Source organism: Heptranchias perlo, chromosome 18 (genome assembly GCF_035084215.1).
Source record: "Heptranchias perlo isolate sHepPer1 chromosome 18, sHepPer1.hap1, whole genome shotgun sequence".
NCBI lineage: Eukaryota > Metazoa > Chordata > Chondrichthyes > Hexanchiformes > Hexanchidae > Heptranchias > Heptranchias perlo.
Genome location: NC_090342.1, coordinates 57764577 through 58052934, shown reverse-complemented (window position 1 = coordinate 58052934; position 288358 = coordinate 57764577). Strand labels below are relative to the sequence as shown.

The 288358-nt window shown below is 46.7% G+C and overlaps 1 protein-coding gene across 5 annotated transcripts; it reads right to left on the bottom strand.

The window, feature by feature from the left end:
• Nucleotides 1-119152: 119152 nt before the first annotated feature.
• On the bottom strand, nt 119153-277700 carry usp18 (ubiquitin specific peptidase 18). Of its 5 annotated transcripts, none has more exons than XM_067999967.1 (13): nt 277219-277700; nt 274026-274093; nt 271808-271878; nt 249983-250168; nt 245537-245633; nt 242124-242266; nt 224186-224265; nt 179363-179506; nt 167314-167409; nt 129133-129309; nt 125418-125549; nt 121116-121165; nt 119153-119701 (listed from the first exon to the last, which is right to left on the bottom strand). In XM_067999967.1, the coding sequence occupies exons 4-13, from the start codon at nt 250077-250079 to the stop codon at nt 119629-119631; spliced, it is 1089 nt and encodes a 362-aa protein (XP_067856068.1). In that variant the 5' UTR covers nt 250080-250168; nt 271808-271878; nt 274026-274093; nt 277219-277700; the 3' UTR covers nt 119153-119628. The 5 variants fall into 5 exon arrangements, with proteins under 5 accessions (XP_067856068.1, XP_067856070.1, XP_067856067.1 ...); XM_067999969.1 differs by lacking the exon at nt 277219-277700 and adding an exon at nt 276863-276971 and having other exon boundaries at nt 125427-125549; XM_067999966.1 differs by lacking the exon at nt 277219-277700 and adding an exon at nt 276863-276969.
• Nucleotides 277701-288358: the final 10658 nt, after the last annotated feature.

The following is a 288358-nucleotide window of genomic DNA, read 5'->3' as shown; positions in this document are numbered from 1 at the left end:
AACTTTCCCAACATTGACTGGGACAGCCATAGCATTGGGGGCTTGGATGGAGAGAAATTTGTTGAGTGTTTTCAGGAGGAATTTCTCATTCAGTATGTGGATGGCCCGACTCGAGAGGGGGCAAAACTTGACCTCCTCTTGGGAAATAAGGAAGGGCAGGTGACAGAAGTGTTAGTGAGGGATCACTTTGGGACCAGTGATCATAATTCCATTAGTTTTAAGATAGCTATGGAGAAGGATAGGTCTGGCCCAAAAGTTAAAATTCTAAATTGGGGAAAGGCCAATTTTGATGGTATTAGACAGGAACTTTCAGAAGTTGATTGGGAGAGTCTGTTGGCAGGCAAAGGGACGTCTGGTAAGTGGGAGGCTTTCAAAAGTGTGTTAACCAGGTTTCAGAGTAAGCACATTCCTTATAAAGTGAAGGGCAAGGCTGGTAGAAGTAGGGAACCTTGGATGACTCGGGAGATTGAGGCCCTTGTCAGAAAGAAGAAGGAGGCATATGACATGCATAGGCAGCTGGGATCAAGTGGATCCCTTGAAGAGTATAGAGATTGCCGGAGTAGAGTTAAGAGAGAAATCAGGAGGGCAAAATGGGGACATGAGATTGCTTTGGCAGATAAGGCAAAGGAGAATCCAAAGAGCTTCTACAAATACATAAAGGGCAAAAGAGTAACTCGGGAGAGAGTAGGGCCTCTTAAGGATCAACAAGGTCATCTATGTGCGGAACCACAAGAGATGGGTGAGATCCTGAATGAATATTTCACATCGGTATTTACGGTTGAGAAAGGCATGGATGTTAGGGAACTTGGGGAAATAAATAGTGATGTCTTGAGGAGTGTACATATTACAGAGAGGGAGGTGCTGGAAGTCTTAACACGCATCAAGGTAGATAAATCTCCGGGACCTGATGAAATGTATCCCAGGACGTTATGGGAGGTTAGGGAGGAAATTGCGGGTCCCCTAGCAGAGATATTTGAATCATCCACCGCTACAGGTGAGGTGCCTGAAGATTGGAGGGTAGCAAATGTTGTGCCTTTGTTTAAGAAGAGCGGCAGGGAAAAGCCTGGGAACTACAGACCGGTGAGCCTGACATCTGTAGTGGGTAAGTTGTTAGAGGGTATTCTGAGGGACAGGATCTACAGGCATTTGGAGAGGCAGGGACTAATTAGGAACAGTCAGCATGGTTTTGTGAGAGGAAAATCATGTCTCACGAATTTGATTGAGTTTTTTGAAGGGGTAAACAAGAAGATAGATGAGGGCTGTGCAGTAGACGTGGTCTACATGGACTTCAGCAAAGCCTTTGACAAGGTACCGCATGGTAGGTTGTTACATAAGGTTAAATCTCATGGGATCCAAGGTGAGGTAGCCAATTGGATACAAAATTGGCTTGACGACAGAAGACAGAGGGTGGTTGTAGAGGGTTGTTTTTCAAACTGGATGCCTGTGACCAGCAGTGTGCCTCAGGGATCGGTGCTGGGTCCGCTGTTATTTGTTATTTATATTAACGCTACTCTGTCACATCACCCCTCATACCCACTCAAACCCCATCCTCATCTTACCTGCACCTACTCACCTCGCCAGTACTCACCCCGCCACTAACACGCAACCCAATCCTCATACAATCTCATGGCTCTATCCCATACTCACCCTCTCGTGCATCTCCCTCACGGCCAGCCTCACTCAACCTGCCACCACCTGTGCTGCAGCTACAGGGCATGCGTCACATATGTGCAGTAGGCAGCAAACGTGTCGTGAGCATGAAGGGGATGCACAAGGGTGTTTGAGGGTTTGTCATGGTTGTTACTTCTATTGAATTAAAGAACAACTCACATCACACATTATATTGTCACCACCACTGCCATGTCTCCGCGAATCCTGTCTGTTTTGTGCAATAATGCCCGCTCCTGGGTATCACTATGAGGACCCACCACTGATGCCACCCATTGTGCCACTGCAGAGTGGGTGTAGGTGTATTTGCAGGGCTCTTCCGCGCAGACGACTGAGAGACATCGGCGGTGTACCCGGCTGCACCCTGGAAGGATGCGGAGGAGAAGTTGTTGAGGGCTGTGGTGACTTTGGCAGCGACAGGTAAGCAGATGGTGCTGGGGCCAGCCAGGAGCAGCTCGGCATGAAAGAGGCTGCAGATGTCCAGGACTACATGTCGAGTGAATCTGCGCCTCCGTGTGCACTACTGCTCGGAGAGGTCCGGGGAGCTGAGCCTCGGTCTGTGGACCCTGTGGCGAGGGTAGTGCCCTCTGCGACGCGTCTCTCTTGCGGTTGCCCTCCCTCCTGCTGTACAGGTGGATGTGTCACAGCACTCTGTTGTGGAGCTCCACGTGTCAGAGGTGGATGGCGAGGCTGGTAATGCTGTTCGCCCTCCGAGGGGGTCATGACTGCAGCTACGACGGCCCCCATCCGCAATATGGACATCTGAGGGGGTCCGCAAGGTAGGTACATGTCTCCGGACCCCGGGGTAAGTGTGCAGGTTGGTGACTTTGACCGTCCAGAGGTGGGTGGTGGAGGCCAAACTTTGTCCCAAGTGACAGAGCGGCCTCCTGCAATGGGTGAGGGTCTCCCCCGCCCCTGTCAAATGGACCTTTGCAGCTGCCACAGGCTGACGGCTGCAACACGTCCAGTTCAACTAGGACTGTTTCCCCCAGTGTGTGAAACAGTCCCATGTTTCTCCAAAATCACACACAGTCCCTTAATCAGGTCAGTTAATGACCTGAACAACCAAAGTAAATAACCTCAAGTGGCATCCCGCTGGCTTTAATTGCCTGCGGGATTCCCACCAGCGGGGGCTGCGCTCGCACCCCCGCACGTCATCGGGGAACCCGGAAGTGGTCGGGATCGTGGCGCGATCCGGTCACGTGCCTGGATATCGGGATTTTCGGGGCCCCCCCGCTGGAAACCCACAGGAAACCCGACGGTAAAATCGAGCCCTAGATCTCTCTGGGTCCCGGGCAGGACAAATAGAACCGCGACCCGGAGCTCCTTTAATCAAAACCCCCGGGGATTGAATAAACCTCCCGGTTAAAAGCAATCAGAGTGAAGGAGGAACTGAGGAGGAGGGGGGGGTGGTCTCAGTATTTGGAGGAACTGAGAGGGGATCTCATTGAAAGGTATAAAATTCTGACAGGGCTAGACAGACTGGATGCAGGGAGGATGTTTCCCCTGGCTGGGGGGGTGTCCAGAACGAAGGGGTCACAGTCTCAGGATACGGGGTAGGACATTTAGGACTGAGATGAGGAGAAATGTCTTCACTCAGAGGGTGGTGAACCTGTGGAATTCTCTACCGCAGAAGGAGGTGGAGGCCAAGTCACTGAATATATTTGAGGAGATCGACAGATTTCTAGACACAAAAGGCATCAAGGGGTATGGGGAGAGAGCGGGAATATGGTATTGAGATAGAGGATCAGTCATGATCATATTGAATGGTGGGCAGGCTCGAATGGCCTATTCCTGCTCCTATTTTCTATGTTTAGTAGGTTTATATGGATGAGGACTATATGTGTTTATGGCGAGAACTAAAATACAGTAGGTTCACAAGGGTGGGGCCTATTATACAGCAGGTTTAATTGGGTGAGACTACAATCCAGTAGAATTGTACAGGTGAGCCCTTTAGTACAGTAACCAGATATGAGTGGGGTCTATAATGCAGCAGGTTTATATGGTCGGAGCCTCTAATAACGTAGTTCTCTGGATGAGACTATAATACAGTAGGTTTCTCTGGATGAGACTATAATACAGTAGGTTTCTCTGGATGAGACTGTAATACAGTAGGTTTCTCTGGATGAGACTGTAATACAGTAGGTTTCTCTGGATGAGACTATAATACAGTAGGTTTCTCTGGATGAGACTGTAATACAGTAGGTTTCTCTGGATGAGACTGTAATACAGTAGGTTTCTCTGGATGAGACTGTAATACAGTAGGTTTCTCTGGATGAGACTAATACAGTGGGTGTCTCTGGATGAGGATTATACATAGAATCATAGAAAGGAGGATAGCCTCAGTCTGCAGGACGATATAGATGGGTTGGTCAGATGGGCGGAACAGTGGCAAATGGAATTTAACCCGGAAAAGTGCGAGGTGATGCACTTTGGAGGGACTAACAAGGCAAGGGACTGCACAATGAATGGGAGGACCCTAGGCAAGACAGAGGGTCAGAGGGATCTTGGTGTGCAAGTTCACAGATCCCTGAAGGCGGCGGAACAGGTAGATAAGGTGGTAAAGAAGGCATATGGGATACTTGCCTTTATTAGCCGAGGCATAGAATATAAGAGCAAGGAGGTTATGATGGAGCTGTATAAAACACTGGTTAGGCCACAGCTGGAGTACTGTGTGCAGTTCTGGTCGTCACACTACAGGAAGGATGTGATCGCTTTGGAGAGGGTGCAGAGGAGATTCACCAGGATGTTACCAGGGCTGGAGCGCTTCAGCTATGAAGAGAGACTGGGAAGATTGGGTTTGTTTTCCTTGGAGCAGAGGAGGCTGAGGGGGGACATGATTGAGGTGTACAAAATTATGAGGGGCACAGATAGGATGGATACTAAGGAGCTTTTTCCTTTCGTTGAGGGTTCTATAACAAGGGGACATAGATTCAAGGTAAAAGGCGGGAGGTTTAGAGGGGATTTGAGAAAGAACTTTTTCACCCAGAGGGTGGTTGGAGTCTGGAACTCACTGCCTGAAAGGGTTGTGGAGGCAGGAACCCTCACAACATTCAAGAAGCATTTGGATGAGCACTTGAAATGCCATAGCATACAAGGCTACGGACCAAATGCTGGAATATGGGATTAGAGTAGACAGGGCTGATGGCCGGCGCGGACACGATGGGCCGAAGGGCCTCTATCCGTGCTGTATAACTCTATGACTCTATGACTCTAAAGGTTACAGCACGAAATGAGGCCATTCAGCCCATCGAGTCCATGCCAGCTCTGTGCAAGAGCAATCCGGCTAGTCCCACTCCCCCGCCCTTTTCCTGTAGCCCTGCAAATTTTTTCCTTTCAAGTACTTATCCCGTTCCCTTTTGAAGTCCATGATTGAATCTGCCTCCACCACTCCCTCGGGCAGTGCATTCCAGATCATAACCACTCACTGTGTAAAAAAGTTTTTCCTCATGTCACCTTTGGTTCTTTTGCCAATCACCTTAAATCTGTGTCCTCTGGTTCTTGACCCTTCCGCCAATGGGAACAGTTTCTCTCTGTCTAGACCCTTCATGATTTTGAATACCTCTATCAAATCTCCTCGCAATCGTCTCTGTTCCAAGGAGAACAACCCCAGCTTCTTCAGTCTATCCACGTAACTGAAGTCCCTCATCCCTGGAATCATTCTAGTAAATCTCTCCTGCACCCTCTCCAAGGTCTTCACATCTTTCCTAAAGTGCGGTGCCCAGAACTGGACACAATACTCCAGTTGTGGCCGAACCAGTGTTTTATAAAGGTTCAACGTGACTTCTATACTTTTGTACTCTATGCCTCTATTTATAAAGCCTAGGATCCTGCATGCTTTTTTAACCGCTTTCTCAACCTGCCCTGCCACCTTCAATGATTTGTGCACATATACCCCCAGATCTCTCTGTTCCTGTACCCCTTTTAGAATTTTGCTCTCGAGTTTATGTTGCCTCTCCTCATTCTTCCTACCGAAATGTATCACTTCGCATTTTTCTGTGTTAAATTTCATCTGCCACACGTCCGCCCATGCCACCAGCCTGTCTATATCCTCTTGAAGTCTATCACTATCCTCCTCACTGTTCACTACCCTTCCAAGTTTTGTGTCATCTGCACATTTTGAAATTGTGCCCTGTGCTCCCAAGTCCAAGTCATTAATATATATCAAGAAAAGCAGTGGTCCCAGCACCGACCCCTGGGGAACACCACTGTACACCTCCCTCCAGTCCGAAAAAACAACCGCTCACCACTACTCTCTGTTTCCTGTCCCTTAGCCAATTCTGTATCCATGTTGCCACTCCCCCCTTTATTCCATGGGCTGCAATCTTTATGATAAGTACGACACTTTATAAAACGCCTTTTGAAAGTCCATATACACCACATCACCTGCATTGCCCTGATCTACCCTCTCTGTTACCTCATCAAAAAACTCTATCAGGTCAGTCAAACACAATTTGCCTTCAACAAATCCATGCTGTCTTTCTCTAATCAATCCACCCTCATCCAAGTGACTGTTAATTCTGTTCCTTATTATCATTCCTAAAAGTTTCCCCACCACCGAGGTTAATCTGACTGGCCTGTAGATGCTGGGTTTATCCTTACACCCTTTTTTGATCAAGGGTGTAACATTTGCAATTCTCCAGTCCTCTGGCACCACCCCCGTATCTAAGGATGTTTGGAAGATTATGGCCAGTACCTCTGCAATTTCCATCCTTACTTCCCTCAGCAACTCAGCAACCTACAGTGGGTTTATATGGATGAGACTATAAGACAGCAGTGTAGGATTTAAAGCCCTACTTTCAGGATTATAATCTAATCCAATCTAAGTTCTGGTTTGTGTCATCTGCAAATTTGCCAATCCTGCCCCCTACATCCAAGTCCAAATCATTAATATATACCACAAACAGCGAGGGACCCAACACTGAGCCCTGTGGCACACCACTGGAAACAGATTTCCATTCGCAAAGACATCCATCGACTTTTACCCTTTGTTTCCTGTTACTGAGCCAATTTTGGACCAATTCACCACATTTCCCTGTATCCCATGGGCTTTTACCTTTCTGACCAGTCTGCCATGTGGGACCTTGTCAAATGCCTTATTAAAATCCATGTAGACAACATCCACTGCACTATCCTCATCAACCCTCCTTGTCACTGCATAAAGGGATACTTGACCATATTAACTCTCTCTAATACACCTAACTCATGAATGTAGAAATGCATGAAGGGATACTTGACCATATTAACTGACCAGCTAATTCACTTAAACTCACATAATAAAGTTTCTCACGAAAACACATAGAAGCACAATTGTGTAATTACTTTGAGTTTTCTCATGCTGATAGCGGTCCTCCCTTAGATAGAGAGGTAGCTGACTAACAGAAATAAATGGCCATATAGCCTTGACACTAGCTACAGACTTACTGATAATAAAGACAGTTTCTTAGGGAAAAGCACTTTCCCAGGCCTGCGTCCAAAATATCAAGATGGCTATGGGAATTCAAGGGTGGGTTCCCTAATTTGATTGACTAACTACCTGAGCCAATAAAGAATGTACGTGTACGCCCATATTCTGTGACAGGTAGGCGTTGTTACTGAGCTGTATAAACGTGAGCTGTTTCTTGAACTCAGCAAAGATGTATCAACCATTGTCTTGAGGTGCTCTTCTACTTGTACAAGTAAAATAATAAATTCTCTTGTCCTATTTTTGTTTGGGTGTTAATGCATTGTATAGAATAAGTAATATTAAGTTTCGACAACATCCACTGCACTACCCTCATCAATCTTCCGTGTCACTTCCTCAAAGAATTCAATCAGATTTGTAAGGCATGATCTTCACTGAACAAATCCATGCTGACAACCATGATTAAACCATGCCTTTCCAATTTACAGTTTATCCTATCTCTCAGTATTGATTCTAATAGTTTGCCCACCGCCGAGGTAAGACTGACCGGCTATAATTGTTCGGCCTTTCCCTCGTACCCTTTGCAGTTTTCCAGTCCTCCGGTACCTCCCCTGTATCTAGTGAGGATTGGAAAATGATCCTCAGAGCATCCGCTATTTCCTCCCTGGCTTCCTTCAATATCTAAGGAAACAATCCATCCGGTCCTGGTGACTTATCAACTTTCAAGGATTCCAGTCCTCTAGTAATTCCCCTCTCGTAATGTTTACCTTATTCAATATTTCACACCTCCTCTTTAACTACTACATCCGGATCGTCCCTTTCCTTTGTGAATACGGAGACAAAATATTAATTTAAAACCCTACCCACATCCTCTGCTTCTACACACAAGTTAGCCTTATCATCCCTGATGGGTCCCACCTTTTCCTTAGCTATCCTCTTGTTCTTAATGTACTGATAAAACATCTTTGAGTTTTCTTTAATCTTACTAGCTAATATTTTTTATGCCCTCTCTTTGCTTTCCTTACTTTTTTACATCATCACTGTACTTTCTATACTCCTCTAGGCTTTCTGCAGCATTTAGTTTTCTGTGACCGTCATAAGCTTTCTTTTTCTGCTTTATCTTGCCCGTATACTTCTAGACAACCAGGGGGCTCTAAATTTGGCATTGGCACCCATTTTCTTTGAGGGGACGTGTCTGCATTGTACCTGTAGAATTTCACTTTTTCGTGCCTCCCACTCGCTTGCCACTGATTTCTCCTCAAGTAGATGTGTCCAGTCCACTTCTGCCAAATCACCTCTTCGTTCTGTAAAAATTTGCCTTCCCCAAATTTAAAATGTTTGCTCCTGATTTAATTCTGTCCTTTTCCATAATAACACTTAAACAAACTGAATTGTGGTCACTATCCCCAATATGGTCACCCACTGTCACTTCACCCACTTGCCCATCTTCATTTCCCAGGACAAAATCTAGAATTGCATCCCCTCTTGGGCTTGTCACATACTGGCTAAAAAAGTTGTCCTGGACACTGATCAAGAATTTTGCACTCTCTGTGCCCCTCACACTGTTTGAATCCCACTTGATGTTAGGGTAGTTGAAGTCCCCTACCATTATTGCTCTCTTATTTTTACACTCAGAAATTTGCCTACATGTTCTTCTATCTCCCTTTCGCTATTCGGGGGTCCAAAGTACAATCCTAGCAGTGTGACTGCCCCTTTTTTTATTTCTTAGCTCAACCCGTATGGCCTCGATTGATGATCCATTTAGCATATGGGCCCCGACAACATCCTGGCTGTAGTGCTGAAGACTTGTGCTCCAGAACTAGCTGCGCCTCTAGCCAAGCTGTTCCAGTACAGCTACAACACTGGCATCTACCCGACAATGTGGAAAATTGCCCATGTATCCTGTCCACAAAAAGCAGGACAAATCCAATCCGGCCAATTACCGCCCCATCAATCTACTTTCAATCATCAGCAAAGTGACGGAAGGTGTCGTCGACAGTACTCACCAATAACATACTCACCGATGCTCAGTTTGGGTTCCGCCAGGACCACTCGGCTCCAGACCTCATTACAGTCTTGGTCCGAACATGGACAAAAGAGCTGAATTCCAGAGGTGAGGTGAGAGTGACTGCCCTTGACATCGAGGCAGCATTTGACCGAGTGTGGCACCAAGGAGCCCCAGTAAAATTGAAGTCAATGGGAATCAGGCGGAAAACTCTCCAGTGGCTGGAGTCATACCTAGCACAAAGGAAGATGGTAGTGGTTGTTGGAGGCCAATCATCTCAGCCCTAGGACATTGCTGCAGGAGTTCCTCAGGGCAGTGTCCTAGGCCCAACCATCTTCAGCTGCTTCATCAATGACCTTCCCTCCATCATAAGGTCAGAAATGGGGATGTTCGCTGATGATTGCACAGTGTTCAGTTCCATTCGCAACCCCTCAAATAATGAAGCAGTCCGAGCCTGCATGCAGCAAGACCTGGACAACATCCAGGCTTGGGCTGATAAGTGGCAAGTAACATTCGTGCCAGGCAATGACCATCTCCAACAACAGAGAATCTAACCACCTCCCTTTGACATTCAACGGCATTACCATCGCCGAATCCTCCACCATCAACATCCTGGGGGTCACCATTGACCAGAAACTTAACTGGACCAGCCATATAAATACTGTGGCTACAAGAGCAGGTCAGAGGCTGGGTATTCTGCAGCGAGTGACTCACCTCCTGACTCCCCAAAGCGTTTCCACCATCTACAAGGCACAAGTCAGGAATGTGATGGAATACTCTCCACTTGCTTGGATGAATGCAGCTCCAACAACACTCAAGAAGCTCAACACCATCCAAGACAAAGCAGCCCGCTTGATTGGCACCCCACCCACCACCCTAAACATTTACTCCATTCACCACCGGCGCACAGTGGCTGCAGTGTGCACCATCCACAGGATGCACTGCAGCAACTCACCAAGGCTTCTTCGACAGCACCTCCCAAACCCGCGACCTCTACCACCTAGAAGGACAAGGGCAGCAGGTACATGGGAACAACACCACCTGCACGTTCCCCTCCAAGTCACACACCATCCCAACTTGGAAATATATCGCCGTTCCTTCATCGTCGCTGGGTCAAAATCCTGCATCTCCCTTCCTAACAGCACTGTGGGAGAACCGTCACCACACTGACTGCAGCGGATCAAGAAGGCGGCTCAGCACCACCGTCTCAAGGGCAATTAGGGATGGGCAATAAATGCCGGCCTCGCCAGCGACGCCCACATCCCATGAACGAATAAAAAAACAATACAGTGACACAGGGTAATGGGATCAATGTCACACTGTGCTACCCAATATACAGTGACACAGTGTAATGGGATCAATATCACACTGTGCTACCCAATATACAGTGACACAGTGTAATGGGATCAATGTCACACTGTGCTACCCAATATACAGTGACACAGGGTAATGGGATCAATGTCACACTGTGCTACCCAATATACAGTGACACAGTGTAATGGGATCAATGTCACACTGTGCTACCCAATATACAGTGACACAGGGTAATGGGATCAATGTCACACTGTGCTACCCAATATACAGTGACACAGGGTAATGGGGTCAATATCACACTGTGCTACCCAATATACAGTGACACAGGGTAATGGGGTCAATATCACACTGTGCTACCCAATATACAGTGACACAGTGTAATGGGGTCTATGTCACACTGTGCTACCCAATATACAGTGACACAGTGTAATGGGATCAATGTCACACTGTGCTACCCAATATACAGTGACACAGGGTAATGGGATCAATGTCACACTGTGCTACCCAATATACAGTGACACAGGGTAATGGGATCAATGTCACACTGTGCTACCCAATATACAGTGACACAGGGTAATGGGGTCAATATCACACTGTGCTACCCAATATACAGTGACACAGGGTAATGGGATCAATGTCACACTGTGCTACCCAATATACAGTGACACAGGGTAATGGGGTCAATATCACACTGTGCTACCCAATATACGGTGACACAGCATGGCAGGGTCTATGTGCACACTGTGGATTCCCAATCCCTGCTGAACTATTGCAGAGGCACTGAGTGGAAGAATGGAATAGAAATAGTCGGATCAATCACACCAGAATGGAGGAATGAACTGCGGCACCAATATTAATACATGGAATAACAACCCCCATTTTAAGTTGTTTTTCTAAAACTACCTCTCATTTACTAAGTTAATTCCATCTGCTACTTTTTTGCCTATTCCAACATCTTATCAATGTCTCCCTGCAGCTTCCTTTGATCCTCAGAATTATTTACTATGCCTCCTATTTTAGCATTGTCCTCAAATATTCAACACCTCTCCCTCTAGATCTTTATTCAAATCACTGATGTAAACTGTGAGCAGCAGCAGTCCCAGAACAGAACCCTGTGGAGCACCACTACCCACTTCCACTTCCAGAAACTTTCCTTAACTCCTCTATTTCCTAATTTCTAACCAGTTTTTAATCCATTTTGTTACCAGTCCCCTAATTGCATGCCCTTAATCTTCTCCAGTAGTGTTCAGTGTGGCACCTTGCCAAAAGCTTTCTGAATGTCCACGTGCACTACATTTGTCCCTGGCTCCTCTTCCTGCTCCTGAGTGTCATTGGCTCTTTGCTGTGTGTGGTTCTGCAGGTACCTGTCCCTTCCAATACTGACCTGCTGTGTGGCTTGGCTGCTCACTGCTTTAAGCAGCTGAGTCAATGATGAGGGATTATGGTTAGTCCTGTTGACAAGATCATGAGGCGAATGGAGTTATGGGTGACTGCTAAGCCCATCTGCAGTTTGAAACTGTGCACCCTGTCCTAATGAGTTTATATCTTGAAGTAATACTACGGATTTACTTTTTCTATAACATTTAGTATTAATATTTGTTTCTATAAGATTGCCCCCAGTTGCTGCCTTTTGAGAGACTGGGAGAAATGGATGCTAGTCTTTAAGGTTAATCCAGCTGACACCAGGAGTAACTGTTAATGGGGATGGGCTATGGTTGATCCAGGAATAAGTGAGGCTCTGGACTCTATGTACCTGTTGACTCCAGTGGACTTTGTCTTTCTTTCTAGCTGACGAATACAGAGCGAACCTTGGAGCCTTGCCTGTCGCTCGGAGGTCACCGGGCTCCTGTGGTCACTGTCGATTGGTGCACTGCAATGGATTGTGGGACGTGCCTGACCGCATCCATGGATGGGAGGATAAAGCTGACTACTCTACTGGCACAAAAACCATAAATGTAAAGCCCATCAGGACTGAAACTGTGGTGTGGATGCCTGAGACATTGCTTCATTGGCAACGTGACCATAGGTGCAGGGTGTGGCAGTACTGTGCTTCCAATTGAATCTTGTCTTTAGTTGAAGGTGACTGAATTGAATCTCCATTCAGTTCCACTAAACAAATGGTTCCAAACATTTTGCTGCATTTCCTCCAAAACACATTTCTGTATTAGCTCTCTGACTAACAGCTCTTTGTGTGAAAAGCCATTCCTACAATTATTTCATGTCTAACAATTAACTTCAAAAACAACATATTGTGTATTACATGGGCCAAGATTATTGTGCTGTCCAAACTCGATTTAAAAATAATGGCAGAGCTTGGGTACCCCATTAATACTGGGTCCTGTCCTCTCTGTCACTAAAGAGATCTAGGAGTACAGATTCATAGCTCCTTGAAAGTGGAGTCACAGGTGGATAGGGTGGTGAAGAAGGCATTCGGCATGCTTGGTTTCATTGGTCAGAACATTGAATGCAGGAGTTGGGATGTCTTGTTGAAGTTGTACAGGGCATTGGTGAGGCCACACTTGGAGTACTGTGTACAGTTCTGGTCACCCTATTATAGAAAGGATATTATTAAACTAGAAAGAGTGCAGAAAAGATTTACTAGGATGCTACCGGGACTTGATGGTTTGACTTACAGGGAGAGGTTCGACAGACTGGGACTTTATTCCCTGGAGAGTAGGAGGTTAAGGGGTGATCTTATAGAAGTCTATAAAATAATGAGGGGCATAGATAAGGTCGATAGTCAAAATCTTTTCCCAAAGGTAGGGGAGTCTATAACGAGGGGGCACAGATTTAAGGTGAGAGGGGAGAGATACAAAAGGATCCAGAGGGGCAATTTTTTCACTCAAAGGGTGGTGAGTGTCTGGAACGAGCTGCCAGAGGCAGTAGTAGAGGCGGGTACAATTTTGTCTTTTAAAAAGCATTTGGACAGTTACATGGGGAAGATGGGTATCGAGGGATATGGGCCAAGTGCAGGCAATTGGGACTAGCTTAGTGGTATAAACTGGGCGACATGGACATGTTGGGCCGAAGGGCCTGTTTCCATGTTGTAACTTCTATGATTCTATGATTCTATAATGTAAACAAGCCATCTGTGAGCAGAATATGCTGCATTTTTTACACCTCACATTTGGGACTTGAGTCACAACATATGACGCAGCAGCAGTTCTCTCGTCTGCTGGATATGTGCACTAGGTAGTGTGGCCATGAGACATGCAGACCAGAAATTCACGCGTTCGCTTCCTGCCGCGTGTCGTTCACGGGTTCGCTTCCTGCCGTGTGTCGTTCACGGGTTCGCTTCCTGCCGTGTGTCGTTCACGGGTTCGCTTCCTGCCGTGTGTCGTTCACGGGTTCGCTTCTTGCCGTGTGTCGTTCACGGGTTCGCTTCCTGCCGTGTGTCGTTCGCGGGTTCGCTTCCTGCCGTGTGTCGTTCACGGGTTCGCTTCCTGCCGTGTATCGTTCGCGGGTTCGCTTCCTGCCGTGTGTCGTTCACGGGTTCGCTTCCTGCCGTGTATCGTTCGCGGGTTCGCTTCCTGCCGTGTGTCGTTCACGGGTTCGCTTCCTGCCGTGTATCGTTCCCGCGTTCGCTTCCTGCCGTGTGTCGTTCACGGGTTCGCTTCCTGCCGTGTGTCGTTCGCGGGTTCGCTTCCTGCCGTGTGTCGTTCCCGCGTTCGCTTCCTGCCGTGTGTCGTTCCCGCGTTCGCTTCCTGCCGTCTGTCGTTCACGGGTTCGCTTCCTGCCGTGTGTCGTTCACGGGTTCGCTTCCTGCCGTGTGTCGTTCACGGGTTCGCTTCCTGCCGTGTATCGTTCCCGCGTTCGCTTCCTGCCGTGTGTCGTTCACGGGTTCGCTTCCTGCCGTGTGTCGTTCCCGCGTTCGCTTCCTGCCGTGTGTCGTTCCCGGGTTCGCTTCCTGCCGTGTGTCGTTCCCGCGTTCGCTTCCTGCCGTGTATCGTTCACGGGTTCGCTTCCTGCCGTGTGTCGTTCACGGGTTCGCTTCCTGCCGTGTGTCGTTCCCGCGTTCGCTTCCTGCCGTGTGTCGTTCCCGCGTTCGCTTCCTGCCGTGTATCGTTCCCGCGTTCGCTTCCTGCCGTGTATCGTTCGCGGGTTCGCTTCCTGCCGTGTATTGACTTAGCTGATCTCAGCTGTTGGACATTACAGTTTGCCTCAGTACCCCTGGGGTAGATGGGTAAAAATTAGCCACTCCTCATTGCTATCCACTGCCACCTGCTGAAGTGCTTTTGTGAATGTTGACTGAGAACAGGATCAGGGTAAACAGTGATGACTGCCATGGTCACATATGCTGCAGGCACTCGCTGTATAGGCTCACACATTAAGACTGGTAGCTTGGATGAGGTATTTGATGGTGGCCGGGGTTTGAAACATCATATGTAATCAAGAAGCCGAGCATAAAATAAGCCTCTTGTTGCGGCTTTCGGGACAGAATTGTTCACGCGAGCCACTTTGCATTAATATTACTTCGCATTAAATGCCCGATTTGCACAGATTTGAACTGTGATGCTCACTTAGGAATCTGGCAAATTTAGCAACAACTTGTATTCACAGAGTTCGCTGAAGTAGAAGAAAGACTGAGTGCTTTACAAGAAGGAGATGGGGAAATTTAATGGTACAGTGATGCGGAATACCAACTCCTTGGATGGTACAAAGTCTCAGGTCAGACTTTTCTTTTCCCAGGAACAGATTCATGTTCTTACCCTACGGTAAACGTATGGAATGATCAATGACTGTAGGCTCACGGTCCATGGTTAATAAGTTGTTGAAGAGTTACATGTTCTGAGTCTGCCTTAGATATTCTCTCAGGGCAGTGGTCTGAATGTATTGCGTTCAGGAGCACCTGTGCTGCACTAACAAATTATACAGTAGCATAATCTGGAGTTGTAACAATGGATGCCCTTGTGATCTGAACTGGATATAATCTTTCACATGTGAGGGCATGTACGACACTCCAATTTTTCTGCAGACTGCAACACTTAGTGAGGTGAAGCCTGATAGGAATCATTAAACTGCTTTATTCTCTCCTTGAAAAATAATAAACCATGTGCCCTGCCCCTCTTGTGGGCTGGCTGACTTGTTTTTGGCACATTTTGTTCCAATGCCTGGTCAAGAACTGCTCTTTCTCCACCCCCTCCCCCCCTCCCTTTATTTGTCTGTTAGTTCTGACCTTGGAACCAGAGGGGCCATGTCTCTGATACCTTCCTGGGCAGAGATTTGTCAACGGGCCTGTCAATCAAACTGACCACCCCCACAAGAGTATATTCTCTGCAGACACGTCAGGCAGTGCTCACATAAATAGAATCGTCCTCACCGCATTGGGTGTGAATATTTGTTGGCCGTCTGAGATGAGAACAAATTGTGTAACATCCCTGGTCTTCCTGGCTAATGGGCCTGGAATGATATAATGGACCTGCGTTGTGTCAGTATGGACTGGACTATGTGCAGTGACATTCCACAAAGCGGCTCGTATGGCTTTAATACGCATCTTCAATGCCTGTGGGCTATGCCCTTTTTTAAAAACCAGTGCAACTTTGTTTTAAAATAAAACACACCCTAACTCAATCTGAAAATCCTTTCCCTGAGGATAAAATTCCAAAATGTGACAGAAGGACCAGTGTACCCTGCTTCACACAGAGCCGAAAGCATAGCTCTGATCAGGACCTACTTGCAGTGGAAGTTGGGGTGTGTTCGACTAACCTTTGGGCAAAGATGCTCTTTAAAAGGGTCTAAGCCATGGCTTATGAGATTCACGTACCTTGCTCAGAAGCTGCAATGGGCTGAGTGTGGAGGATCTTCAAGACACTGGATATGCCTATGGAAGGCCTCACAGAAAGACTGTTCATTGCTCCTCATTGGTGACTTGAATATGCTTTAAAGGTTGTGCAAATCCCATCAGCAGCACTGCTCTCTGCTTCGTTTCTGAGACTCACTAATTACTTGGCATCAGCAGAGAGTTCAGAGGTCACAGCAATCCACAATGTCGTGAATAGCTTGCATACCTGTTACTTTCCAAATGCATTGTTCAACCTTGTGGGGAAACCTCAGACCATGGGCTAGTTGCCACCTTCGTTAAGATGGCAGCCTTAGTGTGTCATGGACAAGAGGCTAACTGCCAAGTGAGTGGCTGACAGCTTCTGTGCAGACTCCAGGCAGCTATTAATTATTAGCCACCCAAACTGACTCATTAATGGAAGCTGAACTTGAATTCTTCCCACTCATCTCCAGATATCACTACAAGCAAATACCCCATTAAATAGGGTGGTGCTAACTGGACAAGCAGGAAGTTTACCAGTGCTTCATATAGATACATTGCATGGTTTTATTTGGTTAAACTCCAGCAGTGCTTCTGCTCACACCTGGGGGTTCGAAGGCATGCCTTGCCTACCTGCACTTAAGTTCTTTGAACTTGGGTAAGTGAGATGTGTTCTGATGGAGAAACTGCATTCCGTATTGGACAAAAAGCCTACAGGTGAGGTAGATTTCTAAGTAGCTTGATTCGGAGACTCAGACCTACTCCTGTCCCTATGACTCAGGCGCGGTGATGGATGTCCCCACATGTCAGAAACCCGGCTAACCAAAAAAAAGTGACTGAAGTTAAGATGCAGGAAGCAGCACAGCAAAAGAAATGAATGTGACACAACCTATATAATTGCTATAACGTTCAAAATCAACGGGACTCCCCTGATAGTTGATAACCGGCCGCGTGGTGATAGTGAGGAGGAACGCTGTAGACTGCAGAAAGATATCAATGGACTGGTCAGATGGGCAGAAAAGTAGCAAATGGAGTTCAATCCGGAGAAGTGTGAGGTAATGCATTTGGGGAGAGCAAAGAAGGCAAGGGAATACACAATAAATGGGAGGATACTGAGAGGTGTAGAGGAAGTGAGGGACCTGAAGGTAGCAGGACAGGTAGATAAGGTGGTTAAGAAGACATATTGAATGCTTTGATGGAACTGTATAAAACACTAGTTAGGCTACAGCTTGAGAACTGCGCACAGTTCTGGTCACCACATTACAGAAGGATGTAATTGCACGAGAGAGGGTAGAGAGGAGATTTACGAGGGTGTTGCCAGCACTGGAGAATTTTACCTATGATGATAGATTGGATATGCTGGGGTTGTTTTCCTTGGAACAGAAGAGACTGAGGGGTGATTTGATTGAGGTGTACAAAATTATGAGGGGACGAGATAGAGTGGATAGGAAGGACCTATTTCCTTAGCGGAGGGGTCAATAAGCAGGGGGCATAGATTTAAAGTGATTGGTAGAAGGATTAGAATGGAAATTAGGAAAAATGTTTTCACCCAGAGGGTGATGGGGATCTGGAACTCACTGCCTGAGAGTATGGTAGAGGCAGAAACCCTCAACTCATTTAATAAAAGTACCTGGATGTGCACCTGAAGAGCCGTAACCTGCAGGGCGATGGACCAAATGCGGGAAAGTGGGATTAGGCTGGATGGCTCGTTCCTCAGCCGGTGCGGACACGATGGGCCAAATGGCCTGTGCCGTAAATTTTCTATGATTCTAACGTGCATCAGGGCCATATTCCTGGTCTGTGCTGAGTTAGCTGAGGTGGCTAACTCAGCACAGATTGTCTGACTAATTTGATTGAATTTTTTGAGGGGGTGACTAGGCGTGTGGATGAGGGTAACGCAGTGGATGTGGTATACATGGATTTCAGTAAGGCCTTCGATAAAGTCCCCCACAGGAGACTAGTCAAGAAGGTACGAGCCCATGGAATCCAGGGTGCCTTGGCACTTTGGATACAAAACTGGCTTACTGGCAGAAGGCAGAGGGTGATGGTCGAAGGTTGTTTTTGTGACTGGAAGCCTGTGGCCAGTGGGGTACCACAGGGATCGGTGCTGGGTCCCTTGCTGTTTGTGGTCTACATTAATGACTTGGATATGAATGTAAAAGGTATGATCAGTAAGTTCGCTGATGATACAAAAATTGGTAGGGTGGTAAATAGCGAGGAGGATAGCCTCAGTCTGCAGGATGATATAGATGGGTTGGTCAGATGGGCGGAACAGTGGCAAATGGAATTTAACCCGGAAAAGTGCGAGGTGATGCACTTTGGAGGGACTAAGAAGGCAAGGGAATACACAATGAATGGGAGGACCCTAGGCAAGACAGAGGGTCAGAGGGATCTTGGTGTGCAAGTTCACAGATCCCTGAAGGCGGCGGAACAGGTAGATAAGGTGGTAAAGAAGGCATATGGGATACTTGCCTTTATTAGCCGAGGCATAGAATATAAGAGCAAGGAGGTTATGATGGAGCTGTATAAAACACTGGTTAGGCCACAGCTGGAGTACTGTGTGCAGTTCTGGTCGCCACACTACAGGAAGGATGTGATCGCTTTGGAGAGGGTGCAGAGGAGATTCACCAGAATGTTACCAGGGCTGGAGCGCTTCAGCTATGAAGAGAGACTGGGAAGATTGAGTTTGTTTTCCTTGGAGCAGAGGAGGCTGAGGGGGGACATGATTGATGTGTACAAAATTATGAGGGGCACAGATAGGATGGATACTAAGGAGCTTTTTCCCTTCGTTGAGGGTTCTATAACAAGGGGGCATAGATTCAAGGTAAAAGGCGGGAGGTTTAGAGGGGATTTGAGAAAGAACTTTTTCACCCAGAGGGTGGTTGGAGTCTGGAACTCACTGCCTGAAAGGGTTGTGGAGGCAGGAACCCTCACAACATTCAAGAAGCATTTGGATGAGCACTTGAAATGCCATAGCATACAAGGCTATGGACCAAATGCTAGAATATGGGATTAGAGTAGACAGGGCTGATGGCCGGCGCGGACACGATGGGCCGAAGGGCCTCTATCCGTGCTGTATAACTCTATGACTCTATAACTCTATGACTCTATGGCAGGTGGCCTCTACAGTGACTTTCAGCCCTGAGTTAGGGAAGGGTGATAATTGCGGCTTTGTCAGCGCCACCATTCCAAGAATCACAGGTCGGGAGGGGATGGCTGGGCTTTCTCTTGTGCGAAATGGTCATTATCTGGTATGACTAGCTACTGGAAGGTTTTCTTTTGACCCCCATTGACCTTGGTGCCTTACTCGGACCAGTGCTGCCTTGAGGTCGAGCAGCTACTCTCTTCCTCTGACATTCGGTTCTTGCACCCAAGTCTGGATCGAGGCTGTGATGAGGGCTGGAGCTGAATGGTTTTGCTGGAACTGTGGTGAGTAGGTGTTGCTTGATGACTCCTTCCATCACTACTGATGATTGGGAGGAGGCTGATTGGATGGTCATTGGCTGGGTGAGATTCATCCTGTTTTTCTTTTGTGGATAAAGTGTTCCTGGGCAATCTTCCACATTGGCTGGTCGATGCCATTGTCATTGCTCGACTGCAACAGTTTGGCTACGGGAGCAGCTAGTATTGGTGCACAGGTCTTCAGCACCAGAGCTGTGATGTTATAAGGACCATAGCCTTTGCTGTGTAGTGTACTGAGCTACTTCTCAATATCACGTGGCGTGAACTGAATTCGCTGGGTACTGGTGTATATGATGATCGGGACTGCAAGAAGAGGCCGAATAAGATTGTCCACTTGGCACTTTTGTCTGAAGACACCAAGCCTTTCATTGTTGTTTGTTATCTAGTGAATCCTGTTGTAAAGTGTTTAGTAGGTATGAGGACAGAACTGGCTCAGCTGTGACTGAACTCTACCCAAGAAGGAGGCCTTGGATAATCTCAGTTATTTTAGGCATCTTGCACTTATGTTGGGCTCCACCATGGCTGAGAATGGTATGTTCACAGAGCCGCCTCCTGTTCGTTGGCTGGATGTCCATCACCATTCTTAACTGGATCGAGTAGAGTTTTGTTCTGATCAGTTGGTTGTGGGACTGCTACTTTTGATGTTCAATGCACAGATGCTGTAAAACTGTGTCACTCATTCACAGCAGCTGGTGCTGCTTCTGACACACCTTTTACACTTTTCATTGAACTAGGATTGGCCTATTATTTTTGATGGTGATGGAGGAGTGAGGGATGTTGATTATGAGGTTACACAGTGTGTGGTAGTATACAATTTTGCTGATGATGGCCCAGAGCGCTTCATGGATGTCCAGTTTTGGGCTGCAAGATCTGTCCTACCCAGTAGTAGTGCGGCACTACATGACTGAGAATGTCCTCACTGTGGAGTTGAGTCTTTGCCTTCACAAGGACATTGCAGAAGTCACTCCTACTAATGCGATCATGGACAAACATTGGTAGGTTAGTGAGGACATGGTTGGTTCCCTCATCACCGCGCTGACAGATGTGTCCTTCTGAACTCAACCAGCTCAATCATTGGTGGTACTACTGAGCCACTCTTAGTAGTGGACAACGAAGTCCCTCACGCAGAGTACTGTGCCCTTGCTTCCTTAGAACGAAGAACATCCTGAGTGGGGAAGAGGGAGAAAAAGAGGAAAGAATAAGAGAGACAACATGATGGATGTTCAGTTCACAGCACAATGATAAATAATGACTGTTCCCATCAAATACCCAAAAAGGCCCAGATTTTATTTCTCTTTATCCAAGTAATGTGTGCGCTCCGATGGATCAGTCATGTTCCTATTGTAGTCTCCTGCTGAGTTGTGGTGGTGTATTGTACTTGTAAATTTTGACAAAGTTGTATCATTATTGAGACAGTCCATCACATTCATCATGAAATGGATACTTGGGGTGGTCAAACAACCTGAAATGGAACAGAAAAACCTGTATGCCTTTGGTCCCCGCCACAAACTCCAATCCCTAGCCACCGACTCCATCCCTCTCCCTGGCCACTGACTGAGGCTAAACTTCGGACCTGAAGATGAGCTTCCGACCACATCTCCGCTCCATCACCAAGACTGCCTACTTCCACTTCCGTAATATTGTCCGTCTCCGTCCCTACCTCAGCTCATCTGCTGCTGAAACCCTCACCCAGGCCTTTGTTACTTCAAGACTTGACTATTCCAATGCTCTCCTGGCTGGCCTCTCATCTTCTACCCTCCATAAACTTGAGCTCATCCAAAACTCTGCTGCCCGTATCCTAACCCGCACCAAGTCCCATCCATCCATCACCCCTGTGCTTGCTGACCAATATTGCCTGCTGGTCCGGGAACGCCTCGATTTTAAAATTTTTATCCTTTTCAAATCATTCCATAGCCTCGCCCCACCCTATTTTTCTATGATCCTCCAGCATATCTCTGCGTTCCTCCAATTCTTGCCTCTTACACATCCTCAATTTTAATCGCTCCACCACTGGTGGCCATGCCTTCAGCTGTCTAGGCCTTAAGATCTGGAATTTCCTCCCTAAACCTCTTTGCCTCTCCTTTTAAGATGCTCCTTAAAAGCAACCTCTTTGACCAAGCTTTTGATCACCTGTCCTACTATCTCCTTGTGGCGTGGTGTCAAATTTGTTTGATAATTGCTCCTGTGAAGCACCTTGGGATGTTTTACTACGTTAAAGGTGCTATATAAATGCAAGTTATTGTTATTATTGAAGGCCTCCTTCTCTGTTAGAGTTCATTAACAGCTGAGCCTGTTCTGTCCACACACCTGACATTCACACCTACTAAACACTTTACAGCAGGAGTCACTAGATAACAATCAAGAATGGAACCACTAAGCTTACACAGCAAGGATCTGAGCTGAACCAGGAAGGTCTCCTGTCCAGATAACTCAAAGATTGACCTCTATCAGGGTCAGAGTAGAAGTGCTTTAATTGACTTGAATACCCCTGGGCTACAGAGTGGAAAAAGTTATCTGGGGTTTTCATTTCTGGATACCCAGTGACTGGTTGAAGTGCTGTAAACATGGAGTAAAGTTGGTTTGAAGATGATATTCCCGATGATGGGGGAAGTTGGAGCAGTCACTAGTCTGTGGTAGACTTAGTACTTAGATACCTGAGCCAGGAAGGCCCACGGTATTCCAGGGCAGTGATGATTAGCCATCCAACTTGGCTTACTGGGACCTGGAAGCATAGACCTGTTGCTGGGGCTTCTTCTCACTCAGCTTCTGAAAGCCAATGTCCCAGTGGAGATGGTGGTCCTACCAGGCCAAATCGTGGGAAGCTTAGCCTCAATTCCTTTCCTCTGAAACTCCCTCCCTCAATCCTTTATTACCCTTGTCACTTCCCTCCAGCCTTTTCCCTCTTCCGACTCTGCCTTTCCCTTTTTCTTTCCTGCTATTGGTAGGTATCGTCCAAATGAGGTCACTTCTGCCTTGGTTAAATATTATGAAGCTCTTACATTCCCAGGTTCTGTCCTACCAGAATTTGTGTCAGCCCCTTTTTAAATACAGACTGTGACGTGAGGTATGAGCTTTCTCTCTGCCTTTCCCCAGGTCTCTGACTGCACCTCCTTTACACTTGAACTACTCAGGCCCCACTGGACAGTCAAATCACTGAAATCGTTTGGCGCATAATTTGCATCGCCCCACAAGCCTTGGCCGTGCTGGGATCTGACCCGACAATTGGACAATGAAATCACATTAGCCTGCTGAGTCTGTACAGGTGGGAGGAGCCCAGGGTCTTGTCCCACACTGTCGGTGACTTTTGCAACCAACTGCACCGGGCAAACCAGGACTGCCCTTCTTTGCATTTCGCTGGCCTCTTCTCTACATTGACTGGTCTAGGCCCTCTGTTCTCCAATCAAAATCAGAAGTGCTTGGAACCACTGATCTCACCCTGCAAAAGTGAGATTTCCAGCCGAACTCTGGCCGTGGCTACCTCTGTGCTTTCCCAAAGTCCCTAAATGTGATCCATCTTGCCCTCATACAGTGATCCTGCACCAGGCAGGGATGCAGTGTCATGCACACCATGTGCCATAGCAACCCCCACCCACCATTTCCTGCATCACATTCACCGTAATCAGGTGTAAGGAGATCTCATACCACGTGAGCTTGTGCAGCTTTCCACATTATGTTGCAGGATTTCTAAAAGACCAGCAGCTGTTGGCCTTGTGACCCAGTTGGTCATGTTTAACATCAGCTTCCTTGTCGTCAGCATTCTCCGTTCTGTTTGGCTGCCCTGATCCAGCTGCACTGCATGTGTGAACAGCTGGCTCACCAATCAGATCATCACAGGATGGTGTGTGGATCCGATCTCCCACCCCATACAATGGTTGACTGCTGCTTGCCGAGCCAGAAAGTGATCAGCATGTTCGTCTAACAGCATAAGAGTGTCACATTACTGGTCAGATAACTATATTCTTTAACTGTGTGGAACCCCTTCCAGAAATCTGTCCCTTAACATTAATGCTGGTAATTTACCTGAAGCTTCTCCCACTCAGGAGTTTGGTGGAAACCATGTGAAGACTGTTCCTCCAGCCTAGTCTCTAAAGTACGCGTGGTGCCAGTCTCTGAGCTGGTGCTTGTGAGAGTCAGATCGAGTGACACTGCATCTTCAGGAAGGCTGGCCTCCTTTTCCTGAAACAGCAGAGGTAACTCCACATTTTCAGCACCTGAAACGAAGAGAGGGAAAGGGGTTGGCTTTGAATGCCATGCCCTCCCCTGCTCGTGTTGGCCAGCGTGCTTCGAGAGGGGAGAGGGTGTGCAGGCGGGCTCGGCCTCCCGTCACAGCCTCCTGGCGCAGGCTGTGAGCGACCTCCTGCAAGAAAGAAGGGAATGTGTTAGTGACAGTCCTGTGGAGTGTTTATAGAATGTGCCTGTCATGGTCGAATGTGTATTTGTTATATTTTATGTAAGATGTTTGATCTGATATGCAGTGTGTCAGATGTGAGTGTGGGGAAGTGGGGGTTGCAATAGTGATGAGCGTGAGGAGAAGGAGGTGGAGTGAAGTCTGGTGCAGTGAATGGGAGAAGAGGAGGGGATTATCCTGAGTAGTGATGCTGGAGGTGTGAGCAGAGAGTAAGAGATCAGGGGGTCGAGTTTCCACTTCTTTACACCAGTTATATCAGCTCAATCTGGGCGGAATTGTTCGAACCAGTTCAAAACATAGAGACATAGAAAATAGGAGCAAGAGTAGGCCATTCGGCCCTTCGGGCCTGCTCCACCATTCAAAATGATCATGGTTGATCGTCTAACTCAGTAGCCTGTTCCCGCTTTTTCCCCATATCCCTTGATCCCTTTAGCATTAAGAAATATATCGAACTCCTTCTTGAATACATTTAATGACTTGGCCTCCACTGCCTTCGGTGATAGAAAATTCCACAGGTTCACCACCCTCTGAGTGAAGAAATTTCTCCTCATCTCGGTTCTGAATGGCATACCCCGTATCCTGAGACTGCGAGCCCTGGTTCTGGACTCCCCAGCCATCGGGAACATCCTCCCTGCATCTAGTCTGTCTCGTCCTGTTAGAATTTTATATGTTTCGATGAGATCACCTCTCATTCTTCTAAACTCTAGTGAATATAGGCCTAGTCGACCCAATCTCTCCTCATACGTCAGCCGTGCAATCCCAGGAATCAGTCTGGTAAATCTTCGTTGCACTCCCTCCATGGCAAGGAAATTCTTCCTCAGATAAGGAGACCAAAACTGCACACAATACTCCAGATGTGGTCTCACCAAGGCTCTGTATAACTGCAGTAAGACATCCCTGCTCCTGTACTCAAATCCTCTTGCAATGAACGTCAACATACCATTCGCCTTCCTAACTGCTTGCTGCACCTGAATGCTCGCTTTCAGCGACTGGTGTACAAGGACACCCTGGTCTCGATGCACCTCCCCTTTTCACAATCTATCACCATTCAGATAATAATCTGCCTTTCTGTTTTTACAACCAAAGTGGATAACCTCACATTTATCCACGTTATACTGCATCTGCCATGTTCTTGCCCACTCACCCAACTTGTCTAAATGACATTGGAGCCTCTTTGCATCCTCCTCACAGCTCACATTCCACCCCAGGTTTGTGTCGTCTGCAAACTTGGAAATGTTACATTTAGTTCCCTCATCCAAATCATTGATATATATTGTGAATAGCTGGGGCCCAAGCACTGATCCCTGCGATACCCCACTAGTCACTGCCTGCCACCTGGAAAAAGACCTGTTTATTCCTACTCTCTTTCCTGTCTGTCAAGCAATTCTCAATCTATGCCAGTACATTCCCCCCAATCCCATGTGCTTTAATTTTGCACACTAACCTCTTGTGTGGGACTTTATTAAAAGACTTCTGAAAATCCAAGTACACCACATCCACTGGTTCTCCCCTATCTATTCTACCAGTTACATCCTCAAAAAACTCCAGTAGATTTGTTAAGCATGATTTCCCTTTCATAAACCCATGCTGACTTTGTCCAATCTCGTTAATGCCCTCCAAGTGTTCTGTTATCACATCTTTCATAATAGACTCTAGCATTTTCCCTACTACTGATGTTAGGCTAACTGGTCTGTAATTCCTTGTTTTTTCTCTCCCTCCTTTTTTAAATAGTGGGGTTACATTTGCCACCCTCCAATCTGTAGGAACTGTTCCAGAGTCTATAGAATTTTGGAAGATGATCACCAATGCATCAACTATTTCCAGGGCCACTTCCTTTAGTACTCTGGGATGTAGATTATCAGGCCCTGGGGATTTGTCAGCCTTTCGCCCCATTAATTTCCCTAGCACTTTTTTTACGATACTGGTTTCCTTCAGTTCCTCCCTCACTAGACCCTTGGTTCCCTAACATTTCTGGGAGGTTATTTGTGTCCTCCTTTCTGAAGACAGAACCAAAGTATATGTTTAATTGTTCTGCCATTTCTTTGTTCCCCATTATAATTTCCCCCATTTCTGACTGTAATGGACCTACATTTGTCTTCACTAATCTTTTTCTCTTGACACATTTATAGAAGCTTTTACAGTCAGTTTTTATGTTCCCTGCTAGTTTACTCTCATACTCTATTTTTCCCTTCTTAATCAATCTTTTTGTCCTCCTTTGCTGGATTCTGAACTGCTCCCAATCCTCAGGCTTGCGGCTTTTTCTGGCAATTTTATGTCTCCTCTTTGGATCTAATACTATCCCTAATTTCTTTTGTAAGCCAGACAGGAATGAATAATTGTTGTAATTCCTGCACACGTTCTTTAAATATTAGCCATTGCCTATCCACCATCATCCCTTATAGTAAAGTTCCCCAATCTATCATAGCCAACTCGTACCTCATACTTCCGTAATTTCCTTTATTTAGATTCAGGACCCTAGTTTCGGATTCAACTACTTCACTCTCCATCTTAATGAGGAATTCTATCACGTTATGGTCGCTCGTCCCTCAGGGACCCCGCACAAGATTGTTAATTAATCCTTTCTCATTGCACAATACCCAGTCTAGGATCGGCTGTTCTCGAGTTGGTTCCTCAACGTATTGATCTAGAAAACCATCACGTACACACTTCAGGAATTCCTCCCCCACAGTATTATTGCTAATTTGGTTTGACCAATCTATATGTAGATTAAAGTCACCCATCGTTATAGTTGTACCCTTCTTGAATGCGTCTCTAATTTCGTGTTTAATGCCCTCCCCTGCATCTCCACTACTGTTTGGGGGCCTATAGACAACCCCCACTAATGTTTTTTGCTCCTTGGTGTTTCTTAGCTCCACCCATTCAGATTCCACATCGTGATTTTCCAAGCCAATATCCTTCCTCACTATTGCATTGATTTCCTCCTTTATTAACAGCGACCCCACCTGCTTTCCCCTTTTGCCTGTCCTTCCTCAATATTGAATACCCCTGGATGTTCAGTTCCCATCCTTGGTCACACTGCAGCCATGTCTCCGTAATCACAACTATATCATAACCGTTAATATCTATCTGCGTTGTTAATTCATCTAGTTTATTGTGAATGCTCCGGGCATTAAGACACAATGCCTTTAGACTTGTCTTTTTAAGATTGCTAGTCATCTTAGTTTTATTTTGCACTATGGCCCTATTTGTTTTTCACCCTTGTTTTCTCTGCCTTCCACTATTGCATCTTCCCTTTCTGTCTTGTTTCTATCCTTGTTTCCCCCTCCTCTGTCTCCCTGCTCAGGTTCCCATCCCCCTATCATTCTAGTTTAAACCTTCCCCAACAACACTAGCGAACACCCCCGTGAGGACATCGGTCCCAGTCCTGCTCGGGTGTAACCCGTCCCTCTTGTACAGGTCCCATCTTCCCCAGAACCGGTCCCAATGTCCCAAGAATCTAAATCCCTCCCTCCTACACCATCCCTGCAGCCACGCATTCATCTGGTCTATTCTCCTGTTCCTATACTCACTAGCACGTGGCACTGGTAGTAATCCTGAGATCACTACCTTTGAGGTCCTGCTTTTTAATTTATCTCCTAACTCCTTAAATTCACCTTGCAGGACCTCATCCCTTTTTTTACCTACGTCGTTGGTACCAATATGGACCACGACTACTGGCTGTTCACCCTCCCCATCCAGAATGCCCTGCAGCCGCTCCGTGACATCCTTGACCCTAGCACCAGGGAGGCAACATACCATCCTGGAGTCACGTTTGCGGCCGCAGAAACGCCTATCTGTTCCCCTTATAATTGAATCCCCTATCACTATAGCCCTGCCACTCTGCTTCCTCCCCTCCTGTACAGCAGAGCCACCTGTGGTGCCACAAACTTGGCTCTTGCTGCTTTCCCCTGATAAGCCATCTCCCCCCAACAATATCCAAAAAGATATATCTGTTTGAGAGGGAGATGGCCCCAGGGGACTCCTGCTCTACCTGCCTAGTCCTTTTACCCTGCCTGGCGGTCACCCATTTCCTTTCTGCCTGCGTAATCTTTACCTGCGGTGTGACCACCTCACTGAACGTGCTATCCATGATAATCTCAGCATCACGGATGCTCCACAGTGAATCCACCCGCAGCTGCAGCTCCGAAATGCGGTTAGCCAGTAGCTGCAGCTGGACACACTTCCTGCACACATGGTCGCCAGGGACACCTGTAGTGTCCATGACTTCCCACATAGTGCAGGAGGAGCATATCACGGGTGCGAGCTCTGCTGCCATGACTTGCCTTAGATTTGCACTGCGCTCACCTCTCGGAACTCTCCTTTTACACTGCGCTCACCTCTCGGACTCTCCTCCCGCTCTGGGACTCTCCTTTTACACTGCGCTCACCTCTCGGACTCTCCTCCCGCTCTCAGACTCTCCTTTTACACTCTGCTCACCTCGGACTCTCCTCCCGCTCTCGGACTCTCCTCCCACTCTCGGACTCTCCTTTTACACTATGCTCACCTCTCAGACTCTCCTCCCACTCGCGGACTCTCCTGCCGCTCTCAGACTCCTTTTACACTGCGCTCACCTCTCTGGTTCAAGATTCAATTTGCCCGGATCAGGATCCGTCCACAAAACTGGCGATGCCCACTGGTCAAAATTGCGAGATGCCACCGATTAGAACATAAGAACATAAGAAATTGGAGCAGGAGTAGGCCAATCGGCCCCTCGAGCCTGCTCCGCCATTCAATAAGATCATGGCTGATCTGATCCCAACCACAAATCTAAAGAACACAAGAAGTAGGAGCAGGACCCGGCCACACAGCCCCTGGGCCCGCTCCGCCACCCACAGGGCATTGACCGATCCGAACTCAGCTTCATGTCCAATTTCCTGCCCGCTCCCCGTAACCCCTAATTCCCTTTACTTCTAGGAAACTGTCTATTTCTGTTTTAAATTTATCTAATGATGCAGCTTCCACAGCTTCCTGGGGCAGCAAATTCCACAGACCTACCACCCTCTGAGTGAAGAAGTTTCTCCTCATCTCAGTTTTGAAAGAGCAGCCCCTTATTCTAAGATTATGCCCCCTAGTTCTAGTTTCACCCATCTTTGGGAACATCCTTACTGCATCCACCCGATCAAGCCCCTTCACAATCTTATATGTTTCAATAAGATCGCCTCTCATTCTTCTGAACTCCAATGAGTAGAGTCCCAATCTACTCAACCTCTCCTCATATGTCCACCCCCTCATCCCCAGGATTAACCGAGTGAACCTTCTTTGTACTGCCTCGAGAGCAAGTATGTCTTTTCTTAAGTATGGAGACCAAAACTGTATGCAGTATTCCAGGTGCGGTCTCACCAATACCTTATATAACTGCAGCAATACCTCCCTGTTTTTATATTCTATCCCCCTAGCAATAAAAGCCAACATTCCGTTGGCTTTCTTGATCACCTGCTGCACCTGCATACCAACTTTTTGATTTTCTTGCACTAGGACCCCCAGATCCCTTTGTACTGCAGTACTTTCCAGTCTCTCGCCATTAAGAAAATAACTTGCTCTCTGATTTTTCCTGCCAAAGTGCATAACCTCACATTTTCCAATATTATATTGCATCTGCCAAATCTCCGCCCACTCACCCAGCCTGTCTATATCCCCTTGCAGGTTTTTTATGTCCTCCTCACTCTCTACTTTCCCTCCCATCTTTGTATCATCTGCAAATTTTGATATGTTGCACTCGGTCCCCTCCTCCAAATCGTTAATATAGATTGTAAAGAGTTGGGGACCCAGCACCGACACCTGTGGAACACCACTGGTTACTGGTTGCCAGTCCGAAAATGAACCATTTATCCCAACTCTCTGCTTCCTGTTCGATAACCAATCCTCCACCCATGCCAGAATATTACCCCCAATCCCGTGATTTTTTATCTCAAATTACACTCATTTTCGCAGGCACACAGGCACTAGTAGGCAAGTTTTAAAAGTTTTTCATGTCAAAAAATATTTAATTTATTTCAGAGTTCAGAAAACGAACACTCCAGAATTCAGACGAAGACACAGTGCTAAGACGATCGAATTCAGACAACACACAACGCTAACCCTCTCAACTTCAGACAATGCACAACGCCTACATTCCCGAGTTCAGACAACACACAACATTAACATTCCCGAGTTCAGACAACACACAACATTAACATTCCCGAGTTCAAACAACACGCAACACTAACATTCCCGAGTTCAGACAAGGCACAATGCTAACACTCCCGAGTTCAGACAAGGCACAGCGCTAACACGATCGAATTCAGACAACACACAATGTTAACACTCCCGAGTTTAGCCAACGTGCAGTGTTAGCACTCCTGAGTGCAGACAACACACAGCGCTAACACTCCCGAGTTCAGAATAGGCGCAACGCTAAAACCCCTGAGTTCACACAAGGCACAGTGCTGACGCCCGAGTTCAGACAATGCACAACGCTAACACTCCCAAGTTCAGACAAAATACAGCGTTAACACTCCAGAGTTCAGACAACACACAACGTTAACACTCCTGAGTTCAGACAAGGCACAGCGCGAACCCTCCTGAATTCAGACAATGCACAGTGCTAACGCTGGTAATTTAACACTGGTAGGAGTTGTCTGTAGGCCTCCAAATGGTAATGTGGGGGACGGCATCAAACAGGAAATTAGAGATGCATGTAACAAGGGTACTACAGTAATCATGGGTGACTTTAATCTACGTATAGACTGGTCAAACCAAATTAGCAATATTACTGTGGAGGATGAATTCCTGGAGTGTGTACGAGATGGTTTTTTAGACCAGTACGTTGAGGTGCCAACCAGGGAACAGGCTATCCTAGATTGGGTAGTGTGCAATGAGAAGGGGTTAATTAATAATCTTGTTGTGCGGGGTCCTTGAGGGAAGAGTGACCATAACATGATAGAATTTTTCATTTAGATGGAAAATGAAGTAGTCCAATCCAAAACAAGGGTCCTAAATCTAAACAAAGGAAACTATGAAGGTATGAGGAGTGAGTTGCCTATGATAGATTGGGGAGCTTCATTAAAAGGCATGACAGTGGATAGGCAATGGCTAACATTTAAGGAACGAATGCATGAATTGCAACAGTTATACATTCCTTTCTGGTTCAAAAACGCAAAAGGAAAAGCGGCCCAACCATGGCTAACAAAAGAAATTAAGGATAGTATTAGATCCAAAGAGAAGTCATATAAAGTTGTCAGAAAAAGTAGCAAGCCTGAGGATTGGGAGCAGTTTAGAATTCAGCAAAAAAGGACCAAGGGATTGATTAAGAGGGAAAAATAGAGTATGTGAGTAAACTTACAAGGAGCATAAAAGCGGACTGTACAAGTATGTAAAAAGAAAAAGATTAGTGAGGACAAACGTAGGTCTCTTACAGCCAGAAACGGGAGAATTTATAATGGGGAACAAGGAAATGGCAGAGCAATTAAACAAATACTTTGGTTCTGTCTTCACGGAAGAGGACACAAATAACTTCCCAGAAATGCTAGGTAACCAATGGACTAGTGAGAAGGAGGAATTAAACGAAATTAGAATTAGTAAAAAAATAGTGCTGGAGAAATTAATGGGACTGAAAGCCGATAAATCCCCAGGGCCTGATAATCTGCATCCCAGAGTACTAAAAGAGGTAGCCATGGAAATAGTGGATGCATTGGTTGTCATCTTTCAAAATTCTACAGATTATGGAATAGTTCCTACAGATTGGAGGGTGGCAAATGTAACCCCACTATTTAAAAAAGGAGGGAGAGGAAAACAGGGAACTACAGACCGGTTAGCCTAACATCAGTAGTAGGGAAAATGCTAGAGTCTATTATAAAGGATGTGATAACTTAGAAAATATCAACGGGATTAGACAAAGTCAACATGGATTTATGAAAGGGAAATCGTGTTTGACAAACCTACTGGAGTTTTTTGAGGATGTAACTGGTAGAATAGATAAGGGGGAACCAGTGAATGTGGTGTATTTGGATTTTCAGAAGGCCTTTGATAAAGTCCCACATAAGAGGTTAGTGTGCAAAATTAAAGCACATGGGATTGGGGGTAATATTCTGGCATGGATTGAAAATTGGTTAACAGACAGGAAACAGAGAGTAGGAATAAATGGGTCTTTTTCGGGGTGGCAGGCGGTGACTAGTGGGGTACCGCAGGGATCAGTGCTTGGGCCCCAGCTATTCACAATATATATCAATGATTTGGATGAGGGAACCGAATGTAATATTTTCAAGTTTGCCGATGACACAAAACTAGGTGGGATTGTGAGTTGTGAGGAGGATGCAAAGAGGCTTCAAGGCGATTTAGACAAGTTGAGCGAGTGGGAAAATACATGGCAGATGCAGTATAATGTGGATAAATGTGAAGTTGTCCAGTTCGGAAGGAAAAACAGAAAGGCAGAGTATTATATTGGGAAATATTGATGTACAAAGGGACTGGGTGTCCTTGTACACCAGTCACTGAAAGCAAACATACAGGTGCAGCAAGCAGTGAGGAAGGCAAATGGTACGTTGGCCTTCATTGCAAGAGGATTTGAGTACAGGAGCGAGGATGTCTTACTGCAGTTATACAGGGCCTTGGTTAGACCACACCTGGAGTATTGTGTGCAGTTTTGGTCTCCTTACCTAAGAAAGGATATACTTGCCATAGAGGGAGTGCAGCGAAGGTTCACCAGACTGATTCCTGGGATGGCAGGACTGTCGTATGAGGAGAGATCGGGTCGACTCGGCCTGTATTCACTCGAGTTTAGAAGAATGAGAGGGGATCTCACTGAAACGTATAAAATTTTGACAGGGCTAGACAGACTGGATGCAGGGAGGATGTTTCCCCTGGCTGCGGGGTCCAGAATGAGAGGTCACAGTCTCAGGATGCGGGGTAGGACATTTAGGACTGAGATGAGGAGAAATGTCTTCACTCAGAGGGTGGTGAACCTGTGGAATTCTCTACCACAGAAGGAGGTGGAGGCCAAGTCACTGAATATATTTAAGAAGGAGGTAGATAGATTTCTAGACAAAAAGGCATCAAAGGGTGTATGAGGGCTGGAATATGGTATTGAGATAGAGGATCAGCCATGATCATATTGAATGGTGGAGCAGGCTCGAAGGGACGAATGGCCTACTCCTGCTCCTATTCTATGTTTCACACGTGGCACACCGCCAACACTTCGAAGTTCAAACAACGCACAGTGCTAACACTCCCGTGTTAGACATGAAACAGCGCTAACACTCCTGAGATATGCATGAAACAGCGCTAACACTCCCAAGATATGCATGAAACAGCGCTAACACTCCCAAGATATGCATGAAACAGCGCTAACACTCCCGAGATATACATGAAACAGCGCTAACACTCCCGAGTTATACATGAAACAGTGCTAACACTCCCGTGTTAGACATGAAACAGCGCTAACACTCCTGAGATATGCATGAAACAGCGCTAATACTCCCAAGATATGCATGAAACAGCGCTAACACTCCCAAGATATGCATGAAACAGCGCTAACACTCCCAAGATATGCATGAAACAGCGCTAACACTCCCATGTTATACATGAAACAGCGCTAACACTCCCGAGTTATACATGAAACAGCGCTAACACTCCCGAGATATACATGAAACAGCGCTAACACTCCCGTGTTATACATGAAACAGCGCTAACACTCCCGAGTTATACATGAAACAGCGCTAACACTCCCGAGATATACATGAAACAGCGCTAACACTCCCGTGTTATACATGAAACAGCGCTAACACTCCCGTGTTATACATGAAACAGCGCTAACACTCCCGAGTTATACATGAAACAGCGCGAACACTCCCGTGTTATACATGAAACAGCGCTAACACTCCCGTGTTATACATGAAACAGCGCTAACACTCCCGAGTTATACATGAAACAGCGCTAACACTCCCGAGATATACATGAAACAGCGCTAACACTCCCGTGTTATACATGAAACAGCGCTAACACTCCCGTGTTATACATGAAACAGCGCTAACACCCCCGAGATATACATGAAACAGCGCTAACACTCCCGTGTTATACATGAAACAGCGCTAACACTCCCGTGTTATACATGAAACAGCGCTAACACCCCCGAGATATACATGAAACAGCGCTAACACTCCCGTGTTATACATGAAACAGCGCTAACACTCCCGAGATAGACATGAAACAGCGCTAACACTCCCGAGTTATACATGAAACAGCGCTAACAATCCCGTGTTATACATGAAACAGCGCTAACACCCCCGAGATATACATGAAACAGCGCTAACACTCCCGTGTTATACATGAAACAGCGCTAACACTCCCGAGTTATACATGAAACAGCGCTAACACTCCCGAGTTATACATGAAACAGTGCTAACACTCCCGAGATATACATGAAACAGCGCTAACACTCCCGTGTTATACATGAAACAGCGCTAACACTCCCGAGTTATACATGAAACAGCGCTAACACTCCCGAGTTATACATGAAACAGCGCTAACACTCCCGAGTTATACATGAAACAGCGCTAACAATCCCGTGTTATACATGAAACAGCGCTAACACTCCCGAGTTATACATGAAACAGCGCTAACACTCCCGAGTTATACATGAAACAGCGCTAACACTCCCGAGTTATACATGAAACAGCGCTAACACTCCCGAGTTATACATGAAACAGCGCTAACACTCCCGAGTTATACATGAAACAGCGCTAACACTCCCGAGTTATACATGAAACAGCGCTAACAATCCCGTGTTATACATGAAACAGCGCTAACACTCCCGAGTTATACATGAAACAGCGCGAACACTCCCGTGTTATACATGAAACAGCGCTAACACTCCCGAGTTATACATGAAACAGCGCTAACAATCCCGTGTTATACATGAAACAGCGCTAACACTCCCGAGTTATACATGAAACAGCGCTAACACTCCCGAGTTATACATGAAACAGCGCTAACACTCCCGAGTTATACATGAAACAGTGCTAACACTCCCGAGTTATACATGAAACAGTGCTAACACTCCCGAGTTATACATGAAACAGTGCTAACACTCCCGAGTTATACATGAAACAGCGCTAACACTCCCGAGTTATACATGAAACAGTGCTAACACTCCCGTGTTAGACATGAAACAGCGCTAACACCCCCGTGTTATACATGAAACAGCGCTAACACTCCTGAGTTATACATGAAACAGTGCTAACACTCCCGTGTTATACATGAAACAGCGCTAACACTCCCGTGTTATACATGAAACAGTGCTAACACTCCCGTGTTATACATGAAACAGTGCTAACACTCCCGAGTTATACATGAAACAGTGCTAACACTCCCGTGTTATACATGAAACAGCGCTAACACTCCCGAGTTATACATGAAACAGTGCTAACACTCCCGTGTTATACATGAAACAGCGCTAACACTCCTGAGTTATACATGAAACAGTGCTAACACTCCCGTGTTATACATGAAACAGCGCTAACACTCCCGTGTTATACATGAAACAGTGCTAACACTCCCGTGTTATACATGAAACAGTGCTAACACTCCCGAGTTATACATGAAACAGTGCTAACACTCCCGTGTTATACATGAAACAGCGCTAACACTCCCGAGATATACATGAAACAGCGCTATCACTCCCGTGTTATACATGAAACAGCGCTAACACTCCCGAGATATACATGAAACAGCGCTAACACTCCCGTGTTATACATGAAACAGTGCTAACACTCCCGTGTTATACATGAAACAGCGCTAACACTCCCGTGTTATACATGAAACAGCGCTAACAATCCCGTGTTATACATGAAACAGCGCTAACACTCCCGTGTTATACATGAAACAGCGCTAACAATCCCGTGTTATACATGAAACAGCGCTAACAATCCCGTGTTATACATGAAACAGCGCTAACACTCCCGAGATATACATGAAACAGCGCTAACACTCCCGAGATATACATGAAACAGCGCTAACACTCCCGAGATATACATGAAACAGCGCTAACACTCCCGAGATATACATGAAACAGCGCTAACACTCCCGTGTTATACATGAAACAGCGCTAACACCCCCGTGTTATACATGAAACAGCGCTAACACTCCCGAGTTATACATGAAACAGCGCTAACACTCCCGAGTTATACATGAAACAGCGCTAACACTCCCGAGTTATACATGAAACAGCGCTAACACTCCCGTGTTATACATGAAACAGCGCTAACAATCCCGTGTTATACATGAAACAGCGCTAACACTCCCGAGTTATACATGAAACAGCGCTAACAATCCCGTGTTATACATGAAACAGCGCTAACACTCCCGAGAAAAACATGAAACAGCGCTAACACTCCCGTGTTATACATGAAACAGCGCTAACACTCCCGAGTTATACATGAAACAGCGCTAACAATCCCGTGTTATACATGAAACAGCGCTAACACTCCCGAGATATACATGAAACAGCGCTAACACTCCCGAGTTATACATGAAACAGTGCTAACACTCCCGTGTTATACATGAAACAGCGCTAACAATCCCGTGTTATACATGAAACAGCGCTAACACTCCTGTGTTATACATGAAACAGCGCTAACACTCCTGAGTTATACATGAAACAGTGCTAACACTCCCGTGTTATACATGAAACAGCGCTAACACTCCCGTGTTATACATGAAACAGCGCTAACACTCCTGTGTTATACATGAAACAGCGCTAACACTCCTGAGTTATACATGAAACAGTGCTAACACTCCCGTGTTATACATGAAACAGCGCTAACATTCCCGAGTTATACATGAAACAGCGCTAACACTCCCGTGTTATACATGAAACAGCGCTAACAATCCCGTGTTATACATGAAACAGCGCTAACACTCCCGAGTTATACATGAAACAGCGCTAACACTCCCGTGTTATACATGAAACAGCGCTAACAATCCCGTGTTATACATGAAACAGCGCTAACACTCCCGTGTTATACATGAAACAGCGCTAACAATCCCGTGTTATACATGAAACAGCGCTAACACTCCCGAGATATACATGAAACAGCGCTAACACTCCCGAGATATACATGAAACAGCGCAAACACTCCCGTGTTATACATGAAACAGCGCTAACACTCCCGAGATATACATGAAACAGCGCTAACACTCCCGTGTTATACATAAAACAGCGCTAACACTCCCGAGTTATACATGAAACAGCGCTAACACTCCCGAGTTATACATGAAACAGCGCTAACACTCCCGAGTTATACATGAAACAGCACTAACACTCCCGAGATATACATGAAACAGCGCTAACACTCCCGAGTTATACATGAAACAGCACTAACACTCCCGAGTTATACATGAAACAGCGCTAACAATCCCGTGTTATACATGAAACAGCGCTAACACTCCCGAGTTATACATGAAACAGCACTAACACTCCCGAGTTATACATGAAACAGCGCTAACAATCCCGTGTTATACATGAAACAGCACTAACACTCCCGAGTTATACATGAAACAGCGCTAACAATCCCGTGTTATACATGAAACAGCGCTAACAATCCCGTGTTATACATGAAACAGCGCTAACAATCCCGTGTTGTACATGAAACAGCGCTAACACTCCCGAGTTATACATGAAACAGCGCTAACACTCCCGAGTTATACATGAAACAGCACTAACACTCCCGTGTTATACATGAAACAGCACTAACAATCCCGTGTTATACATGAAACAGCGCTAACACTCCCGAGTTATACATGAAACAGCGCTAACAATCCCGTGTTATACATGAAACAGCGCTAACACTCCCGAGATATACATGAAACAGCACTAACACTCCCGAGTTATACATGAAACAGCGCTAACACTCCCGAGTTATACATGAAACAGCACTAACACTCCCGAGTTATACATGAAACAGCACTAACACTCCCGAGTTATACATGAAACAGCACTAACACTCCCGAGTTATACATGAAACAGCGCTAACACTCCCGAGTTATACATGAAACAGCACTAACACTCCCGAGTTATACATGAAACAGCGCTAACAATCCCGTGTTATACATGAAACAGCACTAACACTCCCGAGTTATACATGAAACAGCGCTAACAATCCCGTGTTATACATGAAACAGCGCTAACAATCCCGTGTTATACATGAAACAGCGCTAACAATCCCGTGTTGTACATGAAACAGCGCTAACACTCCCGAGTTATACATGAAACAGCGCTAACACTCCCGAGTTATACATGAAACAGCACTAACACTCCCGTGTTATACATGAAACAGCACTAACAATCCCGTGTTATACATGAAACAGCGCTAACACTCCCGAGTTATACATGAAACAGCGCTAACAATCCCGTGTTATACATGAAACAGCGCTAACACTCCCGTGTTATACATGAAACAGCGCTAACAATCCCGTGTTATACATGAAACAGCGCTAACAATCCCGTGTTATACATGAAACAGCGCTAACACTCCCGAGATATACATGAAACAGCGCTAACACTCCCGAGATATACATGAAACAGCGCTAACACTCCCGAGATATACATGAAACAGCGCTAACACTCCCGAGATATACATGAAACAGCGCTAACACTCCCGTGTTATACATGAAACAGCGCTAACACCCCCGTGTTATACATGAAACAGCGCTAACACTCCCGAGTTATACATGAAACAGCGCTAACACTCCCGAGTTATACATGAAACAGCGCTAACACTCCCGAGTTATACATGAAACAGCGCTAACACTCCCGTGTTATACATGAAACAGCGCTAACAATCCCGTGTTATACATGAAACAGCGCTAACACTCCCGAGTTATACATGAAACAGCGCTAACAATCCCGTGTTATACATGAAACAGCGCTAACACTCCCGAGAAAAACATGAAACAGCGCTAACACTCCCGTGTTATACATGAAACAGCGCTAACACTCCCGAGTTATACATGAAACAGCGCTAACAATCCCGTGTTATACATGAAACAGCGCTAACACTCCCGAGATATACATGAAACAGCGCTAACACTCCCGAGTTATACATGAAACAGTGCTAACACTCCCGTGTTATACATGAAACAGCGCTAACAATCCCGTGTTATACATGAAACAGCGCTAACACTCCTGTGTTATACATGAAACAGCGCTAACACTCCTGAGTTATACATGAAACAGTGCTAACACTCCCGTGTTATACATGAAACAGCGCTAACACTCCCGTGTTATACATGAAACAGCGCTAACACTCCTGTGTTATACATGAAACAGCGCTAACACTCCTGAGTTATACATGAAACAGTGCTAACACTCCCGTGTTATACATGAAACAGCGCTAACATTCCCGAGTTATACATGAAACAGCGCTAACACTCCCGTGTTATACATGAAACAGCGCTAACAATCCCGTGTTATACATGAAACAGCGCTAACACTCCCGAGTTATACATGAAACAGCGCTAACACTCCCGTGTTATACATGAAACAGCGCTAACAATCCCGTGTTATACATGAAACAGCGCTAACACTCCCGTGTTATACATGAAACAGCGCTAACAATCCCGTGTTATACATGAAACAGCGCTAACACTCCCGAGATATACATGAAACAGCGCTAACACTCCCGAGATATACATGAAACAGCGCAAACACTCCCGTGTTATACATGAAACAGCGCTAACACTCCCGAGATATACATGAAACAGCGCTAACACTCCCGTGTTATACATAAAACAGCGCTAACACTCCCGAGTTATACATGAAACAGCGCTAACACTCCCGAGTTATACATGAAACAGCGCTAACACTCCCGAGTTATACATGAAACAGCACTAACACTCCCGAGATATACATGAAACAGCGCTAACACTCCCGAGTTATACATGAAACAGCACTAACACTCCCGAGTTATACATGAAACAGCGCTAACAATCCCGTGTTATACATGAAACAGCGCTAACACTCCCGAGTTATACATGAAACAGCACTAACACTCCCGAGTTATACATGAAACAGCGCTAACAATCCCGTGTTATACATGAAACAGCACTAACACTCCCGAGTTATACATGAAACAGCGCTAACAATCCCGTGTTATACATGAAACAGCGCTAACAATCCCGTGTTATACATGAAACAGCGCTAACAATCCCGTGTTGTACATGAAACAGCGCTAACACTCCCGAGTTATACATGAAACAGCGCTAACACTCCCGAGTTATACATGAAACAGCACTAACACTCCCGTGTTATACATGAAACAGCACTAACAATCCCGTGTTATACATGAAACAGCGCTAACACTCCCGAGTTATACATGAAACAGCGCTAACAATCCCGTGTTATACATGAAACAGCGCTAACACTCCCGAGAAAAACATGAAACAGCACTAACACTCCCGAGTTATACATGAAACAGCACTAACACTCCCGAGTTATACATGAAACAGCACTAACACTCCCGAGTTATACATGAAACAGCGCTAACACTCCCGAGTTATACATGAAACAGCACTAACACTCCCGAGTTATACATGAAACAGCGCTAACAATCCCGTGTTATACATGAAACAGCACTAACACTCCCGAGTTATACATGAAACAGCGCTAACAATCCCGTGTTATACATGAAACAGCGCTAACAATCCCGTGTTATACATGAAACAGCGCTAACAATCCCGTGTTGTACATGAAACAGCGCTAACACTCCCGAGTTATACATGAAACAGCGCTAACACTCCCGAGTTATACATGAAACAGCACTAACACTCCCGTGTTATACATGAAACAGCACTAACAATCCCGTGTTATACATGAAACAGCGCTAACACTCCCGAGTTATACATGAAACAGCGCTAACAATCCCGTGTTATACATGAAACAGCGCTAACACTCCCGAGATATACATGAAACAGCGCTAACAATCCCGTGTTATACATGAAACAGCGCTAACACTCCCGAGATATACATGAAACAGCGCTAACACTCCCGAGTTATACATGAAACAGTGCTAACACTCCCGTGTTATACATGAAACAGCGCTAACAATCCCGTGTTATACATGAAACAGCGCTAACACTCCTGTGAAGAAGGCATTCAGCATGCTTGGTTTCATTGGTCAGAACATTGAATGCAGGAGTTGGGATGTCTTGTTGAAGTTGTACAGGGCATTGGTGAGGCCACACTTGGAGTACTGTGTACAGTTCTGGTCACCCTATTATAGAAAGGATATTATTAAACTAGAAAGAGTGCAGAAAAGATTTACTAGGATGCTACCGGGACTTGATGGTTTGACTTACAGGGAGAGGTTAGACAGACTGGGACTTTATTCCCTGGAGAGTAGGAGGTTAAGGGGTGATCTTATAGAAGTCTATAAAATAATGAGGGGCATAGATAAGGTCGATAGTCAAAATCTTTTCCCAAAGGTAGGGGAGTCTATAACGAGGGGGCACAGATTTAAGGTGAGAGGGGAGAGATACAAAAGGATCCAGAGGGGCAATTTTTTCACTCAAAGGGTGGTGAGTGTCTGGAACGAGCTGCCAGAGGCAGTAGTAGAGGCGGGTACAATTTTGTCTTTTAAAAAGCATTTGGACAGTTACATGGGGAAGATGGGTATCGAGGGATATGGGCCAAGTGCAGGCAATTGGGACTAGCTTAGTGGTATAAACTGGGCGACATGGACATGTTGGGCCGAAGGGCCTGTTTCCATGTTGTAACTTCTATGATTCTATACATAAAACAGCGCTAACACTCCTGAGTTATACATGAAACAGTGCTAACACTCCCGTGTTATACATGAAACAGCGCTAACAATCCCGTGTTATACATGAAACAGCGCTAACACTCCCGTGTTATACATGAAACAGCGCTAACACTCCCGTGTTATACATGAAACAGCGCTAACAATCCCGTGTTATACATGAAACAGCGCTAACAATCCCGTGTTATACATGAAACAGCGCTAACACTCCCGAGATATACATGAAACAGCGCTAACACTCCCGAGATATACATGAAACAGCGCTAACACTCCCGAGATATACATGAAACAGCGCTAACACTCCCGAGATATACATGAAACAGCGCTAACACTCCCGTGTTATACATGAAACAGCGCTAACACCCCCGTGTTATACATGAAACAGCGCTAACACTCCCGAGTTATACATGAAACAGCGCTAACACTCCCGAGTTATACATGAAACAGCGCTAACACTCCCGACTTATACATGAAACAGCGCTAACACTCCCGTGTTATACATGAAACAGCGCTAACAATCCCGTGTTATACATGAAACAGCGCTAACACTCCCGAGTTATACATGAAACAGCGCTAACAATCCCGTGTTATACATGAAACAGCGCTAACACTCCCGAGAAAAACATGAAACAGCGCTAACACTCCCGTGTTATACATGAAACAGCGCTAACACTCCCGAGTTATACATGAAACAGCGCTAACAATCCCGTGTTATACATGAAACAGCGCTAACACTCCCGAGATATACATGAAACAGCGCTAACACTCCCGAGTTATACATGAAACAGTGCTAACACTCCCGTGTTATACATGAAACAGCGCTAACAATCCCGTGTTATACATGAAACAGCGCTAACACTCCTGTGTTATACATGAAACAGCGCTAACACTCCTGAGTTATACATGAAACAGTGCTAACACTCCCGTGTTATACATGAAACAGCGCTAACACTCCCGTGTTATACATGAAACAGCGCTAACACTCCTGTGTTATACATGAAACAGCGCTAACACTCCTGAGTTATACATGAAACAGTGCTAACACTCCCGTGTTATACATGAAACAGCGCTAACACTCCCGAGTTATACATGAAACAGCGCTAACACTCCCGTGTTATACATGAAACAGCGCTAACAATCCCGTGTTATACATGAAACAGCGCTAACACTCCCGAGTTATACATGAAACAGCGCTAACACTCCCGTGTTATACATGAAACAGCGCTAACAATCCCGTGTTATACATGAAACAGAGCTAACACTCCCGTGTTATACATGAAACAGCGCTAACAATCCCGTGTTATACATGAAACAGCGCTAACACTCCCGAGTTATACATGAAACAGCGCTAACACTCCCGAGTTATACATGAAACAGCGCTAACACTCCCGAGTTATACATGAAACAGCACTAACACTCCCGAGATATACATGAAACAGCGCTAACACTCCCGAGTTATACATGAAACAGCACTAACACTCCCGAGTTATACATGAAACAGCGCTAACACTCCCGAGTTATACATGAAACAGCGCTAACACTCCCGAGTTATACATGAAACAGCACTAACTCTCCCGTGTTATACATGAAACAGCGCTAACAATCCCGTGTTATACATGAAACAGCGCTAACACTCCCGAGTTATACATGAAACAGCGCTAACAATCCCGTGTTATACATGAAACAGCGCTAACACTCCCGAGATATACATGAAACAGCGCTAACAATCCCGTGTTATACATGAAACAGCGCTAACACTCCCGAGATATACATGAAACAGCGCTAACACTCCCGAGTTATACATGAAACAGTGCTAACACTCCCGTGTTATACATGAAACAGCGCTAACAATCCCGTGTTATACATGAAACAGCGCTAACACTCCTGTGAAGAAGGCATTCAGCATGCTTGGTTTCATTGGTCAGAACATTGAATGCAGGAGTTGGGATGTCTTGTTGAAGTTGTACAGGGCATTGGTGAGGCCACACTTGGAGTACTGTGTACAGTTCTGGTCACCCTATTATAGAAAGGATATTATTAAACTAGAAAGAGTGCAGAAAAGATTTACTAGGATGCTACCGGGACTTGATGGTTTGACTTACAGGGAGAGGTTAGACAGACTGGGACTTTATTCCCTGGAGAGTAGGAGGTTAAGGGGTGATCTTATAGAAGTCTATAAAATAATGAGGGGCATAGATAAGGTCGATAGTCAAAATCTTTTCCCAAAGGTAGGGGAGTCTATAACGAGGGGGCACAGATTTAAGGTGAGAGGGGAGAGATACAAAAGGATCCAGAGGGGCAATTTTTTCACTCAAAGGGTGGTGAGTGTCTGGAACGAGCTGCCAGAGGCAGTAGTAGAGGCGGGTACAATTTTGTCTTTTAAAAAGCATTTGGACAGTTACATGGGGAAGATGGGTATCGAGGGATATGGGCCAAGTGCAGGCAATTGGGACTAGCTTAGTGGTATAAACTGGGCGACATGGACATGTTGGGCCGAAGGGCCTGTTTCCATGTTGTAACTTCTATGATTCTATACATAAAACAGCGCTAACACTCCTGAGTTATACATGAAACAGTGCTAACACTCCCGTGTTATACATGAAACAGCGCTAACACTCCCGAGTTATACGTGAAACAGCGCTAACACTCCCGTGTTATACATGAAACAGCGCTAACAATCCCGTGTTATACATGAAACAGCGCTAACACTCCCGAGTTATACATGAAACAGCGCTAACACTCCCGTGTTATACATGAAACAGTGCTAACACTCCCGAGTTATACATGAAACAGTGCTAACACTCCCGTGTTATACATGAAACAGCGCGAACACTCCCGTGTTATACATGAAACAGTGCTAACACTCCCGTGTTATACATGAAACAGTGCCAACACTACCGAGTTATACATGAAACAGTGCTAACACTCCCGAGTTATACATGAAACGGTGCTAACACTCCCGTGTTATACATGAAACAGCGCTAACACTCCCGAGATATACATGAAACAGCGCTAACACTCCCGTGTTATACATGAAACAGTGCTAACACTCCCGTGTTATACATGAAACAGCGCTAACACTCCCGTGTTATACATGAAACAGTGCTAACACTCCCGAGTTATACATGAAACAGTGCTAACACTCCCGTGTTATACATGAAACAGCGCTAACAATCCCGTGTTATACATGAAACAGCGCTAACAATCCCGTGTTATACATGAAACAGCGCTAACACTCCCGAGATATACATGAAACAGCGCTAACAATCCCGTGTTATACATGAAACAGCGCTAACAATCCCGTGTTATACATGAAACAGCGCTAACAATCCCGTGTTATACATGAAACAGCGCTAACACTCCCGTGTTATACATGAAACAGCGCTAACACTCCCGTGTTATACATGAAACAGCGCTAACACTCCCGTGTTATACATGAAACAGCGCTAACACTCCCGAGATATACATGAAACAGCGCTAACACTCCCGTGTTATACATGAAATAGCGCTAACACTCCCGTGTTATACATGAAACAGCGCTAACACTACCGTGTTATACATGAAACAGCGCTAACACTCCCGTGTTATACATGAAACAGCGCTAACAATCCCGTGTTATACATGAAACAGCGCTAACACTCCCGTGTTATACATGAAACAGCGCTAACAATCCCGTGTTATACATGAAACAGCGCTAACACTCCCGTGTTATACATGAAACAGCGCTAACACTCCCGTGTTATAAATGAAACAGCGCTAACAATCCCGTGTTATACATGAAACAGCGCTAACACTCCCGTGTTATACATGAAACAGCGCTAACAATCCCGTGTTATACATGAAACAGCGCTAACACTCCCGTGTTATACATGAAACAGCGCTAACACTCCCGTGTTATACATGAAACAGCGCTAACACTCCCGTGTTATACATGAAACAGCGCTAACAATCCCGTGTTATACATGAAACAGCGCTAACACTCCCGTGTTATACATGAAACAGCGCTAACAGTCCCGTGTTATACATGAAACAGCGCTAACACTCCCGAGATATACATGAAACAGCGCTAACACTCCCGAGATATACATGAAACAGCGCTAACACTCCCGAGATATACATGAAACCGCGCTAACACTCCCGAGATATACATGAAACAGCGCTAACACTCCCGTGTTATACATGAAACAGCGCTAACAATCCCGTGTTATACATGAAACAGCGCTAACACTCCCGAGTTATACATGAAACAGCGCTAACACTCCCGAGTTATACATGAAACAGCGCTAACACTCCCGAGTTATACATGAAACAGCGCTAACACTCCCGAGTTATACATGAAACAGCGCTAACACCCCCGTGTTATACATGAAACAGCGCTAACACTCCCGAGTTATACATGAAACAGCGCTAACACTCCCGAGTTATACATGAAACAGCGCTAACACTCCCGAGTTATACATGAAACAGCGCTAACACCCCCGTGTTATACATGAAACAGCGCTAACACTCCCGAGTTATACATGAAACAGCGCTAACACTCCCGAGTTATACATGAAACAGCGCTAACACTCCCGAGTTATACATGAAACAGCGCTAACACTCCCGTGTTATACATGAAACAGCGCTAACACTCCCGAGTTATACATGAAACAGCGCTAACAATCCCGTGTTATACATGAAACAGCGCTAACACTCCCGTGTTATACATGAAACAGCGCTAACACTCCCGAGTTATACATGAAACAGCGCTAACAATCCCGTGTTATACATGAAACAGCGCTAACACTCCCGAGATATACATGAAACAGCGCTAACACTCCCGAGTTATACATGAAACAGCGCTAACACTCCCGTGTTATACATGAAACAGCGCTAACAATCCCGTGTTATACATGAAACAGCGCTAACACTCCTGTGTTATACATGAAACAGCGCTAACACTCCTGAGTTATACATGAAACAGTGCTAACACTCCCGTGTTATACATGAAACAGCGCTAACAATCCCGTGTTATACATGAAACAGCGCTAACACTCCCGAGTTATACATGAAACAGCGCTAACACTCCCGTGTTATACATGAAACAGTGCTAACACTCCCGAGTTATACATGAAACAGTGCTAACACTCCCGTGTTATACATGAAACAGCGCGAACACTCCCGTGTTATACATGAAACAGTGCTAACACTCCCGTGTTATACATGAAACAGTGCCAACACTACCGAGTTATACATGAAACAGTGCTAACACTCCCGAGTTATACATGAAACGGTGCTAACACTCCCGTGTTATACATGAAACAGCGCTAACACTCCCGAGATATACATGAAACAGCGCTAACACTCCCGTGTTATACATGAAACAGTGCTAACACTCCCGTGTTATACATGAAACAGCGCTAACACTCCCGTGTTATACATGAAACAGTGCTAACACTCCCGAGTTATACATGAAACAGTGCTAACACTCCCGTGTTATACATGAAACAGCGCTAACAATCCCGTGTTATACATGAAACAGCGCTAACAATCCCGTGTTATACATGAAACAGCGCTAACACTCCCGAGATATACATGAAACAGCGCTAACAATCCCGTGTTATACATGAAACAGCGCTAACAATCCCGTGTTATACATGAAACAGCGCTAACAATCGCGTGTTATACATGAAACAGCGCTAACACTCCCGTGTTATACATGAAACAGCGCTAACACTCCCGAGATATACATGAAACAGCGCTAACACTCCCGTGTTATACATGAAACAGCGCTAACACTCCCGTGTTATACATGAAACAGCGCTAACACTCCCGAGATATACATGAAACAGCGCTAACACTCCCGTGTTATACATGAAATAGCGCTAACACTCCCGTGTTATACATGAAACAGCGCTAACACTCCCGTGTTATACATGAAACAGCGCTAACACTCCCGTGTTATACATGAAACAGCGCTAACAATCCCGTGTTATACATGAAACAGCGCTAACACTCCCGTGTTATACATGAAACAGCGCTAACAATCCCGTGTTATACATGAAACAGCGCTAACACTCCCGTGTTATACATGAAACAGCGCTAACACTCCCGTGTTATAAATGAAACAGCGCTAACAATCCCGTGTTATACATGAAACAGCGCTAACACTCCCGTGTTATACATGAAACAGCGCTAACAATCCCGTGTTATACATGAAACAGCGCTAACACTCCCGTGTTATACATGAAACAGCGCTAAAACTCCCGTGTTATACATGAAACAGCGCTAACACTCCCGTGTTATACATGAAACAGCGCTAACAATCCCGTGTTATACATGAAACAGCGCTAACACTCCCGTGTTATACATGAAACAGCGCTAACAGTCCCGTGTTATACATGAAACAGCGCTAACACTCCCGAGATATACATGAAACAGCGCTAACACTCCCGAGATATACATGAAACAGCGCTAACACTCCCGAGATATACATGAAACCGCGCTAACACTCCCGAGATATACATGAAACAGCGCTAACACTCCCGTGTTATATATGAAACAGCGCTAACAATCCCGTGTTATACATGAAACAGCGCTAACACTCCCGAGTTATACATGAAACAGCGCTAACACTCCCGAGTTATACATGAAACAGCGCTAACACTCCCGAGTTATACATGAAACAGCGCTAACACTCCCGAGTTATACATGAAACAGCGCTAACACCCCCGTGTTATACATGAAACAGCGCTAACACTCCCGAGTTATACATGAAACAGCGCTAACACTCCCGAGTTATACATGAAACAGCGCTAACACTCCCGAGTTATACATGAAACAGCGCTAACACCCCCGTGTTATACATGAAACAGCGCTAACACTCCCGAGTTATACATGAAACAGCGCTAACACTCCCGAGTTATACATGAAACAGCGCTAACACTCCCGAGTTATACATGAAACAGCGCTAACACTCCCGTGTTATACATGAAACAGCGCTAACACTCCCGAGTTATACATGAAACAGCGCTAACAATCCCGTGTTATACATGAAACAGCGCTAACACTCCCGTGTTATACATGAAACAGCGCTAACACTCCCGTGTTATACATGAAACAGCGCTAACACTCCCGTGTTATACATGAAACAGCGCTAACAATCCCGTGTTATACATGAAACAGCGCTAACACTCCCGTGTTATACATGAAACAGCGCTAACAGTCCCGTGTTATACATGAAACAGCGCTAACACTCCCGAGATATACATGAAACAGCGCTAACACTCCCGAGATATACATGAAACAGCGCTAACACTCCCGAGATATACATGAAACCGCGCTAACACTCCCGAGATATACATGAAACAGCGCTAACACTCCCGTGTTATACATGAAACAACGCTAACAATCCCGTGTTATACATGAAACAGCGCTAACACTCCCGAGTTATACATGAAACAGCGCTAACACTCCCGAGTTATACATGAAACAGCGCTAACACTCCCGAGTTATACATGAAACAGCGCTAACACTCCCGAGTTATACATGAAACAGCGCTAACACCCCCGTGTTATACATGAAACAGCGCTAACACTCCCGAGTTATACATGAAACAGCGCTAACACTCCCGAGTTATACATGAAACAGCGCTAACACTCCCGAGTTATACATGAAACAGCGCTAACACCCCCGTGTTATACATGAAACAGCGCTAACACTCCCGAGTTATACATGAAACAGCGCTAACACTCCCGAGTTATACATGAAACAGCGCTAACACTCCCGAGTTATACATGAAACAGCGCTAACACTCCCGTGTTATACATGAAACAGCGCTAACACTCCCGAGTTATACATGAAACAGCGCTAACAATCCCGTGTTATACATGAAACAGCGCTAACACTCCCGTGTTATACATGAAACAGCGCTAACACTCCCGAGTTATACATGAAACAGCGCTAACAATCCCGTGTTATACATGAAACAGCGCTAACACTCCCGAGATATACATGAAACAGCGCTAACACTCCCGAGTTATACATGAAACAGTGCTAACACTCCCGTGTTATACATGAAACAGCGCTAACAATCCCGTGTTATACATGAAACAGCGCTAACACTCCTGTGTTATACATGAAACAGCGCTAACACTCCTGAGTTATACATGAAACAGTGCTAACACTCCCGTGTTATACATGAAACAGCGCTAACAATCCCGTGTTATACATGAAACAGCGCTAACACTCCCGAGTTATACATGAAACAGCGCTAACACTCCCGTGTTATACATGAAACAGTGCTAACACTCCCGAGTTATACATGAAACAGTGCTAACACTCCCGTGTTATACATGAAACAGCGCGAACACTCCCGTGTTATACATGAAACAGTGCTAACACTCCCGTGTTATACATGAAACAGTGCCAACACTACCGAGTTATACATGAAACAGTGCTAACACTCCCGAGTTATACATGAAACAGCGCTAACACTCCCGAGATATACATGAAACAGCGCTAACACTCCCGTGTTATACATGAAACAGTGCTAACACTCCCGTGTTATACATGAAACAGCGCTAACACTCCCGTGTTATACATGAAACAGTGCTAACACTCCCGAGTTATACATGAAACAGTGCTAACACTCCCGTGTTATACATGAAACAGCGCTAACAATCCCGTGTTATACATGAAACAGCGCTAACAATCCCGTGTTATACATGAAACAGCGCTAACACTCCCGAGATATACATGAAACAGCGCTAACAATCCCGTGTTATACATGAAACAGCGCTAACAATCCCGTGTTATACATGAAACAGCGCTAACAATCCCGTGTTATACATGAAACAGCGCTAACACTCCCGTGTTATACATGAAACAGCGCTAACACTCCCGAGATATACATGAAACAGCGCTAACACTCCCGTGTTATACATGAAACAGCGCTAACACTCCCGTGTTATACATGAAACAGCGCTAACACTCCCGAGATATACATGAAACAGCGCTAACACTCCCGTGTTAGACATGAAATAGCGCTAACACTCCCGTGTTATACATGAAACAGCGCTAACACTACCGTGTTATACATGAAACAGCGCTAACACTCCCGTGTTATACATGAAACAGCGCTAACAATCCCGTGTTATACATGAAACAGCGCTAACACTCCCGTGTTATACATGAAACAGCGCTAACAATCCCGTGTTATACATGAAACAGCGCTAACACTCCCGAGTTATACATGAAACAGCGCTAACACTCCCGAGTTATACATGAAACAGCGCTAACACCCCCGTGTTATACATGAAACAGCGCTAACACTCCCGAGTTATACATGAAACAGCGCTAACACTCCCGAGTTATACATGAAACAGCGCTAACACTCCCGAGTTATACATGAAACAGCGCTAACACTCCCGTGTTATACATGAAACAGCGCTAACACTCCCGAGTTATACATGAAACAGCGCTAACAATCCCGTGTTATACATGAAACAGCGCTAACACTCCCGTGTTATACATGAAACAGCGCTAACACTCCCGTGTTATACATGAAACAGCGCTAACACTCCCGTGTTATACATGAAACAGCGCTAACAATCCCGTGTTATACATGAAACAGCGCTAACACTCCCGTGTTATACATGAAACAGCGCTAACAGTCCCGTGTTATACATGAAACAGCGCTAACACTCCCGAGATATACATGAAACAGCGCTAACACTCCCGAGATATACATGAAACAGCGCTAACACTCCCGAGATATACATGAAACCGCGCTAACACTCCCGAGATATACATGAAACAGCGCTAACACTCCCGTGTTATACATGAAACAACGCTAACAATCCCGTGTTATACATGAAACAGCGCTAACACTCCCGAGTTATACATGAAACAGCGCTAACACTCCCGAGTTATACATGAAACAGCGCTAACACTCCCGAGTTATACATGAAACAGCGCTAACACTCCCGAGTTATACATGAAACAGCGCTAACACCCCCGTGTTATACATGAAACAGCGCTAACACTCCCGAGTTATACATGAAACAGCGCTAACACTCCCGAGTTATACATGAAACAGCGCTAACACTCCCGAGTTATACATGAAACAGCGCTAACACCCCCGTGTTATACATGAAACAGCGCTAACACTCCCGAGTTATACATGAAACAGCGCTAACACTCCCGAGTTATACATGAAACAGCGCTAACACTCCCGAGTTATACATGAAACAGCGCTAACACTCCCGTGTTATACATGAAACAGCGCTAACACTCCCGAGTTATACATGAAACAGCGCTAACAATCCCGTGTTATACATGAAACAGCGCTAACACTCCCGTGTTATACATGAAACAGCGCTAACACTCCCGAGTTATACATGAAACAGCGCTAACAATCCCGTGTTATACATGAAACAGCGCTAACACTCCCGAGATATACATGAAACAGCGCTAACACTCCCGAGTTATACATGAAACAGTGCTAACACTCCCGTGTTATACATGAAACAGCGCTAACAATCCCGTGTTATACATGAAACAGCGCTAACACTCCTGTGTTATACATGAAACAGCGCTAACACTCCTGAGTTATACATGAAACAGTGCTAACACTCCCGTGTTATACATGAAACAGCGCTAACAATCCCGTGTTATACATGAAACAGCGCTAACACTCCCGAGTTATACATGAAACAGCGCTAACACTCCCGTGTTATACATGAAACAGTGCTAACACTCCCGAGTTATACATGAAACAGTGCTAACACTCCCGTGTTATACATGAAACAGCGCGAACACTCCCGTGTTATACATGAAACAGTGCTAACACTCCCGTGTTATACATGAAACAGTGCCAACACTACCGAGTTATACATGAAACAGTGCTAACACTCCCGAGTTATACATGAAACAGCGCTAACACTCCCGAGATATACATGAAACAGCGCTAACACTCCCGTGTTATACATGAAACAGTGCTAACACTCCCGTGTTATACATGAAACAGCGCTAACACTCCCGTGTTATACATGAAACAGTGCTAACACTCCCGAGTTATACATGAAACAGTGCTAACACTCCCGTGTTATACATGAAACAGCGCTAACAATCCCGTGTTATACATGAAACAGCGCTAACAATCCCGTGTTATACATGAAACAGCGCTAACACTCCCGAGATATACATGAAACAGCGCTAACAATCCCGTGTTATACATGAAACAGCGCTAACAATCCCGTGTTATACATGAAACAGCGCTAACAATCCCGTGTTATACATGAAACAGCGCTAACACTCCCGTGTTATACATGAAACAGCGCTAACACTCCCGAGATATACATGAAACAGCGCTAACACTCCCGTGTTATACATGAAACAGCGCTAACACTCCCGTGTTATACATGAAACAGCGCTAACACTCCCGAGATATACATGAAACAGCGCTAACACTCCCGTGTTAGACATGAAATAGCGCTAACACTCCCGTGTTATACATGAAACAGCGCTAACACTACCGTGTTATACATGAAACAGCGCTAACACTCCCGTGTTATACATGAAACAGCGCTAACAATCCCGTGTTATACATGAAACAGCGCTAACACTCCCGTGTTATACATGAAACAGCGCTAACAATCCCGTGTTATACATGAAACAGCGCTAACACTCCCGTGTTATACATGAAACAGCGCTAACACTCCCGTGTTATAAATGAAACAGCGCTAACAATCCCGTGTTATACATGAAACAGCGCTAACACTCCCGTGTTATACATGAAACAGCGCTAACAATCCCGTGTTATACATGAAACAGCGCTAACACTCCCGTGTTATACATGAAACAGCGCTAAAACTCCCGTGTTATACATGAAACAGCGCTAACACTCCCGTGTTATACATGAAACAGCGCTAACAATCCCGTGTTATACATGAAACAGCGCTAACACTCCCGTGTTATACATGAAACAGCGCTAACAGTCCCGTGTTATACATGAAACAGCGCTAACACTCCCGAGATATACATGAAACAGCGCTAACACTCCCGAGATATACATGAAACAGCGCTAACACTCCCGAGATATACATGAAACCGCGCTAACACTCCCGAGATATACATGAAACAGCGCTAACACTCCCGTGTTATACATGAAACAGCGCTAACAATCCCGTGTTATACATGAAACAGCGCTAACACTCCCGAGTTATACATGAAACAGCGCTAACACTCCCGAGTTATACATGAAACAGCGCTAACACTCCCGAGTTATACATGAAACAGCGCTAACACTCCCGAGTTATACATGAAACAGCGCTAACACCCCCGTGTTATACATGAAACAGCGCTAACACTCCCGAGTTATACATGAAACAGCGCTAACACTCCCGAGTTATACATGAAACAGCGCTAACACTCCCGAGTTATACATGAAACAGCGCTAACACCCCCGTGTTATACATGAAACAGCGCTAACACTCCCGAGTTATACATGAAACAGCGCTAACACTCCCGAGTTATACATGAAAGAGCGCTAACACTCCCGAGTTATACATGAAACAGCGCTAACACTCCCGTGTTATACATGAAACAGCGCTAACACTCCCGAGTTATACATGAAACAGCGCTAACAATCCCGTGTTATACATGAAACAGCGCTAACACTCCCGTGTTATACATGAAACAGCGCTAACACTCCCGAGTTATACATGAAACAGCGCTAACAATCCCGTGTTATACATGAAACAGCGCTAACACTCCCGAGATATACATGAAACAGCGCTAACACTCCCGAGTTATACATGAAACAGTGCTAACACTCCCGTGTTATACATGAAACAGCGCTAACAATCCCGTGTTATACATGAAACAGCGCTAACACTCCTGTGTTATACATGAAACAGCGCTAACACTCCTGAGTTATACATGAAACAGTGCTAACACTCCCGTGTTATACATGAAACAGCGCTAACAATCCCGAGTTATACATGAAACAGCGCTAACATTCCCGTGTTATACATGAAACAGCGCTAACAATCCCGTGTTATACATGAAACAGCGCTAACACTCCCGAGTTATACATGAAACAGCGCTAACACTCCCGTGTTATACATGAAACAGTGCTAACACTCCCGAGTTATACATGAAACAGTGCTAACACTCCCGTGTTATACATGAAACAGCGCTAACACTCCCGTGTTATACATGAAACAGCGCTAACACTCCCGAGATATACATGAAACAGTGCTAACACTCCCGAGTTATACATGAAACAGCGCTAACACTCCCGAGTTATACATGAAACAGTGCTAACACTCCCGTGTTATACATGAAACAGCGCTAACACTCCCGTGTTATACATGAAACAGCGCTAACACTCCCGAGATATACATGAAACAGCGCCAACACTCCCGAGTTATACATGAAACAGTGCTAACACTCCCGAGTTATACATGAAACAGTGCTAACACTCCCGTGTTATACATGAAACAGCGCTAACACTCCCGTGTTATAGATGAAACAGCGCTAACACTCCCGAGATATACATGAAACAGCGCTAACACTCCCGTGTTATACATGAAACAGCGCTAACACTCCCGTGTTATACATGAAACAGCGCTAACACTCCCGTGTTATACATGAAACAGCGCTAACACTCCCGAGTTATACATGAAACAGTGCTAACACTCCCGTGTTATACATGAAACAGCGCTAACACTCCCGTGTTATACATGAAACAGCGCTAACACTCCCGTGTTATACATGAAACAGCGCTAACACTCCCGTGTTATACATGAAACAGCGCTAACAATCCCGTGTTATACATGAAACAGCGCTAACACTCCCGTGTTATACATGAAACAGCGCTAACAATCCCGTGTTATACATGAAACAGCGCTAACACTCCTGTGTTATACATGAAACAGCGCTAACACTCCCGTGTTATAAATGAAACAGCGCTAACAATCCCGTGTTATACATGAAACAGCGCTAACACTCCCGTGTTATACATGAAACAGCGCTAACAATCCCGTGTTATACATGAAACAGCGCTAACACTCCCGAGATATACATGAAACAGCGCTAACACTCCCGAGATATACATGAAACAGCGCTAACACTCCCGAGATATACATGAAACAGCGCTAACACTCCCGAGATATACATGAAACAGCGCTAACACTCCCGTGTTATACATGAAACAGCGCTAACACCCCCGTGTTATACATGAAACAGCGCTGACACTCCCGAGTTATACATGAAACAGCGCTAACACTCCCGAGTTATACATGAAACAGCGCTAACACTCCCGTGTTATGCATGAAACAGCGCTAACACTCCCGAGTTATACATGAAACAGCGCTAACACTCCCGAGTTAGACATGAAACAGCGCTAACACTCCCGAGTTATACATGAAATAGCGCTAACAATCCCGTGTTATGCATGAAACAGCGCTAACAGTCCCGAGTTATACATGAAACAGCGCTAACACTCCCGAGTTATACATGAAACAGCGCTAACACTCCCGAGTTATACATGAAACAGCGCTAACAATCCCGTGTTATGCATGAAACAGCGCTAACACTCCCGTGTTATACATGAAACAGCGCTAACACTCCCGAGTTATACATGAAACAGCGCTAACACTCCCGAGTTATACATGAAACAGCGCTAACACTCCCGTGTTATACATGAAACAGCGCTAACAATCCCGTGTTATACATGAAACAGCGCTAACACCCCCGTGTTATACATGAAACAGCGCTAACACTCCCGAGATATACATGAAACAGCGCTAACACTCCCGTGTTATACATGAAACAGCGCTAACACTCCCGAGTTATACATGAAACAGCGCTAACACTCCCGAGATATACATGAAACAGCGCTAACAATCCCGTGTTATACATGAAACAGCGCTAACACTCCCGAGTTATACATGAAACAGCGCTAACAATCCCGTGTTATACATGAAACAGCGCTAACACTCCCGAGATATACATGAAACAGCGCTAACACTCCCGAGTTATACATGAAACAGCGCTAACACTCCCGAGTTATACATGAAACAACGCTAACAATCCCGTGTTATGCATGAAACAGCGCTAACACTCCCGAGATATACATGAAACAGCGCTAACACCCCCGTGTTATACATGAAACAGCGCTAACACCCCCGTGTTATACATGAAACAGCGCTAACATTCCCGTGTTATACATGAAACAGCGCTAACACTCCCGAGATATACATGAAACAGCGCTAACACTCCCGAGATATACATGAAACAGCGCTAACACTCCCGAGATATACATGAAACAGCGCTAACACTCCCGTGTTATACGTGAAACAGCGCTAACACTCCCGAGTTATACATGAAACAGCGCTAACAATCCCGTGTTATACATGAAACAGCGCTAACACTCCTGTGTTATACATGAAACAGCGCTAACACTCCCGAGTTAGACATGAAACAGCGCTAACACTCCCGAGTTATACATGAAATAGCGCTAACAATCCCGTGTTATGCATGAAACAGCGCTAACACTCCCGAGTTATACATGAAACAGCGCTAACACTCCCGAGTTATACATGAAACAGCGCTAACACTCCCGAGTTATACATGAAACAGCGCTAACAATCCCGTGTTATGCATGAAACAGCGCTAACACTCCCGTGTTATACATGAAACAGCGCTAACACTCCCGTGTTATAAATGAAACAGCGCTAACAATCCCGTGTTATACATGAAACAGCGCTAACACTCCCGTGTTATACATGAAACAGCGCTAACAATCCCGTGTTATACATGAAACAGCGCTAACACTCCCGTGTTATACATGAAACAGCGCTAAAACTCCCGTGTTATACATGAAACAGCGCTAACACTCCCGTGTTATACATGAAACAGCGCTAACAATCCCGTGTTATACATGAAACAGCGCTAACACTCCCGTGTTATACATGAAACAGCGCTAACAGTCCCGTGTTATACATGAAACAGCGCTAACACTCCCGAGATATACATGAAACAGCGCTAACACTCCCGAGATATACATGAAACAGCGCTAACACTCCCGAGATATACATGAAACCGCGCTAACACTCCCGAGATATACATGAAACAGCGCTAACACTCCCGTGTTATACATGAAACAGCGCTAACAATCCCGTGTTATACATGAAACAGCGCTAACACTCCCGAGTTATACATGAAACAGCGCTAACACTCCCGAGTTATACATGAAACAGCGCTAACACTCCCGAGTTATACATGAAACAGCGCTAACACTCCCGAGTTATACATGAAACAGCGCTAAAACCCCCGTGTTATACATGAAACAGCGCTAACACTCCCGAGTTATACATGAAACAGCGCTAACACTCCCGAGTTATACATGAAACAGCGCTAACACTCCCGAGTTATACATGAAACAGCGCTAACACCCCCGTGTTATACATGAAACAGCGCTAACACTCCCGAGTTATACATGAAACAGCGCTAACACTCCCGAGTTATACATGAAACAGCGCTAACACTCCCGAGTTATACATGAAACAGCGCTAACACTCCCGTGTTATACATGAAACAGCGCTAACACTCCCGAGTTATACATGAAACAGCGCTAACAATCCCGTGTTATACATGAAACAGCGCTAACACTCCCGTGTTATACATGAAACAGCGCTAACACTCCCGAGTTATACATGAAACAGCGCTAACAATCCCGTGTTATACATGAAACAGCGCTAACACTCCCGAGATATACATGAAACAGCGCTAACACTCCCGAGTTATACATGAAACAGTGCTAACACTCCCGTGTTATACATGAAACAGCGCTAACAATCCCGTGTTATACATGAAACAGCGCTAACACTCCTGTGTTATACATGAAACAGCGCTAACACTCCTGAGTTATACATGAAACAGTGCTAACACTCCCGTGTTATACATGAAACAGCGCTAACAATCCCGAGTTATACATGAAACAGCGCTAACATTCCCGTGTTATACATGAAACAGCGCTAACAATCCCGTGTTATACATGAAACAGCGCTAACACTCCCGAGTTATACATGAAACAGCGCTAACACTCCCGTGTTATACATGAAACAGTGCTAACACTCCCGAGTTATACATGAAACAGTGCTAACACTCCCGTGTTATACATGAAACAGCGCTAACACTCCCGTGTTATACATGAAACAGTGCCAACACTCCCGAGTTATACATGAAACAGTGCTAACACTCCCGAGTTATACATGAAACAGTGCTAACACTCCCGTGTTATACATGAAACAGCGCTAACACTCCCGTGTTATACATGAAACAGCGCTAACACTCCCGAGATATACATGAAACAGCGCTAACACTCCCGTGTTATACATGAAACAGCGCTAACACTCCCGTGTTATACATGAAACAGCGCTAACACTCCCGTGTTATACATGAAACAGCGCTAACACTCCCGAGTTATACATGAAACAGTGCTAACACTCCCGTGTTATACATGAAACAGCGCTAACACTCCCGTGTTATACATGAAACAGCGCTAACACTCCCGTGTTATACATGAAACAGCGCTAACACTCCCGTGTTATACATGAAACAGCGCTAACAATCCCGTGTTATACATGAAACAGCGCTAACACTCCCGTGTTATACATGAAACAGCGCTAACAATCCCGTGTTATACATGAAACAGCGCTAACACTCCTGTGTTATACATGAAACAGCGCTAACACTCCCGTGTTATAAATGAAACAGCGCTAACAATCCCGTGTTATACATGAAACAGCGCTAACACTCCCGTGTTATACATGAAACAGCGCTAACAATCCCGTGTTATACATGAAACAGCGCTAACACTCCCGAGATATACATGAAACAGCGCTAACACTCCCGAGATATACATGAAACAGCGCTAACACTCCCGAGATATACATGAAACAGCGCTAACACTCCCGAGATATACATGAAACAGCGCTAACACTCCCGTGTTATACATGAAACAGCGCTAACACCCCCGTGTTATACATGAAACAGCGCTGACACTCCCGAGTTATACATGAAACAGCGCTAACACTCCCGAGTTATACATGAAACAGCGCTAACACTCCCGTGTTATGCATGAAACAGCGCTAACACTCCCGAGTTATACATGAAACAGCGCTAACACTCCCGAGTTAGACATGAAACAGCGCTAACACTCCCGAGTTATACATGAAATAGCGCTAACAATCCCGTGTTATGCATGAAACAGCGCTAACACTCCCGAGTTATACATGAAACAGCGCTAACACTCCCGAGTTATACATGAAACAGCGCTAACACTCCCGAGTTATACATGAAACAGCGCTAACAATCCCGTGTTATGCATGAAACAGCGCTAACACTCCCGTGTTATACATGAAACAGCGCTAACACTCCCGAGTTATACATGAAACAGCGCTAACACTCCCGAGTTATACATGAAACAGCGCTAACACTCCCGTGTTATACATGAAACAGCGCTAACAATCCCGTGTTATACATGAAACAGCGCTAACACTCCCGAGTTATACATGAAACAGCGCTAACAATCCCGTGTTATACATGAAACAGCGCTAACACTCCCGAGATATACATGAAACAGCGCTAACACTCCCGAGTTATACATGAAACAGCGCTAACACTCCCGAGTTATACATGAAACAACGCTAACAATCCCGTGTTATGCATGAAACAGCGCTAACACTCCCGAGATATACATGAAACAGCGCTAACACCCCCGTGTTATACATGAAACAGCGCTAACACCCCCGTGTTATACATGAAACAGCGCTAACAATCCCGTGTTATACATGAAACAGCGCTAACACTCCCGAGATATACATGAAACAGCGCTAACACTCCCGAGATATACATGAAACAGCGCTAACACTCCCGAGATATACATGAAACAGCGCTAACACTCCCGTGTTATACGTGAAACAGCGCTAACACTCCCGAGTTATACATGAAACAGCGCTAACAATCCCGTGTTATACATGAAACAGCGCTAACACTCCTGTGTTATACATGAAACAGCGCTAACACTCCCGAGTTAGACATGAAACAGCGCTAACACTCCCGAGTTATACATGAAATAGCGCTAACAATCCCGTGTTATGCATGAAACAGCGCTAACACTCCCGAGTTATACATGAAACAGCGCTAACACTCCCGAGTTATACATGAAACAGCGCTAACACTCCCGAGTTATACATGAAACAGCGCTAACAATCCCGTGTTATGCATGAAACAGCGCTAACACTCCCGTGTTATACATGAAACAGCGCTAACACTCCCGAGTTATGCATGAAACAGCGCTAACACTCCCGAGTTATACATGAAACAGCGCTAACACTCCCGTGTTATACATGAAACAGCGCTAACAATCCCGTGTTATACATGAAACAGCGCTAACACTCCCGAGTTATACATGAAACAGCGCTAACAATCCCGTGTTATACATGAAACAGCGCTAACACTCCCGAGATATACATGAAACAGCGCTAACACTCCCGAGTTATACATGAAACAGCGCTAACACTCCCGAGTTATACATGAAACAGCGATAACACCCCCGTGTTATACATGAAACAGCGCTAACACTCCCGAGTTATACATGAAACAGCGCTAACACTCCCGAGTTATACATGAAACAGCGCTAACACTCCCGAGTTATACATGAAACAGCGCTAACACCCCCGTGTTATACATGAAACAGCGCTAACACTCCCGAGTTATACATGAAACAGCGCTAACACTCCCGAGTTATACATGAAACAGCGCTAACACTCCCGAGATATACATGAAACAGCGCTAACACTCCCGTGTTATACATGAAACAGCGCTAACACTCCCGAGTTATACATGAAACAGCGCTAACAATCCCGTGTTATACATGAAACAGCGCTAACACTCCCGTGTTATACATGAAACAGCGCTAACACTCCCGAGTTATACATGAAACAGCGCTAACAATCCCGTGTTATACATGAAACAGCGCTAACACTCCCGAGATATACATGAAACAGCGCTAACACTCCCGAGTTATACATGAAACAGTGCTAACACTCCCGTGTTATACATGAAACAGCGCTAACAATCCCGTGTTATACATGAAACAGCGCTAACACTCCTGTGTTATACATGAAACAGCGCTAACACTCCTGAGTTATACATGAAACAGTGCTAACACTCCCGTGTTATACATGAAACAGCGCTAACAATCCCGAGTTATACATGAAACAGCGCTAACATTCCCGTGTTATACATGAAACAGCGCTAACAATCCCGTGTTATACATGAAACAGCGCTAACACTCCCGAGTTATACATGAAACAGCGCTAACACTCCCGTGTTATACATGAAACAGTGCTAACACTCCCGAGTTATACATGAAACAGTGCTAACACTCCCGTGTTATACATGAAACAGCGCTAACACTCCCGTGTTATACATGAAACAGTGCCAACACTCCCGAGTTATACATGAAACAGTGCTAACACTCCCGACTTATACATGAAACAGTGCTAACACTCCCGTGTTATACATGAAACAGCGCTAACACTCCCGTGTTATACATGAAACAGCGCTAACACTCCCGAGATATACATGAAACAGCGCTAACACTCCCGTGTTATACATGAAACAGCGCTAACACTCCCGTGTTATACATGAAACAGCGCTAACACTCCCGTGTTATACATGAAACAGCGCTAACACTCCCGAGTTATACATGAAACAGTGCTAACACTCCCGTGTTATACATGAAACAGCGCTAACACTCCCGTGTTATACATGAAACAGCGCTAACACTCCCGTGTTATACATGAAACAGCGCTAACACTCCCGTGTTATACATGAAACAGCGCTAACAATCCCGTGTTATACATGAAACAGCGCTAACACTCCCGTGTTATACATGAAACAGCGCTAACAATCCCGTGTTATACATGAAACAGCGCTAACACTCCTGTGTTATACATGAAACAGCGCTAACACTCCCGTGTTATAAATGAAACAGCGCTAACAATCCCGTGTTATACATGAAACAGCGCTAACACTCCCGTGTTATACATGAAACAGCGCTAACAATCCCGTGTTATACATGAAACAGCGCTAACACTCCCGAGATATACATGAAACAGCGCTAACACTCCCGAGATATACATGAAACAGCGCTAACACTCCCGAGATATACATGAAACAGCGCTAACACTCCCGAGATATACATGAAACAGCGCTAACACTCCCGTGTTATACATGAAACAGCGCTAACACCCCCGTGTTATACATGAAACAGCGCTGACACTCCCGAGTTATACATGAAACAGCGCTAACACTCCCGAGTTATACATGAAACAGCGCTAACACTCCCGTGTTATGCATGAAACAGCGCTAACACTCCCGAGTTATACATGAAACAGCGCTAACACTCCCGAGTTAGACATGAAACAGCGCTAACACTCCCGTGTTATACATGAAACAGCGCTAACACTCCCGTGTTATACATGAAACAGCGCTAACACTCCCGAGATATACATGAAACAGCGCTAACACTCCCGTGTTATACATGAAACAGCGCTAACACTCCCGTGTTATACATGAAACAGCGCTAACACTCCCGTGTTATACATGAAACAGCGCTAACACTCCCGAGTTATACATGAAACAGTGCTAACACTCCCGTGTTATACATGAAACAGCGCTAACACTCCCGTGTTATACATGAAACAGCGCTAACACTCCCGTGTTATACATGAAACAGCGCTAACACTCCCGTGTTATACATGAAACAGCGCTAACAATCCCGTGTTATACATGAAACAGCGCTAACACTCCCGTGTTATACATGAAACAGCGCTAACAATCCCGTGTTATACATGAAACAGCGCTAACACTCCTGTGTTATACATGAAACAGCGCTAACACTCCCGAGATATACATGAAACAGCGCTAACAATCCCGTGTTATACATGAAACAGCGCTAACACTCCCGAGATATACATGAAACAGCGCTAACACTCCCGAGATATACATGAAACAGCGCTAACACTCCCGAGATATACATGAAACAGCGCTAACACTCCCGAGATATACATGAAACAGCGCTAACACTCCCGTGTTATACATGAAACAGCGCTAACACCCCCGTGTTATACATGAAACAGCGCTGACACTCCCGAGTTATACATGAAACAGCGCTAACACTCCCGAGTTATACATGAAACAGCGCTAACACTCCCGTGTTATGCATGAAACAGCGCTAACACTCCCGAGTTATACATGAAACAGCGCTAACACTCCCGAGTTAGACATGAAACAGCGCTAACACTCCCGAGTTATACATGAAATAGCGCTAACAATCCCGTGTTATGCATGAAACAGCGCTAACACTCCCGAGTTATACATGAAACAGCGCTAACACTCCCGAGTTATACATGAAACAGCGCTAACACTCCCGAGTTATACATGAAACAGCGCGAACAATCCCGTGTTATGCATGAAACAGCGCTAACACTCCCGTGTTATACATGAAACAGCGCTAACACTCCCGAGTTATACATGAAACAGCGCTAACACTCCCGAGTTATACATGAAACAGCGCTAACACTCCCGTGTTATACATGAAACAGCGCTAACAATCCCGTGTTATACATGAAACAGCGCTAACACTCCCGAGTTATACATGAAACAGCGCTAACAATCCCGTGTTATACATGAAACAGCGCTAACACTCCCGAGATATACATGAAACAGCGCTAACACTCCCGAGTTATACATGAAACAGCGCTAACACTCCCGAGTTATACATGAAACAACGCTAACAATCCCGTGTTATGCATGAAACAGCGCTAACACTCCCGAGATATACATGAAACAGCGCTAACACCCCCGTGTTATACATGAAACAGCGCTAACACCCCCGTGTTATACATGAAACAGCGCTAACAATCCCGTGTTATACATGAAACAGCGCTAACACTCCCGAGATATACATGAAACAGCGCTAACACTCCCGAGATATACATGAAACAGCGCTAACACTCCCGAGATATACATGAAACAGCGCTAACACTCCCGTGTTATACGTGAAACAGCGCTAACACTCCCGAGTTATACATGAAACAGCGCTAACAATCCCGTGTTATACATGAAACAGCGCTAACACTCCTGTGTTATACATGAAACAGCGCTAACACTCCCGAGTTAGACATGAAACAGCGCTAACACTCCCGAGTTATACATGAAATAGCGCTAACAATCCCGTGTTATGCATGAAACAGCGCTAACACTCCCGAGTTATACATGAAACAGCGCTAACACTCCCGAGTTATACATGAAACAGCGCTAACACTCCCGAGTTATACATGAAACAGCGCTAACAATCCCGTGTTATGCATGAAACAGCGCTAACACTCCCGTGTTATACATGAAACAGCGCTAACACTCCCGAGTTATACATGAAACAGCGCTAACACTCCCGAGTTATACATGAAACAGCGCTAACACTCCCGTGTTATACATGAAACAGCGCTAACAATCCCGTGTTATACATGAAACAGCGCTAACACTCCCGAGTTATACATGAAACAGCGCTAACAATCCCGTGTTATACATGAAACAGCGCTAACACTCCCGAGATATACATGAAACAGCGCTAACACTCCCGAGTTATACATGAAACAGCGCTAACACTCCCGAGTTATACATGAAACAACGCTAACAATCCCGTGTTATGCATGAAACAGCGCTAACACTCCCGAGATATACATGAAACAGCGCTAACACCCCCGTGTTATACATGAAACAGCGCTAACACCCCCGTGTTATACATGAAACAGCGCTAACAATCCCGTGTTATACATGAAACAGCGCTAACACTCCCGAGATATACATGAAACAGCGCTAACACTCCCGAGATATACATGAAACAGCGCTAACACTCCCGAGATATACATGAAACAGCGCTAACACTCCCGTGTTATACGTGAAACAGCGCTAACACTCCCGAGTTATACATGAAACAGCGCTAACACTCCCGTGTTATACATGAAACAGCGCTAACACTCCTTAGATATACATGAAACAGCGCTAACACTCCCGAGATATACATGAAACAGCGCTAACACTCCCGTGTTATACATGAAACAGCGCTAACACTCCCGAGATATACATGAAACAGCGCTAACAATCCCGTGTTATACATGAAACAGCGCTAACACTCCCGAGATATACATGAAACAGCGCTAACAATCCCGTGTTATACATGAAACAGCGCTAACAATCCCGTGTTGTACATGAAACAGCGCTAACACTCCCGAGATATACATGAAACAGCGCTAACAATCCCGTGTTATACATGAAACAGCGCTAACACTCCCGAGATATACATGAAACAGCGCTAACACTCCCGTGTTATACATGAAACAGCGCTAACACTCCCGAGATATACATGAAACAGCGCTAACAATCCCGTGTTATACATGAAACAGCGCTAACACTCCCGAGATATACATGAAACAGCGCTAACAATCCCGTGTTGTACATGAAACAGCGCTAACACTCCCGAGATATACATGAAACAGCGCTAACAATCCCGTGTTATACATGAAACAGCGCTAACAATCCCGTGTTGTACATGAAACAGCGCTAACACTCCCGAGATATACATGAAACAGCGCTAACACTCCCGTGTTATACATGAAACTTTGCTAACACTCCTTAGATATACATGAAACAGCGCTAACACTCCCGTGTTATACGTGAAACAGCGCTAACACTCCCGAGATATACATGAAACAGCGCTAACACTCCCGAGTTATACATGAAACAGCGCTAACAATCCCGTGTTATACATGAAACAGCGCTAACATTCCCGAGATATACATGAAACAGCGCTAACACTCCCGAGTTATACATGAAACAGCGCTAACACTCCCGTGTTATACATGAAACAGCGCTAACAATCCCGTGTTATACATGAAACAGCGCTAACACTCCCGAGTTATACATGAAACAGCGCTAACACTCCCGTGTTATACATGAAACAGCACTAACAATCCCGTGTTATACATGAAACAGCGCTAACACTCCCGTGTTATACATGAAACAGCGCTAACACTCCAGAGATATACATGAAACAGCGCGAACACTCCCGTGTTATACATGAAACAGCGCTAACACTCCCGAGATATACATGAAACAGCGCTAACACTCCCGAGTTATACATGAAACAGCGCTAACACTCCCGAGTTATACATGAAACAGCGCTAACACTCCCGTGTTATACATGAAACAGCGCTAACACTCCCGTGTTATACATGAAACAGCGCTAACACTCCCGAGATATACATGAAACAGCGCTAACACTCCCGAGTTATACATGAAACAGCGCTAACACTCCCGAGTTATACATGAAACAACGCTAACAATCCCGTGTTATGCATGAAACAGCGCTAACACTCCCGAGATATACATGAAACAGCGCTAACACCCCCGTGTTATACATGAAACAGCGCTAACACCCCCGTGTTATACATGAAACAGCGCTAACAATCCCGTGTTATACATGAAACAGCGCTAACACTCCCGAGATATACATGAAACAGCGCTAACACTCCCGAGATATACATGAAACAGCGCTAACACTCCCGAGATATACATGAAACAGCGCTAACACTCCCGTGTTATACGTGAAACAGCGCTAACACTCCCGAGTTATACATGAAACAGCGCTAACACTCCCGTGTTATACATGAAACAGCGCTAACACTCCTTAGATATACATGAAACAGCGCTAACACTCCCGAGATATACATGAAACAGCGCTAACACTCCCGTGTTATACATGAAACAGCGCTAACACTCCCGAGATATACATGAAACAGCGCTAACAATCCCGTGTTATACATGAAACAGCGCTAACACTCCCGAGATATACATGAAACAGCGCTAACAATCCCGTGTTATACATGAAACAGCGCTAACAATCCCGTGTTGTACATGAAACAGCGCTAACACTCCCGAGATATACATGAAACAGCGCTAACAATCCCGTGTTATACATGAAACAGCGCTAACACTCCCGAGATATACATGAAACAGCGCTAACACTCCCGTGTTATACATGAAACAGCGCTAACACTCCCGAGATATACATGAAACAGCGCTAACAATCCCGTGTTATACATGAAACAGCGCTAACACTCCCGAGATATACATGAAACAGCGCTAACAATCCCGTGTTGTACATGAAACAGCGCTAACACTCCCGAGATATACATGAAACAGCGCTAACAATCCCGTGTTATACATGAAACAGCGCTAACAATCCCGTGTTGTACATGAAACAGCGCTAACACTCCCGAGATATACATGAAACAGCGCTAACACTCCCGTGTTATACATGAAACTTTGCTAACACTCCTTAGATATACATGAAACAGCGCTAACACTCCCGTGTTATACGTGAAACAGCGCTAACACTCCCGAGATATACATGAAACAGCGCTAACACTCCCGAGTTATACATGAAACAGCGCTAACAATCCCGTGTTATACATGAAACAGCGCTAACATTCCCGAGATATACATGAAACAGCGCTAACACTCCCGAGTTATACATGAAACAGCGCTAACACTCCCGTGTTATACATGAAACAGCGCTAACAATCCCGTGTTATACATGAAACAGCGCTAACACTCCCGAGTTATACATGAAACAGCGCTAACACTCCCGTGTTATACATGAAACAGCGCTAACAATCCCGTGTTATACATGAAACAGCGCTAACACTCCCGTGTTATACATGAAACAGCGCTAACACTCCAGAGATATACATGAAACAGCGCGAACACTCCCGTGTTATACATGAAACAGCGCTAACACTCCCGAGATATACATGAAACAGCGCTAACACTCCCGAGTTATACATGAAACAGCGCTAACACTCCCGAGTTATACATGAAACAGCGCTAACACTCCCGTGTTATACATGAAACAGCGCTAACACTCCCGTGTTATACATGAAACAGCGCTAACACTCCCGAGATATACATGAAACAGCGCTAACACTCCCGAGTTATACATGAAACAGCGCTAACACTCCCGAGTTATACATGAAACAACGCTAACAATCCCGTGTTATGCATGAAACAGCGCTAACACTCCCGAGATATACATGAAACAGCGCTAACACCCCCGTGTTATACATGAAACAGCGCTAACACCCCCGTGTTATACATGAAACAGCGCTAACAATCCCGTGTTATACATGAAACAGCGCTAACACTCCCGAGATATACATGAAACAGCGCTAACACTCCCGAGATATACATGAAACAGCGCTAACACTCCCGAGATATACATGAAACAGCGCTAACACTCCCGTGTTATACGTGAAACAGCGCTAACACTCCCGAGTTATACATGAAACAGCGCTAACACTCCCGTGTTATACATGAAACAGCGCTAACACTCCTTAGATATACATGAAACAGCGCTAACACTCCCGAGATATACATGAAACAGCGCTAACACTCCCGTGTTATACATGAAACAGCGCTAACACTCCCGAGATATACATGAAACAGCGCTAACAATCCCGTGTTATACATGAAACAGCGCTAACACTCCCGAGATATACATGAAACAGCGCTAACAATCCCGTGTTATACATGAAACAGCGCTAACAATCCCGTGTTGTACATGAAACAGCGCTAACACTCCCGAGATATACATGAAACAGCGCTAACAATCCCGTGTTATACATGAAACAGCGCTAACACTCCCGAGATATACATGAAACAGCGCTAACACTCCCGTGTTATACATGAAACAGCGCTAACACTCCCGAGATATACATGAAACAGCGCTAACAATCCCGTGTTATACATGAAACAGCGCTAACACTCCCGAGATATACATGAAACAGCGCTAACAATCCCGTGTTGTACATGAAACAGCGCTAACACTCCCGAGATATACATGAAACAGCGCTAACAATCCCGTGTTATACATGAAACAGCGCTAACAATCCCGTGTTGTACATGAAACAGCGCTAACACTCCCGAGATATACATGAAACAGCGCTAACACTCCCGTGTTTTACATGAAACTTTGCTAACACTCCTTAGATATACATGAAACAGCGCTAACACTCCCGTGTTATGCGTGAAACAGCGCTAACACTCCCGAGATATACATGAAACAGCGCTAACACTCCCGAGTTATACATGAAACAGCGCTAACAATCCCGTGTTATACATGAAACAGCGCTAACATTCCCGAGATATACATGAAACAGCGCTAACACTCCCGAGTTATACATGAAACAGCGCTAACACTCCCGTGTTATACATGAAACAGCGCTAACAATCCCGTGTTATACATGAAACAGCGCTAACACTCCCGAGTTATACATGAAACAGCGCTAACACTCCCGTGTTATACATGAAACAGCGCTAACAATCCCGTGTTATACATGAAACAGCGCTAACACTCCCGTGTTATACATGAAACAGCGCTAACACTCCAGAGATATACATGAAACAGCGCGAACACTCCCGTGTTATACATGAAACAGCGCTAACACTCCCGAGATATACATGAAACAGCGCTAACACTCCCGAGTTATACATGAAACAGCGCTAACACTCCCGAGTTATACATGAAACAGCGCTAACACTCCCGTGTTATACATGAAACAGCGCTAACACTCCCGTGTTATACATGAAACAGCGCTAACACTCCCGTGTTATACGTGAAACAGCGCTAACACTCCCGTGTTATACATGAAACAGCGCTAACACCCCCGTGTTATACATGAAACAGCGCTAACACCCCCGTGTTATACATGAAACAGCGCTAACACCCCCGTGTTATACATGAAACAGCGCTAACACCCCCGAGTTATACATGAAACAGCGCTAACACCCCCGTGTTATACATGAAACAGCGCTAACACCCCCGTGTTATACATGAAACAGCGCTAACACCCCCGTGTTATACATGAAACAGCGCTAACACCCCCGTGTTATACATGAAACAGCGCTAACACCCCCGTGTTATACATGAAACAGCGCTATCACCCCCGTGTTATACATGAAACAGCGCTAACACTCCCGTGTTATACATGAAACAGTGCTAACATTCCCGAGATATACATGAAACAGCGCTAACACTCCCGAGTTATACATGAAACAGCGCTAACACTCCCGTGTTATACATGAAACAGCGCTAACACTCCCGAGATATACATGAAACAGCGCTAACAATCCCGTGTTATACATGAAACAGCGCTAACACCCCCGTGTTATACATGAAACAGCGCTATCACCCCCGTGTTATACATGAAACAGCGCTAACAATCCCGTGTTATACATGAAACAGCGCTAACACTCCCGTGTTATACATGAAACAGTGCTAACATTCCCGAGATATACATGAAACAGCGCTAACACTCCCGAGTTATACATGAAACAGCGCTAACACTCCCGTGTTATACATGAAACAGCGCTAACATTCCCGAGATATACATGAAACAGCGCTAACAATCCCGTGTTATACATGAAACAGCGCTAACAATCCCGTGTTATACATGAAACAGCGCTAACACTCCCGTGTTATACATGAAACAGCGCTAACACTCCAGAGATATACATGAAACAGCGCTAACACCCCCGTGTTAGACATTAAACAGCGCTAACACCCCCGTGTTATACATGAAACAGCGCGAACACTCCCGTGTTATACATGAAACAGCGCTAACACTCCCAAGATATACATGAAACAGCGCTAACACCCCCGTGTTATACATGAAACAGCGCTAACACCCCCGTGTTATACATGAAACAGCGCTAACACCCCCGTGTTATACATGAAACAATGAAACAGCGCTAACACCCCCGTGTTATACATGAAACAGCGCTAACACCCCCGTGTTATACATGAAACAGCGCTAACACCCCCGTGTTATACATGAAACAGCGCTAACAATCCCGTGTTATACATGAAACAGCGCTAACACCCCCGTGTTATACATGAAACAGCGCTAACACTCCCGAGATATACGTGAAACAGCGCTAACACTCCCGAGATATACGTGAAACAGCGCTAACACCCCCGTGTTATACATGAAACAGCGCTAACACCCCCGTGTTATACATGAAACAGCGCTAACACTCCCGAGATATACGTGAAACAGCGCTAACACTCCCGAGTTATACATGAAACAGCGCTAACACTCCCGAGATATACGTGAAACAGCGCTAACACTCCCGTGTTATACATGAAACAGCGCTAACACTCCCGAGATATACGTGAAACAGCGCTAACACTCCCGTGTTATACATGAAACAGCGCTAACACTCCCGAGATATACGTGAAACAGTGCTAACACTCCCGTGTTATACATGAAACAGCGCTAACACTCCCGAGATATACATGAAACAGCGCTAACACTCCCGTGTTATACATGAAACAGCGCTAACACTCCCGAGATATACATGAAACAGCGCTAACACTCCCGTGTTATACATGAAACTGCGCTAACACCCCCGTGTTATACATGAAACAGCGCTAACACTCCCGAGTTATACATGAAACAGCGCTAACACTCCCGTGTTATACATGAAACAGCGCTAACACTCCCGAGATATACATGAAACAGCGCTAACACTCCCGAGATATACGTGAAACAGCGCTGACACTCCCGTGTTATACATGAAACAGCGCTAACACTCCCGAGATATACATGAAACAGCGCTAACACTCCCGAGATATACGTGAAACAGCGCTGACACTCCCGTGTTATACATGAAACAGCGCTAACACTCCCGAGATATACATGAAACAGCGCTAACACTCCCGAGATATACATGAAACAGCGCTAACACTCCCGTGTTATACGTGAAACAGCGCTAACACTCCCGAGTTATACATGAAACAGCGCTAACACTCCCGTGTTATACATGAAACAGCGCTAACAATCCCGTGTTATACGTGAAACAGCGCTAACTCTCCCGTGTTATACGTGAAACAGCGCTAACACTCCCGAGTTATGCATGAAACAGCGCTAACACTCCCATGTTATACATGAAACAGCGCTAACAATCCCGTGTTATACGTGAAACAGCGCTAACACTCCCGTGTTATACGTGAAACAGCGCTAACACTCCCGAGATATACATGAAACAGCGCTAACACTCCCGAGTTATACATGAAACAGCGCTAACACTCCCGTGTTATACATGAAACAGCGCTAACACTCCCGTGTTATACATGAAACAGCGCTAACACTCCCGTGTTATACATGAAACAGCGCTAACACTCCCGTGTTATACATGAAACAGCGCTAACACTCCCGTGTTATACATGAAACAGCGCTAACACTCCCGAGATATACATGAAACAGCGCTAACACTCCCGAGATATACATGAAACAGCGCCAACACTCCCGAGATATACATGAAACAGCGCTAACACTATTGAGTTCAGACACGGCTCAGCGCTAACAATACTGAGTTCAAACAACGCACAGCGCTAACACTCCTGAGTTGAGACAACGCACGGATTACACTATACTGCGGATGTTACCTCTGGACATGACTATTCCAATGCTCTCCTGGCCGGCCTCCCATTTTCCACCCTCCATAACCTCGAGCTGATCCAAAACTCTGCTGTCCATATCCTAACTCACACCAAGTCCTGTTCCCCCATCACCCCTGTGCTCGCTGACCTACATTGGCTCCCGGTCCGGGAACACCTCGATTTTAAAATTCTCATCTGTGTTTTCCAATCCCTCCATGGCCTCGCCCCTCCCTATCTTGGTAACCTCCTCCAGCTCCACAACCCTCCGAGATCTCTGCGCTCCTCCAATTCTGGTCTCTTATGCATCCCCGATCTTAGTCGCTCCACCATTGGTGGCCTTGCCTTCAGCTGCCTCGGCCCTAAACTCCAGAATTCCCTCCCTGAACCTCTCCATATCTCGACCTCTCTCCTTTAAAACTCTTCTTAAAACCTACCTCTTTGACCAAGCTTTTGGTCACCTGTCCAAACACCTCCTTGTGCGGCTCGGTGTCAAATTATGTTTCAAAATCGCTCCTGTGAAGCACCTTGGGACGTTTTACTACGTTAAGGGTGCGACATAAATGCAAGTTGTTATTGTTGTTGTTGAGGGGTCAGATTACACTATAAAGGGGAGGGGTCAGATTACACTATAAAGGGGAGGGGTCAGATTACACTATAAAGGGGAGGGGTCAGATTACATTATAAAAGGGGAGGGGTCAGATTACACTATAAAGGGAGGGGTCAGATTACACTATAAAGGGAGGGGTCAGATTACAATATAAAAGGGGAGGGGTCAGATTACACTATAAAGGGGAGGGGTCAGATTACACAAAAAAAAGGGAGGGGTCATCGTACACTATAAAGGGGAGGGGTCAGATTACACTATAAAGGGGAGGGGTCAGATTACACTATAAAGGGAGGGGTCAGATTACACTATAAAGGGGAGGGGTCAGATTACACTATAAAGGGAGGGGTCAGATTACAATATAAAGGGAGGGGTCAGATTACATTATAAAGTCGAGGGGTCAGATTACACTATAAAAGGGGAGGGGTCAGATTACACTATAAAAGGGAGGGGTCAGATTACACTATAAAAGGGGAGGGGTCAGATTACACTATAAAGGGAGGGGTCAGATTACACTATAAAAGGGGAGGGGTCAGATTACACTATAAAAGGGAGGGGTCAGATTACACTATAAAAGGGGAGGGGTCAGATTACACTATAAAGGGAGGGGTCAGATTACACTATAAAAGGGAGGGGTCAGATTACACTATAAAGGGAGGGGTCAGATTACACTATAAAAGGGAGGGGTCAGATTACACTATAAAAGGGAGGGGTCAGATTACACTATAAAGGGGAGGGGTCAGATTACACTATAAAAGGGAGGGGTCAGATTACAATATAAAGGGGAGGGGTCAGATTACACTATATAGGGGAGGGGTCAGATTACATTATAAAGTCGAGGGGTCAGATTACACTATAAAAGGGGAGGGGTCAGATTACACTATAAAAGGGAGGGGTCAGATTACACTATAAAAGGGGAGGGGTCAGATTACACTATAAAGGGAGGGGTCAGATTACACTATAAAAGGGAGGGGTCAGATTACACTATAAAGGGAGGGGTCAGATTACACTATAAAAGGGGAGGGGTCAGATTACACTATAAAGGGAGGGGTCAGATTACACTATAAAAGGGAGGGGTCAGATTACACTATAAAAGGGAGGGGTCAGATTACACTATAAAAGGGGAGGGGTCAGATTACACTCTAAAGGGAGGGGTCAGATTACACTAGAAAGGGAGGGGTCAGATTACACTATAAAGGGAGGGGTCAGATTACACTATAAAAGGGAGGGGTCAGATTACACTATAAAAGGGGAGGGGTCAGATTACACTATAAAAGGGAGGGGTCAGATTACACTATAAAAGGGAGGGGTCAGATTACACTATAAAAGGGAGGGGTCAGATTACACTATAAAAGGGGAGGGGTCAGATTACACTATAAAGGGAGGGGTCAGATTACACTATAAAGGGCAGGGGTCAGATTACACTATAAAGGGGAGGGGTCAGATTACACTATAAAGGGGAGGGGTCAGATTACACTATAAAGGGGAGGGGTCAGATTACACTATAAAGGGAGGGGTCAGATTACACTATAAAAGGGAGGGGTCAGATTACACTATAAAGGGAGGGGTCAGATTACACTATAAAAGGGGAGGGGTCAGATTACACTATAAAGGGAGGGGTCAGATTACACTATAAAGGGGAGGGGTCAGATTACATTATAAAAGGGAGGGGTCAGATTACACTATAAAAGGGAGGGGTCAGATTACACTATAAAGGGGAGGGGTCAGATTACACTATAAAGGGGAGGGGTCAGATTACACTATAAAGGGTGGGGTCAGATTACACTATAAAAGGGAGGGGTCAGATTACACAATAAAAGGGAGGGGTCAGATTACACTATAAAAGGGAGGGGTCAGATTACACTATAAAGGGGAGGGGTCAGATTACAATATAAAGGGGAGGGGTCAGATTACACTATAAAGGGTGGGGTCAGATTACACTATAAAAGGGAGGGGTCAGATTACACAATAAAAGGGAGGGGTCAGATTACACTATAAAAGGGAGGGGTCAGATTACACTATAAAGGGGAGGGGTCAGATTACATTATAAAAGGGAGGGGTCAGATTACACTATAAAGGGGAGGGGTCAGATTACATTATAAAAGGGAGGGGTCAGATTACACTATAAAGGGGAGGGGTCAGATTATACTATAAAGGGGAGGGGTCAGATTACACTATAAAAGGGAGGGGTCAGATTACACTATAAAGGGGAGGGGTCAGATTACACTATAAAAGGGAGGGGTCAGATTACACTATAAAGGGAGGGGTCAGATTACACTATAAATGGGAGGGGTCAGATTACACTACAAAGGGAGGGGTCAGATTACACTATAAAAGGGAGGAGTCAGATTACACTATAAAGGGAGGGGTCAGATTACACTATAAAGGGGAGGGGTCAGATTACACTATAAAAGGGAGGGGTCAGATTACACTATAAAGGGAGGGGTCAGATTACACTATAAAGGGGAGGGGTCAGATTACACTATAAAAGGGAGGGGTCAGATTACACTATAAAGGGAGGGGTCACATTACACTATAAAAGGGAGGGGTCAGATTACACTATAAAGGGAGGGGTCAGATTACACTATAAAGGGAGGGGTCAGATTACACTATAAAGGGGAGGGGTCAGATTACACTATAAAAGGGAGGGGTCAGATTACACTATAAATGGGAGGGGTCAGATTACACTACAAAGGGAGGGGTCAGATTACACTATAAAAGGGAGGAGTCAGATTACACTATAAAGGGAGGGGTCAGATTACACTATAAAGGGGAGGGGTCAGATTACACTATAAAAGGGAGGGGTCAGATTACACTATAAAGGGAGGGGTCAGATTACACTATGAAGGGGAGGGGTCAGATTACACTATAAAGGGAGGAGTCAGATGACACTATAAAGGGGAGGGGTCAGATTACACTATAAAGGGGGGGGATCAGATTACACTATAAAAGGGAGGGTCAGATTACACTATAAAGGGGAGGGGTCAGATTACACTATAAAGGGGAGGGGTCAGATTACACTATAAAGGGAGGGGTCAGATTACACTATAAAAGGGAGGGGTCAGATTACACTACAAAGGGAGGGGTCAGATTACACTATAAAAGGGAGGGGTCAGATTACACTATAAAAGGGGAGGGGTCAGATTACACTATAAAGGGGAGGGGTCAGATTACACTATAAAGGGGAGGGGTCAGATTACACAAAAAAAAGGGAGGGGTCAGCGTACACTATAAAGGGAGGGGTCAGATTACACTATAAAGGGAGGGGTCAGATTACACTATAAAAGGGAGGGGTCAGATTACACTATAAAGGGGAGGGGTCAGATTACAATATAAAGGGGAGGGGTCAGATTACACTATAAAGGGGAGGGGTCAGATTACACTATAAAAGGGAGGGGTCAGATTACACTATAAAGCGAGGGGTCATGATTACACTATAAAGGGGAGGGGTCAGATTACAATATAAAGGGGAGGGGTCAGATTACACTATAAAAGGGAGGGGTCAGATTACAATATAAAGGGGAGGGGTCAGATTACACTATAAAGGGGAGGGGTCAGATTATACTATAAAGGGAGGGGTCAGATTACAATATAAAGGGGAGGGGTCAGATTACACTATAAAGGGGAGGGGTCAGATTACACTATAAAAGGGAGGGGTCAGATTACACTATAAAGCGAGGGGTCAGATTACAATATAAAGGGGAGGGGTCAGATTACACTATAAAGGGGAGGGGTCAGATTACACTATAAAAGGGAGGGGTCAGATTACACTATAAAGCGAGGGGTCGGATTACACTATAAAGGGAGGGGTCAGATTACACTATAAAGGGGAGGGGTCAGATTACACTATAAAGGGGAGTGGTCAGATTACACTATAAAAGGGGGGTCAGATTACACTATAAAGGGAGGGGTCAGATTACACTTTAAAGGGAGGGGTTAGATTACACTATAAAGGGAGGGGTCAGATTACACTATAAAGGGGAGGGGTCAGATTACACTATAAAGGGGAGGGGTCAGATTACACTATAAAGGGAGGGGTCAGATTACACTGTAAAGGGGAGGGGTCAGATTACACTATAAAAGGGAGGGGTCAGATTACACTATAAAGGGAGGGGTCAGATTACACTATAAAGGGGAGGGGTCATATTACACTATAAAGGGGAGGGGTCAGATTACACTATAAAGGGAGGGGTCAGATTACACTATAAAGGGAGGGGTCAGATTACACTATAAAAGGGAGGGGTCAGATTACACTCCAAAGGGGAGGGTTCAGATTACACTATAAAGGGGAGGGGTCAGATTACACTACAAAGGGGAGGGGTCAGATTACACTATAAACGGGAGGGGTCAGATTACACTATAAACGGGAGGGGTCAGATTACACTATAAAGGGGAGGGGTCAGATTACACTATAAAGGGGAGGGGTCAGATTACACTATAAAGGGGAGGGGTCAGATTACACTACAAAGGGGAGGGGTCAGATTACACTATAAAGGGGAGGGGTCAGATTACACTACAAAGGGGAGGGGTCAGATTACACTATAACGGGGAGGGGTCAGATTACACTATAAAGGGGAGGGGTCAGATTACACTATAAAGGGGAGGGGTCAGATTACACTACAAAGGGGAGGGGTCAGATTACACTATAACGGGGAGGGGTCAGATTACACTATAAAGGGGAGGGGTCAGATTACACTATAACGGGGAGGGGTCAGATTACACTATAAAGGGGAGGGGTCAGATTACACTATAAAGGGGAGGGGTCAGATTACACTATAAACGGGAGGGGTCAGATTACACTATAAAGGGGAGGGGTCAGATTACACTATAAAGGGGAGGGGTCAGATTACACTATAAAGGGGAGGGGTCAGATTACACTACAAAGGGGAGGGGTCAGATTACACTATAAAGGGGAGGGGTCAGATTACATTATAAAGTCGAGGGGTCAGATTACACTATAAAGGGGAGGGGTCAGATTGCACTATAAAGGGGAGGGGTCAGATTACACTATAAAGTCGAGGGGTCAGATTACACTATAAAAGGGAGGGGTCAGATTACACTATAAAAGGGAGGGGTCAGATTACACTATAAAGGGGAGGGGTCAGATTAAACTATAAAGGGGAGGGGTCAGATTACACTATAAAAGGGAGGGGTCAGATTACACTATAAAGGGGAGGGGTCAGATTACACTATAAAGGGGAGGGGTCAGATTACATTATAAAGTCGAGGGGTCAGATTACACTATAAAAGGGAGGGGTCAGTTTACACTATAAAAGGGAGGGGTCAGATTACACTATAAAGGGGAGGGGTCAGATTACACTATAAAGGGGAGGGGTCAGATTACACTATAAAAGGGAGGGGTCAGATTACACTATAAAGGGGAGGGGTCAGATTACACTATAAAGGGGAGGGGTCAGATTACACTATAAAGGGGAGGGGTCAGATTACACTATAAAACGGAGGGGTCAGATTACACTATAAAGGGGAGGGGTCAGATTACACTATAAAGGGGAGGGGTCAGATTACACTATAAAGGGGAGGGGTCAGATTACACTACAAAGGGGAGGGGTCAGATTACACTATAAAACGGAAGGGTCAGATTACACTCGAAAGGGGAGGGGTCAGATTACACTATAAACGGGAGGGGTCAGATTACACTATAAAGGGAGGGGTCAGATTACACTATAAACGGGAGGGGTCAGATTACACTATAAAGGGGAGGGGTCAGATTGCACTATAAAAGGGAGGGGTCAGATTACACTATAAAGGGGAGGGGTCAGATTACACTATAAAGGGGAGGGGTCAGATTGCACTATAAAAGGGAGGGGTCAGATTACACTATAAAAGGGAGGGGTCAGATTACACTATAAAGGGGAGTGGTCAGATTACACTATAAAAGGGAGGGGTCAGATTACACTGTAAAGGGGAGGGGTCAGATTACACTATAAAGGGAGGGGTCAGATTACACTGTAAAGGGGAGGGGTCAGATTACACTATAAAGGGGAGGGGTCAGATTACACTATAAAGGGGAGGGGTCAGATTACACTATAAAGGGGAGGGGTCAGATTACACTATAAAGGGGAGGGGTCAGATTACACTATAAAGGGGAGGGGTCAGATTACACTATAAAGGGGAGGGGTCAGATTACACTACAAAGGGGAGGTGTCAGATTACACTATAAAGGGTGGGGTCAGATTACACTATAAAAGGGGAGGGGTCAGATTACACTATAAAGGGGAGGGGTCAGATTACACTATAAAGGGGAGGGGTCAGATTACACTATAAAGGGGAGGGGTCAGATTACACTATAAAGGGGAGGGGTCAGATTACATTATAAAGTCGAGGGGTCAGATTACACTATAAAGGGGAGGGGTCAGATTACACTATAAAGGGGAGGGGTCAGATTACACTATAAAAGGGAGGGGTCAGATTACACTATAAAAGGGAGGGGTCAGATTACACTATAAAAGGGAGGGGTCAGATTACACTACAAAGGGGAGGGGTCAGATTACACTATAAAAGGGAGGGGTCAGATTACACTATAAAGGGGAGGGGTCAGATTGCACTATAAAAGGGAGGGGTCAGATTACACTATAAAGGGGAGGGGTCAGATTACACTATAAAAGGGAGGGGTCAGATTACACTATAAAAGGGAGGGGTCAGATTACACTATAAAGGGGAGTGGTCAGATTACACTATAAAAGGGAGGGGTCAGATTACACTATAAAGGGGAGGGGTCAGATTACACTATAAAGGGGAGGGGTCAGATTACACTATAAAAGGGAGGGGTCAGATTACACTATAAAGGGGAGGGGTCAGATTACACTATAAAGGGGAGGGGTCAGATTACACTCTAAAGGGGAGGGGTCAGATTACACTATAAAGGGGAGGGGTCAGATTACACTCTAAAGGGGAGGGGTCAGATTACACTATAAAGGGAGGAGTCAGATTACACTATAAAGGGAGGGGTCAGATTACACTATAAAGGGGAGGGGTCAGATTACACTATAAAGGGAGGAGTCAGATTACACTATAAAGGGGAGGGGTCAGATTACACTATAAAGGGGAGGGGTCAGATTACACTACAAAGGGGAGGTGTCAGATTACACTATAAAGGGTGGGGTCAGATTACACTATAAAAGGGGAGGGGTCAGATTACACTATAAAGGGGAGGGGTCAGATTACACTATAAAGGGGAGGGGTCAGTTTACACTATAAAGGGGAGGGGTCAGATTACACTATAAAGGGGAGGGGTCAGTTTACACTATAAAGGGGAGGGGTCAGATTACACTATAAAACGGAGGGGTCAGATTACACTATAAAGGGAGGAGTCAGATTACACTATAAAGGGGAGGGGTCAGATTACACTATAAAGGGGAGGGGTCAGATTACACTACAAAGGGGAGGCGTCAGATTACACTATAAAGGGTGGGGTCAGATTACACTATAAAAGGGGAGGGGTCAGATTACACTATAAAGGGGAGGGGTCAGATTACACTATAAAGGGGAGGGGTCAGTTTACACTATAAAGGGGAGGGGTCAGATTACACTATAAAGGGAGGGGTCAGATTACACTATAAAGGGGAGGGGTCAGATTACACTATAAAGGGGAGGGGTCATGATTACTATGAAGGTGATTGGTTAGTTTACACTTTAAGGGGGAGTGGTTAGTTTACACCATAAGTGGGTGTGGTTAGTTTACACTGGTGGGGGAGTGGTCAGTTTACACTCAAGGGAGTGGTTAGTTTACACTATAATGGTGAGTGGTTAGTTTACACTATAATGGTGAGTGGTTAGTTTACACTATAGGGGGAGTGGTTAGTTTACACTACAGGGGGAGTGGTTAATTTACACTATAATGGTGAGTGGTTAGTTTACACTATAATGGTGAGGGGTTAGTTTACACTATAATGGTGAGTTGTTAGTTTACACTATAGGGGGAGTGGTTAGTTTACACTATAAAGGGGAGGGGTCAGATTACACTATAAAGGGGAGGGGTCAGATTACACTATAAAGGGAGGGGTCGGATTACACTATAAAGGGGAGGGGTCAGATTACACTATAAAGGGGAGGGGTCAGATTACACTATAAAGGGAGGGGTCAGATTACACTACAAAGGGGAGGGGTCAGATTACACTATAAAAGGGAGGGGTCAGATTACACTATAAAGGGGAGGGGTCAGATTACACTATAAAGGGGAGGGGTCAGATTACACTATAAAAGGGAGGGGTCAGATTACACTATAAAGGGGAGGGGTCAGATTACACTATAAAACGGAGGGGTCAGATTACACTATAAAGGGAGGAGTCAGATTACACTATAAAGGGCGGGGTCAGATTACACTATAAAACGGAGGGGTCAGATTACACTATAAAGGGAGGAGTCAGATTACACTATAAAGGGAGGGGTCAGATTACACTATAAAGGGGAGGGGTCAGATTACACTATAAAGGGAGGAGTCAGATTACACTATAAAGGGGAGGGGTCAGATTACACTATAAAGGGGAGGGGTCAGATTACACTACAAAGGGGAGGTGTCAGATTACACTATAAAGGGTGGGGTCAGATTACACTATAAAAGGGGAGGGGTCAGATTACACTATAAAGGGGAGGGGTCAGATTACACTATAAAGGGGAGGGGTCAGTTTACACTATAAAGGGGAGGGGTCAGATTACACTATAAAGGGGAGGGGTCAGTTTACACTATAAAGGGGAGGGGTCAGATTACACTATAAAACGGAGGGGTCAGATTACACTATAAAGGGAGGAGTCAGATTACACTATAAAGGGGAGGGGTCAGATTACACTATAAAGGGGAGGGGTCAGATTACACTACAAAGGGGAGGCGTCAGATTACACTATAAAGGGTGGGGTCAGATTACACTATAAAAGGGGAGGGGTCAGATTACACTATAAAGGGGAGGGGTCAGATTACACTATAAAGGGGAGGGGTCAGTTTACACTATAAATGGGAGGGGTCAGATTACACTGTAAAGGGGAGGGGTCATGATTACTATGAAGGTGATTGGTTAGTTTACACTTTAAGGGGGAGTGGTTAGTTTACACCATAAGTGGGTGTGGTTAGTTTACACTGGTGGGGGAGTGGTCAGTTTACACTCAAGGGAGTGGTTAGTTTACACTATAATGGTGAGTGGTTAGTTTACACTATAATGGTGAGTGGTTAGTTTACACTATAGGGGGAGTGGTTAGTTTACACTACAGGGGGAGTGGTTAATTTACACTATAATGGTGAGTGGTTAGTTTACACTATAATGGTGAGGGGTTAGTTTACACTATAATGGTGAGTTGTTAGTTTACACTATAGGGGGAGTGGTTAGTTTACACTACAGGGGGAGTGGTTAATTTACACTATAATGGTGAGTGGTTAGTTTACGCTGTAAGGAGTGGTTTGTTTACACTATGGCGGAGTGGTTAATTTACACTATAAAGGCGATTGGTTAGTTTACACTATAAGGGGGAGTGGTTAGTTTACACTATGAGGGGGAGTAGTTAGTTTACACTATAAGGGGTAGTGGTTTGTTTATACTATGGGGAAGTGGTTAGTTTACACTGCGAGGGGAAGTGGTTCGTTCACACTATAGGGGGAGTGGTTAGTTTACTCTATAGGGGGAGTGGTTAGTTTACACAATAAGGGGGAGTGGTTAGTTTATACTATAAGGGGGAGTGGTTAGTTTACTCTATAGGGGGAGTGGTTAGTTTACACAATAAGGGGGAGTGGTTAGTTTATACTATAAGGGGGAGTGGTTAGTTTACTCTATAGGGGGAGTGGTTAGTTTACACAATAAGGGGGAGTGGTTAGTTTACTCTATAGGGGGAGTGGTTAGTTTACACAATAAGGGGGAGTGGTTAGTTTACTCTATAAGGGGGAGTGGTTTGTTTATACTATAGGGGGAGTGGTCAGTTTTCACTATAAGGGGGAGTGGTTTGTTTATACTATAGGGGGAGTGGTTAGTTTTCACTATAAGGGGGAGTGGTTTGTTTATACTATAAGGGGGAGTGGTTAGTTTACACTATAAGGGGGAGTGGTTAGTTTACACTATAAGGTGGAGTGGTTAGTTTACACAATAAGGGGGAGTGGTTAGTTTATACTATAAGGGGGAGTGGTTAGTTTACACAATAAGGGGGAGTGGTTAGTTTATACTATAAGGGGGAGTGGTTAGTTTACTCTATAGGGGGAGTGGTTAGTTTACACAATAAGGGGGAGTGGTTAGTTTACACAATAAGGGGGAGTGGTTAGTTTATACCATAAGGGGGAGTGGTTAGTTTACTCTATAGGGGGAGTGGTTAGTTTACACAATAAGGGGGAGTGGTTAGTTTACTCTATAGGGGGAGTGGTTAGTTTACACAATAAGGGGGAGTGGTTAGTTTACTCTATAGGGGGAGTGGTTAGTTTACACTATAAGGGGGAGTGGTTAGTTTACTCTATAGGGGGAGTGGTTGGTTTACACTATAAGGGGGAGTGGTTAGTTTACACTATAAGGGGGAGTGGTTAGTTTACACTATAAGGGGGAGTGGTTAGTTTATACTATACAGGGTTGATTTTATGAATGGGTGCGCAGTGTCCCTGCGATTTGTCAATATCTGCTGAGGGAGGGGTCAGATTACACTATAAAGGGGAGGGGTCAGATTACATTATAAAAGGGAGGGGTCAGATTACACTATAAAGGGGAGGGGTCAGATTACACTATAAAGGGGAGGGGTCGGATTACACTATAAAGGGGAGGGGTCAGATTACACTATAAAGGGGAGGGGTCAGATTACACTACAAAAGGGAGGGGTCAGATTACACTACAAAGGGGAGGGGTCAGATTACACTATAAAAGGGAGGGGTCAGATTACACTATAAAGGGGAGGGGTCAGATTACACTATAAAGGGGAGGGGTCAGATTACACTATAAAAGGGAGGGGTCAGATTACACTATAAAGGGAGGGGTCAGATTTCACTATAAAAGGGAGGGGTCAGATTACACTAAAAAAGGGAGGGGTCAGATTACACTATAAAGGGGAGGGGTCAGATTACACTATAAAGGGGAGGGGTCAGATTACACTATAAAGGGGAGGGGTCAGATTACACTATAAAAGGGAGGGGTCAGATTACACTAAAAAAGGGAGGGGTCAGATTACACTATAAAGGGGAGGGGTCAGATTACACTATAAAGGGGAGGGGTCAGATTACACTATAAAGGGGAGGGGTCAGATTACACTATAAAGGGAAGTGGTCAGATTACACTATGAAGGGAGGGGTCAGATTGCACTATAAAGGGGAGGGGTCAGATTACACTATGAAGGGAGGGGTCGGATTACACTATGAAGGGGAGGGGTCAGATTACACTATGAAGGGGAGGGGTCAGATTACACTCTAAAGGGGAGGGGTCAGATTACACTATAAAAGGGAGGGGTCAGATTACACTATAAAGGGGAGGGGTCAGATTACACTATAAAAGGGGAGGGGTCAGATTACACTATAAAGGGGAGGGGTCAGATTACACTATAAAGGGGAGGGGTCAGTTTACACTATAAATGGGAGGGGTCAGATTACACTATAAAGGGGAGGGGTCATGATTACTATGAAGGTGATTGGTTAGTTTACACTTTAAGGGGGAGTGGTTAGTTTACACCATAAGTGGGTGTGGTTCGTTTACACTGGTGGGGGAGTGGTCAGTTTACACTCAAGGGAGTGGTTAGTTTACACTATAATGGTGAGTGGTTAGTTTACACTATAATGGTGAGTGGTTAGTTTACGCTGTAAGGAGTGGTTTGTTTACACTATGGGGGAGTGGTTAATTTACACTATAAAGGCGATTGGTTAGTTTACACTATAAGGGGGAGTGGTTAGTTTACACTATGAGGGGGAGTAGTTAGTTTACACTATAAGGGGGAGTGGTTTGTTTATACTATGGGGAAATGGTTAGTTTACACTGTGAGGGGAAGTGCTTAGTTTACACTATAAGGGGTGTGGTTAGTTTACACTATAACGGGGAGTGGTTAGTTTACACTATCAGGGGAGAGCTTAGTTTGCACTCTAAGGAGGAGTGGTTAGTTTACACTATAAGGGGGAGTGGTTAGTTTACACTATAAGGGGGAGTGGTTAGTTTACACTATAAGGGGGAGTGGTTAGTTTACACTATAAGGGGGAGTGGTTAGTTTATACTATACAGGGTTGATTTTATGAATGGGTGCGCAGTGTCCCTGAGATTTGCCAATATCTGCTGAGGGAGGGGTCAGATTACACTATAAAGGGGAGGGGTCAGATTACACTATAAAGGGGAGGGGTCAGATTACACTATAAAGGGGAGGGGTCAGATTACACTATAAAGGGGAGGGGTCAGATTACACTATAAAGGGAGGGGTCAGATTACACTGTAAAGGGGAGGGGTCAGATTACACTGTAAAGGGGAGGGGTCAGATTACACTATAAATGGGAGGGGTCAGATTACACTATAAAGGGAGGGGTTAGATTACACTAAATAGGGAGGGGTCAGATTACACTATAAAGGGGAGGGGTCAGATTACACTATAAAGGGAGGGGTCAGATTACACTATAAAAGGGGAGGGGTCAGATTGCACTATAAAGGGAGGGGTCAGATTACACTATAAAGGGAGGGGTCAGATTACACTATAAATGGGAGGGGTCAGATTACACTATAAAGGGGAGGGGTTAGATTACACTAAATAGGGAGGGGTCAGATTACACTCTAAAGGGGAGGGGTCAGATTACACTATAAAGGGAGGGGTCAGATTACACTATAAAGGGGAGGGGTCAGATTACACTATAAAGGGGAGGGGTCATGATTACTATGAAGGTGATTGGTTAGTTTACACTTTAAGGGGGAGTGGTTAGTTTACACCATAAGTGGGTGTGGTTCGTTTACACTGGTGGGGGAGTGGTCAGTTTACACTCAAGGGAGTGGTTAGTCTACACTATAATGGTGAGTGGTTAGTTTACACTATAATGGTGAGTGGTTAGTTTACGCTGTAAGGAGTGGTTTGTTTACACTATGGGGGAGTGGTTAATTTACACTATAAAGGCGATTGGTTAGTTTACACTATAAGGGGGAGTGGTTAGTTTACACTATGAGGGGGAGTAGTTAGTTTGCACTATAAGGGGGAGTGGTTTGTTTATACTATGGGGAAATGTTTAGTTTACACTATAAGGGGGAGTGGTTAGTTTACACTATAAGGGGGAGTGGTTTGTTTGTACTATGGGGAAGTGGTTCGTTTACACTGTGAGGGGGAGTGGTTCGTTCACACTATATGGGGGAGTGGTTAGTTTATACTATAAGGGGGAGTGGTTAGTTTACTCTATAGGGGGAGTGGTTAGTTTACACAATAAGGGGGAGTGGTTAGTTTACTCTATAGGGGGAGTGGTTAGTTTATACTATAAGGGGGAGTGGTTAGTTTACGCAATAAGGGGGAGTGGTTAGTTTACACTATAAGGGGGAGTGGTTAGTTTACACTATAAGGGGGAGTGGTTAGTTTACACTATAAGGGGAGTGGTTAGTTTACACTATAAGGGGGAGTGGTTAGTTTATACTATACAGGGTTGATTTTATGAATGGGTGCGCAGTGTCCCTGCGATTTGCCAATATCTGCTGCTCGACGATAAGACGTGCAATTTCCTGAAGTTGGCCTTCAAAGCCCAAGTCAGATGCTCGACCCTTTCCTCTCATTACTGTGAAATTTCTTTCTCTCTAATGTTGAAAGGGTGAACTGTCATGTATGGAGGTGGTGACCTATAAATGAATGTGAATGTTGATCAAGAAATGCAACATCCAGCCTCAGCTGTTCAAATGCCAGAGTAGGTTCGGGGCACAAGATTTATCAACATTGGACACAATCCTTATCAACTGCAGTTCGACACAAAAGGCTCTCCATTCTTCTCAAAGCTGTATGCAGCTGGAGTAAATCTTGGGAATGGATAAGAAATTGGCTGAAGGCAGAAAATGATGGGAACTAATTTGTCAGGATGGGAGGAGTATTGAGTGGGGTGTTTCAGGGATCGATGTTAGGCCCACAGCTGTTTCAGTGGCCTGGATCAGAAACCCAATGCAAAGTGGTCAAGTTTGCAGATGATGCCAAACTTGGAGGGGCAGAAACTACAGAATAAACCGGACAAAATATGTGAATGGGGAGAATGATGGTAGATGAAATTTAATGCCAATAAGTGTAAGGTGTAAAGTGCTAAAGTTTAGAGTTTAGAGTTTTAGACTCGATGCTAAACATGTCCAACCGTGGCTGGGTCAAAATCCTGGAACTCCCTGCCGAACAGCACTGTGGGAGAACCGTCACCACACGGACTGCAGCGGTTCAAGAAGGCGGCTCACCACCACCTTCTCCAGGGCAATTAGGGATGGGCAATAAATGCCGGCCTCGCCAGCGACGCCCACATCCCATGAATGAATAAAAAAAAGTGCAGAACAACAATCATAAAACCAAAAGGATGTTGATCTCTGTAACTAAAACAGTAGAATACAAGGCAGAGGAAGTAATGATCAAACTGTACAGAGCTCTGGTTATACTGCATCATGAATACTGGGTCCAGTTCTGGTGACAGAAGGGAGAAAGAGATAAACCAGGTAACCATAGACCAGTGTAGGGGGTGGTGGTGTGTGTCAGCTTCCCCTCTGACTTCTGAGTGGTTCGAATCGCTCCCACTCCCTGGGTTCTAGACCTTGGACTTATTTGGGGGTTGTGACAAAGTGCAGCAGACAACTGGTTTTGGTGCAAGAAACTTTGACCTTTATTCAAGAGAGAAAATACAACACAACAATCTTAACACTCTAATAAAATGGGGAACACTTCGGTACACACGAGGGAAATTACAGTAGAAAGATACCTCACCCCTCCCAATCCCACTGTACTAGCTAAGTTGGACTCTAAAGGGCCAGAGATAATGCTCACCAAACGAATCCTTGACATTAATTCACCCAGAGGTAAGTCAGAAATAGATTGTAGAGTGGAAACTTTGCGGATCTTCGGTTTTCTCCCGAGTTGGTTTTCTTTGGTCGCGGTGGCCCAGTATTACCCGGTTGGTTGGTGGTAATATTCGGTTGGTTGTTTTGTAAGGCCCTTGTTGTCGCGAGGTGTCTGATGGTCACTGGGGCTGTTGCTCTGGTTTCTTCTTGTGTGTCAGCCTGCTTCTAGAGCTGCTGACCTTCCCTGTTGAATTGCTCTCCTTGTTGTTCACTGGAAGCTGCTCTCCTTTCCAGACACAGGCAGAACCAAGACCAAGCAGCCCACCAGAGCCAGCAAGCCAGAGAGAGAGAGTGAGAGAGAGAGAGAGAGGGAGAGAGAGAGAGAGAGCGCGAGGTTTCGAGTTTCCACTTCTAAATCCCTCTCTTACAATTGGTCTTCGTCACTTTAAAAAAAACACTTCATGTCTGTTTAAACAGTTCTGACAAAGTCCTTAAGAATCTTTGATGGCTTTTGATGGTCCCTCATCATGTTGCAATTGCTTCTCCCGATGGGTCATTGTTAATTCCGATTTTTAGAGCTTGTCACACAAGGCTTCCTTTTGTATCCAACGTCCTAGGTGTTGATGGTTTTGCTTTAAAACAAAGGCATGGCCCCACCATGTCTGGAGCAGTTGCCTCTTTCAATGGCAGTGAGTGTTGACCACCTGCTGTCGGTTTTGCATTAAAACAGAGACATGTCTGAAGCATTAATTCTCCCACCTTCCACTGTGTGGGTTGTGGATTCGTCTAGTGACCTCTCACCTATCCTTCCATCCTAGGATTTTAGTCAGGGGCCAAAGTTTTTCCATACTCAGGGAAAAGGTGAATTTCTTTAGGGTTTTTCTCCGGGTTTTGGGGGAATCTGTGAATTTTGAGAATCTTACACTCCCCCCTGTGATGCTTTAACCTTGCTTCAAGTATCATACTGGTAAAAGGTGAGCAAAATTCTCGATCCTCGAGAGCCAACCTTCCCCTGCAGTTTACCTATCTAAGACCCAAAACATACATTCCCCTTTAGGTGTAGTGTTCAGATGCAGACACAGGTAAGAATTCAGTTACATTCATATCCAAGCACGGGTCCAACACCCCTGCACCACTTGGAAAATATGGTACATACATAGAAAAATAATACACAGTAAACAATAATACTTAAACTACCAACCACCTTATATAAAATTTAACTAAAGCACCCAAACTTAACAATCTCAAAATTAAATAACAGAAGCTATGTACATCCGCCGCCCATCCCCGGGCGGCCAGGCTAATCCCTGTTTGGGTTACAACACACGACTCCCTTCGGTGTGGCCGCCCTGTCTTGTACCTTTGGTCCCTCACAGCCTGCGGCTGCTGGCTGGGGACCTCTGTCCTCAGATCGATCACTGACTTGAGGGGCTGGTGACCACGGTTTCTTTGGCATTGCTCACTGTCCCATCCTTGATTCTCCCGTCCAGGAGCATCTGGGTGGGCGTGTGATGGGTGAGGAGAGTGAAGGGAGAGGTGCCTTTGAAGATCAGCGATCTTTTCACAGCCCAATGTGTGGCCAAGAGGTGCCTTTCACAATTGGAATGGGCCAGTTGAAGGAATTCCCTCCTGTGCTGCTGCGGTACTGCCCATTGCTCTCCCTTAAACAGCATGCCCTCCTTTACAGAGAGGGCTGCTGTGCTGTAAGGGCCCTCTACCCTTTTCCCTTCTGCCACTGCACTGAGGACTGCCTTGAGGACGGGGTCTTGGGTTTGGACCGTCGTAATGTCCGGGGTTAAAGCTACCCCTGCACTCCCCTGTGTCCCATTCCTACCCGTGACTGCTGCTGTAGGACGGGACCCATATGGGTCCCAGAAAGTGCCTGTGCGGGCACCCTCCTTAGCTAGCACGTCGGCCTGCCGGTTGCCCTCACTCCGGGGTTCTGCGGAGGAATGGGCTTTCACCTTATGGATGAAAACCTCCCCTTCCTCCCCCACTGCTGCTAAGATTTTCTCCAGCAAGGGTTTCACTGTGAGGGGTCTCCCGTCAGCGGAGGTGTATCCGCGGCGGGACCAGATGGCCACGTACTCCGTACACGAATTGCATGTGAACATGCTGTCCGAGCAAATCGTGTATGGGGTGGGGAAGATCTCGGGGTGTGTAACCACGTACACTACCGCGGACAGTTCAGCCTGCTGGGCGCTCATGGTGCTGAGGAGCTTAATTGCCAGGGCAAGGTCTGCCGCTGGGTCATAAACTCCACACCCCGTGAGTCGCTCACCAGCAGATACTGTGCTGGAGCCATCCACATAGATTTCACGGCCTGTGGGCTGTATCCCGGCCCGTAAACCTATGTTTACTTCCCAAACCCCTTCTATGGAACACCGGTGGGCTGTTCCAGGATATACCAGGTTAGCTGCGAGCTTTGGCTCACAGAGCCCTTTTACTTTCAGGTTCATCTGTGAGAGAAGCAGGGTCCAGCGAGCAATGCGGGCACTGCTCACTGTCCCATCCTTGATTCTCCTGTCCAGGAGCATCTGGGTGGGCGTGTGATGGGTGAGGAGAGTGATGGGAGAGGTGCCTGTGAAGATCAGCGATCTTTTCACAGCCCAATGTGTGGCCAAGAGGTGCCTTTCACAATTGGAGTAGCTCTTCTCCACATCTGTGAGTATCCTGGAGGAGTAGACCACCGGTCTCAGCTTGCCATGCCGCTCTTGGAGCAGCACAGCACTCAGGCTGTCCCCGCTGGCTGCTACCTCCAGGATTAACTCTTTCCCTCGATCTATGGCCCCGAGAGCTGGTGCAGTCTGCAGATCTTTCTTGAGCCTGACAAATGCTGCCTGGCAACCCTCATCCCAAACCCACTCCACTCCCTTATGCAGGAGTCGGAGCAGAGGGGCTGCTGTGGCCGCATAGTCCTCAATGAAGTCTCTGCATTACCTGGTTAGCCCTAGAAACGATCTCACTCCTGTGACTGTGTTGGGGACTGGTAACTCCTGTACTGATTCCCTTCTAGCTTTATCTATGGCCCTTTCCCCAGCGCGAATTGTCAGGCCCAGGAATTTCACCTCCTGCTGGCCGATCTGCGCTTTCTTTGGGTTCACTTTAAAACCTTCCTGCCCGAGCAGTTCCAGCAGTTCGGCCAGAAGTGGGCCATGCTCCTCTCTCGAATCGGTGAACAGGAGCAGGTCATCCACGTATTGTACCAGCTGCCTGGGCTGGCTGAAGCCCTTTAAACTGTTTGCCATGCATTGGTGGAAAATGCTGGGGCTATTGTGGAAGCCCTGAGGCAGACAGTTCCAGGTGTACTGTTGCCCTTTAAAGGTAAAGGCAAACTTGTGCTGATCCTCTCTCCTGAAAGGGATGGACCAAAACCCGTTGGAGATATCCAGCACCGTGAAAGTGGTCGCGGATGCTGGGATACTTCCTATCAGGTCGGCAACTGCTGCTACCGTGGGTGCACAGGCTGGGATGTTACTGTTGAGCACCCGATAGTCCACTGTGGCCCTCCAGGAGTTGTCCGGTTTTCTAACCGGCCACAGTGGAGAGTTCACGTGGGTGGCTATCGGTCTCAGGACCCCCTGTTGCACTAAAGAGGACATGGCTGCTTCCATGTCTGGCTCCGCTCCCCTGGGGAAGTTATATTGCTTTTGTGGTCGGGCCATAGGGTCCCCGTCCAAACTGACCTCGAACACGTTGACCCTCCCACAGTCGTGTTTGTGTGTGGCAAATGTGGCTCGGTGGGCTCGCACAAATGCCTGGAACTCCCTTGGGGTATTACTGACCATGAGTTCGAGGTTATAACCCTCTTTCGGCTTCATGGTGCACAGGGTCCCCTTCCCCTGTTTCCCTGGGATGACGACTACTCCGCCTTCCTTTCCTGTATTTGCTCCCCACAGGCAGTGATTCCTCAAATCCACTAGGATCCCGTTGGTTACAATAAAGTCGGCTCCCAGGATCCCTTTTCCACCCTCCACTTCCCATTTCATTAGGACACAGGTCCACTTAGAGCGGAGTGTTCCTAAACGAATGGTCAGCGGGATGGAAAATGAGCCAGCCTGTTCTTTACCTGTGAATCCCGACAGACTGTATGGGACCCCGTTAGATAGAGGTGAGGTGGTGGGGTGAGCTGAATGGATCACGGTACATGATGCTCCCGTGTCCAACAGATAGGTCCCCTTTACCTCTTCTACCTCCGTCTCAACGAGGGGTCTCTTCCATAAGTCGTAGGTAAGGGAACACAGGTAAACAGGCTGCGCTGGCTCTGGTCAGGGTTGTGGGTTAGATGGGGCTGATGGGGTCAGAGCGCAGGTGGTGGCTGCTACCTTCCCTGGGCCAGTCAATAGGGTTCTCGACCATGGCGGGAGGGATTCCTGTCTCTGCCTTTTGGGCTGGGGTTGAGGAATTCTTTCCCTTGTTATCTTTCCAAGGATTCTTACACTCCTTCCTCCAGTGTCCATCCTTCCCACACCCATAACATTTAAGCAAAGTTAAAGCAACTGTTTATTTAACATACAAAATACCACAGGTTTCTCATCTGTCAGTGTTAACATGACTTCTCCAAGACAATATATCCAGAGAGGATATTTCTACCACCTTCTGCCAGCCCTACTCAGCATGCCGCCAAAGAAGCCCGGGCTCCATGTGCTAAAGCTAACAGCATTATTCATACGGATACTCCAGTTCTGGATATTTCTCGTTCCTGATTTGTGCACATCTCCTGCTCTTAGCTTGTAATCACACCTTTTTCTTAGGTTTCTATCCAACCCTTGCTTGGGTTGAATCTCTTTTCCTTTTACTGTTTTCTCCAACCCTTCCTCGGGCTGATGCTCTTTTCCTTTTACTGTTGTAGGGGGCTGTGGTGTGTGTCAGGTTCACCTCTGACTTCTGAGCGGTTCGAATCGCTCCCACTCCCTGGGTTCTAGACTTTGGACTTATTTGGGGGTTGTGACAAAATGCAGCAGACAACTGGTTTTGGTGCAAGAAAAAAAAAACTGGCTTTATTGAAGTCACAAATGAACTTATAACATAGAATCATAGAATCATAGAAGTTACAACATGGAAACAGGCCCTTCGGCCCAACATGTCCATGTTGCCCAGTTTATACCACTAAGCTAGTCCCAATTGCCTGCACTTGGCCCATATCCCTCTATACCCATCTTACCCATGTAACTGTCCAAATGCTTTTTAAAAGACAAAATTGTACCCGCCTCTACTACTGCCTCTGGCAGCTCGTTCCAGACACTCACCACCCTTTGAGTGAAAAAATTGCCCCTCTGGACCCTTTTGTATCTCTCCCCTCTCACCTTAAATCTATGTCCCCTCGTTATAGACTCCCCTACCTTTGGGAAAAGATTTTGACAATCTACCTTATCTATGCCCCTCATTATTTTATAGACTTCTATAAGATCACCCCTTAACCTTCTACTCTCCAGGGAAAAAAGTCCCAGTCTATCTAACTTCTCCCTATAAGTCAAACCATCAAGTCCCGGTAGCATCCTAGTAAATCTTTTTTGCACTCTTTCTAGTTTAATAATATCCTTTCTGACCAGAACTGTACACAGTATTCCAAGTGTGGCCTTACTAATGTCTTGTACAACTTCAACAAGACATCCCAACTCCTGTATTCAATGTTCTGACCAATGAAACCAAGCATGCCGAATGCCTTCTTCACCACCCTATCCACCTGTGACTCCACTTTCAAGGAGCTATGAACCTGTACTCCTAGATCTCTTTGTTCTATAACTCTCCCCAACGCCCTACCATTAATGGAGTAGGTCCTGGCCCGATTCAATCTACCAAAATGCATCACCTCACATTTATCTAAATTAAACTCCATCTGCCATTCATCGGCCCACTGGCCCAATTTATCAAGATCCCGTTGCAATCCTAGATAACCTTCTTCACTGTCCACAATGCCACCAATCTTGGTGTCATCTGCAAACTTACTAACCATGCCTCCTAAATTCTCATCCAAATCATTAATATAAATAACAAATAACAGTGGACCCAGCACCGATCCCTGAGGCACACTGCTGGACACAGGCCTCCAGTTTGAAAAACAACCCTCTACAACCACCCTCTGTCTTCTGTCGTCAAGCCAATTTTGTATCCAATTGGCTACCTCACCTTGGATCCCATGAGATTTAACCTTATGTAACAACCTACCATGCGGTACCTTGTCAAATGCTTTGCTGAAGTCCATGTAGACCACGTCTACTGCACAGCCCTCATCTATCTTCTTGGTTACCCCTTCAAAAAACTCAATCAAATTCGTGAGAGATGATTTTCCTCTCACAAAACCATGCTGACTGTTCCTAATCAGTCCCTGCCTCTCCAAATGCCTGTAGATCCTGTCCCTCAGAATACCCTCTAACAACTTACCCACTACAGATGTCAGGCTGACCGGTCTGTAGTTCCCAGGCTTTTCCCTGCCGCCCTTCTTAAACAAAGGCACAACATTTTCTACCCTCCAATCTTCAGGCACCTCACCTGTAGCTGTCGATGATTGAAATATCTCTGCTAGGGGACCCGCAATTTCCTCCCTAACCTCCCATAACGTCCTGGGATACATTTCATCAGGTCCCGGAGATTTATCTACCTTGATGCGCGTTAAGACTTCCAGCACCTCCCTCTCTGTAATATGTACACTCCTCAAGACATCACTATTTATTTCCCCAAGTTCCCTAACATCCATGCCTTTCTCAACCGTAAATACCGATGTGAAATATTCATTCAGGATCTCACCCATCTCTTGTGGTTCCGCACATAGATGACCTTGTTGATCCTTAAGAGGCCCTACTCTCTCCCTAGTTACTCTTTTGCCCTTTATGTATTTGTAGAAGCTCTTTGGATTCTCCTTTGCCTTATCTGCCAAAGCAATCTCATGTCCCCTTTTTGCCCTCCTGATTTCTCTCTTAACATTAAGATTACACTGAGATTATACAGACATACAAAGTACACTTAGTTAAGAATGGGGAACACACGGCATAACGAGGGAACATCACCCTACTAATCCCCTTACCCTTGTCCCACCCCCAAAACCTAACTAAATTGAACTAGGAGAGGTCAGGGATCATGCTCACCAACCAGGGTTCCTTGACAGTTCGAAATCCAGCCAGGTAATCCGGTTGCAGTTTTGGGATACGCTCTTTGTGTCCTTTGGGGCCTGCCGTCCCCACGTGGTCCTGGTCTGTGGAATCTGCGAAGGTTCTTCAGTTGGGTGGAGTCCGCTGATGCGGTAAGGCACGGTGGTGGGTGGTCGATCCTCGTGGAGGGCTGCGGTTGCGGCCTTGTTGTCTTCAGTTGAGCCTGCCACACCGTGCCCCTCGCCGTGATGTTGCCTCCGGGCCTGCGAACCTCCGGATCTCCTTCCTCCGCTTGGCTCAGCTACCTCTCCCTGCTTAAACTCTGCTTCAACCGCTTAAAACCTGCTTACAACCTCTGCTTAAAACCTGCTCCAAAACTGCCTAAAACCTGCTCCCAAAACTGCTCCCCCTTTGTAACTGGTGGCCCAGTTATACTGTTTTTCGAATTTCTTATCTGAATCCAAATCAAGGTTAGTTCTTTGTCTGATTATGGTGGGCTACTTCAGGTGATTGTTGTCTCGTTGTTTATAATGGGCCCACATAATGTTTATCGTTGGCTACCTGTCCCCGTAACTAGTCTTGAACTGAAAGCCATTGTATATGTGAAGTATTGATGGGTTTGCATAATTGCATTGATTGCTACCTTCCTGCCTTAGTAGTTAGTGGTGATTATTTATGCAGGGTTTTGATGGGCTTTAGTTTCGTGTAAGATGAAGTCTTTCTCTGGGTTGATTGTTTTAAAGGGAAGAATGCGTATTCTGTCTCCTCTCGTTGTCTGGTTTCAGGGAACAATCCACACTGCACCCAACAAGCCCAGGCATGTCCAGTCCCAGGCCCTCATGGGCCTAACCTTCTGTCTGCAGGGTTCTACACTTAACCCAGCAGTTGGGTCCTCTGCCATAAAAGTCCAAAAGTCATATCCTTGTTGATGATATGAAAAATGTGGGAATTTTGAGAACCCTTCACTGTTTTCTCGAACCCTTGCTCAGGCTGATGCTCTTTTCCATTTACTGTTTTCTCCAACCCTTCCTCGGGCTGATGCTCTATTCCATTTACTGTTTTCTCCAACCCTTCCTCGGGCTGATGCTCTTTTCCTTTTACTGTTTTCTCCAACCCTCGCTCGGGCTGATGCTCTATTCCATTTACTGTTTTCTCCAACCCTTCCTCGGGCTGATGCTCTTTTCCATTTACTGTTTTCTCCAACCCTTCCTCGGGCTGATGCTCTTTTCCATTTACTGTTTTCTCCAACCCTTGCTCGGGCTGATGCTCTATTCCATTTACTGTTTTCTCCAACCCTCGCTCGGGCTGATGCTCTTTTCCATTTACTGTTTTCTCCAACCCTTGCTCGGGCTGATGCTCTATTCCATTTACTGTTTTCTCCAACCCTTGCTCGGGCTGATGCTCTTTTCCATTTACTGTTTTCTCCAACCCTTGCTCGGGCTGATGCTGTTTTCCATTTACTGTTTTCTCCGTCCCTTCCTCGGGCTGATGCTCTATTCCTTTTACTGTTTTCTCCAACCCTCGCTCGGGCTGATGCTCTATTCCATTTACTGTTTTCTCCAACCCTCGCTCGGGCTGATGCTCTATTCCATTTACTGTTTTCTCCAACCCTCGCTCGGGCTGATGCTCTATTCCATTTACTGTTTTCTCCAACCCTCGCTCGGGCTGATGCTCTTTTCCATTTACTGTTTTCTCCAACCCTCGCTCGGGCTGATGCTCTATTCCATTTACTGTTTTCTCCAACCCTTGCTCGGGCTGATGCTCTTTTCCATTTACTGTTTTCTCCAACCCTTGCTCGGGCTGATGCTGTTTTCCATTTACTGTTTTCTCCGTCCCTTCCTCGGGCTGATGCTCTATTCCATTTATTGTTTTCTCCAACCCTTCCTCGGGCTGATGCTCTTTTCCATTTACTGTTTTCTCCAACCCTCGCTCGGGCTGATGCTCTTTTCCATTTACTGTTTTCTCCAACCCTTCCTCGGGCTGATGCTCTTTTCCTTTTACTGTTTTCTCCAACCCTTCCTCGGGCTGATGCTCTTTTCCATTTACTGTTTTCTCTGTCCCTTCCTCGGGCTGATGCTCTTTTCCATTTACTGTTTTCTCCAACCCTTGCTCGGGCTGATGCTCTATTCCATTTACTGTTTTCTCCAACCCTTCCTCGGGCTGATGCTGTTTTCCATTTACTGTTTTCTCCGTCCCTTCCTCGGGCTGATGCTCTTTTCCATTTACTGTTTTCTCCGTCCCTTCCTCGGGCTGATGCTCTTTTCCTTTTACTGTTTTCTCCAACCCTTGTGTCGAAAACTTAAACTTATTATTACCTATTATATACAATGCATTAACTTCAAACACTTATTTCAGACAAGTAAGAATTTATTAAGAAAACTTGTATACAAGGGAAGAGTACCCTAAACAATGGTCAGGGCTTCGTCTTCACTGAGTTCAAGAAACAGCTCACGTTTATACAGTTGATTAGCAATGCCCACCTGTCACAGAATATGGGCGTTCACGTACATTCTTTATTGGTTCAGGTAGTTAGTCAATCAAAATAGGGAACCCACCCTCTGGTTCCTCATGACCGTCTTGTGATGTTGGACACAGGCCTGGGAAAGTGGTTTTCCCTAAGAAACAGTCTTTTTTATCAGTAAGTCTGTACCCAGTCTCAAGGCTATATGCTCATTCATTTCTGTTAGTCAGACAGTTATCAGCATGAGAGAACTTGAAGTAATTAGACAATAGGGCTTCTGTGTGTCTTGGGTGAGAAACTAAAATGTAAGCTTTTAATTGTATTTAGCTGGTCAGTTAGTATGGTCAAATATCCATCATGCATTTCTTCATTTATGGTTTAGGTGTATTAAAAAGTTAATATGGTCAGGTATCTCTTTATGCATTTCCACATTTGCTCGGGCTGATGCTCTTTTCCTTTTACTGTTTTCTCCATCCCTCGCTCGGGCTGATGCTCTTTTCCTTTTACTGTTTTCTCCATCCCTTCCTCGGGCTGATGCTCTTTTCCTTTTACTGTTTTCTCCATCCCTCGCTCGGGCTGATGCTCTTTTCCTTTTACTGTTTTCTCCATCCCTCGCTCGGGCTGATGCTCTTTTCCTTTTACTGTTTTCTCCATCCCTCGCTCGGGCTGATGCTCTTTTCCTTTTACTGTTTTCTCCGTCCCTTCCTCGGGCTGATGCTCTTTTCCTTTTACTGTTTTCTCCGTCCCTTCCTCGGGCTGATGCTCTTTTCCTTTTACTGTTTTCTCCGTCCCTTCCTCGGGCTGATGCTCTTTTCCTTTTACTGTTTTCTCCATCCCTCGCTCGGGCTGATGCTGTTTTCCATTTACTGTTTTCTCCGTCCCTTCCTCGGGCTGATGCTCTTTTCCTTTTACTGTTTTCTCCGTCCCTTCCTCGGGCTGATGCTCTTTTCCTTTTACTGTTTTCTCCATCCCTCGCTCGGGCTGATGCTGTTTTCCATTTACTGTTTTCTCCGTCCCTTCCTCGGGCTGATGCTGTTTTCCATTTACTGTTTTCTCCATCCCTTCCTCGGGCTGATGCTCTTTTCCTTTTACTGTTTTCTCCAACCCTTCCTCGGGCTGATGCTCTATTCCTTTTGGCGTTAATTGCAACCCTCGCTCGGGCTGTCGTTTGATCCTTTTTTGCTTTTTTCCATTCCTGTAGTTGATTTCTGTTCTCCACCAGCCAGTGCATCAATCACCATGAAGTCAGGGGTAACTCGGTCGTGTGGAGTCCTCACACCAGTCGGTTGCCGCTTTGCTCCCACACCGTGAGGTCCTGTGCCCTTTATCCGTTGTTTCACGTCTCCTTTCAGAGTATTTGATTCAATCTCAGCTTCGTTTTGTGAGTTGAAAGGCTTCATTACCACAGCCGCAAAAACATTGAGTGCTGAAGCCTTCCCATTGACATTGGGTTGGTCCTCTCCTCCACAGGTCTTTTCAGCAATGATAGGTTGTTCCACCACAGAAGAGTGACAAAAAATTGGGGAACGAGTGAGTCGTCCTATGTTCCCCTGTTCCCCAAGATGTACGTAATCCAAGTCACGATGATCATTGTCTTGGTTAATAGTACAAATAGATGATGCACCTGTCTCTGATCACAGAATCATCGGGAGTGGCTGAAATGTATTGGACAGGAATCAATGCCACTGTGTGATGGAGTTTTACATCATAATGATTGTTACTATGGATACAGAATGGATGAGATCATAATAGTCGGTTTATATGGATGAGACGATAATACAGTAGGTTTCTATGGATGAGACTATAATACAGAATGTTTCTATGGATGAGACTATAATACAGTAGGTTTCTATGGATGAGACTATAATACAGTAGGTTTCTCTGGATGAGACTATAATACAGAATGTTTCTCTGGATGAGGTCATAATACACTGCGTTTATAAGGATGATAATATAACGGGAGGAGGAGGCTCTGTAAATATCCCCATCCTCAATGATGGCGGAGTCCAGTACGTGAGTGCAAAAGACAAGGCTGAAGCATTTGCAACCATCTTCAGCCAGAAGTGCCGAGTGCATGATCCATCTCGGCCTCCTCCCGATATCCCCACCATCACAGAAGCCAGTCTTCAGCCAATTCAATTCACTCCACGTGATATCAAGAAACGGCTGAGTGCACTGGATACAGCAAAGGCTATGGGCCCCGACAACATCCCGGCTGCAGTGCTGAAGACTTGTGCTCCAGAACTAGCTGCGCCTCTAGCCAAGCTGTTCCAGTACAGCTACAACGCTGGCATTTACCCGACAATGTGGAAAATTGCCCAGGTATGTCCTGTCCACAAAAAGCAGGACAAATCCAATCCGGCCAATTACAGCCCCATCAGTCTACTCTCAATCATCAGCAAAGTGATGGAAGGTGTCGTCGACAGTGCTATCAAGCGGCACTTACTCACCAATAACCTGCTCACCGATGCTCAGTTTGGGTTCCACCAGGACCACTCGGCTCCAGACCTCATTACAGCCTTGGTCCAAACATGGACAAAAGAGCTGAATTCCAGAGGTGAGGTGAGAGTGACTGCCCTTGACATCAAGGCAGCATTTGACCGAGTGTGGTACCATGGAGCCCTTGTAAAATTGAAACCAATGGGAATCAGGGGGAAAACTCTCCAGTGGCTGGAGTCATATCTAGCACAAAGGAAGATGGTAGTGGTTGTTGGAGGCCAATCATCTCAGCCCCAGGACATTGCTGCAGGCGTTCCTCAGGGCAGTGTCCTAGGCCCAACCATCTTCAGCTGCTTCATCAATGACCTTCCCTCCATCATAATGTCAGAAATGAGGACGTTTGCTGATGATTGCACAGTGTTCAGTTCCATTCGCAACCCCTCAGATAATGAATCAGTCCGAGCCCGCATGCAGCAAGACCTGGACAACATCCAGGCTTGGGCTGATAAGTGGCAAGTAACATTCGTGCCAGACAAGTGCCAGGCAATGACCATCTCCAACAAGAGAGAGTCTAACCACCTCCCCTTGACATTCAATGGCATGACCATCGCCGAATCCCCCACCATCAACATCCTGGGGGTCACCATTGACCAGAAACTTAACTGGACCAGCCATATAAATACTGTGGCTGCAAGAGCAGGTCAGAGGCTGGGTATTCTGCAGCAAGTGACTCACCTCCTGTCTCCCCAAAGCTTTTCCACCATCTACAAGGCACAAGTCAGGAGTGTGATGGAATACTCTCCACTTGCCTGGATGAGTGCAGCTCCAACAACACTCAAGAAGCTCGACACCATCCAGCACAAAGCAGCCCGCTTGATTGGCACCCCATCCACCACCCTAAACATTCACTCCCTTCACCACCGGCGCACTGTGGCTGCAGTGTGTACCATCCACAGGATGCACTGCAGCAACTCGCCAAGGCTTCTTCGACAGCACCTCCCAAACCTGCGACCTCAACCACGTAGAAGGACAAGAGCAGCAGGTACATGGGAACAACACCACCTGCACGTTCCCCTCCAAGTCACACACCATCCCGACTTGGAAATATATCGCCGTTCCTTCATCGTCGCTGGGTCAAAATCCTGGAACTCCCTTCCTAACAGCACTGTGGGAGAACCGTCACCAAACGGATTGCAGCGGTTCAAGAAGGCGGCTCACCACCACCTTCTTAAGGGCAATTAGGGATGGGCAATAAATGCCGGCCTTGCCAGCCACGCCCACATCCCATGAACGAATAAAAATAAATCATCCCTTCTCACTAATGCAATTGATTCTTCAACCAATAATGCTACCCCCCTCCTTTTTTTATCACCCACTCTATCCTGCCTGAAAATTCTATATCCAGGGATATTGAGCTGCCAATTAACCCCTCTTTAAGCCAGGTTTCCGTTATAGCAATGATATCATGCTGCCATGTGTCTATCTGTGCCCTTAGCTCATCTGCTTTGTTTGTAATACTCCTTGCATTGAAGTATATCCCCTTTAACCCCGTCAAATTCCTGTGCTGAACACTATTTAGCCTTTGCTTCTTTTGCCTTTCTGAATCGCTAACTACGTCACTAACTTCTTTTCTACTTCCTGTTTCCTGGTCTGAAATTGTCCTATCTGTACCTGCCCTTTGGTTCCCATCCCCCTGCCATGCTAGTTTAAACCCTCCCCAACAGAACTAGCAAATGCCCCCGCAAGGGTATTGGTCCCGGTCCTGCTTGGGTGCAACCCGTCCAGCTCGTACAGGTCCCGCCTTTCCCAGAATCGGGAATGCCTCAGGAATTTAAACCCCTCCCTCCTGCCGTGACTTGCCTTAGATTAAGCTCGTTAGTTACTCCCTTTAAGGAGTTTACTCCTTTAAATTACTCTTAACTTAGAGAATGTTAACGACACCAGGGACTTTGATTCACTAAAAAACGTTACTTGCTACAAGAGCTGTAGACCTTCCCTCTATTTTTACTTCAGTTACTGCACTGCAGAATAGTAGAAATACTCACCTGAACCTACTTACCAATCAGCTGCCACCCCTGCACAGTGTCACTTTTTCACTGGTGACGTCACCTCTGGAACTCAATCACTGGTCTCAGTGAGGGTCTCAGTGTCGGCCTCTCCGCCGCTGGTCTCAGTGAGGGTCTCAGTGTCGGCCTCTCCGCCGGGGGTCTCAGTGAGGGTCTCAGTGTGGGCCTCTCCACCGCTGGTCTAAGTGTGGGCCTCTCCGCCGCTGGTCTCAGTGAGGGTCTCAGTGTCGGCCTCTCCGCCGCTGGTCTCAGTGAGGGTCTCAGTGTCGGCCTGTCCGCCGCTGGTCTCAGTGAGGGTCTCAGTGTGGGCCTCTCCGCTGGTCTCAGTGAGGGTCTCAGTGTCGGCCTCTCCGCTGGTCTCAGTGAGGGTCTCAGTGTCGGCCTCTCAGCTGGTCTCAGTGAGGGTCTCAGTGTCGGCCTCTCTGCTGGTCTCAGTGAGGGTCTCAGTGTCGGCCTCTCCGCTGGTCTCAGTGAGGGTCTCAGTGTCGGCCTCTCCGCTGGTCTCAGTGAGGGTCTCAGTGTCGGCCTCTCCGCTGCTGGTCTCAGTGAGGGTCTCAGTAAAGGCCTCTCCGCTGGTCTCAGCGAGGGTCTCAGTGTCGGCCTCTCCGCTGCTGGTCTCAGTGAGGGTCTCAGTAAAGGCCTCTCTGCTGCCTCGCTGCTTTTATACTTGGCGCTGCTCTGGTGCTCCTCCCAGGTCCGTTCCCCGCCGGTTTATCTATATTTAATTTTTGTAATGTTTTATTTGCCCTTAAACATTCTCTACACGGGGTGTTTCATTGAAGTATTTAACTCCAACACATCAAAACTAGCACCTGGTCTCGTCTGAGTGCACAACCAGTTCAGCTGACCAATCAAGCTTAGTGATTGCTCTTCTCTAGATATAACCTCCCCTTTCTGTGATGGCCCAGTGCGATTCACTGGGATGGGAGTAACACTCTGTAAACAGGGCTTTTGATTTAAAGTTATACCAGACACACTCTGCTTACTATCTAAACCAATATATTTAAAAGCCCCACAGGCCTGACTCCAAATATTAAATTCTACTGTAATCTTATTAATGATGAATTTCTCAAATTCCACAATGCCATCCCATAAGAAATCAGCAACATGAATCATGAAGATGCCTGAAAGTTTTCCGTTATGGCACCAATAAAACATTGCAGGATCTGATTTTAGTTGAACACAACCTATTTTCAGCAAAACCGATCTCACCGAAAAATACCAGACCCTGGAGGCATCATTCAGGCCATAGACGCATTTGTTTAGTTTCCATAGTTTTCCATCAGGGTCTGCTGCCTCTTTAGGCGGTTTCAGAAACACTTCTCTCTGAAGAGTATCACCTGCAGAGATGCGGCTTTTATGTCAATTGACCTACACTCCCATCAATCTGCTGCCAAAAGAGGCAAAACGATTTTTAAGATTACCTTTCCAGCAGTGGGAGAATCCATTCGAACATCTGGATCACCCAGTTTCTCTTCAAAACCCCGACCTACCAACCGCACTTCAGCCTTTAAATCCCAACTGCAAGGACTTTTTCAGTACAAACCCGTCTATGCAACAAAGCTGGTTGACCCTTAACTGTTACCTCAGAATAAACTCCAAATTCTTTCCAACGATCTAACTCCCTTTGTTTTGCCTCTTACTCGTTTATCCTCAAGTTTATTGGCAGCCACTAAAACTTCACGATCATGAGGGCTTCTGCTCCTCATTCTGTTATGTGACTGTTCTGTGGTCTTCATTGTCTGACCCAGTCAAGCTCCGTCTGCTACTTTCACTTCTACATCTGTAGGGACCACAACTGCGAGATCTCCCTCTTTTATCCCTAATTGGTGGTTGTTTTCTGATGTGAGATTCACTTCTGGACTCCCTATCACTACTTGTACTTCACTCTCGTACTCTCCACTCTTTCACCCCATTCTGCCAGTCCATGGACCTCGTTTCATGGCCATCATCCTGAACATTCAACTGATATTTGAACCTACCAGTAGCATTTCCTGCATCTCCCAAACTTGTTGCCTCCCTCCATTCATTAGTCCCTTCTGGAACAGATGTCACCTGTGTAACCACTTTGGGCAATTGTTCTGTGGATATGATAGTTCTGTCACGTGTTTCTGGATCACTGACATTACCACTGTCCGCCCCTTCATCGACCTCAGTCTGTGCCTCAGGGACTTCATCAGAAGAATCCTGAACATCTGAGGTACAAGGTGCCTTGTTTACTTAACAGTTTGATTGCCATGTTGGACAATTACTGTCTTACCATCACACCTATTACCTTACCCGGTCTTTCCATTCCCTGTGACCCTCTCTTTTATAGTATACTATATCTCCTGAATTGAACTCTGTCTCAGATGGTCTAATGCCTCAGTGTTCTACGAATTTTCCCTGCTACTTCAGTCTTGATAAAAGCCTGTCTCCCTGCATGCATTGCATTTAAATGCTCAGAAAAAATGGTACTAATTGTAGTACCTTCTAGAGCAGGAGGATTATCACAAAGAGCAGAAGGTAATTCGGGATTGTGCCCATAGTTGGTAAGGACTATATCCTCCAACCATCTGAAGAGAATTCTTTGCATGAACTGCCCACGCTGGGGCAGTTGACAATTTACACTCCGTTCCATCAGCCAAAATTTTATGTCCCTGCTCTCAATCACAGCACGAGTCCTTTCACAGAGACTATTGCTCAAAGGGCTCTCAGCTGCTGTATTCATGACAATTATATTCATATTCTCAGACATATCTCTGAACTCCGTGTTAGTGAATTCACCTCCATCATCGGTCAAAGACGTTGCTGGTGTCCCAAGTCCAGTCCCTATCCATCTGTCTATAATTTTATCTACAATAACTTTTTTCTCCTTACTATATATTAGTGTAGAAATACTAAATCTCGTAGCCAGGTCAATAAAATGTAAAATGAAAACATTTCTGTCTTTGCCCCATACCTTTAGATCCATGGGAACCACCCCATTAAAATCACCTGCTAATGGATCAGTCACTGTTGAAGGGATTCGCAAAATTTCACATGTCCCCCCCCCCCGAAGATTTTATTGGAGTTATTACAGAAACCCTGGTGTGACTGTGTTTTAAAAATCCAGGGTCTCTGAAAATGGCTGCGGTCAGACACATGGCCAAAGGCCTGCAGCATTTGAAATTGGATTCTCTGACAGTTTGGCAGGCTCTGTGTTTAACACGTCTGTAAACACCTTTCCACAAGAGCAGACAGGGCTCTTTGAACAATGCAGTTGCATTCACGCCCTGAGGCAAGCCATCAACGTTGCCTTCCTACACAATCAAAGTTCGAGCAGGAATAATCCCAGGACTAAGGTGACCCATTAAGGAACATTCGGAACAATGGAAAGCAGTTATGGAACCGATCAGTACAGGTACCGGCCATTAATGGAAATGGGCCAAGATCGGGGCCCTCTTGTCTTACGTTTTCGGACAATGGAGCAAACTAATGAGGCGCGAAAATAACCTATTACCGGGAGGGTATAACTGGGGCGTCCCAGAGCCTCTCTCTCTCTTCGCCTCGGCCCAGCGTCCTGCTTGCCTGCTAGCAACCAAGAAGGAAGGCCGTCCAGTAAACATCGCAACCACATGTCGGCGGCAGCAGCAGGGCACAGGGGCCAGGCCGTTTCATCTGTTTCATCGGTGAGCATTATTTTTTTTCTGGCCGTCACAAGACAACCTAGCTAGGTGTAAGGGTGGGAGTTAAAGGGGCATTGCTAAAATTGTGATTTTAGAATTTTCCCTCGATGTGTCTGTTTCTTCCCTCCTGTTAAGTGTAAGACTGTATTGCATCCATAGCGATTCCTTTTATCTTCTGTATTATACTGTTTACCTTGTAGTTTTAGTTTTCTTATTAATAAACATTGGTTTTCCTTGGACCAATCCACTGGTCTGTTCGTCTGTCCTTATTACCGCTCGATAAGTCCTGAGCTCAGAATCAGGAAGGGGAAAGCGATTCGAAACCGCACAGCGGGCAGGGCAGCTCAGGAAAACATAACTGGCTGACCTACTATAAGCCCCTGAAACAAAACCCCTTACACTGTAGGATGTGGGGGCGTCCGTCTAGACTTCTTCCAGACTTCACAGTGCTCACCAATCTCTTCTATTAGCCTCGTATACTCATCAACTACACCTGCATCTTTTAGCAGGATTTTTAAATGTTCACAAGTAGGGTGGGAAAATTGTCAATTTAACTTTAAGATAATTTGTTTTTTTCTCTCTTATTTTATCACCTGATGCCATTAATACTTGTCTAACCTGCTGATGAGAATCATCAGGTTTTATTAAGGGGATACAATAATGCCCTGACTGGGTAAACAGCAAATCAACCGATTGCCTCATCGTGGCCCATGTCAAGTTTCATTTTTTGCCTCTTTCAGGGAAGGTTTACCCAAAAGCAGAGGTATCTCACTGGAGACCACATCCGTACTTAGAAAATGGCTCACTCCAGCTATCTCACATGGAACTACCATTCTCTCGAGTGACCTCAAGGTGTTGTCATCTCCAAACATAAAACATGTAGAACTTTTATATTCCTTAACCTTTCATCGATTCTCACAACTTAGTGAGACAAGATAACATTTTAACCAATCGACCCACATACAGTTGAAGTACATGCACTAACACCGTACAATTAAAGGAATCCGCGACTAATACACTCATCACAGGATTAAAACTTGTGACCAGTGTAATCTGTTCATGTTCATCATTATCTTCATCCTCTTCCTCAGAACTACTTTCGTCCTGCATCATTTCAAAGACCCTGCATCTTCGCTCCAGGTAATTCGCCTCATAATGATACTTTGAGTCACATCTAAAGCATCTCCTGATGTTTCCTTGGACCTTCCTGGGATTCATTCGCCCGTTATTACTGTCCCAATTTAGTCTTCTGTTGGTGTAACTGAATTTGCTGTCCCTGCTTTCATCACCAATCTGGCTGTCTTTATTCCTTCCATCATATTGACGCCTGCGTCCGGTCTATTGAAAATTTTGAAACCCAGTCTGGGGCCTGCGTTTAGTATCTGGAACATTTCGAAACCTGGTAACCAGCGAATCTTCTATTCTTTGTGTCACCGTGGAAGGCCTCATTTGTTCCATGAAGGCTGAAGGGAATGACTGTTTCCCCAGGGATTTTTTTAAGGCAGCAGGCATTTGATCCAATAGAGTCTACTTTTCTGAGAACTGGGCGCCAGTTAGGACCAGTTGCCTGTCTATGAGACACCTTGGCACAATCCAGTAATTTAAACACGAGTACCAATCCAGGGGTTCCCAATTGGAACTTTGTCAATCTTTTGTACAATTTGTTAAAGTCCATGATCTTCTCTTCCATTGAATGACCGTCCGTTTCCCGAAATCTATCAAATGCTGACCAGGCCTCATCGGCACTTAACAGGTCCTCCTTCTTGTAAATTTGATCCTGAAATTCTATTAGAAAGGTAAAACCTTCATCATTATCCAAAAGATCTGCTTCCATCTCAGAAAATACCTTACTTCTGATTATACTCCGTTCAGGAAGCGACAGTGCCAAGGCCATGCCTTGTTTCTGTGTGGCAGAGTAGTGACCCATGTCCACATATCAACCTCATTCCTCCACTGCTCATAAGTTTCAAACTTCGAGAATATCGGAGGGAAATCAGACCTTGACGATTGAAACTTGCTTTCTGCCATTTTCCACAATGGCCACTCGGCTTTCAAGTTTTTACTTTCCTTCTTATGTCCAAAAAAAATCGTAGTTTCCAATCTCCACCTTTAGGCAACCATTCTTTGCTATAAACTGGATAACAAGATGGTGAGGAATAGAATACTAGGGCCTAGTCTTCAGTTGCTTCCAAGCCTTTATTCACAGAGATCCACATTACAGGCTCCACACCCTAGATAAGCTCTCATATAAATGGACACCAGAGAGTCTCCAATTGATATGCACCACCTGAATACTCGTTGATATAAGCCATAAAACTAACAGACACTGTTTGTATTGTCCCCATTTCTCCTTCAGTTTCAGGTATCACTATTTTTATTGCCCCCGTTTCTCCTTCAGTTAAATTTCATCTGCCATGTGTCTGTCCATTTCACCAGTCTGTGACCCCCTGAAATCTGTTACTATCCTCAACATCGTTTACTGCATTTCTGAGTTTTGTGTCATGTACAAACTTTGAAATACCCTCTGCACCCAAGTCCAGCTCATTAATTAATATATATCAAAAAGAGCAGTGGTCCTAATACTGGGGAACACCACTGTATACTTCCCTCCAGTCTGAAAAATAATCATTCACCACTACTCTCTGCTTTCTGTCCCTTAGCTAATATTGTATCCACGCTGTCACTGTCCCTTTAATCCCTTGGGCTTTAATTTTGCTAACAAGTCTATTATGTGGTACTTAGCAACATAGAAACATAGGAACAGGAGTAGGCCATTCAGCCCCTCGAGCCCGCTCCGCCATTTGATAAGATCATGGCTGATCTGTGATCTAACTCCATATACCTGCCTTTGGCCCATATCCCTTAATACCTTTGGTTGCCAAAAAGCTTTCCATCTCAGATTTAAGTTTAGCAATTGAGCTAGTATCAATTGCCGTACTTTATCAAATGCCTTTTGAAAGTCCATATACACAACATCAACCCTCTCCGTTACTTCATCAAAGAACTCAATCAAGTTAGTCAAACACGATTTTCCTTTAACAAATCCATGCTGACTTTCATTTTTTAGCCCAGACTTTTCCAAATGCCAATTAATTTTGCCCCGGATTATTGTCTTTAAAAGTTTCTCCACCACCGACGTTAGCTGACCCAGCCTGTAATTGTCGGGTTTATCCCTCTCCCCTTTTTTGAACAGGGGTGTAACATTTGCATTCCTCCAGTCCTCCTGCACCGTCCCCATATCTAAGGAGGATTGGAAGATTGTGGCCAGAGCCTCCGCAATTTCCACCCTTCCTTCCCTCAGTAACCGAGGATGCATCCCATCTGGACCGGGTGACTTTTCCACTTTTTCTCTTTATTTTTATCCTCTCCAATATCGCTCCTACCTCCTCCTTTACTGCTGCAATGGCAGCATCCTCTTCTCTAGTGAAGACCGATGTGAAGGATTCATTTAGTACCTCAGCCACGCCCTCTGCCTGCACAAGGTGATCTCGGCTCCACCCTTCCATTGACGACCCTTTTACTAGTTAAATGTTTACAAAAGACTTTTGGGTTCCCTTTTATGTTAGCTACTAATCTATTCTCATACTCTCTCTTTGTCCCTCTTATTCCCTTTTTTGATCTCCTCTGTACTTTCTGTATTCGGCCTGGTTCTCTATTGTATTATAAACCTTACACTCGTTATAACCCTCCTTTTTCTGTTTCATTTTAATCTCTATATCTTTCGTCATCCAGGGAGCTCTAGTTTTGGATGCCATCCTTTCCCCCTCGTAGGGAACGTGTTTACTCTGCACCTGAACCATCTCCGCCTTGAAGGCCTCCCATTGTTCAATTACTGTTTTGCCACCAATTTTTGATTGCAATCCACCAGGGCAAGATCCCTTTTTAATTCACTGAAATTATCCCTCCTCCAGTTAAACATTTTCACATTTGATTGTTCCTTGTCCTTTTCCATAACTATTCTAATCCTGATGATATTGTGATCACTGTTCCCCAAATGCTCCCCCACTGAAACATGCTCCATTTGCCCCACTTCATTCCCCAGAACTAGATCCAGCACTGCTTCCTCCCCCATTGGGCTGGAAACACACTGATCAAGAAAGTTCTCTTGAACACATTTCAGGAATTTTCCCCCTCTTTGCCCTTTACACTGTTACTGTCCCAGTCTGTATTGGGATAATTGAAGTCCCCCATTATCACTGCTCTATAGTTCTTGTATCTTTCTGTAATTTCCCTGCAAGTTTGCTCCTCTATCTCCTTCCCACTATTTGGTGGCCTGTAGTAAACACCCAGTAGTGTGGTAGCTCCTCTATTGTTCCTTAATTCTAACCAGATAGATTCTGTCTTTGACCCCTCAACGACATCATCCCTTTCCAGTGCTATAATAGTTTCTTTGATCAATATTCCCACTCCCTCCTTTCTTCCCTGAATATCTTGTAACCAGGAATATTAAGTTCCCGATCCTTCCCTTCTTTCAGTCAGGTCTCTCTTATTGCCACTATATTATAGTCCCATGTGGCGACTTGAGTCTGTAGCTCACGAACCTTATTCACGACACTACGTGCTTTTATGCACATGCACTCCAAATTCATCTGAGACTGCCTCACATTTGCCCCTTGTCTGATCCCTCCTATTTCTGAACTATTCTTTACTCCAGTGCTATTTGTCTCTCCCAGTCCTCTGTGTACCTTGTGTCTCCTCTCTAATGTTTCACCCTGGTGCCCCTCCCCCTGCCAAATTAGTTTAAACCCTCCCCACAGCACTAGTTAACCTCCCCGCGAGGACATTGGTCCCAGCTCTGTTGAAGTGCAACCCATCCGTCTTGAACAGATCCCTCCTGCCCCAGAACTGGTCCCAGGAATCTGAAGCCCTCCCTCCGACACAGAAACATAAGAAACATAGAAAATAGGAGCAGGAGTAGGCCAATTCGGCCCTTCGAGCCTGCTCCGCCATTTAATATGATCATGACTGATCCTCTATCTCAATACCATATTCCCACTCTGTCCCCATACCACTTGATACCTTTTGTGTCTAGAAATCTATCAAGCTCCTTCTTAAATATATTCAGTGACTTGGCCTCCACAGCCTTCTGTGGGAGAGAATTCCACAGGTTCACCACCCTCTGAGTGAAGACATTTCTCCTCATCTCAGTCCTAAATGTCCTACCCCGTAATCTGAGACTGTGACCCCTCATTCTGGACCACCCCCCAGCCAGGGGAAACATCCTCCCTGCATCCAGTCTGTCTAGCCCTGTCAGAATTTTATATGTTTCAATGAGTTCCCCTCTCATTCTTCTAAACTCGAGAGAATACAGGCCGAGTCGACCCAATCTCTCCTCAAACGACAGTCCTGCCATCCCAGGAATCAGTCTGGTGAACCTTCGCTGCACTCCCTTCATGGTAAATATATTCTTTCTTAGGTAAGGAGACCAAAACTGCACACAATACTCCAGGTGTGATCTCACCAAGGCCCTGTACAACTGCAGTAAGACATCCTTGCTATTTTTTTTATTCGTTCATGGGATGTGGGCGTCGCTGGCGAGGCCAGCATTTATTGCCCATCCCTAATTGCCCTTGAGAAGGTGGTGGTGAGCCGCCTTCTTGAACCGCTGCAGTCCGTGTGGTGAAGGTTCTCCCACAGTGCTGTTAGGAAGGGAGTTCCAGGATTTTGACCCAGCGATGATGTAGGAACGGCGATATATTTCCAAGTCGGGATGGTGTGTGACTTGGAGGGGAACGTGCAGGTGGTGTTGTTCCCATGTGCCTGCTGCCCTTGTCCTTCTAGGTGGTAGAGGTCGCGGGTTTGGGAGGTGCTGTCAAAGAAGCCTTGGTGAGTTGCTGCAGTGCATCCTGTGGATGGTACACACTGCAGCCACGGTGCACCAGTGGTGAAGGGAGTGAATGTTTAGGGTGGTGGATGGCGTGCCAATCAAGCGGGCTGCTTTGTCTTGGATGGTGTCGAGCTTCTTGAGTGTTGTTGGAGCTGCACTCATCCAGGCAAGTGGAGAGTATTCCATCACACTCCTGACTTGTGCCTTGTCGATGGTGGAAAGGCTTTGGGGAGTCAGGAGGTGAGTCACTCGCCGCAGAATACCCAGCCTCTGACCTGCTCTTGTAGCCACATTGTTTATAAGGCTGGTCCTGTTTCTGGTCAATGGTGACCCCCAGGATGTTGATGGTGGGGGATTCAGCAATGGTAATGCCGTTGAATGTCAAGGGGAGGTGGTTAGACTCTCTCTTGTTGGAGATGGTCATTGGCTGGCACTTGTCTGGCGCAAATGTTACTTGCTACTTATCAGCCCAAGCCTGGATGTTGTCCAGGTCTTGCTGCATGCGGGCTCGGACTGCTTCATTATCTGAGGGGTTGCGAATGGATCTGAACACTGTGCATTGTCAGCGCACATCCCCATTTCTGACCTTATAGAATCATAGAATCATAGAAGTTACAACATGGAAACAGGCCCTTCGGCCCAACATGTCCATGTCGCCCAGTTTATACCACTAAGCTAGTCCCAATTGCCTGCACTTGGCCCATATCCCTCGATACCCATCTTCCCCATGTAACTGTCCAAATGCTTTTTAAAAGACAAAATTGTACCCGCCTCTACTACTGCCTCTGGCAGCTCGTTCCAGACACTCACCACCCTTTGAGTGAAAAAATTGCCCCTCTGGATCCTTTTGTATCTCTCCCCTCTCACCTTAAATCTGTGCCCCCTCGTTATAGACTCCCCTACCTTTGGGAAAAGATTTTGACTATCGACCTTATCTATGCCCCTCATTATTTTATAGACTTCTATAAGATCACCCCTTAACCTCCTACTCTCCAGGGAATAAAGTCCCAGTCTGTCTAACCTCTCCCTGTAAGTCAAACCATCAAGTCCCGGTAGCATCCTAGTAAATCTTTTCTGCACTCTTTCTAGTTTAATAATATCCTTTCTATAATAGGGTGACCAGAACTGTACACAGTACTCCAAGTGTGGCCTCACCAATGCCCTGTACAACTTCAACAAGACATCCCAACTCCTGCATTCAATGTTCTGACCAATGAAACCAAGCATGCTGAATGCCTTCTTCACCACCCTATCCACCTGTGACTCCACTTTCAAGGAGCTATGAATCTGTACTCCTAGATCTCTTTGTTCTATAACTCTCCCCAACGCCCTACCATTAACGGAGTAGGTCCTGGCCCGATTCGATCTACCAAAATGCATCACCTCACATTTATCTAAATTAAACTCCATCTGCCATTCATCGGCCCACTGGCCCAATTTATCAAGATCCCGTTGCAATCCTAGATAACCTTCTTCACTGTCCACAATGCCACCAATCTTGGTGTCATCTGCAAACTTACTAACCATGCCTCCTAAATTCTCATCCAAATCATTAATATAAATAACAAATAACAGCGGACCCAGCACCGATCCCTGAGGCACACCGCTGGACACAGGCATCCAGTTTGAAAAACAACCCTCGACAACCACCCTCTGTCTTCTGTCGTCAAGCCAATTTTGTATCCAATTGGCTACCTCACCTTGGATCCCATGAGATTTAACCTTATGTAACAACCTACCATGCGGTACCTTGTCAAATGCTTTGCTGAAGTCCATGTAGACCACGTCTACTGCACAGCCCTCATCTATCGTCTTGGTTACCCCTTCAAAAAACTCAATCAAATTCGTGAGACATGATTTTCCTCTCACAAAACCATGCTGACTGTTCCTAATTAGTCCCTGCCTCTCCAAATGCCTGTAGATTCTGTCCCTCAGAATACCCTCTAACAACTTACCCACTACAGATGTCAGGCTCACTGGTATGTAGTTCCCAGGCTTTTCCCTGCCGCCCTTCTTAAACAAAGGCGCAACATTTGCTACCCTCCAATCTTCAGGCACCTCACCTGTAGCGGTGGATGATTCAAATATCTCTGCTAGGGGACCCGCAATTTCCTCCCTAACCTCCCATAACGTCCTGGGATACATTTCATCAGGTCCCGGAGATTTATCTACCTTGATGCGCGTTAAGACTTCCAGCACCTCCCTCTCTGTAATATGTACACTCCTCAAGACATCACTATTTATTTCCCCAAGTTCCCTAACATCCATGCCCTTCTCAACCGTAAATACCGATGTGAAATATTCATTCAGGATCTCACCCATCTCTTGTGGTTCCGCACATAGATGACCTTGTTGATCCTTAAGAGGCCCTACTCTCTCCCTAGTTACCCTTTTGCCCTTTATGTATTTGTAGAAGCTCTTTGGATTCACCTTTGCCTGATCTGCCAAAGCAATCTCATATCCCCTTTTTGCCCTCCTGATTTCTCTCTTAACTCTACTCCGGCAATCTCTATACTCTTCAAGGGATCCACTTGATCCCAGCTGCCTATGCATGTCATATGCCTCCTTCTTATTTTTGACTAGTGCCTCAATCTCCCGAGTCATCCAAGGTTCCCTACTTCTACCAGCCTTGCCCTTCACTTTATAAGGAATGTGCTTACACTGAACCCTGGTTAACACACTTTTGAAAGCCTCCCACTTACCAGACGTCCCTTTGCCTGCCAACAGACTCTCCCAATCAACTTCTGAAAGTTCCTGTCTAATACCATCAAAATTGGCCTTTCCCCAATTTAGAATTTTAACTTTTGGGCCAGACCTATCCTTCTCCATAGCTATCTTAAAACTAATGGAATTATGATCACTTGTCCCAAAGTGATCCCTCACTAACACTTCTGTCACCTGCCCTTCCTTATTTCCCAAGAGGAGGTCAAGTTTTGCCCCCTCTCTAGTCGGGCCATCCACATACTGAATGAGAAATTCCTCCTGAATACACTCAACAAATTTCTCTCCATCCAAGCCCCTAATGCTATGGCTGTCCCAGTCAATGTTGGGAAAGTTAAAGTCCCCTACTATTACCACCCTATTTTTCTTGCAGCTGTCTGTAATCTCCTTACATATTTGCTCCTCAATTTCCCGTTGACTATTTGGGGGTCTGTAGTACAATCCTATCAAAGTGATCTCTCCCTTCTTATTTTTCAGTTCTACCCATATGGACTCAGTGGGCGAACCCTCGGATATATCCCCTCTCACTACTGCCGTGATGTTCTCCCTAATCAAGAACGCAACTCCCCCTCCTCTCTTACCTCCTGCTCTATCTTTCCTATAGCATCTTCCCTCCACCAGCTGCCAGTCCTGGTGGAGGGAAGGTCATTGATGAAGCAGCTGAAGATGGTTGGGCCTAGGACACTGCCCTGAGGAACTCCTGCAGCAATGCCCTGGGGCTGAGATGATTGTCCTCCAGCAATCACTACCGTCTTCCTTTGTGCTAGGTATGACTCCAGCCACTGGAGAGTTTTCCCCCTGATTCCCATTGACTTCAATTTTACTAGGGCTCTTTGGTGCCACACTCGGTCAAATGCTGCCTTGATGTCAAGGGCAGTCACTCTCACCTCACCTCTGGAATTCAGCTCTTTTGTCCATGTTTGGACCAAGGCTGTAATGAGGTCTGGAGCCGAGTGGTCCTGGCGGAACCCAAACTGAGCATCAGTGAGCAGGTTATTGGTGAGTAAGTGCCGCTTGATAGCATTGTCAACGACGCCTTCCATCACTTTGCTGATGATTGAGAATAGATTGATGGGGCTGTAATTGGCCAGATTGGATTTGTCCTGCTTTTTGTGGACAGGACATACCTGGGCAATTTTCCACATTGTCGGGTAGATGCCAGTGTTGTAGCTGTACTGGAACAGTTTGGCTAGAGGCGCAGATAGTTCTGGAGCACAAATCTTCAGCACTACAGCTGGGATGTTGTCGGGGCCCATGGCCTTTGCTGTATCCAGTGCACTCAGCCGTTTCTTGATATCACGTGGAGTGAATCGGATTGGCTGAAGACTGGCTTCTGTGATGGTGGGGATATCGGGAGGAGGCCGAGATGGATCATCCACTCGGCACTTCTGGCTGAAGATGGTTGCAAACGCTTCAGCCTTGTCTTTTGCACTCACGTGCTGGACTCCGCCATCATTGAGGATGGGGATGTTTACAGAGCCTCCTCCTCCCATTAGTCGTTTAATTGTCCACCACCATTCACGGCTGGATGTGGCAGGACTGCAGAGCTTTGATCTGATCCGTTGGTTGTGGGATCGCTTAGCTCTGTCTGTAACATGTTGCTTCCGCTGTTTAGCATCGCATGTAGTCCTGAGTTGTAGCTTCACCAGGTTGGCATCTCATTTTTCGGTACGCCTGGTGCTGCTCCTGGCATGCTCTTCTACACTCCTCATTGAACCAGGGTTGACCCCTGGCTTGTTGTTATGGCAGAGTGTTTGCTTTCAGTGACTGGTGTACAAGGACACCCAGGTCCCTTTGTACATCAACATTTCCCAATCTATCACCATTTAAATAATACTCTGCCTTTCTATTTTTTCTTCGGAAGTGGATAACTTCACATTTATCCACATTATACTGCATCTGCCATGTATTTGCCCACTCACTCAACTTGTCTAAATCGCCTTGAAGCCTCTTTGCATCCTCCTCACAACTCACAATCCCACCTAGTTTTGTGTCGTCAGCAAACTTGGAAATATTACACTTGGTTCCCTCATCCAAATCATTGATATATATTGTGAATAGCTGGGGCCCAAGCAGTGATCCCTGCGGTACCCCACTAGTCACCGCCTGTCACCCTGAAAAAGACCCATTTATTCATGCATAGAACCATAGAAAAGATACAATACAGAAGGGGGCCATTCGGCCCATCGTGTCTGTACCGGCTCGAAGAACAACCAGGTGCCCATTCTAATCCCACCTTCCAGCACCCGGTCCGTAGCCCTGCAGCTTACAGCACTTTAGATGCAAGTCCAGATTAAAAGAGTTGAGGGTCCCTGCCTCAGGCAGCGAATTCCATACACCCACCACCCTCTGCGTAAAAAAGTTTTTCCTCATGTCCCCTCTAATCCTTCTGCCAATCAGCTTAAATCTATGTCCTCTCGTTCTTGAACTCTCCACTAGGGGAAACAGGTACTTCCTGTCTATCTGGGCCCCTCATAATTTTGTACACCTCAATCAAATCTCCCCTCAGCCTCCTCTGCTCCAAGGAAAACAACCCCGGCCGATCCAATCTCTCCTCGTAGCTGCAATTTTCAAGCCCTGGCAACATTCTTGTAAATCTTCTCTGCACTCTCTCCAGACCAATTACATCCTTCCTGTAATGTGGTGACCAGAACTGTGCACAATACTCCAGCTGTGGCCTTACCAGCGTTTTATACAGTTCCATCATTACATCCCTGTTTTTGTATTCTATACCTCGGCTAATAACAGAGAGCATTCCGTATGCCTTCTTCACAATCTTATCTACCTGTACTGCCACCTTCAGGGACCTGTGCACATGCACTCCAAGGTCTCTCACTTCCTCTACCCCTCTCAATATATTCCCGTTTACTGCGTATTCCCTTTTACTGTTTGCCCTCCCTAAGTGCATTACCTCACACTTCTCCGGGTTGAACTCCATTTGCCACTTTTCCACCCACTCCACCAACCCATTGATATCTTCTTGGAGTCTCCAGCTATCCTCTTCACCATCAACTACACGGCCAATTTTTGTGTCGTCTGCAAATTTGCCAATCATGCCCCCTACATTCAAGTCCAAATCATTAATATATACCACAAACAGCAAGGGACCCAACACTGAGCCCTGTGGCACACCACTGGAAACAGATTTCCATTCGCAAAGACATTCGCCGACTTTTACCCTTTGTTTCCTGTTACTGAGCCAATTTTGGATCCAATTCGCCACATTTCCCTGTATCCCATGGGCTTTTACCTTTCTGACCAGTCTGCCATGTGGGACCTTGTCAAATGCCTTACTAAAATCCATGTAGACAACATCCACTGCACTACCCTCATCAATCCTCCTTGTCACTTCCTCAAAGAATTCAATCAGATTTGAGGCATGACCTTCCCTGAACAAATCCATGCTGACTATCCCTGATTAAACCATGCCTTTCCAAGTGACAGTTTATCCTATCTCTCAGTATTGATTCTAATAGTTTGCCCACCGCCGAGGTAAGACTGACCGGCCTATAATTGTTCGGTCTTTCCCTCGTACCCTTTGCAGTTTTCCAGTCCTCCGGTACCTCCCCTGTATCTAGTGAGGATTGGAAAATGATCCTCAGAGCATCCGCTATTTCCTTCCTGGCTTCCTTCAATATCTAAGGAAACAATCCATCCGGTCCTGGTGACTTATCAACTTTCAAGGATTCCAGTCCCTCTAGTAATTCCCCTCTCGTAATGTTTACCTTATTCAATATTTCACACCTCTCCTCTTTAACTACTACATCCGGATCGTCCCTTTCCTTTGTGAATACGGAGATAAAATATTAATTTAAAACCCTACCCACATCCTCTGCTTCTACACACAAGTTACCCTTATCATCCCTGATGGGTCCCACCTTTTCCTTAGCTATCCTCTTGTTCTTAATGTAAGGAATCTTACAACACCAGATTATAGTCCAACAGTTTTATTCACCTTCATCAGGTGAGTGGGATTCCATGAAAGGTACCGCATATATATGCCTGGTGATTACAGATGATCTTTCCAACTGCCCGTTGTCAAGGCAATCAAAGGAGTCGAATAGTGTTCAGACAGAGAGACATTACATACAAGACTACTGAATATACAAACGGTCAGAACCCAGAGACAGAGAGAGAGAGAGAAACATCCGAAAGGAAGAGAAAGAGAGAGAATGACCAGTTGTATTAAAAACAGAGAACTCTTTTTTCGCTAGTGGAGTTACGTGTAGCGTGACATGAACCCAAGATCCCGGTTGAGGCCGTCCTCATGGGTGCGGAACTTGGTGGTGGTGGTTGTTGTTGTTGTTGTTGGGAAGTCTGTATAGAAATCAGAAATGCCAGGTCCCTGCACAGCAACTTCTGTTCTTCATAATCCATCAGCTGCAGGGGCAGTGACACCCCGTCCCTTTAATGTCCATCAGCTGGAGGGGGCTCCTCCCTTTCCACTCTCTTGTACAACAGCATGTACGCAGTCTTACCCCTGCAGGAAAAGAGAGAATGGCGAGCATTACTGCAGGGAAGTCCTCAACGATTCACGACAGACAGCACGGAACAGCAAACCCTGGGCTCCTCGCCATACAGTATTGGTGCATGGAACGAGGCCAGGTCTGGACCAGACCATGAAACACCCTGCTGAGTGCTTAAGGTCACCAGGTCCACTCATTAGATCCTAGTTTAAAAGTGACTGTAAGTTGGGGGGATCTAGGATGGATAATAGAGTCGGGGAGGGGGAAAAGAGTGATATTTTTATATATAGGAACATAAGAACAGGAGTTGGCCATTCAGCCCCTCCAATCTATTCAATTAGATCATGGCTGATAGTTCAGCCTTTCCAAAGGCTGTTTGAGTGACAAAAATAGCCGGCAAATGCCAGTGAAGCCGCAGTGAATGAGGGAGGGAGGGAAGTGGGCCTGTGACCATGATGGGACAGTGTCACCCTCCAACGCCCTGAGCAATGCTGGAGGTGGGGCAGGAGGTGGTGACAGTGAGGAGCTTGCCTCTGCTTCCTACCTCAGGGACCCCTCCCCACAGCAGCACTGTAGAACGCCTGGAAGGAGCAGAGGAAGGGCACTGGAGGGGCATTGCTGACCGCTGCTACCACTGGCAGTGCCAGCCCTATCGTGCATGGTAGCTGCAGATATCCTTGCAGCATGTGGCAGCGCTCTCCAGCTGCCTTTATTGACCCTGGAGCCTTGCCTAGTTTTGCACGGTCACTGTCTGTAAATGTGGGAGGGTTCAGTCAGGTGGGTGCAGGCTGTCCCTGGTGTAGCTCGACCCTTCCTGGTCGCTTCTTCCTCCAAAATAGAGAAAGGGGAATTCCCATTGGGGAATCCATTCTCCCAATAGCTTATCGAAACCAAAAACGCAGCAGTGCCAGAACACTGGGCACAAAGTCGCATCACCAACTAACCGGAAACCGGAAAGATCCCAAGGCCCAGGAATGGCTGGAAATCCCACTGGAGACTCTTCCAATGTACTTTATTTGGGCGGACAGATGACTGAGAACCACACCAGTGTAAACCTCTAAATAAAGTCATTGGGGCTAACTGTGAATGGCAAACTGGTGGGTACTTTAGGAGTCTGTACAAAACCAGACCAGAAAACTGGAAGGACGCTAACCGAGTGGAAATATGTAACAGATCTCTGCCCATTCACCTCGTCGGTTACACCCAGAAAATCTAGCCACCTGTCAGGGAGCGGAGACTAGACATGGGACATGACCAGAGCCAGTACTGAACATCTGGATCATACTTCCCGAGGAATCCAGCCTGGTTACTGGTTGCCGTTGTTCACCACCTGCTATAACCACTGGTTTGATCACTCTGGTGCGATTTCCAAGTGTTGAGATGTTCAATGCACAGACCTGCTTCTATAACATGCAATAAAATACTCACCATAAATAGTCACAGCTCCCAAAGGTCTCTGTAACGTCCTCCCACTGCACCTGTCAATGAAACAGCCCCAACAGCGTTACTGTGGTTTGTGTATCACAGGCCGCGCACCTATCTAGGAGGGGTGGGGGAGGGGGACAGCAGGCAACAGATAGCCCGACTCCGAGGAGGCATCATGGCCTCACTTGGTCTCTCTGACAGCCTGGCACTGCCCATGCCTGTTAATTAAAGCGAGACCCTCTGGCTGCCATTTTATCCGTGTTATAATTTGACCGAAAGAGACAGTCTTACTGGTCAGAGATTCAAAATGGTGTCAGCTGAGACAGCGTTACTCCGAGAGACGCTGGAGTCAGCTGTCAGCGTTACTCCGAGGGGCGCTGGAGTCAGCTGAGACAGCGTTACTCCGAGGGGCGCTGGAGTCAGCTGTCAGCGTTACTCCGAGAGACGCTGGAGTCAGCTGAGACAGCGTTACTCCGAGGGGCGCTGGAGTCAGCTGACAGCGTTACTCCGAGAGACGCTGGAGTCAGCTGAGACAGCGTTACTCCGAGAGACGCTGGAGTCAGCTGAGACAGCGTTACTCCGAGAGACGCTGGAGTCAGCTGAGACAGCGTTACTCCGAGAGACGCTGGAGTCAGCTGAGACAGCGTTACTCCGAGAGACGCTGGAGTCAGCTGAGACAGCGTTACTCCGAGGGGCGCTGGAGTCAGCTGACAGCGTTACTCCGAGAGACGCTGGAGTCAGCTGAGACAGCGTTACTCCGAGAGACGCTGGAGTCAGCTGACAGCGTTACTCCGAGGGGCGCTGGTTATTGTGTTTGTGGTGGGAGTTAGTGATGTCTGAACCAGGCAATTAACACTTCTTCCACTGAGGCCTGCCAGGTAAAGCTTGGATGGACTTTTATATCTGTGTCGGATCTATTAAACTTGCAATATTTCTGTACTGCTGGATTCAGCATGTAAGGAATTCACACCACCTGATGTCCTTGATAACTGTACACCGATAGTCTGAAAACAGCCTCTCTCCACGAGATTCTTCTCAACGCTCACACTTTAGTGACTTGAAGTGGTAATAAGTTATCGGGATTTACAATCCCAAACCTCTCGTGCCAATGTCATGGTCCCTCCTGACAGCTGACCGGCCGTCGCCCCCTCCACTCGCCCAGTCGGGCCCCGGGCGTCGCCCCTCTCCACTCTCCCAGTCGGGCCCCGGGCGCTGCCCCTCTCCACTCGCCCAGTCGGGCCCCGGGCGTCGCCCCTCTCCACTCTCCCAGTCGGGCCCCGGGCGCTGCCCCTCTCCACTCGCCCAGTCGGGCCCCGGCCGCTGCCCCTCTCCACTCGCCCAGTCGGGCCCCGGCCGCTGCCCCTCTCCACTCGCCCAGTCGGGCCCCGGGCGCTGCCCCTCTCCACTCTCCCAGTCGGGCCCCGGGCGCTGCCCCTCTCCACTCGCCCAGTCGGGCCCCGGCCGCTGCCCCTCTCCACTCGCCCAGTCGGGCCCCGGGCGTCGCCCCTCTCCACTCGCCCAGTCGGGCCCCGGGCGTCGCCCCTCTCCACTCGCCCAGTCGGGCCCCGGGCGTCACCCCCTCTCCACTCGCCCAGTCGGGCCCCGGGCGTCGCCCCTCTCCACTCGCCCAGTCGGGCCCCGGGCGCTGCCCCTCTCCACTCGCCCAGTCGGGCCCCGGGCGTCGCCCCTCTCCACTCGCCCAGTCGGGCCCCGGGCGTCGCCCCTCTCCACTCGCCCAGTCGGGCCCCGGGCGTCGCCCCTCTCCACTCGCCCAGTCGGGCCCCGGGCGTCGCCCCTCTCCACTCGCCCAGTCGGGCCCCGGCCGCTGCCCCTCTCCACTCGCCCAGTCGGGCCCCGGGCGTCGCCCCTCTCCACTCGCCCAGTCGGGCCCCGGCCGCTGCCCCTCTCCACTCGCCCAGTCGGGCCCCGGCCGCTGCCCCTCTCCACTCGCCCAGTCGGGCCCCGGGCGCTGCCCCTCTCCGCTCGCCCAGTCGGGCCCCGGGCGCTGCCCCTCTCCGCTCGCCCAGTCGGGCCCCGGGCGCTGCCCCTCTCCACTCGCCCAGTCGGGCCCCGGGCGCTGCCCCTCTCCGCTCGCCCAGCCTGGCCCTATTCAAAGGGGAGGCTCTCATCTCAGGGGAGGGATATATACTGACAGCCATTTCGGAGTCACTGATACCACAAGGTGAATGAGCGATTGACTGACATCTCATTCTCATAAAGGGGCAGTGCTCAATGGGATGGGGAGCGGTCTGTTGGGGGCACACACTCCCTGTGAATTTGCAGTTTATACAGTAAGGCTGTCTGTATTTTATATCCTGACCCAGTGCAGCATTGAAGGTTCAGAGAGATTTGGCGATTCTCTGTGTAAGAGCCCTGGTTTACTCAGCGAGTAAGTTGCTTCATTATTGTTTTGATAATCTGAGGAGTGGACTGCAATATATATTCTCCCTGTGGAAACTGTACACAGTTCATTCCTGCATTCAATATAAATTAACTAATTAGTTTATAACCTGCAACCCGACTCGGTTCAGAGCTAACTCAGTCCGTTTTCTAGAAGCAGAGAATTCGAGTGGCTGCATGTGTTGTACAAGAGCAGTGGATGTACAGGGTCAGATCTGTGACAATCCTTGTCTCAAGAGATTGTTACCCCAGTTATCAGGCAGAAAACGATACACTCCGGATTACAGGGGAGACAGGGTCTGCTTACAGGAGAGTCGCTGACACAGAACCCAAGAGAATATCTAGTAAAAAGACACACAGTAAAGCTCCCTCTACACTGTCCCATCAAACGCTCCCAGGGCAGGTACAGCACGGGTTAGATACAGAGTAAAGCTCCCTCTACACTGTCCCATCAAACACTTCCAGGGCAGGTACAGCACGGGTTAGATACAGAGTAAAGCTCCCACTACACTGTCCCATCAAACACTCCCAGGGCAGGTACAGCACAGGTTAGATACAGAGTAAAGCTCCCTCTACACTGTCCCATCAAACACTTCCAGGGCAGGTACAGCACAGGTTAGATACAGAGTAAAGCTCCCTCTACACTGTCCCATCAAACACTCCCAGGGCAGGTACAGCACAGGTTAGATACAGAGTAAAGCTCCCTCTACACTGTCCCATCAAACACTCCCAGGGCAGGTACAGCACAGGTTAGATACAGAGTAAAGCTCCCTCTACACTGTCCCATCAAACGCTCCCAGGGCAGGTACAGCACGGGTTAGATACAGAGTAAAGCTCCCTCTACACTGTTCCATCACACACTCCCAGGGCAGGTACAGGGTTAGATACAGAGTAAAGCTCCCTCTACACTGTCCCATCAAACACTTCCAGGGCAGGTACAGCACAGGTTAGATACAGAGTAAAGCTCCCTCTACACTGTCCCATCAAACACTTCCAGGGCAGGTACAGCACAGGTTAGATACAGAGTAAAGCTCCCTCTACACTGTCCCATCAAACGCTCCCAGGGCAGGTACAGCACGGGTTAGATACAGAGTAAAGCTCCCTCTACACTGTCCCATCAAACACTCCCAGGGCAGGTACAGCACGGGTTAGATACAGAGTAAAGCTCCCTCTACACTGTCCCATCAAACGCTCCCAGGGCAGGTACAGCACGGGTTAGATACAGAGTAAAGCTCCCTCTACACTGTCCCATCAAACACTCCCAGGGCAGGTACAGCACGAGTTAGATACAGAGTACCAGTGTGGTCCATCTCACTAGCCCCAGTGTTGTAAATGTGTGCTGAATGGGGTCTGTGTGGTGCTGGGGGATTAATACCCCTCTGGCAATGCCGGGCCCCCCTTACAGTGAGCAGAGGTAGAGATTTCTCTGCCCTTCCCTGGACCTAGGTCCCAGAGAGCCGAGCCCCTGTAGTTTGAATCCTTCAGCTGGGCGAGTGCTTTTGCTCCACTGCCGTCAGTCCTGAGCAGCCACAGTGACTGTCATGGGGACTAGGATTGCCTTTGAACTGAGAGAGCAGCGTCAGCCCACAGCCAGGCTCCGCGCAACTGATCAAACCCTTCGGCTTCCCGCAAAGGGTAACGTCAAGGCTCTGATTTTGTTCTATGTGGTGGGAATCGAGTAAACTCCTCCCATCCCAAACACAACTGAAACACTGTGAATAAAACCCATTTCCTGCACCAACTAAACAGTGAACAATCCAGAACATTGTATGTAAACATCTTTTTAAAAAGATGTTTAAGAACTGATTAAGAACATGGTAGCATTCCCTTAATAAAAGTGAAAGGTCAAAGGGTAGGTTCCCGTCCCCTGAACTTGCCCAAGCCCTGGTTCCAAGTGAGTCTTACCCGCCGCACCTGGGCATCGTCCAGGTGGTACCACTGTGAATCTTTGAAAGACTTCACATACACGGTGTAGTGCCCGAAGACTGAGCTCCCGCTGTGGGTCAGCACTGCGTAAAGCTGATAGAGCCAGCTCTCCTGTGGGAACAAGACAAGCAACAGGAGCTGACTCCAGGGAACACTGAACCATTCACACACACACACCAAGCAATGGGTCAGAGACTGGCCCATTCAGCATTAGCGGGCGCAAACGCCCACCATTCACCTCTGGATTCCAGTGTAGCCCTGAGTCATTAAACGGCCCTTGTCACAACAACACAGTTCCACGCGGGTGTGAGAGGCAGTGCACAGAGTGTCAATAACCTCACACCAGGGCACCAGGGCAGGAGGAGCAGTTGGCTTCTGGCTGGGATCAGGGTGAGTTTCGGGGGATTTTCGGCCAAGGTTGACCATCCTCCCACACGCGAGCTCATGATTTCCCATCTCAGGGTCACAATCTCACCGGGAGAGCTGGGAAGTCCCATCACTCACTGGGCTTCCTGGTGCTAAGGTACTGATGGTATCCCAGCATTCATAGTGCTGGGAAAGCACTCGATTAAAACCGTCGGCCCCCCCCCCCCCGTCACCGACACGGCCCCCCCCCCCCGTCACCGACACGGCCCCCCCCCCCCCGTCACCGACACGGCCCCCCCCCCCCCCCCGTCACCGACACGGCCCCCCCCCCCCGTCACCGACACGGCCCCCCCCCCGTCACCGACACGGCCCCCCCCCCCCCCGTCACCGACACGGCCCCCCCCCCCCCCCCGTCACCGACACGGCCCCCCCCCCCCCCCCCGTCACCGACACGGCCCCCCCCCCCCCCCCGTCACCGACACGGCCCCCCTCCCCCCGTCACCGACACGGCCCCCCCCTCCCCCCGTCACCGACACGGCCCCCCCCTCCCCCCGTCACCGACACGGCCCCCCCCTCCCCCCGTCACCGACACGGCCCCCCCCTCCCCCCGTCACCGACACGGCCCCCCCCCCCCGTCACCGACACGGCCCCCCCCCCCCCGTCACCGACACGGCCCCCCCCCCCCCCCCGTCACCGACACGGCCCCCCCCCCCCCCCTGTCACCGACACGGCCCCCCCCCCCCCCCTGTCACCGACACGGCCCCCCCCCCCCCGTCACCGACACGGCCCCCCCCCCCCGTCACCGACACGGCCCCCCCCCCCCCCCCCGTCACCGACACGGCCCCCCCCCCCCCCCTGTCACCGACACGGCCCCCCTGTTTCATTAACGATTCTTTCACTGTTTTATGGCCACATTTTTCAGGTGTATTTTGGTGAGTTTCCGGGGGCGGAGGTCACCTATAGAACCATAGAAAAGATACAGCACAGAAGGGGGCCATTCGGCCCATCGTGTCCGCGCCGGCTCGAAGAACAACCAGGTTCCCATTCTAATCCCACCATCCAGCACCCGGTCCGTAGCCCTGCAGCTTACAGCACTTTAGGAGCAGGTCCAGGTACTTTTTAAAAGAGTTGAGGGTCCCTGCCTCTACCTCCAATTTGGGCAGCGAATTCCACACACCCACCGCCCTCTGGGTAAAAAAATTTTTCCTCATGTCCCCTCTAATCCTTCCACCAATCAGCTTAAATCAATGTCCCCGAGTTCTTGGACTCTCCGCTAGGGGAAAAAGGTACTGTGGGAGGGGCTGTGACCTCTACTTTGGTGAAATAATCACACTGGGCCTTTGAGGAGGGGTAGGTTTGAGAGGTTTGAGATGGAGTGAGAGGTTTCTGAGATAATCTCGGAAACGCAGTTGCAAACCACAACCTGGAAAGTCAGAAGTTGTTTAAAGAATCCTGTCAGGCACAAAGATCCTGGATTAGATGAATGCACCTTCCATACACACAAAATAACCCGAGTGTCCCCGAGCTGGGTGGGAGGTGAGGACGCACAGTTCCAACTCCCTCTCCACTCCCAGTGTCTCCTGCTGGAAAGTGTGCAGTCACTGGATGAAGACAGGATGAGGCTCAACTGCAGTATCCAAGATGGAGTAGAATGTGGGTCCACTCACCGTTTAACCCAGACCGAGAGAATTCCCACTGTGTACAAATATAGAGAATGATTGGCAACTGTGGGACCGCGCCCCGGCGAGGGTCGGGGAACCGCGCCCCGGAGAGGGTCGGGGAACCGCGCCCCGGAGAGGGTCGGGGAACCGCGCCCCGGAGAGGGTCGGGGAACCGCGCCCCGGAGAGGGTCGGGGAACCGCGCCCCGGAGAGGGTCGGGGAACCGCGCCCCGGAGAGGGTCGGGGAACCGCGCCCCGGAGAGGGTCGGGGAACCGCGCCCCGGAGAGGGTCGGGGAACCGCGCCCCGGAGAGGGTCGGGGAACCGCGCCCCGGAGAGGGTCGGGGAACCGCGCCCCGGTGACGGTCGGGGACCCGCGCCCCGGAGAGGGTCGGGGAACCGCGCCCCGGTGACGGTCGGGGACCCGCGCCCCGGAGAGGGTCGGGGAAACGCGCCCCGGTGACGGTCGGGGAAACGCGCCCCGGTGACGGTCGGGGAAACGCGCCCCGGTGACGGTCGGGGAAACGCGCCCCGGAGAGGGTCGGGGACCGCGTCCCGGAGAGGGTCGGGGAACCGCGCCCCGGAGAGGGTCGGGGAACCTCGTCCCGGTGACGGTCGGGGAACCGCGTCCCGGAGAGGGTCGGGGAACCGCGTCCCGGAGAGGGTCGGGGAACCGCGTCCCGGAGAGGGTCGGGGAACCGCGTCCCGGAGAGGGTCGGGGAACCGCGTCCCGGAGAGGGTCGGGGAACCGCGTCCCGGAGAGGGTCGGGGAACCGCGTCCCGGAGAGGGTCGGGGAACCGCGTCCCGGAGAGGGTCGGGGAACCGCGTCCCGGAGAGGGTCGGGGAACCGCGTCCCGGAGAGGGTCGGGGAACCGCGTCCCGGAGAGGGTCGGGGAACCGCGTCCCGGAGAGGGTCGGGGAACCGCGTCCCGGAGAGGGTCGGGGAACCGCGTCCCGGAGAGGGTCGGGGAACCTCGTCCCGGTGACGGTCGGGGAACCTCGTCCCGGTGACGGTCGGGGAACCGCGTCCCGGAGAGGGTCGGGGAACCGCGTCCCGGAGAGGGTCGGGGACCGCGTCCCGGAGAGGGTCGGGGAACCGCGTCCCGGAGAGGGTCGGGGACCGCGTCCCGGTGACGGTCGGGGAACCGCGCCCCAGAGAGGGTCGGGGAACCGCGCCCCGGAGAGGGTCGGGGAACCTCGCCCCGGAGAGGGTCGGGGAACCTCGCCCCGGAGAGGGTCGGGGAACCGCGTCCCGGAGAGGGTCGGGGAACCGCGTCCCGGAGAGGGTCGGGGAACCGCGTCCCGGAGAGGGTCGGGGAACCGCGTCCCGGAGAGGGTCGGGGAACCTCGTCCCGGTGACGGTCGGGGAACCGCGTCCCGGAGAGGGTCGGGGAACCGCGTCCCGGAGAGGGTCGGGGACCGCGTCCCGGAGAGGGTCGGGGAACCGCGTCCCGGAGAGGGTCGGGGACCGCGCCCCGGAGAGGGTTAATGCTTTCAGCAGAGGGAAAAAACTGAAGGGACAAAATCCCATCAGCTGCCAGTGGGACTGATCCACTCGAGGTGACTCCAGTAAATTTGCTTCGTGTCGAAGAGCCCCATTGGTTCCTGGTGGTAACTGCTCTCGTTGTTGAAGTGGGAGCTTCCTGTTACACGATACCGATAGCTCACCTGGCCAATTCCACATTTCTGGGCCTTTTCCGAGATAGGAAGATTGTTGAGATTCAGCATTTCAGAGAATGTCACAGAGCTGTAGATTTTCTTAACGTAATCTCCACGCCGTGAAGGAGCACGGAATCGATTGAGCTGCAGGTTCAGAATCTTGGGGACTGAGATAAGCTTCACCCCCTGAGGGACAGGAGACAAAGGGCTGGATTAAAATGGGTCTGTGGCAAAGGACTCCAGTTCCTGCAAGGAGCAGTCCCCCGAGGTGACTCGCAGTCCACCGGCACCAAGCCTCACTCCACCGGCACCAACCCTCACTCCACCGGCACCAACCCTCACTCCACCGGCACCAACCCTCACTCCACCGGCACCAACCCTCACTCCACCGGCACCAACCCTCACTCCACCGGCACCAACCCTCACTCCACCGGCACCAACCCTCACTCCACCGGCACCAACCCTCACTCCACCGGCACCAACCCTCACTCCACCGGCACCAAGCCTCACTCCACCGGCACCAACCCTCACTCCACCGGCACCAACCCTCACTCCACCGGCACCAAGCCTCACTCCACCGGCACCAACCCTCACTCCACCGGCACAAACCCTCACTCCACCGGCACCAACCCTCACTCCACCGGCACCAACCCTCACTCCACCGGCACCAACCCTCACTCCACCGGCACCAACCCTCACTCCACCGGCACCAACCCTCACTCCACCGGCACCAACCCTCACTCCACCGGCACCAAGCCTCACTCCACCGGCACCAACCCTCACTCCACCGGCACCAACCCTCACTCCACCGGCACCAAGCCTCACTCCACCGGCACCAACCCTCACTCCACCGGCACCAACCCTCACTCCACCGGCACCAACCCTCACTCCACCGGCACCAACCCTCACTCCACCGGCACCAACCCTCACTCCACCGGCACCAACCCTCACTCCACCGGCACCAACCCTCACTCCACCGGCACCAACCCTCACTCCAAGGGGCGTTCAAAAAGTGCTACATTCCTCAGATTCACTGCAACCTGTAGGCCCCGGGTTTGACCCCCGCTAGGCCCCGGGTTTGACCCCCGCTAGGCCCCGGGTTTGACCCCCGCTAGGCCCCGGGTTTGACCCCCGCTAGGCCCCGGGTTTGACCCCCGCTAGGCCCCGGGTTTGACCCCCGCTAGGCCCCGGGTTTGACCCCCGCTAGGCCCCGGGTTTGATCCCCGCTAGGCCCCGGGTTTGACCCCCGCTAGGCCCCGGGTTTGACCCCCGCTAGGCCCCGGGTTTGATCCCCGCTAGGCCCCGGGTTTGACCCCCGCTAGGCCCCGGGTTTGACCCCCGCTAGGCCCCGGGTTTGATCCCCTGTAGGCCCCGGGTTTGATCCCCCGTAGGCCCCGGGTTTGATCCCTGCTAGGCCCCGGGTTTGACCCCCGCTAGGCCCCGGGTTTGACCCCCGCTAGGCCCCGGGTTTGATCCCCTGTAGGCCCCGGGTTTGACCCCCGCTAGGCCCCGGGTTTGACCCCCGCTAGGCCCCGGGTTTGACCCCCGCTAGGCCCCGGGTTTGACCCCCGCTAGGCCCCGGGTTTGACCCCCGCTAGGCCCCGGGTTTGACCCCCGCTAGGCCCCGGGTTTGACCCCCGCTAGGCCCCGGGTTTGACCCCCGCTAGGCCCCGGGTTTGACCCCCGCTAGGCCCCGGGTTTGATCCCCTGTAGGCCCCGGGTTTGATCCCCGGTAGGCCCCGGGTTTGATCCCCTGTAGGCCCCGGGTTTGATCCCCTGTAGGCCCCGGATTTGATCCCCTGTAGGCCCCGGGTTTGATCCCCGGTAAGCCCCAGGTTTGATCCTTGGTCTGTGCTGGGTTAGCTGGTCTCAGGCAGGGGTGCAGGTTGGGGATTGCAAACTTGGGTTGTTGGTCAGCTGGGTGTCTGATGTGTGACAACCCATCACCACCTTTAAGGGTCTCCAAATCGAAATCGAAACCAAGACCCTCACACTGGTACAGGGTCTGTCTGATCTACAGTCCACACTCTCTGCTTGTACAGGGTCTGTCCGATCTACAGTCCACACTCTCTGCTGGTGTAGGGTCTGTCTGATCTACAGTCCACACTCTCTGCTGGTGTAGGGTCTGTCTGATCTACAGTCCACACTCTCTGCTGGTGTAGGGTCTGTCTGATCTACAGTCCACACTCTCTGCTGGTACAGGGTCTGTCTGATCTACAGTCCACACTCTCTGCTGGTGTAGGGTCTGTCTGATCTACAGTCCACACTCTCTGCTGGTGTAGGGTCTGTCTGATCCACAGTCCACACTCTCTGCTGGTGCGGGGTCTGTCTGATCTACAGTGCACACTCTCTGCTTGTACAGGGTCTGTCCGATCTACAGTCCACACTCTCTGCTTGTACAGGGTCTGTCCGATCTACAGTCCACACTCTCTGCTGGTACAGGGTCTGTCTGATCTACAGTCCACACTCTCTGCTGGTGTAGGGTCTGTCTGATCTACAGTCCACACTCTCTGCTGGTGTAGGGTCTGTCTGATCCACAGTCCACACTCTCTGCTGGTGCGGGGTCTGTCTGATCTACAGTGCACACTCTCTGCTTGTACAGGGTCTGTCCGATCTACAGTCCACACTCTCTGCTGGTGTAGGGTCTGTCTGATCTACAGTCCACACTCTCTGCTGGTACAGGGTCTGTCTGATCTACAGTCCACACTCTCTGCTGGTGTAGGGTCTGTCTGATCTACAGTCCACACTCTCTGCTGGTGTAGGGTCTGTCTGATCTACAGTCCACACTCTCTGCTGGTGTAGGGTCTGTCTGATCCACAGTCCACACTCTCTGCTGGTGCGGGGTCTGTCTGATCTACAGTGCACACTCTCTGCTTGTACAGGGTCTGTCTGATCTACAGTCCACACTCTCTGCTTGTACAGGGTCTGTCTGATCAACAGTCCACACTCTCTGCTGGTGTAGGGTCTGTCTGATCTACAGTCCACACTCTCTGCTGGTGTAGGGTCTGTCTGATCTACAGTCCACACTCTCTGCTGGTGTAGGGTCTGTCTGATCTACAGTCCACACACTCTGCTGGTACAGGGTCTGTCTGATCTACAGTCCACACTCTCTGCTGGTACAGGGTCTGTCTGATCTACAGTCCACACTCTCTGCTGGTACAGGGTCTGTCTGATCTACAGTCCACACTCTCTGCTGGTACAGGGTCTGTCTGATCTACAGTCCACACTCTCTGCTGGTGTAGGGTCTGTCTGATCTACAGTCCACACTCTCTGCTGGTGCGGGGTCTGTCTGATCTACAGTGCACACTCTCTGCTTGTACAGGGTCTGTCTGATCTACAGTCCACACTCTCTGCTGGTGTAGGGTCTGTCTGATCTACAGTCCACACTCTCTGCTGGTGCGGGGTCTGTCTGATCTACAGTGCACACTCTCTGCTGGTGCAGGGTCTGTCTGATCTACATCCACACTCTCTGCTGGTGCGGGGTCTGTCTGATCTACAGTGCACACTCTCTGCTGGTGTAGGGTCTGTCTGATCTACAGTCCACACTCTCTGCTGGTGCGGGGTCTGTCTGATCTACAGTGCACACTCTCTGCTGGTGCAGGGTCTGTCTGATCTACAGTGCACACTCTCTGTCCACTCGGACAGACTCCACTCACTGAAACCCAGATATTTCAGCGCAAGCCTGAAGGAGCACAAGGAGTGCAGGGGTACCAGCAGAATTCAATCAGGTCCGCCCTCTAGCTCGCGACCAGTGAATAAGGCTTGCGGGCCAATCAAAAGCACACTGGAGACACACGACAGACCATTAGCTCCACTGCCAAAGCCTGTTGGGAGTGCTGAATGATCCTGGGCCTGCTAAACACGATGAGAATGCCCAGGCGTCTGTCGTCTTGAGGCGGGGAAGAGGGTGAAGATACGTTACGATGAGCCAGGGGACCTGGCGGGCTCAGTGGGTTAGACATTGGCTTTGTACCTTTGGGAACTGGGTTCCACCTAGCCCAGACTGATGGCATGAAAGTCCCTTAGACTACTGGCTGTGAGGAGTCTACATGCAATGAGATCAGTCAGTCTTAATCCAGTTCTCAGAGAGCACAGGCCTAGAGCACAAAACCACCCTATTGCTGGGACACCTTATGGAATATTGTAAGTGGAGACAGGTATCACTGGGTGCCCTATGGAATACTGTAAGGGAAGGCTGGTATTACTGTGCACCCTATGGAATACTGTAAGGGGAGGCAGGTATCACTGGGTGCCCTATGGAATACTGTAAGGGAAGGCTGGTATTACTGTGCACCCTATGGAATACTGTAAGTGGAGGCAGGTATTACTGTGCACCCTATGGAATACTGTAAGGGGAGGCAGGTATTACTGTGCACCCTATGGAATACTGTAAGGGGAGACAGGTATTACTGTGCACCCTATGGAATACTGTAAGTGGAGGCAGGTATTACTGTGCACCCTATGGAATACTGTAAGGGGAGGCAGGTATTACTGTGCACCCTATGGAATACTGTAAGGGGAGACAGGTATTACTGTGCACCCTATGGAATACTGTAAGGGGAGACAGGTATTACTGTGCACCCTATGGAATACTGTAAGGGGAGACAGGTATTACTGTGCACCCAATGGAATACTGTAAGGGGAGACAGGTATTACTGTGCACCCTATGGAATACTGTAAGTGGAGACAGGTATTACTGTGCACCCTATGGAATACTGTAAGGGGAGGCAGGTATTACTGTGCACCCTATGGAATACTGTAAGTCGAGGCTGGTATTACTGTGCACCCTATGGAATACTGTAAGGGGAGACAGGTATTACTGTGCACCCTATGGAATACTGTAAGTGGAGACCGGTATTACTGTGCACCCTATGGAATACTGTAAGGGGAGGCAGGTATTACTGTGCACCCTATTGAATACTGTAAGGGGAGGCAGGTATTACTGTGCACCCTATTGAATACTGTAAGGGGAGGCAGGTATTACTGTGCACCACATGGAATACTGTAAGGGGAGACAGGTATTACTGTGCACCCTATGGAATACTGTAAGGGGAGACAGGTATTACTGTGCACCCCATGGAATACTGTAAGGGGAGACAGGTATTACTGTGCACCCTATGGAATACTGTAAGGGGAGACAGGTATTACTGTGCACCCTATGGAATACTGTAAGGGGAGACAGGTATTACTGTGCACCCTATGGAATACTGTAAGGGGAGGCAGGTATTACTGTGCACCCTATGGAATACTGTAAGGGGAGGCAGGTATTACTGTGCACCCTATTGAATATTGTAAGGGGAGGCAGGTATTACTGTGCACCCTATGGAATACTGTAAGGGGAGACAGGTATTACTGTGCACCCTATGGAATACTGTAAGGGGAGGCAGGTATTACTGTGCACCCTATGGAATACTGTAAGGGGAGACAGGTATTAGTGTGCACCCCATGGAATACTGTAAGGGGAGACAGGTATTACTGTGCACCCTATGGAATACTGTAAGTGGAGGCAGGTATTACTGTGCACCCTATGGAATACTGTAAGGGGAGACAGGTATTACTGTGCACCCTATGGAATACTGTAAGTGGAGGCAGGTATTACTGTGCACCCTATGGAATACTGTAAGTGGAGGCAGGTATTACTGTGCACCCTATGGAATACTGTAAGGGGAGACAGGTATTACTGTGCACCCTATGGAATACTGTAAGTGGAGGCAGGTATTACTGTGCACCCTATGGAATACTGTAAGTGGAGGCAGGTATTACTGTGCACCCTATGGAATACTGTAAGTGGAGACAGGTATTACTGTGCACCCTATGGAATACTGTAAGGGGAGGCAGGTATTACTGTGCACCCTATGGAATACTGTAAGTGGAGGCAGGTATTACTGTGCACCCTATGGAATACTGTAAGGGGAGGCAGGTATTACTGTGTACCCTATGGAATACTGTAAGGGGAGGCAGGTATTACTGTGCACCCTATGGAATACTGTAAGTGGAGGCAGTTATTACTGTGCACCCTATGGAATACTGTAAGGGGAGACAGGTATTACTGTGCACCCTATGGAATACTGTAAGGGGAGACAGGTATTACTGTGCACCCTATGGAATACTGTAAGGGGAGACAGGTATTACTGTGCACCCTATGGAATACTGTAAGGGGAGGCAGGTATTACTGTGCACCCTATGGAATACTGTAAGTCGAGGCTGGTATTACTGTGCACCCTATGGAATACTGTAAGGGGAGACAGGTATTACTGTGCACCCTATGGAATACTGTAAGTGGAGACCGGTATTACTGTGCACCCTATGGAATACTGTAAGGGGAGGCAGGTATTACTGTGCACCCTATTGAATACTGTAAGGGGAGGCAGGTATTACTGTGCACCACATGGAATACTGTAAGGGGAGACAGGTATTACTGTGCACCCTATGGAATACTGTAAAGGGAGACAGGTATTACTGTGCACCCCATGGAATACTGTAAGGGGAGACAGGTATTACTGTGCACCCTATGGAATACTGTAAGGGGAGACAGGTATTACTGTGCACCCTATGGAATACTGTAAGGGGAGACAGGTATTACTGTGCACCCTATGGAATACTGTAAGGGGAGGCAGGTATTACTGTGCACCCTATGGAATACTGTAAGGGGAGGCAGGTATTACTGTGCACCCTATTGAATACTGTAAGGGGAGGCAGGTATTACTGTGCACCCTATGGAATACTGTAAGGGGAGACAGGTATTACTGTGCACCCTATGGAATACTGGAAGGGGAGGCAGGTATTACTGTGCACCCTATGGAATACTGTAAGGGGAGACAGGTATTAGTGTGCACCCCATGGAATACTGTAAGGGGAGACAGGTATTACTGTGCACCCTATGGAATACTGTAAGGGGAGACAGGTATTACTGTGCACCCTATGGAATACTGTAAGGGGAGGCAGGTATTACTGTGCACCCTATGGAATACTGTAAGGGGAGGCAGGTATTACTGTGCACCCTATGGAATACTGTAAGGGGAGGCAGGTATTACTGTGCACCCTATTGAATATTGTAAGGGGAGGCAGGTATTACTGTGCACCCTATGGAATACTGTAAGGGGAGACAGGTATTACTGTGCACCCTATGGAATACTGTAAGGGGAGGCAGGTATTACTGTGCACCCTATGGAATACTGTAAGGGGAGACAGGTATTAGTGTGCACCCCATGGAATACTGTAAGGGGAGACAGGTATTACTGTGCACCCTATGGAATACTGTAAGTGGAGGCAGGTATTACTGTGCACCCTATGGAATACTGTAAGGGGAGACAGGTATTACTGTGCACCCTATGGAATACTGTAAGTGGAGGCAGGTATTACTGTGCACCCTATGGAATACTGTAAGTGGAGGCAGGTATTACTGTGCACCCTATGGAATACTGTAAGGGGAGACAGGTATTACTGTGCACCCTATGGAATACTGTAAGTGGAGGCAGGTATTACTGTGCACCCTATGGAATACTGTAAGTGGAGGCAGGTATTACTGTGCACCCTATGGAATACTGTAAGTGGAGACAGGTATTACTGTGCACCCTATGGAATACTGTAAGGGGAGGCAGGTATTACTGTGCACCCTATGGAATACTGTAAGTGGAGGCAGGTATTACTGTGCACCCTATGGAATACTGTAAGGGGAGGCAGGTATTACTGTGTACCCTATGGAATACTGTAAGGGGAGGCAGGTATTACTGTGCACCCTATGGAATACTGTAAGTGGAGGCAGGTATTACTGTGCACCCTATGGAATACTGTAAGGGGAGACAGGTATTACTGTGCACCCTATGGAATACTGTAAGGGGAGACAGGTATTACTGTGCACCCTATGGAATACTGTAAGGGGAGACAGGTATTACTGTGCACCCTATGGAATACTGTAAGGGGAGGCAGGTATTACTGTGCACCCTATGGAATACTGTAAGTCGAGGCTGGTATTACTGTGCACCCTATGGAATACTGTAAGGGGAGACAGGTATTACTGTGCACCCTATGGAATACTGTAAGTGGAGACCGGTATTACTGTGCACCCTATGGAATACTGTAAGGGGAGGCAGGTATTACTGTGCACCCTATTGAATACTGTAAGGGGAGGCAGGTATTACTGTGCACCACATGGAATACTGTAAGGGGAGACAGGTATTACTGTGCACCCTATGGAATACTGTAAAGGGAGACAGGTATTACTGTGCACCCCATGGAATACTGTAAGGGGAGACAGGTATTACTGTGCACCCTATGGAATACTGTAAGGGGAGACAGGTATTACTGTGCACCCTATGGAATACTGTAAGGGGAGACAGGTATTACTGTGCACCCTATGGAATACTGTAAGGGGAGGCAGGTATTACTGTGCACCCTATGGAATACTGTAAGGGGAGGCAGGTATTACTGTGCACCCTATTGAATACTGTAAGGGGAGGCAGGTATTACTGTGCACCCTATGGAATACTGTAAGGGGAGACAGGTATTACTGTGCACCCTATGGAATACTGGAAGGGGAGGCAGGTATTACTGTGCACCCTATGGAATACTGTAAGGGGAGACAGGTATTAGTGTGCACCCCATGGAATACTGTAAGGGGAGACAGGTATTACTGTGCACCCTATGGAATACTGTAAGGGGAGACAGGTATTACTGTGCACCCTATGGAATACTGTAAGGGGAGGCAGGTATTACTGTGCACCCTATGGAATACTGTAAGGGGAGACAGGTATTACTGTGCACCCTATGGAATACTGTAAGGGGAGACAGGTATTAGTGTGCACCCCATGGAATACTGTAAGGGGAGACAGGTATTACTGTGCACCCTATGGAATACTGTAAGGGGAGACAGGTATTACTGTGCACCCTATGGAATACTGTAAGGGGAGGCAGGTATTACTGTGCACCCTATGGAATACTGTAAGGGGAGACAGGTATTACTGTGCACCCTATGGAATACTGTAAGGGGAGGCAGGTATTACTGTGCACCCTATGGAATACTGTAAGGGGAGGCAGGTATTACTGTGCACCCTATGGAATACTGTAAGGGAAGGCAGGTATTACTGTGCACCCTATGGAATACTGTAAGGGGAGACAGGTATTACTATGCACCCTATGGAATACTGTAAGGGGAGGCAGGTATTACTGTGCACCCTATGGAATACTGTAAGGGGAGACAGGTATTACTGTGCACCCTATGGAATACTGTAAGTGGAGGCAGGTATGACTGTGCACCCTATGGAATACTGTAAGTGGAGACAGGTATTACTATGCACCCTATGGAATACTGTAAGGGGAGACAGGTATTACTGTGCACCCTATGGAATACTGTAAGGGAAGGCAGGTATTACTGTGCACCCTATGGAATACTGTAAGGGGAGACAGGTATTACTGTGCACCCTATGGAATACTGTAAGGGGAGACAGGTATTACTATGCACCCTATGGAATGCTGTAAGGGGAGACAGGTATTACTGTGCACCCTATGGAATACTGTAAGGGAAGGCAGGTATTACTGTGCACCCTATGGAATACTGTAAGGGGAGACAGGTATTACTGTGCACCCTATGGAATACTGTAAGTGGAGGCAGGTATTACTGTGCACCCTATGGAATACTGTAAGGGGAGACAGGTATTACTGTGCACCCTATGGAATACTGTAAGGGGAGACAGGTATTACTATGCACCCGATGGAATACTGTAAGGGGAGGCAGGTATTACTGTGCACCCTATGGAATACTGTAAGGGGAGGCAGGTATTACTGTGCACCCTATGTAATACTGTAAGGGGAGACAGGTATTACTATGCACCCTATGGAATACTGTAAGGGGAGGCAGGTATTACTGTGCACCCTATGGAATACTGTAAGTGGAGACAGGTATTACTGTGCACCCTATGGAATACTGTAAGGGGAGGCAGGTATTACTGTGCACCCTATGGAATACTGTAATGGGAGGCAGGTATTACTGTGCACCCTATGTAATACTGTAAGGGGAGGCAGGTATTACTGTGCACCCTATGGAATACTGTAAGGGGAGGCAGGTATTACTGTGCACCCTATGGAATACTGTAAGTGGAGACAGGTATTACTGTGCACCCTGTGTAATACTGTAAGGGAGGCAGGTATTACTGTGCACCCTATGGAATACTGAAAGTGGAGGCAGGTATTACTGTGCACCCTATGGAATACTGTAAGTCGAGGCTGGTATTACTGTGCACCCTATGGAATACTGTAAGTGGAGACAGGTATTACTGTGCACCCTGTGTAATACTGTAAGGTAGGCAGGTATTACTGTGCACCCTATGGAATACTGTAAGTCGAGGCTGGTATAACTGTGCACCCTATGGAATACTGTAAGGGGAGGCAGGTATTACTGTGCACCCTATGGAATACTGTAAGGGGAGGCAGGTATTACTGTGCACCCTATGGAATACTGTAAGGGGAGGCAGGTATTACTGTGCACCCTATGGAATACCGTAAGTGGAGGCAGGTATTACTGTGCACCCTATGGAATACTGTAAGGGGAGGCAGGTATTACTGTGCACCCTATGGAATACTGTAAGTGGAGGCAGGTATTACTGTGCACCCTATGGAATACTGTAAGGGGAGACAGGTATTACTGTGCACCCTGTGGAATACTGTAAGGGGAGGCAGGTATTACTGTGCACCCTATGGAATACTGTAAGGGGAGACCGGTATTACTGTGCACCCTATGGAATACTGTAAGGGGAGGCAGGTATTACTGTGCACCCTATTGAATACTGTAAGGGGAGGCAGGTATTACTGTGCACCACATGGAATACTGTAAGGGGAGACAGGTATTACTGTGCACCCTATGGAATACTGTAAAGGGAGACAGGTATTACTGTGCACCCCATGGAATACTGTAAGGGGAGACAGGTATTACTGTGCACCCTATGGAATACTGTAAGGGGAGGCAGGTATTACTGTGCACCCTATGGAATACTGTAAGGGGAGGCAGGTATTACTGTGCACCCTATTGAATACTGTAAGGGGAGGCAGGTATTACTGTGCACCCTATGGAATACTGTAAGGGGAGACAGGTATTACTGTGCACCCTATGGAATACTGTAAGGGGAGGCAGGTATTACTGTGCACCCTATGGAATACTGTAAGGGGAGACAGGTATTAGTGTGCACCCCATGGAATACTGTAAGGGGAGACAGGTATTACTGTGCACCCTATGGAATACTGTAAGGGGAGACAGGTATTACTGTGCACCCTATGGAATACTGTAAGGGGAGGCAGGTATTACTGTGCACCCTATGGAATACTGTAAGGGGAGACAGGTATTACTGTGCACCCTATGGAATACTGTAAGGGGAGACAGGTATTAGTGTGCACCCCATGGAATACTGTAAGGGGAGACAGGTATTACTGTGCACCCTATGGAATACTGTAAGGGGAGACAGGTATTACTGTGCACCCTATGGAATACTGTAAGGGGAGGCAGGTATTACTGTGCACCCTATGGAATACTGTAAGGGGAGACAGGTATTACTGTGCACCCTATGGAATACTGTAAGGGGAGGCAGGTATTACTGTGCACCCTATGGAATACTGTAAGGGGAGGCAGGTATTACTGTGCACCCTATGGAATACTGTAAGGGAAGGCAGGTATTACTGTGCACCCTATGGAATACTGTAAGGGGAGACAGGTATTACTATGCACCCTATGGAATACTGTAAGGGGAGGCAGGTATTACTGTGCACCCTATGGAATACTGTAAGGGGAGACAGGTATTACTGTGCACCCTATGGAATACTGTAAGTGGAGGCAGGTATGACTGTGCACCCTATGGAATACTGTAAGTGGAGACAGGTATTACTATGCACCCTATGGAATACTGTAAGGGGAGACAGGTATTACTGTGCACCCTATGGAATACTGTAAGGGAAGGCAGGTATTACTGTGCACCCTATGGAATACTGTAAGGGGAGACAGGTATTACTGTGCACCCTATGGAATACTGTAAGGGGAGACAGGTATTACTATGCACCCTATGGAATGCTGTAAGGGGAGACAGGTATTACTGTGCACCCTATGGAATACTGTAAGGGAAGGCAGGTATTACTGTGCACCCTATGGAATACTGTAAGGGGAGACAGGTATTACTGTGCACCCTATGGAATACTGTAAGTGGAGGCAGGTATTACTGTGCACCCTATGGAATACTGTAAGGGGAGACAGGTATTACTGTGCACCCTATGGAATACTGTAAGTGGAGACCGGTATTACTGTGCACCCTATGGAATACTGTAAGGGGAGGCAGGTATTACTGTGCACCCTATTGAATACTGTAAGGGGAGGCAGGTATTACTGTGCACCACATGGAATACTGTAAGGGGAGACAGGTATTACTGTGCACCCTATGGAATACTGTAAAGGGAGACAGGTATTACTGTGCACCCCATGGAATACTGTAAGGGGAGACAGGTATTACTGTGCACCCTATGGAATACTGTAAGGGGAGACAGGTATTACTGTGCACCCTATGGAATACTGTAAGGGGAGACAGGTATTACTGTGCACCATATGGAATACTGTAAGGGGAGGCAGGTATTACTGTGCACCCTATGGAATACTGTAAGGGGAGGCAGGTATTACTGTGCACCCTATTGAATACTGTAAGGGGAGGCAGGTATTACTGTGCACCCTATGGAATACTGTAAGGGGAGACAGGTATTACTGTGCACCCTATGGAATACTGGAAGGGGAGGCAGGTATTACTGTGCACCCTATGGAATACTGTAAGGGGAGACAGGTATTAGTGTGCACCCCATGGAATACTGTAAGGGGAGACAGGTATTACTGTGCACCCTATGGAATACTGTAAGGGGAGACAGGTATTACTGTGCACCCTATGGAATACTGTAAGGGGAGGCAGGTATTACTGTGCACCCTATGGAATACTGTAAGGGGAGACAGGTATTACTGTGCACCCTATGGAATACTGTAAGGGGAGACAGGTATTAGTGTGCACCCCATGGAATACTGTAAGGGGAGACAGGTATTACTGTGCACCCTATGGAATACTGTAAGGGGAGACAGGTATTACTGTGCACCCTATGGAATACTGTAAGGGGAGGCAGGTATTACTGTGCACCCTATGGAATACTGTAAGGGGAGACAGGTATTACTGTGCACCCTATGGAATACTGTAAGGGGAGGCAGGTATTACTGTGCACCCTATGGAATACTGTAAGGGGAGGCAGGTATTACTGTGCACCCTATGGAATACTGTAAGGGAAGGCAGGTATTACTGTGCACCCTATGGAATACTGTAAGGGGAGACAGGTATTACTATGCACCCTATGGAATACTGTAAGGGGAGGCAGGTATTACTGTGCACCCTATGGAATACTGTAAGGGGAGACAGGTATTACTGTGCACCCTATGGAATACTGTAAGTGGAGGCAGGTATGACTGTGCACCCTATGGAATACTGTAAGTGGAGACAGGTATTACTATGCACCCTATGGAATACTGTAAGGGGAGACAGGTATTACTGTGCACCCTATGGAATACTGTAAGGGAAGGCAGGTATTACTGTGCACCCTATGGAATACTGTAAGGGGAGACAGGTATTACTGTGCACCCTATGGAATACTGTAAGGGGAGACAGGTATTACTATGCACCCTATGGAATGCTGTAAGGGGAGACAGGTATTACTGTGCACCCTATGGAATACTGTAAGGGAAGGCAGGTATTACTGTGCACCCTATGGAATACTGTAAGGGGAGACAGGTATTACTGTGCACCCTATGGAATACTGTAAGTGGAGGCAGGTATTACTGTGCACCCTATGGAATACTGTAAGGGGAGACAGGTATTACTGTGCACCCTATGGAATACTGTAAGGGGAGACAGGTATTACTATGCACCCGATGGAATACTGTAAGGGGAGGCAGGTATTACTGTGCACCCTATGGAATACTGTAAGGGGAGGCAGGTATTACTGTGCACCCTATGTAATACTGTAAGGGGAGACAGGTATTACTATGCACCCTATGGAATACTGTAAGGGGAGGCAGGTATTACTGTGCACCCTATGGAATACTGTAAGTGGAGACAGGTATTACTGTGCACCCTATGGAATACTGTAAGGGGAGGCAGGTATTACTGTGCACCCTATGGAATACTGTAATGGGAGGCAGGTATTACTGTGCACCCTATGTAATACTGTAAGGGGAGGCAGGTATTACTGTGCACCCTATGGAATACTGTAAGGGGAGGCAGGTATTACTGTGCACCCTATGGAATACTGTAAGTGGAGACAGGTATTACTGTGCACCCTGTGTAATACTGTAAGGGAGGCAGGTATTACTGTGCACCCTATGGAATACTGAAAGTGGAGGCAGGTATTACTGTGCACCCTATGGAATACTGTAAGTCGAGGCTGGTATTACTGTGCACCCTATGGAATACTGTAAGTGGAGACAGGTATTACTGTGCACCCTGTGTAATACTGTAAGGTAGGCAGGTATTACTGTGCACCCTATGGAATACTGTAAGTCGAGGCTGGTATAACTGTGCACCCTATGGAATACTGTAAGGGGAGGCAGGTATTACTGTGCACCCTATGGAATACTGTAAGGGGAGGCAGGTATTACTGTGCACCCTATGGAATACTGTAAGGGGAGGCAGGTATTACTGTGCACCCTATGGAATACCGTAAGTGGAGGCAGGTATTACTGTGCACCCTATGGAATACTGTAAGGGGAGGCAGGTATTACTGTGCACCCTATGGAATACTGTAAGTGGAGGCAGGTATTACTGTGCACCCTATGGAATACTGTAAGGGGAGACAGGTATTACTGTGCACCCTGTGGAATACTGTAAGGGGAGGCAGGTATTACTGTGCACCCTATGGAATACTGTAAGGGGAGACCGGTATTACTGTGCACCCTATGGAATACTGTAAGGGGAGGCAGGTATTACTGTGCACCCTATTGAATACTGTAAGGGGAGGCAGGTATTACTGTGCACCACATGGAATACTGTAAGGGGAGACAGGTATTACTGTGCACCCTATGGAATACTGTAAAGGGAGACAGGTATTACTGTGCACCCCATGGAATACTGTAAGGGGAGACAGGTATTACTGTGCACCCTATGGAATACTGTAAGGGGAGGCAGGTATTACTGTGCACCCTATGGAATACTGTAAGGGGAGGCAGGTATTACTGTGCACCCTATTGAATACTGTAAGGGGAGGCAGGTATTACTGTGCACCCTATGGAATACTGTAAGGGGAGACAGGTATTACTGTGCACCCTATGGAATACTGTAAGGGGAGGCAGGTATTACTGTGCACCCTATGGAATACTGTAAGGGGAGACAGGTATTAGTGTGCACCCCATGGAATACTGTAAGGGGAGACAGGTATTACTGTGCACCCTATGGAATACTGTAAGGGGAGACAGGTATTACTGTGCACCCTATGGAATACTGTAAGGGGAGGCAGGTATTACTGTGCACCCTATGGAATACTGTAAGGGGAGACAGGTATTACTGTGCACCCTATGGAATACTGTAAGGGGAGACAGGTATTAGTGTGCACCCCATGGAATACTGTAAGGGGAGACAGGTATTACTGTGCACCCTATGGAATACTGTAAGGGGAGACAGGTATTACTGTGCACCCTATGGAATACTGTAAGGGGAGGCAGGTATTACTGTGCACCCTATGGAATACTGTAAGGGGAGACAGGTATTACTGTGCACCCTATGGAATACTGTAAGGGGAGGCAGGTATTACTGTGCACCCTATGGAATACTGTAAGGGGAGGCAGGTATTACTGTGCACCCTATGGAATACTGTAAGGGAAGGCAGGTATTACTGTGCACCCTATGGAATACTGTAAGGGGAGACAGGTATTACTATGCACCCTATGGAATACTGTAAGGGGAGGCAGGTATTACTGTGCACCCTATGGAATACTGTAAGGGGAGACAGGTATTACTGTGCACCCTATGGAATACTGTAAGTGGAGGCAGGTATGACTGTGCACCCTATGGAATACTGTAAGTGGAGACAGGTATTACTATGCACCCTATGGAATACTGTAAGGGGAGACAGGTATTACTGTGCACCCTATGGAATACTGTAAGGGAAGGCAGGTATTACTGTGCACCCTATGGAATACTGTAAGGGGAGACAGGTATTACTGTGCACCCTATGGAATACTGTAAGGGGAGACAGGTATTACTATGCACCCTATGGAATGCTGTAAGGGGAGACAGGTATTACTGTGCACCCTATGGAATACTGTAAGGGAAGGCAGGTATTACTGTGCACCCTATGGAATACTGTAAGGGGAGACAGGTATTACTGTGCACCCTATGGAATACTGTAAGTGGAGGCAGGTATTACTGTGCACCCTATGGAATACTGTAAGGGGAGACAGGTATTACTGTGCACCCTATGGAATACTGTAAGGGGAGACAGGTATTACTATGCACCCGATGGAATACTGTAAGGGGAGGCAGGTATTACTGTGCACCCTATGGAATACTGTAAGGGGAGACAGGTATTACTATGCACCCTATGGAATACTGTAAGGGGAGGCAGGTATTACTGTGCACCCTATGTAATACTGTAAGGGGAGACAGGTATTACTATGCACCCTATGGAATACTGTAAGGGGAGGCAGGTATTACTGTGCACCCTATGGAATACTGTAAGTGGAGACAGGTATTACTGTGCACCCTATGGAATACTGTAAGGGGAGGCAGGTATTACTGTGCACCCTATGGAATACTGTAATGGGAGGCAGGTATTACTGTGCACCCTATGTCATACTGTAAGGGGAGGCAGGTATTCCTGTGCACCCTATGGAATACTGTAAGGGGAGGCAGGTATTACTGTGCACCCTATGGAATACTGTAAGGGGAGGCAGGTATTACTGTGCACCCTATGGAATACTGTAAGTGGAGACAGGTATTACTGTGCACCCTGTGTAATACTGTAAGGGAGGCAGGTATTACTGTGCACCCTATGGAATACTGTAAGTGGAGGCAGGTATTACTGTGCACCCTATGGAATACTGTAAGTCGAGGCTGGTATTACTGTGCACCCTATGGAATACTGTAAGTGGAGACAGGTATTACTGTGCACCCTGTGTAATACTGTAAGGTAGGCAGGTATTACTGTGCACCCTATGGAATACTGTAAGTCGAGGCTGGTATAACTGTGCACCCTATGGAATACTGTAAGGGGAGGCAGGTATTACTGTGCACCCTATGGAATACTGTAAGGGGAGGCAGGTATTACTGTGCACCCTATGGAATACTGTAAGGGGAGGCAGGTATTACTGTGCACCCTATGGAATACCGTAAGTGGAGGCAGGTATTACTGTGCACCCTATGGAATACTGTAAGGGGAGGCAGGTATTACTGTGCACCCTATGGAATACTGTAAGTGGAGGCAGGTATTACTGTGCACCCTATGGAATACTGTAAGGGGAGACAGGTATTACTGTGCACCCTGTGGAATACTGTAAGGGGAGGCAGGTATTACTGTGCACCCTATGGAATACTGTAAGGGGAGACAGATATTACTGTGCACCCTATGGAATACTGTAAGGGAAGGCAGGTATTACTGTGCACCCTATGGAATACTGTAAGGGGAGGCTGGTATTACTGTGCACCCTATGGAATACTGTAAGGGGAGACAGATATTACTGTGCACCCTATGGAATACTGTAAGGGAAGGCAGGTATTACTGTGCACCCTATGGAATACTGTAAGGGGAGACAGGTATTACTGTGCACCCTATGAAATACTGTAAGGGGAGACAGGTATTACTGTGCACCCTATGGAATACTGTAAGGGGAGACAGGTATTACTGTGCACCCTATGGAATACTGTAAGGGGAGACAGATATTACTGTGCACCCTATGGAATACTGTAAGGGGAGACAGGTATTACTGTTCACCCTATGGAATACTGTAAGGGGAGGCTGGTATTACTGTGCACCCTATGGAATACTGTAAGGGGAGACAGATATTACTGTGCACCCTATGGAATACTGTAAGGGGAGGCAGGTATTACTGTGCACCCCATGGAATACTGTAAGGGGAGGCAGGTATTACTGTGCACCCTATGGAATACTGTAAGGGGAGGCAGGTATTACTGTGCACCCTATGGAATACTGTAAGGGGAGGCAGGTATTACTGTGCACCCTATGGAATACTGTAAGGGGAGGCAGGTATTACTGTGCACCCCATGGAATACTGTAAGGGGAGACAGATATTACTGCGCACCCTATGGAATACTGTAAGGGGAGACAGGTATTACTGTGCACCCTATGGAATACTGTAAGGGGAGACAGGTATTACTGTGCACCCTATGGAATACTGTAAGGGGAGACAGGTATTACTGTGCACCCTATGGAATACTGTAAGGGGAGGCTGGTATTACTGTGCACCCTATGGAATACTGTAAGGGGAGACAGGTATTACTTTGCACCCCATGGAATACTGTAAGGGAAGACAGGTATTACTGTGCACCCTATGGAATACTGTAAGGGGAGGCAGGTATTACTGTGCACCCTATGGAATACTGTAAGGGGAGACAGGTATTACTGTGCACCCTATGGAATACTGTAAGTGGAGGCAGGTATTACTGTGCACCCTATGGAATACTGTAAGGGGAGACAGGTATTACTGTGCACCCTATGGAATACTGTAAGTGGAGGCAGGTATTACTGTGCACCCTATGGAATACTGTAAGGGGAGACAGGTATTACTGTGCACCCTATGGAATACTGTAAGGGGAGGCAGGTATTACTGTGCACCCTATGGAATAATGTAAGTGGAGACAGGTATTACTGTGCACCCTATGGAATACTGTAAGGGGAGGCAGGTATTACTGTGCACCCTATGGAATACTGTAAGGGGAGGCAGGTATTACTATGCACCCTATGGAATACTGTAAGGGGAGGCAGGTATTACTGTGCACCCTATGGAATACTGTAAGGGGAGACAGGTATTACTATGCACCCCATGGAATACTGTAAGGGGAGGCAGGTATTACTATGCACCCTATGGAATACTGTAAGTGGAGGCAGGTATTACTATGCACCCTATGGAATACTGTAAGGGGAGGCAGGTATTACTGTGCACCCTATGGAATACTGTAAGGGGAGGCAGGTATTACTATGCACCGTATGGAATACTGTAAGGGGAGGCAGGTATTACTGTGCACCCCATGGAATACTGTAAGGGGAGACAGGTATTACTATGCACCCTATGGAATACTGTAAGGGGAGGCAGGTATTACTGTGCACCCTATGGAATACTGTAAGGGGAGACAGGTATTACTATGCACCCTATGGAATACTGTAAGGGGAGACAGGTATTACTGTGCACCCTATGGAATACTGTAATGGGAGGCAGGTATTACTGTGCACCCTATGTAATACTGTAAGGGGAGGCAGGTATTACTGTGCACCCTATGGAATACTGTAAGGGGAGGCAGGTATTACTGTGCACCCTATGGAATACTGTAAGGGGAGGCAGGTATTACTGTGCACCCTATGGAATACTGTAAGTGGAGACAGGTATAACTGTGCACCCTGTGTAATACTGTAAGGGAGGCAGGTATTACTGTGCACCCTATGGAATACTGTAAGTGGAGGCAGGTATTACTGTGCACCCTATGGAATACTGTAAGTGGAGGCAGGTATTACTGTGCACCCTATGGAATACTGTAAGTGGAGGCAGGTATTACTGTGCACCCTGTGTAATACTGTAAGGGGAGGCAGGTATGACTGTGCACCCTATGGAATACTGTAAGTGGAGACAGGTATTACTGTGCACCCTATGGAATACTGTAAGGGGAGGCAGGTATTACTGTGCACCCTATGGAATACTGTAAGTCGAGGCTGGTATTACTGTGCACCCTATGGAATACTGTAAAGGGAGGCAGGTATTACTGTGCACCCTATGGAATACTGTAAGGGGAGGCAGGTATCACTGTGCACCCTATGGAATACTGTAAGGGGAGGCAGGTATTACTGTGCACCCTATGGAATACCGTAAGTGGAGGCAGGTATTACTGTGCACCCTATGGAATACTGTAAGGGGAGGCAGGTATTACTGTGCACCCTATGGAATACTGTAAGTGGAGGCAGGTATTACTGTGCACCCTCTGGAATACTGTAAGGGGAGACAGGTATTACTGTGCACCCTGTGGAATACTGTAAGGGGAGGCAGGTATTACTGTGCACCCTATGGAATACTGTCAGGGGAGACAGATATTACTGTGCACCCTATGGAATACTGTAAGGGGAGGCAGGTATTACTGTGCACCCTATGGAATACTGTAAGGGGAGACAGATATTACTGTGCACCCTATGGAATACTGTAAGGGAAGGCAGGTATTACTGTGCACCCTATGGAATACTGTAAGGGGAGGCAGGTATTACTGTGCACCCTATGGAATACTGTAAGGGAAGGCAGGTATTACTGTGCACCCTATGGAATACTGTAAGGGGAGGCAGGTATTACTGTGCACCCTGTGGAATACTGTAAGGGGAGGCAGGTATTACTGTGCACCCTATGGAATACTGTAAGGGGAGACAGATATTACTGTGCACCCTATGGAATACTGTAAGTGGAGACAGGTATTACTGTGCACCCTATGGAATACTGTAAGGGAAGACCGGTATTACTGTGCACCCTATGGAATACTGTAAGGGAGGCAGGTATTACTGTGCACCCTATGGAATACTGTAAGTGGAGGCAGGTATTATTGTGCACCCTATGGAATACTGTAAGGGGAGACAGGTATTACTGTGCACCCTATGGAATACTGTAAGGGGAGGCAGGTATTACTGTGCACCCTATGGAATACTGTAAGGGGAGACAGGTATTACTGTGCACCCTATGGAATACTGTAAGGGGAGGCTGGTATTACTGTGCACCCTATGGAATACTGTAAGGGGAGACAGGTATTACTGTGCACCCAATGGAATACTGTAAGGGGAGGCAGGTATTACTATGCACCCTATGGAATACTGTAAGGGGAGGCAGGTATTACTGTGCACCCTATGGAATACTGTAAGGGGAGGCAGGTATTACTATGCACCCTATGGAATACTGTAAGGGGAGGCAGGTATTACTGTGCACCCTATGGAATACTGTAAGGGGAGACAGGTATTACTATGCACCCTATGGAATACTGTAAGGGCAGACAGGTATTACTGTGCACCCTATGGAATACTGTAATGGGAGGCAGGTATTACTGTGCACCCGATGGAATACTGTAAGGGGAGACAGGTATTACTGTGCACCCTATGGAATACTGTAAGGGGAGGCAGGTATTACTGTGCACCCTATGGAATACTGTAAGGGGAGGCAGGTATTACTGTGCACCCTATGGAATACTGTAAGGGGAGGCAGGTATTACTGTGCACCCTATGGAATACTGTAAGTGGAGACAGGTATTACTGTGCACCCTGTGTAATACTGTAAGGGAGGCAGGTATTACTGTGCACCCTATGGAATACTGTAAGTGGAGGCAGGTATTACTGTGCACCCTATGGAATACTGTAAGTGGAGGCAGGTATTACTGTGCACCCTATGGAATACTGTAAGTGGAGGCAGGTATTTCTGTGCACCCTGTGTAATACTGTAAGGGGAGGCAGGTATTACTGTGCACCCTATGGAATACTGTAAGGGGAGACAGGTATTACTGTGCACCCTATGGAATACTGTAAGGGGAGACAGGTATTACTGTGCACCCTATGGAATACTGTAAGGGGAGACAGGTATTACTGTGCACCCTATGGAATACTGTAAGTGGAGACCGGTATTACTGTGCACCCTATGGAATACTGTAAGTGGAGGCAGGTATTACTGTGCACCCTATGGAATACTGTAAGGGGAGGCAGGTATTACTGTGCACCCTATGGAATACTGTAAGGGGAGGCAGGTATTACTGTGCACCCTATGGAATACTGTAAGGGGAGGCAGGTATTAGTATGCACCCTATGGAATACTGTAAGGGGAGGCAGGTATTACTGTGCACCCTATGGAATACTGTAAGGGGAGACAGGTATGACTATGCACCCTATGGAATACTGTAAGGGGAGGCAGGTATTACTGTGCACCCTATGGAATACTGTAAGGGGAGACAGGTATTACTATGCACCCTATGGAATACTGTAAGGGGAGACAGGTATTACTGTGCACCCTATGGAATACTGTAATGGGAGGCAGGTATTACTGTGCACCCTATGTAATACTGTAAGGGGAGGCAGGTATTACTGTGCACCCTATGGAATACTGTAAGGGGAGGCAGGTATTACTGTGCACCCGATGGAATACTGTAAGGGGAGGCAGGTATTACTGTGCACCCTATGGAATACTGTAAGTGGAGACAGGTATTACTGTGCACCCTGTGTAATACTGTAAGGGAGGCAGGTATTACAGTGCACCCTATGGAATACTGTAAGTGGAGGCAGGTATTACTGTGCACCCTATGGAATACTGTAAGTGGAGGCAGGTATTACTGTGCACCCTATGGAATACTGTAAGTGGAGGCAGGTATTACTGTGCACCCTGTGTAATACTGTAAGGGGAGGCAGGTATTACTGTGCACCCTATGGAATACTGTAAGTGGAGACAGGTATTACTGTGCACCCTATGGAATACTGTAAGGGGAGGCAGGTATTACTGTGCACCCTATGGAATACTGTAAGTCGAGGCTGGTATTACTGTGCACCCTATGGAATACTGTAAGGGGAGGCAGGTATTACTGTGCACCCTATGGAATACTGTAAGGGGAGGCAGGTATTACTGTGCACCCTATGGAATACTGTCAGGGGAGACAGATATTACTGTGCACCCTATGGAATACTGTAAGGGGAGGCAGGTATTACTGTGCACCCTATGGAATACTGTAAGGGGAGGCAGGTATTACTGTGCACCCTATGGAATACTGTAAGGGGAGGCAGGTATTACTGTGCACCCTGTGGAATACTGTAAGGGGAGACAGGTATTACTGTGCACCCTATGGAATACTGTAAGGGGAGGCAGGTATTACTGTGCACCCTATGGAATACTGTAAGGGGAGGCAGGTATTACTGTGCACCCTATGGAATACTGTAAGGGGAGGCAGGTATTACTGTGCACCCTATGGAATACTGTAAGGGGAGGCAGGTATTACTGTGCACCCTATGGAATACTGTAAGGGGAGGCAGGTATTACTGTGCACCCTATGGAATACTGTAAGGGAGGCAGGTATTACTGTGCATCCTATGGAATACTGTAAGTGGAGGCAGGTATTATTGTGCACCCTATGGAATACTGTAAGGGGAGACAGGTATTACTGTGCACCCTATGGAATACTGTAAGGGGAGGCAGGTATTACTGTGCACCCTATGGAATACTGTGAGGGGAGACAGGTATTACTGTGCACCCTATGGAATACTGTAAGGGGAGGCAGGTATTACTGTGCACCCTATGGAATACTGTAAGTGGAGACAGGTATTACTGTGCACCCTATGGAATACTGTAAGGGGAGGCAGGTATTACTGTGCACCATATGGAATACTGTAAGGGGAGACAGGTATTACTGTGCACCCTATGGAATACTGTAAGGGGAGGCAGGTATTACTGTGCACCCTATGGAATACTGTAAGGGGAGACAGGTATTGCTGTGCACCCTATGGAATACTGTAAGTGGAGACAGGTATTACTGTGCACCCTATGGAATAGTGTAAGTGGAGACAGGTATTACTGTGCACCCTATGGAATACTGTAAGGGGAGACAGGTATTACTGTGCACCCTATGGAATACTGTAAGGGGAGACAGGTATTACTGTGCACCCTATGGAATACTGTAAGGGGATACAGGTATTACTGTGCACCCTATGGAATACTGTAAGGGGAGGCAGGTATTACTGTGCACCCTATGGAATACTGTAAGGGGAGACAGGTATTACTGTGCACCCTATGGAATACTGTAAGTGGAGACAGGTATTACTGTGCACCCTATGGAATACTGTAAGGGGAGACAGGTATTACTATGCACCCTATGGAATACTGTAAGGGGAGACAGGTATTACTGTGCACCCTATGGAATACTGTAAGGGGAGACAGGTATTACTGTGCACCCTATGGAATACTGTAAGGGGAGACAGGTATTACTGTGCACCCTATGGAATACTGTAAGGGGAGGCAGGTATTACTGTGCACCCTATGGAATACTGTAAGGGGAGGCAGGTATTACTGTGCACCCTATGGAATACTGTAAGGGGAGGCTGGTATTACTGTGCACCCTATGGAATACTGTAAGGGGAGGCAGGTATTACTGTGCACCCTATGGAATACTGTAAGGGGAGGCAGGTATTACTGTGCACCCTATGGAATACTGTAAGGGGAGGCAGGTATTACTGTGCACCCTATGGAATACTGTGAGGGGAGACAGGTATTACTGTGCACCCTATGGAATACTGTAAGGGGAGGCAGGTATTACTGTGCACCCTATGGAATACTGTAAGTGGAGACAGGTATTACTGTGCACCCTATGGAATACTGTAAGGGGAGGCAGGTATTACTGTGCACCATATGGAATACTGTAAGGGGAGACAGGTATTACTGTGCACCCTATGGAATACTGTAAGGGGAGGCAGGTATTACTGTGCACCCTATGGAATACTGTAAGGGGAGACAGGTATTGCTGTGCACCCTATGGAATACTGTAAGTGGAGACAGGTATTACTGTGCACCCTATGGAATAGTGTAAGTGGAGACAGGTATTACTGTGCACCCTATGGAATACTGTAAGGGGAGACAGGTATTACTGTGCACCCTATGGAATACTGTAAGGGGAGACAGGTATTACTGTGCACCCTATGGAATACTGTAAGGGGATACAGGTATTACTGTGCACCCTATGGAATACTGTAAGGGGAGGCAGGTATTACTGTGCACCCTATGGAATACTGTAAGGGGAGACAGGTATTACTGTGCACCCTATGGAATACTGTAAGTGGAGACAGGTATTACTGTGCACCCTATGGAATACTGTAAGGGGAGACAGGTATTACTATGCACCCTATGGAATACTGTAAGGGGAGACAGGTATTACTGTGCACCCTATGGAATACTGTAAGGGGAGACAGGTATTACTGTGCACCCTATGGAATACTGTAAGGGGAGACAGGTATTACTGTGCACCCTATGGAATACTGTAAGGGGAGGCAGGTATTACTGTGCACCCTATGGAATACTGTAAGGGGAGGCAGGTATTACTGTGCACCCTATGGAATACTGTAAGGGGAGGCTGGTATTACTGTGCACCCTATGGAATACTGTAAGGGGAGGCAGGTATTACTGTGCACCCTATGGAATACTGTAAGGGGAGGCAGGTATTACTGTGCACCCTATGGAATACTGTAAGGGGAGGCAGGTATTACTGTGCACCCTATGGAATACTGTAAGGGGAGACAGGTATTACTGTGCACCCTATGGAATACTGTAAGGGGAGGCAGGTATTACTGTGCACCCTATGGAATACTGTAACGGAAGGCAGGTATTACTGTGCACCCTATGGAATACTGTAAGGGGAGACAGGTATTACTGTGCACCCTATGGAATACTGTAAGTGGAGGCAGGTATTACTGTGCACCCTATGGAATACTGTAAGTGGAGGCAGGTATTACTGAGCAACCTATGGAATACTGTAAGGGGAGACAGGTATTACTGTGCACCCTATGGAATACTGTAAGGGGAGACAGGTATTACTGTGCACCCTATGGAATACTGTAAGGGGAGACAGGTATTACTGTGCACCCTATGGAATTCTGTAAGGGGAGACAGGTATTACTGTGCACCCTATGGAATACTGTAAGGGGAGGCTGGTATTACTGTGCACCCTATGGAATACTGTAAGGGGAGGCAGGTATTACTGTGCACCCCATGGAATACTGTAAGGGGAGGCAGGTATTACTGTGCACCCGATGGAATACTGTAAGGGGAGGCAGGTATTACTGTGCACCCTATGAAATACTGTAAGGGGAGGCTGGTATTACTGTGCACCCTATGGAATACTGTAAGGGGAGGCAGGTATTACTGTGCACCCCATGGAATACTGTAAGGGGAGGCAGGTATTACTGTGCACCCGATGGAATACTGTAAGGGGAGGCAGGTATTACTGTGCACCCTATGGAATACTGTAAGGGGAGGCTGGTATTACTGTGCACCCTATGGAATACTGTAAGGGGAGGCAGGTATTACTGTGCACCCTATGGAATACTGTAAGGGGAGACAGGTATTACTGTGCACCCTATGAAATACTGTAAGGGGAGGCTGGTATTACTGTGCACCCTATGGAATACTGTAAGGGGAGGCTGGTATTACTGTGCACCCGATGGAAAACTGTAAGGGGAGGCAGGTATTACTGTGCACCCTATGGAATATTGTAAGGGGAGACAGGTATTACTGTGCACCCTATGGAATACTGTAAGGGGAGACAGGTATTACTGTGCACCCTATGGAATACTGTAAGGGGAGACAGGTATTACTGTGCACCCTATGGAATACTGTAAGGGGAGGCAGGTATTACTGTGCACCCGATGGAATACTGTAAGGGGAGGCAGGTATTACTGTGCACCCTATGAAATACTGTAAGGGGAGGCTGGTATTACTGTGCACCCTCTGGAATACTGTAAGGGGAGGCAGGTATTACTGTGCACCCCATGGAATACTGTAAGGGGAGGCAGGTATTACTGTGCACCCGATGGAATACTGTAAGGGGAGGCAGGTATTACTGTGCACCCTATGAAATACTGTAAGGGGAGGCTGGTATTACTGTGCACCCTATGGAATACTGTAAGGGGAGGCAGGTATTACTGTGCACCCTATGGAATACTGTAAGGGGAGACAGGTATTACTGTGCACCCTATGAAATACTGTAAGGGGAGGCTGGTATTACTGTGCACCCTATGGAATACTGTAAGGGGAGGCAGGTATTACTGTGCACCCTATGGAATACTGTAAGGGAGGCAGGTATTACTGTGCATCCTATGGAATACTGTAAGTGGAGGCAGGTATTATTGTGCACCCTATGGAATACTGTAAGGGGAGACAGGTATTACTGTGCACCCTATGGAATACTGTAAGGGGAGGCAGGTATTACTGTGCACCCTATGGAATACTGTGAGGGGAGACAGGTATTACTGTGCACCCTATGGAATACTGTAAGGGGAGGCAGGTATTACTGTGCACCCTATGGAATACTGTAAGTGGAGACAGGTATTACTGTGCACCCTATGGAATACTGTAAGGGGAGGCAGGTATTACTGTGCACCATATGGAATACTGTAAGGGGAGACAGGTATTACTGTGCACCCTATGGAATACTGTAAGGGGAGGCAGGTATTACTGTGCACCCTATGGAATACTGTAAGGGGAGACAGGTATTGCTGTGCACCCTATGGAATACTGTAAGTGGAGACAGGTATTACTGTGCACCCTATGGAATAGTGTAAGTGGAGACAGGTATTACTGTGCACCCTATGGAATACTGTAAGGGGAGACAGGTATTACTGTGCACCCTATGGAATACTGTAAGGGGAGACAGGTATTACTGTGCACCCTATGGAATACTGTAAGGGGATACAGGTATTACTGTGCACCCTATGGAATACTGTAAGGGGAGGCAGGTATTACTGTGCACCCTATGGAATACTGTAAGGGGAGACAGGTATTACTGTGCACCCTATGGAATACTGTAAGTGGAGACAGGTATTACTGTGCACCCTATGGAATACTGTAAGGGGAGACAGGTATTACTATGCACCCTATGGAATACTGTAAGGGGAGACAGGTATTACTGTGCACCCTATGGAATACTGTAAGGGGAGACAGGTATTACTGTGCACCCTATGGAATACTGTAAGGGGAGACAGGTATTACTGTGCACCCTATGGAATACTGTAAGGGGAGGCAGGTATTACTGTGCACCCTATGGAATACTGTAAGGGGAGGCAGGTATTACTGTGCACCCTATGGAATACTGTAAGGGGAGGCTGGTATTACTGTGCACCCTATGGAATACTGTAAGGGGAGGCAGGTATTACTGTGCACCCTATGGAATACTGTAAGGGGAGGCAGGTATTACTGTGCACCCTATGGAATACTGTAAGGGGAGGCAGGTATTACTGTGCACCCTATGGAATACTGTAAGGGGAGACAGGTATTACTGTGCACCCTATGGAATACTGTAAGGGGAGGCAGGTATTACTGTGCACCCTATGGAATACTGTAACGGAAGGCAGGTATTACTGTGCACCCTATGGAATACTGTAAGGGGAGACAGGTATTACTGTGCACCCTATGGAATACTGTAAGTGGAGGCAGGTATTACTGTGCACCCTATGGAATACTGTAAGTGGAGGCAGGTATTACTGTGCACCCTATGGAATACTGTAAGGGGAGACAGGTATTACTGTGCACCCTATGGAATTCTGTAAGGGGAGACAGGTATTACTGTGCACCCTATGGAATACTGTAAGGGGAGGCTGGTATTACTGTGCACCCTATGGAATACTGTAAGGGGAGGCAGGTATTACTGTGCACCCCATGGAATACTGTAAGGGGAGGCAGGTATTACTGTGCACCCGATGGAATACTGTAAGGGGAGGCAGGTATTACTGTGCACCCTATGAAATACTGTAAGGGGAGGCTGGTATTACTGTGCACCCTATGGAATACTGTAAGGGGAGGCAGGTATTACTGTGCACCCCATGGAATACTGTAAGGGGAGGCAGGTATTACTGTGCACCCGATGGAATACTGTAAGGGGAGGCAGGTATTACTGTGCACCCTATGGAATACTGTAAGGGGAGGCTGGTATTACTGTGCACCCTATGGAATACTGTAAGGGGAGGCAGGTATTACTGTGCACCCTATGGAATACTGTAAGGGGAGACAGGTATTACTGTGCACCCTATGAAATACTGTAAGGGGAGGCTGGTATTACTGTGCACCCTATGGAATACTGTAAGGGGAGGCTGGTATTACTGTGCACCCGATGGAAAACTGTAAGGGGAGGCAGGTATTACTGTGCACCCTATGGAATATTGTAAGGGGAGACAGGTATTACTGTGCACCCTATGGAATACTGTAAGGGGAGACAGGTATTACTGTGCACCCTATGGAATACTGTAAGGGGAGACAGGTATTACTGTGCACCCTATGGAATACTGTAAGGGGAGGCAGGTATTACTGTGCACCCGATGGAATACTGTAAGGGGAGGCAGGTATTACTGTGCACCCTATGAAATACTGTAAGGGGAGGCTGGTATTACTGTGCACCCTATGGAATACTGTAAGGGGAGGCAGGTATTACTGTGCACCCCATGGAATACTGTAAGGGGAGGCAGGTATTACTGTGCACCCGATGGAATACTGTAAGGGGAGGCAGGTATTACTGTGCACCCTATGGAATACTGTAAGGGGAGGCTGGTATTACTGTGCACCCTATGGAATACTGTAAGGGGAGGCAGGTATTACTGTGCACCCTATGGAATACTGTAAGGGGAGACAGGTATTACTGTGCACCCTATGAAATACTGTAAGGGGAGGCTGGTATTACTGTGCACCCTATGGAATACTGTAAGGGGAGGCTGGTATTACTGTGCACCCGATGGAAAACTGTAAGGGGAGGCAGGTATTACTGTGCACCCTATGGAATATTGTAAGGGGAGACAGGTATTACTGTGCACCCTATGGAATACTGTAAGGGGAGACAGGTATTACTGTGCACCCTATGGAATACTGTAAGGGGAGACAGGTATTACTGTGCAGCCTATGGAATACTGTAAGGGGAGGCTGGTATTACTGTGCACCCTATGGAATACTCTAAGGGGAGACAGGTATAACTTTGCACCCCATGGAATACTGTAAGGGGAGACAGGTATTACTGTGCACCCTATGGAATACTGTAAGGGGAGGCAGGTATTACTGTGCACCCTATGGAATACTGTAAGGGGAGACAGGTATTACTGTGCACCCTATGGAATACTGTAAGTGGAGGCAGGTATTACTGTGCACCCTATGGAATACTGTAAGGGGAGACAGGTATTACTGTGCACCCTATGGAATACTGTAAGGGGAGGCAGGTATTACTGTGCACCCTATGGAATAATGTAAGTGGAGACAGGTATTACTGTGCACCCTATGGAATACTGTAAGGGGAGGCAGGTATTACTGTGCACCCTATGGAATACTGTAAGGGGAGGCAGGTATTACTATGCACCCTATGGAATACTGTAAGGGGAGGCAGGTATTACTGTGCACCCTATGGAATACTGTAAGGGGAGGCAGGTATTACAATGCACCCTATGGAATACTGTAAGGGGAGGCAGGTATTACTGTGCACCGTATGGAATACTGTAAGGGGAGGCAGGTATTACTATGCACCCTATGGAATACTGTAAGGGGAGGCAGGTATTACTGTGCACCCCATGGAATACTGTAAGGGGAGACAGGTATTACTATGCACCCTATGGAATACTGTAAGGGGAGGCAGGTATTACTGTGCACCCTATGGAATACTGTAAGGGGAGACAGGTATTACTATGCACCCTGTGGAATACTGTAAGGGGAGACAGGTATTACTGTGCACCCTATGGAATACTGTAATGGGAGGCAGGTATTACTGTGCACCCTATGGAATACTGTAAGTGGAGACAGGTATTACTGTGCACCCTGTGTAATACTGTAAGGGAGGCAGGTATTACTGTGCACCCTATGGAATACTGTAAGTGGAGGCAGGTATTACCGTGCACCCTATGGAATACTGTAAGTGGAGGCAGGTATTACTGTGCACCCTGTGCAAAACTGTAAGGGGAGGCAGGTATTACTGTGCACCCTATGGAATACTGTAAGTGGAGACAGGTATTACTGTGCACCCTATGGAATACTGTAAGGGGAGGCAGGTATTACTGTGCACCCTATGGAATACTGTAAGTCGAGGCTGGTATTACTGTGCACCCTATGGAATACTGTAAGGGGAGGCAGGTATTACTGTGCACCCTATGGAATACTGTAAGGGGAGGCAGGTATTACTGTGCACCCTATGGAATACTGTAAGGGGAGGCAGGTATTACTGTGCACCCTATGGAATACCGTAAGTGGAGGCAGGTATTACTGTGCACCCTATGGAATACTGTAAGGGGAGGCAGGTATTACTGTGCACCCTATGGAATACTGTAAGTGGAGGCAGGTATTACTGTGCACCCTATGGAATACTGTAAGGGGAGACAGGTATTACTGTGCACCCTGTGGAATACTGTAAGGGGAGGCAGGTATTACTGTGCACCCTATGGAATACTGTCAGGGGAGACAGATATTACTGTGCACCCTATGGAATACTGTAAGGGGAGGCAGGTATTACTGTGCACCCTATGGAATACTGTAAGGGGAGGCAGGTATTACTGTGCACCCTATGGAATACTGTAAGGGAAGGCAGGTATTACTGTGCACCCTATGGAATACTGTAAGGGGAGGCAGGTATTACTGTGCACCCTATGGAATACTGTAAGTGGAGGCAGGTATTATTGTGCACCCTATGGAATACTGTAAGGGGAGACAGGTATTACTGTGCACCCTATGGAATACTGTAAGGGGAGGCAGGTATTACTGTGCACCCTATGGAATACTGTAAGGGGAGACAGGTATTACTGTGCACCCTATGGAATACTGTAAGTGGAGACCGGTATTACTGTGCACCCTATGGAATACTGTAAGGGGAGGCAGGTATTACTGTGCACCCTATGGAATACTGTAAGGGGAGACAGGTATTACTGTGCACCCTATGGAATACTGTAAGGGGAGACAGGTATTACTGTGCACCCTATGGAATACTGTAAGGGGAGGCAGGTATTACTGTGCACCCTATGGAATACTGTAAGGGGAGGCAGGTATTACTGTGCACCCTATGGAATACTGTAAGGGGAGACAGGTATTACTGTGCACCCTATGGAATACTGTAAGGGGAGACAGGTATTACTGTGCACCCTATGGAATACTGTAAGGGGAGACAGGTATTACTGTGCACCCTGTGGAATACTGTAAGTGGAGGCAGGTATTACTATGCACCCTATGGAATACTGTAAGGGGAGGCAGGTATTACGGTGCACCCTATGGAATACTGTAAGGGGAGGCAGGTATTACTGTGCACCCTATGGAATACTGTAAGGGGAGACAGGTGTTACTGTGCACCCTATGGAATACTGTAAGGGGAGACAGGTATTACTGTGCACCCTATGGAATACTGTAAGTGGAGGCAGGTATTACTATGCACCCTATGGAATACTGTAAGGGGAGGCAGGTATTACTGTGCACCCTATGGAATACTGTAAGGGGAGGCAGGTATTACTATGCACCCTATGGAATACTGTAAGGGGAGGCAGGTATTACTGTGCACCCTATGGAATACTGTAAGGGGAGACAGGTATTACTGTGCACCCAATGGAATACTGTAAGGGGAGGCAGGTATTACTTTGCACCCTATGGAATACTGTAAGGGGAGGCAGGTATTACTGTGCACCCTATGGAATACTGTAAGGGGAGGCAGGTATTACTATGCACCCTATGGAATACTGTAAGGGGAGGCAGGTATTACTGTGCACCCTATGGAATACTGTAAGGGGAGACAGGTATTACTATGCACCCTATGGAATACTGTAAGGGGAGACAGGTATTACTGTGCACCCTATGGAATACTGTAATGGGAGGCAGGTATTACTGTGCACCCTATGGAATACTGTAAGGGGAGACAGGTATTACTGTGCACCCTATGGAATACTGTAAGGGGAGGCAGGTATTACTGTGCACCCTATGGAATACTGTAAGGGGAGGCAGGTATTACTGTGCACCCTATGGAATACTGTAAGGGGAGGCAGGTATTACTGTGCATGCTATGGAATACTGTAAGTGGAGACAGGTATTACTGTGCACCCTGTGTAATACTGTAAGGGAGGCAGGTATTACTGTGCACCCTATGGAATACTGTAAGTGGAGGCAGGTATTACTGTGCACCCTATGGAATACTGTAAGTGGAGGCAGGTATTACTGTGCACACTATGGAATACTGTAAGTGGAGGCAGGTATTACTGTGCACCCTGTGTAATACTGTAAGGGGAGGCAGGTATTACTGTGCACCCTATGGAATACTGTAAGGGGAGACAGGTATTACTGTGCACCCTATGGAATACTGTAAGGGGAGACAGGTATTGCTGTGCACCCTATGGAATACTGGAAGTGGAGACCGGTATTACTGTGCACCCTATGGAATACTGTAAGGGGAGACAGGTATTACTATGCACCCTATGGAATACTGTAAGGGGAGACAGGTATTACTGTGCACCCTATGGAATACTGTAATGGGAGGCAGGTATTACTGTGCACCCTATGTAATACTGTAAGGGGAGGCAGGTATTACTGTGCACCCTATGGAATACTGTAAGGGGAGGCAGGTATTACTGTGCACCCGATGGAATACTGTAAGGGGAGGCAGGTATTACTGTGCACCCTATGGAATACTGTAAGTGGAGGCAGGTATTACTGTGCACCCTATGGAATACTGTAAGTGGAGACAGGTATTACTGTGCACCCTGTGTAATACTGTAAGGGAGGCAGGTATTACTGTGCACCCTATGGAATACTGTAAGTGGAGGCAGGTATTACTGTGCACCCTATGGAATACTGTAAGTGGAGGCAGGTATTACTGTGCACCCTATGGAATACTGTAAGTGGAGGCAGGTATTACTGTGCACCCTGTGTAATACTGTAAGGGGAGGCAGGTATTACTGTGCACCCTATGGAATACTGTAAGTGGAGACAGGTATTACTGTGCACCCTATGGAATACTGTAAGGGGAGGCAGGTATTACTGTGCACCCTATGGAATACTGTAAGGGAGGCAGGTATTACTGTGCATCCTATGGAATACTGTAAGTGGAGGCAGGTATTATTGTGCACCCTATGGAATACTGTAAGGGGAGACAGGTATTACTGTGCACCCTATGGAATACTGTAAGGGGAGGCAGGTATTACTGTGCACCCTATGGAATACTGTAAGGGGAGACAGGTATTACTGTGCACCCTATGGAATACTGTAAGGGGAGGCAGGTATTACTGTGCACCCTATGGAATACTGTAAGTGGAGACAGGTATTACTGTGCACCCTATGGAATACTGTAAGGGGAGGCAGGTATTACTGTGCACCCGATGGAATACTGTAAGGGGAGACAGGTATTACTGTGCACCCTATGGAATACTGTAAGGGGAGGCAGGTATTACTGTGCACCCTATGGAATACTGTAAGGGGAGACAGGTATTACTGTGCACCCTATGGAATACTGTAAGTGGAGACAGGTATTACTGTGCACCCTATGGAATAGTGTAAGTGGAGACAGGTATTACTGTGCACCCTATGGAATACTGTAAGGGGAGACAGGTATTACTGTGCACCCTATGGAATACTGTAAGTGGAGACAGGTATTACTGTGCACTCTATGGAATACTGTAAGGGGAGACAGGTATTACTGTGCACCCTATGGAATACTGTAAGGGGAGGCAGGTATTACTGTGCACCCTATGGAATACTGTAAGGGGAGACAGGTATTACTGTGCACCCTATGGAATACTGTAAGTGGAGACAGGTATTACTGTGCACCCTATGGAATACTGTAAGGGGAGACAGGTATTACTATGCACCCTATGGAATACTGTAAGGGGAGACAGGTATTACTGTGCACCCTATGGAATACTGTAAGGGGAGACAGGTATTACTGTGCACCCTATGGAATACTGTAAGGGGAGACAGGTATTACTGTGCACCCTATGGAATACTGTAAGGGGAGGCAGGTATTACTGTGCACCCTATGGAATACTGTAAGGGGAGGCAGGTATTACTGTGCACCCTATGGAATACTGTAAGGGGAGGCTGGTATTACTGTGCACCCTATGGAATACTGTAAGGGGAGGCAGGTATTACTGTGCACCCTATGGAATACTGTAAGGGGAGGCAGGTATTACTGTGCACCCTATGGAATACTGTAAGGGGAGACAGGTATTACTGTGCACCCTATGGAATACTGTAAGGGGAGACAGGTATTACTGTGCACCCTATGGAATACTGTAAGGGGAGACAGGTATTACTGTGCACCCTATGGAATACTGTAAGGGGAGACAGGTATTACTGTGCACCCTATGGAATACTGTAAGGGGAGGCTGGTATTACTGTGCACCCTATGGAATACTGTAAGGGGAGGCATGTATTACTGTGCACCCCATGGAATACTGTAAGGGGAGGCAGGTATTACTGTGCACCCGATGGAATACTGTAAGGGGAGGCAGGTATTACTGTGCACCCTATGAAATACTGTAAGGGGAGGCTGGTATTACTGTGCACCCTATGGAATACTGTAAGGGGAGGCAGGTATTACTGTGCACCCCATGGAATACTGTAAGGGGAGGCAGGTATTACTGTGCACCCGATGGAATACTGTAAGGGGAGGCAGGTATTACTGTGCACCCTATGGAATACTGTAAGGGGAGGCTGGTATTACTGTGCACCCTATGGAATACTGTAAGGGGAGGCAGGTATTACTGTGCACCCTATGGAATACTGTAAGGGGAGACAGGTATTACTGTGCACCCTATGAAATACTGTAAGGGGAGGCTGGTATTACTGTGCACCCTATGGAATACTGTAAGGGGAGGCTGGTATTACTGTGCACCCGATGGAATACTGTAAGGGGAGGCAGGTATTACTGTGCACCCTATGGAATACTGTAAGGGGAGACAGGTATTACTGTGCACCCTATGAAATACTGTAAGGGGAGGCTGGTATTACTGTGCACCCTATGGAATACTGTAAGGGGAGACAGGTATTACTGTGCACCCTATGGAATACTGTAAGGGGAGGCAGGTATTACTGTGCACCCTATGGAATACTGTAAGGGGAGACAGGTATTACTGTGCACCCTATGAAATACTGTAAGGGGAGGCTGGTATTACTGTGCACCCGATGGAATACTGTAAGGGGAGACAGGTATTACTGTGCACCCTATGGAATACTGTAAGGGGAGGCTGGTATTACTGTGCACCCTATGGAATACTGTAAGGGGAGGCAGGTATTACTGTGCACCCTATGAAATACTGTAAGGGGAGACAGGTATTACTGTGCACCCTATGGAATACTGTAAGGGGAGGCAGGTATTACTGTGTACCCTATGGAATACTGTAAGGGGAGACAGGTATTACTGTGCACCCTATGGAATACTGTAAGGGGAGACAGGTATTACTGTGCACCCTATGGAATACTGTAAGGGGAGACAGGTATTACTGTGCACCCTATGGAATACTGTAAGGGGAGGCTGGTATTACTGTGCACCCTATGGAATACTGTAAGGGGAGACAGATATTACTGTGCACCCTATGGAATACTATTACACAACCCACAGGCTTGGACTCAGAGCCAAATTGCCTGAAGTGCCTGAATCTGTTGTTGAGTGATGGGCAGTAATTGGTCTCAGGGAACGCCCGATCGGACTGTAGACAGAGGAAAAGCTGCCCTCTGGAGTGTGAGCCCTGGCCCTGGGCCTGAGGCCCAACCATGGAGTCCGCTCCAGATATTGTATATCATGATTCTGCCGATCTGAGTAATCTGTAGCCGATATCTAGCTGGAGCATGGGTTCAACACTTTCCCAAAGTGCTGCCAAACCATGTTACGTCCCAGAGAGAAGGTCAGCATCCCAAACTGGGAGTGGTGACATTGTGAGCTGTGGGTCTCCAGGGGTTTGGGCAACGCTCAGAGTTCCAGCCCAGGAGACTCTTTCCAATCAATTCTCCAGAACCTTGGACTGTCTCTTCACGGTCTGCACCTGGGCTGTTGCAGCCCCATTGGGTGGCAGGTGTGGAGGTGGAAGATCGCTGGAGTTCAGGAGGGTCAGGACACAGGGAGAAACTCTTTTCTTTACAGCCTGAATCAAAACTTTGGCGAATGTCAATTTGTCGTCCTGAAAGGAACTTTTGGGGAGGTCCCGGGGGGGGGCGGGGAGAATGATGAGGAGGCATCGGGATCCTCAGAAGAGTCCGGAACATTCATAGCCCTGCAATGATGATATTGGCTCAATACTGCCAGTTATGCCAGGATTGTACCCGTCAGAGGCAATTGGTACCTGAAGGGCAGTGTCTGCCATGTTCCTGGGGCTAATTGGAGCTGTATGGAATAACCATTAAGGAGCAGGGTTTTTGTGAATAGCAATGGAGGCAGAGGTAGCGACACAGAGGAACAATTAATCTGACGAGGAGAGGGCCAGTGTAGAACTGAGCACTATTTGGGGATTCTGACTTTGGACCTGGTTGCTCTGGGTGACGGGAAGGAGGCTGCCCTGCCCCCACCCCTGCCATGCCCTCCCTCTCTTCCCCTGCCCTGCCCCTCACCTCCCCCTCCCCTCCTTCTGCTATGCTCTCCCCTCCTCCTGCACCTCCCCCAACCACCCCTGCCCTCCCCCTCCCCTGCACCCCTGCACCCTGCCCTCCCCCTCCCTTTGCACCCTGACCTCCCCCTCCCCCTCCCCCTGCACCCTGCCCTCCCCCTCCCCCTCCCCCTGCACCCTGCCCTCCCCCTCCCTTTGCACCCTGACCTCCCCCTCCCCTGCACTCCTGCACCCTGACCTCCCCCTCCCCCTTGCACCCTGACCTCCCCCTCCCCTGCACTCCTGCACCCTGCCCTCTCCCTCCCCCTGCCCCCTCCCTCCCCCTGCCCCTCCCCGAGCGGTGCATCCGATGTGGAGTAACTCGAATTACACGGAAATGAAGGAGTGACGGTGAGGGACCCTGGCTTTCTGTCAGGCAGGATGTTCACAGCTAACCACATGTTGACATCCTGTTCCATATCAAATATGTGACTTCCCCGGATCAACAGATTTAGAGGCAGAATGTCGGAACGTCAGCACTGAGCAACAAAATGCCCACTCTGTGTGGTCAGTGTGGAGCCCATGGACTCAGCTCCCCACTAGAATGATATGTGGGGATACAGAGGGAGTTAATTCAGTGAATGAGTGTGTGTGAAACAAGGCCCAAGCTCTTCCCATTCCCACACCTGCCTGGTGTACCTGCAGTGCTGGGCATTTCACTCCACAGTCAGGACAGAAACACTTGTTTTTCATCGTCAGATCCTGAGGGCGAAAGAACATCTTCAGGGAATCTTCCTGCAAAAGGTCAAAGAGCAGTTATCACCAAAAAACCGTAACATCAGTCTGTACCCCCGGGATAAACATCAGTCTGTGCCCCCGGGATAAACATCAGTCCGTGCCCCCGGGATAAACATCAGTCCGTGCCCCCGGGATAAACATCAGTCCATGCCCCCGGGATAAACATCAGTCCGTGCCCCCGGGATAAACATCAGTCCGTGCCCCCGGGATAAACATCAGTCTGTACCCCCGGGATAAACATCAGTCCGTGCCCCCGGGATAAACATCAGTCCGTGCCCCCGGGATAAACATCAGTCTGTACCCCCGGGATAAACATCAGTCTGTACCCACAGGGCAGCGTGTAGATGGGAAATAGGAGGGGACAAGGATAGATCCTTGGGGGACTCCAGAGGTAACGTTGCGGGAGTGGGAAGAGAAGCCATTGCAGTTGATTCTCTGGCTACGACTGGACAGATAGGAATGGAACCAGGTGAGCGCAGTCCCACCCAGCTGGACTAGAGAGGTGCCAAGGCCCTGTCTGCCCTCACAGGTGGATGTAAAAGATCCCTTGACCACTATTCGAAGAAGAGCAGGGGAGCTCTCCCCAGTGTCCTGAGCCAATATTTATCCCTCAACCAGTGCACTAAAACAGATGATCTGGTCATTAGTACATTGCTGTTTTTGGGATCTTGCTATGCGCAAACTGGCTGTCGCGTTTCCCACATTACAACAGTGACTACACTTCAAAAGTAATTTAGATTCATAGAATCATTATAGCACAGGAGGTGGCCATTCAGCCCATTGAGCCTGTGCCGGCTCTTTGTAAGAGTAATCCAGTTAGTCCCATTCCCCCGCTCTTTCCCTGTAGCCCTGCAAATTTTTCCTCTTCAAATATTTATCCAGTTCTTTTTTGAAAGCCACGATTGAATCTGCTTCCACCACCCCCTCAGGCAGCGCATTCCAGATCATAACTACTCGCTGCATAAAAAAGTTTTTCCTCATGTCGCCTTTGGTTATTTTGCCAATTACCTTAAATCAATGTCCTCTGGTTCTTGACCTTTCCACCAATGAGAACAGTTTCTCTTTATTTATTTTATCAAAACCCTTCATGATTTTGAACAACTCTATCAAATCTCCTCACAACCATCTCTGTTCCAAGGAGAACAACCCCAGCTTCTCCAGTCTATCCACGTAACTGAAGTCCCTCATCCCTGGAACCATTCTAGTAAATCTCTCCTGAATCCTCTCTAAGGCATTCACATCCTTCCTAAAGTGCGGTGCCCAGAATTGGACATAATACTCCAGTTGTGGCCGAACCAGTGTTTTATAAAGGTTCATCATGACTTCCATACTTTTGTACTCTATGCCTCTATTTATAAAGCCCAGGATCCCGTATGCTTTTTTAACCGCTTTCTCAACCTGCCCTGCCACCTTCAAAGATTTGTGCACATATACCCCCCGATCTCTCTGTTCCTGTACCCCTTTAGAATTGTACCATTTAGTTTATGTTGCCTCTCCTCATTCTTCCTACCAAAATTATCACTTCGCTCTTCTCTGGGTTAAATTTCATCTGCCACGTAGCCACCCATTCCACCAGCCTGTCCATATCCTCTTCAATTCTATCACTAGAATTAACTCCCTACCTGACAGCACTGTGAGAACCTTCACCACACGGACTGCAGCGGTTCAAGAAGGCGGCTCACCACCACCTTCTCCAGGACAATTAGGGATGGGCAATAAATGCTGGCCTTGCCTGCGACGCCAACATCCCATGAACGAATAAAAAAAAATCCTCCTCACTGTTCACTACCCTTCCAAGTTTTGTGTCATCTGCAAATTTTGAAATTGTGCCCTGTACTCCCAAGTCCAAGTCATTAATATATATCAAGAAAAGCAGTGGTCCCAGCACCGACCCCTGGGGAACACCACTGTACACCTCCCTCCAGTCCAAAAAACAACCAACCATTCACCACTACTCTCTGTTTCCTGTCCCTTAGCCAATTCTGTATCCATGCTGCCACTGCCTCTTTTATTCCATGGGCTTCAATTTCATTGACTGTCAAGGGCTTTTGGACGCCCTGAGATCTAACGCCCTGTGAAAGGCGTTCTTTAAATGCAAGTTCTTTCTTTCAGACAGTGGTGTTCCCCAGGGGTCAGTGCTGGGACCACTGCTCTTTTTGATATATTAATGACCTGGACTTGGGTATAGAGGGGATAATTTCAAAGTTTGCAGATGACATGAAACTCGGAAATGTAGTAAACAATGTGGAGGATAATAACTGACTTCAGGAGGACAGAGACAGACAGTTGTGCAGCGGGCACAGGGTGAACAACTTTGGAGTTTGGTAAGTGTGGGAGCTCGGTGAAGTGGGGAAGGAGGTGCTCCTTTGCTTTACCTAACTTTTTCCGCAGAGCGGTGGACCTGAGCAGCAGCAGACCGAGGCCCGAGAGTGGGGATAAAAGCAGCAGCAGACCGAGGCCCGAGAGTGGGGATAAAAGCAGCAGCAGACCGAGGCCCGAGAGTGGGGATAAAAGCAGCAGCAGACCGAGGCCCGAGAGTGGGGATAAAAGCAGCAGCAGACCGAGGCCCGAGAGTGGGGATAAAAGCAGCAGCAGACCGAGGCCCGAGAGTGGGGATAAAAGCAGCAGCAGACCGAGGCCCGAGAGTGGGGATAAAAGCAGCAGCAGACCGAGGCCCGAGAGTGGGGATAAAAGCAGCAGCAGACCGAGGCCCGAGAGTGGGGATAAAAGCAGCAACAGACCGAGGCCCGAGAGTGGGGATAAAAGCAGCAACAGACCGAGGCCCGAGAGCGGGGATAAAAGCAGCAACAGACCGAGGCCCGAGAGCGGGGATAAAAGCAGCAGCAGACCGAGGCCCGAGAGGGGGGATAAAAGCAGCAGCAGACCGAGGCCCGAGAGTGGGGATAAAAGCAGCAACAGACCGAGGGCCGAGAGTGGGGATAAAAGCAGCAACAGACCGAGGGCCGAGAGTGGGGATAAAAGCAGCAGCAGACCGAGGCCCGAGAGTGGGGATAAAAGCAGCAGCAGACCGAGGCCCGAGAGTGGGGATAAAAGCAGCAGCAGACCGAGGCCCGAGAGTGGGGATAAAAGCAGCAGCAGACCGAGGCCCGAGAGTGGGGATAAGAGCAGCAGCAGACCGAGGCCCGAGAGTGGGGATAAGAGCAGCAGCAGACCGAGGCCCGAGAGTGGGGATAAAAGCAGCAGCAGACCGAGGCCCGAGAGTGGGGATAAAAGCAGCAACAGACCGAGGCCCGAGAGTGGGGATAAAAGCAGCAGACCGAGGCCCGAGAGTGGGGATAAAAGCAGCAGCAGACCGAGGCCCGAGAGTGGGGATAAAAGCAGCAGCAGACCGAGGCCCGAGAGTGGGGATAAAAGCAGCAGCAGACCGAGGCCCGAGAGTGGGGATAAAAGCAGCAGCAGACCGAGGCCCGAGAGTGGGGATAAAAGCAGCAACAGACCGAGGCCCGAGAGTGGGGATAAAAGCAGCAGCAGACCGAGGCCCGAGAGTGGGGATAAAAGCAGCAGCAGACCGAGGCCCGAGAGTGGGGATAAAAGCAGCAGACCGAGGCCCGAGAGTGGGGATAAAAGCAGCAGCAGACCGAGGCCCGAGAGTGGGGATAAAAGCAGCAGCAGACCGAGGCCCGAGAGCAGGGATAAAAGCAGCAGCAGACCGAGGCCCGAGAGTGGGGATAAAAACAGCAGCAGACCGAGGCCCGAGAGTGGGGATAAAAGCAGCAGCAGACCGAGGCCCGAGAGCAGGGATAAAAACAGCAACAGACCGAGGCCCGAGAGTGGGGATAAAAACAGCAGCAGACCGAGGCCCGAGAGTGGGGATAAAAACAGCAACAGACCGAGGCCCGAGAGTGGGGATAAAAACAGCAACAGACCGAGGCCCGAGAGTGGGGATAAAAACAGCAGACTGAGGCCCGAGAGCAGGGATAAAAACAGCAGCAGACCGAGGCCCGAGAGTGGGGAAAGAGAGAGCTGTTCCGTTGGGAGAGATTACACCTGAACCATGCTGGGACCAGAGTTCCAGCAAATCGAATAACTAGGGAGGTAGATAGGGCTTTAAACTAAATAAGGGGAGGGTCCCGGTGGAGAGAAATCTAGAATGCTAAAGAGAAAAGACAAGGAAGCAGTGCAGGAAAGTGATTGGGGTAAGGATAATCAGATTGTGTCAGGAAGGGACAGAGCGTACAAACAAAAGAGTGCACTAACAAATAGGGTTCGGGTAAGAAAAATGGTAATAAGACAAATAGGGCCATTGAACAAAAAATGTTAAGATGTCTAAAAATGTTAAAAAGACAAATCTAAAGGCACTATCTGAATGCACGAAGCATTCGTAATAAGGTAGACGAATTAACAGCGCAAATAGACGTAAACGGATCCGATATAATTGCGATTACGGAGACATGGCTGCAGGGTGACCAAGGCTGGGAGCTGAATATCCAAGGGTATTCGATATTGAGGAAGGACAGGCAAAAAGGAAAAGGAGGTGTGACGGTATTGTTAGTAAAGGATGAAATCGGAGCAATAGTGAGAAAGGATATTGGCTCAGAAAAGCACGACGTAGAATCAGTCTGAGTGGAGTTAAGAAGCACCAAGGGGCAGAAAACACTGGTGGGAGTTGTCACTCGGCCTCCAAAGGGTAGTGTTAATGTAGGGGACGGCATCAAACAGGAAATTAGAGATGCATGTAACAAGGGTACTACAGTAATCATGGGTGACTTTGATCTATGGAAAGACTGGCCAAACCAAATTAGCAATAATACTGTGGAGGATGAATTCCTGGAGTGTGTACGAGATGGTTTTTCAGATCGTTGAGGAGCCAACCAGGGAACAGGCTATCCTAAATTGGGTATTGTGCAATGAGAAGGGGTTAATTAATAATCTTGTTGTGTGGGGTCCTTTAGGGAAGAGTGACCATAACATGATAGAGTTCTTCATTAGGATGGAAAATGAAGTAGTCCAATCCGAAACTAGGGTCCTCAATCCAAACAAAGGAAACTATGAAGGTATGAGGAGTGAGTTGCCTATGATAGATTGGGAAGTTTCATTAAAAGGCATGACGGTGGATAGGCAATGACTAACATTTAAGGAACGAATGCATGAATTGCAACAATTATACATTCCTTTCTGGTACAAAAACACAAAAGGAAAAGCAGCCCAACCATGGCTAACAAAAGAAATTAAGGATAGTATTAGATCCAAAGAGGAGTCATATAAAGTTGCCAGAAAAAGTAGCAAGCCTGAGGATTGGGAGCAGTTTAGAATTCAGCAAAAAAGGACCAAGGGATTGATTAAGAGGGGAAAAATAGAGTATGTGAGTAAACTTACAAGGAGCATAAAAGCGGACTGTACAAGTATGTAAAAAGAAAAAGATTAGTGAGGACAAACGTAGGTCTCTTACAGCCAGAAACGGGAGAATTTATAATGGGGAACAAGGAAATGGCAGAGCAATTAAACAAATACTTTGGTTCTGTCTTCACGGAAGAGGACACAAATAACTTCCAGAAATGCTAGGGAACCAATGGACTAGTGAGAAGGAGGAATTAAAGGAAATTAGTATTAGTAAAAAAATAGTGCTGGAGAAATTAATGGGACTGAAAGCCGATAAATCCCCAGGGCCTGATAATCTGCATCCCAGAGTACTAAAAGAGGTAGCCATGGAAATAGTGGATGCATTGGTTGTCATCTTTCAAAATTCTACAGATTATGGAACAGTTCCTGCAGATTGGAGGGTGGCAAATGTAACCCCACTATTTAAAAAAGGAGGGAGAGAAAACAGGGAATTACAGACCGGTTAGCCTAACATCAGTAGTAGGGAAAATGCTAGAGTCTGTTATAAAGGATGTGATAACAGGAAACTTAGAAAATATCAACGGGATTAGACAAAGTCAACATGGATTTATGAAAGGGAAATCATGTTTGACAAACCTACTGGAGTTTTTTGAGGATGTAACTGGTAGAATAGATAAGGGAGAACCAGTGGATGTGGTTTATTTGGATTTTCAGAAGGCCTTTGATAAAGTCCCACATAAGAGGTTAGTGTGCAAAATTAAAGCACATGGGATTGGAGGTAATATTCTGGCATGAATTGAAAATTGGTTAACAGACAGGAAACAGAGAGCAGGAATGAATGAGTCTTTTTTGGGGTGGCAGGCAGTGACTAGTGGGGTATCGCAGGGATCGGTGCTTGGGCCCCAGCTATTCACAATCTATATCAATGATTTGGATGACGGAACCAAATGTAATATTTCCAAATTTGCCGATGACACAAAACTAGGTGGGATTGTGAGTTGTGAGGAGGATGCAAAGAGGCTTCAAGGCGATTTAGACAAGTTGAGTGAGTGGGCAAATACATGGCAGATGCAGTATAATGTGGATAAATGTGAAGTTATCCACTTCGGAAGGAAAAACAGAAAGGCAGAGTATTATTTAAATGGTGATAGATTGGGAAATGTTGATGTACAAAGGGACCTGGGTGTCCTTGTACACCACTCACTGAAAGCAAACATGCAGGTGCAGCAAGCAGTTAGGAAGGCAAATGGTACGTTGGCCTTCATTGCAAGAGGATTTGAGTACAGGAGCAAGGATGTCTTACTGCAGTTATACAGGGCCTTGGTGAGACCACACGTGGAGTATTGTGTATTTTGGTCTCCTTACCTAAGAAAGGATTTACTTGCCAAAGAGGGAGTGCAGCGAAGGTTCACCAGACTGATTCCTGGGAATGGCAGGACTGTCGTTTGAGGAGGGATTGAGTCGACTCGGCCTGTATTCACTCGAGTTTAGAAGAATGAGAGGGGATCTCATTGAAACATATAAAATTCTGACAGGGCTAGACAGACTGGATGCAGGGAGGATGTTTCCCCTGGCTGGGGGGTCCAGAATGAGGGGTCACAGTCTTAGGATATGGAGTAGGACATTTAGGACTGAGATGAGGAGAAATGTCTTCACTCAGAGGGTGGTGAACCTGTGGAATTCTCTACCACAGAAGGCTGTGGAGGCCAAGAGAGGAGGGGGAGTTGCGTTCTTGATTAGGGAGAACATCACGGCAGTAGTGAGAGGGGATATATCCGAGGGTTCGCCCACTGAGTCCATATGGGTAGAACTGAAAAATAAGAAGGGAGAGATCACTTTGATAGGATTGTACTACAGACCCCCAAATAGTCAACGGGAAATTGAGGAGCAAATATGTAAGGAGATTACAGACAGCTGCAAGAAAAATAGGGTGGTAATAGTAGGGGACTTTAACTTTCCCAACATTGACTGGGACAGCCATAGCATTAGGGGCTTGGATGGAGAGAAATTTGTTGAGTGTATTCAGGAGGAATTTCTCATTCAGTATGTGGATGGCCCGACTAGAGAGGGGGCAAAACTTGACCTCCTCTTGGGAAATAAGGAAGGGCAGGTGACAGAAGTGTTAGTGAGGGATCACTTTGGGACCAGTGATCATAATTCCATTAGTTTTAAGATAGCTATGGAGAAGGATAGGTCTGGCCCAAAAGTTAAAATTCTAAATTGGGGAAAGGCCAATTTTGATGGTATTAGACAGGAACTTTCAGAAGTTGATTGGGAGAGTCTGTTGGCAGGCAAAGGGACGTCTGGTAAGTGGGAGGCTTTCAAAAGTGTGTTAACCAGGGTTCAGGGTAAGCACATTCCTTATAAAGTGAAGGGCAAGGCTGGTAGAAGTAGGGAACCTTGGATGACTCGGGAGATTGAGGCACTAGTCAAAAATAAGAAGGAGGCATATGACATGCATAGGCAGCTGGGATCAAGTGGATCCCTTGAAGAGTATAGAGATTGCCGGAGTAGAGTTAAGAGAGAAATCAGGAGGGCAAAAAGGGGATATGAGATTGCTTTGGCAGATCAGGCAAAGGTGAATCCAAAGAGCTTCTACAAATACATAAAGGGCAAAAGGGTAACTAGGGAGAGAGTAGGGCCTCTTAAGGATCAAAAAGGTCATCTAAGTGCGGAACCACAAGAGATGGGTGAGATCCTGAATGAATATTTCACATCGGTATTTACGGTTGAGAAAGGCATGGATGTTAGGGAACTTGGGGAAATAAATAGTGATGTCTTGAGGAGTGTACATATTACAGAGAGGGAGGTGCTGGAAGTCTTAACGCGCATCAAGGTAGATAAATCTCCGGGACCTGATGAAATGTATCCCAGGACGTTATGGGAGGTTAGGGAGGAAATTGCGGGTCCCCTAGCAGAGATATTTGAATCATCCACCGCTACAGGTGAGGTGCCTGAAGATTGGAGGGTAGCAAATGTTGTGCCTTTGTTTAAGAAGGGCGGCAGGGAAAAGCCTGGGAACTACAGACCAGTGAGCCTGACATCTGTAGTGGGTAAGTTGTTAGAGGGTATTCTGAGGGACAGGATCTACAGGCATTTGGAGAGGCAGGGACTAATTAGGAACAGTCAGCATGGTTTTGTGAGAGGAAAATCATGTCTCACGAATTTGATTGAGTTTTTTGAAGGGGTAACCAAGAAGATAGATGAGGGCTGTGCAGTAGACGTGGTCTACATGGACTTCAGCAAAGCATTTGACAAGGTACCGCATGGTAGGTTGTTACATAAGGTTAAATCTCATGGGATCCAAGGTGAGGTAGCCAATTGGATACAAAATTGGCTTGACGACAGAAGACAGAGGGTGGTTGTCGAGGGTTGTTTTTCAAACTGGATGCCTGTGTCCAGCGGTGTGCCTCAGGGATCGGTGCTGGGTCCGCTGTTATTTGTTATTTATATTAATGATTTGGATGAGAATTTAGGAGGCATGGTTAGTAAGTTTGCAGATGACACCAAGATTGGTGGCATTGTGGACAGTGAAGAAGGTTATCTAGGATTGCAACGGGATCTTGATAAATTGGGCCAGTGGGCCGATGAATGGCAGATGGAGTTTAATTTAGATAAATGTGAGGTGATGCATTTTGGTAGATCGAATCGGGCCAGGACCTACTCCGTTAATGGTAGGGCGTTGGGGAGAGTTATAGAACAAAGAGATCTAGGAGTACAGATTCATAGCTCCTTGAAAGTGGAGTCACAGGTGGATAGGGTGGTGAAGAAGGCATTCAGCATGCTTGGTTTCATTGGTCAGAACATTGAATGCAGGAGTTGGGATGTTTTGTTGAAGATGTACAGGGCATTGGTGAGGCCACACTTGGAGTACTGTGTACAGTTCTGGTCACCCTATTATAGAAAGGATATTATTAAACTAGAAAGAGTGCAGAAAAGATTTACTAGGATGCTACCGGGACTTGATGGTTTGACTTACAGGGAGAGGTTAGACAGACTGGGACTTTATTCCCTGGAGAGTAGGAGGTTAAGGGGTGATCTTATAGAAGTCTATAAAATAATGAGGGGCATAGATAAGGTCGATAGTCAAAATCTTTTCCCAAAGGTAGGGGAGTCTATAACGAGGGGGCACAGATTTAAGGTGAGAGGGGAGAGATACAAAAGGATCCAGAGGGGCAATTTTTTCACTCAAAGGGTGGTGAGTGTCTGGAACGAGCTGCCAGAGGCAGTAGTAGAGGCGGGTACAATTTTGTCTTTTAAAAAGCATTTGGACAGTTACATGGGGAAGATGGGTATCGAGGGATATGGGCCAAGTGCAGGCAATTGGGACTAGCTTAGTGGTATAAACTGGGCGACATGGACATGTTGGGCCGAAGGGCCTGTTTCCATGTTGTAACTTCTATGATTCTATGATTCTATGATAAGTCACTGAATATCTTTAAGAAGGAGACAGATAGATTTCGAGGCACAAAAGGCATCAAGTGGTATGGGGAGAGAGCGGGAATATGGTATTGAGATAGAGGATCAGCCATGATCATATTGAATGGTGGAGCAGGCGCGAAGGGCCGAATGGCCTACTCCTGCTCCTATTTTCTTTGTTTCTCTGGTGAAATGGGCAGACACATGGCAGATGAAATTTAACAGAAAAGTGTGAAGTGATGCATTTTGGTCAGAAGAATGAAGAGAGGCAATATAAACTAAATGGTACAAATGTAAATGGGGTGCAAGAACAGAGGCCTGGGGGTGTATGTACACAAGTCTGAGAACGTGGCAGGACAAGTTGAGAAGGCTGTTAAAAAAAAAACATACTGGATCCTGGGTTTATAAATGGAGGCATAGAGTACACAAGCAAGGAAGTTATGCTAAACTTTTATAAAACACTGGTTAGGCTCCAGCTGGAGTATTGTGTTCAATTCTGGGCACCACACTTTAGGAAAGATGTCAAGACCTTAGAGGGTGCGGAAGAGATTTACTAGAATGGTTCCAGGGATGAGGAACTTCAGTTATGTGGAGCGATTGGAGAATCTGGGGTTTTCCTTAGAACAGAGAAGGTTACGGGGAGATTTGATCGAGGTGTTCAAAATCATGAAGGGTTTTGATAGAGTAAATAAGGAGAAACTGTTTCCAGTGTCAGAAGGGTCGGTAACCAGAGGACACAGATTTAAGGTGATCGGCAGAAGAACCAGAGGCAACATGAGGATAAATTTTTTATGCAGTGAGTTGTGATGATCTGGAATGCGCTGCCTGAAAGGATGGTGGAAGCAGATTCAATAATAACTTTCAAAAGGGAATTAGATAAATACTTGAAATGGTAGAACTTGCAGGGTTGTGGGGAAAGAGCAGGGGAATGGGACTAATTGGATAACTCTTTCAAAGAGCTGGCACAGGCACAATGGGCTGAATGGCCTGCTCCTGTGATGTATCATTCTATGATACGATTCCATGATTCTCTTTATCCTGTTAAGTATTTTACACGCCTCTGAGGCTCCCCTTTGGATGCTTTTTTTTAGTTTCTACAACCCTGTTGGCCAGGGGGCTGCAGAAACTACTGAATTCCAAACTGCTGACACACAGGCAAAAGTAACTTTTGAACTGAAGTAACCTGAGTTCAGTCGCTGGCCTGAGCTGGCTGGAACCGGTTTGAATTAGCTAAGTTTTGTGAAAGACAAAGGAGATATGATAAGACACAAGTCCTTATTTAGAAAAGGAGTAATGAGGTAATGCTACCTAAGTCCTTGGGACAGAGCCAATGAGGAGAAGACACAGACTAGGCGAGCAAGCCTAAACCAACGGGAGAGAGAGAGACAGCACAGCTTGAAGAGATAAGATTCGGAATAAGAATGAAGAATCTGGGGCATGGAGCCAGAGCAAAGACTCTGGAGACCAACCATCGCGGAAGTAGAAGACCCGACGTCAGGGACGTAGCGACGACGTCAAGAGAGAGAGAGAACTGAACGCCTGGCCAGCGTCAGCTCTCCTTTTCAGGTATTATCCTTTATATTCTGTGACCACTCAGGGAGTGTCAGAGAAACCTAGTGGGTGTGCATTTAGATCCTAGTTTGGGTATAAAACTGTAAAACCTGGTGCAAACTGCATGTCTGTATCTAACCACACGTATAAGCTACATGTACATGATCTAACGCCGTGAATAAAGCGAATTGAGAGTTAAGGGAGAATTGACTCTTCTCTTTCTACTAAGCCAATAACCGTAACCGGTGACCTCCGGTCAACAACCCCATCCTATCAAACCTAGCTCACTCCTCTAACACGCACCCTCATGCTTGTTACCCTCCTCTACTCTGCGTTTAGGGCCTGGATGGCTCCCTATGTCCCAGTACTCTAGATGCAGCCTGAACATAGCCCTCTATCGCCTGAGCGAGGCCACTGTGTTTGCGATCTGATAATATAACCCAGCACTTGTCTTGTTTATTGCTGCCTCACACTATTTGGGCCTGCTGAGTCAATTAACGCCCATTGTCTCTTTCAATTGCCCCTTGGTAAGTTCCATTCCCCTCGGAGTGCCCGTGACCTCATTCTTATATCCAACAAGCAATCCCTTGCATTGTCCACGTGGAATATCATTTGCCACTGATCGGCCTGGAATTCTACAGTTTCTAAATCACAAAAGCAATATGATGATTCCACCTACCAGCTTCAAACTTCTGTGAACCCCCATACCCGACAATGGCAGAGGGAGGCTCCACATACTGCTGTCTTTCACACTCACTTTGCCACACTGACAATTCACAAACTCCTCCAGTTTGATCTCATACAAACTCTTCATCTCCTCAGCCTGTTCAGGAGTAAAAATGGGGAACAATTAATTTTACTCCAACAAAATTGAACAAATGTTAAGAGTAACAATATGAAGAGTACACGTCAAGAGCAACAATGTAAAGTGTGCACATCAAGAGCAACATTGTGGAGAGTAAACAATGACTGAGAATGATTGTGGAGAGGAAACATTGACTGAGTATGATTGTGGAGAGTAAACATTGAATGAGAATGATTGTGGAGAGTAAACATTGACTGAGTATGATTGTGGAGAGTAAACATTGACTGAGTATGATTGTGGAGAGTGAACATTGACTGACTATGATTGTGGAGAGTGAACATTGACTGAGAATGATTGTGGAGAGTAAACATTGAATGAGTATGATTGTGGAGAGTAAACATTGACTGAGAATGATTGTGGAGAGGAAACATTGACTGAGTATGATTGTGGAGAGTAAACATTGACTGAGTATGATTGTGGAGAGTGAACATTGACTGACTATGATTGTGGAGAGTGAACATTGACTGAGAATGATTGTGGAGAGTAAACATTGAATGAGTATGATTGTGGAGAGTAAACATTGAGTATGATTGTGGAGAGTAAACATTGACTGAGTATGATTGTGGAGAGTAAATATTGACTGAGTATGATTGTGGAGAGTAAACATTGACTGAGTATGATTGTGGAGAGTGAACATTGACTGAGTATGATTGTGGAAAGTAAACATTGACTGAGAATGATTGTGGAGAGTAAATATCGACTGAGAATGATTGTGGAGAGTAAACATTGACTGAGTATGATTGTGGAGAGTAAACATTGACTGAGAATGATTGTGGAGAGTAAATATTGACTGAGAATGATTGTGGAGAGTAAATATTGACTGAGAATGATTGTGGAGAGTAAACAGTGACTGAGTATGATTGTGGAGAGTAAATATTGACTCATAATGATTGTAAAGAGTAAACATTGACTGAGTATGATTGTGGAGAGTAAACATTGACTGAGAATGATTGTGGAGAGCAAATATTGACTGAGAATGAGTGCGGAGAGTAAATATTGACTGAGAATGATTGTGGAGAGTAAACATTGACTGAGTATGATTGTGGAGAGTAAACATTGACTGAGTATGATTGTGGAGAGTAAACATTGAATGAGTATGATTGTGGAGAGTAAACATTGACTGAGTATGATTGTGGAGAGTAAACATTAATTGACTATGATTGTGGAAAGTAAACATTGACTGAGAATGATTGTGGAGAGTAAATATCGACTGAGAATGATTGTGGAGAGTAAACATTGACTGAGTATGATTGTGGAGAGTAAACATTGACTGAGAATGATTGTGGAGAGTAAATATTGACTGAGAATGATTGTGGAGAGTAAATATTGACTGAGAATGATTGTGGAGAGTAAACATTGACTGAGTATGATTGTGGAGAGTAAACATTGACTGAGTATGATTGTGGAGAGTAAACATTGACTGAGTATGATTGTGGAGAGTAAACATTAATTGACTATGATTGTGGAAAGTAAACATTGACTGAGAATGATTGTGGAGAGTAAATATCGACTGAGAATGATTGTGGAGAGTAAACATTGACTGAGTATGATTGTGGAGAGTAAACATTGACTGAGAATGATTGTGGAGAGTAAATATTGACTGAGAATGATTGTGGAGAGTAAATATTGACTGAGAATGATTGTGGAGAGTAAATATTGACTGAGAATGATTGTGGAGAGTAAACAGTGACTGAGTATGATTGTGGAGAGTAAATATTGACTCAGAATGATTGTAAAGAGTAAACATTGACTGAGTATGATTGTGGAGAGTAAACATTGACTGACCATGATTGTGGAGAGTAAACATTGACTGAGAATGATTGTGGAGAGCAAATATTGACTGAGAATGAGTGTGGAGAGTAAATATTGACTGAGAATGATTGTGGAGAGTAAACATTGACTGAGTATGATTGTGGAGAGTAAACATTGACTGACGATGATTGTGGAGAGTAAACATTGACTGAGAATGATTGTAAAGCGTAAACATTGACTGAGTATGATTGTGGAGAGTAAACATTGACTGAGTATGATAGTGGAGAGTAAACATTGACTGACGATGATTGTGGAGAGTAAACATTGACTGAGAATGATTGTGGAGAGTAAACAGTGACGGACTATGATTGTGGAGAGTAAACATTGACTGAGTATGATTGTGGAGAGTAAACATTGACTGAGAATGATTGTGGAGAGCAAACATTGACTGAGTATGAAAGTGGAGAGTAAACATTGACTGAGTATGATTGTGGAGAGTAAACATTGACTATGATTGTGTAGAGTAAATATTGACTGAGAATGATTGTGGAGAGTAAACATTGATTGAGTATGATTGTGGAGAGTAAACATTGACTGAGTATGATTGTGGAGAGTAAACATTGACTGAGAATGAGTGCGGAGAGTAAATATTGACTGAGAATGATTGTGGAGAGTAAACATTGACTGAGTACGATTGTGGAGAGTAAATATTGACTGAGAATGCTTGCGGAGAGTAAATATTTACTGAGAATGATAGTGAAGAGTAAACATTGACTGAGTGTGATAGTGAAGAGTAAACATTGACTGAGTATGATTGTGGAGAGCAAACATTGACTGAGGATGATTGTGGAGAGTAAACATTGATTGACTATGATTGTGGAGAGTAAACATTGACTGAGAATGATTGTGGAGAGTAAATATTGACTGAGTATGATTGTGGAGAGTAAACATTGACTGAGTATGATTGTGGAGAGTAAACATTGACTGAGTATGATTGTGGAGAGTAAACATTGACTATGATTGCGGAGAGTAAACATTGACTGAGAATGATTGTGGAGAGTAAACATTGATTGAGTATGATTGTGGAGAGTAAACATTGACTGAGTATGATTGTGGAGAGTAAACATTGACTGAGTACGATTGTGGAGAGTAAATATTGACTGAGTATGATAGTGGAGAGTAAACATTGACTGAGTATGATTGTGGAGAGCAAACATTGACTGAGTATGATTGTGTGGAGTAAACATTGACTGAGTATAATTGTGGAGAGTAAACATTGACTGAGAATGCTTGCGGAGAGTAAATATTTACTGAGAATGATAGTGAAGAGTAAACATTTACTGAGAATGATAGTGAAGAGTAAACATTGACTGAGTATGATTGTGGAGAGCAAACATTGACTGAGTATGATTGTGGAGAGTAAACATTGACTGAGTATGATTGTGGAGAGTAAACATTGATTGACTATGATTGTGGAGAGTAAACATTGACTGAGTATGATTGTGGAGAGTAAACATTGATTGACTGTGATTGTGGAGAGTAAACATTGAATGAGTATGATTGTGGAGAGTAAATATTGACTGAGAATGATTGTGGAGAGTAAACATTGACTGAGTATGATAGTGGAGAGTAAACATTGACTGAGTATGATTGTGGAGAGTAAACATTGAATGAGAATGATTGTGGAGAGTAAATATTGACTAAGAATGTTTGCAATGAGTAAACATTGACTGAATATGATTGTGGAGAGTAAACATTGACTGAATATGATTGTGGAGAATAAACATTGACTATGATTGTGGAGAGTAAATATTGACTGAGAATGATTGTGGAGAGTAAATATTGACTGAGAATGATTGCGGAGAGTAAATATTGACTGACTATGATTGTGGAGAGTAAATATTGACCGAGTATGATTGTGGAGAGTAAACATTGACTGAGTATGATTGTGGAGAATAAACATTGACTGAGTAGGATTGTGGAGAGTAAACATTGACTGAGTATGATTGTGGAGAGTAAACATTGACTGAGTATGATTGTGGAGAGTAAACATTGACTGAGTATGATTGTGGAGAATAAACATTGACTGAGTAGGATTGTGGAGAGTAAACATTGACTGAGTATGATTGTGGAGAGTAAACATTGACTGAGTATGATTGTGGAGAGTAAACATTGACTTACTATGATTGTGGAGAGTAAACAGTGACTGAGTATGATTGTGGAGAGTAAACATTGACTGAGTATGATTGTGGAGAGTAAACATTGAATGAGAATGATTGTGGAGAGTAAACATTGACTGAGTATGATTGTGGAGAGTAGACATTGACTATGATTGTGGAGAGTAAACATTGAATGAGTATGATTGTGGAGAGTAAACATTGAATGAGTATGATTGTGGAGAGTAAACATTGACTATGATTGTGGAGAGTAAACATTGCCTATGACTGTGGAGAGTAAACATTGAATGAGAATGATTGTGGAGAGTAAACATTGACTATGACTGTGGAGAGTAAACATTGACTATGATTGTGGAGAGTAAACATTGCATGAGAATGATTGTGGAGAGTAAATATTGACTGAGAATGATTGTGGAGAGTAAACATTGACTGAGTATGATTGTGGAGAGTAAACATTGACTGAGTATGATTGTGGAGAGTAAACATTGACTGAGTATGATTGTGGAGAATAAACATTGACTGAGTATGATTGTGGAGAGTAAACATTGACTGAGTATGATTGTGGAGAGTAAACATTGACTGAGTATGATTGTGGAGAGTAAACATTGACTTACTATGATTGTGGAGAGTAAACAGTGACTGAGTATGATTGTGGAGAGTAAACATTGACTGAGTATGATTGTGGAGAGTAAACATTGAATGAGAATGATTGTGGAGAGTAAACATTGACTGAGTATGATTGTGGAGAGTAGACATTGACTATGATTGTGGAGAGTAAACATTGAATGAGTATGATTGTGGAGAGTAAACATTGAATGAGTATGATTGTGGAGAGTAAACATTGACTATGATTGTGGAGAGTAAACATTGCCTATGACTGTGGAGAGTAAACATTGAATGAGAATGATTGTGGAGAGTAAACATTGACTATGACTGTGGAGAGTAAACATTGACTATGATTGTGGAGAGTAAACATTGCATGAGAATGATTGTGGAGAGTAAATATTGACTGAGAATGATTGTGGAGAGTAAACATTGACTGAGAATGATTGTGCAGAGTAAATATTGACTGAGAATGAGTGCGGAGAGTAAATATTGACGGAGAATGATTGTGGAGAGTAAACATTGAATGAGTATGATTGTGGAGAGTAAACATTGACTGAGAATGATTGTGGAGAGTAAACATTGACTGAGTATGATTGTGGAGAGTAAACATTGAATGAGAATGATTGTGGAGAGTAAACATTGATTGACTATGATTGTGGAGAGTAAACATTGAATGAGTATGATTGTGGAGAGTAAACATTGAATGAGAATGATTGTGGAGAGCAAACATTGATTGACTATGATTGTGGAGAGTAAACATTGAATGAGTATGATTGTGGAGAGTAAACATTGAATGAGTACGATTGTGGAGAGTAAACATTGACTATGACTGTGGAGAGTAAGCATTGACTATGATTGTGGAGAGTAAACATTGCATGAGAATGATTGTGGAGAGTAAATATTGACTGAGAATGATTGTGGAGAGTAAACATTGACTGAGAATTGTTGTGAAGAGTAAATATTGACTGAGAATGAGTGCGGAGAGTAAATATTGACGGAGAATGATTGTGGAGAGTAAATATTGACGGAGAATGATTGTGGAGAGTAAACATTGACTGAGTATGATTGTGGAGAGTAAAAATTGACTGAGTATGATTGTGGAGAGTAAACATTGATTGACTATGATTGTGGAGAGTAAACATTGAATGAGTATGATTGTGGAGAGTAAACATTGACTATGATTGTGGAGAGTAAACATTGAATGAGAATGATTGTGGAGAGTAAATATTGACTATGATTGTGGAGAGTAAACATTGACTGAGTATGATTGTGGAGAGTAAAAATTGACTATGATTGCGGAGAGTAAACATTGAATGAGTATGATTGTGGAGAGTAAACATTGACTATGATTGTGGAGAGTAAACATTGAATGAGAATGATTGTGGAGAGTAAATATTGACCGAGTACGATTGTGGAGAGTAAACATTGAATGAGAATGATTGTGAAGAGTAAATATTGACTGAGAATGATTGCGGAGAGTAAATATTGACTGAGAATGATAGCAGAGAGTAAACATTGACTGAGTATGATTGTGGAGAGTAAACATTGACTGAGTACGATTGTGGAGAGTAAATATTGACTGAGTATGATCGTGCAGAGTAAACATTGACTGAGTATGATTGTGGAGAGCAAACATTGACTGAGTATGATAGTGAAGAGTAAACATTGACTGAGTATGATTGTGGAGAGTAAACATTGACTGAGTATAATTGTGGAGAGCAAACATTGACTGAGTATGATTGTGTGGAGTAAACATTGACTGAGTATAATTGTGGAGAGTAAACATTGACTGAGAATGCTTGCGGACAGTAAATATTTACTGAGAATGATAGTGAAGAGTAAACATTTACTGAGAATGAAAGTGAAGAGTAAACATTGACTGAGTATGATTGTGGAGAGCAAACATTGACTGAGTATGATTGTGGAGAGTAAACATTGACTGAGTATGATTGTGGAGAGTAAACATTGATTGACTATGATTGTGGAGAGTAAACATTGACTGAGTATGATTGTGGAGAGCAAACATTGACTGAGTATGATTGTGTGGAGTAAACATTGACTGAGTATGATTGTGTAGAGTAAACATTGACTGAGTATAATTGTGGAGAGTAAACATTGACTGAGAATGCTTGCGGACAGTAAATATTTACTGAGAATGATAGTGAAGAGTAAACATTTACTGAGAATGATAGTGAAGAGTAAACATTGACTGAGTATGATTGTGGAGAGCAAACATTGACTGAGTATGATTGTGGAGAGTAAACATTGACTGAGTATGATTGTGGAGAGTAAACATTGATTGACTATGATTGTGGAGAGTAAACATTGACTGAGTATGATTGTGGAGAGTAAACATTGATTGACTGTGATTGTGGAGAGTAAACATTGACTGAGAATGATTGTGTAGAGTAAATATTGAATGAGTATGATTGTGGAGAGTAAATATTGAATGAGTATGATTGTGGAGAGTAAACATTGAATGAGTATGATTGTGGAGAGTAAACATTGAATGAGAATGATTGTGGAGAGTAAATATTGACGAAGAATGATTGCAAAGAGTAAACACTGACGGAGAATGATTGTGGAGAGTAAACATTGACTGAGTATGATAGTGGAGAGTAAACATTGACTGAGTATGATTGTGGAGAGTAAACATTGAATGAGAATGATTGTGGAGAGTAAATATTGACTAAGAATGATTGCAATGAGTAAACATTGACTGAATATGATTGTGGAGAGTAAACATTGACTGAATATGATTGTGGAGAATAAACATTGACTCTGATTGTGGAGAGTAAACATTGACTGAGAATGATTTTGTAGAGTAAACATTGACTGAGAATGATTGTGGAGAGTAAACATTGACTGAGAATGATTTTGTAGAGTAAACATTGACTGAGAATGATTGTGGAGAGTAAATATTGACTGAGAATGATTGTGGAGAGTAAATATTGACTGAGAATGATTGTGGAGAGCAAACATTGACTGAGAATGATTGTGGAGAGTAAATATTGACTGAGAATGATTGTGGAGAGTAAATATTGACTGAGAATGATTGTGGAGAGTAAATATTAGCTGAGAATGATAGTGAAGAGTAAACATTTACTGAGAATGATAGTGAAGAGTAAACATTGACTTACTATGATTGTGGAGAGTAAACATTGACTGAGTATGATTGTGGAAAGTAAACAGTGACTGAGTATGATTGTGGAGAGTAAACATTGACTGAGTATGATTGTGGAGAGTAAACATTGACTGAGTATGATTGTGGAGAGTAAACATTGACTGAGTATGATTGTGGAGAGTAAACATTGAATGAGTATGATTGTGGAGAGTAAACATTGACTTACTATGATTGTGGAGAGTAAACAGTGACTGAGTATGATTGTGGAGAGTAAACATTGACTGAGTATGATTGTGGAGAGTAAACATTGAATGAGAATGATTGTGGAGAGTAAACATTGACTGAGTATGATTGTGGAGAGTGGACATTGACTATGATTGTGGAGAGTAAACATTGAATGAGTATGATTGTGGAGAGTAAACACTGAATGAGTATGATTGTGGAGAGTAAACATTGACTATGATTGTGGAGAGTAAACATTGCCTATGACTGTGGAGAGTAAACATTGAATGAGAATGATTGTGGAGAGTAAACATTGACTATGACTGTGGAGAGTAAACATTGACTATGATTGTGGAGAGTAAACATTGCATGAGAATGATTGTGGAGAGTAAATATTGACTGAGAATGATTGTGGAGAGTAAACATTGACTGAGAATGATTGTGGAGAGTAAATATTGACTGAGAATGAGTGCGGAGAGTAAATATTGACGGAGAATGATTGTGGAGAGTAAACATTGAATGAGTATGATTGTGGAGAATAAACATTGACTGAGTATGATTGTGGAGAGTAAACATTGACTGAGTATGATTGTGGAGAGTAAACATTGACTGAGTATGATTGTGGAGAGTAAACATTGACTTACTATGATTGTGGAGAGTAAACAGTGACTGAGTATGATTGTGGAGAGTAAACATTGACTGAGTATGATTGTGGAGAGTAAACATTGAATGAGAATGATTGTGGAGAGTAAACATTGACTGAGTATGATTGTGGAGAGTAGACATTGACTATGATTGTGGAGAGTAAACATTGAATGAGTATGATTGTGGAGAGTAAACATTGAATGAGTATGATTGTGGAGAGTAAACATTGACTATGATTGTGGAGAGTAAACATTGCCTATGACTGTGGAGAGTAAACATTGAATGAGAATGATTGTGGAGAGTAAACATTGACTATGACTGTGGAGAGTAAACATTGACTATGATTGTGGAGAGTAAACATTGCATGAGAATGATTGTGGAGAGTAAATATTGACTGAGAATGATTGTGGAGAGTAAACATTGACTGAGAATGATTGTGCAGAGTAAATATTGACTGAGAATGAGTGCGGAGAGTAAATATTGACGGAGAATGATTGTGGAGAGTAAACATTGAATGAGTATGATTGTGGAGAGTAAACATTGACTGAGAATGATTGTGGAGAGTAAACATTGACTGAGTATGATTGTGGAGAGTAAACATTGAATGAGAATGATTGTGGAGAGTAAACATTGATTGACTATGATTGTGGAGAGTAAACATTGAATGAGTATGATTGTGGAGAGTAAACATTGAATGAGAATGATTGTGGAGAGCAAACATTGATTGACTATGATTGTGGAGAGTAAACATTGAATGAGTATGATTGTGGAGAGTAAACATTGAATGAGTACGATTGTGGAGAGTAAACATTGACTATGACTGTGGAGAGTAAGCATTGACTATGATTGTGGAGAGTAAACATTGCATGAGAATGATTGTGGAGAGTAAATATTGACTGAGAATGATTGTGGAGAGTAAACATTGACTGAGAATTGTTGTGAAGAGTAAATATTGACTGAGAATGAGTGCGGAGAGTAAATATTGACGGAGAATGATTGTGGAGAGTAAATATTGACGGAGAATGATTGTGGAGAGTAAACATTGACTGAGTATGATTGTGGAGAGTAAAAATTGACTGAGTATGATTGTGGAGAGTAAACATTGATTGACTATGATTGTGGAGAGTAAACATTGACTGAGTATGATTGTGGAGAGTAAAAATTGACTATGATTGCGGAGAGTAAACATTGAATGAGTATGATTGTGGAGAGTAAACATTGACTATGATTGTGGAGAGTAAACATTGAATGAGAATGATTGTGGAGAGTAAATATTGACCGAGTACGATTGTGGAGAGTAAACATTGAATGAGAATGATTGTGAAGAGTAAATATTGACTGAGAATGATTGCGGAGAGTAAATATTGACTGAGAATGATAGCAGAGAGTAAACATTGACTGAGTATGATTGTGGAGAGTAAACATTGACTGAGTACGATTGTGGAGAGTAAATATTGACTGAGTATGATCGTGCAGAGTAAACATTGACTGAGTATGATTGTGGAGAGCAAACATTGACTGAGTATGATAGTGAAGAGTAAACATTGACTGAGTATGATTGTGGAGAGTAAACATTGACTGAGTATAATTGTGGAGAGCAAACATTGACTGAGTATGATTGTGTGGAGTAAACATTGACTGAGTATAATTGTGGAGAGTAAACATTGACTGAGAATGCTTGCGGACAGTAAATATTTACTGAGAATGATAGTGAAGAGTAAACATTTACTGAGAATGAAAGTGAAGAGTAAACATTGACTGAGTATGATTGTGGAGAGCAAACATTGACTGAGTATGATTGTGGAGAGTAAACATTGACTGAGTATGATTGTGGAGAGTAAACATTGATTGACTATGATTGTGGAGAGTAAACATTGACTGAGTATGATTGTGGAGAGCAAACATTGACTGAGTATGATTGTGTGGAGTAAACATTGACTGAGTATGATTGTGTAGAGTAAACATTGACTGAGTATAATTGTGGAGAGTAAACATTGACTGAGAATGCTTGCGGACAGTAAATATTTACTGAGAATGATAGTGAAGAGTAAACATTTACTGAGAATGATAGTGAAGAGTAAACATTGACTGAGTATGATTGTGGAGAGCAAACATTGACTGAGTATGATTGTGGAGAGTAAACATTGACTGAGTATGATTGTGGAGAGTAAACATTGATTGACTATGATTGTGGAGAGTAAACATTGACTGAGTATGATTGTGGAGAGTAAACATTGATTGACTGTGATTGTGGAGAGTAAACATTGACTGAGAATGATTGTGTAGAGTAAATATTGAATGAGTATGATTGTGGAGAGTAAATATTGAATGAGTATGATTGTGGAGAGTAAACATTGAATGAGTATGATTGTGGAGAGTAAACATTGAATGAGAATGATTGTGGAGAGTAAATATTGACGAAGAATGATTGCAAAGAGTAAACACTGACGGAGAATGATTGTGGAGAGTAAACATTGACTGAGTATGATAGTGGAGAGTAAACATTGACTGAGTATGATTGTGGAGAGTAAACATTGAATGAGAATGATTGTGGAGAGTAAATATTGACTAAGAATGATTGCAATGAGTAAACATTGACTGAATATGATTGTGGAGAGTAAACATTGACTGAATATGATTGTGGAGAATAAACATTGACTCTGATTGTGGAGAGTAAACATTGACTGAGAATGATTTTGTAGAGTAAACATTGACTGAGAATGATTGTGGAGAGTAAACATTGACTGAGAATGATTTTGTAGAGTAAACATTGACTGAGAATGATTGTGGAGAGTAAATATTGACTGAGAATGATTGTGGAGAGTAAATATTGACTGAGAATGATTGTGGAGAGCAAACATTGACTGAGAATGATTGTGGAGAGTAAATATTGACTGAGAATGATTGTGGAGAGTAAATATTGACTGAGAATGATTGTGGAGAGTAAATATTAGCTGAGAATGATAGTGAAGAGTAAACATTTACTGAGAATGATAGTGAAGAGTAAACATTGACTTACTATGATTGTGGAGAGTAAACATTGACTGAGTATGATTGTGGAAAGTAAACAGTGACTGAGTATGATTGTGGAGAGTAAACATTGACTGAGTATGATTGTGGAGAGTAAACATTGACTGAGTATGATTGTGGAGAGTAAACATTGACTGAGTATGATTGTGGAGAGTAAACATTGAATGAGTATGATTGTGGAGAGTAAACATTGACTTACTATGATTGTGGAGAGTAAACAGTGACTGAGTATGATTGTGGAGAGTAAACATTGACTGAGTATGATTGTGGAGAGTAAACATTGAATGAGAATGATTGTGGAGAGTAAACATTGACTGAGTATGATTGTGGAGAGTGGACATTGACTATGATTGTGGAGAGTAAACATTGAATGAGTATGATTGTGGAGAGTAAACACTGAATGAGTATGATTGTGGAGAGTAAACATTGACTATGATTGTGGAGAGTAAACATTGCCTATGACTGTGGAGAGTAAACATTGAATGAGAATGATTGTGGAGAGTAAACATTGACTATGACTGTGGAGAGTAAACATTGACTATGATTGTGGAGAGTAAACATTGCATGAGAATGATTGTGGAGAGTAAATATTGACTGAGAATGATTGTGGAGAGTAAACATTGACTGAGAATGATTGTGGAGAGTAAATATTGACTGAGAATGAGTGCGGAGAGTAAATATTGACGGAGAATGATTGTGGAGAGTAAACATTGAATGAGTATGATTGTGGAGAGTAAACATTGACTGAGAATGATTGTGGAGAGTAAACATTGACTGAGTATGATTGTGGAGAGTAAACATTGAATGAGAATGATTGTGGAGAGTAAACATTGATTGACTATGATTGTGGAGAGTAAACATGAATGAGTATGATTGTGGAGAGTAAACATTGAATGAGAATGATTGTGGAGAGTAAACATTGATTGACTATGATTGTGGAGAGTAAACATTGAATGAGTATGATTGTGGAGAGTAAACATTGATTGACTATGATTGTGGAGAGTAAACATTGAATGAGTATGATTGTGGAGAGTAAACATTGAATGAGTACGATTGTGGAGAGTAAACATTGACTATGACTGTGGAGAGTAAACATTGACTATGATTGTGGAGAGTAAAAATTGCATGAGAATGATTGTGGAGAGTAAATATTGACTGAGAATGATTGTGGAGAGTAAACATTGACTGAGAATGATTGTGAAGAGTAAATATTGACTGAGAATGAGTGCGGAGAGTAAATATTGACGGAGAATGATTGTGGAGAGTAAACATTGACTGAGTATGATTGTGGAGAGTAAACATTGACTGAGAATGATTGTGGAGAGTAATTATTGACTGAGAATGATTGTAAAGAGTAAACATTGACTGAGTATGATTGTGGAGAGTAAACATTGACTGAGTATGATTGTGGAGAGTAAACAGTGACTGAGTATGATTGTGGAGAGTAAACATTGATTGACTATGAATGTGGAGATTAAACATTGAATGAGAAAGATTGTGGAGAGTAAACATTGATTGACTATGAATGTGGAGATTAAACATTGAATGAGAAAGATTGTGGAGAGTAAATATTGACTGAGAATGATTGTGGAGAGTAAACATTGACTGAGTATGATTGTGGAGAGTAAACATTGACTATGATTGTGGAGAGTAAACATTGAATGAGTATGATTGTGGAGAGTAAACATTGACTATGATTGTGGAGAGTAAACATTGACTATGACTGTGGAGAGTAAACATTGAATGAGAATGATTGTGGAGAGTAAATATTGACTGAGAATGATTGTGGAGAGTAAATATTGACTGAGAATGATTGTCGAGAGTCAACATTGACTGAGAATGATTGTGGAGAGTAAACATTGACTGAGAATGATTGTGAAGAGTAAATATTGACTGAGAATGAGTGCGGAGAGTAAATATTGACGGAGAATGATTGTGGAGAGTAAACATTGACTGAGTATGATTGTGGAGAGTAAACATTGACTGAGAATGATTGTGGAGAGTAATTATTGACTGAGAATGATTGTAAAGAGTAAACATTGACTGAGTATGATTGTGGAGAGTAAACATTGACTGAGTATGATTGTGGAGAGTAAACAGTGACTGAGTATGATTGTGGAGAGTAAACATTGATTGACTATGAATGTGGAGATTAAACATTGAATGAGAAAGATTGTGGAGAGTAAACATTGATTGACTATGAATGTGGAGATTAAACATTGAATGAGAAAGATTGTGGAGAGTAAATATTGACTGAGAATGATTGTGGAGAGTAAACATTGACTGAGTATGATTGTGGAGAGTAAACATTGACTATGATTGTGGAGAGTAAACATTGAATGAGTATGATTGTGGAGAGTAAACATTGACTATGATTGTGGAGAGTAAACATTGACTATGACTGTGGAGAGTAAACATTGAATGAGAATGATTGTGGAGAGTAAATATTGACTGAGAATGATTGTGGAGAGTAAATATTGACTGAGAATGATTGTCGAGAGTAAACATTGACTGAGAATGATTGTGGAGAGTGAACATTGACTGAGTATGATTGTGGAGAGTACACATTGACTGAGAATGATTGTGGAGAGTAAACATTGACTGAGTATGATTGTGGAGAGTAAACATTGACTGAGTATGATTGTGGAGAGTAAACATTGAATGAGAATGATTGTGGAGAGTAAACATTGAACGAGAATGATTGTAAAGAGTAAACATTGAATGAGAATGATTGTGGAGAGTAAACATTGATTGACTATGATTGTGGAGATTAAACATTGAATGAGAAAGATTGTGGAGAGTAAATATTGACTGAATATGATTGTGGAGAGTAAACATTGACTATGATTGTGGAGAGTAAACATTGAATGAGAATGATTGTGGAGAGTAAATATTGACTGAGTATGATTGTGGAGAGTAAATATTGACTGAGAATGATTGTGGAGAGTAAACATTGACTGACTATGATTGTGGAGAGTAAACATTGACTGAGTATGATTGTGGAGAGTAAACATTGACTGAGAATGATTGTGGAGAGTAAACATTGACTGAGAATGATTGTGGAGAGTAAACATTGACTGAGTATGATTGTGGAGAGTAAACATTGAATGAGAATGATTGTGGGGAGTGAACATTGACTGAGAATGATTGTGGAGAGTAAACATTGACCGAGTACGATTGTGGAGAGTAAACATTGAATGAGTATGATTGTGGAGAGTAAATATTGACTGAGAATGATTGTGGAGAGTAAATATTGACTGAGAATGATTGTCGAGAGTAAACATTGACTGAGAATGATTGTGGAGAGTAAACATTGACTGAGTATGATTGTGGAGAGTAAACATTGACTGAGTATGATTGTAAAGTGTAAACATTGACTGAGTATGATTGTGGAGAGTAAACATTGAATGAGAATGATTGTGGAGAGTAAACATTGATTGACTATGATTGTGGAGATTAAACATTGAATGAGAAAGATTGTGGAGAGTAAATATTGACTGAATATGATTGTGGAGAGTAAACATTGACTATGATTGTGGAGAGTAAACATTGAATGAGTATGATTGTGGAGAGTAAACATTGAATGAGTATGATTGTGGAGAGTAAACATTGACTATGATTGTGGAGAGTAAACATTGCCTGTGACTGTGGAGAGTAAACATTGAATGAGAATGATTGTGGAGAGTAAATATTGACTGAGAATGATTGTGGAGAGTAAACATTGACTGAGAATGATTGTGGAGAGTAAATATTGACTGAGAATGAGTGCGGAGAGTAAATATTGACGGAGAATGATTGTGGAGAGTAAACATTGAATGAGTATGATTGTGGAGAGTAAACATTGACTGAGAATGATTGTGGAGAGTAAACATTGATTGACTATGATTGTGGAGAGTAAACATTGAATGAGTATGATTGTGGAGAGTAAGCATTGAATGAGTACGATTGTGGAGAGTAAACATTGAATATGACTGTGGAGAGTAAACATTGACTATGATTGTGGAGAGTAAACATTGCATTAGAATGATTGTGGAGAGTAAATATTGACTGAGAATGATTGTGGAGAGTAAACATTGAATGAGAATGATTGTGGAGAGTAAACATTGATTGACGATGATTGTGGAGAGTAAACATTGAATGAGTATGATTGTGGAAAGTAAACATTGAATGAGAATGATTGTGGAGAGTAAACATTGATTGACTATGATTGTGGAGAGTAAACATTGAATGAGTATGATTGTGGAGAGTAAACATTGAATGAGTACGATTGTGGAGAGTAAACATTGACTATGACTGTGGAGAGTAAACATTGACTATGATTGTGGAGAGTAAACATTGCATTAGAATGATTGTGGAGAGTAAATATTGACTGAGAATGATTGTGGAGAGTAAACATTGACTGAGAATGATTGTGAAGAGTAAATATTGACTGAGAATGAGTGCGGAGAGTAAATATTGACGGAGAATGATTGTGGAGAGTAAACATTGACTGAGTATGATTGTGGAGAGTAAACATTGACTGAGAATGATTGTGGAGAGTAATTATTGACTAAGAATGATTGTAAAGAGTAAACATTGACTGAGTATGATTGTGGAGAGTAAGCTTTGAATGAGAATGATTGTGGAGAGTAAACATTGATTGACGATGATTGTGGAGATTAAACATTGAATGAGAAAGATTGTGGAGAGTAAATATTGACTGAGAATGATTGTGGAGAGTAAACATTGATTGACTATGATTGTGGAGAGTAAACATTGACTGAGTATGATTGTGGAGAGTAAACATTGACTGAATATGATTGTGGAGAGCAAACATTGACTGAGTATGATTGTGGAGAGTAAACATTGACTGAGTATGATTGTGGAGAGTAAACATTGAATGAGTATGATTGTGGAGAGTAAACATTGACTGAGTATGATTGTGGAGAGTAAACATTGACTGAGTATGATTGTGGAGAGGAAACATTGACTATGATTGTGGAGAGTAAACATTGAATGAGTATGATTGTGGAGAGTAAACATTGACTATGATTGTGTCGAGTAAACATTGACTATGACTGTGGAGAGTAAACATTGAATGAGAATGATTGTGGAGAGTAAATATTGACTGAGAATGATTGTGGAGAGTAAATATTGACTAAGAATGATTGTCGAGAGTAAACATTGACTGAGAATGATTGTGGAGAGTGAACATTGACTGAGTATGATTGTGGAGAGTACACATTTACTGAGAATGATTGTGGAGAGTAAACATTGATTGAGTATGATTGTGGAGAGTGAACATTGACTGAGTCTGATTGTGGAGAGTAAACATTGAATGAGAATGATTGTGGAGAGTAAACATTGAATGAGAATGATTGTAAAGAGTAAACATTGACTGAGTATGATTGTAGAGAGTAAACATTGACTGAGTATGATTGTAAAGTGTAAACATTGACTGAGTATGATTGTGGAGAGTCAACAGTGACTGAGCATGATTGTGGAGAGTAAACATTGACTGAGTATGATTGTGGAGAGTAAACATTGAATGAGAATGATTGTGGAGAGTAAACATTGATTGACTATGATTGTGGAGATTAAACATTGAATGAGAAAGATTGTGGAGAGTAAATATTGACTGAATATGATTGTGGAGAGTAAACATTGACTATGATTGTGGAGAGTAAACATTGAATGAGAATGATTGTGGAGAGTAAATATTGACTGAGAATCATGGTGGAGAGTAAACATTGACTGACTATGATTGTGGAGAGTAAACATTGACTGAGTATGATTGTGGAGAGTAAACATTGACTGAGAATGATTGTGGAGAGTAAACATTGACTGAGAATGATTGTGGAGAGTAAACATTGACTGAGTATGATTGTGGAGAGTAAACATTGAATGAGAATGATTGTAAAGAGTAAACGTTGACTGAGTATGATTGTGGAGAGTAAACATTGACTGAGTATGATTGTAAAGTGTAAACATTGACTGAGTATGATTGTGGAGAGTCAACAGTGACTGAGTATGATTGTGGAGAGTAAACATTGACTGAGTATGATTGTGGAGAGTAAACATTGAATGAGAATGATTGTGGAGAGTAAACATTGATTGACTACGATTGTGGAGATTAAACATTGAATGAGAAAGATTGTGGAGAGTAAATATTGACTGAATATGATTGTGGAGAGTAAACATTGACTATGATTGTGGAGAGTAAACATTGACTGACTATGATTGTGGAGAGTAAACATTGACTGAGTATGATTGTGGAGAGTAAACATTGACTGAGAATGATTGTGGAGAGTAAACATTGACTGAGAATGATTGTGGAGAGTAAACATTGACTGAGTATGATTGTGGAGAGTAAACATTGAATGAGAATGATTGTGGAGAGTAAATATTGACTGAGAATGATTGTGGAGAGTAAACATTGACTTAGTATGATTGTGGAGAGTAAACATTGACTGAGTATGATTGTGGAGAGCAAACATTGACTGACTATGATTGTGGAGAGTAAACATTGACTGAGTATGATTGTGGAGAGTAAACATTGACTGAGTATGATTGTGGAGAGTAAACATTGACTGAGAATGATTGTGGAGAGTAAACATTGATTGACTATGATTGTGGAGATTAAACATTGAATGAGAAAGATTGTGGAGAGTAAATATTGACTGAATATGATTGTGGAGAGTAAACAATGACTATGATTGTGGAGAGTAAACATTGAATGAGTATGATTGTGGAGAGTCAACATTGAATGAGTATGATTGTGGAGAGTAAACATTGCCTATGACTGTGGAGAGTAAACATTGAATGAGAATGATTGTGGAGAGTAAACATTGACTATGACTGTGGAGAGTAAACATTGACTATGATTGTGGAGAGTAAACATTGCATGAGAATGATTGTGGAGAGTAAATATTGACTGAGAATGATTGTGGAGAGTAAATATTGACTGAGAATGATTGTAGAGAGTAAACATTGACTGAGTATGATTGTAAAGTGTAAACATTGACTGAGTATGATTGTGGAGAGTCAACAGTGACTGAGCATGATTGTGGAGAGTAAACATTGAATGAGAATGATTGTAAAGAGTAAACATTGACTGAGTATGATTGTAGAGAGTAAACATTGACTGAGTATGATTGTAAAGTGTAAACATTGACTGAGTATGATTGTGGAGAGTCAACAGTGACTGAGCATGATTGTGGAGAGTAAACATTGACTGAGTACGATTGTGGAGAGTAAACATTGAATGAGAATGATTGTGGAGAGTAAACATTGATTGACTATGATTGTGGAGATTAAACATTGAATGAGAAAGATTGTGGAGAGTAAATATTGACTGAATATGATTGTGGAGAGTAAACATTGACTATGATTGTGGAGAGTAAACATTGAATGAGAATGATTGTGGAGAGTAAATATTGACTGAGAATCATGGTGGAGAGTAAACATTGACTGACTATGATTGTGGAGAGTAAACATTGACTGAGTATGATTGTGGAGAGTAAACATTGACTGAGAATGATTGTGGAGAGTAAACATTGACTGAGAATGATTGTGGAGAGTAAACATTGACTGAGTATGATTGTGGAGAGTAAACATTGAATGAGAATGATTGTAAAGAGTAAACATTGACTGAGTATGATTGTGGAGAGTAAACATTGACTGAGTATGATTGTAAAGTGTAAACATTGACTGAGTATGATTGTGGAGAGTCAACAGTGACTGAGTATGATTGTGGAGAGTAAACATTGACTGAGTATGATTGTGGAGAGTAAACATTGAATGAGAATGATTGTGGAGAGTAAACATTGATTGACTACGATTGTGGAGATTAAACATTGAATGAGAAAGATTGTGGAGAGTAAATATTGACTGAATATGATTGTGGAGAGTAAACATTGACTATGATTGTGGAGAGTAAACATTGACTGACTATGATTGTGGAGAGTAAACATTGACTGAGTATGATTGTGGAGAGTAAACATTGACTGAGAATGATTGTGGAGAGTAAACATTGACTGAGAATGATTGTGGAGAGTAAACATTGACTGAGTATGATTGTGGAGAGTAAACATTGAATGAGAATGATTGTGGAGAGTAAATATTGACTGAGAATGATTGTGGAGAGTAAACATTGACTTAGTATGATTGTGGAGAGTAAACATTGACTGAGTATGATTGTGGAGAGCAAACATTGACTGACTATGATTGTGGAGAGTAAACATTGACTGAGTATGATTGTGGAGAGTAAACATTGACTGAGTATGATTGTGGAGAGTAAACATTGACTGAGAATGATTGTGGAGAGTAAACATTGATTGACTATGATTGTGGAGATTAAACATTGAATGAGAAAGATTGTGGAGAGTAAATATTGACTGAATATGATTGTGGAGAGTAAACAATGACTATGATTGTGGAGAGTAAACATTGAATGAGTATGATTGTGGAGAGTCAACATTGAATGAGTATGATTGTGGAGAGTAAACATTGCCTATGACTGTGGAGAGTAAACATTGAATGAGAATGATTGTGGAGAGTAAACATTGACTATGACTGTGGAGAGTAAACATTGACTATGATTGTGGAGAGTAAACATTGCATGAGAATGATTGTGGAGAGTAAATATTGACTGAGAATGATTGTGGAGAGTAAATATTGACTGAGAATGAGTGCGGAGAGTAAATATTGACGGAGAATGATTGTGGAGAGTAAACATTGAATGAGTATGATTGTGGAGAGTAAACATTGAATGAGAATGATTGTGGAGAGTAAACATTGATTGACTCTGATTGTGGAGAGTAAACATTGAATGAGTATGATTGTGGAGAGTAAACATTGAATGAGTACGATTGTGGAGAGTAAACATTGACTATGACTGTGGAGAGTAAACATTGACTATGATTGTGGAGAGTAAACATTGCATTAGAATGATTGTGGAGAGTAAATATTGACTGAGAATGATTGTGGAGAGTAAACATTGAATGAGAATGATTGTGGAGAGTAAACATTGATTGACTATGATTGTGGAGAGTAAACATTGAATGAGTATGATTGTGGAAAGTAAACATTGAATGAGAATGATTGTGGAGAGTAAACATTGATTGACTATGATTGTGGAGAGTAAACATTGAATGAGTATGATTGTGGAGAGTAAACATTGAATGAGTACGATTGTGGAGAGTAAACATTGACTATGACTGTGGAGAGTAAACATTGACTATGATTGTGGAGAGTAAACATTGCATTAGAATGATTGTGGAGAGTAAACATTGATTAACTATGATTGTGGAGATTAAACATTGAATGAGAAAGATTGTGGAGAGTAAATATTGACTGAATATGATTGTGGAGAGTAAACATTGACTATGATTGTGGAGAGTAAACGTTGAATGAGTATGATTGTGGAGAGTAAACATTGAATGAGTATGATTGTGGAGAGTAAACATTGACTATGATTGTGGAGAGTAAACATTGCCTGTGACTGTGGAGAGCAAACATTGAATGAGAATGATTGTGGAGAGTAAATATTGACTGAGAATGATTGTGGAGAGTAAACATTGACTGAGAATGATTGTGGAGAGTAAATATTGACTGAGAATGAGTGCGGAGAGTAAATATTGACGGAGAATGATTGTGGAGAGTAAACATTGAATGAGTATGATTGTGGAGAGGAAACATTGACTGAGAATGATTGTGGAGAGTAAACATTGATTGACTATGATTGTGGAGAGTAAACATTGAATGAGTATGATTGTGGAGAGTAACCATTGAATGAGTACGATTGTGGAGAGTAAACATTGACTGAGAATGATTGTGAAGAGTAAATATTGACTGAGAATGAGTGCGGAGAGTAAATATTGACGGAGAATGATTGTGGAGAGTAAACATTGACTGAGTATGATTGTGGAGAGTAAACATTGACTGAGAATGATTGTGGAGAGTAATTATTGACTGAGAATGATTGTAAAGAGTAAACATTGACTGAGTATGATTGTGGCAAGTAAACATTGACTGAGTATGATTGTGGAGAGTAAGCATTGAATGAGAATGATTGTGGAGAGTAAACATTGATTGACTATGAATGTGGAGATTAAACATTGAATGAGAAAGATTGTGGAGAGTAAATATTGACTGAGAATGATTGTGGAGAGTAAACATTGACTGAGTATGATTGTGGAGAGTAAACATTGACTGAGTATGATTGTGGAGAGTAAACATTGACTATGATTGTGGAGAGTAAACATTGAATGAGTATGATTGTGGAGAGTAAACATTGACTATGATTGTGGAGAGTAAACATTGACTATGACTGTGGAGAGTAAACATTGAATGAGAATGATCGTGGAGAGTAAATATTGACTGAGAATGATTGTGGAGAGTAAATATTGACTGAGAATGATTGTCGAGAGTAAACATTGACTGAGAATGATTGTGGAGAGTGAACATTGACTGAGTATGATTGTGGAGAGTACACATTGACTGAGAATGATTGTGGAGAGTAAACATTGACTGAGTATGATTGTGGAGAGTAAACATTGACTGAGTATGATTGTGGAGAGTAAACATTGAATGAGAATGATTGTGGAGAGTAAACATTGAACGAGAATGATTGTAAAGAGTAAACATTGAATGAGAATGATTGTGGAGAGTAAACATTGATTGACTATGATTGTGGAGATTAAACATTGAATGAGAAAGATTGTGGAGAGTAAATATTGACTGAATATGATTGTGGAGAGTAAACATTGACTATGATTGTGGAGAGTAAACATTGAATGAGAATGATTGTGGAGAGTAAATATTGACTGAGTATGATTGTGGAGAGTAAACATTGAATGAGAATGATTGTGGGGAGTGAACATTGACTGAGAATGATTGTGGAGAGTGAACATTGACTGAGAATGATTGTGGAGAGTAAACATTGACTGAGTATGATTGTGGAGAGTAAACATTGAATGAGAATGATTGTGGAGAGTAAATATTGACTATGATTGTGGGGAGTAAACATTGACCGAGTACGATTGTGGAGAGTAAACATTGAATGAGTATGATTGTGGAGAGTAAACATTGACTATGATTGTGGAGAGTAAACATTGACTATGACTGTGGAGAGTAAACATTGAATGAGAATGATTGTGGAGAGTAAATATTGACTGAGAATGATTGTGGAGAGTAAATATTGACTGAGAATGATTGTGGAGAGTAAATATTGACTGAGAATGATTGTCGAGAGTAAACATTGACTGAGAATGATTGTGGAGAGTAAACATTGACTGAGTATGATTGTGGAGAGTAAACATTGACTGAGTATGATTGTAAAGTGTAAACATTGACTGAGTATGATTGTGGAGAGTAAACATTGAATGAGAATGATTGTGGAGAGTAAACATTGATTGACTATGATTGTGGAGATTAAACATTGAATGAGAAAGATTGTGGAGAGTAAATATTGACTGAATATGATTGTGGAGAGTAAACATTGACTATGATTGTGGAGAGTAAACATTGAATGAGTATGATTGTGGAGAGTAAACATTGAATGAGTATGATTGTGGAGAGTAAACATTGACTATGATTGTGGAGAGTAAACATTGCCTGTGACTGTGGAGAGTAAACATTGAATGAGAATGATTGTGGAGAGTAAATATTGACTGAGAATGATTGTGGAGAGTAAACATTGACTGAGAATGATTGTGGAGAGTAAATATTGACTGAGAATGAGTGCGGAGAGTAAATATTGACGGAGAATGATTGTGGAGAGTAAACATTGAATGAGTATGATTGTGGAGAGTAAACATTGACTGAGAATGATTGTGGAGAGTAAACATTGATTGACTATGATTGTGGAGAGTAAACATTGAATGAGTATGATTGTGGAGAGTAAGCATTGAATGAGTACGATTGTGGAGAGTAAACATTGAATATGACTGTGGAGAGTAAACATTGACTATGATTGTGGAGAGTAAACATTGCATTAGAATGATTGTGGAGAGTAAATATTGACTGAGAATGATTGTGGAGAGTAAACATTGAATGAGAATGATTGTGGAGAGTAAACATTGATTGACGATGATTGTGGAGAGTAAACATTGAATGAGTATGATTGTGGAAAGTAAACATTGAATGAGAATGATTGTGGAGAGTAAACATTGATTGACTATGATTGTGGAGAGTAAACATTGAATGAGTATGATTGTGGAGAGTAAACATTGAATGAGTATGATTGTGGAGAGTAAACATTGACTGAGTATGATTGTGGAGAGTAAACATTGACTGAGAATGATTGTGGAGAGTAATTATTGACTGAGAATGATTGTAAAGAGTAAACATTGACTGAGTATGATTGTGGAGAGTAAGCTTTGAATGAGAATGATTGTGGAGAGTAAACATTGATTGACGATGATTGTGGAGATTAAACATTGAATGAGAAAGATTGTGGAGAGTAAATATTGACTGAGAATGATTGTGGAGAGTAAACATTGATTGACTATGATTGTGGAGAGTAAACATTGACTGAGTATGATTGTGGAGAGTAAACATTGACTGAATATGATTGTGGAGAGCAAACATTGACTGAGTATGATTGTGGAGAGTAAACATTGACTGAGTATGATTGTGGAGAGTAAACATTGAATGAGTATGATTGTGGAGAGTAAACATTGACTGAGTATGATTGTGGAGAGTAAACATTGACTGAGTATGATTGTGGAGAGGAAACATTGACTATGATTGTGGAGAGTAAACATTGAATGAGTATGATTGTGGAGAGTAAACATTGACTATGATTGTGTCGAGTAAACATTGACTATGACTGTGGAGAGTAAACATTGAATGAGAATGATTGTGGAGAGTAAATATTGACTGAGAATGATTGTGGAGAGTAAATATTGACTAAGAATGATTGTCGAGAGTAAACATTGACTGAGAATGATTGTGGAGAGTGAACATTGACTGAGTATGATTGTGGAGAGTACACATTTACTGAGAATGATTGTGGAGAGTAAACATTGATTGAGTATGATTGTGGAGAGTGAACATTGACTGAGTCTGATTGTGGAGAGTAAACATTGAATGAGAATGATTGTGGAGAGTAAACATTGAATGAGAATGATTGTAAAGAGTAAACATTGACTGAGTATGATTGTGGAGAGTAAACATTGACTGAGTATGATTGTAAAGTGTAAACATTGACTGAGTATGATTGTGGAGAGTCAACAGTGACTGAGCATGATTGTGGAGAGTAAACATTGACTGAGTATGATTGTGGAGAGTAAACATTGAATGAGAATGATTGTGGAGAGTAAACATTGATTGACTATTATTGTGGAGATTAAACATTGAATGAGAAAGATTGTGGAGAGTAAATATTGACTGAATATGATTGTGGAGAGTAAACATTGACTATGATTGTGGAGAGTAAACATTGAATGAGAATGATTGTGGAGAGTAAATATTGACTGAGAATGATGGTGGAGAGTAAACATTGACTGACTATGATTGTGGAGAGTAAACATTGACTGAGTATGATTGTGGAGAGTAAACATTGACTGAGAATGATTGTGGAGAGTAAACATTGACTGAGAATGATTGTGGAGAGTAAACATTGACTGAGTATGATTGTGGAGAGTAAACATTGAATGAGAATGATTGTAAAGAGTAAACATTGACTGAGTATGATTGTGGAGAGTAAACATTGACTGAGTATGATTGTAAAGTGTAAACATTGACTGAGTATGATTGTGGAGAGTCAACAGTGACTGAGTATGATTGTGGAGAGTAAACATTGACTGAGTATGATTGTGGAGAGTAAACATTGAATGAGAATGATTGTGGAGAGTAAACATTGATTGACTATGATTGTGGAGATTAAACATTGAATGAGAAAGATTGTGGAGAGTAAATATTGACTGAATATGATTGTGGAGAGTAAACATTGACTATGATTGTGGAGAGTAAACATTGAATGAGAATGATTGTGGAGAGTAAATATTGACTGAGTATGATTGTGGAGAGTAAATATTGACTGAGAATGATTGTGGAGAGTAAATATTGACTGAGAATGATGGTGGAGAGTAAACATTGACTGACTATGATTGTGGAGAGTAAACATTGACTGAGTATGATTGTGGAGAGTAAACATTGACTGAGAATGATTGTGGAGAGTAAACATTGACTGAGAATGATTGTGGAGAGTAAACATTGACTGAGTATGATTGTGGAGAGTAAACATTGAATGAGAATGATTGTGGAGAGTAAATATTGACTGAGAATGATTGTGGAGAGTAAACATTGACTGAGTATGATTGTGGAGAGTAAACATTGACTGAGTATGATTGTGGAGAGCAAACATTGACTGACTATGATTGTGGAGAGTAAACATTGACTGAGTATGATTGTGGAGAGTAAACATTGACTGAGTATGATTGTGGAGAGTAAACATTGACTGAGAATGATTGTGGAGAGTAAACATTGATTGACTATGATTGTGGAGATTAAACATTGAATGAGAAAGATTGTGGAGAGTAAATATTGACTGAATATGATTGTGGAGAGTAAACAATGACTATGATTGTGGAGAGTAAACATTGAATGAGTATGATTGTGGAGAGTCAACATTGAATGAGTATGATTGTGGAGAGTAAACATTGCCTATGACTGTGGAGAGTAAACATTGAATGAGAATGATTGTGGAGAGTAAACATTGACTATGACTGTGGAGAGTAAACATTGACTATGATTGTGGAGAGTAAACATTGCATGAGAATGATTGTGGAGAGTAAATATTGACTGAGAATGATTGTGGAGAGTAAATATTGACTGAGAATGAGTGCGGAGAGTAAATATTGACGGAGAATGATTGTGGAGAGTAAACATTGAATGAGTATGATTGTGGAGAGTAAACATTGAATGAGAATGATTGTGGAGAGTAAACATTGATTGAGTATGATTGTGGAGAGTAAACATTGACTGAGTATGATTGTGGAGAGTAAACATTGACTGAGTATGATTGTGGAGAGGAAACATTGACTATGATTGTGGAGAGTAAACATTGAATGAGTATGATTGTGGAGAGTAAACATTGACTATGATTGTGTCGAGTAAACATTGACTATGACTGTGGAGAGTAAACATTGAATGAGAATGATTGTGGAGAGTAAATATTGACGGAGAATGATTGTGGAGAGTAAACATTGACTGAGTATGATTGTGGAGAGTAAACATTGACTGAGTATGATTGTGGAGAACAAACATTGACTGACTATGATTGTGGAGAGTAAACATTGACTGAGTATGATTGTGGAGAGTAAACATTGACTGAGTATGATTGTGGAGAGTAAACATTGACTGAGAATGATTGTGGAGAGTAAACATTGATTGACTATGATTGTGGAGATTAAACATTGAATGAGAAAGATTGTGGAGAGTAAATATTGACTGAATATGATTGTGGAGAGTAAACAATGACTATGATTGTGGAGAGTAAACATTGAATGAGTATGAATGTGGAGAGTCAACATTGAATGAGTATGATTGTGGAGAGTAAACATTGCCTATGACTGTGGAGAGTAAACATTGAATGAGAATGATTGTGGAGAGTAAACATTGACTATGACTGTGGAGAGTAAACATTGACTATGATTGTGGAGAGTAAACATTGCATGAGAATGATTGTGGAGAGTAAATATTGACTGAGAATGATTGTGGAGAGTAAATATTGACTGAGAATGAGTGCGGAGAGTAAATATTGACGGAGAATGATTGTGGAGAGTAAACATTGAATGAGTATGATTGTGGAGAGTAAACATTGAATGAGAATGATTGTGGAGAGTAAACATTGATTGACTCTGATTGTGGAGAGTAAACATTGAATGAGTATGATTGTGGAGAGTAAACATTGAATGAGTACGATTGTGGAGAGTAAACATTGACTATGACTGTGGAGAGTAAACATTGACTATGATTGTGGAGAGTAAACATTGCATTAGAATGATTGTGGAGAGTAAATATTGACTGAGAATGATTGTGGAGAGTAAACATTGAATGAGAATGATTGTGGAGAGTAAACATTGATTGACTATGATTGTGGAGAGTAAACATTGAATGAGTATGATTGTGGAAAGTAAACATTGAATGAGAATGATTGTGGAGAGTAAACATTGATTGACTATGATTGTGGAGAGTAAACATTGAATGAGTATGATTGTGGAGAGTAAACATTGAATGAGTACGATTGTGGAGAGTAAACATTGACTATGACTGTGGAGAGTAAACATTGACTATGATTGTGGAGAGTAAACATTGCATTAGAATGATTGTGGAGAGTAAACATTGATTGACTATGATTGTGGAGATTAAACATTGAATGAGAAAGATTGTGGAGAGTAAATATTGACTGAATATGATTGTGGAGAGTAAACATTGACTATGATTGTGGAGAGTAAACATTGAATGAGTATGATTGTGGAGAGTAAACATTGAATGAGTATGATTGTGGAGAGTAAACATTGACTATGATTGTGGAGAGTAAACATTGCCTGTGACTGTGGAGAGTAAACATTGAATGAGAATGATTGTGGAGAGTAAATATTGACTGAGAATGATTGTGGAGAGTAAACATTGACTGAGAATGATTGTGGAGAGTAAATATTGACTGAGAATGAGTGCGGAGAGTAAATATTGACGGAGAATGATTGTGGAGAGTAAACATTGAATGAGTATGATTGTGGAGAGTAAACATTGACTGAGAATGATTGTGGAGAGTAAACATTGATTGACTATGATTGTGGAGAGTAAACATTGAATGAGTATGATTGTGGAGAGTAAACATTGAATGAGTACGATTGTGGAGAGTAAACATTGACTATGACTGTGGAGAGTAAACATTGACTATGATTGTGGAGAGTAAAAATTGCATTAGAATGATTGTGGAGAGTAAATATTGACTGAGAATGATTGTGGAGAGTAAACATTGACTGAGAATGATTGTGAAGAGTAAATATTGACTGAGAATGAGTGCGGAGAGTAAATATTGACGGAGAATGATTGTGGAGAGTAAACATTGACTGAGTATGATTGTGGAGAGTAAACATTGACTGAGAATGATTGTGGAGAGTAATTATTGACTGAGAATGATTGTAAAGAGTAAACATTGACTGAGTATGATTGTGGAGAGTAAACATTGACTGAGTATGATTGTGGAGAGTAAGCTTTGAATGAGAATGATTGTGGAGAGTAAACATTGATTGACTATGATTGTGGAGATTAAACATTGAATGAGAAAGATTGTGGAGAGTAAATATTGACTGAGAATGATTGTGGAGAGTAAACATTGAATGAGTATGATTGTGGAGAGTAAACATTGACTGAGTATGATTGTGGAGAGGAAACATTGACTATGATTGTGGAGAGTAAACATTGAATGAGTATGATTGTGGAGAGTAAACATTGACTATGATTGTGTCGAGTAAACATTGACTATGACTGTGGAGAGTAAACATTGAATGAGAATGATTGTGGAGAGTAAATATTGACTGAGAATGATTGTGGAGAGTAAATATTGACTAAGAATGATTGTCGAGAGTAAACATTGACTGAGAATGATTGTGGAGAGTGAACATTGACTGAGTATGATTGTGGAGAGTAAACATTGACTGAGTATGATTGTGGAGAGTAAACATTGACTGAGTATGATTGTGGAGAGTACACATTGACTGAGAATGATTGTGGAGAGTAAACATTGATTGAGTATGATTGTGGAGAGTGAACATTGACTGAGTCTGATTGTGGAGAGTAAACATTGAATGAGAATGATTGTGGAGAGTAAACATTGAATGAGAATGATTGTAAAGAGTAAACATTGACTGAGTATGATTGTGGAGAGTAAACATTGACTGAGTATGATTGTAAAGTGTAAACATTGACTGAGTATGATTGTGGAGAGTCAACAGTGACTGAGCATGATTGTGGAGAGTAAACATTGACTGAGTATGATTGTGGAGAGTAAACATTGAATGAGAATGATTGTGGAGAGTAAACATTGATTGACTATGATTGTGGAGATTAAACATTGAATGAGAAAGATTGTGGAGAGTAAATATTGACTGAATATGATTGTGGAGAGTAAACATTGACTATGATTGTGGAGAGTAAACATTGAATGAGAATGATTGTGGAGAGTAAATATTGACTGAGAATGATGGTGGAGAGTAAACATTGACTGACTATGATTGTGGAGAGTAAACATTGACTGAGTATGATTGTGGAGAGTAAACATTGACTGAGAATGATTGTGGAGAGTAAACATTGACTGAGAATGATTGTGGAGAGTAAACATTGACTGAGTATGATTGTGGAGAGTAAACATTGAATGAGAATGATTGTAAAGAGTAAACATTGACTGAGTATGATTGTGGAGAGTAAACATTGACTGAGTATGATTGTAAAGTGTAAACATTGACTGAGTATGATTGTGGAGAGTAAACATTGAATGAGAATGATTGTGGAGAGTAAACATTGATTGACTATGATTGTGGAGATTAAACATTGAATGAGAAAGATTGTGGAGAGTAAATATTGACTGAATATGATTGTGGAGAGTAAACATTGACTATGATTGTGGAGAGGAAACATTGAATGAGAATGATTGTGGAGAGTAAATATTGACTGAGAATGATTGTGGAGAGTAAACATTGACTGACTATGATTGTGGAGAGTAAACATTGACTGAGTATGATTGTGGAGAGTAAACATTGACTGAGAATGATTGTGGAGAGTAAACATTGAATGAGAATGATTGTGGAGAGTAAACATTGATTGACTATGATTGTGGAGATTAAACATTGAATGAGAAAGATTGTGGAGAGTAAATATTGACTGAATATGATTGTGGAGAGTAAACATTGACTATGATTGTGGAGAGTAAACATTGAATGAGAATGATTGTGGAGAGTAAATATTGACTGAGTATGATTGTGGAGAGTAAATATTGACTGAGAATGATTGTGGAGAGTAAATATTGACTGAGAATGATGGTGGAGAGTAAACATTGACTGACTATGATTGTGGAGAGTAAACATTGACTGAGTATGATTGTGGAGAGTAAACATTGACTGAGAATGATTGTGGAGAGTAAACATTGACTGAGAATGATTGTGGAGAGTAAACATTGACTGAGTATGATTGTGGAGAGTAAACATTGAATGAGAATGATTGTGGAGAGTAAATATTGACTGAGAATGATTGTGGAGAGTAAACATTGACTTAGTATGATTGTGGAGAGTAAACATTGACTGAGTATGATTGTGGAGAGCAAACATTGACTGACTATGATTGTGGAGAGTAAACATTGACTGAGTATGATTGTGGAGAGTAAACATTGAATGAGTATGATTGTGGAGAGTAAACATTGACTGAGAATGATTGTGGAGAGTAAACATTGATTGACTATGATTGTGGAGATTAAACATTGAATGAGAAAGATTGTGGAGAGTAAATATTGACTGAATATGATTGTGGAGAGTAAACAATGACTGTGATTGTGGAGAGTAAACATTGAATGAGTATGATTGTGGAGAGTAAACATTGAATGAGTATGATTGTGGAGAGTAAACATTGCCTATGACTGTGGAGAGTAAACATTGAATGAGAATGATTGTGGAGAGTAAACATTGACTATGACTGTGGAGAGTAAACATTGACTATGATTGTGGAGAGTAAACATTGCATGAGAATGATTGTGGAGAGTAAATATTGACTGAGAATGATTGTGGAGAGTAAATATTGACTGAGAATGAGTGCGGAGAGTAAATATTGACGGAGAATGATTGTGGAGAGTAAACATTGAATGAGTATGATTGTGGAGAGTAAACATTGACTGAGAATGATTGTGGAGAGTAAACATTGATTGACTCTGATTGTGGAGAGTAAAAATTGAATGAGTATGATTGTGGAGAGTAAACATTGAATGAGTACGATTGTGGAGAGTAAACATTGACTATGACTGTGGAGAGTAAACATTGACTATGATTGTGGAGAGTAAACATTGCATTAGAATGATTGTGGAGAGTAAATATTGACTGAGAATGATTGTGGAGAGTAAACATTGAATGAGAATGATTGTGGAGAGTAAACATTGATTGACTATGATTGTGGAGAGTAAACATTGAATGAGTATGATTGTGGAGAGTAAACATTGATTGACTATGATTGTGGAGAGTAAACATTGAATGAGTATGATTGTGGAGAGTAAACATTGAATGAGTACGATTGTGGAGAGTAAACATTGACTATGACTGTGGAGAGTAAACATTGACTATGATTGTGGAGAGTAAACATTGCATTAGAATGATTGTGGAGAGTAAATATTGACTGAGAATGATTGTGGAGAGTAAACATTGACTGAGAATGATTGTGAAGAGCAAATATTGACTGAGAATGAGTGCGGAGAGTAAATATTGACGGAGAATGATTGTGGAGAGTAAACATTGACTGAGTATGATTGTGGAGAGTAAACATTGACTGAGAATGATTGTGGAGAGTAATTATTGACTGAGAATGATTGTAAAGAGTAAACATTGACTGAGTATGATTGTGGAGAGTAAACATTGACTGAGTATGATTGTGGAGAGTAAGCTTTGAATGAGAATGATTGTGGAGAGTAAACATTGATTGACTATGATTGTGGAGATTAAACATTGAATGAGAAAGATTGTGGAGAGTAAATATTGACTGAGAATGATTGTGGAGAGTAAACATTGATTGACTATGATTGTGGAGAGTAAACATTGACTGAGTATGATTGTGGAGAGTAAACATTGACTGAATATGATTGTGGAGAGCAAACATTGACTGAGTATGGTTGTGGAGAGTAAACATTGAATGAGTACGATTGTGGAGAGTAAACATTGACTATGACTGTGGAGAGTAAACATTGACTATGATTGTGGAGAGTAAACATTGCATTAGAATGATTGTGGAGAGTAAATATTGACTGAGAATGATTGTGGAGAGTAAACATTGACTGAGAATGATTGTGAAGAGCAAATATTGACTGAGAATGAGTGCGGAGAGTAAATATTGACGGAGAATGATTGTGGAGAGTAAACATTGACTGAGTATGATTGTGGAGAGTAAACATTGACTGAGAATGATTGTGGAGAGTAATTATTGACTGAGAATGATTGTAAAGAGTAAACATTGACTGAGTATGATTGTGGAGAGTAAACATTGACTGAGTATGATTGTGGAGAGTAAGCTTTGAATGAGAATGATTGTGGAGAGTAAACATTGATTGACTATGATTGTGGAGATTAAACATTGAATGAGAAAGATTGTGGAGAGTAAATATTGACTGAGAATGATTGTGGAGAGTAAACATTGATTGACTATGATTGTGGAGAGTAAACATTGACTGAGTATGATTGTGGAGAGTAAACATTGACTGAATATGATTGTGGAGAGCAAACATTGACTGAGTATGGTTGTGGAGAGTAAACATTGACTGAGTATGATTGTGGAGAGTAAACATTGAATGAGTATGATTGTGGAGAGTAAACATTGACTTAGTATGATTGTGGAGAGTAAACATTGACTGAGTATGATTGTGGAGAGTAAACATTGACTATGATTGTGGAGAGTAAACATTGAATGAGTATGATTGTGGAGAGTAAACATTGACTATGATTGTGGAGAGTAAACATTGACTATGACTGTGGAGAGTAAACATTGAATGAGAATGATTGTGGAGAGTAAATATTGACTGAGAATGATTGTGGAGAGTAAACATTGACTGAGAATGATTGTGGAGAGTGAACATTGACTGAGTATGATTGTGGAGAGTACACATTGACTGAGAATGATTGTGGAGAGTAAACATTGACTGAGTATGATTGTGGAGAGTAAACATTGACTGAGTATGATTGTGGAGAGTAAACATTGAATGAGAATGATTGTGGAGAGTAAACATTGAATGAGAATGATTGTAAAGAGCAAACATTGACTGAGTATGATTGTGGAGAGTCAACATTGAATGAGTATGATTGTGGAGAGTAAGCATTGAATGAGTACGATTGTGGAGAGTAAACATTGAATATGACTGTGGAGAGTAAACATTGACTATGATTGTGGAGAGTAAACATTGCATTAGAATGATTGTGGAGAGTAAATATTGACTGAGAATGATTGTGGAGAGTAAACATTGACTGAGAATGATTGTGAAGAGTAAATATTGACTGAGAATGAGTGCGGAGAGTAAATATTGACGGAGAATGATTGTGGAGAGTAAACATTGACTGAGTATGATTGTGGAGAGTAAACATTGACTGAGAATGATTGTGGAGAGTAATTATTGACTGAGAATGATTGTAAAGAGTAAACATTGACTGAGTATGATTGTGGAGAGTAAACATTGACTGAGTATGATTGTGGAGAGTAAGCTTTGAATGAGAATGATTGTGGAGAGTAAACATTGATTGACGATGATTGTGGAGATTAAACATTGAATGAGAAAGATTGTGGAGAGTAAATATTGACTGAGAATGATTGTGGAGAGTAAACATTGATTGACTATGATTGTGGAGAGTAAACATTGACTGAGTATGATTGTGGAGAGTAAACATTGACTGAATATGATTGTGGAGAGCAAACATTGACTGAGTATGATTGTGGAGAGTAAACATTGACTGAGTATGATTGTGGAGAGTAAACATTGAATGAGTATGATTGTGGAGAGTAAACATTGACTGAGTATGATTGTGGAGAGTAAACATTGACTGAGTATGATTGTGGAGAGGAAACATTGACTATGATTGTGGAGAGTAAACATTGAATGAGTATGATTGTGGAGAGTAAACATTGACTATGATTGTGTCGAGTAAACATTGACTATGACTGTGGAGAGTAAACATTGAATGAGAATGATTGTGGAGAGTAAATATTGACTGAGAATGATTGTGGAGAGTAAATATTGACTAAGAATGATTGTCGAGAGTAAACATTGACTGAGAATGATTGTGGAGAGTGAACATTGACTGAGTATGATTGTGGAGAGTACACATTTACTGAGAATGATTGTGGAGAGTAAACATTGATTGAGTATGATTGTGGAGAGTGAACATTGACTGAGTCTGATTGTGGAGAGTAAACATTGAATGAGAATGATTGTGGAGAGTAAACATTGAATGAGAATGATTGTAAAGAGTAAACATTGACTGAGTATGATTGTGGAGAGTCAACAGTGACTGAGCATGATTGTGGAGAGTAAACATTGACTGAGTATGATTGTGGAGAGTAAACATTGAATGAGAATGATTGTGGAGAGTAAACATTGATTGACTATGATTGTGGAGATTAAACATTGAATGAGAAAGATTGTGGAGAGTAAATATTGACTGAATATGATTGTGGAGAGTAAACATTGACTATGATTGTGGAGAGTAAACATTGAATGAGAATGATTGTGGAGAGTAAATATTGACTGAGAATGATGGTGGAGAGTAAACATTGACTGACTATGATTGTGGAGAGTAAACATTGACTGAGTATGATTGTGGAGAGTAAACATTGACTGAGAATGATTGTGGAGAGTAAACATTGACTGAGAATGATTGTGGAGAGTAAACATTGACTGAGTATGATTGTGGAGAGCAAACATTGAATGAGAATGATTGTAAAGAGTAAACATTGACTGAGTATGATTGTGGAGAGTAAACATTGACTGAGTATGATTGTAAAGTGTAAACATTGACTGAGTATGATTGTGGAGAGTCAACAGTGACTGAGTATGATTGTGGAGAGTAAACATTGACTGAGTATGATTGTGGAGAGTAAACATTGAATGAGAATGATTGTGGAGAGTAAACATTGATTGACTATGATTGTGGAGATTAAACATTGAATGAGAAAGATTGTGGAGAGTAAATATTGACTGAATATGATTGTGGAGAGTAAACATTGACTATGATTGTGGAGAGTAAACATTGAATGAGAATGATTGTGGAGAGTAAATATTGACTGAGTATGATTGTGGAGAGTAAATATTGACTGAGAATGATTGTTGAGAGTAAATATTGACTGAGAATGATGGTGGAGAGTAAACATTGACTGACTATGATTGTGGAGAGTAAACATTGACTGAGTATGATTGTGGAGAGTAAACATTGACTGAGAATGATTGTGGAGAGTAAACATTGACTGAGAATGATTGTGGAGAGTAAACATTGACTGAGTATGATTGTGGAGAGTAAACATTGAATGAGAATGATTGTGGAGAGTAAATATTGACTGAGAATGATTGTGGAGAGTAAACATTGACTTAGTATGATTGTGGAGAGTAAACATTGACTGAGTATGATTGTGGAGAGCAAACATTGACTGACTATGATTGTGGAGAGTAAACATTGACTGAGTATGATTGTGGAGAGTAAACATTGACTGAGTATGATTGTGGAGAGTAAACATTGACTGAGAATGATTGTGGAGAGTAAACATTGATTGACTATGATTGTGGAGATTAAACATTGAATGAGAATGATTGTGGAGAGTAAACAATGACTATGATTGTGGAGAGTAAACATTGAATGAGTATGATTGTGGAGAGTAAACATTGAATGAGTATGATTGTGGAGAGTAAACATTGCCTATGACTGTGGAGAGTAAACATTGAATGAGAATGATTGTGGAGAGTAAACATTGACTATGACTGTGGAGAGTAAACATTGACTATGATTGTGGAGAGTAAACATTGCATGAGAATGATTGTGGAGAGTAAATATTGACTGAGAATGAGTGCGGAGAGTAAATATTGACGGAGAATGATTGTGGAGAGTAAACATTGAATGAGTATGATTGTGGAGAGTAAACATTGAATGAGAATGATTGTGGAGAGTAAACATTGATTGACTCAGATTGTGGAGAGTAAACATTGAATGAGTATGATTGTGGAGAGTAAACATTGAATGAGTACGATTGTGGAGAGTAAACATTGACTATGACTGTGGAGAGTAAACATTGACTATGATTGTGGAGAGTAAACATTGCATTAGAATGATTGTGGAGAGTAAATATTGACTGAGAATGATTGTGGAGAGTAAACATTGAATGAGAATGATTGTGGAGAGTAAAGATTGATTGACTATGATTGTGGAGAGTAAACATTGAATGAGTATGATTGTGGAAAGTAAACATTGAATGAGAATGATTGTGGAGAGTAAACATTGATTGACTATGATTGTGGAGAGTAAACATTGAATGAGTATGATTGTGGAGAGTAAACATTGAATGAGTACGATTGTGGAGAGTAAACATTGACTATGACTGTGGAGAGTAAACATTGACTATGATTGTGGAGAGTAAACATTGCATTAGAATGATTGTGGAGAGTAAACATTGATTGACTATGATTGTGGAGATTAAACATTGAATGAGAAAGATTGTGGAGAGTAAATATTGACTGAATATGATTGTGGAGAGTAAACATTGACTATGATTGTGGAGAGTAAACATTGAATGAGTATGATTGTGGAGAGTAAACATTGAATGAGTATGATTGTGGAGAGTAAACATTGACTATGATTGTGGAGAGTAAACATTGCCTGTGACTGTGGAGAGTAAACATTGAATGAGAATGATTGTGGAGAGTAAATATTGACTGAGAATGATTGTGGAGAGTAAACATTGACTGAGAATGATTGTGGAGAGTAAATATTGACTGAGAATGAGTGCGGAGAGTAAATATTGACGGAGAATGATTGTGGAGAGTAAACATTGAATGAGTATGATTGTGGAGAGTAAACATTGACTGAGAATGATTGTGGAGAGTAAACATTGATTGACTATGATTGTGGAGAGTAAACATTGAATGAGTATGATTGTGGAGAGTAAACATTGAATGAGTACGATTGTGGAGAGTAAACATTGACTATGACTGTGGAGAGTAAACATTGACTATGATTGTGGAGAGTAAACATTGCATTAGAATGATTGTGGAGAGTAAATATTGACTGAGAATGATTGTGGAGAGTAAACATTGACTGAGAATGATTGTGAAGAGTAAATATTGACTGAGAATGAGTGCGGAGAGTAAATATTGATGGAGAATGATTGTGGAGAGTAAACATTGACTGAGTATGATTGTGGAGAGTAAACATTGACTGAGAATGATTGTGGAGAGTAATTATTGACTGAGAATGATTGTAAAGAGTAAACATTGACTGAGTATGATTGTGGAGAGTAAACATTGACTGAGTATGATTGTGGAGAGTAAGCTTTGAATGAGAATGATTGTGGAGAGTAAACATTGATTGACTATGATTGTGGAGATTAAACATTGAATGAGAAAGATTGTGGAGAGTAAATATTGACTGAGAATGATTGTGGAGAGTAAACATTGAATGAGTATGATTGTGGAGAGTAAACATTGACTGAGTATGATTGTGGAGAGGAAACATTGACTATGATTGTGGAGAGTAAACATTGAATGAGTATGATTGTGGAGAGTAAACATTGACTATGATTGTGTCGAGTAAACATTGACTATGACTGTGGAGAGTAAACATTGAATGAGAATGATTGTGGAGAGTAAATATTGACTGAGAATGATTGTCGAGAGTAAACATTGACTGAGAATGATTGTGGAGAGTGAACATTGACTGAGTATGATTGTGGAGAGTACACATTGACTGAGAATGATTGTGGAGAGTAAACATTGATTGAGTATGATTGTGGAGAGTGAACATTGACTGAGTCTGATTGTGGAGAGTAAACATTGAATGAGAATGATTGTGGAGAGTAAACATTGAATGAGAATGATTGTAAAGAGTAAACATTGACTGAGTATGATTGTGGAGAGTAAACATTGACTGAGTATGATTGTAAAGTGTAAACATTGACTGAGTATGATTGTGGAGAGTCAACAGTGACTGAGCATGATTGTGGAGAGTAAACATTGACTGAGTATGATTGTGGAGAGTAAACATTGAATGAGAATGATTGTGGAGAGTAAACATTGATTGACTATGATTGTGGAGATTAAACATTGAATGAGAAAGATTGTGGAGAGTAAATATTGACTGAATATGATTGTGGAGAGTAAACATTGACTATGATTGTGGAGAGTAAACATTGAATGAGAATGATTGTGGAGAGTAAACATTGAATGAGAATGATTGTGGAGAGTAAACATTGACTGAGTATGATTGTAAAGTGTAAACATTGACTGAGTATGATTGTGGAGAGTCAACAGTGACTGAGTATGATTGTGGAGAGTAAACATTGAATGAGAATGATTGTGGAGAGTAAATATTGACTGAGTATGATTGTGGAGAGTAAACATTGACTTAGTATGATTGTGGAGAGTAAACATTGACTGAGTGTGATTGTGGAGAGTAAACATTGACTGACTATGATTGCGGAGAGTAAACATTGACTGACTATGATTGTGGAGATTAAACATTGAATGAGAAAGATTGTGGAGAGTAAATATTGACTGAGTATGATTGTGGAGAGTAAACATTGACTATGACTGTGGAGAGTAAACATTGAATGAGAATGATTGTGGAGAGTAAATATTGACTGAGAATGATTGTGGAGAGTAAATATTGACTGAGAATGATTGTGGAGAGTAAATATTGACTGAGAATGATTGTGGAGAGTAAATATTGACTGAGAATGATTGTCGAGAGTAAACATTGAATGAGAATGATTGTAAAGAGTAAACATTGACTGAGTATGATTGTGGAGAGTGAACATTGACTGAGTATGATTGTGGAGAGTACACATTGACTGAGAATGATTGTGGAGAGTAAACATTGACTGAGTATGATTGTGGAGAGTAAACATTGACTGAGTATGATTGTGGAGAGTAAACATTGAATGAGAATGATTGTGGAGAGTAAACATTGAATGAGAATGATTGTGGAGAGTAAACATTGACTGACTATGATTGTGGAGAGTCAACAGTGACTGAGTATGATTGTGGAGAGTAAACATTGACTGAGTATGATTGTGGAGAGTAAACATTGACTGAATATGATTGTGGAGAGTAAACATTGACTATGATTGTGGAGAGTAAACATTGAATGAGAATGATTGTGGAGAGTAAACATTGATTGACTATGATTGTGGAGATTAAACATTGAATGAGAAAGATTGTGGAGAGTAAATATTGACTGAGTATGATTGTGGAGAGTAAACATTGACTGAGAATGATTGTGGAGAGTAAATATTGACTGAGTATGATTGTGGAGAGTAAATATTGACTGAGAATGATTGTGGAGAGTAAACATTGACTTAGTATGATTGTGGAGAGTAAACATTGACTGAGTGTGATTGTGGAGAGTAAACATTGACTGACTATGATTGCGGAGAGTAAACATTGACTGATTATGATTGTGGAGAGTAAACATTGAATGAGAATGATTGTGGAGAGTAAACATTGACTATGATTGTGGGGAGTAAACATTGACCAAGTACGATTGTGGAGAGTAAACATTGAATGAGAATGATTGTGGAGAGTAAATATTGACTCAGTACGATTGTGAAGAGTAAACATTGAATGAGAATGATTGTGGAGAGTAAATATTGACTGAGTATGATTGTGAAGAGTAAACATTGAATGAGAATGATTGTGGAGAGTAAACATTGACTGAGAATGATTGTGGAGAGTAAACATTGACTGGGTGTGATTGTAAAGAGAATGAGTGTGAAGAATCCACAGGGACAGAGTGTAACAGTGTGAAGATTACACATGGACAGAGTGTGACAGTGTGAAGAGTACACATGGACAGAGTGTGACAGTGTGAAGAGTACACATGGACAGAGTGTGACAGTGTGAAGAGTACACATGGACAGAGTGTGACAGTGTGAAGAGTACACATGGACAGAGTGTGACAGTGTGAAGAGTACACATGGACAGAGTGTGACAGTGTGAAGGGTACACAGGGACAGAGTGTAACAGTGTGAAGAGTACACAGGGACAGAGTGTAACAGTGTGAAGAGTACACATGGACAGAGTGTGACAGTGTGAAGAGTACACATGGACAGAGTGTAACAGTGTGAAGAGTACACATGGACAGAGTGTGACAGTGTGAAGAGTACACATGGACAGAGTGTGACAGTGTGAAGAGTACACATGGACAGAGTGTAACAGTGTGAAGAGTACACATGGACAGAGTGTGACAGTGTGAAGAGTACACATGGACAGAGTGTGACAGTGTGAAGAGTACACATGGACAGAGTGTAACAGTGTGAAGAGTACACATGGACAGAGAGTAACAGTGTGAAGAGTACACAGGGACAGAGTGTAACAGTGTGAAGAGTACACATGGACAGAGTGTAACAGTGTGAAGAGTACACATGGACAGAGTGTGACAGTGTGAAGAGTACACATGGACAGAGTGTAACAGTGTGAAGAGTACACATGGACAGAGTGTGACAGTGTGAAGAGTACACATGGACAGAGTGTGACAGTGTGAAGAGTACACATGGACAGAGTGTGACAGTGTGAAGGGTACACATGGACAGAGTGTGACAGTGTGAAGAGTACACATGGACAGAGTGTGACAGTGTGAAGAGTACACATGGACAGAGTGTGACAGTGTGAAGAGTACACATGGACAGAGTGTGACAGTGTGAAGAGTACACATGGACAGAGTGTAACAGTGTGAAGAGTACACATGGACAGAGTGTGACAGTGTGAAGAGTACACATGGACAGAGTGTGACAGTGTGAAGAGTACACATGGACAGAGTGTGACAGTGTGAAGGGTACACATGGACAGAGTGTGACAGTGTGAAGAGTACACATGGACAGAGTGTGACAGTGTGAAGAGTACACATGGACAGAGTGTGACAGTGTGAAGAGTACACATGGACAGAGTGTGACAGTGTGAAGAGTACACATGGACAGAGTGTGACAGTGTGAAGAGTACACATGGACAGAGTGTAACAGTGTGAAGAGTACACATGGACAGAGTGTGACAGTGTGAAGAGTACACATGGACAGAGTGTGACAGTGTGAAGAGTACACATGGACAGAGTGTGACAGTGTGAAGAGTACACATGGACAGAGTGTGACAGTGTGAAGAGTACACATGGACAGAGTGTGACAGTGTGAAGAGTACACATGGACAGAGTGTAACAGTGTGAAGAGTACACATGGACAGAGTGTGACAGTGTGAAGAGTACACATGGACAGAGTGTGACAGTGTGAAGAGTACACATGGACAGAGTGTGACAGTGTGAAGAGTACACATGGACAGAGTGTGACAGTGTGAAGAGTACACATGGACAGAGTGTGACAGTGTGAAGAGTACACATGGACAGAGTGTGACAGTGTGAAGGGTACACATGGACAGAGTGTGACAGTGTGAAGAGTACACATGGACAGAGTGTGACAGTGTGAAGGGTACACATGGACAGAGTGTGACAGTGTGAAGAGTACACATGGACAGAGTGTGACAGTGTGAAGAGTACACAGGGACAGAGTGTGACAGTGTGAAGAGTACACATGGACAGAGTGTAACAGTGTGAAGAGTACACATGGACAGAGTGTGACAGTGTGAAGAGTACACATGGACAGAGTGTGACAGTGTGAAGGGTACACATGGACAGAGTGTGACAGTGTGAAGAGTACACATGGACAGAGTGTGACAGTGTGAAGGGTACACATGGACAGAGTGTGACAGTGTGAAGAGTACACATGGACAGAGTGTGACAGTGTGAAGAGTACACATGGACAGAGTGTGACAGTGTGAAGGGTACACATGGACAGAGTGTAACAGTGTGAAGAGTACACATGGACAGAGTGTGACAGTGTGAAGAGTACACATGGACAGAGTGTAACAGTGTGAAGCATACACATGGACAGAGTGTAACAGTGTGAAGGGTACACATGGACAGAGTGTAACAGTGTGAAGGGTACACATGGACAGAGTGTGACAGTGTGAAGAGTACACATGGACAGAGTGTAACAGTGTGAAGGGTACACATGGACAGAGTGTAACAGTGTGAAGGGTACACATGGACAGAGTGTAACAGTGTGAAGGGTACACATGGACAGAGTGTAACAGTGTGAAGAGTACACATGGACAGAGTGTAACAGTGTGAAGGGTACACATGGACAGAGTGTAACAGTGTGAAGAGTACACATGGACAGAGTGTAACAGTGTGAAGGATACACATGGACAGAGTGTAACAGTGTGAAGGGTACACATGGACAGAGTGTAACAGTGTGAAGAGTACACATGGACAGAGTGTAACGATGTTGCAACTGACAATGTGAATGATACAGATTCAGGAGAAAGTGAGCCTTCTTTCTCAAAGTGAGAGATGTTGATCACACTGTGTGATGCAGGTTGCTTGGGACGAATGCACTGAGTGGTCTGAGGCATGGTGGCTGTGATCGAGTTTGTGACTGGAGCGATGGCCTTCAAAGGAGTGATCTGCCATTTTATGAGCTCGATTGTTATGTTCTTTCAGTAGTCTCCAATTGCGACTGAGCGGCCGGTACAAAACAGCGTAACACAACGAGTGATAGTGATCAGTAGCTCACTGTGTGGCGGGTGATTGTGATCAGGAGCTCAGTGTGTGGGGAGTGACTGTGATCAGGAGCTCACTGTGTGGGGAGTGACTGTGATCAGGAGCTCACTGTGTGGGGAGTGACTGTGATCAGGAGCTCAGTGTGTGGGGAGTGACTGTGATCAGGAGCTCAGTGTGTGGGGAGTGACTGTGATCAGGAGCTCAGTGTGTGGGGAGTGACTGTGATCAGGAGCTCAGTGTGTGGGGAGTGACTGTGATCAGGAGCTCAGTGTGTGGGGAGTGACTGTGATCAGGAGCTCAGTGTGTGGGGAGTGACTGTGATCAGGAGCTCAGTGTGTGGGGAGTGATTGTGATCAGGAGCTCAGTGTGTGGGGAGTGATAGTGATCAGGAGCTCACTGTGTGGGGAGTGATTGTGATCAGGAGCTCAGTGTGTGGGGAGTGACTGTGATCAGGAGCTCACTGTGTGGGGAGTGACTGTGATCAGGAGCTCAGTGTGTGGGGAGTGACTGAGATCAGGAGCTCACTGCGTGGGGAGTGATAGTGATCAGGAGCTCAGTGTGTGGGGAGTGACTGTGATCAGGAGCTCAGTGTGTGGGGAGTGACTGTGATCAGGAGCTCAGTGTGTGGGGAGTGACTGTGATCAGGAGCTCAGTGTGTGGGGAGTGATTGTGATCAGGAGCTCAGTGTGTGGGGAGTGACTGTGATCAGGAGCTCAGTGTGTGGGGAGTGACTGTGATCAGGAGCTCAGTGTGTGGGGAGTGACTGTGATCAGGAGCTCAGTGTGTGGGGAGTGACTGTGATCAGGAGCTCAGTGTGTGGGGAGTGACTGTGATCAGGAGCTCAGTGTGTGGGGAGTGACTGTGATCAGGAGCTCAGTGTGTGGGGAGTGACTGTGATCAGGAGCTCAGTGTGTGGGGAGTGATTGTGATCAGGAGCTCACTGTGTGGGGAGTGATTGTGATCAGGAGCTCAGTGTGTGGGGAGTGACTGTGATCAGGAGCTCAGTGTGTGGGGAGTGATAGTGATCAGGAGCTCAGTGTGTGGGGAGTGATTGTGATCAGGAGCTCAGTGTGTGGGGAGTGACTGTGATCAGGAGCTCAGTGTGTGGGGAGTGACTGTGATCAGGAGCTCAGTGTGTGGGGAGTGACTGTGATCAGGAGCTCAGTGTGTGGGGAGTGACTGTGATCAGGAGCTCAGTGTGTGGGGAGTGACTGTGATCAGGAGCTCAGTGTGTGGGGAGTGATTGTGATCAGGAGCTCAGTGTGTGGGGAGTGATTGTGATCAGGAGCTCAGTGTGTGGGGAGTGACTGTGATCAGGAGCTCAGTGTGTGGGGAGTGACTGTGATCAGGAGCTCAGTGTGTGGGGAGTGACTGTGATCAGGAGCTCAGTGTGTGGGGAGTGACTGTGATCCCAAGCTGTGTCCTATTACTTGGTGGGAGGGTATATTGAGCATTGTTGAGACTGGCTGTTGAGCAATTTAATGGTCCTGTTTTGTCTCTAACACAGGTGGAGTGAAGGCAAAGCCCAGGGAACAATGGCCGTACTCACCATGTCTGAATTTTGTAACTGATCCAATAACAGGTTGAAGATGTTGAGGAACAGTTCCTCGGCATCGTGCTGCTTGTTAGCTTTAAAACAGAACTAATGTCAGGAATCTTACAACACCAGGTTATAGTCCAACAGTTTTATTTGAAAATCACAAGCTTTCGGAGATTATCTCCTTCGTCAGGTGAGTAAGTGAATGAGAGATTCTCAAATCGCACATCTTATATTAGGCTGGGAATCAAAGGTGTCGTTGGTGTCACCGGAATCTCCACATCATTCAAACAGAACAGTCTCGGATGACTCAGAATTGAACAGAACCAAACACCGCCCCTTCACACCCAGGTGAAGAGTACACATGGACAGAGTGTGACAGTGTGAAGGGTACACATGGACAGAGTGTGACAGTGTGAAGAGTACACATGGACAGAGTGTGACAGTGTGAAGAGTACACATGGACAGAGTGTGACAGTGTGAAGAGTACACATGGACAGAGTGTGACAGTGTGAAGAGTACACATGGACAGAGTGTGACAGTGTGAAGAGTACACAGGGACAGAGTGTAACAGTGTGAAGAGTACACATGGACAGAGTGTGACAGTGTGAAGAGTACACATGGACAGAGTGTGACAGTGTGAAGGGTACACATGGACAGAGTGTAACAGTGTGAAGAGTACACAGGGACAGAGTGTGACAGTGTGAAGGGTACACATGGACAGAGTGTGACAGTGTGAAGAGTACACATGGACAGAGTGTAACAGTGTGAAGAGTACACATGGACAGAGTGTGACAGTGTGAAGAGTACACATGGACAGAGTGTGACAGTGTGAAGAGTACACATGGACAGAGTGTGACAGTGTGAAGAGTACACATGGACAGAGTGTAACAGTGTGAAGAGTACACATGGACAGAGTGTAACAGTGTGAAGAGTACACATGGACAGAGTGTAACAGTGTGAAGATTACACATGGACAGAGTGTGACAGTGTGAAGGGTACACATGGACAGAGTGTGACAGTGTGAAGAGTACACATGGACAGAGTGTGACAGTGTGAAGAGTACACAGGGACAGAGTGTGACAGTGTGAAGAGTACACATGGACAGAGTGTGACAGTGTGAAGGGTACACATGGACAGAGTGTAACAGTGTGAAGAGTACACATGGACAGAGTGTGACAGTGTGAAGAGTACACATGGACAGAGTGTGACAGTGTGAAGAGTACACATGGACAGTGTGACAGTGTGAAGAGTACACATGGACAGAGTGTGACAGTGTGAAGAGTACACATGGACAGAGTGTGACAGTGTGAAGAGTACACATGGACAGAGTGTAACAGTGTGAAGAGTACACAGGGACAGAGTGTGACAGTGTGAAGAGTACACATGGACAGAGTGTAACAGTGTGAAGAGTACACAGGGACAGAGTGTGACAGTGTGAAGAGTACACATGGACAGAGTGTGACAGTGTGAAGAGTACACATGGACAGAGTGTGACAGTGTGAAGAGTACACATGGACAGAGTGTGACAGTGTGAAGAGTACACATGGACAGAGTGTGACAGTGTGAAGAGTACACATGGACAGAGTGTGACAGTGTGAAGAGTACACATGGACAGAGTGTAACAGTGTGAAGAGTACACATGGACAGAGTGTGACAGTGTGAAGAGTACACATGGACAGAGTGTGACAGTGTGAAGAGTACACATGGACAGAGTGTAACAGTGTGAAGAGTACACATGGACAGAGTGTGACAGTGTGAAGAGTACACATGGACAGAGTGTGACAGTGTGAAGAGTACACATGGACAGAGTGTGACAGTGTGAAGAGTACACATGGACAGAGTGTGACAGTGTGAAGAGTACACATGGACAGAGTGTGACAGTGTGAAGAGTACACATGGACAGAGTGTGACAGTGTGAAGGGTACACATGGACAGAGTGTGACAGTGTGAAGAGTACACATGGACAGAGTGTAACAGTGTGAAGAGTACACAGGGACAGAGTGTGACAGTGTGAAGAGTACACATGGACAGAGTGTGACAGTGTGAAGAGTACACATGGACAGAGTGTGACAGTGTGAAGAGTACACATGGACAGAGTGTAACAGTGTGAAGAGGACACATGGACAGAGTGTGACAGTGTGAAGAGTACACATGGACAGAGTGTGACAGTGTGAAGAGTACACATGGACAGAGTGTAACAGTGTGAAGAGTACACAGGGACAGAGTGTGACAGTGTGAAGAGTACACAGGGACAGAGTGTGACAGTGTGAAGAGTACACATGGACAGAGTGTGACAGTGTGAAGAGTACACATGGACAGAGTGTGACAGTGTGAAGAGTACACATGGACAGAGTGTGACAGTGTGAAGAGTACACATGGACAGAGTGTGACAGTGTGAAGAGTACACATGGACAGAGTGTGACAGTGTGAAGAGTACACATGGACAGAGTGTGACAGTGTGAAGATTACACATGGACAGAGTGTAACAGTGTGAAGAGTACACATGGACAGAGTGTGACAGTGTGAAGAGTACACATGGACAGAGTGTGACAGTGTGAAGAGTACACTTGGACAGAGTGTAACAGTGTGAAGAGTACACATGGACAGAGTGTGACAGTGTGAAGGGTACACATGGACAGAGTGTAACAGTGTGAAGAGTACACATGGACAGAGTGTGACAGTGTGAAGAGTACACATGGACAGTGTGACAGTGTGAAGAGTACACATGGACAGAGTGTGACAGTGTGAAGAGTACACATGGACAGAGTGTGACAGTGTGAAGGGTACACATGGACAGAGTGTGACAGTGCGAAGAGTACACATGGACAGAGTGACAGTGTGAAGGGTACACATGGACAGAGTGTGACAGTGTGAAGAGTACACATGGACAGAGTGTGACAGTGTGAAGAGTACACATGGACAGAGTGTAACAGTGTGAAGAGTACACATGGACAGAGTGTGACAGTGTGAAGAGTACACATGGACAGAGTGTGACAGTGTGAAGAGTACACATGGACAGAGTGTAACAGTGTGAAGAGTACACATGGACAGTGTGACAGTGTGAAGAGTACACATGGACAGAGTGTGACAGTGTGAAGAGTACACATGGACAGAGTGTGACAGTGTGAAGAGTACACATGGACAGAGTGTGACAGTGTGAAGGGTACACATGGACAGAGTGTGACAGTGTGAAGAGTACACATGGACAGAGTGTGACAGTGTGAAGAGTACACATGGACAGAGTGTGACAGTGTGAAGAGTACACATGGACAGAGTGTGACAGTGTGAAGAGTACACATGGACAGAGTGTGACAGTGTGAAGGGTACACATGGACAGAGTGTGACAGTGTGAAGGGTACACATGGACAGAGTGTGACAGTGTGAAGAGTACACATGGACAGAGTGTGACAGTGTGAAGGGTACACATGGACAGAGTGTGACAGTGTGAAGGGTACACATGGACAGAGGGTGACAGTGTGAAGGGTACACATGGACAGAGTGTGACAGTGTGAAGGGTACACATGGACAGAGTGTGACAGTGTGAAGAGTACACATGGACAGAGTGTGACAGTGTGAAGAGTACACATGGACAGAGTGTGACAGTGTGAAGAGTACACATGGACAGAGTGTGACAGTGTGAAGAGTACACATGGACAGAGTGTGACAGTGTGAAGAGTACACATGGACAGAGTGTGACAGTGTGAAGAGTACACATGGACAGAGTGTAACAGTGTGAAGAGTACACATGGACAGAGTGTGACAGTGCGAAGAGTACACAGGGACAGAGTGTGACAGTGTGAAGAGTACACATGGACAGAGTGTGACAGTGTGAAGAGTACACATGGACAGAGTGTGACAGTGTGAAGGGTACACATGGACAGAGTGTGACAGTGTGAAGGGTACACATGGACAGAGTGTGACAGTGTGAAGAGTACACATGGACAGAGTGTGACAGTGTGAAGAGTACACATGGACAGAGTGTGACAGTGTGAAGAGTACACATGGACAGAGTGTAACAGTGTGAAGGGTACACATGGACAGAGTGTGACAGTGTGAAGAGTACACATGGACAGAGTGTGACAGTGTGAAGAGTACACATGGACAGAGTGTGACAGTGTGAAGGGTACACATGGACAGAGTGTGACAGTGTGAAGAGTACACATGGACAGAGTGTGACAGTGTGAAGAGTACACAGGGACAGAGTGTGACAGTGTGAAGAGTACACATGGACAGAGTGTGACAGTGTGAAGAGTACACATGGACAGAGTGTGACAGTGTGAAGGGTACACATGGACAGAGTGTGACAGTGTGAAGGGTACACATGGACAGAGTGTGACAGTGTGAAGAGTACACATGGACAGAGTGTGACAGTGTGAAGAGTACACATGGACAGAGTGTGACAGTGTGAAGAGTACACATGGACAGAGTGTAACAGTGTGAAGGGTACACATGGACAGAGTGTGACAGTGTGAAGGGTACACATGGACAGAGTGTGACAGTGTGAAGGGTACACATGGACAGAGTGTAACAGTGTGAAGGGTACACATGGACAGAGTGTAACAGTGTGAAGGGTACACATGGACAGAGTGTAACAGTGTGAAGAGTACACATGGACAGAGTGTAACAGTGTGAAGAGTACACATGGACAGAGTGTGACAGTGTGAAGAGTACACATGGACAGAGTGTGACAGTGTGAAGAGTACACATGGACAGAGTGTGACAGTGTGAAGAGTACACATGGACAGAGTGTGACAGTGTGAAGAGTACACATGGACAGAGTGTGACAGTGTGAAGGGTACACATGGACAGAGTGTGACAGTGTGAAGAGTACACATGGACAGAGTGTGACAGTGTGAAGAGTACACATGGACAGAGTGTGACAGTGTGAAGAGTACACATGGACAGAGTGTAACAGTGTGAAGGGTACACATGGACAGAGTGTGACAGTGTGAAGGGTACACATGGACAGAGTGTGACAGTGTGAAGGGTACACATGGACAGAGTGTGACAGTGTGAAGGGTACACATGGACAGAGTGTAACAGTGTGAAGCGTACACATGGACAGAGTGTAACAGTGTGAAGAGTACACATGGACAGAGTGTAACAGTGTGAAGGGTACACATGGACAGAGTGTAACAGTGTGAAGAGTACACAGGGACAGAGTGTGACAGTGTGAAGGGTACACATGGACAGAGTGTGACAGTGTGAAGGGTACACATGGACAGAGTGTAACAGTGTGAAGAGTACACATGGACAGAGTGTAACAGTGTGAAGGGTACACATGGACAGAGTGTAACAGTGTGAAGAGTACACATGGACAGAGTGTAACAGTGTGAAGCGTACACATGGACAGAGTGTAACAGTGTGAAGAGTACACATGGACAGAGTGTGACAGTGTGAAGGGTACACATGGACAGAGTGTGACAGTGTGAAGGGTACACATGGACAGAGTGTAACAGTGTGAAGAGTACACATGGACAGAGTGTAACAGTGTGAAGGGTACACATGGACAGAGTGTAACAGTGTGAAGAGTACACATGGACAGAGTGTAACAGTGTGAAGCGTACACATGGACAGAGTGTAACAGTGTGAAGAGTACACATGGACAGAGTGTGACAGTGTGAAGGGTACACATGGACAGAGTGTGACAGTGTGAAGGGTACACATGGACAGAGTGTAACAGTGTGAAGAGTACACATGGACAGAGTGTAACAGTGTGAAGGGTACACATGGACAGAGTGTAACAGTGTGAAAAGTACACATGGACAGAGTGTAACAGTGTGAAGCATACACATGGACAGAGTGTAACAGTGTGAAGAGTACACATGGACAGAGTGTGACAGTGTGAAGAGTACACATGGACAGAGTGTAACAGTGTGAAGGGTACACATGGACAGAGTGTAACAGTGTGAAGAGTACACATGGACAGAGTGTAACAGTGTGAAGGGTACACATGGACAGAGTGTAACAGTGTGAAGAGTACACATGGACAGAGTGTGACAGTGTGAAGAGTACACATGGACAGAGTGTAACAGTGTGAAGAGTACACATGGACAGTGTGTAACAGTGTGAAGGGTACACATGGACAGAGTGTGACAGTGTGAAGAGTACACATGGACAGAGTGTAACAGTGTGAAGAGTACACATGGACAGAGTGTAACAGTGTGAAGGGTACACATGGACAGAGTGTAACAGTGTGAAGAGTACACATGGACAGAGTGTAACAGTGTGAAGAGTACACATGGACAGAGTGTGACAGTGTGAAGAGTACACATGGACAGAGTGTGACAGTGTGAAGGGTACACATGGACAGAGTGTGACAGTGTGAAGAGTACACATGGACAGAGTGTAACAGTGTGAAGGGTACACATGGACAGAGTGTAACAGTGTGAAGAGTACACATGGACAGAGTGTAACAGTGTGAAGGGTACACATGGACAGAGTGTGACAGTGTGAAGGGTACACATGGACAGAGTGTGACAGTGTGAAGGGTACACATGGACAGAGTGTAACAGTGTGAAGCGTACACATGGACAGAGTGTAACAGTGTGAAGAGTACACATGGACAGAGTGTAACAGTGTGAAGAGTACACATGGACAGAGTGTGACAGTGTGAAGAGTACACAGGGACAGAGTGTGACAGTGTGAAGAGTACACATGGACAGAGTGTGACAGTGTGAAGAGTACACATGGACAGAGTGTGACAGTGTGAAGGGTACACATGGACAGAGTGTGACAGTGTGAAGGGTACACATGGACAGAGTGTGACAGTGTGAAGAGTACACATGGACAGAGTGTGACAGTGTGAAGAGTACACATGGACAGAGTGTGACAGTGTGAAGAGTACACATGGACAGAGTGTAACAGTGTGAAGGGTACACATGGACAGAGTGTGACAGTGTGAAGAGTACACATGGACAGAGTGTGACAGTGTGAAGAGTACACATGGACAGAGTGTGACAGTGTGAAGGGTACACATGGACAGAGTGTGACAGTGTGAAGGGTACACATGGACAGAGTGTGACAGTGTGAAGAGTACACATGGACAGAGTGTGACAGTGTGAAGAGTACACAGGGACAGAGTGTGACAGTGTGAAGAGTACACATGGACAGAGTGTGACAGTGTGAAGAGTACACATGGACAGAGTGTGACAGTGTGAAGGGTACACATGGACAGAGTGTGACAGTGTGAAGGGTACACATGGACAGAGTGTGACAGTGTGAAGAGTACACATGGACAGAGTGTGACAGTGTGAAGAGTACACATGGACAGAGTGTGACAGTGTGAAGAGTACACATGGACAGAGTGTAACAGTGTGAAGGGTACACATGGACAGAGTGTGACAGTGTGAAGGGTACACATGGACAGAGTGTGACAGTGTGAAGGGTACACATGGACAGAGTGTAACAGTGTGAAGGGTACACATGGACAGAGTGTAACAGTGTGAAGGGTACACATGGACAGAGTGTAACAGTGTGAAGAGTACACATGGACAGAGTGTAACAGTGTGAAGAGTACACATGGACAGAGTGTGACAGTGTGAAGAGTACACATGGACAGAGTGTGACAGTGTGAAGAGTACACATGGACAGAGTGTGACAGTGTGAAGAGTACACATGGACAGAGTGTGACAGTGTGAAGAGTACACATGGACAGAGTGTGACAGTGTGAAGGGTACACATGGACAGAGTGTGACAGTGTGAAGAGTACACATGGACAGAGTGTGACAGTGTGAAGAGTACACATGGACAGAGTGTGACAGTGTGAAGAGTACACATGGACAGAGTGTAACAGTGTGAAGGGTACACATGGACAGAGTGTGACAGTGTGAAGGGTACACATGGACAGAGTGTGACAGTGTGAAGGGTACACATGGACAGAGTGTGACAGTGTGAAGGGTACACATGGACAGAGTGTAACAGTGTGAAGCGTACACATGGACAGAGTGTAACAGTGTGAAGAGTACACATGGACAGAGTGTAACAGTGTGAAGGGTACACATGGACAGAGTGTAACAGTGTGAAGAGTACACAGGGACAGAGTGTGACAGTGTGAAGGGTACACATGGACAGAGTGTGACAGTGTGAAGGGTACACATGGACAGAGTGTAACAGTGTGAAGAGTACACATGGACAGAGTGTAACAGTGTGAAGGGTACACATGGACAGAGTGTAACAGTGTGAAGAGTACACATGGACAGAGTGTAACAGTGTGAAGCGTACACATGGACAGAGTGTAACAGTGTGAAGAGTACACATGGACAGAGTGTGACAGTGTGAAGGGTACACATGGACAGAGTGTGACAGTGTGAAGGGTACACATGGACAGAGTGTAACAGTGTGAAGAGTACACATGGACAGAGTGTAACAGTGTGAAGGGTACACATGGACAGAGTGTAACAGTGTGAAGAGTACACATGGACAGAGTGTAACAGTGTGAAGCGTACACATGGACAGAGTGTAACAGTGTGAAGAGTACACATGGACAGAGTGTGACAGTGTGAAGGGTACACATGGACAGAGTGTGACAGTGTGAAGGGTACACATGGACAGAGTGTAACAGTGTGAAGAGTACACATGGACAGAGTGTAACAGTGTGAAGGGTACACATGGACAGAGTGTAACAGTGTGAAAAGTACACATGGACAGAGTGTAACAGTGTGAAGCATACACATGGACAGAGTGTAACAGTGTGAAGAGTACACATGGACAGAGTGTGACAGTGTGAAGAGTACACATGGACAGAGTGTAACAGTGTGAAGGGTACACATGGACAGAGTGTAACAGTGTGAAGAGTACACATGGACAGAGTGTAACAGTGTGAAGGGTACACATGGACAGAGTGTAACAGTGTGAAGAGTACACATGGACAGAGTGTGACAGTGTGAAGAGTACACATGGACAGAGTGTAACAGTGTGAAGAGTACACATGGACAGTGTGTAACAGTGTGAAGGGTACACATGGACAGAGTGTGACAGTGTGAAGAGTACACATGGACAGAGTGTAACAGTGTGAAGAGTACACATGGACAGAGTGTAACAGTGTGAAGGGTACACATGGACAGAGTGTAACAGTGTGAAGAGTACACATGGACAGAGTGTAACAGTGTGAAGAGTACACATGGACAGAGTGTGACAGTGTGAAGAGTACACATGGACAGAGTGTGACAGTGTGAAGGGTACACATGGACAGAGTGTGACAGTGTGAAGAGTACACATGGACAGAGTGTAACAGTGTGAAGGGTACACATGAACAGAGTGTAACAGTGTGAAGAGTACACATGGACAGAGTGTAACAGTGTGAAGGGTACACATGGACAGAGTGTGACAGTGTGAAGGGTACACATGGACAGAGTGTGACAGTGTGAAGGGTACACATGGACAGAGTGTAACAGTGTGAAGGGTACACATGGACAGAGTGTAACAGTGTGAAGGGTACACATGGACAGAGTGTAACAGTGTGAAGAGTACACATGGACAGAGTGTAACAGTGTGAAGAGTACACATGGACAGAGTGTGACAGTGTGAAGAGTACACATGGACAGAGTGTGACAGTGTGAAGAGTACACATGGACAGAGTGTGACAGTGTGAAGAGTACACATGGACAGAGTGTGACAGTGTGAAGAGTACACATGGACAGAGTGTGACAGTGTGAAGGGTACACATGGACAGAGTGTGACAGTGTGAAGGGTACACATGGACAGAGTGTGACAGTGTGAAGAGTACACATGGACAGAGTGTGACAGTGTGAAGAGTACACATGGACAGAGTGTGACAGTGTGAAGAGTACACATGGACAGAGTGTAACAGTGTGAAGGGTACACATGGACAGAGTGTGACAGTGTGAAGGGTACACATGGACAGAGTGTGACAGTGTGAAGGGTACACATGGACAGAGTGTGACAGTGTGAAGGGTACACATGGACAGAGTGTAACAGTGTGAAGCGTACACATGGACAGAGTGTAACAGTGTGAAGAGTACACATGGACAGAGTGTAACAGTGTGAAGGGTACACATGGACAGAGTGTAACAGTGTGAAGAGTACACAGGGACAGAGTGTGACAGTGTGAAGGGTACACATGGACAGAGTGTGACAGTGTGAAGGGTACACATGGACAGAGTGTAACAGTGTGAAGAGTACACATGGACAGAGTGTAACAGTGTGAAGGGTACACATGGACAGAGTGTAACAGTGTGAAGAGTACACATGGACAGAGTGTAACAGTGTGAAGCGTACACATGGACAGAGTGTAACAGTGTGAAGAGTACACATGGACAGAGTGTGACAGTGTGAAGGGTACACATGGACAGAGTGTGACAGTGTGAAGGGTACACATGGACAGAGTGTAACAGTGTGAAGAGTACACATGGACAGAGTGTAACAGTGTGAAGGGTACACATGGACAGAGTGTAACAGTGTGAAGAGTACACATGGACAGAGTGTAACAGTGTGAAGCGTACACATGGACAGAGTGTAACAGTGTGAAGAGTACACATGGACAGAGTGTGACAGTGTGAAGGGTACACATGGACAGAGTGTGACAGTGTGAAGGGTACACATGGACAGAGTGTAACAGTGTGAAGAGTACACATGGACAGAGTGTAACAGTGTGAAGGGTACACATGGACAGAGTGTAACAGTGTGAAAAGTACACATGGACAGAGTGTAACAGTGTGAAGCATACACATGGACAGAGTGTAACAGTGTGAAGAGTACACATGGACAGAGTGTGACAGTGTGAAGAGTACACATGGACAGAGTGTAACAGTGTGAAGGGTACACATGGACAGAGTGTAACAGTGTGAAGAGTACACATGGACAGAGTGTAACAGTGTGAAGGGTACACATGGACAGAGTGTAACAGTGTGAAGAGTACACATGGACAGAGTGTGACAGTGTGAAGAGTACACATGGACAGAGTGTAACAGTGTGAAGAGTACACATGGACAGTGTGTAACAGTGTGAAGGGTACACATGGACAGAGTGTGACAGTGTGAAGAGTACACATGGACAGAGTGTAACAGTGTGAAGAGTACACATGGACAGAGTGTAACAGTGTGAAGGGTACACATGGACAGAGTGTAACAGTGTGAAGAGTACACATGGACAGAGTGTAACAGTGTGAAGAGTACACATGGACAGAGTGTGACAGTGTGAAGAGTACACATGGACAGAGTGTGACAGTGTGAAGGGTACACATGGACAGAGTGTGACAGTGTGAAGAGTACACATGGACAGAGTGTAACAGTGTGAAGGGTACACATGGACAGAGTGTAACAGTGTGAAGAGTACACAGGGACAGAGTGTAACAGTGTGAAGAGTACACATGGACAGAGTGTAACAGTGTGAAGGGTACACATGGACAGAGTGTGACAGTGTGAAGAGTACACATGGACAGAGTGTAACAGTGTGAAGGGTACACATGGACAGAGTGTAACAGTGTGAAGTGTACACATGGACAGAGTGTAACAGTGTGAAGGGTACACATGGACAGAGTGTAACAGTGTGAAGAGTACACATGGACAGAGTGTAACAGTGTGAAGGGTACACATGGACAGAGTGTGACAGTGTGAAGGGTACACATGGACAGAGTGTGACAGTGTGAAGGGTACACATGGACAGAGTGTGACAGTGTGAAGAGTACACATGGACAGAGTGTGACAGTGTGAAGAGTACACATGGACAGAGTGTGACAGTGTGAAGAGTACACATGGACAGAGTGTGACAGTGTGAAGAGTGCACATGGACAGAGTGTAATGATGTTGCACCTGACAATGTGAAGGATACAGATTCACAAGAAAGAGAGTTACACCAATCGGCACCAACTTTTCCTGGTGGCTGATTCCATTGGCACTGACATGCCCTCCTGTAACTCACTCTAGTCGCGATTCATTACACGTGAGCCCAGACTACGTGTCAGCAGCTCAATCCACCAGCACTGACAAGACTGATCTCATCCTCAACATTCTCTGTCACACACATGCAATGGCTGAAATTACCCTCTAGCACAGGGGCCGACAATCTCCAGCACCTCAACTGCTGTCCTGGCTGTAATCAGAGAGCTGCCTTCACCATCTACACTTCAGCACTTCAGCAGGGAGGCTGCTGTCTGCCGGGACCTGACCCGGCACAGAGACAGCCCTCTCATTGGAGTCACACATCACGCCATTGGAATTTTATGCCACCAGCTCATTTCAAGACATTTCCCAGGTCAGATCCCCGGCGGTCCTACTCTACAGTCCCATTCAGGGCCCCTCCCCTCAAAGCATGATAGTCTAGTGGATCTGGTCCTGGACTCGTAACCCAGAAGTTGTGAGTTCAAATCCCACCATAGCAAATTGTGATAGTGAATTCACTAAATCGGGGAATTTGTGGTTGGCAGCAGAAAATTGACCATGAAGCTGTTGATTTGTTGTAAATATCCAACTGGTTCACTAATGTCCTTCAGGGAAGGGAACCTGTTCACCCTTACCTGGTCCTGCCTATACCTGACTCCAGTCCCATACTATATGGTTCACTTCAATCCCTCTGGGCAACTATGGATGGGCAATAATTGCAGTCTTGCCAATGTTGCTCACATCCAGAAAAAAGCCTCCACTGCCAAGATTTCAAGCAGTTTCCCATTCAGCACAGTATCTGTGCAATAATCCCCTTGAGTCTAACCTTATCCAACAGCCTTGCATTTGGCACTTTTTCAAAGACTTTCTGTAAATCCGATTATACGCCATGAGCAGGACTGCCATCATCCACCACACTTGACACTTCCTCAAGGGACTCAATCGGGTTAGTGAAGCAGGACCCTACATGTCCATGCTAGGAATCCCCAATAGTCTAGTGATCTAAATGACATCCGATGTAACACTTCCAAAGCAGACACCATCGTGTACTGGTTAATAATGCTTTGCATTGTTATGCAAATCATTCTGGGCCTTTCCATCTATTCCAACATGTCTTTTTCCCTGATGGCCAACCCCAGTCCAAGCCACACATCTCTCAATGTCTTGTCAAATGTTGTTATCACTTCTTGGACCAACAAAAGCTGCCACATGCATATCTGTAAAGAACCTACCGATTGATAATTCATGTGCACCAACAAGAAGTTGCATTTATATAGCGTCATTAACATACAAAAATCTCCCAAGGCGCTTCATAGGAGCGTTATCAGACAAAAATGGACACCAAGCCATAGAAGGAGATATTAGGACAGGTGACCAAAAACTCGGTCAAAGAGGTAGGTTTTAAGGAGAGACTTAAAGGGGGAGAGAGAGGGGCGGAGGGGTTTAGGGAGGGAATTCCAGAGCTAAGCACCAAGGCAGCTGAAGGCACAGCCGCCAATGGTGGGGTGAAGGGAGTGGAAGATGCACAAAAGGCCAGAATTGGAGGAGCACAGAGATCTCGGAGGGTTGTGGGGCTGGAGGGAGTTACAGGGATAGGGAGGGGCGAGGCCATGGAGGGATTTGAAAACAAGGATCAGAATTTTAAAGTTGAGGTGGTGCCAGACTGGGAGCCTATGTAGGTCAGCGAGCACAGGTGATGGGCAAAAGGGACTTGCTGCAAGTTAGGATATGGGCAGCAGAGATTTGGATGAGCTCAAGTTTACAGATGGAAGGCCGGCCAGGAGAGCATTGGAATAGTCGAGTCTGGAGGTAACATAAGCTTGGATGAGGGTTTCAGCAGCAGATGAGCTGAGGCAGAGGCGGAGATATTACAGAGGTGGAAGTAGGCGGTCTTGGTGATGGAGCAGATATGTGGTTGGAAGCTCATCTCAGGGTCAAATAGGTGGCAGAGGTTGGGAACGGTCAGACAATGGCCAGGGAGAGCGATGGAGTCAGCGGCTAGGGAACGGAGTTTGTAGCAGGGACCGAAGACAATGGCTTCGGTCTTCCCAATATTTAATTGTAGGAAGTTTTTGCTCATCTAGTAGTGGATGTTAGACAAGCAGGGTGACAAATCAGAGCCAGTGGAGGGGTTGAGGGAGGTGGTGAGGTAGAGCTGGGTGTGGTCAGTGTACATGTGGAACCTGACCCCTGTCTGCAGCATGTAGATGAACAAGAGGGGGCAAAGGATAGATCCTTGAGGGGCTCTAAAACTAATGGTGGGGGAGCGGGAAGAGCAGCCATTGCAGGAGATGCTCTGGCTACAATCTGGCAGAATGGACAGCAAGCTGGCTACAAAACAGAAGAGAGTGTAGGGGGGTTAACGATAGTTACTCAGATTGGCACAAAGTGGGAAGTGGTGTTCCACAGGGATCGGTGCTGGGACCACTGTTGGTCACAATTTACATCAACAATTTGGACTCGGGAATCGGAAATACAATTTCAAAATTTGCGGATGACACCAAATTGAGGGGTCTAGTTAATATTGAGGAGGACAACGACAAAATACAGGAGGACATTAATAAACTTGCAGAATGGGCATGTAATTGGCAAATGAATTTCAATATAGAGAAGTGTGAGGTGATACATTTTAATAGGAACAATTAGGAGGCCACATACTGCTTGGATAATAAGAGTGTAAATGGGGTAGAGGAGCAGAGGGATCTCGGGGCACAGATACATAAATTACTAAAAGTAGCGACGTGGGTTAATCAGGCCATAAAAAAAACAATTGTAAACAATTTTACAACACCAAGTTATAGTTCACCTGAGGAAGGAGGAAGCTTGTGAATTTAAAATAAAATTGCTGGACTATAACTTGGTGTTGTAAAATTGTTTACAATTGTCAACCCCAGTCCATCACCGGCATCTCCACATCATAAAAAAAACAAACCAAGCACTGGAGTTCATTTCTAGAGGGATAGAATTGAAAGGCAGAGAAGTTATGTTAAACTTGTATAGAACCTTGTTTAGACCACATTTGGAGCACTGTCTTCAGTTCTGGTCTCCATATTATAGAGGCATTGGAAAAGGTGCAAAAAAAGATTTATTAGGACGATACCAGAACTGAGAGGTTATACCTATCAGGAAAGATCGAACAGGCTGGGGCTCTTTTTTCCAGAAAAGAGAAGACTGAGGGGTGACCTGATCGAGGTCTTTAAGATTATGACAGGGTTCGATAGGGTAGAGGTAGAGAAGATGTCTCCACTTGCAGAGGAGACCAGAACTAGAGGCCATAAATATACCAGTCACTCATAAATCCAATAGGGAATTCAGGAGAAACTTCTTTACCCAGAGAGTGGTGAGAATGTGGAACTCGCTCCCACAAGGAGTAGTTGAGGTGATCAGCATAGATACATTTAAGGGGAAGTTAGATAAACACATGAGGGAGAAAGGAATAGAAGGATATTCTGATAGGGTGAGATGAAGTAGGGAGGGAGGAGGCTCGTGTGGAGCATAAACACCAGCATGGACCTGTTGGGCCGAAGGGCCTGTATCTGTGCTGTAAATCCTATGTAATCAGATAGATGAGCGTGGAACCAGTCCCAGTCAACTGGGCAATAATCTGTGTGTATACATGTAGATTAGTCTATGTATGTGTGTACATTAATCTGCATGTATACATACATTAGTCTGTGTGTGTACATTGGTCTGTGTGTGTTTGTCCATCAGTCTGTATGTACGTGTATATTAGTCCGTGTATATCAGTCTGTGTACATTTGGTGTAGCCCCTCACAGCCCGTTCTCTGACGTTATCTCCCCTCTGCTTCCTTTAACTTGGTAAAAATGAAATGTTTCTCCGTCAGTTGCCAAGGAATGTCCGGAGTGGTAGGGGGTCACAAAGTGGACACACCCCTGACCTCACCGTGATAACATGAATGTCCTCAGGATGTGCCCAGCTTGCCATTTCTCCAGTGCATGGCTCAAGTCCAGGCTCAGCCTTTGGCAGGCGATGCCCAAGGAATGAAGATGCAGTCTGCCCCTTCGATTCCGATGCTGAGAGCAGGGACCTCAAGCAATGATGAGTTGTCAGTTTATGGCGTTAGTCGTAGCTCAGTGGGGAGCACCGTCACCTCTCAGTCAGAAGATTGCGGGTTTAAATCCCACCCCAGAGACTTGAGCACAAAATCTAGGTTGACATTTCAATGCAGCACAGAGGGCGCGACACTGTCGGAGGGTCAGTACTGAGGGAGCGCTGCACTGTCGGAGGGTCGGTGCTGAGGGAGCGCTGCACTGTCGGAGGGTCAGCACAGAGGGAGCGCTGCACTGTCGGAGGGTCAGCACAGAGGGAGTGCTGCACTGTCGGAGGGTCAGCACAGAGGGAGCGCTGCACTGTCGGAGGGTCAGTACTGAGGGAGCGCTGCACTGTCGGAGGGTCAGTACTGAGGGAGCGCTGCACTGTCGGAGGGTCAGCACAGAGGGAGCGCTGCACTGTCGGAGGGTCAGTACTGAGGGCGCGCGGCACTTTCGGAGGGTCAGTACTGAGGGAGCGCTGCACTGTCGGAGGGTCAGTACTGAGGGAGCGCTGCACTGTCGGAGGGTCAGCACAGAGGGAGCGCTGCACTGTCGGAGGGTCAGCACAGAGGGAGCGCCGCACTGTCGGAGGGTCAGTACTGAGGGAGCGCTGCACTGTCGGAGGGTCAGTACTGAGGGAGCGCTGCACTGTCGGAGGGTCAGCACAGAGGGAGCGCTGCACTGTCGGAGGGTCAGTACTGAGGGCGCGCGGCACTTTCGGAGGGTCAGTACTGAGGGAGCGCTGCACCGTCGGAGGGTCAGCACAGAGGGAGCGCTGCACTGTCGGAGGGTCAGCACAGAGGGAGCGCTGCACTGTCGGAGGGTCAGTACTGAGGGCGCGCGGCACTTTCGGAGGGTCAGTACTGAGGGAGTGCTGCACTGTCGGAGGGGCAGTACTGAGGGAGCGCTGCACTGTCGGAGGGGCAGCACTGAGGGAGCGCTGCACTGTCGGAGGGTCAGTACTGAGGGAGCGCTGCACTCTCGGAGGGGCAGTACTGAGGGAGTGCTGCACTGTCGGAGGGTCAGCAAAGAGGGAGCGCTGCACTGTCGGAGGGTCAGCACAGAGGGAGTGCTGCACTGTCGGAGGGTCAGCACTGAGGGAGCGCTGCACTGTCGGAGGGTCAGTACTGAGGGAGCGCTGCACTGTCGGAGGGGCAGTACTGAGGGAGCGCTGCACTGTCGGAGGGTCAGCACAGAGGGAGCGCTGCACTGTCGGAGGGTCAGCACTGAGGGAGCGCTGCACTGTCGGAGGGTCAACACTGAGGGAGCGCTGCACTGTCGGAGGGACAGTACAGAGGGAGCGCTGCACTGTCGGAGGGTCAGTACTGAGGGAGCGCTGCACTGTCGGAGGGTCAGTACTGAGGGAGTGCTGCACTGTCGGAGGGTCAGTACTGAGGGAGCGCTGCACTGTCGGAGGGACAGTACAGAGGGAGCGCTGCACTGTCGGAGGGTCAGTACTGAGGGAGCGCTGCACTGTCGGAGGGTCAGTACTGAGGGAGTGCTGCACTGTAGGAGATGCTGTCTTTCGGATGAGAAGTTAAACCAAGGTCCTGTCTGCCCTCTCAGGTGGACATAAAAGATATTCGAAGAAGAGCAGAGGAAGTTCTCCCGGTCTCCTGGCCAATATTTATGCCTCCACCAACATCACTAAAAAACAGATGATCTTGTCCTCAAATTGCTGTTTGTGGGATCTTGCTGTGTGTAAACTGGCTGTCATGTTTCCAAATTAAAACTACACTTCAATAAAATACTTCAATGGCTGTAAAACGCTTTGGGTCGTCCTGAGGTCGTGAAAGGTGCTATAAAAATACAAGTCTTTCTTTTATTTAGTTGGCTAAATGTCATTGTTGTAGCCGTGTTTCGGTCAGTTACACAGACAGGATGGCTCAGACAGTGCCTTCACAAAGCAGCTGGGCAGCAGTGGTCACGGCTTTGTAATGTCTCCTGAAAGCACCCAAACGTCCCAAAGCATTTTACAGCCAGTGAAGTATTTGATTGAAGTGTAGTTTTAATGTAATAGCGATCCCTGAATCAGCACCGAGTATCCCACACACCTTTCACATGGTTCAGGGTGAGGCACTGCAGGAACATCTCCGCACTCACCACACCGGACATCGAGGCCTGCATCACATCAAATAATCGACACATTCCGTAAGGGATGTTCCCCCAGTCAACCACCTCTCTCCTTTGATCCCATCTGTAAACATTCCAGGAAAGAAAAAGTTCAGGAGTGAATGTGTAAACACGGTGACAGGCTCTGACTGACAGGAGTGGAGCACATACAACAGCACATTCTGCCGTGCCCAGGAAACGCAAGGCCAACTTTCTACTCCCATTCCACTGCCCAGTGTTTCTGGGCCTTCCCCCATTTTGGGCGGGGGAATGATATACCTAGAAAATGTAGGTCTGAGTGGAACATAGGGCCATTCAGCCCCTCGAGCCATCTACCGGCCTTGGTTCAATTGACCCCCAGCCTCAACTGCTTTTTTTGGGGGGGGGGGGTGGGGGGAGAAAGAGTTCCAGATTTCCACTCCCCTTTGTGTAAGGAAGTGCTTCCTGACATCACCCTGAATGGCCTAGCTCTAATTTTAAGGTCGTACCCCCTTGTTCTGGGCTCTCCCACCAGAGGAAATAGTTTCTCTCTATCTACCCTATCAAATCCTTTTAGATCACCCCTTAATCTTCTATATTTAAGGGAATACAAGCCTAGTCTGTGTAACCTGTCCCTATAATTTAACCCTTTTAGTCCCGGTATCATTCTGGTGAATCTGCGCTGCACCCTCTCCAAGGCCAGTATATCCTTCCTGAGGTGCGGAGCCCAGAACTGAACACAGTCTCCAGATGGGGTCTAACCAGAGCTTTATATAAACTCGAACACCCCTTTGTATTCCAGCCCTCTTCAGGTAAAAGCCAGACTCACCTGGGATCCCATCAACACTTCCTGGGACACACTGGATAAGGACAGAGGCTCACAGTAAGCCTGCTGGGACACACTGGACAGGACAGAGGCACACAGTGAGTCTACTGGGACACACTGGACAGGACAGAGGCACACAGTGAGCCTGCTGGGACACACTGGACAGGACAGAGGCACACAGTGAGTCTGCTGGGACACACTGGACAGGACAGAGGCTCACAGTGAGTCTGCTGGGACACACTGGACAGGACAGAGGCGCACAGTGAGTCTGCTGGGACACACTGGATAAGGACAGAGGCTCACAGTGAGTCTGCTGGGACACACTGGACAGGACAGAGGCTCACAGTGAGTCTGCTGGGACACACTGGACAGGACAGAGGCTCACAGTGAGTCTGCTGGGACACACTGGACAGGACAGAGGCGCACAGTGAGTTGGCTGGGACCCACTGGACAGGACAGAGGCGCACAATGAGTCTGCTGGGACACACTGGACAGGACAGAGGCACACAGTGAGTCTGCTGGGACACACTGGATAAGGACAGAGGCTCACAGTGAGTCTGCTGGGACACACTGGACAGGACAGAGGCGCACAGTGAGTCTGCTGGGACACACTGGATAAGGACAGAGGCTCACAGTGAGTCTGCTGGGACACACTGGACAGGACAGAGGCTCACAGTGAGTCTGCTGGGACACACTGGACAGGACAGAGGCTCACAGTGAGCCTGCTGGGACACACTGGACAGGACAGAGGCTCACAGTGAGCCTGCTGGGACACACTGGACAGGACAGAGGCTCACAGTGAGTCTGCTGGGACACACTGGACAGGACAGAGGCTCACAGTGAGCCTGCTGGGACACACTGGACAGGACAGAGGCTCACAGTGAGCCTGCTGGGACACACTGGATAAGGACAGAGGCTCACAGTGAGTCTGCTGGGACACACTGGACAGGACAGAGGCTCACAGTGAGTCTGCTGGGACACACTGGATAAGGACAGAGGCTCACAGTGAGTTGGCTGGGACACACTGGACAGGACAGAGGCTCACAGTGAGTCTGCTGGGACACACTGGATAAGGACAGAGGCTCAGCAATAATTCATTCTTGATCTCAGCAACACTCTGAGGCAGGAAGAGTTCAGAGCATGAGTGAACTCTTGTCCCTCTCACATCAACTCCCACATCCATCCATGAGTTTTGCCTGAGGTCACGCTGACAATGATTTTCCTTCCATCCCTGCTGCGACAGTCCAGTCAGTATTGGGCCTGGGACCTGGGTGCAAAATACAAGCCCACACTCTCAGGAGAATTTAGTTAGAAGTCACACAATGGGGTAAATAGGCCAGCACTGTGCCTGTCACTAGGTGTTTAATCCATCTCTCCCCCTGCAATGTGTCCAGCTGTGTGTGTCCGGGTACAGCACACCCAGAACAAATGACAGTCATCCCTCAACTCGACAGGAGGCAGCATCATTCTAGGGTCACTCACCATTTTATCCAACTTAAGGCAATTCAAAAAGGAGCACTTACACACAATCCCATCAAACACTCCCAGGGCAGGTACAGCACGGGTTAGATACAGAGTAAAGACCCCTCTACACTGTCCCATCAAACACTCCCAGGGCAGGTAGAGGGGCAGCAAAAGAGCAAATGGCCATTCAGCCCATCATCCCCATGACAGTGTGAGCTTCACGTTACAGCTATGTATTCTGAGCCCTCCCACACAATACTTCCTCGCAAATCTCCCACCTTCACGGGGCAAGGGCTGGGGAGATGAATAAACTCACCACATCTGGAGGATTCTGGCAGGGGAATGGGAATGGGAGAGAGTAGGGGAATGGGAGAGGGAATGGGAGAAGGAAAGGGAATGGGAGAGGGAGAGAGAATGGGAATGGGAGAGGGAGAGAGAATGGGAGAGGGAATAGGAGAGGGAAAGGAAATGGGAGAGGGAGAGGGAATGGGAATGGGAGAGGGAGAGAGAATGGGAATGGGAGAGGGAGAGAGAATGGGAATGGGAGAGGGAGAGAGAATGGGAATGGGAGAGGGAGAGAGAATGGGAATGGGAGAGGGAGAGAGAATGGGAATGGGAGAGGGTGGGGGAATGGGAGAGGGAATAGGAGAAGGAAAGGAAATGGGAGAGGGAGAGGGAATGGGAATGGGAGAGGGAGAGAGAATGGGAATGGGAGAGGGTGGGGGAATGGGAGAGGGAATAGGAGAAGGAAAGGAAATGGGAGAGGGAGAGGGAAAGGAAATGGGAGAGGGAGAGGGAATGGGAATGGGAGAGGGTGGGTGCAGTAAAGTTATATCCCAACTATGTATCTTAACCCCAATCCGTATCCCTTTGGTCTCTCGAGGGGATGCTGACAATTTATTGTACGTGTTTAGCTGTAGGCCCACGGTCAGCGGGCCCTGGGTTAACACTGCCCAACTCACTTTCTCTGGGACCCGTAAGGCCAGCAGAGTCTGATCCCGACAGAGTGGGCTGAGTGTGACCCCTGCCTCCGGACAAGCCATCAATTGCTCTCCCCACCCGTGTGATATGAAAAGGGAACCTTACCGCTGCAAGATGGATGTAAACTCAGGTGCCAGGTAGAAGCTCTGTAGGACAGCATTGACGCAGCAGGTCAGGCCACCATTGGCCAGCCCCACCATACCTGTGGGACGATACATAAAGTTACCCAGACACACAGGGCATAGTGGGACCTGGACACGTGACAGGCGGAGAACGCTCCACAGCACAACATTTCAGCCTCTTACTGCACCAAACACTCACTCAGACAACTTGCTCACTCATTTAAATGACGGGGAGGGGGGAGCGCAGGCGAGACGGGGAGCGCAGGCGAGACGGGGAGCGCAGGCGAGACGGGGAGCGCAGGCGAGACGGGGAGCGCAGGCGAGACGGGGAGCGCAGGCGAGACGGGGAGCAGGTCACAGAAGCACTGCGGCAACACAGAGCAGGGAAAAAAAGCAGGGCCTGGGGGGCGGACCCGGGACCGATGGGAGGTGAATATGGAGCCTCCTTACTGCATTTGCACAGTCTCCCATTGGTGAATTGTTCGTACCTCATCCTGGCCTCAGCCATCGTCAAACCTGTGAACACACTCAGTGCCAGCACTCTCACATTGGAGTCAGAGGTTCAGGGTATGGACTGAAAACAGTCAGGAGAGGGACTGGAGTGATCCCAGAGTCAGGAGAGGGACTGGAGTGATCCCAGAGTCAGGAGAGGGACTGGAGTGAACCCAGAGTCAGGAGAGGGACTGGAGTGATCCCAGAGTCAGGAGAGGGACTGGAGTGAACCCAGAGTCAGGAGAGGGACTGGAGTGATCCCAGAGTCAGGAGAGGGACTGGAGTGAACCCAGAGTCAGGAGAGGGACTGGAGTGATCCCAGAGTCAGGAGAGGGACTGGAGTGAACCCAGAGTCAGGAGAGGGACTGGAGTGATCCCAGAGTCAGGAGAGGGACTGGAGTGAACCCAGAGTCAGGAGAGGGACTGGAGTGAACCCAGAGTCAGGAGAGGGACTGGAGTGATCCCAGAGTCAGGAGAGGGACTGGAGTGAACCCAGAGTCAGGAGAGGGACTGGAGTGATCCCAGAGTCAGGAGAGGGACTGGAGTGAACCCAGAGTCAGGAGAGGGACTGGAGTGATCCCAGAGTCAGGAGAGGGACTGGAGTGATCCCAGAGTCAGGAGAGGGACTGGAGTGAACCCAGAGTCAGGAGAGGGACTGGAGTGATCCCAGAGTCAGGAGAGGGACTGGAGTGAACCCAGAGTCAGGAGAGGGACTGGAGTGAACCCAGAGTCAGGAGAGGGACTGGAGTGAACCCAGAGTCAGGAGAGGGACTGGAGTGAACCCAGAGTCAGGAGAGGGACTGGAGTGAACCCAGAGTCAGGAGAGGGACTGGAGTGAACCCAGAGTCAGGAGAGGGACTGGAGTGAACCCAGAGTCAGGAGAGGGACTGGAGTGAACCCAGAGTCAGGAGAGGGACTGGAGTGAACCCAGAGTCAGGAGAGGGACTGGAGTGATCCCAGAGTCAGGAGAGGGACTGGAGTGATCCCAGAGTCAGGAGAGGGACTGGAGTGATCCCAGAGTCAGGAGAGGGACTGGAGTGATCCCAGAGTCAGGAGAGGGACTGGAGTGATCCCAGAGTCAGGAGAGGGACTGGAGTGATCCCAGAGTCAGGAGAGGGACTGGAGTGATCCCAGAGTCAGGAGAGGGACTGGAGTGATCCCAGAGTCAGGAGAGGGACTGGAGTGAACCCAGAGTCAGGAGAGGGACTGGAGTGATCCCAGAGTCAGGAGAGGGACTGGAGTGATCCCAGAGTCAGGAGAGGGACTGGAGTGAACCCAGAGTCAGGAGAGGGACTGGAGTGAACCCAGAGTCAGGAGAGGGACTGGAGTGAACCCAGAGTCAGGAGAGGGACTGGAGTGAACCCAGAGTCAGGAGAGGGACTGGAGTGAACCCAGAGTCAGGAGAGGGACTGGAGTGAACCCAGAGTCAGGAGAGGGACTGGAGTGAACCCAGAGTCAGGAGAGGGACTGGAGTGAACCCAGAGTCAGGAGAGGGACTGGAGTGAACCCAGAGTCAGGAGAGGGACTGGAGTGAACCCAGAGTCAGGAGAGGGACTGGAGTGAACCCAGAGTCAGGAGAGGGACTGGAGTGAACCCAGAGTCAGGAGAGGGACTGGAGTGATCCCAGAGTCAGGAGAGGGACTGGCGTGATCCCAGAGTCAGGAGAGGGACTGGCGTGATCCCAGAGTCAGGAGAGGGACTGGAGTGATCCCAGAGTCAGGAGAGGGACTGGAGTGATCCCAGAGTCAGGAGAGGGACTGGAGTGATCCCAGAGTCAGGAGAGGGACTGGAGTGATCCCAGAGTCAGGAGAGGGACTGGAGTGATCCCAGAGTCAGGAGAGGGACTGGAGTGATCCCAGAGTCAGGAGAGGGACTGGAGTGATCCCAGAGTCAGGAGAGGGACTGGAGTGATCCCAGAGTCAGGAGAGGGACTGGAGTGATCCCAGAGTCAGGAGAGGGACTGGAGTGATCCCAGAGTCAGGAGAGGGACTGGAGTGATCCCAGAGTCAGGAGAGGGACTGGAGTGATCCCAGAGTCAGGAGAGGGACTGGAGTGATCCCAGAGTCAGGAGAGGGACTGGAGTGATCCCAGAGTCAGGAGAGGCACTGGAGTGATCCCAGAGTCAGGAGAGGGACTGGAGTGATCCCAGAGTCAGGAGAGGGACTGGAGTGATCCCAGAGTCAGGAGAGGGACTGGAGTGATCCCAGAGTCAGGAGAGGGACTGGAGTGATCCCAGAGTCAGGAGAGGCACTGGAGTGATCCCAGAGTCAGGAAAGGGACTGGAGTGAACCCAGAGTCAGGAGAGGGGCTGGAGTGAACCCAGAGTCAGGAGAGGGGCTGGAGTGAACCCAGAGTCAGGAGAGGGGCTGGAGTGAACCCAGAGTCAGGAGAGGGGCTGGAGTGAACCCAGAGTCAGGAGAGGGGCTGGAGTGATCCCAGAGTCAGGAGAGGGACTGGAGTGATCCCAAAGTCAGGAGAGGGACTGGAGTGATCCCAGAGTCAGGAGAGGGACTGGAGTGATCCCAGAGTCAGGAGAGGGACTGGAGTGATCCCAGAGTCAGGAGAGGGACTGGAGTGATCCCAGCGTCAGGAGAGGGACTGGACTGAACCCAGAGTCAGGAGAGGGGCTGGACTGAACCCAGAGTCAGGAGAGGGGCTGGAGTGAACCCAGAGTCAGAAGAGGGACTGGAGTGAACCCAGAGTCAGGAGAGGGACTGGAGTGAACCCAGAGTCAGGAGAGGGACTGGAGTGAACCCAGAGTCAGGAAAGGGACTGGAGTGAACCCAGAGTCAGGAAAGGGACTGGAGTGAACCCAGAGTCAGGAGAGGGACTGGAGTGAACCCAGAGTCAGGAGAGGAACTGGAGTGAACCTAGAGTCAGGAGAGGGACTGGAGTGAACCCAGAGTCAGGAGAGGGACTGGAGTGAACCCAGAGTCAGGAGAGGGACTGGAGTGAACCCAGAGTCAGGAGAGGGACTGGAGTGAACCCAGAGTCAGGAGAGGGACTGGAGTGAACCCAGAGTCAGGAGAGGGACTGGAGTGAACCCAGAGTCAGGAGAGGGACTCGACTGAACCCAGAACATGTACCTTTCGGAATCGAGACAAAATAACAAAATGAAAAGCTTGCTGTCACCGTTCTGAACCCACTGCCTGTACCCAGTGACTCACCGTTCTGAACCTACTGCCTGTACCCGGTGACTCACCGTTCTGAACCCGCTGCCTGTACCCAGTGACTCACCGTTCTGAACCCGCTGCCTGTACCCAGTGACTCACCGTTCTGAACCCACTGCCTGTACCCGGTGACTCACCGTTCTGAACCCACTGCCTGTACCCAGTGACTCACCGTTCTGAACCCACTGCCTGTACCCAGTGACTCACCGTTCTGAACCCGCTGCCTGTACCCAGTGACTCACCGTTCTGAACCCGCTGCCTGTACCCAGTGACTCACCGTTCTGAACCCACTGCCTGTACCCGGTGACTCACCGTTCTGAACCCACTGCCTGTACCCAGTGACTCACCGTTCTGAACCCACTGCCTGTACCCGGTGACTCACCGTTCTGAACCCGCTGCCTGTACCCGGTGACTCACCGTTCTGAACCCACTGCCTGTACCCGGTGACTCACCGTTCTGAACCCACTGCCTGTACCCAGTGACTCACCGTTCTGAACCCGCTGCCTGTACCCAGTGACTCACCGTTCTGAACCCACTGCCTGTACCCAGTGACTCACCGTTCTGAACCCGCTGCCTGTACCCGGTGACTCACCGTTCTGAACCCACTGCCTGTACCCAGTGACTCACCATTCTGAACCCACTGCCTGTACCCAGTGACTCACCGTTCTGAACCCACTGCCTGTACCCAGTGACTCACCGTTCTGAACCCGCTGCCTGTACCCGGTGACTCACCGTTCTGAACCCACTGCCTGTACCCAGTGACTCACCGTTCTGAAACCTGCCGTGTGTGTAGGGCCATGGGGACTGACTCAGGCTCCGCCCTTCATTCTCTTCAAATCTCCCAGCATTAACACGGCGCTCCATGATGGTGATCTTCAGTTGAATCTTTGATGTCACCAATGGGTTGACCTTCACCTCCTTCCTTTCTTCGGAAGTAGACTTGAAAATGCTCCCTGTACTCAAGAAACAATGCAATGGAAACCATTAGCAATTATATCTACCCTGTACAGAACATGAGCAGTGATATCCACCTTGTACAGAACATGAGCAGTGATATCCACTCTGTACACACCATGAGCAGTGATATCCACCTTGTACAGAACATGAGCAGTGATATCCACCTTGTACAGAACATGAGCAGTGATATCTACCCTGTACAGACCATAAGCAGTGATATCCACCTTGTACAGACCATGAGCAGTGATATCTACCCTGTACAGAACATGAGCAGTGATATCTACCTTGTACAGAACATGAGCAGTGATATCCACTCTGTACACACCATGAGCAGTGATATCCACCTTGTACAGACCATGAGCAGTGATATCCACCTTGTACAGAACATGAGCAGTGATATCTACCCTGTACAGACCATGAGCAGTGATATCCACCTTGTACAGACCATGAGCAGTGATATCCACCTTGTACAGACCATGAGCAGTGATATCTACCCTGTACAGAACATGAGCAGTGATATCCACCTTGTACAGAACATGAGCAGTGATATCCACCTTGTACAGAACATGAGCAGTGATATCCACTCTGTACACACCATGAGCAGTGATATCCACCTTGTACAGAACATGAGCAGTGATATCTACCCTGTACAGACCATGAGCAGTGATATCCACCTTGTACAGAACATGAGCAGTGATATCCACTCTGTACACACCATGAGCAGTGATATCCACCTTGTACAGAACATGAGCAGTGATATCCACCTTGTACACAACATGAGCAGTGATATCCACCTTGTACAGACCATGAGCAGTGATATCTACCCTGTACAGAACATGAGCAGTGATATCCACCTTGTACAGAACATGAGCAGTGATATCCACCTTGTACAGAACATGAGCAGTGATATCTACCCTGTACAGACCATAAGCAGTGATATCCACCTTGTACAGACCATGAGCAGTGATATCCACCTTGTACAGACCATGAGCAGTGATATCTACCCTGTACAGACCATGAGCAGTGATATCCACCTTGTACAGACCATGAGCAGTGATATCTACCCTGTACAGAACATGAGCAGTGATATCCACCTTGTACAGACCATGAGCAGTGATATCTACCCTGTACAGACCATGAGCAGTGATATCCACCTTGTACAGACCATGAGCAGTGATATCTACCCTGTACAGACCATGAGCAGTGATATCCACCTTGTACAGACCATGAGCAGTGATATCTACCCTGTACAGACCATGAGCAGTGATATCCACCTTGTACAGACCATGAGCAGTGATATCCACCTTGTACAGACCATGAGCAGTGATATTTACCTTGTGCAGACCATTAGCAATGATACCTACCGAGGAATGTATTAGTGTCAGGGGATAGTATTGTCAGGGGGATAGACAGTGTTTTCTGCAGCCATAAGACCATAAGAGATAGGAGCAGGAGTAGGCCATTCGGCCCCTCGAGCCTGCTCCGTCATTTAATGAGATCATTAATGATCTGATTTTTACCTCAACTCCACTTTCCCGCCCTTTCCCCATATCCTTTGACTCCCTTGCTGATCAAAAATTTATCTAACTCAGCCTTGAATGTATTCAATGACTCAGCCTCCACAGCTTTTTGGGGTAAAGAATTCCAAAGACTCATGACCCTCTGGGAGAAGAAATTCCACCTCATTTCCATCTTAAACGGTCGACCCCTTATTCTGAGACTATGCCGCCTAGTTTTAGATTCCCCCATGAGGGGTAACATCCTCTCAGCATCCACCCTATCGAGTCCCCTCAGAATCTTGTATGTTTCAATAAGATCTCCTCTCATTCTTCTAAACTCCAATGAGTATAGACGCAACCTGTTCAATCTTTCCTCATAAGACAACCCTTCCATACCAGGAATCAAACTAGTGAACCTTCTCTGAACTGCCTCCAATGCAAGTATGTCCTTCCTTAAATAAGGGCACCAGAACTGTACGCAGTACTCCAGGTCTGGTCTCACCAGCACCCTGTACAGTTGTAGCATGACTTCCCTGCTTTTATACTCCATCCCACTAGAAATAAAGGCCAATATTCCGTTTGCCTTCCGGATTACCTGCTGCACCTGTATGTTGACTTTTTGTGTTTCATGTACGAGGACACCCAGATCCCTCTGTACCGCAGCATTTTGTAGTATTTCTCCATTCAAATAATATTTTGCTTTTTTTTTCCTCCCAAAGTGGATGACTTCACATTTTCCCACATTATATTCCATCTGCCAAATTTTTGCCTATTCGCCGAACTTGTCAATATCCCTTGGCAGACACTTTGGGCCCGATTTTACCAGGGGTGTGGGTACTCGGCGGGTGGGCCAGCGGGCCCGGTGAAATTAGTGGGTTTCCCGCGCGATCGTAGCAGGCAACACACTAATTGGATCCACTTACCTGCTCCTCCGGGTTCCCTGCTGCTGATCTGCGCGTCGGGCGGGATGCGCATGCGCAGTAAGATCTGTCAGCTGGAGGCGCTCTATTTAAAGGGGCAGTCCTCCACTGACAGATGCTGCAACAAATAGGAAAAAATACAGCATGGAGCAGCCCAGGGGGAAGGCTGCTCCCAGTTTAATGATGCCTCACCCCAGGTATCATTAGATGGGGTGAGGAGGAGGGGGAGGACAGAGATCTTCCCCCCGGCCTGCCTCTGTCACCAAGAAGGCCTGGCTCGAGGTGGCAGAGGAGGTCACCAGCGCCACCAACATATCGCCCACCTGCATACAGTGCAGGAGGCGCTCCAATGACCTCAGTAGGTCAGCCACAGTGAGAACACGTAGTCTTTCCCCTACACTCCGTCTGCCACATCACCGCCCCCACCCCACATCTCCTTCTGCACTGCCAACACTACTCTGTCACATCACCCCTCATACCCACTCAAACCCCATCCTCATCTTACCTGCACCTACTCACCTCGCGAGTACTCATCCCGCCACTAACACGCAACCCAATCCTCATACAATCTCATGGCTCTATCTCATACTCACCCTCTCGTACATCTTTCACGGCCAGCCTCACTCAACCTGCCACCACCTGTGCTGCAGCCACAGGGCATGCATCACATATGTGCAGTAGGCAGCGTAAGGCAAACGTGTCGTGAGCATGAAGGGGATGCACAAGGGTGTTTGAGGGTTTGTCATGGGTGTTACTTCTATTGAATTAAAGAACAACTCACATCACACATTATATTGGCACCACTACTGCCATGTCTCCGCGAATCCTGTCCGGTTTGTGCAATAATGCCCGCTCCTGGGTATCCCTATGAGGACCCACCACTGATGCCACCCATTGTGTCACTGCAGAGTGGGTGTAGGTGTATTTGTAGGGCTCTTCTGCGCAGACGACTGAGAGACATCGGCGATGTCCCCGGTTGCACCCTGGAAGGCTGCGGAGGAGAAGTTCGGGAGGGCAGTGGTGACTTTGACAGCGACAGGTAGGAAGATGGTGCACGGGCCAGCAAGGAGCAGCTCGGCATGAAAGAGGCTGCAGATGTCCACGACTACATGTCGAGTGACTCTGAGCCTCCGTGTGCACTGCTGCTCAGAGAGGTCCAGGAGGCTGAGCCTCGGTCTGTGGACCCTGTGGCGAGGGTAGTGCCCTCTGCGACACATCTCTCTCTGCGGTTGCCCTCCCTCCTGCTGTACAGGTGGATGTGTCACAGCACTCTGTTGTGGAGCTCCATGTGTCAGAGGTGGATGGTGAGGCTGATGATGCTGTTCGCCCTCCCAGGAGGTCATGACTGCAGCTACGGCGGCCCCCATCCGCAAGATGTACATCTGAGGGGGTCCGCAAGGTAGGTACATGTCTCCGGACCCCGGGCTAAGTGTGCAGGTTGGTGACTTCGACCGTCAGGAGGAGGGTGGTGGAGGCCAAACTTTGTCCCAAGTGACAGAGTGGCCTCCTGTAATGGGTGAGGGTCTCCCCCCGCCACCTGTCAAATGGACCTTTGCAGCTGCCACAGGCTGACAGCTGCAACACGTCCATTCGATCTGGGAGTGTTTCCCCCAGTGTGGGAAACAGTCCCATGTTGATCCAAAATCACTAACTGACCTGATTAAGGGACTGTGTGTGACCTGAACAAGCAAAGTAAATACTCTCAAGTGGCATCCCGCTGGCTTTAATTGCCTGCGGGATTCCCACCAGTGGGGGCTGCGCGCGCACGCCGGCGCGTCAGCGGGGAACCCGGAAGTGGGCGGGATCGAGGCGCGATCCGGTGCCGCACCTGGATTTCGGGATTTTCGGGGCCCCCCGCCGAGAACGCACCCGGTAGTGGGTGCTAAAATCGGGCCCTTTGTGTCCTCATCGCAACTTACTTTTCCACCTATCTTTGTATCATCTTACTTGACCTCGTCCTCACCAATCTACCTGTTGCAGATGCATCTGTCCATGACAGTATTGGTAGGAGTGATCACTGCACAGTCCTTGTGGAGACAAAATCCCGTCTTTACTCTGAGGACACCATCCAACGTGTTGTGTGGCACTATCACTGTGCTAAATGGGATAGATTCAGAACAGATCTAGCAGCTCAAAACTGGGCATCCATGAGGCACTGTGGGCCATCAGCAGCAGCAGAATTGTATTCCAGCACAATCTGTAACCTCATGGCCCGGCATATTCCTCACTCTACCATTACCAACAAGCCAGGGGATCAACCCTGGTTCAATGAGGAGTGTAGAAGAGCATGCCAGGAGCAGCACCAGGCGTACCTAAAAATGAGGTGCCAACCTGGTGAAGCTACAACTCAGGACGACATGCATGCTAAACAGCGGAAGCAACATGCTATAGACAGAGCGAAGCGATTCCACAACCAACAGATCAGATCAAAGCTCTGCAGTCCTGCCACATCCAGTCGTGAATGGTGGTGGACAATTAAACGACTAATGGGAGGAGGAGGCTCTGTAAACATCCCCATCCTCAATGATGGCGGAGTCCAGCACGTGAGTGCAAAAGACAAGGCTGAAGCGTTTGCAAACATCTTCAGCCAGAAGTGCCGAGTGGATGATCCATCTCGGCCTCCTCCCGATATCCCCACCATCACAGAAGCCAGTCTTCAGCCAATTCGATTCACTCCACGTGATATCAAGAAACGGCTGAATGCACTGGATACAGCAAAGGCTATGGGCCCCGACAACATCCCGGCTGTAGTGCTGAAGACTTGTGCTCCAGAACTAGCTGCGCCTCTAGCCAAGCTGTTCCAGTACAGCTACAACACTGGCATCTACCCGACAATATGGAAAATTGCCCAGGTATGTCCTGTCCACAAAAAGCAGGACAAATCCAATCCGGCCAATTACCACCCTATCAGTCTACTCTCAATCATTAGCAAAGTGATGGAAGGTGTTGTCGACAGGGCTATCAAGCGGCACTTACTCACCAATAACCTGCTTACCGATGCTCAGTTTGGGTTCCGCCAGGACCACTCGGCTCCAGACCTCATTACAGCCTTGGTCCAAACATGGACAAAAGAGCTGAATTCCAGAGGTGAGGTGAGAGTGACTGCCCTTGACATCAAGGCAGCATTTGACCGAGTGTGGCACCAAGGAGCCCGCGATAAAATTGAAGTCAATGGGAATCAGGGGGAAAACTCTCCAGTGGCTGGAGTCATACCTAGCACAAAGGAAGATGGTAGTGGTTGTTGGAGGCCAATCATCTCAGCCCCAGGACATTGCTGCAGGTGTTCCTCAGGGCAGTGTCCTTGGCCCAACCATCTTCAGCTGCTTCATCAATGACCTTCCCTCCATCATAAGGTCAGAAATTGGGATGCTCGCTGATGATTGCACAGTGTTCAGTTCCATTCGCAACCCCTCAAATAATGAAGCAGTCCGAGCCCGCATGCAGCAAGACCTGGACAATATCCAGGCTTGGGCTCATAAGTGGCAAGTAACATTCGCGCCAGATAAGTGCCAGGCAATGACCATCTCCAACAAGAGAGAGTCTAACCACCTCCCCTTGACATTCAACGGCATTACCATCGCCGAATCCCCCACCATCAACATCCTGGGGGTCACCATTGACCAGAAACTTAACTGGACCAGCCATATAAATACTGTGGCTACAAGAGCAGGCCAGAGGCTGGGTATTCTGCAGCGAGTGACTCACCTCCTGACTCCCCAAAGCCTTTCCACCATCTACAAGGCACAAGTCAGGAGTGTGATGGAATACTCTCCACTTGCTTGGATGAGTGCAGCTCCAACAACACTCAAGAAGCTCGACACCATCCAAGATAAAGCAGCCCGCTTGATTGGCACCCCATCCATCACCCTAAACATTCACTCCCTTCACCACCGGCGCACAGTGGCTACAGTGTGTACCATCCACAGGATGCACTGCAGCAACTCGCCAAGGCTTCTTCGACAGCACCTTCCAAACCCACGACCTCTACCACCTAGAAGGACAAGGGCAGCAGGCACATGGGAACAACACCACCTGCACGTTCCCCTCCAAGTCACACACCATCCCGACTTGGAAATATATCGATGTTCCTTCATCGTCGCTGGGTCAAAATTCTGGAACTCCCTTCCTAACAGCACAGTGGGAGAACCGTCACCACACGGACTGCAGCGGTTCAAGAAGGCGGCTCACCACCACCTTCTCAAGGGTAATTAGGGATGGGCAATAAATGCCGGCCTCGCCAGCGACGCCCACATCCCATGAACGAATAAAAAAAAATCAGCAAATCTGGCCACAAGACACTCTGTTCCTTCATCCAAGTCATTGATATATATTGTAAATAGTTGAGGCCCTAGCACTGATCCCTGCGGCACCCCACTAGTTACAGATTGCCATTTTGAAAATGACCCTTTTATGCCGACTCTTTGTTTTCTGTTAGTTAGCCAATCCTCTATCCATGCCAGTATATTACCCCCAACACCATGAGCTCTTATCTTGTGCAGTAATCTTTCATGTGGTACCTTATCGAATGCCTTTTGGAAATCTAAATATACTGCATCCATTGGTTCCCCTTTATCCACCCTGCCTGTTACTTCCTCAAAGAACTCTAATAAATTTGTCAGACATGATTTCCCTTTCATAAAATCATGTTGACTCTCCTTGATTGTATTATGAGTCTCCAAATGTCCTGCTACTACTTCCTTAATAAAGGATTCTAGCATTTTCCCAATGACAGATGTTAGGCTAACTGGTCTATAGTTACCTGCTTTCTGTCTCACTCCCTTCTTGAATAGGGGTGTTATGTTTGCAGTTTTCTAATCCGCTGGGACCTTTCCAGAATCTAGTGAATTCAGGAAGATTACAACCAATGCATGAACTATCTCTGTAGCCACTTCCTTTAAGACCCTCGGATACAAGCCATCAGGTCCAGGGGACTTGTCAGCCTTTAGACCCATTAGTTTACCTAGTACTTTTTCTCTAGTGATAGTGATTGTTTTTAGTTCCTCCCTTTTGCCCTTTGATTTTCTACTATTATTGATATATTATTAGTGTCTTCTACTGTGAAGACAGATATAAAATATCTGCGACTCGGAGTCCCGAAGGCTGTGTTACCTGCCCGGTGCCAGGGTTAAGGATATCTCCTCACTGCTGGTAAAGAACTTGGAGCAGGAGGGGAGGATCCGGTTGTCGTGGTCCACGTAGGAACCAATGACATGGGTAGAACTAAGACTGAGGTTCTGCTATGACAATTTGAGGAACTAGAGTCTAAATTAATAGGCAGGACCTCAAAGGTAATAATCTCTGGATTACTACCTGAGCCACGTGTAAATTGGCACAGGGACAAACAGATCAGAGTGTTAAATGCGTGGCTCAAAGTGGTGTGGGGAGCAGGGGTTTCGATTCATGGGGCACCAGGACTGGGGAAAGAGGGAGCTGTTCCGTTGGGACGGGCTCCACTTAAACCAGGCTGGAACCAGTGCCCTGGCAAATCGAATAACTAGGGCGGTAGAAAGGGCTTTAAACTAAAAAGGGGAGGGGTGGGGTGGAGGGATCAGGTGAGGAGAAATTTAGAAATCTGAAGAGAAAAGACAAGGCAATAGAACAGTGTAGTGATTTGAGTAAAGGCAGGGTGTGACAGGAAGGGACAGAGTGTTTAACAGTAATAGTGCATCAGCAAATAAGGTCAAAGCGGGGAATAATGGTAAAAAGTTAAAATTAAAGGCTCTTTATCTGAATGCACAAAGCATTCATAACAAGATAGACGAATTAGTTGCACAAACAGAGATAAATGGGTTTGATCTAATAGTCATTATAGAGACATGGTTGCAAGGTGACCGAGGTTGGGAACTAAATATTCTGGGGTGCTTGACATTTCAAAAAGACAGGCAGAATGGAAAAGGGTGGGGAGGAGGGGATAGCCCTGATAACAAAGGATGACATAAGGACAGTGGGGAGAAAGGATCTTGACTCGGAGGATCAGGAAGTAGAATCAGTCTGGGTGGAATTATGAAATAACAAGGGGCAGAAAACATTGGTGGGAGTAGTTTATAGACCCTCTAACAGTGGTTATACTGTTGGACTTGGTGTTAAACAAGAAATAAGAGGAGCTTGTAACAAAGGTAATGAAATAATCGTGGGGGACTTTAATCTTCATACAGACTGGACAAATCAAATTGGCGAAGGTAGTTTGGAGGACGAGTTCATGGAATGCATTCAAGACGATTTCCGAGACCAAACGTCATGGAACTAACTAGGGAACAGGCTGTTATGGATCTTGTATTATGTAATGAGACAGGGTTAATTAGTAATCTCATAGTAAGGGATCCTCTGGGGAAGAGTGATCATAATTTGATCAGTCAGAAACTAGAGTCTTAAGCTTAAATAAAGCCAATTACATAGGTATGAGGGACGAGTTGGCTAAGGTAACTTGGGAAATTAAATTGAAGGGTTTGACGGTTGAAAAGTAATGGCAAACATTTAAAGGAATATTTCAATATTCTCAACAAATATACATTCCATTGAGAAACAAAAACTCCACAGGAAAAGTGATTCATCCATGGCTAACTAAAGAAGTTAAAGATAATATTAGATTAAAAGAAGAGGTATCTAATGTTGCCAAGAAGAGAACTAAGCCTGAGGATTGGGAGAGTTTTAGAAACCAGTAAAGGATGACCAAAAAATTGATAAAAAGGGAGAAAATAGAATATGAGAGTAAACTAGCAAGAAATATAAAAACAGATTGTAAGAGTTTCTACAAGTATGTAAGAAGGAAGAGAGTAGCAAAAGTAAACGTTGGTCCCTTAAAGACTGACACAAAAGAAATTATAACAGGGAACAAGGAAATGGCAGAGACATCAAACAAATATTTTGTATCTGTGTTCACAGTAACAAGACACAAAAAGCATACTGGAAATAGTGGGGCTAATGAGAGTGAGGAACTTAAAGTAATTAATATCAGTAGATAAAATGTACTGGAGAACTAATGGGACTAAAAGCCGATAAAGCCCAATATTTGCAGTGATAGCTACCCTGTACAAAACCATGAGCAGTGATATCTTCCTTGTACAGACAGTTAGCAGTGATATCTACCTTGTACAGACAGTTAGCAGTGATATCTACCTTGTGCAGACAGTTAGCAGTGATATCCACCCTGTACAAAACCATTAGCTGTGATATCTACCTTATACAGATCATGAGCTGTGATATCTACTTTGTACCATTAACAGTAATATCTACCTTGTACATACCATGAACAGTGATAGCTACTTTGGACATACCATGAACAGTGATATCTACCCTGTACAAAAACATTAGCAGTGATATCTACCATGAACAGTGATGTCTACCTTGTACAGACCATGAACAGTGTTATCTATCTTCTACAATCTATTAGCAGTGATATCCAACTTCTACACACGATGAACAGTGATATCCACCTTGCACAAAACCATTAGCAGTGATATCTACATTATACAGATCATGAACAGTGATATCGATGCTGTGCAAACCATTAGCAGTGATATGATCAGTGATGTCTATCTTCTACAATCCATGAACAAGTGATATGGACCTTGTACAAAAAATGAGCAGTGATATCCACCATGTACAAAACCATTAGTAGACATCTACCTTATACAGACCATTAGCAGTGATATCTACCTTGTACAAACCATGAACAGTGATATATACCCTGTGCAAAGCATGAACAATTATGTCTACCTTGGACAAAACGTGAGCAGTGATATCCACCTTATACAATCTATTAACAGTGATTTCTACTTTGCACAGACCATGAGGAGTGATATCCACACTGTACAAAACCACTAGCAGTGATATCTACCACGTACAGACCATGATAAGAACATAAGAAATAGGAGCAGGAGTAAGCCATCCAGCCCCTCGAGCCTGCTCCGCCATTCAACAAGATCATGGCTGATCTTCTACCTCAACGCCATTTTCCTGCACTATCCCCATATCACTTGTTGCCTTTAATATCTAGAAATCTATCGATCTCTGTTTTGAATGTACTCAATGACTGAGCCTCCACAGCCCTCTGGGGTAGAGAATTCCAAAGATTCATCACCCTGGGTGAAGAAATTTCTCCTCATCTCAGTCCTAAATGGCCTACCCCTTATTCTGAGACTGTGACCCCTGGTTCTAGACTCCCCAGATAGGGGAAACATCCTCCCTGCATCTACCCTGTCGAGCCCTGTAAGAATTTTGTATGTTTCAACGACATCACCTCTTATTCTTCTGAACTCCAGAGAATACAGTCCTAGTCTACTCAATTTCTCCTCATACGACAATCCGCCATCCCAGGAATCAGTCTGGTGAACCTTCGTTGCACTCCCTCTATGGCAAGTATATCCTTTCTTAGGTAAGGAGACCAAAATTGCACACAATACTCCAGGTGTGGTCTCACCAAGGCCCTGTATAATTGCAGTAAGACATCTTTACTCCTGTACTTCTTAAATATATTTAAGAAGGAAACAGATAGATTTCTAGACACAGAAGCCATCAAGGGGTATGGGGAGAGAGCAGGAATATGGTATTGAGATAGAGGATCAGCCATGATCATATTGAATAGCGGAGCAGGCTCGAAGGGCCGAATGGTCTACTCCTGCTCCTATTTTCTATGTTTCTATGTACTCAAATCCTCTTGTAATAAAGGCCAACATATCGTTTGCCTCCCTAAATGCTTGCTGCACCTGCATGTTACCTTTCAGTGACTCATGTACAAGGACACCCAGGTAGGAACATAGGAACAGGAGTAGGCCATTCAGCCCCTCGTGCCTGCTCCGCCATTTGATAAGATCATTGCTGATCTGTGATCTAACTCCATATACCTGCCTTTGGCCCATATCCCTTAATACCTTTGAACATCAACATTTCCCAATCTCTCACCATTTAAAAAATACTCTGCATTTCTGTTTTTCCTACCAAAGTTGATAACTTCACATTTTTCCACATTATATTCCATCTGCCATGCTCTTGCCCACTCACTTAGCCTGTCTGTATCCCCCTGAAGCCTCTTTGCATCATCCTCACAACTCACATTCCCGCCTAGTTTTGTGTCATCAGCAAACGTGGAAATATTACATTTGGTCCCCTCATCCAAATCATTGATATATATTGTGAATAGCTGGGGCCCAAGCAGCGATCCCTGCGGTACCCCACTAGTCACAGTCTGCCAACTTGAAAAAGACCTGTTTATTCCTACTCTCTGTTTTCTATCTGTTAACCAATTCTCAATCCGTGCCAGTATATTACCCCCAATTCCATGTGCTCTAACTTTATTCACCAACCTCCTGTGTGGAACCTTATCGAAAGCCTTCTGAAAATCCAAATACACCACATCCACTGGTTCCCCCTTATCTATTCTACTAGTTACTTCCTCAAAGAACTCCAATAGGTTTGTCAAACATGATTTCCCTTTCATAAATCCATGTTGACTCTGCCAAATCCTATTATTATTTTCCAAGTGTCCTGTTATCACATCCTTTATAATAGATTCTAGCATTTTCCCTACTACTGATGTCAGGATAACAGGTCTGTAGCTCCCTGTTTTCTCTCTCCCTCCTTTCTTAAATAGTGGGGTTACAGTTCCTACCCTCCAATCTGCAGGAACCATTCCAGAATCTGTAGAATTTTGGAAGATGACAACCAATGCATCCACTATCTCTATAACCACCTCCTTCAAAACCCTGGGATGTGGATCGTCAGGTCCTTGGGATTTATCGACTTTCAGTCCCATTAATGTCTCTAGTATTATTTTTTTACTAATACTAATTTCTTTCAGTTCCTCATTCTCGCCAGACCCTTGGTTCTCTAGTATTTCTGGGAGGTTTTTTGTGTCTTCTTCCATGAATGTTTAATTTCTCTGCCATTTCCTTATTCCCCATTATAAATTCCCCCGTCTCTGTCTATAAGGGACCCACATTTGCCTTCGTCAGTGTTTTCCTTTTTACATACCTATAGAAGCTTTTACAGTCCATTTTTATGTTTCTCGCTAGTTTACTCATATTCTATTTTTCCCCTCTTAATCAATTTTGTCTTTTAAAAAGCATTTGGACAGTTACATGGGTAAGATGGGTATAGAGGGATATGGGCCAAGTGCAGGCAATTGGGACTAGCTTAGTGGTATAAACTGGGCGACATGGACATGTTGGGCCGAAGGGCCTGTTTCCATGTTGTAAACTTCTATGATTCTATGATTCTAATTTCTCTTGTTAGCCACGGTTGGACCACTTTTCCTGTTGGGTTTTGTGCCTTAAGGGAATATATATTTGTTGCAAATTATGTATTAATTCTTTAAATGCTAGCCATTGTCTGTCTACCGTCATACCTTTTAATGTAGTTCCCCAATCAACCACAGCCAACTTGCACCTCAAACCTTCGTAGTTTCCTTTGTTTAGATTTAAGACTCTAGTTTTGGATTGAACTACATCACTTTCAAACATAATGAAGAATTCTATCATATTATGGTCACTCTTCCCTAAGGGCTCCTTTACAACAAGATTATTAATTAACCCTTTCTCTTTGCACAATACTAGATCTAAAATAGCCTGTACCCTAGTTGGTTCCTCAACAAACTGATCCAGAAAACCATCTCGTATACATTCCAGGAATTCGTCCTCCACAGTATTAGTGCTAATTTGGTTTGCCCTATCTATATGTCGATTAAAATCCCCCGTGATTACAGTATTACCCTTGTTACATGTACTTCTAATTTCCTGCTTTATACCGTGCCCTACATTACCACTACTGTTTGGTGGCCTATAAACAACTCCCACCAATGTTTTCTGCCCCTTGCTGTTTCTTAGCTCCACCCAAACTGATTCTACATCTTGATCTTCTGAGCCAAGATCCTTCCTCACTATTGTACTGATCTCATCCTTTATTAACAGCACTACCCCACCTCCTCTTCCTTTTTGCCTGTCCTTCCTAAATGTCAAATATCCTTGAATATTCAGTTCCCAGCCTTGGTCACCCTGCAGTCACGTCTCTGTAATGGCAATTAGATCAGACGCATTTACTTCTATTTGTGCCCTCAATTAATCCACCTTGTTGCGAATGCTGCGTGCATTCAGATAAAGTGCCTTTAATTGTGCCTATTTTGACCTTATTTGCTGCTGGCCTTTGTTTCCGCTGCCTTCCAATTTCACTCACTACTTTGTGCTTTCCACTTCCAGCTTTGTTACTTTCCCTTCTGAATCTCCTCTCAGGTTCCCATCCCCCTGCCAAGTTAGTTTAAACCCCCCCCAACAGCACTAGCAAACCTCCCCTAGCAAGGATATTAGTCCCGGCCCTATTGAGATACAACACGTCCAATCAGTGATACCCCCTTGTACAGACCACGAGCTGTGATATCCACCCTGTTCAAAACATTAGCAGTGAGATCTACCCTCTACAAAACATTAGCAGTGATATCTACCCTCTACAAAACATTGTAAACAATTTTACAACACCAAGTTATAGTCCAGCAATTTTATTTTAAATTCACAAGCTTTCGGAGGCTTCCTCCTTCCTCAGGTGAACATTGTTCCTATCATCCTATGTTCCAACAAACCACAAGCAGTGATAACGGGTACGGTAGCATAGTGGTTATGTTACTGAACTAGTAATTCAGAGGCCTGGACTAATAATTCAAGGTCATGAATTCGAATCCCGCCATGGCAGCTGGGGAATTTAAATTCAATTAATTAAATAAAATCTAGAATTAAAAAAAACTAGTGTCAATAATGGTGGCCATGAAACTACTGGATTGTCGTAAAAACCAATCTGGTTCACTAATGCCCTTCAGGGAAGGAAACCTGCCGTCCTTACCCGGTCTGGCCTAAATGTGACTCCAGACCCATAGCAATGTGGTTGATTCTGAAATGGCCTAGCAAGACACTCAGTTGTAAAATCTCGCTACGGAAAGTCACAACAAGAATAAAACCGGACAGACCACGAGGCACTGGACACGACAAAGGCAAACCAAGCCCAGTCAACCCTGCAATATACCTCCTCACTAACATCTGGGACTTGTGCCAAAATTGGGAGAGCTGTTCCACAGACCAGTCAAGCAACAGCCTGACATAGCCATACTCACAGAATCATACTTTTCAGCCAACATCCCAGACTCTTCCATCACCATCCCTGGGTATGTCCTACCCCACCGGCAGGACAGACCCACCAGAGGTGGTGGTACAGTGATATACAATCAGGAGGGAGTGGCCCTGGGAGTCCTCAACATTGAATCTGGACCCCATGAAATCTCATGGCATCAGGTCAAACATCGGCAAGGAAACCTCCTGCTGATTACCGCCTACCGTCCTCCCTCAGCTGATGAATCAGTCCTCCTCCATGTTGAACACCACTTGGAGGAAGCACTGAGGGTAGCAAGGTCACAAAACGTACTCTGGGTGGGGGACTTCAATGTCAATCACCAAGAGTGGCTCGGTAGCACCACTACTGACCGAGCTGGCCGAGTCCTGAAGGACATAGCTGCCAGACTGGGCCTGCGACAGGTGGTGAGCGAAACAACACGAGGGAAAAACATACGTGACCTCGTCCTCACCAATCTACCTGTCGCAGATGCATCTGTCCATGACAGTATTGGAAGGACCGATCACCGCACAGTCCTCGTGGAGATGAAGTCCTGTCTTCGCACTGAGGACACCATCCAACGTGTTGTGTGGCACTACCACTGTGCTAAATGGGATAGATTCAGAACAGATCTAGCAGCTCAAAACTGGGCATCCATGAGGCACTGTGGGCCATCAGCAGCAGCAGATTTGTATTTCAGCACAATCTGTAACCTCATGGCCCGGCATATTCCTCACTCTACCATTACCAACAAGCCGGGGGATCAACCCTGGTTCAATGAGGAGTGTAGAAGAGCATGCCAGGAGCAGCACCAGGCGTACCGAAAAATGAGGTGCCAACCTGGTGAAACTACAACTCAGGACTACATGCATGCTAAACAGCGGAAGCAACATGCTATAGCCAGAGCTAAGCGATTCTACAACCAATGGATCAGATCAAAGCTCTGCAGTCCTGCCACATCCAGTCGTGAATGGTGGTGGACAATTAAACAACTAACGGGAGGAGGAGGCTCTGTGAACATCCCCATCCTCAATGATGGCGGAGTCCAGCACGAGAGTGCAAAAGACAAGGCTGAAGCGTTTGCAACCACCTTCAGCCAGAAGTGCTGAGTGGATGATCCATCTCGACCTCCTCCCGAAATCCCCACCATCACAGAAGCCAGTCTTCAGCCAATTCAATTCACTCCACGTGATATCAAGAAACGGCTGAGTGCACTGGAAACAGCAAAGGCTATGGGCCCCGACAACATCCCAGCTGTAGTGCTGAAGACTTGTGCTCCAGAACTAGCTGCGCCTCTAGCCAATCTGTTCCAGTACAGCTACAACACTGACAACAGCCCGACAATGTGGAAAATTGCCCAGGTATGGCCTGTCCACAAAAAGCAGGACAAATCCAATCCGGCCAATTACCACCCCATCAGTCTACTCTCAATCATCAGCAAAGTGATGGAAGGTGTCGTCGACAGTGCTATCAAGCGACACTTACTCACCAATAACCTGCTTACCGATGCTCAGTTTGGGTTCCGCCAGGACCACTCGGCTCCAGACCTCATTACAGCCTTGGTCCAAACACGGACAAAAGAGCTGAATTCCAGAGGTGAGGTGAGAGTGACTGCCCTTGACATCAAGGCAGCATTTGACCGAGTGTGGCACCAAGGAGCCCGAGTAAAATTGAAGTCAATGGGAATCAGGGGGAAAATTCTCCAGTGGCTGGAGTCATACCTAGCAAAAAGGAAGATGGAGTGGTTATTGGAGGCCAATCATCTCAGCCCCAGGACATTGCTGCAGGAATTCCTCAGGGCAGTGTCCTAGGCCCAACCATCTTCAGCTGCTTCATCAATGACCTTCCCTCCATCATAAGGTCAGAAATGGGGATGTTCGCTGATGACTGCACAGTGTTCAGTTCCATTCGCAACCCCTTAGATAATGAAGCAGTCCGTGCCCGCATGCAGCAAGACCTGGACAACATCCAGGCTTGGGCTGATAAATGGCAAGTAACATTCAGGCCAGAAAAGTGCCAGGCAATGACCATCTCCATCGAGAGAGTCTAACCACCTCCCCTTGACATTCAACGGCATTACCATCGCCGAATCCCCCACCATCAACATCCTGGAGGTCACCATTGACCAGAAACTTAACTGGACCAGCCACATAAATACTGTGGCTACAACAGCAGGTCAGAGGCTGGGTATTCTGTGGCGAGTGACTCACCTCCTGACTCCCCAAAGCCTTTCCACCATCCACAAGGAACAACATAGGAACAGGAGTAGCTCGACACCATCCAGGACAAAGCAGCCCACTTGATTGGCACCCCATCCACCACCCTAAACATTCACTCCCTTCACCACCGGCGCACCGTGGCTGCAGTGTGTACCATCTACAGGATGCACTGCAGCAACTCGCCAATTCCGCCACCTCTACCACCTCGAAGGACAAGGGCAGCAGGCACGTGGGAACAACACCACCTGCACGTTCCCCTCCAAGTCACACACCATCCCGACTTGGAAATATATCGCCGTTCCTTCATCGTCGCTGGGTCAAAATCCTGGAACTCCCTTCCTAACAGCACTGTGGGAGAACCTTCACCACACGGACTGCAGCGGTTCAAGAAGGCGGCTCACCACCACCTTCTCAAGGGCAATTAGGGATGGGCAATAAATGCCGGCCTTGCCAGCGATGCCCACATTTCATGAACGAATTTTTAAAAATCTGCTAATCTATTCTCATACTTTCTCTTTTTTAGATCTCTTTTGTGCTTTCTGTATTTAGCTTTGTTCCCTACTGTATTATGAATCTTACATTCATCATAAGCCTCCTTTTTCTGTTTCATTTTAATCTCTTTATCTTTAGTCATCCAGGGAGCACTAGCTTTGGATGCCCCTCCCTTTCCCCCTTATGGGAACGTGTCTACTCTGCCCCAATCAATTCCTCCTTGAAGGCCTCCCACTGATGAATTACTGTTTTAACTGCCAATTTTTGATTCCAATCCACCAGGGCAAGATCCCTTTTTATCTCAATGAAATTAGCCCGCCTCCAGTTAAGTATTTTCACATTTGATTGTTCCTTGTCCTTGTCCATAACTATTCTAATCCTGATGATATTGTGATCACTGTTCCCCAAATGCTCCCCCACTGAAACATGCTCCATTTGCCCCACTTCATTCCCCAGAACTAGATCCAGCACTGCTTCCTCCCCCATTGGGCTGGAAACACACTGATCAAGAAAGTTCTCTTGAACACATTTCAAGAATCCTCCCGCTCTTTGCCCTTTACACTGTTACTGTCCCAGTCTAAATTGGGATAATTGAAGTCCCCCATTATCACTGCTCTATAGTTCTTGTATCTTTCTGTAATTTCCCTGCAAGTTTGCTCCTCTATCTCCTTCCCACTATTTGGTGGCCTGTAGTAAACACCCAGTAGTGTGGTAGCTCCTCTATTGTTCCTTAATTCTAACCAGATAGATTCTGTCTTTGACCCCTCAACGACATCATCCCTTTCCAGTGCTATAATAGTTTCTTTGATCAATATTCCCACCACCCCCCCCCCCACTTCTTTCTTTCCTTCCCTATCTTCCCTGAATATCTTGTAACCAGGAATATTAAGTTCCCAATCCTCCCCTTCTTTAAGCCAGGTCTCTGTTATTGCCACTATATCATAGTCCCATTAGCAACTTGAGCCTGCAGCTCACCAACCTTATTCACCATGCTACATGCGTTACGTAGAATTACACAGAATGTATAGCACAGAAACAGGTCTTTCGGCCCAACTGGTCCATGCTGGTGTTTATGCTCCACACGAGCCTCCTCCCTCCCTGCTTCATCTAACCCTATCAGCCTTCTGTATTTAGCTTTGTTCCGTACTGTATTATGAACCTTACATTTATCATAAGCCTCCTTTTTCTGTTTCTCCCTATCCTCCTGTTCATTTCCTCATGTGTTTATCTAGCTGATGATTTATACCCATGCACTCCAAACTCATCTCAGACTGCCTCACATTTCCCCCTGTCTGATCCCTCCTATTCTTTACTCCAGTGCTATTTGTCCTTCCCAGTCCTCTGTGTACCTTGTTTCTCCTCTCTAATGTTTCATCCTGGTACCCCTCCCCCTGCCAAATTAGTTTAAACCCTCCCCACAGCACTAGTTAACCTCCCCGTGAGGACATTGGTCCAGCCCTGTGGAGGTGAACAGATCCCTCCTGCCCCAGAACTGGTTGCAGTGGCCCAGGGATCTGAAGCCCTCCCTCCTGCACCATTGCTCTAGCATTAACCTGTCTTATCCGACTAATCCCTAGAGCGTGGCACTGGGAGTAATCCAGGGATTACTACCTTTGAGGTCCTGCTTTTTAACTTCCTCCCTAGTTCCTGAAACTCTGACTGCAGGACCTCAACCCTTTTCTTTCTTTTGTCATTGGTTCCCACGTGGACCACGACTTCTGGCTGCTCCCCTTCCCTCCTCAAAATGTCCTTCACCCCAGTACCAGGGAGGCAACACTCCCCCACCCACCGCCCCCCCCCATGACTCCAGTCCCACCCTTACCCAGTCTGGGCCCACTTGTGACTCCAGTCCCACCCTTACCCAGTCTGGGCCCCCTCGTGACTCCAGTCCCACCCCTACCCAGTCTGGGCCCCCTCGTGACTCCAGTCCCACCCTTACCCAGTCTGGGCCCCCTCGTGACTCCAGTCCCACCCTTACCCAGTGTGGGCCCATTTGTGACTCCAGTCCCACCCTTACCCAGTCTGGGCCTACACGTGACTCCAGTCCCACCCCTACCCGGTCTGGGCCTACACGTGACTCCAGTCCCACCCTTACCCAGTGTGGGCCTACACGTGACTCCAGTCCCACCCCTACCCAGTGTGGGCCTACACGTGACTCCAGTCCCACCCCTACCCAGTCTGGGCCCATTTGTGACTCCAGTCCCACCCTTACCCAGTGTGGGCCCATTTGTGACTCCAGTCCCACCCTTACCCGGTCTGGGCCTACACGTGACTCCAGTCCCACCCCTACCCGGTCTGGGCCTACACGTGACTCCAGTCCCACCCTTACCCAGTCTGGGCCCCCTCGTGACTCCAGTCCCACCCTTACCCAGTCTGGGCCTACACGTGACTCCAGTCCCACCCCTACCCGGTCTGGGCCTACACGTGACTCCAGTCCCACTCTTACCCAGTCTGGGCCCATTTGTGACTCCAGTCCCACCCTTACCCAGTGTGGGCCCATTTGTGACTCCAGTCCCACCCCTACCCGGTCTGGGCCTACTCGTGACTCCAGTCCCACCCTTACCCAGTCTGGGCCTACTCGTGACTCCAGTCCCACCCTTACCCAGTCTGGGCCTACACGTGACTCCAGTCCCACCCTTACCCAGTCTGGGCCTACACGTGACTCCAGTCCCACCCTTACCCAGTCTGGGCCTACACGTGACTCCAGTCCCACCCTTACCCAGTCTGGGCCTACACGTGACTCCAGTCCCACCCTTACCCAGTCTGGGCCTACACGTGACTCCAGTCCCACTCTTACCCAGTCTGGGCTTACTCGTGACTCCAGTCCCACCCTTACCCAGTCTGGGCCTACACGTGACTCCAGTCCTACCCTTACCCAGTCTGGGCCTACTCGTGACTCCAGTCCCACACTATGTTGTTAACTCTTAATATGGGCATTGCCCATATCCCAAGAACAAGTTAAAAAGATTTCAGCTAACGACAGAAGTGCCATTTATCCACTCCCCCCGCAGTGATCCTCATGTAGCTGATGTAATGGGGCAAACAGGACACAACGAGGTAGGACTGGCCTTGTGGATTGGATAGAAACCACCCGATTTTCATTCCCATTGAAATCAGCGGCATCAGGTTGAAAATATGCCCAATGAAGTGAGTCAGACAAGGATTTCTTTGTGCCATAGCTCTCCCCAGGCCCGGCAGAGCTGGGGACCAAGGGTTGTACCATGTATGTGGCGGGGGCACTGCAAACATACTGCTGCCCCTCCCCTCACAGTCCCAACCCTCCGTTTTGGAAGTGATTGTCTGATTGATGGATTGGACAGAGCCACAGCAATGCCTGAATTTCCAGGCATGTCCTGTGCACCCAACACATTCCCACTTTATCCCAGAATGAACAAATGCTCCATTTTCCCCCCGACCCACCTCAATGCTCCATGTGCTCACACGTTCAAAGAATGTGGGCACAGGTCACTGGCACCGGCATGGGTCACGGGCACTGGGCATTTCATGGGTCACGGGCACTGGGCACAGGGCATTTCATGGGTCACGGGCACTGGGCACAGGGCATTTCATGGGTCACGGGCACTGGGCACAGGGCATTTCATGGTGGGGTGGACAATGATTTGGCTGCAGGCTCGAGATGGGTTTTTGAGAATTGACCTGTACCCAAACCTTGTCCCCAGGCCCCCTCCTCCATCAATAGTCAGCCACACAAGCTCATTCCGTTATCCCGTACAATATTACGCACCTTGCTCAGGGAGCAGTGAAAACTAGAGGGTCCCAGCTGCCAATCTGAGGTGCATTAGCTGATCTTCACTGCAACTGGGGGGAGAGGGGGTGCAGGGGGGAGAGGGGGAGCAGGGGGGAGAGGGGGAGCAGGGGGGAGAGGGGGAGCAGGGGGGAGAGGGGGAGCAGGGGGGAGAGGGGGAGCAGGGGGGAGAGGGGGAGCAGGGGGGAGAGGGGGAGCAGGGGGGAGAGGGGGAGCAGGGGGGAGAGGGGGTGCAGGGGGGAGAGGGGGTGCAGGGGGGAGAGGGGGAGCAGGGGGGAGAGGGGGAGCAGGGGGGAGAGGGGGTGCAGGGGGGGGGAGGGGGAGCACAATTAGTCTCAGAGCCAGAGGCCTGCTCCCGATCTCATCCCCGCCCCCGCTCTCTGCCCCGGGGACCCCCGCCCCCGCTCTCTGCCCCGGGGACCCCCACCCCCGCTCTCTGCCCCGGGGACCCCCGCCCCCGCTCTCTGCCCCGGGGACCCCCGCTCCTGGACAGTGCGTATATGGACTTTGTGTTATTGAGAATTGAAGCCCCTCCCAGCTCGAATAACTCACTGTCCTGATGTACAAACAAAGAATGGACTTTTGCTGCCCACAGAGCTAAAAATCAGCTCTGGTCAGCACTTCTGGAGGGGGTGGGGGAAATAATACATACCATCTGCCCAGGGCTGCCCGGGATCTCCTCGATTTCAATCGGCCTTTGCCTTTCTGGTAGGTCACTGTCGCCTGAATACAAAATAAAAGCACAAGATGAAGAAAGCTCATTGGTTCCTGGAGCTCAGTCTCCACACTCTAATTCACCGTGTCATTAATAAAAACACAAAGCTAAAAGGATCAAAGTGAGAAACTGGAGATAAATCTCTCTGCCAGGTGACTGATCAAACATACTCGTTACGGAATCGTGCAATCCAAGTGAACAAAGGCAGAGATATCAGTCACATTACTCACCACCGATACACAAGGTGCCACTTTTCAGTACATCAAGTTATCTGTTCGGTCTGCCCGAGATATTTTCACGGGTACAGTGATGGAGGTCACTCCCATAAGCGGTCTGAGCACCTTATGTTCAGGGGTGCGCCCGTACTGCCCGATCTCTAGCTATACGATAGTGTAAACTAGGGGTGTGACAATAGCACCCGTGTGTGATCTGGGTGTGTCAATCGGGCCCTCGTGTGATCTGAGTGTGTCAATCGGACCCTCGTGTGATCTGGGTGTGTCAATCGGACCCTCGTGTGATCTGGGTGTGTCAATCGGACCCTCGTGTGATCTGGGTGTGTCAATCGGACCCTCGTGTGATCTGGGTGTGTCAATCGGACCCTCGTGTGATCTGAACGGGATATTCCTGACGTTCACACTGATTTCTCCAATCTATCCGAAGATTGATTGAAACTCACCTCAGTGAGATGAGAAAGAATGAATTAAGCTGCTTTATTTTACAGATAGCAAGTGTACAGAGTAACAGTCAAAGCAAGTCTCACTTACTGAACTCAATCTCATTTCTCTCCTCAAAAATGAGAGAAAGTAATAAACCATTTCCCGTCCATTGACTGACCAGTGTTTGGCTTTTCTTTGTGGGCAATTTCGTGCTGTAAAAACTGACCTCCCACATCTGTGGTTCCAGCACTCAGCTCAAGCTTGCCCCTCACGGTCTCGTTTAAAACCTGACTGCCCCCGGCATGGATTTTCCTTTGCTATTCATTCAATCCAACCCCAGAAAGCCCACATCAGCACCGCAATGGGTACGAATATTAATTGGCCATCTGAGATAACTAATTACTTAATGGCCCCGTGCTCATCCTGGCTAACGGGCCCTGGGCTGAGACAACAGATCTTCACTTTAGCAATTTGAATTGGAGTGGAACATTTGACAAACTGGCTTGTCTGGTTTTAATGCACTTCTCGAATGTCTGCAGTATTTTACAAAAACCTGTGTGAATTCACTTTGTTTTGAAACACAACCATTAAATTTAACTCGATCCTAAAATCCTTTCTGTGAGGAAAATGAAAGATCAAAAATTTCAAAATGTGACAGCATCCAATATATTCTCTGGAGTTTCGAAGAATGAGCGGGGATCTCATTGAAATGTATAAAATTATTAGAGGCTTGACAGGGTAGATGCTGAGAGGCTGAGAGGCTGTTTCCCCTGGCTGGAGAGTCTAGAACTAGGGGACATAGTCTTAGGATAAGGGGTCGGACATTTAGGACTGAAATGAGGGGGAATTTCTTCACTCAGAGGTTTGTGAATCTTTGGAATTCTTTACACCAGAGGGCTGTGGATGCTCAGTTGTTGAGAATATTTAAGACTGAGATGGATAGATTTTTGGACTCTAAGGGAATCAAGGGATATGGGGATCAGGCAGGAAAGTGGAGTTGAGGTTGAAGATCAGCCATGATCTTGTTGAATGGTGGAACAGGCTCAAGGGGCTGAATGGCCTAATCCTGCTCCAATTTCTTATGAAGCCAGAAACGAACTTCATTAATCGGCCCCCTGCTCATCCCGGCTAATGGGCCGCTGATATAGCCAGTCAGGCCTTTAAAGAGCAAAATGGGGAGTAAAATGTCACTGAGGTGCAGTCACGTCCCAGGGCTGCACAATTCTACAAAACATACTGGCACTGCGACATCAGGTGGGCATCAAACAGCTGTAGAAATCTGTCCCAATTTACCAGGCAAACCATTGGAATTTGCCCAGGATCACTCATGAGCTGCACCCGAGGAGCCAGTGAGCAGCACATACCTCTCCCACAATCAGTGGTGGTGAGTGTCAAGAGGAGGCGGAGAGGAGAGAGCTCCAAAAGGCAGAGGCTAGGACACAGCAGGTAAATTATTTTACATCACTGGTGTTACATCAGCAACTCCTCACAGTCCTTACCAGGTGGGGCAGGGTCAAGCTTCAGGTCTGAAAGCTGCTGAACGCAAACATCAAATATTGGGAGGGATCTGAGGAATAACCGAACATAATCAGTCATTTCAGGTCAACGATGGATCCAAAAATAAATGGAAGTGGCTTCGGCCTGACACACGAACAAGAGTACCATCAGAAGAGAAAGAATGCAGAGATGTGCCAGGATCATTTTCATTGAAAGATATCTCAATTTATTAACCGGTTAGTTCCCTGATGCCCTCCTGGTAAAGGCACAGTGCAAGAAAAGCCCCCACTGTCCCTCCACACACACACACACACACGCAGGGCAGAGAGTGTCTGTTCTGATGCTGGGCCGGGTGTGGGCGGGCGGGGGCCGGGTGTGGGCGGGCGGGGGCCGGGTGTGGGCGGGCGGGGGCCGGGTGTGGTTGGGGCCGGGTGGGGGCCGGGTGTGGTTGGGGCCGGGTGGGGGCCGGGTGTGGTTGGGGCCGGGTGTGGGTGGGGCTGGGTGTGGGCGGGCGGGGGCCGGGTGTGGGCGGGCGGGGGCCGGGTGTGGTTGGGGCCGGGTGTGGGTGGGGCTGGGTGTGGGCGGGCGGGGGCCGGGTGTGGGCGGGCGGGGGCCGGGTGTGGTTGGGGCCGGGTGTGGTTGGGGCCGGGTGTGGGTGGGTGGGGCCGGGTGTGGTCGGGCGGGGGCCGGGTGTGGGCGGGCGGGGGCCGGGTGTGGGTGGGTGGGGCCGGGTGTGGGCGGGCGGGGGCCGGGTGTGGGCGGGCGGGGGCCGGGTGTGGGCGGGCGGGGGCCGGGTGTGGGTGGGTGGGGCCGGGTGTGGGCGGGCGGGGGCCGGGTGTGGGCGGGCGGGGGCCGGGTGTGGGCGGGCGGGGGCCGGGTGTGGGCGGGCGGGGGCCGGGTGTGGGCGGGCGGGGGCCGGGTGTGGGCGGGCGGGGGCCGGGTGTGGGTGGGTGGGGCCGGGTGTGGGCGGGCGGGGGCCGGGTGTGGGCGGGCGGGGGCCGGGTGTGGGTGGGTGGGGCCGGGTGTGGGCGGGCGGGGGCCGGGTGTGGGTGGGTGGGGCCAGGTGTGGGGAAGCAGTAGGGGGGCTACAGTTGGTCTCACTGTGCCTCAGCTAGAAAATCAGTGTTAACAATTGAGGCCATGTGGTGAGAAGGCGGCCTGTGCCATGACGCTCCACACAGTAGAAAAGCCGACCGACACTCACTGCCAGGTTCACCCATTACCCAGGCGGGATACTGAAGGACCATTCAAGGAATAGAATGCCAGCAAGGGGCAGCGGGCATCGTTTTCAGGGGAGGAGGTGATGGGCAAAAGCAGAAAAGTGGCAATTTTTGGAAAGAAAGGAAGTCTTCAGTGGGGATGGCTGTGGGTCCACAATGGTCAATCTCACCCACACAGGAAACACAACCCATCGGGAGAGAGAGAGACTCCCACAACATCAATAATTGTCAAACTTTATCCTGCAGCCTCATGTCATCAACTCAGAGACACTGTCGTCCACTCAGAACCGGCACTCGCACTCCCTCTCCCGACAACCTCTCCCCCGACACTCTCACACTCTCCCCCCGACCCCCTCGCACTCCCTCTCCCGACAACCTCTCCCCCGAAACTCTCACTCTCCCCCCGACACTCACTCTCTCTCTCCCCCGACACTCACTCTCTCTCTCCGACACTCACTCTCTCTCCCCCCGACACTCACTCTCTCTCTCCGACACTCACTCTCTCTCTCCCCCGACACTCACTCTCTCTCCCCCCGACACTCACTCTCTCTCCCCCGACACTCACTCTCTCTCCCCCGACACTCACTCTCTCTCTCCCCCCGACACTCACTCTCTCTCCCCCGACACTCACTCTCCCTCTCACCCCGACACTCACTCTCTCTCCCCCCGACACTCACTCTCTCTCCCCCCGACACTCACTCTCTCTCCCCCGACACTCACTCTCTCTCCCCCCGACACTCACTCTCTCTCCCCCGACACTCACTCTCTCTCTCCCCCCGACACTCACTCTCTCTCCCCCGACACTCACTCTCCCTCTCACCCCGACACTCACTCTCTCTCCCCCCGACACTCACTCTCTCTCCCCCGACACTCACTCTCTCTCTCCCCCCGACACTCACTCTCTCTCTCCCCCGACACTCACTCTCTCTCTCCGACACTCACTCTCTCTCTCCCCCGACACTCACTCTCTCTCCCCCCGACACTCACTCTCTCTCCCCCGACACTCACTCTCTCTCTCCCCCCGACACTCACTCTCTCTCCCCCGACACTCACTCTCCCTCTCACCCCGACACTCACTCTCTCTCCCCCCGACACTCACTCTCTCTCCCCCCGACACTCACTCTCTCTCCCCCCGACACTCACTCTCTCTCCCCCGACACTCACTCTCTCTCTCCCCCCGACACTCACTCTCTCTCCCCCGACACTCACTCTCCCTCTCACCCCGACACTCACTCTCTCTCCCCCCGACACTCACTCTCTCTCCCCCCGACACTCACTCTCTCTCCCCCCGACACTCACTCTCTCTCCCCCCGACACTCACTCTCTCCCCCCGACACTCACTCTCTCACCCCGACACTCACTCTCTCTCCCCCCGACACTCACTCTCTCTCCCCCGACACTCACTCTCTCTCCCCCGACACTCACTCTCTCTCTCCCCCCGACACTCACTCTCTCTCCCCCCGACACTCACTCTCTCTCCCCCGACACTCACTCTCTCTCCCCCGACACTCACTCTCTCTCTCACCCCGACACTCACTCTCTCTCCCCCCGACACTCACTCTCTCTCCCCCGACACTCACTCTCTCTCCCCCGACACTCACTCTCCCCCCGACACTCACTCTCTCTCCAGCTGTTCTCTTCTCCCGGATCTCATTCCTTGTCCATTTCTTTCAGTTTCGTTTCCGAGCGATCGACGAGTCAGACCGAAAGTGACGACCGGCCCAAAGGGGAGGGACCGACAGGGCGGGGGGGGGGGGAGTGACGGGGGGGGTGGGCATGTGGGGAGAAACAAATAAACTGAGACCCCAGACCCCGGGACCGGAGTCAGTGACCCGGAAACCTCCCCCCAAACAACATAATCACAAAACATCAACAGTGAATGTGGGATCAACAATCTCACATGGCCACAAATTCACAATCCCCCCCCGAACCCCTCGATTACATTCCAGCCTGTAACTCGGGTATCAGTTCTAACCAGAATGTGGATGTTTTCCGGATGCATGGAAACAGGACACCAGCCCCATTGGATCAGACACGGAGCAGACACTGTGTGCTCTGGTTGTAAATGTTCGGTGAATCAGTCCATTTTCTTCTTGACGTAAAGGGAGGTGCAGATTACAGCCGATGTCCTTTGCTGCAGTGTTTATCGGGGCCGCAGTCTCGGCACTGGTTCCCGATGGCAGTCGTTCATTTGATCCCAGTCCGTTTACATCCGAGATGATTGCGTTGCCTGACCCAGGGCTGCTGTGAGCAAGGCCACGCTTAAATTGCCAGTGTTATGTTCCTGGAACCCTGTCTTGTGTTGGCTCAGTGTTCGCCTTGGAACAGAAGCACCCCCTTCACACTCCACTTATAATGAGCCACATATGGGCTAACACTCAGCATCTCTCCAGTACACTGCTCAGCAGAATCCCACACAGCAAACCTAAGCCCAGGCTGAGTGAACAGCAGCAATAGAGGAACCTCTATCGGCACAGACAAGTCTGTTCATGGGAAGGCTTATTTTTGGGGCAGTTTGGGGACAGCAGCATCATTTATCCAATCTGCTGCATGTTGAGACTGTGAAAGAGAGAGACATGAGAATGTAAGGGGGGGTGTGCCAGTGCTGGTCAGGGGGAGCTTCACTGGTAGGGGACACATGGGGAGCTTCACCGGTAGGGGACACAGGGGGAGCTTCACTGGTAGGGGACACATGGGGAGCTTCACCGGTAGGGGACACAGGGGGAGCTTCACCGGTAGGGGACACAGGGGGAGCTTCACCGGTAGGGGACACAGGGGGAGCTTCACCGGTAGGGGACACAGGGGGAGCTTCACTGGTAGTGGACACAGGGGGAGCTTCACCGGTAGTGGACACAGCGGGAGCTTCACTGGTAGTGGACACAGGGGGAGTTTCACCGGTAGTGGACACAGGGGGAGCTTCACTGGTAGTGGACACAGGGGGAGTTTCACCGGTAGTGGACACAGGGGGAGCTTCACTGGTAGTGGACACAGGGGGAGCTTCACTGGTAGTGGACACAGGGGGAGCTTCACCGGTAGTGGACACAGGGGGAGCTTCACCGGTAGTGGACACAGGGGGAGATTCACCGGTAGTGGACACAGGGGGAGTTTCACCGGTAGTGGACACAGGGGGAGCTTCACCGGTAGTGGACACAGGGGGAGCTTCACCGGTAGTGGACACAGGGGGAGCTTCACCGGGAGTGGACACAGGGGGAGCTTCACCGGTTGTGGACACAGGGGGAGCTTCACCGGTAGTGGACACAGGGGGAGTTTCACCGGTAGTGGACACAGGGGGAGCTTCACTGGTAGTGGACACAGGGGGAGCTTCACCGGTAGTGGACACAGGGGGAGCTTCACCGGTAGTGGACACAGGGGGAGATTCACCGGTAGTGGACACAGGGGGAGTTTCACCGGTAGTGGACACAGGGGGAGCTTCACCGGTAGTGGACACAGGGGGAGCTTCACCGGTAGTGGACACAGGGGGAGCTTCACCGGGAGTGGACACAGGGGGAGCTTCACCGGTTGTGGACACAGGGGGAGCTTCACCGGTAGTGGACACAGGGGGAGTTTCACCGGTAGTGGACACAGGGGGAGCTTCACCGGTAGTGGACACAGGGGGAGCTTCACCGGTAGGGGACACATGGGGAGCTTCACCAGGAGTGGACACAGGGGGAGCTTCACCGGTAGTGGACACAGGGGGAGCTCCACTGGTAGGGGACACAGGGGGAGCTTCACCGGTAGTGGACACAGGGGGAGCTTCACCGGTAGGGGACACAGGGGGAGCTCCACTGGTAGGGGACACAGGGGGAGCTTCACCGGTAGTGGACACAGGGGGAGCTTCACTGGTAGGGGACACAGGGGGAGCTTCACCGGGAGTGGACACAGGGGGAGCTTCACCGGTAGTGGACACAGGGGGAGCTTCACTGGTAGTGGACACAGGGGGAGTTTCACCGGTAGTGGAAACAGGGGGAGCTTCACTGGTAGTGGACACAGGGGGAGCTTCACTGGTAGTGGACACAGGGGGAGCTTCACTGGTAGTGGACACAGGGGGAGCTTCACCGGTAGTGGACACAGGGGGAGATTCACCGGTAGTGGACACAGGGGGAGTTTCACCGGTAGTGGACACAGGGGGAGCTTCACCGGTAGTGGACACAGGGGGAGCTTCACCGGTAGTGGACACAGGGGGAGCTTCACCGGGAGTGGACACAGGGGGAGCTTCACCGGTTGTGGACACAGGGGGAGCTTCACCGGTAGTGGACACAGGGGGAGTTTCACCGGTAGTGGACACAGGGGGAGCTTCACCGGTAGTGGACACAGGGGGAGCTTCACCGGTAGGGGACACATGGGGAGCTTCACCAGGAGTGGACACAGGGGGAGCTTCACCGGTAGTGGACACAGGGGGAGCTCCACTGGTAGGGGACACAGGGGGAGCTTCACCGGTAGTGGACACAGGGGGAGCTTCACCGGTAGGGGACACAGGGGGAGCTCCACTGGTAGGGGACACAGGGGGAGCTTCACCGGGAGTGGACACAGGGGGAGCTTCACTGGTAGGGGACACAGGGGGAGCTTCACCGGGAGTGGACACAGGGGGAGCTTCACCGGTAGTGGACACAGGGGGAGCTTCACCGGTAGGGGACACAGGGGGAGCTTCACTGGTAGTGGACACAGGGGGAGCTTCACCGGGAGTGGACACAGGGGGAGCTTCACCGGGAGTGGACACAGGGGGAGCTTCACCGGTAGTGGACACAGGGGGAGCTTCACCGGTAGTGGACACAGGGGGAGCTTCACCGGTAGTGGACACAGGGGGAGCTTCACCGGGAGTGGACACAGGGGGAGCTTCACCGGTAGTGGACACAGGGGGAGCTTCACCGGTAGTGGACACAGGGGGAGCTCCACTGGTAGTGGACACAGGGGGAGCTTCACCGGTAGTGGACACAGGGGGAGCTTCACCGGTAGGGGACACAGGGGGAGCTTCACCGGGAGTGGACACAGGGGGAGCTTCACCGGTAGGGGACACAGGGGGAGCTTCACCGGTAGGGGACACAGGGGGAGCTTCACCGGTAGTGGACACAGGGGGAGCTTCACCGGTAGTGGACACAGGGGGAGCTTCACCGGTAGTGGACACAGGGGGAGCTTCACCGGTCGGGGACACAGGGGGAGCTTCACCGGTCGGGGACACAGGGGGAGCTTCACCGGTAGTGGACACATGGGGAGCTTCACCGGTAGTGGACACATGGGGAGCTTCACCGGTAGTGGACACAGGGGGAGCTTCACCGGTAGTGGACACAGGGGGAGCTTCACCGGTAGTGGACACATGGGGAGCTTCACTGGTAGTGGACACATGGGGTGCTTCACCGGTAGTGGACACAGGGGGAGCTTCACCGGTAGTGGACACAGGGGGAGCTTCACCGGTAGTGGACACAGGGGGAGCTTCACCGGTAGTGGACACAGGGGGAGCTTCACCGGTAGTGGACACATGGGGAGCTTCACTGGTAGTGGACACATGGGGAGCTTCACCGGTAGTGGACACATGGGGAGCTTCACCGGTAGTGGACACATGGGGAGCTTCACTGGTAGTGGACACAGGGGGAGCTTCACCGGTAGTGGACACATGGGGAGCTTCACCGGGAGTGGACACAGGGGGAGCTTCACCGGTAGTGGACACATGGGGAGCTTCACCGGTAGTGGACACAGGGGGAGCTTCACCGGTAGTGGACACAGGGGGAGCTTCACTGGTAGTGGACACAGGGGGAGCTTCACCGGGAGTGGACACAGGGGGAGCTTCACCGGGAGTGGACACATGGGGAGCTTCACTGGTAGTGGACACAGGGGGAGCTCCACTGGTAGTGGACACAGGGGGAGCTTCACCGGGAGTGGACACAGGGGGAGCTTCACCGGGAGTGGACACAGGGGGAGCTCCACTGGTAGTGGACACAGGGGGAGCTTCACCGGTAGGGGACACAGGGGGAGCTTCACCGGGAGTGGACACAGGGGGAGCTTCACCGGGAGTGGACACAGGGGGAGCTTCACCGGTAGTGGACACTGGGGGAGCTTCACCGGTAGTGGACACATGGGGAGCTTCACCGGTAGTGGACACAGGGGGAGCTTCACCGGTAGTGGACACAGGGGGAGCTTCACCAGTAGTGGACACAGGGGGAGCTTCACCGGGAGTGGACACAGGGGGAGCTCCACTAGTAGTGGACACAGGGGGAGCTTCACCGGGAGTGGACACAGGGGGAGCTCCACTGGTAGTGGACACATGGGGAGCTTCACCAGTAGTGGACACAGGGGGAGCTTCACCGGTTGGGGACACAGGGGGAGCTTCACCGGTAGTGGACACAGGGGGAGCTTCACCGGTAGTGGACACATGGGGAGCTTCACCGGTAGTGGACACATGGGGAGCTTCACAGGTAGTGGACACAGGGGGAGCTTCACCGGTAGTGGACACAGGGGGAGCTTCACTGGTAGTGGACACAGGGGGAGCTTCACCGGGAGTGGACACAGCGGGAGCTTCACTGGTAGTGGACACAGGGGGAGTTTCACCGGTAGTGGACACAGGGGGAGCTTCACTGGTAGTGGACACAGGGGGAGCTTCACTGGTAGTGGACACAGGGGGAGCTTCACCGGTAGTGGACACAGGGGGAGCTTCACCAGTAGTGGACACAGGGGGAGCTTCACCGGTAGTGGACACAGGGGGAGTTTCACCGGTAGTGGACACAGGGGGAGCTTCACCGGGAGTGGACACATGGGGAGCTTCACCGGTAGTGGACACAGGGGGAGCTTCACCGGTAGTGGACACAGGGGGAGTTTCACCGGTAGTGGACACAGGGGGAGCTTCACCGGTAGTGGACACAGGGGGAGCTTCACCGGTAGGGGACACATGGGGAGCTTCACCGGGAGTGGACACAGGGGGAGCTTCACCGGTAGTGGACACAGGGGGAGCTCCACTGGTATGGGACACAGGGGGAGCTTCACCGGTAGTGGACACAGGGGGAGCTTCACCGGTAGGGGACACAGGGGGAGCTCCACTGGTAGGGGACACAGGGGGAGCTTCACCGGGAGTGGACACAGGGGGAGCTTCACCGGTAGGGGACACAGGGGTAGCTTCACTGGTAGGGGACACAGGGGGAGCTTCACCGGGAGTGGACACAGGGGGAGCTTCACCGGTAGGGGACACAGGGGGAGCTTCACTGGTCGGGGACACAGGGGGAGCTTCACCGGTAGGGGACACAGGGGGAGCTTCACTGGTAGGGGACACAGGGGGAGCTTCACCGGTAGTGGACACAGGGGGAGCTTCACCGGTAGTGGACACAGGGGGAGCTTCACTGGTAGGGGACACAGGGGGAGCTTCACCGGGAGTGGACACAGGGGGAGCTTCACCGGTAGGGGACACAGGGGGAGCTCCACCGGTAGTGGACACAGGGGGAGCTTCACCGGTAGTGGACACAGGGGGAGCTTCACCGGGAGTGGACACAGGGGGAGCTCCACTAGTAGTGGACACAGGGGGAGCTTCACCGGGAGTGGACACAGGGGGAGCTCCACTGGTAGTGGACACATGGGGAGCTTCACCAGTAGTGGACACAGGGGGAGCTTCACCGGTTGGGGACACAGGGGGAGCTTCACCGGTAGTGGACACAGGGGGAGCTTCACCGGTAGTGGACACATGGGGAGCTTCACCGGTAGTGGACACATGGGGAGCTTCACAGGTAGTGGACACAGGGGGAGCTTCACCGGTAGTGGACACAGGGGGAGCTTCACTGGTAGTGGACACAGGGGGAGCTTCACCGGGAGTGGACACAGCGGGAGCTTCACTGGTAGTGGACACAGGGGGAGTTTCACCGGTAGTGGACACAGGGGGAGCTTCACTGGTAGTGGACACAGGGGGAGCTTCACTGGTAGTGGACACAGGGGGAGCTTCACCGGTAGTGGACACAGGGGGAGCTTCACCAGTAGTGGACACAGGGGGAGCTTCACCGGTAGTGGACACAGGGGGAGTTTCACCGGTAGTGGACACAGGGGGAGCTTCACCGGGAGTGGACACATGGGGAGCTTCACCGGTAGTGGACACAGGGGGAGCTTCACCGGTAGTGGACACAGGGGGAGTTTCACCGGTAGTGGACACAGGGGGAGCTTCACCGGTAGTGGACACAGGGGGAGCTTCACCGGTAGGGGACACATGGGGAGCTTCACCGGGAGTGGACACAGGGGGAGCTTCACCGGTAGTGGACACAGGGGGAGCTCCACTGGTAGGGGACACAGGGGGAGCTTCACCGGTAGTGGACACAGGGGGAGCTTCACCGGTAGGGGACACAGGGGGAGCTTCACCGGGAGTGGACACAGGGGGAGCTTCACCGGTAGGGGACACAGGGGGAGCTTCACTGGTAGGGGACACAGGGGGAGCTTCACCGGGAGTGGACACAGGGGGAGCTTCACCGGTAGGGGACACAGGGGGAGCTTCACTGGTAGGGGACAAAGGGGGAGCTTCACCGGTAGGGGACACAGGGGGAGCTTCACTGGTAGGGGACACAGGGGGAGCTTCACCGGTAGTGGACACAGGGGGAGCTTCACCGGTAGTGGACACAGGGGGAGCTTCACTGGTAGGGGACACAGGGGGAGCTTCACCGGGAGTGGACACAGGGGGAGCTTCACCGGTAGGGGACACAGGGGGAGCTCCACCGGTAGTGGACACAGGGGGAGCTTCACCGGTAGTGGACACAGGGGGAGCTTCACCGGGAGTGGACACAGGGGGAGCTTCACCGGGAGTGGACACAGGGGGAGCTTCACCGGTAGTGGACACAGGGGGAGCTTCACCGGTAGTGGACACAGGGGGAGCTTCACCGGTAGTGGACACAGGGGGAGTTTCACCGGTAGGGGACACAGGGGGAGCTTCACCGGTAGGGGACACAGGGGGAGCTTCACCGGTAGTGGACACAGGGGGAGCTTCACCGGTAGTGGACACAGGGGGAGCTTCACCGGTCGGGGACACAGGGGGAGCTTCACCGGTCGGGGACACAGGGGGAGCTTCACCGGTAGTGGACACATGGGGAGCTTCACCGGTAGTGGACACATGGGGAGCTTCACCGGTAGTGGACACAGGGGGAGCTTCACCGGTAGTGGACACAGGGGGAGCTTCACCGGTAGTGGACACATGGGGAGCTTCACTGGTAGTGGACACATGGGGTGCTTCACCGGTAGTGGACACAGGGGGAGCTTCACCGGTAGTGGACACAGGGGGAGCTTCACCGGTAGTGGACGCAGGGGGAGCTTCACCGGTAGTGGACACAGGGGGAGCTTCACCGGTAGTGGACACATGGGGAGCTTCACTGGTAGTGGACACATGGGGAGCTTCACCGGTAGTGGACACATGGGGAGCTTCACCGGTAGTGGACACATGGGGAGCTTCACCGGTAGTGGACACAGGGGGAGCTTCACCGGTAGTGGACACATGGGGAGCTTCACCGGGAGTGGACACAGGGGGAGCTTCACCGGTAGTGGACACATGGGGAGCTTCACCGGTAGTGGACACAGGGGGAGCTTCACCGGTAGTGGACACAGGGGGAGCTTCACCGGTAGTGGACACAGGGGGAGCTTCACCGGGAGTGGACACAGGGGGAGCTTCACCGGGAGTGGACACAGGGGGAGCTCCACTGGTAGTGGACACAGGGGGAGCTTCACCGGTAGTGGACACAGGGGGAGCTTCACCGGTAGGGGACACAGGGGGAGCTTCACCGGGAGTGGACACAGGGGGAGCTTCACCGGGAGTGGACACAGGGGGAGCTTCACCGGTAGTGGACACAGGGGGAGCTTCACCGGTAGTGGACACATGGGGAGCTTCACCGGTAGTGGACACAGGGGGAGCTTCACCGGTAGTGGACACAGGGGGAGCTTCACCGGTAGTGGACACAGGGGGAGCTTCACCGGGAGTGGACACAGGGGGAGCTCCACTGGTAGTGGACACAAGGGGAGCTTCACCGGGAGTGGACACAGGGGGAGCTCCACTGGTAGTGGACACATGGGGAGCTTCACCAGTAGTGGACAGAGGGGGAGCTTCACCGGTCGGGGACACAGGGGGAGCTTCACCGGTAGTGGACACAGGGGGAGCTTCACCGGTAGTGGACACATGGGGAGCTTCACCGGTAGTGGACACATGGGGAGCTTCACAGGTAGTGGACACAGGGGGAGCTTCACCGGTAGTGGACACAGGGGGAGCTTCACCGGTCGGGGACACAGGGGGAGCTTCACCGGTAGTGGACACAGGGGGAGCTTCACCGGTAGTGGACACATGGGGAGCTTCACCGGTAGTGGACACAAGGGGAGCTTCACCGGTAGTGGACACATGGGGAGCTTCACCGGTAGTGGACACAGGGGGAGCTTCACCGGTAGTGGACACAGGGGGAGCTTCACCGGTAGTGGACACAGGGGGAGCTTCACCGGTAGTGGACACATGGGGAGCTTCACCGGTAGTGGACACATGGGGAGCTTCACCGGTAGTGGACACATGGGGAGCTTCACCGGTAGTGGACACAGGGGGAGCTTCACCGGTAGTGGACACAGGGGGAGCTTCACCGGTAGTGGACACAGGGGGAGCTTCACTGGTAGTGGACACAGGGGGAGCTTCACCGGTAGTGGACACAGGGGGAGCTTCACCGGTAGTGGACACAGGGGGAGCTTCACCGGTAGTGGACACATGGGGAGCTTCACCGGTAGTGGACACAGGGGGAGCTTCACCAGTAGTGGACACAGGGGGAGCTTCACCGGTAGTGGACACATGGGGAGCTTCACCGGTAGTGGACACAGGGGGAGCTTCACCGGTAGTGGACACAGGGGGAGCTTCACCGGGAGTGGACACAGGGGGAGCTTCACCGGGAGTGGACACAGGGGGAGCTCCACTGGTAGTGGACACAGGGGGAGCTTCACCGGTCGTGGACAAAGGGGGAGCTTCACCGGGAGTGGACACAGGGGGGGCTTCACCGGTAGTGGACACAGGGGGAGCTTCACCGGTAGTGGACACAGGGGGAGTTTCACCGGTAGTGGACACAGGGGGAGCTTCACCGGTAGTGGACACATGGGGAGCTTCACCGGTAGTGGACACAGGGGGAGCTTCACCGGTAGTGGACACAGGGGGAGCTTCACCGGGAGTGGACACAGGGGGAGCTTCACCGGGAGTGGACACAGGGGGAGCTTCACCGGGAGTGGACACATGGGGAGCTTCACTGGTAGTGGACACAGGGGGAGCTTCACTGGTAGTGGACACAGGGGGAGCTCCACCGGTAGTGGACACAGGGGGAGCTTCACCGGGAGTGGACACAGGGGGAGCTTCACCGGTAGTGGACACACGGGGAGCTTCACCGGGAGTGGACACAGGGGGAGCTCCACTGGTAGTGGACACAGGGGGAGCTTCACCGGGAGTGGACACAGGGGGAGCTTCACCGGTAGGGGACACAGGGGGAGCTTCACCGGTAGTGGACACAGGGGGAGCTTCACCGGTAGTGGACACAGGGGGAGCTTCACCGGTAGGGGACACAGGGGGAGCTCCACTGGTAGTGGACACAGGGGGAGATTCACCGGTAGTGGACACAGGGGGAGCTTCACCGGTAGGGGACACAGGGGGAGCTTCACCGGTAGTGGACACAGGGGGAGCTTCACCGGTAGTGGACACAGGGGGAGCTTCACCGGTAGTGGACACGGGGGGAGCTTCACCGGTAGTGGACATAGGGGGAGCTTCACCGGGAGTGGACACAGGGGGAGCTTCACCGGGAGTGGACACAGGGGGAGCTTCACCGGTAGTGGACACAGGGGGAGCTTCACCGGTAGTGGACACAGGGGGAGCTTCACCGGTAGTGGACACAGGGGGAGCTTCACCGGTAGTGGACACAGGGGGAGCTTCACCGGTAGGGGACACAGGGGGAGCTTCACCGGTAGGGGACACAGGGGGAGCTTCACCGGTAGGGGACACAGGGGGAGCTTCACCGGTAGGGGACACAGGGGGAGCTTCACCGGTAGTGGACACAGGGGGAGCTTCACCGGGAGTGGACACAGGGGGAGCTTCACCGGGAGTGGACACAGGGGGAGCTTCACCGGGAGTGGACACAGGGGGAGCTTCACCGGGAGTGGACACAGGGGGAGCTCCACTGGTAGTGGACACAGGGGGAGCTTCACCGGTAGTGGACACATGGGGAGCTTCACTGGTAGTGGACACAGGGGGATCTTCACCGGGAGTGGACACATGGGGAGCTTCACCGGTGGGGGACACAGGGGGAGCTTCACCGGTAGGGGACACAGGGGGAGCTTCACCGGTAGGGGACACAGGGGGAGCTTCACCGGTAGTGGACACAGGGGGAGCTTCACCGGTAGGGGACACAGGGGGAGCTTCACCGGTAGTGGACACAGGGGGAGCTTCACCGGTAGTGGACACAGGGGGAGCTTCACCGGTAGTGGACACAGGGGGAGCTTCACCGGTAGTGGACACAGGGGGAGCTTCACCGGTCGGGGACACAGGGGGAGCTTCACCGGTAGTGGACACATGGGGAGCTTCACCGGTAGGGGACACAGGGGGAGCTTCACCGGTAGTGGACACAGGGGGAGCTTCACCGGTAGTGGACACAGGGGGAGCTTCACTGGTAGTGGACACAGGGGGAGCTTCACTGGTAGTGGACACAGGGGGAGCTTCACCGGTAGGGGACACAGGGGGAGCTTCACCGGTAGTGGACACAGGGGGAGCTTCACCGGTAGGGGACACAGGGGGAGTTTCACCGGTAGTGGACACAGGGGGAGCTTCACCGGTAGGGGACACAGGGGGAGCTTCACTGGTAGTGGACACAGGGGGAGCTTCACCGGTAGGGGACACAGGGGGAGCTTCACCGGTAGGGGACACAGGGGGAGCTTCACCGGTAGTGGACACAGGGGGAGCTTCACCGGTAGTGGACACAGGGGGAGCTTCACCGGTAGGGGACACAGGGGGAGCTTCACCGGTAGGGGACACAGGGGGAGCTTCACCGGTAGTGGACACAGGGGGAGCTTCACCGGTAGTGGACACAGGGGGAGCTTCACCGGTAGTGGACACAGGGGGAGCTTCACCGGTAGGGGACACAGGGGGAGCTTCACCGGTCGGGGACACA

What these genes read in the sequence shown, in the direction of transcription:
- usp18 (XM_067999967.1), bottom strand. Translation starts at nt 250,079, where the DNA reads ATGGAGCGCCGTGTTAATGCTGGGAGATTTGAAGAGAATGAAGGGCGG. An exon ending in CACCCTGAACCATGTGAAAG is followed by an intron (nt 224,266 to 242,123) that starts GTGTGTGGGATA and finishes TCTGTTTTAAAG; the next exon opens with CTAACAAGCAGCACGATGCC. An exon ending in ACGATGCCCAGGTGCGGCGG is followed by an intron (nt 121,166 to 125,417) that starts GTAAGACTCACT and finishes TTTCATTGACAG; the next exon opens with GTGCAGTGGGAGGACGTTAC.